Genomic DNA, 243,094 nt, shown 5'->3' with positions numbered 1-243,094 from the left:
GAAACACTAGCCAATCAGTTGTTTTAATTGTCATATTTGAATTCAGCACATCAAAATGCATAATAAATACTACATTTTATCTCTGAAGCAGACGACTTCTCAAATTGTAGACCAGTGTTATCAAATGATGCATGTTTCCAGAAAGTGAGGGAAAATGGGGGGGTATCACAGGTCACAGATTCCATGACTTTGATTTTGGTCCACTGGTTGGCTATCAATAAGCAACTCATGGATGGCATTTGGTTGTTAGGCAATGTCTGAGATAAACTGTATGCTGTTTTTTGTAAAAGTTAACGTTTCCTACTGTACAGTATTTGAAAATTTTAGACTGTCTCTTGCACATTTGTGGAAAAGGAGTGAATTGCTATCTTAATGTTGCAAGGCATAATGTATCCAATCGTATGTTATTACTATTTATGCATTTATAAGTTTCTACCTTTAATACACAGGTGAACAATATCAGACTCATTAGAAAACAAAAATAAAACCAGTTCTACTGCGGAGGGAAAAGGAGGAGAAAAAGGAGGGCAATACAGTCTTAAAATTTATATTAAGCTAGCTAGCCATCTAAAATCGGAGACAATGCCAATGTTTTAAGTAACAGTTGTGGGAACCCAAGTCCCAGTCAAGTGCCTTAAACAAAAATCATGAGACCATATTTTCTTTCAACGGGCCTTTACTTGTCTTGTCTTAAACCTTCCCTGTGCTGTAAGACCTTGTGCTGTTTTCATTGGATCTTGCAACCAGACCAGTGTCGTGCCAAGTCAATATCTGAATAGGAACTTTCCAATAAGTGGTAAAAACGAGGCATCCTTGCAACACCTTAGAGACCAACAAATTTATTTGGGCATAAGCTTTTGTGGGCTATAACCCGCTTCACCAGATGCATGGAGTGGAAAATACAATAGCTCACGAAAGCTTATGCCCAAATAAATTTGTTAGTCTCTAAGGTGCCACAAGGACTCCTCGTTTTCTTTGCTGATACAGACTAACACGGCTACCCTTCTGAAACCTGTCACCAATAAGTGGTGTTACTTCACTTGTGACTTAAGGAAAGGTGCCATCTACATTCTTACTACTGGGGCACCATGGAGGTATGTGCCCTGTTAGACACAAAACCAAGGTCCTGGACACTTGTGCTTACTAGAGTTTCCATAGCAATATCTTCTTTTGAAAAGCACAGATGTTAACTCTAGTGTTTTGGGCAAATAACTCAGGTAATTGCTTTCCACTTACATGTATTTTCCCCTCCTAATTCAAATGGAGGAAGATAGTCACTGCTTCAGTTCTAAACTGTGCAGTATTGTGTACTGTCAAACAGTTGCAACTGAGGTAATTGCATTTCAGCAGTGAATGGAGTGGCCCTTGAGTGTTGTGTGCTTCACAGTTTTTTTTAAACCTTTTTATCTTGCCTCCATATTTTCTTCCTCTCCAGTTTCTTCCTCCCTTAAACAATCTGTTTTCTTCTCATTATTTTCTTGTGTATTCTTTTTGTAGCGTCTGGTTGTTCACTAAAGGTTTTTTCCTTTTGCAATAAACTTTATTCTTTATTAAACTCTTCCTCTTGTCCCCTTTTTTCTTTCTCCTAAACAAAGGATTGTGACTCTTAGTGTGCCTTTTTGTAAGGAGTATGACCAGCTCCAGGGTGGGGTTGTATACAGGAGAGAGAGAGCACTGCTGACATAATCCTACAGCTTTTGTTCCTCTTTCAGATACTGCTTCTGCTCCCAGCAGCCAATTTTTGCTGGTCCTGTAAGTGGCCTAGTAAGTTGTATCCCACTGTATGTAAATACAGTCCAACCAATTCCTAAAAGACATTTCAGCTGCATCTGAAGAGAAGGAAACATTGATTAGGGAATCCTTGTTTTTCCTGTGTGGGAAGTGGGAATCAAAGAGGGCGCAAGGAGTTCGTTAATCTCTCTCTTAAAAGAAAATGGTACACGTGTGATATGCTGAAAAATCTGGAGCAGTTCGAGCAGCTGGGGGAGAGGTGGGAGAAGAGAAGCATTTTAAAGTGATAGTTCGTTCATTATTTAATTTCAGACAAAAACTAGTTGTGGACAATGCCTTAAACTGCAAAACCTTTAGTCAGGAATTGTCTTTTATGTGTTAGTATAGTGCTTCCTATAATGGGAGCATATTATTCATTAGGGCCCATGAATGCTAGTAGGTATTGTCCCTATTTTTCAGATAGCAACACTGAGTCTGTTTTTTAAAAAAAAAAAAGTGATCTTAAATTGATTTCTTCTAGTAAATGGAGCTTGCCTGCCAATTGACTTCTCCCTGGCACCACTTAAACTGTATCATCTAAGAGAGATGGATGCCAGGGAGTCCCAATTTTCAGTGTTTGGTTGCAACCTGTGACACACCCTCTGTCCTTGGGCAAGTTGCTTTACCTATCTGCCTCAGTTTCCCCATTTGTAAAAGGTTGAGACCTACCTCTGTTGTACACTGCAGTGACTAATCTGTAAAATAGCATTTTTGAAAAGTTAATTGAACGTCAAGTATTAGCTGAGTATCTGTATTAATATTTTTAAAGGTGGGGAAAATGAGACCCCTAATTTTGTATACTTGTGGATCAAATTCTCTCCCCAGTTGCAGAGGTGTAGAGTTTTGTGGACTGTACCTTTTATGTATTGCTCCTTTGGAAGAATACAGCGAGCACTGAAACCTAGTCCTAAAACTAAAATCAGTTTCCCCTCCACTGTGAGATGAGTTTTTCTGTACAGAACTTCTGATCTAATTGAGTGTACATCTGACTGAAGAGGGGCAGTGTTGGGGGCTGAGACCCAGGGCTCTCAGCTCCGTGTAGCTCTCTGCCGGGAGCCAAGTCTCTCGGCAGCCATTCAGGCTTCTTACCAGCCTGCAGGGTGTGGGGGCCAGTCATTTGGCCTTCTCACCTCCCTGCAGGGAGTGGGAAGCTGGGTGGTTGCAGCCTGGGTTTTAGCTGCCTGGCTTTCTTGACAATTTCACGGCTCCAACATAGAACCCTGACATTGACAAGACAGCCAACAACCAAAGGAAGTAAGGCAGTGTCTACATAGATACTGCATCACTCTAACTACACCGACATAAGCCTATGCCTCTTGTGAGGGTGGAGTTATGATGTCAGTGTAGCAGGACACTTACATCGGTGTGACAAGGCTGTAGTGTGTACACTGACATAATTAGGTTGATGTAAACTGATACCCCTTATCCATGGGAGAAAATTCTTAGGGGGACAGGAGAGACTAGTCCAGGGGTCAACAACCTTTCAGTAGTGGTGTGCTGAGTCTTCATTTATTCACTCTAATTTAAGGTTTCACATGGGAGTAATACATTTTAATGTTTTTAGAAGGTCTCTTTCTATAAGTCTATAATATATAACTAAACTAGTATTGCATGTAAAGTAAATAAAGTTTTTAAAATGTTTAAGAAGCTTCATTTAAAATTAAATTCAAATGCAGAGCCCCCTGGACTGGTGGCCAGGACCCGGGCAGTGTGAGTGCCACTGAAAATCAGCTCATGTGCCGCCTTCCGCACCCGTGCCATAGGTTGCCTACCTCTGGACTAGTCATTACACTATACTTCAAATCTTAAAACTCATCTATGCCATGTTGCCTACAAACTGCTTAACACTGGGTTAGTAACTAGTGTGCTGGGCCTACTGGTTATTGCACTGATCATGTCACTGTTTCCTTGAGCTTTCCCTGTCTGTGGTTGTATCCATCTGTTATTTCATGTTTAGATTGTAAGCTCTTTGAGGTGGGGACATTGTCTAGCACAATAGGCACCCAGTCCTGTAGGTATTACTGCAATAAAAGTAACTCCAAAGATACAGCCTGTGTAGGGTAAGGTATTAAATAGATCCAGGAGGTGAAAAGTAATCAATTGTTTGAATTAAGTCAATTAAAAACAGTCTACTGTTGATGACCACAGTCGGCTGATCCAAGAGCAGCGGCATATTGTCCAGGAGAAGCTATAATCAGACCTCCATTACTAAAGAGATGGGCATGGTGACTGTCTGAAATTACTTGTGGGAGTAGACACACTACCCTTCATCAAATGAAGCACCCTTTGCAGGGATGTGAAAGCTTTAAATACAGACTAGATCGATCTGATTTCTAGAGTAGTGTTGGTTGAAATTTTATTTGAATTTTTTTTTTTTTTTGATGAAAACAGGGCTGGCTCCAAGAGTGCAACTGTCCAAGCAAAAAAAAAAAAAAAAAGCGAACGTGCCCGAAATGTCGCCCCAGAATTGTGCTGCCCCAAGCATGTGCTTGCTTTGCTGGTGCCTACAGCCGGCTCTGGATGAAAAGTAGCTTTTCAACTGAAACTGCCATTTTGGTCCATTTTCAGTTTTAATTATAGAAAACAAAAAATATTTTCTCTCCCTTCTCTTCCTCCTTTTTTGCAGGGGAATGAAGAGGGGAGAGAGAAGAGAGGAAAAAATAGAGAATTATTCATCTTTTGTTAAAAAGCTGAAAAACTCCACTAAAATCCAACGGATTAAGACTTTGATTTCATTTGAAAATTTTCATGGAAAATACACTTTTGTCCAATCAGCTCTATTTCGTAGCATTTTCCTTTGGGTATTTTATTAAAGGGAGAATTGGCAGCTAGAAATAGAATAGTTTCCTCTTCCTACGTGAAGCAAACAAACTCCTGTTAAAAAGTAGATTGTACATTGCTTGTGAATGTAAAGAAGGGCACAGCCACGTCTCACTCAATTTCAGCAGCTCTGGAACACAAGAATTAACATTGCTACATCTTCTCAATACATTTTGCAGTCAGGTCATACTAGACTGTGGGACACTTAAAAGGAAGACGTTTGTGATAGTGAAAAAACTTTATAGAATACACATCCTCTGGTTCTTTCTTGATTCATTGTTACCCAATGGAACAATAAGAGCACTTCAGATGGGCTTATGTGCTCTGCAGATATTAACTAATGAATCCGCATAGTTTTTTTGTTTACTACGTAGGTGTTAACCCCATTTTAACCCATAGACAAAATGAGGATGAGATGAAGTGACTTGGTCAAAGCCACAAAACAAGTGAGTTTAGCAAAAGAACTCCGGACTAAGGGTGTGCGAATAACCAATTTTTCTGTTCAGTGCCCAAACCAAAAATAATTTTACAATTGTTTTGGGTTAAAAAAAGTTTTGTTGAATTTTTTAGGTTATTTCTTTGTCTATTTATATAAAACGAAGTAAATTTTAAAATGAAAAGTTTGAGCATTGGCCCGCTAAACCCAGCGGGCCATTTAGAGATCTGGAGCAAAAATCTGTCAGGCAGAGTACTTGGTCCTGCTGTGAAGGCAGGGGACTGGACTTGATGACCTTTCAAGGTCCCTTCCAGTTCTAAGAGATTGGTATATCTCCATATAATATACACAGCTAGGAATTGGAAAAATTAAACCTTTAGGGTATTCTGATTTCATTTTGACCAAAACCGTGGTGAATTCAGTACAAAGTTGCCAAATGTTCCAGTTGACCTGACACTGCATTTTTTTGGGGCAAAGTTTTTTATCCAAAAAATTTCATTCAGGGATTTTTCTGACTCCCAGAACGGTGCATTATTTCTTCTCTAGATGACGTCTTGCCTTTATTTTGATACTGGAATTCATCCTCGCTCTAGCAGGACTCCTTTTTTTTTTTTTTTTTTTTTTTTTTATTCATGTGAGGTAACATACTTTCTGTCGTACCCCATCTGCTTCTTTCTGTGCTGTCATCCTCTAAATTTCCTTATCCCTTCAGTATGCCCTCTTCATCTGACATAGTGTCCCTGAGCTGCAGAGGTTGCAGGTTCAACTGGGTAAATGGGGCAACTCCAGTGCCCAAGGGGGAAATACTGCTTGTCAGATCGATGCTGTATTCTCTGTCTGCTTTGACACAGCTGACTGCTGCTGCTTTGCGTGGCTGTTTGTCATACACCAGGCTGAAGAAACACTGATTCCGGAGCCCATTGTGAACCGTTGACACAAATCAGCTGTACGCACATTTTCTCTTCCACTGCTATCATACAAGTTTTAGACCATAGTGCAGGGCATTCTAATAGAGGATTTTGTAAGCTGTACTGGTACATGAAGACTATCTTGGATGCTTTAGCTTTATATTCTAATGTGTGTGAGTTTTTCATTTCAACCTTAGGGGCTATTTCCATTCTCTAAATGTAAAACCAAGGTAACTTAAGAGTGTTGAAAATTATAACCTAGATCTGTTGCTAGCTTAATACAAAAACATGAGTGATCTTTGAACATGGCTGAAAGCAGTATTTCCTAAACTTCTGAATATTGAAACTCTCTTTGGGAAAATTAAACCAAATGTTCTGTAGTGTTCACACCCTGATATTGCTGCATTGTGTGAGGCATGAGAACGTGATAATGAAATGGACTATAAATAGTTAAATTGTCCACTCTAGTTTTTAATGGCTACATTGAGAGAAATGTAAAAACAGTAAAACATAAAATGGATTTTTAAAATTGTCCACTTAAATTGAAAATATATTAATCTTAACATGGGAATGGTGAGTTGGAGGAGCCAAGGCCTCATTAAACTATCAACTCAGTCACTTGCTGATATAAACCGTGATGGTAGAACCCCTAAAGGTAGGTGATATCAGGACACAAACACATGTTGGCGTGAGGGTCAGACAGACTTGCACATAGTTCAGAATCCTATAATTTAGAGGACCATAACCCAAAGTATAATGGTGAGATATAAAAATGGGAGTAAGTTGCATTGAGGAGAGCACTTCTGAAAAGGAGTGGCGTTTAAGGGAAGATGGAAGGGACAGACTGAGAGGTTTGATTTACAGGAAAAAGGATGGTCTAATTGTTGAGTTTATCCTCCAAGTTGTTTCAGCCTGAAGAGTAGGAGAAAGAGTTGGGGACAACTCTCCCCAGATGGGCTAGGGCCACGAAACACTGTAGAGTGAGCACTGCACTGCTTTGTGGCACAGGAAGAGGGAGGCCATGATTTTTCTGCGGCTGTATCAATTTATCAGCCTACAACTTGGCTCTGCTAGCCAGTGACTTGATGATGTCCTTTCTGCAGCCAGTAACCTCTTCCTTTATGGCTTGCCAATGAACGTGTGGATTAGGGTGCGTGTGACTGAGTGAGAAGTAAGCGACGGTGGCACACGGAGCCAGCACAAAAGAGAGGCTCTGGATTTATCCATTATGGTCCTGATTCTACAAGTGTTTTGCACAGCAAGATCTCTACAGCCATGCTGAATCCAGTGCAGACTAGGGGAGATGACAGAGGAACCACCCGAGAAAAGAGTCAGGAACCAGTGAAACAAGCTTGACATCCTGGACAAAATACAGCATGGACGGGACAAAATGCAACATGGTTTTACAAAAGGCAGATCATACCAAACCAACCGGATCTCCTTCTTTGAGAAAGTAACAGATTTCTTAGACAAAACGCAGTGGATCTAATTTACTTCGATTTCAGTAAGGCATTTGATATCGTTCCACATGGGGAATTATTAGCTACATTGGAAAAGAGGCTTCCACATGGGGGATTATTAGCTAAATTGGAAAAGATGGGGATATGAAAATTGAAAGGTGGATAAGAAACTGGTTAAAGGAGAGACTACAACTTGTACTGAAAGGTGAACTGTCAGGCTGTGTAGGGAGGATTATAGTGGTATCCTCGAGGAGATTGTGTTTGACCAATCTTTATTACTGACTTGGCACAAAAGTAGGATATTGCTATTAAATAATAAAGTTTGAGGATGACACAAAGCTGGGAGGTATTGCTAACACAGAGAAGGACCGGGATATCATACAGAAAGATCTGGATGACTTTGTAAACTAGAGCAATAGTAATAGGATGAAATGTAATAGTGAAAAGTGCAAGGTCATGCATTTAGGAACCAATAACAAGAATTTTTGTTATAAGCTGGGGATGCATCAGTTGGAAGTAACAGAGGAGGAGAAGGACCTTGGAGTATTGGTTGATCACAGGATGACTATGAGCAGCCAATGTGATATGGCTGTGAAAAAAGCTAATGCAGTCTTGGGATGCATCAGGCAAGGTATTTCCAGTAGAGATAAGGCACTGGTTATACAAGGCACTGATGAGACCTCATCTAGAATACTGTGTGCAGTTCTGGTCTCCCAGTTTGAATTCATCCTTCTTAAACATGGAACAGGTACAGAGAAGGGCTACTAGGATGATCTGAGGAAAACCTGTTTTATGAAAGGAGACTCAAAGAGCTTGGCTTGTTTAGCCTAACCAAAAGAAGGCTGGGGGGAGATATGATTGCGCTCTATAAATATATCAGAGGGATAAATATCAGGGAGGGAGAAGAATTATGTAAGCTCAGTACCAATGTGCACACAAGAACAAAAGGATATAAACTGGCCATCAGGAAGTTTAGACTTGAAGTTAGACAAAGGTTTCTAACCCTCAGAGGAGTGAAGTTCTGGAACAGCCTTCCAAGGGGAGTAGTGGGGGCACAAGATATATCCGGCTTCAAGACTAAGCTTGATAAGTTTAAGGAGGGGATGGTATGATGGGATAACCTGATTTTGGCAATTAATTGATCTTTGACTATTAGTGGTAAATATGCCCAATATCCTGTGATAGGCTGTTAGATGGGGTGGGATCTGAGTTACTACAGGGAATTCTTTCCTGGGTTTCTGGCTGGTGAGTCTTGCTCACTTGCTCAGGGTTTAGCTGATCGCCATATTTGGGTTCAGGAAGGAATTTTCCTCCAGTGCAGATTGTCAGAGGCCCCAGGGGGGTTTCACCTTCCTCTGCAGCATGGGACACAGTCACTTGCTGGAGGATTCTCTGCACCTTGAGGTCTTTAAACCACAGTTTGAGGACTTCAATAGCTCAGACATAGGTTAGGGGTTTGTTCCAGGAGTGGATGGATAAGATTCTATGGCCTGCACTGTGCAGGAGGTTAGACTAGATGATCATAATGGTCCCTTCTGACCTTAGTCTATGATTCTAGTTCTGATCAGACATGCCAAGCCTGTGAAAAACCACCGCAGAAATTGGGCTTGATTTTGGCTTAATAAGTTGCTTGTGGAATAGTTTTTTGCTTGTTGGTTCTATTTTTTTGATCAGCTGTCAGCAAGGCGGGGGAGAGAGGGGTGCACAGTGGGCCCACCCCAATCCCAGCCTGCCTGCTGGCTGGATCTAGTCACATAGAGTTGGAGTTCTTAGGGTTTGGCTTGTTTTGGCCTTGTTTTGAAACGGGATTCACTTGATTTTGGGCTTATTGTGAAAATCAGGGTGCTTCTTTACTGTGTGAAAGTTGGCAACTGTGGATCTGATCCCTGGGCCAGTGGGACTGGAAAATACCAACTTTTCCTGATATTTGATACAATCTACTACTCTTCACATTTTGAATGTGGATGCACTGGGGGCATTTAAGAAGACAGCCAGCCCTTGCTGCCCCATTCCCTCTGGCCTGGGGTACAGCTGTTAGATAACATGCCTGCCCTGCACTCTATACCTTAAAGGTTCCCATGGCTCATAGTGAAGCCCTGCCCTGGAAGTCATCCTGTGCATGCTCAGAGGCACCTGCACTTCAAACTAGACTGCCCAAAGCCACCAGCAAGGAGAAGGCTCAGTCCTGCACTGGCAGGGAGGGATTTGTTCAGTGCTCAGGCCCTGGCCTGGCCTTGCTCCCACAGGCTACAGCCTGATGGAAAAGTCTGGAGAGAGAGAGACACACACTCCGCGCAGCACCTGCCCCCTCGGCCTGCGCTGCAGCGCCCCCTGCAGCGGAGAAGAGAGAGAAGCGAGGGGAAGGCAGCACCGCGCTGCTAAACCTGTAAGCAGCGTAAGGAGCGGCCGCTGCGTTCATCTCCGCCTCGCCCGGACCGATCGCTGCCCATTAGCTTCCACCGGGAGCAGAGCCGGGGCGGTCGGGGACACCGCAGGCAAGCGAAGCGTCTCCTCCCCCACCTGAGCTGCACTAGAACCGGTGCCTGAGCAGAGGTACCGCATGCTGCACCCCCTCGCCAGTGGCGGCTGCTGCTTCTTCCTTCGGAGCCGTGATTGCAAAGTGGAAGGTGAGGCTGGATTCTCCCCCCTGGCAAACAGCTGCCTGCAGCTGCTGAGGCTGAGCAGGCAAAGGACCCAGGATCGGGGCGCGTGGGGACCCTGCCCGCAAGCCCTTGGAGGAGAGGGAGGGAGGATTTTGTGCCGGGGGGGTGGGGGTCAATGAGCGTGGCTTTGTCTAGCACGAAGGCTCTTCTCCCGATCCAGGACGGCATGACCCGTGCAAATCCCTGTCCCCATTGTCTGTCTCGGTACCCGCCTGGTGGGAGACGGGCCAGCTTCCTGGGGGCGTGCGTGCAGAAAATGGATACCTTCTCGGTAAGGTTAGCCAGAGCGTGATCCCTTCGCTTCAGTGAGCTCTGCCGCTTTGCTGGGACAGCTGCAGTCTGCTTGGTGTCCCAAGGCACCTGCAGGGACTTCATAAAGTAGTGAGGGTGTTAGCCCCCGAGAGATGGGGGAGGACACGGGCAGAAATGTAACCACCGCAAGAAGGGCAGAAGAGAGAATTTCCTCTAACTTGTGCATTAACTCCACGCAGACACTGTGTCTTGGTGCAGTATTGATCTTCGTATTTCTAGCATGCTCCTTGTTCTGGGCGTACTGTATATATGGGAAAATACAAATTAAAGTTAGATTTCGCTCCCCTCCTTCATGGATTTTTTCCCCCCACTTTGGTTTCTGTTAAGCCAAACACACCTGGAATACATAAAGCTGCAGTCAGACTGTTCTGTTCTTATCTAGTTCTGTTTTTTGTCCGGCTAGAGGGCCAGTTCAGCACCCTGCGTTATTTTGGCAAAACGTGTCGGTCTAAATATATTATTGCAGAGTTTTACAAGGCTAAATAGTCGGCAGCATAATATAGCTGAATAGTATTGTGCTCAAGTTCAGATTGTAAAATAATAGAACTTGTTCAGGTAGAAGTGTAATCGTTAGTGGACATTTTTTAGTAGGTCTCGCTTATAAAGTAGTTCTACAAGTGTGTATTCCCAATTATAATTTGTCTTGGCATTGTTCTCGGTACAGACCTATTCAGTGGGTGTAAATTGGCATAGAGCCATTAAAGTTAATGGAGCTATGCTGGTTTACAAGAACCTAAGGATCCAGTTTGTGATTTTATTTTGATGAGATCTAGTTATATTTATGCTGCTTTTTAATACTGTTCGTAATAAGTCTTAAAACTTTATCTACAGAACTAGTAATGAGCATTGTGATCCATAAAACACAGTATTGCAGTCCATGAACTGTATAGTATTTTATTGTGAGGATACATGTCACTATAGAGTAGTTACACTGCTAAACAATAATAAGGTCTCTACTCCAAAGAGTTTATAATTATAGAAGATTAGGGTTGGAAGAGACCTCAGGAGGTCATCTAGTCTAATCCCCTCAAAGATTTCAAAGATAATGGCCAATGGGTCTGCAATCACATCAGCCAGCATCCTCGGATACAATCTTAAAAGACAGGAGTGGGAGCATTACAATACAGAACACACAGTGGTATGTGGTCTCTGTAGTTGGCAGACTTCATGGAACAAGTGGGTTTAGAACAGAATATATGTTTGGGTTATGCACGCCTGAATTATAGCATGTGCAAAGTCAGTTGATGGGAGTTTAACAATGGTTTTTAAAGTGCATTGCTTAACTGTTAGAAATATAAAGTTGACTTTCAGCTCAGGCAACCTTGGTTAAGCTCCTACTGGAGTTAGCTGGAACGAATTTCCTTTCTGGGCTCATGCAGTGCCTGAACCTGCAGTTTCTATTCGCTCACAGGCTACCCACTTATGTCAGTAGGAGTTCTTCATTAGCACAGACTGCAGGATTGGATCCCTAGGGTTGATTTCTGTTTACACTCCATGAGAGTCCTTGCTTAAGTGTTAACATGCATCCTACATCTTTCCACAACCAGCACCAGATCTAGTCAGCGGGTGAGGGCAATCAGCTAGATGGTTATTGTCCGGCCACCAAGACTTTAGTAGGAATCAGAATAGGTCATCTATACTGATCAGCTGCCGATGGCTAAACTTATTCTGTGCCCCAGTGTGTTACGGTGTTATAGGCCAAATATGGAGCTCTTGCCTGTGGTCATAAGGGACCCATTCGCCTGGAACAAATGGAACTATAGATCCTGAATTCTGTTTAAAAAAGCATCACCCCTATTTTAAACATGCTTGGCAGCTATATTTGCTTGTATCTTCTAGTGCTTATAATAGGAGTCTGGAAGCCATGATTCCTGGGTTCTGTTCTCAGCTCTTCTACAAACTCGTTTTGTGCTCTGGGGCAAGTCCTCTAGCCTCTTTGTCCTTCAGTTTCCACACATGCTACGTGGGGATAAAATACTGTCTAAGAGCTGCATTGTGGTGCATAATGTTTGTAAAGGAGTTTGAGAGCCTGGAATGAAAGGTGCTTTAGAAGGGTAGAGTTTTCTTCCTGTTTATATTGGTGAGGTTGTGGGGAGGATGACAGGCGAATAGGAGATGTGAGCTAGAAACAATGAAAATGGCTTATTTGGGGCGCTTGAGGGGTTTCCCAGAAAACCCACCTCCGATTGTATTTTTGTTCCTGGTGCCTTTTCTGGAGAACAATCCCAAATGTAAAGGTAACCGTGTGTTCAGGCTACACACTTGACTTCTGGTGTGCATGTCCTTGGGAGCATGTACACACATGGGCCATGAGCTAAGCAAATCCCCTGTGGTCCTTTCTTCTGTCCAGGACACCTAGTTGTTGGGTAACTTGAACAGAGCATCATCTGAAAGACATGGGTTAGATCAGCCTTGGCAGGGAGGTTCTCATGGATGGGAATGGCTTACTAGCTTTTTCAGAGCACGCAGACTTGCCAGCTAACCTGATGGAAATACTCATGTGTATGTTTAAAAACAGTCTTGAGCCAAAGCCCATTGAAGCCAATGGGAAGGCTCAAGCTGATTTTAATGGGCTTTAGCCCTAGGTTCCAGTCTTGCAAACCCGTACACAACATGCTTAATAGAGTGTAAGTTTGTAGGACTGGTGCCTGAGAGGAAAATCCCAGACTGGCTTCTAGCAGGGCTCACAGCTCTGCAGCAGGAGGGCATAGACTTAACCACTCTGGCTAGGCTTTAAAAGGGAATTGGGTGTCTTATGACCAATCGCTACATTTTATCATATATACCAGGATTCAGATTATCAGTCCCAGGTGCGAGGACCTAAGATGGCTGCTAAAGGGAGCAAAAGTGGACTTCTTTTCTCTGCTCCCTGTGTACGTGGTAGAATTGACTGATTTATGGGGATTATTCTGTTTTCCTCCAGAATATCAAAGATTGGCATCTGGTTTAGGACAGATACCAGTTTAGATGGACCACTGGCAATTGCAATGGCAGGTCAGTCCAGACTGTTGCTATTCATGATCCAGTGAGCCCTGTTCTGCCATACTGATCAATGATGTGTTTGCATTTTGAGGTATGATTGATATTGTCAGGAGCAGCATTCTAATCAATGGCAAAGGCTTTGCAGTGCTCAGAAATGTCTAGTCAGCTGTCTGTTGCCCCAATGCAGGCTTTCCAGGTGTGCCGTCTTTGTCATCTCTCAGATAGCTGCATGGCTTTCTGTGCTGGAGCTGTTGTTCATTGGTCTTTGACCTAAGCCAGCATCCTCATGGGACCAGGTGGCCAATCAAGCAAAGGTCCTTCTGACCCATTAGTGATCAGTGTTGGATGGATGTGTATACCTCCGTCACATTTAAAAAGAGAGTGATGGATGCATTTTTAAGAAATGAGGCAGTGTCCCATCTCCTTGCTGACACACAATGTTGCGGTGTGATGCAAAGATTCTGTACATATAGGAGGTCTGATTCTCAACAAACTTTTACTGGGGATAGTCAGTTAGACCTATTGAAGGTGAATGTATATCACTAACTTTCTCCACTTCCCTACACCTTCTGTAATCATCTACACCCTTGCAAGGTGAGTGTGGAATCAGGCCAGGGTGTCTCCATATGCTCATTTCTTCGATACGCTTCTTGCACATAAGCCCAGATCTTGCCTGCTTGCTCCTGCAGGAATACATTGCATATAAATAACTTCTGTGCTGAGGAACAGACCCCTGAGGGTCTGGCTACACTGCAGCTGTGAGGTTTGATACCCAGCATGGGTAGACAGTCTTGTGCTAGCTGGCTAAAAATAATAGTGTGGCTGTTGCAGCACTGACAGCAGCTTGGGCTAGCTACCCCAGTCCAAGCCCACCCAATCTCCTGGGTCCAAGTTCGGGTGGCCCACCAAGCCCCTGGGTCTCAGCTTGAATGGTTAGTCTGATCTGCCACCAATGCCGCAACGTCCACACTGATATTTTTAGCATGGTAGCTCAAGCTGAGCTAGCAGGAGTCTGTCGACCTGCCCTGGGAATTGCAACTCCCGCTCCTGTGTAGGCAGCCTCTGAGATGGGAATGTCTGAAATAAAATCCCCAGTCTTGAACAACCTTTTGCAAAAAGCTAAAGGATTTGGTGCCGTGCAGAGTACAGTAATTGCACTGGAATCTCTAGAAGTGTATTCTAGCCTTGGATTAATAGCTCCTAGCAAGGTACATGACTCAGTCACGTAGATGTTTTCACAGCCTTGGAATAATTATATAGTTTGCCTATAGCTGTAGCCAGTTTAACCGAAGAGATTGAGTTCGCATAGATTGCTACATCCCTCTGGTTCAGGCGCTTCAACAAAGCATTTATTCCTGGTATCCTGTTATTAGCTATAGATTGCTTTGGGGAGATCCTTATTGCCTGAAATACTAAAGAAGGGCGAAGTGTTATTTTCACAGAGGAGTTAGATTGAAAACATCCAGTGCTCTTACTGGAAGGTAACACTACTTTTATTCTTAGAATCCAGAATGATAACACACAAGAACCCAAAAAACAGAGAGAAACAAAGCTGGCTGCTCCCTGAAACAGACACGCTGCTTATCCTACCTTCCTCTAGGTTGACTGGCTGCAGAGCTGATTGCTGCTAGGCCCAGATCACACTGCACACTTTCCTACAGAGTCCCCTGCTTGCAAGCAGGACCAGGAAAGCCCCTGACAATTATAAGTGATCACAGTTTTAACTACACCACTGATATGTGGCTAAAGAGGCTTTACATATATCGGACGCAACACTAAGTTCAGATGTTTGTGGAAACACGCCTGCTGCTCTAATGGTGGGCAAAATCAGTAGAGTGGTGATGTCCACTGGAGCAAACTATGCAGTAAGTTCTAGCACAAGCTTTTGGGGTCAAAGGTCCTAAATTCAGATATTGTTAATTGTTATAGGACCTGATCCAAAGCCCAAAAAGGGCCCAGCTGAGTGTAAGTATAGACCAGTTTTATGCACAGTCGTCATCATTTCACCAGTAGGGCTGCTTGAAAATTTTCCAGCAAAACCCTCTGCATTTTCAGTGAAAACTGGGGTTGGGTAAACAAAAATTTGTGGTAAATTTCTGTGTTGTGTGTTCAATTTTTTTTCTTTAAAAAAAAAAACAAAAACACAACTCCCTCCACCCCTCCCAAAAAACCTTTTTTTAATGAAAAAGTTTAAAATTTCCACACACACACCTATTTTCCACCCAACTCTATTCGCTAGCCACTTAGAGTAGGCATATCTAGGGTGGAGCCATGGTAGTTACTTGACAGTTTGCAGCCATGTTATATAGCCGTTTCGGACAGGAAGTGAAGAATAAGCATATCCAATTGAAACTGGATCAGAGAAGCTATAAATGATGGCTCTGCAAAATAGATATATGTATTTTAAACTATTCTGAAATGTCAAAGTGTCTCCTAGGAGTCCTTTCCTTTCACAGAAGTGTTACTGTGACCCTTGGAGGAGAATAATGCAGAGGAACATGTTAATCTCTTAGTTATGTGGTTGAGGTTGTGGAGCTGCTGGCAGACGTTTGACATTGTGGAAAGCTGCCACGAAGGCGTGTCTGTTGGATGGCTGTCTTTTTTAACTGAATTTCTGTTCTTCCATTGTTGCCTGTCATGAGCAAGCTAAATCTAGGGTTGGAAGCTGCCAGCAAACGCAAATGCATGCATTTGTGTCCTACGTCTGAGTGCTTTTGTTTCTAAGAAGCTAATGTGGTATTCATCCCACCCCCATACACTCCCAAGAAAACAGGATCTTAAAATTTCAGGAGGGAACGTGCGGGGTGGGGGAAATCAGAGGAATTGAAAGGATCAGAATAAGCAGCTGTTCTGTGTCAGCCAAAAACCTAATGGAATAGAGAGTGACTGTTTTGGGTTATATCTTGGAAGTCAAATCTGCATTTGAAAGGAGACTTCAGTCTACAAAAAGGTTGTGCTTTTGGCTGCAGTGGGCTGTTGGGTTACTACTTATTCAGGCCAAATGTTGCATTCCTTTCAAAAAAACAGTGCTTAGAGTGAACCAGCAATATTATATCCCATCCACGGAAGTCTAGTTTGGTTTGTTCATAAGATCGTTTGAATAAAAACACAACATACTTTTTTCTCTTGTTCTATAAATAGACCCAGGAGGGTTTGAGAAACCAGCCTGGTAAGCCAGCTCTTTTTGTTGTGAGCCAAGCTAAGAGTAGGTGGTAATTAATTAAAGCTAACTGCCTGGCACTTTCAAATAAGCCTCTTCATGCCTCGGCACTGATTCAAGAGGCTCAGACTCAGACATTGAGTTTGCAACAAAGCAGTGCACAGTATTAACCGTTTTGCTGACGTTGTAGTAAAACGTTGTAGTAGCTTTATTGTGTATTTTATTATGCTTTCCCACAGAAACCCGTAATGATAATGCTCTTTCAACAAAAAATCAGCAGTATGTTATTTTAACTGTAAGCTATACTTTTCTCCATCTCACAGAAACACCTGCTCAAGCTATGTGTTCCAGGTCTGTATTTTCCCTGGGTCTTGGATCCATTTGGTTCAGCCCATTATAGACTAAGTTCAGCTCTGATTCTAGATCGGAGATGGGCAAACTATGGCCCATGGGCCCGTCCTGCCCAGCCCTTGCTGTCCCCCATCCTCTGCAGCCTCAGCTCGCCGTGCCGCCAGCACACTGGGCGGTAAGGCTGTGAGCTCCTGCCGGGCGGCGTGGCTGGCTTCAGCCGGGTGGCGCGGCACAGGGGTGGATTTACCAGCAAACACAGGGTGCCCTGGCATGGGGCCCCCCCAACAGCAGGGGCCCCCAGGGCCAGGCACTCGGGCAGCTCAGCACCAGTGCATCCCCTGCGGGAGGAGGGGCTGCACTGCGGGAGCGGGGGAGAGCAAGGAGGGAGGCTCACCTACAGCCTCAGGGGAGCAGGTGGGAGGTATGGGTGGTGGGAGCGCTGTGAATGCAGGCCGGAGGACTTGGGAGAAGCAGTGGGCGGCCGCGCAGCTGGCAGGAGAGAAGCGGCGCTTTGAAGGGGAAATCTCCGCTTTTCTCTGGCTGTGTGGCTGCCCCTGCTCCTCCTGAGTCACAGGGTCGCATTCCAAAAGGGGCTGGCGAGGGAAGGGGTCCCGGGGAGGGCGGTCAGAGGGCAAGGAGCAGGGGCTGTTGGATGGGTCAGGAGTTCTGAGGGGGGCACTCAGGGGGCAGATAGGGGGCAGGGGCCAGGCTGTTAGGGGAGGCACAGCCTTCCCTACCCAGACCTCCATACAGTTTTGCAATCCAGATATGGCCCTGAGGCCAAAAACTTTTCCCACTCCTGTTCTAGATCCACTTACCCACAGTGTTGATGATTTTGGATCCAGGGTTTGGTTCTGGTTCACTTGTTGTTATAACAAGCACATTTAGATATTTTACGTGTGACAAAAGACACCTGGGAGTAGTGGGGGGAGAAGGAGAAAAAAAAAACCCTTTACAAATTCACCAGGCTGGATTTTCCAAAACATCGCACACTTAATTTGTATACTTGATTCTCCTAACTGTAAGCACCAGTTTGGTATCTGTGGCCAAATGACCAGTTTTTACTTAATCCTACAGGATGCAGACATAGGATTGCACGCATACAGTTTTGAAAACCTGACCATACGCTGCAGGGGTGGGCAACCTGTGGCTCTTCACAAGTTAATATGCGGCTCCTTGTATAGGCACTGACTCCGGGGCTGGAGCTACAGGTGCCAACTTTCCAATGTGCCAGGGCGTGCTCACTACTCAACCCCTGGCTCTGCCACAGGCCCTGCCCCCACTCCACCCCTTCCTGCGCCCTCCCCTGAACCTTCTGTGCCCTCACTCCTCTCCCCCCCCAGAGCCTTCTGCACACCACAGAACAGCTGATCAGGTGGGAGGGGAGGTGCTGATTGGTGGGGCTGCCGGTGGGTGGGAGGCGCTAGGAGTATTGGGGGGTAGCTTATGGGGGGCTGATGACGTATTATTGTGGCTCTTTGGCAATGTACATTGGTAAATACTGGCTCCTGCTCAGGCTCAGGTTGGCCACCCCGATACACTGTTTTTACACCAGGGAAGAAACACTAAAGGCCTTTTGCTCCCACCCACTTCCCAAGCCAACACACCCTCTGAAGTTGCTTGACTGATGCTAATCTTGAAGCTGACATTGACAAGCATTTGCTGACAAACTGCTGCTGAGCCCATGAGGAGTTTTTCAAGTTCACTTTCTCCCAGCGAGAATCAGGCTGGGCGCTGGAGAATTAATTCATTTAAACCTTAGGTAAGCCAGTGTCATTGAAACATTTTTCTCTGTACTCTGTACTGAAGCAACTCAGAATATCCCCTCACCCCCCCGCACACCTGTCACATCTGGTAGCAAGTAGGGTCTTGTCCTAGTTTTCCATCGTTGTTAAGTCATGTATGCTTTGGAATTAACTTGAAGTAATCATGCCCTTGGGGAAGAGCAAAAACATAATCTTACCTTCCTGGCGTATACTGGGGCAGGAAGCTACTGAGGGACACAACAACTTCTGTGCTGAAGTAATGGTTTGTGTTTACTTTCTTTTATTTAAACATACTATGGACTTGCTAATTTGGCAACGCCACATGCGGCAGGGAGGATTCATTACACCAATGGCTCTCAACCTTTCCAGACAACTGTACCCCTTTCAGCAGTCTGATTTGTCTTGTGTACCCCCAACTTTCACCTCACTTAAAAACTACTTACTCACAAAATCAGACATAGAAATACAAGAGTGTCACAGCACACTGGCACTGAAACATTGCTTACGTTCCCATTTTTACCATATAATTATAAAATAAATCAATTGGAATGTAAATATACTTGCATTTCAGTGTGTAGTATATTGAGCAGTATAAACAAGTCATTGTCTGTAATGAAATGTTAGTTTGTACTGACTTCGCTAGTGCTTTTTATGTAGCCCATTGTAAAACGAGGCAAATATCTAGATGAATTGATGTACCCTCCTGGAAGACCTCTGTGTACCCTTGTTTGAGAGCCACGGCATTCGGCCATGTTTGTAAAGCACTCTGACATCTTGAGTAGCACTAGAGAAATGCTGGGTATGATTAGCAGTGGGATGGTATTAACTTTAATTCTGCAATTCCACTTTTCACTCTAGAGCTGCACTCTCTCTGGAGGGACTCAAAAGCACTTTTGCAAACATTAATTAGGCTCACTGCTGGGGCGGGCTGAAAAATTGCTGTCAAAACTTTTTTTGATGGAAAATTGGGTTTTTAGGAAAATGAAAATTTTGGCGACAAGTGTCTGATTTCTGTGAAAATCTTGCTTTTTTTTTTTCTGTTGAAGATTAAAAATTTTGATTTTTTTTTTCATATTTTGATTTTTTTTTCTCCAAAAAAACATTTATTTTCTGCAGCAGAAACTAAACCCTTTTCCCAACCTGTTGTACTCCCACCATGCCTGGGAGGGAAGTGTGGAGTACAGAGAGGTTATCATGCTGAAAAGCAGATACTTCTGGGGTGGAAACCAGGCAATGTTCAAAGCACGCACAAAGCTACATGGGAATCTGGAGCCACTGAGCGCATCTCCAGTTGTATTTGGTAGAATGTAACCGTGTGAGTTTGAGTCCTGGTCTACACTACAAATTTATGTTAGTGTAACTACGTCACTCAGCTGCCACCCCCACTGTCTCCTGGGACCCCAGAACTTTGACATGCTGATCCTGAGAGTTGTGCTGACCAGATAAGGGCCAAAGCGAGGGACCCAGATGCCATTGCCACCTCTGCTGGCTCCAGCTGAATCCCAAACACTACCTGAGATGAAGCGGGATCAGACTTTAACAACAGCTCCAGCCCATCTCAGCTAACTTCTCTTTTCTGCAAAAGGGCAGTTGGTAGCACCTCTGATACTGTTCAAGAGACTGACAAACACGAGGGCTTTTCAGCCAAAACACTCCTCGGTCAAAGAGAGAGGGAACAAGGGATACTGTTAATATGAAAGCCTTATTTACTACTTTGCATTTCAAATGTTTTTCCTTCTTTTCTTCATCTTTAATAAAAGGTTACAAGGATGTTTAATGGTGTGTTTGCCAGGGTTCTAAGCAAGCTGAGGTCTCTGCACACCAAACCCCCGAACCTTGTTTAACACTGTTTAATTTTGGACAGTGACTGTATTATGTTAATACTTTTAGCCCATATATTCTACAACAGTCCATCTAGTCTCTGATTCTTCCTCTGACAGTGGCGGGTCTGAGACATTCTGGGGGAAGGTGCAAGAATCCTGAAGTGAGCAATTATGGCATAACCTGTCCAGAGGAGAGGTTCCTTTTCTAATCTTCCTCATCAATTAGAAGGTGCCTTATACCCTGAGGCATGAAGGGTTATATCCCTACAAGCCTCTTGTGTATGTGCGCACATAATATTACTGTCCTATTGTGGATATTCTCACTATCCATTTAAATGTCAAGTCCTGGTGTTTGGTTTTTACTCCTGCTAAGCTCTTGGCTAGTTCTAATTTGCAGCAGTCATTCTACAAGCTGATTATGTGTTTGCATTTAAACAAAAAAAGTTTCTCTCAGTCCAGCTGCTGAAGACCAGGTGTTCCCATCACAAAAACAACCACCACCCTATCACTGACCGGTAGAACTGCTGATCTTGAAGCTGATTTCAAGAACATCACTTTGCTTCGCAAGTCAATCCCTGTCCAGGTAGCTATTTCCTTTATCTGCTTCCTGATAATTGATGTATTTGACAGTTCCCAGACAGCTACGGAGATGGTGATTGATGGGCAGTCAGTCAGGATGTGGCTATCACTGCCTAGTGTGAAATAAGCCTAAAGGAATGGCAGACCTTAGCTAACTGGTCCTCCATTAGTAGGGTCCTTCAGATAAGACACTTAGTACAGCTATTGCAGTGTACTTAGTACAGTATTGCAGTGAACCCAGAGGCCTCAAGTGAGACCAGAGCCCCATTGAGCTAGTTGTACAAACATGTAGGAAGACACCAGCCCTACCTCATATAGTTTCAATAAGATGGACCAAATAAGTGATAGAGGAGAGAGAATGGTCTGCGGACTGGGGTGGAAGGAGATCTGGGTTCCGCGACACACTCAGCCAGAGCTTTGTTGCAATAGTGGTGGTGGCATCCGAAGCCGATCTGCAGTCATCTATTACTTAAGGTCAAAGTCCTGCATTCCCTCTGGCTTTGATAAGTAATGGGTTGAAAGCTGAGGAATGGTAAAACCAACTGACATTTGACATGCTCTCTGTTTATAACTTTGTCTTTGTGGGTTATATATCAGTTTGGAATCTTAACAGTTTCGACCTGCATGTGACCCCCGTAGGGTGTATGCTATACCCCATCCCTCCCAGCTGCTAGGAAGGTAAGGTCTGCCACAAAAAGGACAGTGTTCACAAAAGGAGCTAAATGTTGATGATAGTTTGTTTACTTGAGTGAAAGCAAGTGTCCGGGCTAAAAATATGTAAAGGCTTTTGCCATCCTTTCAGTCTCCGTGATTGATCTTTTCACTCCTTGTCCCTTTGTGATACAGCGTCACTGGGAAGCAATGCACCACACTAGGGATCTTTTCCTACAGTCTGCTCCCTCCCTGTTTTGCAGAAGCTGGGTGTCCATACCAAGAGAGCTGCAAGGAGCCCCACTTGTCTTGCTTTGCTTAGGATCTTCCACATACTGTGAGCAGCCTTGAAATAGAATACATGCCTTTGCTGTCTAGAGATGGTTAGGGAGCAGCAGTACAGTCAGAACTCTTGAGAGAGTTTTCATTGTTAAAGTAGACACAGCCTGTCATTGGTTTGTAAAATCTATCAAACGTTTTGAGATCTTTGGTGAAAGATTGAGTGTTATGAGCTTGGCTAAGAAGGGAACAGAACATCCAACCCCCAGAAGATCCTTTGCCCTCCAGTGCACCAAGTGATGACCCTTCTTCTCCACTTTGCCTCTCCTGGCCTTTGCTATCCCCATGATGATCAGCTCTAAGGAGAGAAAAAGCAGCATTTGTAAAAGTCTGATCTTTCTGCTGTCTCTCCCCCGTGTGTTTTTTTTCTGGTGTCACCCTAAGCCGTGCCATTTTGTAAACATCAAGGTATGTTGCTGTTGGGTAACCCTCAATAAAATGTTTGTGTCCTTTTCTTATCACCCACTGTATAAACACAGGCCTCTCTGTTCACTGCTGTTTGCTGCATGGTATAGTTAATCAGGACAGATCTAATTAACCACATTGTGCCTTCTGAGACCTTTTTTTGTTTACAGGTCTGTTTAGGAATGCTAGGTAATGAAGCTGTGGTCAGGTCCTGAGCATGTGGGATGTGAGAGGTTAGGGTCAGTGCTTTGTAATGAGGTTAGTGTTTCTGGAGACTCTAGTGTATGTGAAGGGTGGGGTTTGTTTTTGTATTTGCACCTCCTGGCAGTGAGGATAATAATCAAACCCCTTTTGTTCCTCCAGCTGTCAATTGGATGTGCTCCCACTTACAAATGTAACTCAACCTGAGGTTATGTGGGAGAATACGAGTCTGTCATTCAAATAAGAGACGGTTCTTGCATATCTCACTTGATAAGAGAATCCCTTATCCGTAGGTTGGATAATACTAACTCTTAGCGTGCCTGGAATACCACTACCTTCCATCCAAGGATCTCGACATCATTAAATATAGACTGAGGAATCTAACTGCAGTGCAGTCTGCATATGGGGAAATTGAGGCACAGAAAGGTGGAGGGACTTACCCAAGGTCACACAGGATTTTTAGGGCCAGATTTCCAAATGGATTTAGGTGCTTAAGGATGCAGCTTAGGCACCTAGTGGGATTTTCAAAAGCACCAAAGCAGATTTGATGCTTCAGTCTGGTTTCAATGGTACTCAAGTACCTTGCCACTAAAGGTACGGCTACGCTGCCAAGAAAAACCTGTGCCATAGAATCTGAGCCTGGATCAATTGACTCATGCTTGTGTGATTGGGCTGTGAGGCTAAAACTAGCAGTGTAGATGTTCCCACTCGGGTTGGAGCCTGGGATTTCAGAGCCCAGGCTTCATCCTGAGCAGGAACATCAACTCTGCTTTTTTAAGCCTCCCTCAGGGGAAGGGATAGCTCAGTGGTTTGAGCATTAGCCTGCTAAACCCAGGGTTGTGAGTTCAATCCTTGAGGGGGCCATTTGGGGAACTGGGGTAAAAATCTAGGGATTGGTCCTGCTTTGACCTCCTGAGGTCCCTTCCAACCCCAATATTCTATGATAGCTTGGGCCCTGGAAACCTGAGTCAATTGACCCAGACTCAGCACCTGGGGTTTTTCTTTGCTGTCTGGGAATGAACTCTGGTATCTTGGCTCCCAGCCCTCCATCTTATATGTAAGATGAACTAGTCTCCATGTTCCATGCCATTGTCTTTCCTGGGACTGACACTTGCAATGCGAACCAAAGAGCATCCTCCGTGTAGTGAGAGAATTTATCTTCAGTCCCTAGGACCTCATTTCCTTCCATGTATCTTCTGACTAGTTTACCCTTATGTCTGAATCCTTTGTGCTTCTGTTCTCTTTGTGCTCCCCTCCTGAAAACCTCCTCCACCCCCCTCGAAGGGTGATGTGTTTTGGCAAAGAGACCATCTCTCTCACAGTGCTAGAGAAGAATTAAAAATGTTACCTACTACGTATATGTTGGTTGCTAGTAATGCCAAACCTGTGTGATCAAGAAAAGGTCAAGGTAGCATGAGTTTATCAGCCTGATTGTTCAGCCCTAACTCAGGGGAATAGTTCCACTGGACTCCAGGATTCAGTCTATAACACCCTCCCCACACACACACATTATGAAAAGCAGTTAGGTTTTTGGCAACCAGAACAAATCACACTCACATTAAAGTATCAGCGGGGTAGCCATGTTAGTCACACTCGCATTAAAGTAAGATCTGTGAATCCTGAAGTCATCCTGCTTAAAGCTGGCTCTATGTAGACATGTTTTAAAATGGGAGTTGATCAAAGTCCTATTGAATTTTCAGTAGGTGGCAGCAAGGTCCACCCAGCCTCTTTGTGCAAGGTGAGCTGATGCACTGTCAATTTGCACCGCAGCTTGCTGCACACTAACTGCCCATGGAAACAAGCTCCAAGATGACAAGCCGCACATCGCAGAAAGCCATTCACTGTTCAGAAAAAACCTATTCTGAGTAATGTCTAGGATTGAAATCATTTGAGCATTGGCCTACTAAACCCAGGGTTGTGAGTTCAATCCTTGAGGGAGCCATTTAGGGAACTGAAGTTAGAAGAAGGGGGGGGACAACCTGGGAATTTGTCCTGCTTTGAGCAGAGGGTTGGACTAGATGATCTCCTGAGGTCCCTTCCAACCCTGATATTCTATGATCCCACAAAAATCAAAGGATCATCAACCCTAAAGATGGAGAATAGACTTTTCTTGTTAACTACCCCTGGAAATGCAGGATTGTGCCCTCCTGTATATTCTGAAGTGTGTTGTCTAGATCAGATTTAACTCTCAACAGGAATGGAGTTTCCACTCTTTCCCTTGAAAGGCAGTTACCCAGCCTAATAGACCTCACCTGTCCATTAGGAAATGTCCCTGATTCTCTTTAATTACATTTTCTGCTTGGCCTTTGCTGTGAAACCCAGAGAAGGACCCATGCCGCAACCTTCCAGATTTTTCTGTGCATGCCAGCGCACCCACCATTTCTTCACTGGCTTTAAAAATCAACATATAGATTTTAAATGGAAAGCCTGGACCACAGGAAAGCTGGGCACCAACTAAACCCCAAATCTGTATATTTGAAAATGTCACCAGAGCTGAGGGGTTGAGGTCCAAATCTGTTGGAAAAGATTTATAAGTCCCCATAAAGTCAAAAGGCAGATGAAGTGCAATGGAAAAAGAGACATGTTTAATTCTGGGGATGTTCTGCACAACCAGCAATCAGTTAACTCTATTTCTTGGCATTCTTGGCATCTTCAAGGGCAATTTCAGCCTGCCCCAGTATATACAGCGCATCCATATACACACTTCAAGCAGGACAAACATCCAGCGTTATTCCAAATGGAATGCACACCTAGAAAGTAGAGACGTGCCCTGGCTGAGAAATGTAGCCTGCTTAAAAGGTCTGTTGCTGATGTTGATAGGAGTGGGCAATCCAAGTCAGCTCATAAGTGCTGTATGGCAGGGATTTTCTGTATCCTCGTAAGCCTGACTGCTATCATGGTAGCACCCAAAGGCCCCACTGTGTCTGTTCTTTATCGCTTTATCCAAGGGGTCTTATGTTATGACCAAACAGACAGGCTTTGGAAAAAGTCTGGTCCCCATTTTTCCTCCTGTCTTTTCGCCCAGTGCATTTCTTCCTTTATCATTTCTGTCTGAGAGCAGAAGGAGAAGGGCCAAATCTCATGACAGAGGCTTTATTGCCATCCTGATTTTTGGACTTCTCCTCCCGTGATGGTCTGACCTATCCTAAATCTGTCAATCCTTATGGTCTGGTGCCGTGACTGTCCACTTATTTACCTGTAACCTTTGCCTGAGGGGGGGGTTGAGATCGAGTTATGTGTATAACACCTAATCAGAGTGAACAGTGTGATGGCAGCAAATGTCATGTTAGTTCCATGTTTGTTTTGGAAGGGAGTTTTGGTTAGTTAGGAAGGGATCAGCTAAACAGAAAGAAAAGGGAAGGGGGAAGAGGGTACCCCTGAATCCTAGTGTCCCAAGAGTTGCACAGTTCTCAGTCTGGAAGGAAGGGGTGGCCCCAGCAGGGCCCCATTTTCCCCTTCCCCCAGTTCAGCAGTCCCTGCTTCAGTTGCTTCTGCAGCCATTTCTACTGTCTGGAGTCTCTGTTGCAGGTCACTTCAAACAAGGAAACAAACATAATTATAAGATTTTTTTTTCCCCTCCTTTTTCTCTCCCTCCCTTTACATCTTGATCTCTTTGTTTTATTCTCTCTTCCCACCAGCCCCTTTTCCTAAGTGTCTCTGTTTGTGTATTGTACATGTGCATCTTTAGGGCAAACAAACTTTCTCAAGTGATGATGTTAGACAGCTGTAAAGGAATGGAATACATCTCCCCAGTGAAAGTTATAACGTGAGAATTGTATTTTAGGGAATTTGTGAAAATTAATGTTTGTTCCTTTCTTTTTTAAATTTCAGTTTGTCACCATGAGCCTCTTACTGCCATTTGACTCCATCTGCATTTTCCTCTGTGCCCAAGGTACATTTTATTTTAACATTGTCTTTTCATAGCAAAGGAGCTCAGGCTCAGATGCCCGTGTTCCTTCATCTGGGGCAATGAGGTTGAAGTTGGGTCCTCACTCCAGTGTTGAAAGGCTGGTTTTTAAAAGAATAAATACATCATCCATGTAAATTTAAACTTTTAAGAATTTCCCCAAATACAGGAGGCTAATTTTGACTTTTATAACAAAGTATAGTAATGTTATCAGAAGCCCCTGGAGTGCAATTTCCTCTCAATTAGAATAAGTAACTTGCATTTGAGGGTGTGTAAAAGACCAGTGACGTTTCCTGTGAGCATTGAAGCTTTCTGAGGTAGCTGGGAAATACCACACCATGACCCAGGTTTTTTCCTGCACAAAATGCTGCCGCATGTTACACTCCCACACATATGCACCTTCCTTGAATAAGGACCTGGGTTTGATTGACTGTAAATGACAAAATACCCCAAATGACACCTCCTTGCAACTGTTGGAATACACTAAAGTACCTACGAGATGCCACCCCCTGACCTGAAACTTTATTTTTGCTGCTGGCACATGTTACACCCCAATTACCTTTTGGGTCATGTAGCAGGGTGGATCCCTGCTCCGGCCCTGAAGGGGTTAAAAACAGCCCAGGGAAGGGGCTGGGGCTGGAGAAGGCAGCCTTTGGGCTGGGCTGATTGGGGAAGTGGCTGCAGCTGGGGCCATGCCCCAAACTGAGCCACAGGCCCTTATAAAAGGGCAGAGAAGCCAGGAGCCAGAGGAGTCTCTCTCTGCGTTCAGAGGGAGAAGGGCCTGGCTGCTGCAAGGGACCAGACAGGTACCTAGGGTAAAGCAGTGCTGGGGAAAGGCAGGGGAGCTGGGGAGCTCCTGCCTGGAGAGCCCCAGGCTGTGGCCTAGAATTAGGGCCAAGGGGTACTGGGGTTGCAAGGTGCAAGCCAGGGGTAGGCCTAGGCAGCAGGCCCAAACCCCTTTGCCGATGATGAGAGGCTAATACTTCAGTCTGCCCCAGGGTGTGGGGGGCTAGCTAATGACTGGGCAGTTGCCAAGACTCTGAGGCAAAGTGTGGATAGAGTGGGGGGGGTTCCCAGGAGGGGGAAACCCTTAAGAGAAAGGGGTTACTGCCAGAGGGCAGAACCCCACGTAGAAGGGGCTCCGGGGTCCAGGGAGGGACACGGGGCCAGTAGCGGAAGCCAGAAGGCGGATCACCGGCCTGCAGAGGGCGCTCCGAGCTGTGTATGTGAGCTGATTCCCTGAAGCAACCAGCAGGAGGCGCCGCGGGGGTGAGTTCGCCCAGTTACAGGTCACCACAAGTGATATGTACTTGTCTCCATTAAACGGTTATGAAGAGACCAGTACCTGCTAGTCTCCAACCCAAAGCTTCATTGCTATGCAAAACACTCCTTTGTATTACACCTCCCTGCCTCTTCCTTTTTGGAAATGGTCCTTAATTAACTACCTGAGGTTTCAGTGTATGAAGATGGCAAAATACCTTTCAGAATACACTGTCCATATGTCCCTGCGTGTGTTATGAAGAGATCAGGGCATATCAATCCCCAGTCTAAAGCTTAGCCCAGAAATTAATCCCTGACCAAAGTCTGTCTCACACTCTCACTGCTTTTTCTTTGTGAGTAAGCACGGAATGAACATGTAAAAAGCAACTAAAACCACATTTAATCATTTCGTTGAGAATCCAGCTGTGATGTTTTGAAAGAATTACTGTCTAAAGCAACAATCCGAAGAAGTGAGCTGTAGCCCACAAAAACTTATGCTGAAATAAATGTGTTAATCTCTAAGGTGCCACAAGTACTCCTGTTCTGTTCTTTTTGCTGATACAGACTAACACGGCTGCTACTCTGAAACCAATCACAAATGAAGCTCAATAGATATCCTGGCTTTTTTTGTGACAATGTAAGCACAGGAAGGCTGAGTAAGATCAGATTTTATTTTCAGTGTAAGCGTATTTGTTATGAGTCGTCCAACCAGCTGATTGATCTAGTCTTGCTGTGAGAGCTAGACAAGAACAATGTGACTTGTCAAACATTCCTTTTGAAGAACATCTTGTCCACTTCCTTTCCTTTGGAATTGCCAAATAGCAAAACAGAAACACCAGCTCTGAGTGTTTTTCCAAGTTTGTAGAAATAAAAATAAATGGCTTCCAGAGGAGAGTAGCGAAGAGAAGCCAACCCATTTTTCAGAAGGAGTGGAGAGAGGAGCTGGCCTGAGCTTCTGGGCTCTTTCTGCTTCCTTCTTCCCTCTTGTGAAAATGGTGTTGGCTGCTCCCTCTCCACCCTTCTTTATCTAAAAACTTCTCTCAGCTTCTGAGGGGTGGGAGATAGACTTTTTGCCTGCCTCCTGCAGCAGCTCTGATAGGCTGCTATTTCCCAGGAGGCGGAGAAGTTGAGAAGGCAGCCAATCGGATGTTCTCCACCCCACCCGGCAGTCCAAAAATTTTGAAGGCTGGAGTTTCTCCCCTCAGATTAGCTCTAGCAAGGGCCAAATTCACATTATTCACAGTACATTGGCAAGAGTTGGCAACACCAAGCACATGTGTTTTGTGATCACATGACAAAGACATGGATGACAGTAACAAGATTTGTGTCCAAGCAACGCTGCCACAGAAAAGCCACCTGGCTGTAGCTGTTGCCTGAACTCCAAATATCAGCTGTGAGTCTAAAGAGAACCTCAGATTGCAAACCCAGCCAACGAAAGGATGCGGCACAACCTTACTCAAATGGGCAGCTACGGTTCTTGCCAGATCTGGGTATAATACCTGTTCAGCTGCACTTTTCTCAGACGGCCGTGACAGGGTCTCTTCAGTAGTCAGTGGAAAAATCGCCCAGTACTTCACATTCCTTAACAGTAAGAAGGAGAAGTTTGCAGAGAAGTTGAGAGGAGGAAATTGGCCATGTGCGGCAGACTGAGAGGAGGTGCCTTGCTGCAGTGCTTTCCAGCAGCAGGCTGAACCTGCAGCAGTCTCTAGGCTTTTGCTGCATCCATAATCCAGTTCTTCAGGCATGATTTATAGCTTTGCTGCAGCACTGAAGTGGAAACTTTATGCAGGAAGACCATCGCCGTGCAAGCATAGTGCAATGGTCCAGATCCAAAGCCCAGTCAAGTCAATGGGAGCCTTTTCGTTTATTCAGTGGCCACTGGATCAGGCCCAGTGTCATTAAGAAACTAGCACTCTTTTAACGGCACATACAAAATAAAAACCATGAGTGGGTTGGGTTTTTTTAATCTACATTTGTTACTTCTGAGTCTGGTGGCAGATCAGTGCCTGTGAAAGAGCCCCATCAGGTTGGTTGTTAGTCCTGAATTTGGCACAAAATGAAGGATCCGATTCTGCTAACGACTCATTACTGGAGGCAGTGCTGTGCACTGAGTGTGATCCATTGGCTTCAGTGCAACTTAAACTCTTGCTTGACTCAAAACAACTACTCACAGGAATATTATGATGTTGATGCGTCACTGTAGAGCTTAGGAGCCCTAGTCATGGATCCCATTGTGTTGGGCGCTGCACAAACACAGAACAGAAAGCTGGTATTAAGCTCTACAGCTGGTATTAAGTGTTTGCAAGATCAGTCTCTAGGTAGAGACATTCCCCTGAATTATTCATCCCTGTTATGCAAGCTGCAGTGGAGGCTGGGTCAAGACTTTGGGGGTCAGGGCTCTGCATAACACTTATAACTTATTAACTAGGGCAGGGGTTCTCAAGCTGCATCACAGATGCTTTTCTGCAGACAAAAGCCAGGACCAGTGTTAGGAGGTAGCAAGCAGGGCAGTTGCCTGGGGTCCCACGCCACAGGGAGCCCTGCAAAGCTAAGTTGCTCAGGCTTCAGCTTCAGTCCCAGGTGGCGGGGCTCAGAGCCTCGGGCTTCACCATGGGGTGGGGCTTTGGTTTTCTGCCCCAGAAAGTCGAATGCTGGCCCTGCTTGGCAGAGTCCCTGAAACCTGCTCGCAGTCCCCCAGGAACCCCGGGCCCCTGGATGAGTAGTAGTAAAGCCAGACATTAGCTAATGACACTTTGCAGCTGTAGGATCTTCCAGATGTAAAGGGGAAAGAGCTGTGTGTTCCTAACCATCCTGTTTGTGAGGATCCACCCTGCTATAAGCCTGTCCCATCTCCAAGGAGTAGGAGCAGCGTTTTCAGCCTGGCTGGAAAGCCGCAGGGATATTGACAGCTTGGCCTTGCCCACAATGGCATGTTGTGCCTCGTGAATATGGGGACAGTGATAACTATTCCTACAGCTGGACTCAGTCTCTAGCAGCGCTAAAGAGGCAGGTCAGCAGGAACAAGTTATACTCTGTGTTTGTATGTTATGAGTAGGACCTTACCAAATTCACAGTCTATTTAGGTCAATTTCATGATCATAAGATTTTAAAAATTGTCAATTTCATGATTGTAGCTATTTAAATCTGCAGTTTCAGGGTCCTGTAATTCTAGGGGTCCTGACCCAAAGAGGAGTTGGAGGCAGGGGGGTCACAAAGTTATTGTACAGGGAGGTGACTGATACCTTTACTTCTGCACTGCTGCTGGTGGCAGCGCTGCCTTCAGAGTTGGGCAGCTGGAGAATGGTGGCCGCTGGGGAGCTAGGCCGTCAGTCAGCAGCTGCCATGCTCTGGTCAGCCAGCTCTGAAGGCAGCGCAGAAGTAAGGGTGGCAATACTGCAACCCCCCTAAAATAATCTTGTGACCCCTCCCCCTTCCCCCTGCAACTCCCTTTTGGGTCAGGTGGCCCTTCATTCTCTTGTGCGTGGCCGCTCAGGCATGCACCTCAGAGAGGACTACCTGCAGACCACCTGAATGGTGTTCACAGACCACTGGTGGTCCCCGGAGTTTGAGAACCTCTGCTGTAGAGGGATGACTCTCTGCGCCGCTTGAGCACTATTTTGAAGGCTCAAGTGGGCTCTAAGTGATGTATGGTCTTTGCGGTGGCTCTCAACACGGAAGAATTTTACTATCCTTAAATATTTACAGTTGGGGCGAGGAGGGAGGCGGTGAAAAAAGGGATGAATATTTTCGGCTAAGCGATGAGTGCAAATGTAGATGGCAATAGTTGTCCAATGTATGACTGGGCTGCAGAGTTCATACAAATCTTACGTTACAACCTGGGCCAGTCCCCCACTGTGCAGTCATCAGGCGAGGGGTCTCAAGTGCTACTGAGCCCATTGGCTCTGGATAGAGTGTAATCGCTATTTCTAGCTCTGGGACTATGGGGTCAGTTCAGATAGCCTGTTTAACATAACACCCTTCTTTGAGACATAAGGCATTACTGCCCAGCCACCCTAGATGCTGAAATCAGTGTCTGAAACCTCTTGAGCCCTCGCAATTGCTAATACATACTCACCCCTAGAGGTCCACTTAAGCTATACCCTCTGGACTTCTAGTTTAATTCCTCTGGAGACATTGTGGTAGGAAAGCTGAGAACACAGGCTTAGCAAAGGAATTTCTTGCCCACAGAAACTTTGCTCCGAAAGCACTCGAGAGTTACAGGTCTCTGAAAACAAAATACAGGTCCTGAGACCCACCCAGTTGGATTTCACCCCTTCTTGTGAAGTTTGTCAGCATTTCAGGTTGGACCAAGTCCCTCTTGCAAGTCCTTCTCAGATGTGTCCGTGGTCAGCCCCCATGCCCTGCATGGAGCAGCACCCCACTCTTAAGTCGCCGTCTCTTTGCCATATGGTGGAATTATCTTTTAGACCTTGTCCTAACAGATAAAGAGGAACTGATCACAGAACTAAAAATTAATGGTAGCTTAGGTACAAGCGATTGTGACTTGATCACACACAAAATGCAAGCAGAATGAAGGCCAGACCAGTAATATATATACACTTGGTGCTGTAATAGGGCCAATTTCACAAAGCTGGAAACAACTATGAGCCCAATCAGCTGGGAGGAAGAACTAGAAAAATATGAATGATAATTGGGAATAATTTCAGAACACCTTACTAGATGCCCCAAAAGCCACAATGCCACAATCGAGGAAGAAGACTCTGCTGGTTAAAAAAAGACTTGGTTTAAAGGGGAAGTGAAGTCAACTATAAAAAAAAAATATATATATATATATATATATATTACAAATTGAGGAAAGGGGAAGTTGATAGTAATGAATATAAATTAGAAGGTAGGAATTGTAGAAAATTGATAAGAAAAGTCAAGGGACACAAAGAGAAATCTATGACCTCCAGAGTTGAGGACAATGAGAAGTTTTTTTAATATATTAGGAACAAAAAAACAATTCTGATAATCGTCCATTATTAGGTGGAAATTGTAGAGTTAACAGTAATAAGGCAGAAAAGTGTTCAATAGATATTTCTATTCTGTATTGGAGGAAGACGCAGATAATGTAGTCTCATCATATGGTGGTGAGAGAACACTTTCCATTCCACCAGTTTCTCTGTAGGATGTTAAACAGATTACACATCTTAAAATCAGCAGGTCCAGATATGTTGCATCCAAGAGTTTTTTAAAAGAGTTGGTTGAGTACCTCACTGTACCATTGATGTTGGTTTTCAGTAACTCCAGAAGCCTGGAAGAAAGCTAATGTTGTGCCAGTTTTTAAAAAGGGTAAGCAAGGTGGCCCAGGTAATTATAGGCCTATCATCTTGACATCAATCGCAGCTAAGATAATGGAGCGGATGAGATGGGACTCGATTAATAAAGAACAAAGAAAGGTATATGTAATTAATGCAAATCAGCATGTGTTTATGGAAAACAGATCCCATTAAACTAACTTGATAGCTTTTTTGATGAGATTACCTTTAATCAGCCAAACTGGTAATAGTGTTGACGTAACATATGTAGACTTCTTTAAGACATTTGATTTGGTACCATATGACATCTTGATGAATAAAATTACAACAAATAAAATTAACATGACACATGTTAGCCAGTTTTTAATCTACTTACCTGAGAGCTCACAATGTAATTGGAAATGGGAAATCGTCAGTGAGGGGGTATGTTTCCAGTGCGGTCCCCCAGGGATCAGTTATTTAACTCTATTCTATTTAACATTTTTATCAATGACCTGGAAGAAAACCTGAAATAATGACTAATAAAGTTTGCAGATGACCAAAAAATTGGGGAAGTAGTAAATAATGAAGAGGACAGGTCACTGATTAAAAGCGATCTGGTTCTCTGGGCTCAAGCGAACAATATGCGTTTTAATGTGGCTAAATGCAGATATATACATCTGGGAACAAAGAACATAGGCCATACTTGCAGAATGGGGATTCTATTTTGGGAAGTAGTGACTCTGAAAAAGATTGTGGAGGTCGTGGTGGATAATGAGCTGAACATGAGGTCCTTGTGTAATGCTGTGACCGAAAGAGCTAATGCAATCCTGGAATGCATAAAGGGAATCTCAAATAGGAGTAGAGAGATTATTTTACCTCTGTATTTGGCACTGGTGCAACCATTTCTGAACTACTGTTTCCAGTTCTGGTGTCCACAGTTCAGGAAGAATATGGGTATATTGCAGTGTTCAGAGGAGAGCCATGAGAATGATTAAAGAATTAGAAAATGTGCCTTATAGTGATAGACTTAAAGAATTTAATCTGTTTATTTTAACAAAGAGAAGGTTAAGGGATGACTTAATTGCAGTCTATAAGTATCTAGATGGGGAACAAACATTTAATAATGGGCTCTTCAATGTAGCAGAGAAAGGCCTTAACCTGATCCAATGGCTGGGAATTGAAGCTCGACAAACTAAGATTGGAAATAATGCATACATTTTTAAGGATGAAAGCAACTAACCTTTGGAACAATTGACCAAGGGTCATGGTAGATTCTCCATCACTAACCATTTTTTAAATCAAGGTTGGATGTTTTTCTGAAAGCAATGCTCTAGGAATTATTTTGGGGGAAATTCTATGAACTGCAGTATACAAGAGGTCAGAGTAGATTATCATAATGGTCCCGTCTGGCCTTAGAATATATGAATCTATACATCAAATAAAGCCTAGAAATCCACCAAATGTAAGGTATGTCATAGCAGTCAGAAAAGTGGCGCTGTACGCTGGTACGCTACTATAATATGTCAGCTGTGTCTTTTACTTCACTATCATATCTCCTAGTGCTACTGGATTAGTGCATCCTCTACATCCTGCTATGCTCCTTCTGTAGAACAGAGTTCTGGTGATCTCAGCATGTTCACTGTTCCTGTTGAGGATACCAGAATCAAAACACTACTTGATTTTTCAGATCCCCATCTGAGCTGGCAACCCTAATTAGAAAATATTTTGAGTTATAAACTTGGCACGTTTCAGAGAGTAAATTAGAACCCTAAGAAACATTGTTTTTGCAAATTCTTTACTGCTCATACCCACCCACTTTAATTACATCTTAGTCAGTGTCTGGGTCACTAGCATGAATGAATGCTCTGCAGAAGTATTTTTAAATAGTTTAGAAATAATCCTATTAATGGGTTAATATATATTTGATCCCACAGTGCTGCTTACATGGGGTCTACAAGAACTTCATGCCAACCAGGAGACAATTGTCAAGATTTCTGCTGCTGGCCAACGTAAGTTTGTTTATATAAATCAGAACTTCAAACTCCTAATCTTTACCTTCAAGCAGGGCCGTCCTCAGGCATACATGGCTGAATAGGGCACCTGGAAATTTGGGGCACCCTGGGATCTTAGTGTCCACCTTCCCTCCTGTTCCTATCCCTGTTATGACCCTTTCTGCAGGCTCCCGCCAGAGCTGGCTGCTGCAGCCTGGTGAGTCTTCCTCTGGAGGGAATCTAGTTAAAAGTGAAAAAGCTTCCAGCCTGCCAGACCTATTAGCACAACACTGAAACCATTAAAGAGCCATTCAAGTGGTAATGAAGCCATTTAACAGGCAGGACCAGCTCCAGGCACCAGCAAACCAAGCATGTGCTTGGGGCAGCACATTTTCAGGGGTGGCATTCCGGCCGTCTTTTTTTTTTTCTTTTTTAGGCAGCAAAAGCCTAGAGCCAGCCCTGGCAGCAGCAGCACGTCCTGCACGGGGGGTGCCCTGGGGCTGCTGTGGTTCATGTCAGAGAGCAATGCCCGCACCTTATGGCTGGGCGGGCTCTGAGCGGGGACACTTCGGCTGGGGGCTGCCCCATGGGGCGCACAGAGCCACCTTTAGGTGCCGCATGGTGGCCGCCCCCCAGCGCCACAGCTGGGGCTGGGCAAAAGTGGCCTGAGCCACCCAGGGGCTGCAGCAGGGCAGCCAGGAGCAGCAGCAGCAGCGGGGCCATAGATGGGACCGGTGCCCGGGGCACTGCCATGCGGGGCCTGCATCCCGCTCTCCGGAGGTCCGCTCCCTCTGGGGCTGCCCTGCCCTGGCTCCTCAGCCCTTTGCCAGCTGGTCCCCCCAGCTCTGCTCTCCTGGGTCCCGGCCGGTCCTGGAGGCAGGAGCCCTGGCTGGAGGTGCCCTGGGCTGAGGTGCAGCCCAGGAGCCCCGCTGCTTACTCTGACCCTGCCAGCACCGGCTGGAGGCGAGGGGCAAGCGGGCAGAGTCAGCACTGGTTGGGGGGAGCCCAGGGCTGGAGCGGCAGGGGGTGCGAGGGGAGGGGGGAGAGCCCAGGGTTGGGGTGGCAGGAGGTGCAGGTGGAGGGCCCAGGGTGGGGTGGGGTGGGGTGGGGCCGTGGGGGTCAGCCAAAAATTTTTTACTTGGGGCAGCAAAAAACCTAGAGCCGACCCTGTTAACAGGCATTTGCCAACCCCCAGGTATATACTGTCCGTTTCTGATTTTACTGACAAAAACAGTTGTGCACTAATGTAATATTTACTCAGACCTTAGTTTAAAATTTGCTTTAAAAATATTTCATTTGAAGATTGCTAAAGCTGATAAAATCACATCTCTCAAAAATCTGTGCATAGATTTTTAGATGCACAATCTGAGTATTCATTGTTAGCCTTAAATGCTTGGATCTTCAGACACACACAGACCACCCTTATCTAAAATACACATTTTAATTTCAATTACTAAAGTACAAAAAACTTGCTTCCAAAGTCTTCCTGTCCTTTCTGTCCATCTCTTTCTCACTTCACCCGCCTGTTGAAGAGAACCCTTAAAGGGGCAACGCCCCTTTTCTTCCAGATAGCTGGACAAACGAGTTTCCCTTTCTTTACTTCTGACTATTTGATTAGTTTTAAGAGACCCCTCCAGCGAAATCAGTACCTAGTAAGTTATAAAATCCATTGTTATGCCTAAAATCTTTGGAAACATATTTTTTAAAAGTTGGTGAAATTTCATAAACGTGTCTCTTGTTACGGAGATCACACAAAGTAAGTTAGTGTTCCCTTTTTCTAAATGCAATGAACATTATTATGAAAACACTAAACCTCTGTGACTGATTAATTTAAAATAATATCTTTGTTTCAGTGAGTTAAATAGGTAGTAATCTGGAATGATTACTTTATGAAGGTTTAAGAGTACATTTAAAATATAAAATCAGCTTAGAAATACTGATTAAGAAAATGTAAAACGGAGAAGAGCTGCATCATTTATTCCATAATATTTAATGCTGTATTCAGCAGGACAGCTGACTTGCCCGAACTACAAAGTCTTTGCAAATAAATCTCTGACGAACTTCAGGGTATATCAAAATACCTGTGACTGACATTTTTATTCCCAAATTTAGTGCTTTTAATTAGGTACCTTCTGCATGTCCAGTCTTCACCATCTGGCATGCAGTAGGAAACATGCTCCATTTTCTTTTGAAAAAATCCTCTCTGCAATTTCTTTCTAATGTCATTTGCTTCATGTGGGTTCAGGGATTTGGCTGCAAGGGGGTGAGTAGGGAGGGGGAAGAAGAGAGGAGGGAGACAGTGGGGAGAGGGCGAGGTCTGGGGCACAGTAGGGGTGGAGTATGGGTGGAGTCACAGGCAGAAGAGGTGGGCTGGGAGCTAGCCTTCCCAAGTGGCAGCTTCACCTACCCGCCATGACAGAACGTAAGAGTGGGTTGGCTCCTGCACACCCCGTGTGCACTGCAGTCTCCTTAGGCAGCGGCTGTATTCACAGAGCTGAATGTGCCGGTGCCGCGGATTCTGCGTTAGGGAGAGGGTCCGAGGGTCTCTGCGGGGCACTGTGACTCTCTGCCGTCGTGAGGTGGGCTGGGGTGGCTCGCTATCCTTTGCTGCCTTGTCCCTCGCCCTCCCCCATGGACTGCGAGCCCGGGCTGCAGTTGGGCACAGGGGCACCAGTTTAATAATACTGCATAGGGCCCCATAAATCCTAAGGACAGCCCTGCCTTCAAGGCTTTTCCCAGCTCTGCTACTGCTGCCTACATCACCTCTCCCCCTCCCCCCTGCTAACTCCCCGTCCCCCAATGAGTACTTTCATCAGTGTCCCCATGCCAGGAAGACTCCCCCAGATGCTATGTTCCTTGCAACATCTATCTACTCTTTCAGATGTGAGGCTCATTTTATTTCAGTTGGTTTCTTTTCCACCACTTCAGCCTTCTTGCCTAAATTTGTTCCCTCAAACCTAAATGTAATATTTCAGCATATTAACCCCTAGTTCCCCACTCAGGTTAGTTATGTGTTTAACAGAAGAACCAACAGTCTGAGCCAGGATGGTTTTGTAGTTAAGGCACTGTATAATGACTCAGAAGACTTCAGTTCCATTCCAGGTTCTGCCGCAGGCTTCCTGGGTGATCTTGGTAAATCACGTCATCTCTCTGCCCCTCAGTTCCCCGTGTGTGAGATGGTGATACTGCTTCCCCACAGAGAGGTGTTGTAAGAATCAATTTGTTGTTATTTGTGCGGCTGTGGTGATGGGTTCTTAATATGATCCCTCGATAGTCAGATAGAGGTGTATGTAACAAAATTATATTGCATGATCTTTTACCATGACCTTCATTTTCCAGTGTCTGTTGTCCAGCTTAAAGCGTAAGCTCCTGTTGGTTGGGACCTGCCTGGTTTTGAACTTGTCTGTAACACACAATTCATCCTTATCATATTAGAGACTTAAAGAATGATGGAAAAGAGACTTCCTCCTCATTCTGGGTGTTTATTTCTTAATTACATTCATTTGAAGTCTGAAACAGCTGTAGAAACAGCAGTCCAGGAAGACTTAGTTATGCAACAATAGAAAAACAATCGGATAAGATGAGGCTGCATTGCGCTATCTCTATATCATACGTTAGCCAAGCTGTAACAGCTGCAGCCCGGGTGTGTCCCTTGCCAATGCTAGTGCAGCAACTGAAAGTGACCTGGAGGGAATCCAATGAGCACAAAGAAAACAAAAAAATAAGTTAACATTATTCTGCAGATACACTGTGCATTGGTGCTCTTGATCTGTTTGTTACTCATGGTTGTAATATGCAGGAGCATGGTGTTCCATAAAGATGTTACCTCATAGCTCTAATATCTGTATCTGGTTGTTTAGGATATGGAGCAGCTAATGGTATTAATATGGCTACTGAAGTTCCTAGCAGTGTTCTGGGAGGCTTTGTAATGTCCTGGAGACATGTCTTCCAGATTCTTTCCCCAGTAAGACAGAAGAGTCTCTCCAGAGAATCCTTACTGGGTTTGTCACTGACCCCAGTACAGGTTAGGACAGGATTTTGGGAGTTTAATCTGGGTTGTGTGAATACTCATGCAGAGCAGACATGTCCAACAAAGCTCACAGTTACACACCTCACTGGTGGGTCTCCGTGCTTTGATTTCAAACATGGAGGCAGAGCTGCTGAAGTGTGAACAGCACTAGCAACGAGGCCCTGTTTGCCTGCTATAACTGTTGTCTTAATTTTGGTGTTCCAGCCAATTGGGGAGTGGAATAAACTTGCAAAGAACAGAACTTCTGAGAGAATGAGGTTACCGTATAACAATACCCACTGACCCAGAATGGAATGCTTTAAAACTTTCAATCCTTTATAATCTGGCATTAGAAAATCCTAATTATAAACCCACTTTCTCACCGCTAGGAATGAAACAATTGTGATAATAAATTGTGTCTGGGAGGAGAAGTGACTGGTCGGGGGGGAAGAGGGGCACTGGCCACAAATTCTTTTGTATAGCTGAACCATTATAAAGGACTCCAGTTATAGATGGAAGGAACACCCTTTACACCTTCTGTATTTACTGCTTCCTGCTTTCTGACATTGCATCTCAGTTTCCCTCAGAAATGCTGCAGGAGTCTTTAAAATTTGCTCTGAACATAGCACCCACATTAAGGACCCAGTGAATTTTTTTTCTCCCTCTTAAAATTTCTCCTGGTATTACCGGGCAGAGGAGCAACTATTCACATGTATTTGAGGATGGAGCATTGTCTAGTAGTTACTGCTAGACTAGAGATTAGGAGTCAGGACTTCTGGATTCTGTTCCCAGCTCTGCTGCTAACTTGCTGTGTCAAAACACTCGTTTTAAGGGATTTAGATAATTGGTTCCCATTAGGAACCTGTGAAGATCACAGGTAAACTGAAGGCCAGAGAATCTAAAGCAATCTGGCATTATAATACAGGCTGATTTTTTTGAATGCTAACGTATCTCTAGGCTTAACCAGTTCACCATTGTAAAACACTTCCAGATCCTCAGCTGAAGGATGTCCTGTAGGTTCAAGCTGTTACAGTAGTTGCTTATTGGTTCCAGCGCAGTGGGAGGCCGTGTTTTATGCCAAGATTCCATTTCATCTTCTGGAAATTACAGGGTGGAAGAAAGTTTGCCTGAGGGGTAGGAGTTGCCTTTTGGTTTTCCATCCATTTCTCTGTAGCCACTACATAGCCATGCTTCCTTAGGATAATTCCACTCCCCCGCTTCGAGGAGTGAAACTCCAAACCAGCGTCCCCTACGCAGCAATGCAATGCTCTGCTTCCTGAGCTGAATGTCATGCTTGTGACCGGCTGCTGAAAAACTGTAAGGATTTGTGGCTGCTCTGCCAATGTCAGGAGTGTGTCCTCTTCCCTATTACCCAGCTTTTTCCCAAATTCCAAGGAAGTGTTTTGGTTTGAGTGTCTCTGCAGAGAGTGAAGAGGGAGCCTCTTTTAATCTTTGTCAGTGAAAACTTTCAGCTTCCACCTTGGCGCGGGCACTCCCAGCAGCTAGTATTTACTGAGCAAACCTGTTCGCACATGCCTGGGTGACACCAGGACATCATCTCAGTGCGGCCTGAAGCTAGGCTGATCTACCCAAAGCCTCACAGCTGGTCAGATAGTTTGTGTTTTGAAAATAGCGTGTTTTGAAAAAAAGGCTTTTCTGCTTTCTACAGAGAGAGAATGTGTCTGATTCAACTGGCCACTGGATATGTTGTAAGTTCTGACTGTGTATATGCGTGTGTGGTGGTGGTGGGTTGGGGAGTGGTTCTGTAACTTGTTTTTTGTTTGACGTCTCTCATTTAGGGCTGCAAAATGCTGAACATTCCAATCCAGGAAAGCACTTGTGCATGTCCTTAATTTTAAGCAGTCCTATTTGAAGTCAGTGGACCGGGTCACCTGACCACACGCCTAAAGTTGTCCGCATGCTTATTATGGGCTGGATGAGAGAAATCAATAATCAGCTGAATTTTCCTTCTTTTTTTCATGTAAACCTGGCTCACTGCATTCTGTTGTCACCTGTGATCTAAGTATAAATGTGCATCCTGTCAGCATTTCACTTGTTCTCTTCCAGTGATGCAGTGCTCTGCTTCAGTAGATATTCTCCTTCTGTTAGATGGGTCGTACAGCATTGGCAAAGGAAGCTTTGAGAGGTCTAAGCACTTTGCAGGCAAACTCTGTGATGCCTTGGACATCAATCCGGATAGGGTGAGTGTGGCAGCAAACGTCTTGTTTTGGTTGCAAACAGCATGGTTCTACCTGACACATTCAAAGACAAAATGTGTAGAGTGAAATGAAAAACATTAGAGTTACTGGGAGGGAGGGATCCAAAGATTACCCAGAATAGGATACGGCAAGGTTCTATGAATATGCTGGATCATATGTATATGTTGTAAATGTTTCAAAGTTCCATTTGGCATTTAAAAACATGGGACAAAATCTTGCAGACAGAAGGTTACAGCCAGAATTTAAAGAAGTGATTAGTGGTTTTTGGATGCCTAAGTTGAGATTAATTAAAAGAGCCTGATTTTTTCAGAGGATGGGTGCTCAATGCTTTCTGAAAATCGGGCCCCTTGAATTTGTCTCAAGTTAGGCACCCAAAAATCACAAATCACTTTTGGAAATCATGGCTGCAGAATTTATCCCAGGAAAGTTAACCAGCTTTCTGTATGGATATAAGTGGTTATGAAGCCTGCAGAGGTCCTGTTTGTCCCCTCTCTTTTTAAAAGTATTCTGTATTCCAAAATGAAGGGGTAGAATGGAAGGATTTCACTGCAGGCCATCAACAGTGTAGTAAGGTGACTGGTGGCCTCTAAACGCCTGCTTGCAATAAGTGTCTCAGATTTCCTAGTGGTGTGTGGTGTTCGCCAGTTGGTTCTGGAACTGTGGCTTTCGTGGCTAACCTTAACACTCGGGAACAGCTGTCAGATCCAGCAAAGTTAAAATGGGGAGCTTCCAGTTGGATTTCCTGTCTCTACATGATTAAGAGCGATTTGTCCTTAAGTAACAATTATTGCCCTGTTCTTGCCCCCATCCTCCATGGAGTTCTAATTTTTTGCTTGACAAGGTAGCAGACACTTCCTGTTTCACCAAACACACAGGCGCCATCTGTCATGCTACTATATAGCTGGAGCAGTAGCACAGTGTGCTCTAGGAGCGGATGTCCTGCAGGTGTCTGGCTGGGCAAGACATTCTGATTAGAATCCAAGTCGCCGGCGTTTGGAGGGATCCATCCAGTATAAAATGAATTAAAATAAATGGGAAGGGAAGGGATCCAGCTCAGCTCCACATTATTTTCCGTACTTATTTTGGATGTTGGCTTAAATTAAGGTCTAACTGTGGGGTTAGACAACTAGGAAGATTTCCCATGAAAACTGAAACTGAATATACAGCGATGAAGCCATTTTGACTCTGCAGTGCCATAGACCTATGGAAAACCTTACAGCTCCAGCTTTTAGGATTTTTTTTTTAAACACCCCATGGCTCCTTTTGGGACTTGCATACGTGTATCCCCAGATCTTACCTGCTACCCGGAGCCTCCTGAGACCTTACATGCTTGAATGAACAATAACAGCCTTGCCTAAAATGTTCCGAGGGAAGGTTCGTGCTGTCTCCAGCTCCAGTCCCTACCTTGCATACAGTCCCATGTGCCTAGTGTCAAGTCAGATTTGGTAACTGTCTGGGAGAGGTCGAGTACTGTTCCCATCTGTAACTAGGGAAAATGTTAGCTGTGCTTGAAATCTGTTCAGATGGCTACTCCACTCCCTGCTCAGGCCAGTCAGACACTGGACAGACTGGAACTAGAGGAATACAAGATAGGAACCCGGTAAGGAAGGAAATAGGGGGACTTAAGGCTTTGCTCCCAGCCCCACAATGTAGTGCTCTTCTATTTTGTCTACTCCACTCTCTAATCGAGCGACACTGCAGGGATCCAGAAAATAAAGCTACCCCTCAATCTCCATCACTTTCCCATATTGCAGCAGGCTTTAAAGTTAGAGAGACAAAGCCAAATTTCACCACAGAGCCATGTATACGTGAGGCTCTCCATAGTTTGCAGAATGCTGGAGGCGGGCATTGTAGGAATATGTGTGTCACTTCAATGGGCATAAGGTGAGTTGGGCTGAAGAGGCATTTCAGTCAGTGGCTTGTCGAATAGAAGAAAACAGGACTTACGTCTAGCAAGTAACCACACTGCAGACCTGGGCAACGTGTGGGAATTCAGGTGTTGGATATCCTGGAGTTTAGCTGCAGCCTGCTGTCGGTTTTTTAGTCCATTATCCTTCCCGTAGCCCAGTGGTTCTCAACCTATTTACCGTTATGTGCTGCATATGTGAGCCACATTCAATACTACTTGTATAGCCCTGAACATGTCACATGGAAAGCAGCTATGTGCTGACCGGACTGCGGGTTGAGAACCACCGACTTAGTCATTATGAGATATGCTTTCTGCCATCTCTCCTTTAGATAAGATATAACATCATAAGAACAGCCCTACTGGGTCAGACCAAGGTCCATCCAGCCCAGTATCCTGTCTTCTGACAGTGACCAGTGCCAGGTGCCCCAGAGGGAATGAACAGAACAGGTCATCATCAAGTGATCCATCCCCTGTCACTCATTCCCAGCTTCTGGCAAACAGAGGCTAGGGGCACCATCCCTGCCCATCTTGGCTAATAGCCATTGATGGATCTATCCTCCATTAATGTATCTAGTTCTTTTTTGACGCCTGTTATGGTCTGGCCTTCACAACATCCTCTGGCAAGGAGTTCCATAGGTTGACTGTGCACTGCGTGAAGAAGAACTTTCTTTTATTTGTTTTAAACCTGCTGCCTATTAATTTCCTTTGGTGACCTCTAGTTCTTGCGTTACGAGAAGTAGTAAACAACACTTCCTTATCTACTTCCTCTACACACTTCCTCTATATAAAATCAAGATCTCAACTACTTGTTGCTGTTAAGTATTCCATGACACTCCTTGTAAGAGTTAAGAGAACTAGCCTGGTTGTCGTGGCCAAATTCCAGTCCAGGTCATTTACTCTGTCTACCTAAATTTCAGTTGGAAACAGTTTTATTTTTCACTTACCTATCTAAAGCCCTTGTTTTGTCGTCTTACTGCTGCCGTACGCCCCCAAGGTGGCTGCTTTCAGTGATGGGGGAGTGATCCCTGCATCCACCACTTGTACCGTGCTTTGAGATGAAAAGTGATGGTATAAATATATATCCAATACTGTTATCAGCTCACACTGACAGCTGCTGCCTGCTTTGTGTGGGTAAAACTGAGCTGCTGGCAACCCCTCCTGAGGCTCTGAGCGATGTTTGAAAGTGAACTTTGGCCTCATTTATATCCAGGATGGGCACATACAGGAGCTTTAGCAGAGGTAGTGGACCTGGGGGTGGTGGGGAATGGTTCTGCCCTCTCAAACTCTTGCGGAGGCAAGAGAAGGGGCTGGAGCAACTGCTGTGACGCATGGGGACGGGACGGCTGATGGGGAGCAGGTAGGAACTGTTCTCCTTTCCCCATCTGCTTTCACTTCGCCAATTGTAGCAGCCACGCTAGCTGGGGCAGGTGTGCAGGTACTGCTAGGGGTGACAGAGTATGGCCCCAGCCAGTCAGGACAGGTGGCTGCTCATGTGACTCCCCAGCAACAGCAGGACCCAGTAGAGAGATCCAGCCTGGTAGAGGGGCAGGAGTATATGCACCAGCTGCTGGGGTGGGGACACGGCACAGGCACCAGGGCAGAGGGAAGGAGTGTCAGCACACAGCTGTGAGGAGTGAGGGAGGCATGGGGCGCCATCCGCCAAGGAACTGCTGTAGGAAAGGCAGTAAGAACTGCCAGGGCGCCTGGAGCCGGCTGCCTCTGTGGAACTCAATAGCTCGCCTCACTCCCACTCTTATCCCTCCACCTCCCCCAATCACAGTGAGCTTCTTCCCTCCCCTCCCCCAACCCCCCAGCTTTGGAATGTGAGTGAATGGTATTTATTGAAGGGTCTTAGCCAAGAAGGGCAATGAGAAGAATGTGATTTATCTTAAAACAATTCAAGGTTCCTAAATCTATCACATAATCGAAATAATACAACCCTCCCAGCCACCTGCTCCTTATGCTATTTAACCTTTTCTTTCAGGTCAGAGTGGGAGTGATACAATTTAGCTCAACTCCCCAGCTAGAATTCCCCTTGGATTCGTGTTTAACCAAGCAGGAAGTAAAGGAGAAAATCAAGAAGATTGTGTTCAGGTAAGTTCTATTAGACAGCCGTATTCTCTTTGAGGGGATGCACATTTTTCTGGCAAGGCCTTGTGTCCTGTCCTTCACTCTGCTGCCAAAGAAGGAGTGAACAGGATTCCTTAGAGCTCATCAGCAGTGCATGTTGTAGACAATTATTTTAGTTTAGTATCAATTTACTGTGTGATGTTCTGATTAATCAATATGTTACATATATTCATTGTATGTTAGAGTTAATTTGTAGGATTATAAAAGTGTAAGATTTATCAATATTTAGAGGAACCAAGTATTAGACAGGAGTAAGACAAGCTGAATTGCAGGCCTCAACCTACAGGTCTTGCATGACTTTTTAATTTAGCTATTTTAGGCCTTGGAGACAAGAAGCGATGACATAAGTGACTGAGAAATAACCTGATGCCCTAAGATTATGGGAAAAGAGGTAACATGATGATATTGCGAAAAATTACCCAGAAGATTATGGTATTTTTATGATCTAAAATTAAAGGCACATCTGTCTCAGACGTGTCTTAATCATGGGATACAGGTTTTGCATCAATGCTAATGAAAACAAAGGCAATTTACACAGCCTATAAAAAATTGGGGTCCTTTAAGTTTCCAGGGGTCACAGACTAATAAGAGAAAAGAGAGTGGACAATTTTATGGACACGCGCAGAATGTAGATGTAGACAGAATCACATTATTAAAAGGGGATACCCAGAAGGGGAAAACTGAGCTCCCTCTAGGAGACTCCGGCAAGAACCATCGCTCTACTGATGATCAAGCCATGAGAGACCCATCAGACCCTTAGACTGGTGTTAAGGATGTGAGTATAACCATAGTTGTAACTTGTGCATAGGTCTGTATAGAATTTGTACATGCTTGGGTAATCAAACTTTAACTGTAACTTTAATAATACTTATAAAAGAGACTAGACTTCGTATTGGTAAATATATGTGTGGTCATTACCCTTGGTCTTTGTGTTCCTAGAGACTCTAAATCCGAAGCAAGTAGCAGAGTTAACTTTCATTCTGTTAAGCTTGAAACTGAAGTCGCCAGAGCCGAACCGATGGTGGCATAGTACCATATTACAAAATTCACTTTGACAGTGTAGCGTTTTATTTTATTTAATCAATTGTAGGGGTTACTCTGTAGAGAGACACTCTCAGTCCCTGCTGGGTTGGCCAGTTAGAATGAAAATTGAATGTGGGGCTCCCATGTGGCAGAGCAGCGGTCTAACACTAAAATGGCCTTTTGAGTCCGTGATTGCATCCAAGTCCAGATGATTAGCTCCTTTAAGAGCAATGCCATGAATTCTTGAAGGTCTCCATGAAACTTGAAGGGAAAAGATTGTAACCCTTCTGCCAGGCCGAATTGATAGCAGCAAGGGCCGGGTTCAATACATAGGGGTCCCTTCCCTACAACGTAATGCAAAACCAGCTCAAGCCCCCACCCAGTGACCTGGGAAAATCTTACACACACCCCTGGGCGCCTTGAAGAGGCAATACTTCCCCTCTCGCAAGCACAGAGTCTCAGCGTAGCAGAAGAGATTTAATTACATGAGGTGTTTTCCCAATTTAATGCTTGTTGTTTATCTCAACTAGAGTTCATAGACCAAACCGTGAGCAGAGACCCACTCCAGGAAATTGGACCGTGTCCTTTTCCCTGGGCTCTTGAGTCCAGCAACCCCCAAATCACCCCAAGACCCTAAAGTCCAATACTCCAAATATCCCTAGAGTCCAGCAACCCAAAGATCACCCACAGTCCCAAAAGACCCACAATCCAAAAGTCTCTGTCCTGGGTCAGTGCAGCCTCAGAGTTCAAGAGTCTATCTGCAGAGGTCCTCCCCACCCAGCCTGGGTAGAAAGGGGCACCTTACGTGGTCCAGGACCAATTGCCCTGCCTCTCTGTGGGGTTCTGCTTCCGCCTTCTCCACAAACTGCTTCGCTCTACCAGCCACTCCACTCTGCTCCTCCAGCCATCCTCACAAACTGCTCTGCTCCACCAGCCGTCCCATGATCCACTCCAGCCGTCCCCGCAAACTGCTCGGCTCTGCTCACTCCGTGGCTCCACAAACTGCTCCACTGCACTCTGCCAGCTGCTCTGTTCCGCCATATAGCTTCAGGCTCCCCCACTAGTTAGCACAGAACTCAGTGCTCTCAGCTCAGCAATTGCAGCTCTTTAGTGATTTCAGCTCACAGTAGGGGAATTCATGTAGCTCTAGGACAGGGGTAGACAGTTTATGGCTTGCGTGCCGCCTTTGGCACGCAAGCTGATTTTCCGTGGCACTCACACTGCCCACGTCCTGGCCACCGGTCTGGGGGGCTCTGCATTTTAATTTAATTTTAAATGAAGTTTCTTAAACATTTTAAAACCCTTATTTATTTTACAAACAACTGTAGTTTAGCTATATATTATAGACTTATAGAAACAGATCTTCTAAAAATGTTAAAATGTATTACCGACATGTGAAACCTTAAATTAGAGTGAATAAATGAAGACTCAGCACACCACTTCTGAAAGGTTGCCAACTCCTGCTCTAGGAAATGGAGCTGGAGTTTCAAAGAAGCCTATGAGTTGAGATTTGTGCTTCTGTCTCCTTCAGGCCTCTGAAAATCCTAGCCTAATGGTATGCCTATGCCATCATACCTAGGGTGACCAGGGATACACTCAGAAATCCCTTGGGATTTGCATTTGGGGGGGATTTATTACTGACAAACAAATGGCATTTTGTGGAAAATCAAATTAACTAAAGATTAACAAGAAAGAGAAGAGACTGTGCCTCTGGGTTTAGGGTTCATATTTTCAAGCGGTTCTCCCTAGTCAGAAGAGATAATGGGAACACTTATCCCTGTTGAAGTCAAAGGCAGAACTCCTATTGATTTCAGTAGGCCAAATTTTGTCCTAGAAATTTACTTTTTAATGAAAGTTGAGATTTTGATGTATTCATGCAGAATGAACCTTAAGCTGTAAGGAAATTGGAGCTGAAATCATCTCCTTTTTAAAAAGTGCTCCTTTCTTTTGTTTGGGTGGTAGGGAAGGTCATATTGAGCCTATGAAAGTAAGTGGGGACAAAATATAGGAGTATCTCCCACAGGCTGTAGAATTTCAGCAGAAAAGGCATTAGGGTTAAAGGATCAGCTCATTCAATAGTCAGTGTCTAAACCAATTCTGAATGTGGCCCAGAGTTTGCAAACAAACTCAAGAGCCTCTTCAGCTTCTTCAAGCGAGCAAAATCTGTAGCTTTTTCAGTGACAACTTAATTATACAGTCTAGAAAACCTTTTGTGTAATTTCCGGGGGAAGTATAGCAGAGAAATACCAGCTCCTCTTTGGCTATTGTTTCAAAGCCACTGAGAGCAGAGAAAATGAAGCCACACTGGGTATCTGGAATTTGGCTTGGCTTTGAAAATGTCTTTTAATGATGGCAGATGCATTTTGACAGATCTAACAGAAATAATGGCCTTACATGTGGCCTGTTCATCTAGTTTTGGATGAAAGGCTGAAATATAGGCATGAACAAAATAGTTATGGATGGATTCCAGCTAACCAGTGAGTTATGTGACTAATAATATGCTTGTTTTATACATGGGAAAGCCTGATTAATAGAGTTTAAGGCCAGAAGAGACCACATATATAACACAGACGATAGAATTTCATAGTTATTCAAGCCTATATTTTGTAGTTCAGCTAAAGCATCTGAGATGTTGCCCAGAGTTACCCAAGCTCACACCAAGATTGGGATTACCCACTGACTTCAACAAAGCAGCTCCAGTTTTCACTAGCTGAAACTAGTCTGTGAGTGCAGCTGCAAGACTCATAGGCTCCGTCATTCCTTAGTACTTAACAACTGTCCAGTTGTATAAAGTAATTTGTATCATTGGTGGAATGTGCAACCCATTGGCACTTGTGTGGGTACAGATTTAGTTGGGTACTGGAGAAATGATAGTCCATGTTAAAATAATTTTCTACCACATTAGGGTGGCGAATAGGTATTCCCCTTCCAGCCTCAGAATATCATGACTGCCAAAATATTCAGTTACTTGACTCTTCACTGCAAGTGCATCTCCAAGAACTGCATTCATGGATCAGTCTCTGAATTAGACATGGAGGAAAGAAGAACGCAGAGGGAGCGAGGCTTTGTGCTTCGTGCATTTCACTAAGAGTCACACAACATGGGTTAAGTTCCCAGATCTGTCTGTGTGACCATTTCCCTCACACGACCTGCCCAGTTTTCAGGAGAGCTCAGGGCCAGACTTTGAAATGCTCAGCACCCAAAATTAGGGTTAGATTTTCACAGAAACTCATCATTTCTATAGACACCAAATAAGGGCCTGGCTCTGAGAAGTACTTATGGACAGATTTTTTTAAAAATCCCAGCCGAGATCTTCCCTCCGTGGAGTTCCTTTGAAAATCTGACCCTTAATCTCTGTGCCTTGGTTCCCTATCTGTAAAATGGGGATAATAGTACTTCCCTTCTCCCACCCTTTACCTGGTCTATTTAGACTATAAGCTCTTCAGAGGAGAAACTGTCTAACTATATGTTTGTACAGCACCTAGCACAATGGGATCCCAATCTCTGCCACAGCCTCTAGATGCTACTATCAGACAAATAATACTAATGCGATGAAAGTGTCCCATGATTAGAGTATGTTGGTGTCAGAGACAAAAACGAAGTGAAGTTGATAATTTGTGCCAATTTAAAATGGTTACAGGCTTGACCCCTTCTCCAGTCAGGAAAGTGCCTATGGCAGTGGCCAGATAATTGAATTCTAAAACAGACTGGGATACTTGGGGTTGCTTATTTGCATATTAATACCCAGAATGCTTTTCCAGCTTGGAGCTGTAACTACACAGTGGTGCTCTACTAGCTGGAATCATGGATGGCTTTTCCCCACCTTTACCTTCCTAACCTCACTGGTTTAATTTATTGTGAAATCCAGGTGACCTGCTCTCTGTGCCTCGCTCTTTGTTCATCATTACTTTAAAAGGAAGGCAAAATAAAGAGTACCTTATATTTGCCTCTCATCAATTTCCAGGGATACACTCAGAAATCCCTTGGGATTTGCATTTTGGGGGGATTTATTACTGACAAACAAATGGCATTTTGTGGAAAATCAAATTAATTAAAGATTAACAAGAAAGAGAAGGGACTGTGCCTCTGGGCATAGCTGAATATCCAGCCCTTAATTAAGAAACATTCTCTAAAACAAACAGTGAGTTGCCATACACAGCCTCCCTGCCCTCTTTTAGCAGTTGCTTCTAGGCATCTAGCTATAGTTCAGTTCTAAAGAAATGCACTAAGGTTTTGCTCTCTGTAAGGGGCTTGTACCTGCAGTATAAAATTTATACCCATTGGAAAGCAAGATGTTTGCAGTGTTCATATTTTCACAGACACCGTACATAGGGCTGGCAAATGGAATATTTCATTTTAATCAGCTCTTCCATACAGGGGCAGTGTAGCTCTCAAAGCACTTTGTAAAGGAAGGTCAGCCTCATTGGGAAACCGAGGCACACACCATTGACATGGCTTGCCTAAGGTCACAGAGGGGGGATTTGAACTGAAGCCTCCTGGCTCCTAACCTAGTGCGCGCTCCACTGGGCCATGCTTATTGATATGGTCCAGCCTTCTCTTAAATACATGAGTTACCATGAGTTTTTTCTTGAAAGCAGCCATCCCATTACTGCATCTGTGGATTTGTTTCTCAACGTATGTCTGCACCTGTGGGGTGGGGAGGAAGAGTCAAAGGAAGGGGAACTGTCAACTAATAGCAGGAAGGTGGTACCAATTACAGAATTAGACGCATCGCTATGTGCAGAAGGGCCCTAGACTTAGTGCTACCAGAGAGCAGGCAGCAGGGAATGGGAAGAAAGCAAAAGGGAATCGGACACTTGTCCCTAAACCTTTTCTTTCAATTTTCTCTTGCTTGTTTCAGAGGCGGGAGCACAGAAACAGGACTCGCACTGAAATACATTCTCTGGAAAGGTTTCCCTGGTGGCAGAAATTCCTCTGTCCCTGAAATCCTGATCATCCTCTCGGACGGGAAATCCCAAGGCAATGTAGCAATACCCGCTAAGCAGCTGAAGGACAGGGGCACCACAGTATTTGCTGTGGGAGTCAAATTTCCAAGGTAGGACATTGTCTTGGGGTGGGAGGGCAGGGAATGGTGCACGGCTAACAGACTAGCCATTGCCTTCAGCATCTAAGTCCCCTGAGCAAGACCAAGAGGCAATTACAGAGTTGGAGGTAGGATTTGGGGCGGGACACAAGGGTGCTGGGAGTGAAGTAGTTTCCATCATATACAGTTTGGTTCAATGGCTCTCAGCACTCCCCGCTATACAAATTATTGAAGCCTCCCTGAAGGGATGTGAATGTGGAGCAGGAGGTCATTTTGTGACCGGGGTGAGAGAGAAAGAAGGGCGCTTGGCGAGAGAGTGCTCTGGTAGGAGCATGTGTCTTTAGAAATGTCAATGGATTTTTAAGAGGAGATACTCTGGGATGGATCCTGTGTAGACGTAAAGCTACATCACTGGTAGTTCTGAGTGCTTGTTCTTTTTAATGCCCATCCAGGAAAATAACTGTGACTGCAAAGGGACTGGTTCTGTTCTTTAATGCTAGGAGATTGTATTCACATGTCCTGTCACCTGTGCAGGTGGGAGGAGCTGCACACACTGGCCAGTGAACCAACTGAGTGGCATATGCTGTTCGCTGAACATGTGGATGATGCTGCCAATGGCCTGTATAGCACTCTCACCAGCTCTACTCTCTGCAGTGCTGTCTCTCCAGGTAACTCTGCTCCACCCTGGTGCATGTTTACTGATGACTGTCCTACCTTTCACTTCTGCATGGGGATTGTCAGCTTGGCCTTGCACTTCCAGAGCATCTCTCTGAAGCTGGCACCTCTAACACAGCTCACAGGGTGGCACAGTCTATTCCTTTGTGAGACATCTTCTCCTCTGTTTAGAGGAAAGAAATGGAGGCTGCTGAGAGGTTAATATCAGTCAAAAGATGACTTCAAGGCAGAACCACACCCCTGTGTGGGCTGCTCAAACCCCGGGGACTGTGTGTGAGAGAGAGGATAGTCTAGTGATCAGTGAACTCTCCTAGTTCTTAGGAGACCTGGGTTTGAGTCCTTGCTACGCTATAGTCTTACTGTATGACCTTGGTCAAGTCACTTAGTCTCTCTGTACCTCAGTCTCCCCCATTTAAAATGGGGATAATTCCTACCTCAAAGGAGTGTTGAGGATAAATACATTAAAGATAGTGAGCCACTCAGATATACAGTGGGGAGGTCATATAAATACCTAAGACAGATGAGAGGTGAAAATCCCCTAAAAACCACATGTGATCATGTAAGTCACATTGCTTAATCCACTACTAGAAAGTGCTTAGCTGCTACAGTGATCAGGGTGGTATAGGAAGCTCAGAAGAACATGGTTGGATTTGGTGGTTGCAGGTATTGTGCCCGAACAAAGCAGACTAAAGAAGCTGCACCCAAGAATCTGGTAAAGGGCTGACCTGCCCACCAGCAGCACATTTATTTGTTTTGGGGCATCACCGAGGGACTTGTCAAAAAGCTGCAATGAACTGTCTTTGCAAGGAACTCAACAATGAGACAAGCTGTTGACTGAGCAATATCCCAGCTGTGTCAGCTCCCACTCCCAGGCAGCTTGACTTGCAGACAAATGCACCAGCTATTTTGTGTGTGCTCTTTGTTCCAGGTTGCAAGATTGAATCTCACCCTTGCGAACGCAAGACACTGGAGACTGTGAAAGAGCTGGCTGGGAACTATATGTGTTGGAAAGGGTCAAAGAGACCAAATGCAGTGCATGCATCTCTCTGCCCGTTTTACAGGTAAGTCAGCCAGCCTGCTCTCTTGAAGTGAGTAGTGCACATAGAGTGAGAGTGCACACACACATCCATCGTTAGGTATGATAACTTGTGTTTATGATTTACTGTAACTTTATATTAATATTTATATTACAACAGCACCTAGTGGCCCCAGCTGAGGTTGGGACAGGCTCTTTACATATACATAGAAAGAGACAGTTGTGCCCTGAAGAACATGCAATCAAACCAATTGGTGAGAGGGGAAACAGGCATGGAGAAGCAAAGTGACTTGCCCAAGATCACCCAGTAGGTCAGTGGCAGAGCCAGGGATAGAACCCAGATTTCCAGGCAGATTGCCTTGTCACTGGACCATCCTGCCTGTTATGTAAACAGCCTCATTTATGTATTTCACACAATTCTCATTTGTGCAACACTTGCTTATATTCTGTTCAATAAAGAGAGTGGATAAAACCCAGATACTGTGTTGACACTGAAACAGGGAAGTCCTTTTATCCGTGTTTAGTGGACCTGAAAGTCCTGGGAGACTCTGACCTATTGAGAGGCTTCAATAACTGTCTGAAAACAACTCTCACTCTTACTGAAGCAAATATTAAGGAGCAGGGTTACAAACAGAGAGGTATGTTATCAGGGCAGTGGGAGTGAGTTGCACAAGGAAATTCCTCTTGCGCTGAGGTGAGGACGTATCTGAAAGATTGTGAAACTTGTCAGATCCTTAACGACATCAAATGCCTTCCAAAAGCTTCATTACTGTAGTTTGTACAATAAGTGAAATAATTTTAAAGTGACCTGCAAAGGAAAATGTAGGTTTGTGCTCTTTTTTTGTTTGTTTGTCTGATGTATAAAGAGAGCCTGAATGGGGAGGGAGGCAGAAGAGGAGGAATCGTTGGTGTTTTTTCCCTTGCTTGTTTTTTATACTAGAAATTCAGGCCTTGTCTACCCTGGAAAACATTGGGAAACTAGTCAGATTATGACACCAGATACCAAGGAAGTGAAATTTGGCTCATTGAGCTGGGAACCTCTTTTTATTTGGGCTGTCCAAAGTCTCAGATATTTTTTTTGAACTCCAAATGTCTAACAAACCCCTGGAAGGAGAGATCTATTAAAGGTTGAGCATCCTTTCCTCTTTGGTTAAGGGCTGAGAAATGCTACACTACACTTCTCTAAGCCCCAGTGAGTCCTCCAGCAAAACTAGGAAAGACTAGACTCGACAAGGCTGATATTTCTAAAGTCTTTTTTAAAAAAAAAAAAAAAAAATCAGGAATCCATCCACCTTTTAATACAAAACTCTCCTACGCCCTTGCATGTTATAAATAAGGCTATGTTTTAGTCACGGGTATTTTTAGTAAAAGTCATGGACAGGTCATGGGTAATAAACCAAAATTCACAGCCCATGACCTGTCCAGGACTTGTACNAAAATCAGTAAAAGATTTTTATTAACCCTTTAAACTCAGTCACAATCTCCCTCCTGTCTTCCTTTCTGCTACAGAGAAAGAGTAAACTATGCCAGGTTGATACCTGGTTGCAGATGGAGCCAAGCAGGGCCAGTGCAACCATTTAGGCAACCTAGGCGGTCGCCTAGGGCACTGGCATTTGGGGGGCATTTTCTTTGTCAGTGACCGTGGCAGCCGGATCTTTGGCTGCCCTGGTCACCGCCGGCATTTAGGCGGAGGGAGCTGGGGCAAGGGAGTGCGGGAAGGGTCGCCTGCAGCAAGTAAGGGGGGATGGTGGCATGCAGGGGAACTCTTTGCCCCAGCTCACTCCTGCCCCGCCTCCTCCACGAGCACACCATCATTGCTTCACTTCTCCTGCCTTCTAGGCTTGCGGCTCCAATCAGCTTAGGTGCCGCAAGTCTGGGGGGCGGGAGAAGTGAAGCAGCCACGGTGTGCTCAGGGAGGAGGCGGGGCGGGGGTGAGCTTGGGTGGGGAGTTCCCCTGCATGCCGTCCCTTAGTTCCCCTTACTTGCCGCAGGCAGCCCTCCCCGCGCTCCCCTGCCCCAGCTCCCTCCGCCTAAATGCTGGCAGCGACCGGGGCTGCCGAAGATGCAGCCACCGCGGTTGCTGCCAACAAAAATGTCTTCCCCCCAAATCTTAGTGCCCTAGGCAACCGCCTAGGTCACCTAAATGGTTGCACGGCCCTGCAGCCAGTGGGAGCTGCAAGGATTGTACTTGCAAGCACAGGCAGCGCGCAGAACCCCCTGGCCCTTCCGCCTAGGAACTGCAGGGATATGCCGGCCACTTCCTGGGGAGCCCCCCCACCCCCAGCCCCCGAGTTAAGCGCTGACCGCAACCCAACCCCTTGACCTAGCCCTGAACCCCCTCCCACACCCAAACTGGTGCTGCTTTTCAGGCAGCCCCTGAGCCAGCCGCATCAGCCCCTGCAAAAGTCACAGAATCCGTGACTTGACACGCAGTCTTAGTTATAAACAAGCAAAAAAAAGGACACAAACATCATTTATTTTTCCCTTCCAGGTCACCTTTAAGATGAGATAAATGGTTTCAAAAACAAGATCAATTCACTCACTGATCTCATGTGGAGGGATTTTTAGGGGTCAAGAATTGCTTCCTAGTCCAGCCCTTGCTCTCATATTAACTGGTCAGGTTAGAGCTGGTTGGAAACCAGAGGTTCTGTTTCATGGGAAATTGCAACATTTGTTTTTATTTGGATTCAGAACAAAAAGTTGATATTTCCCACAGAATGAAAAGTCCAATAAATGTCAATTCAGAACTATTGAAATATCTGATATTGTAAAAATATTATAATATAAAGTATTTTAATTCAGCCTATAAAATAGTTAGTAGTCTAAACAACGTGAAGCAAATTGATAGTCAAAATGATTTGTTGCAACTTTCTCACATCAAATTTTAATTCGGTCAGAAATCGATCGTTCCCACAAAATGTTTCAATTTTGATAAAACTGCATTTTTTGAGGGAAAAATTGTCTAGAACTTTGACTCTTTGGTCAGCCTTGCAAATGCCTTGTTAATCTTTTAAATACTTAGTCAGTCCAGTTTCATGTTTTGTATCAATCTTTCTATCTTAGTTGGAAAAGAGTCTTAATAAAACACCCGGCCAGATGCTACCGAGCTACATGTGCAGGTAGGACAAGATCTTTCTGAAAAATCTCATTTGCAGTCTAAGAAAAAAAAGTGAACTAAACTCAGGTGATTATTTTTAAACCACATTCAGTTCCTGAGCAAGGATTAAAAAAGCAGGTATCATAATTCTTAATGGGTATTAGTGAGGAACTGACCCTTTACCAGTCTTTCATTAAGCACTAAAGAAAGGAGTGAGATTTCTTGTTTCCCTCATGTTCTTGACCATGAAATCATTCTGCTGGCTTAAAACACTTACCCTCAGTCTCTCCCTTCACTCCTGGAGGAACTGGTTCACCTTTAATTAATCTGAAATTCTTCTTGTTCTTGTTTGTTGATAATAATTCGGGAATGGTGCGATTCTATTGTCATCACCTGCGTAAGCCAGCAAGAAAGTATTGCATTAGTTTGAGGATTGCATTGCTACCAACGTGGAACGTTTCTGCTCAAGTTGTAGCTGAGTGAGATGCCTTCAGCCATGTAATTTGGAACCATCAGTATCATTCATTTAAGATTTCAGAGTTGTAGCTGAGTTAGTCTGTTATCAGCAAAAACAACGAGGAGTACTTGTGGCACCTTTGTTAGTCTCTAGGGTGCTGCAAGTACTCCTCCTTGTTTTTTCATTCATTTAGGAGGGAACCTGACACTTAGTAGTTGTGTAACTTGGTTTGGTGGTTGTGTGGGAATAGCTACTCTAGTTGATTTACCAATATGACAGACCACTCAGTGGTTCAAATCCTGGAGTGACCTGATTGCTTTGTTTTCCTTGAATGCCCTTTGAAAATACAGCCTCGTCGTTTAAGCCCCCTGATTCAGAAGGGAAATGGAGATTCCTCAATCTAGCAAAATTTGTATGTGCTGCGCAAGCAATGCAGTAAATTCTGGAGGAAAGGGTAGGATTGGAAAATGAAATGGATAACTCCTAAACTGTTGTTCTGATACTGTCCATGTGTGGTGTCACCATGCTGTGCTATGGGGACACACCATAAATACAGTCCAGCAGATGAAACATTCAGTGATAGTGTTCTGGACTGCTTGCATTCACTATTTCTCATGGTAGCTCTTGAGCAAAAAGGGAATCTGAACAGAATGGGCCAGATTCCAATCTCTCCTCTCCTGGTGTGAATCTGGAGGAACTGCGCTCCAGCATTTCCCTGATGTAAGTGAGTTCACTCCACAGCAATTCAAGTGCAAGGTGGCAAACCACACTTAGGAATGGACAGTTTTGCAGAACCGATACTGAATTGTAATGTGGTCTTACAAAACCGTGTTTACAAAGATTCGGCTTTTTTAAATGGTTGGCGCTGCCCGTGTCAAGAGTGGATTCTTTCAAGTGTAAAGAAGTTAAATTTAAGAAATTACTGAGTTCTGCTAATGGAGTTTTATCTTTGTACATTCTTAATACTCAAGCAAAGCTACACAGACATCACAGCCTTACTTAACTGTGCTTTACTTGAGTAGAGAGAGACCATTCTGCAAAGTGAGGGAAAATTACTTTCCAACTGCCCTGGAGCCCATCTGACTCTGCATACGCTCAAAACACGTACAGCTAATCTACTGTGTAGCATGACTGTATTTTCTCTCTGGACCCAACCCAGGCTCTCTCCTCCTTCTGTGGTGCTTTTGCAGATCCCTGCGATTCCCAGCCTTGTCACAATGGAGGCACATGCATTCCAGAGGGATTAGAAAGGTACCACTGTGTGTGTCCTGTTGGATTTGGAGGAGATGCCAGCTGCGGTATGTGGGGTCTAAGCCTGGTCCACTGTGCGGTGTTAGCTCTTGAATCTTTTGATTGGGACCATCCCTCTGCAGCCTGCCTCCCTGTAGCAGCCCTGGTATAGGATTATAATGCAGTTTGCTGGATGGAGTTGGGGCTGACCACTGCCTTTTAAACCCTGCTGCAAGGCCTGAGTTTGTTTTCCTACTGCTTGATACAGGGCTGTAGGGCAGTCAGTGACTGGCACTTGCTGACTGAGGACGTTCAGCTTTATCTGCTTTTCCAGGGGATGATGCTGCCTGCTCGTTCCTCAGAGCCCCTGTGGCTGCAGGAGGCACCAAGAAAGGAATCCCAACAGTGGTGCCAATTGAGATATTTCTGGGAGGTGGCAAATTCCGGTCTACCCCCCAACCCCCCCGCTACCCCTCATAAGAACCCTGTTCTGATCCCTGCTTGCCTCTTCCTCCCCCTCTCCCCCGAGTCTCCTTCAGCTAGGAAGTGTCTCCTCTCTCACACCACACCGTGCATGAGCCTCTACCACCAGGAGTCCCCTGCACTGTGCCCTAAAAGCACAGACTCCCTGTGTGCTAGGTCACAACTCCATTTGGCCAGGCCGCCCCCCCATCTGTCAGGAGGGGCAACTGGGTCAAATTTCATTGGCATTGCGACCACGCAGCCTGAACGGTGTGCTCCAGCAGCAGCTGTACTGATTTTGTACAGGACCATTGCATTGAAGCGGTCTAGCCATGCTGCTCACCCCCTGTCCCACGAATTTTGCCTGTACAACTTTGATCAAGTGCAAAAATCTGTGTGTGGGGGGGGGGGGGGGGAATTTGCCATGCCCCCCAACCCCCAGTAGGTGTCAGAGTCCCACTGTATTCAGAAACCTCTGTGTACTTGGTCTACAGCAGGGATGGGCGAACTATGGCCTGTGGGGGGGCTGCATCCAGCCCTCCAGAGTTTTAATCTGGCCCTCGAACTCCTGCCAGGGAGCGGGGTCCGGGGCTTGCCCTGCTCTGCACAGCTCCTGGAAACAGCATCATGTCCCCCCTCTGGCTCCTACACATAGTGCAGCCAGGGGGCTCCGTACGCTGCCCCCACCCCAAGCACTACCCGCACAGCTTCCATTGACCAGGAACCACAGCCAATGGGAGCTGCAGGGGTGGTGCCTGCAGACCGGGAAGTGCACAGAGCTGCCTGGCCACACCTCCATGTAGGAGCCAGAGGAGGAGATCTGCCGCTGCTTCTGGGATCTCCTCAAGGTAAGCGCCGCTCAGAGCATGCACTCCTGACCCCCTCCCATGCCTCAATCCCCTGTCCCTCCTGCCCTCCTAACCTTTCAGTCCCAGTCCAGAGCACCCTACTGCACGCCCCCATCCCCAGCCCCACCCCAGAGTTTGCACTCCCAGCCAGAGCCCTCACACCCCACACACACTCCAACCCCCATGCCCATGAGCCACACTCCTATGCCCATGAGCATTCATGGCCCGTCATACAGTTTCCATACCCAGATGTGGCTCTCGGGCCAAAAGGTTTGCCCGCCCCCCATCTACAGCCTCATTGGGGCTCCTTCCATCTCAGCTTGCAGGGAGATCTGGAAGCACGGCATAAGAAGTGGATTCTGCTGAAAGAGGGGGACAGCTGAAGTACCTGTGCCTTATCTCCCCAGCCCTTCCCTCCCCTCCCCTCCCTCAGATCCCTGCAGAACTTCCCTGCACATATGGGCCAGGGATTAGTGATTCTGGGTGCCCAACTCGAGAAACCTTAAAGGAGCCTGATTCTCAGAAAATGCGGAGCACTCACCCCTTTAAGTATCTCAGGTTGTATCAAAAGATGCCCTAACCACTGGATGACTTCCTGGAACGTGTTCCTCAGCCCTTTGAGGGTTTTGTGGCATCCTACCAAAGTGAATGGCATCCTGAACATGATTCTCCTACTGTACAAAACATGTTGCCCAACAACTAGTTTTGTTTTCTTGACAGAGAGGCATAGGCACCGACTTCTTCTAGTGCCAGTGGGTGCTCGACTTCACCCCTGCCCCGCCCCCTCCCACTCCCATTCCAACTCCTTCCCCAAAGTCCCCGCCCCAACTCTGCCCCCCTCCCTGCCTCTATTCAACTCCTTTCCCAAATCCCCGCTCTGGCCACCTCTTCCCCGCCACGTTCCCACTCCTCCCCACTCCCTCCTGGAGCTTGCTACTGCTGTTTGGTGGTGGCAAGCACTGAGAGGGAGGAGCGGAGAGGCGGTGCACTCAGGGGAAGAGGTGGTGAGGCAGGGGAGGGGACCGGGGAGCTTGGCTGCCGGTGGCTGCAGAGCACCAACTAATTTTTCCCAGTGGGTGCTCCAGCCCCGGAGCACCCGTGGCAGCGCCTATGCAGAGGGGCTCTGGGGTACATTCTCTCGCCTTCAAATCATTGGGATTGCAGAAGACCCACATGATGTGCTTGCTTATTTTTTGCATTACATGCAGTTACTCGCTTCCTTTGCTTTCAGCACCGAAGCTGAGTCTGGAATGCAGTGTGGATCTTCTTTTCCTGGTGGACAGCTCATCTGGTACCACCTTGGAGGGATTCCTGCGCTACAAAGCCTTCCTGAAAAGGTTCATCCAGGCAGTGTTGAGCAAAGACTCCCCAGCAAATGTCGGCGTGGCCCAGTACAGCAATGAGGTCCAGATCCCTATCAAAGTGGGTGAGTACAAGGATGTGCTCAGTCTCATGAAGAATGTTGACACCATGCGTTTCAGCGGAGGGGGAACCTTCACCGGCAAAGCCCTTCGGTATGTCACGCAGCATGGCTTTAAGAGTGCTCCGGCTTTCCCAGACGTTCACGACGATCTCCCGTGTGTGGTTATCTTGCTTACGGATTCGGAGTCCCAGGATCCTGTGGTAGAAGCAGCTAAACATACCAGAGGCAGAGGGCTCTTCCTAATTGGCGTGGGCAACGACTTCTTAAGAGCAGAACTGGACGAAGTGACTGGGAATCCAAAGCGGACTGTTGTCTATTCCAACCCCCAGGATCTGTTCAACAAGATCCCTGAGCTGCAGAAAAAAATCTGCAGCGTAGACAGTCATCAAGGTAAGGCCTTGGCTATAGATTGTAGTGCACTGATGGAGTCACTGGTCGGGGGAGTTCAAGATTTAAGGTGCAGGGTGGTTAAAAGAATGAATTTCAGTTCTCCCAAACAACAGTGGTAAGGAATCCAGTGATACTGATCCAGAATACTGATCGCTCCCCGGACCTTGAGAGCTAGCTTATGTCAGGGACTAGAGAGGCTGAAAGCACAGAACCCCTCCCATGCAAAGACCAAGCACCACAGCCGCCCTTGCAGCTGGGAACATAAAGACTGCTGCTTCCTCGTGCACCGGTAGGCACAAATCACTCAAAAACCAGTAAGGAGGGGTTGTGGTTCACTCCCGACTTCTGTACCAGCCCAGAGAGCTGGCTAGCCAGTGGGCCAGTGGTTTGGGAGGGCTCATATGTACCAAGTATTATGTGCCGCCGAAAGGGGTAACTTGCAACATGTGAACTCTCTATCTGCAGTGAGGTTAGGGAGAGGAAACGCAGCCCCTAAGGCACCATCCAAGCTTCTGCAGCTCTAGTCTGCCCCCAACTTGTGGGCCTGGAAGCTGGTGAGCTATTTCACTGGTCAGTGCAGTAAAGAACGCTCTCCAGTCACAGGATTTCACTCCCTTTTCTTCAGGGACTCAGTTATTTCTTCAAAATAAAACTGTTTAATACAAATTCAACATCTCAGCTATGAACTTTCCCTCTGATCCAGACTCTTCTGCAGGAGCATATTTACTCCCTACATCTACCTGGGCATCAAGGCAAGCCTCTCTGCTCCCTTCCCCTTCCTAGCCTGCTCCCTGCAGGATTATGGTCCACAGGCTGCCTGCCTGGGAGCCACATGTAATCTGGGATATTTCCACTGCTTCAGAGACTCCCGTAGGAGTCTTCCCTGCTCCCTGAAGTTCTCTTGCTCAAATGAGCTATTTGCTGCCTGTTAAGAGGACTAGATGATCTCCAAGGTATCACCTGATTCCTGGCTCCACTGCTTTAGCTGTGGGGGGAGCTCATCAGACACAGGTGAGGCTGAGTCCATCTCATCTTAAAAGTGTTGGCCACTCTGTGACAGGGCCTTAACAGCACAGTCTAGCCGTAAGTAATTAATCCTTCTAACATCCCTCGGAGTGAGGGAAGTCAGAATTATGAGCTCCATTTTATGGATGGGGTAACTGAGGCACAGAGAAGGTATGTATCTTGCCGAAAGCTTCTAAGGGAAGTCATTGTCAGAGTCTAGAGCAAACCCGAGTGTCCTGGTTCCTCCAGTTATGGGCTCAGACCACAGGGCCAAGCCTCTGACTGAAAAAGGAATACCCTTGGTACATAGAGACAGAAGGCGCATGAGGTAATATGTTTTATGAGACTAACTTCTCTTGGTGAAAGAGACAGGCTTTTGGGCGTAGGCAGAGCTCTTTGTCACATCTGGGAAAGGTACTCAGGTAGTCACAGCTAACTATGAAGTAGAACAGGTTGATTAGCATAAGTAGTTAACACATATAGTAAGAGACCATTGGAGGTGAAGGATTTGGCTCAGAGCAGTGTAATGAGTGAAAAGAAACTAGACATAAAATCTAATGCAGTAGTGCTTGTGTTGATTGTATAGCTGGGGATTATCTTCTCTAGCTGTTCCTTTTGAGGGGGTGGTACATTCCTTTAATAACGAATTGTGAATTGCAATCTGCCATTCCTCATAATGCTGTAGTTCATGACCCCTCAGTAGTGATGTGTTTGCCTAAAGCAGAAGCAGGTGCCTCCTTTGCTTGGTCAGTCATGACTATATTCTGAAAGGCTTAAAGTTTGCTGTCTCCTTTCCAGACTGCCAGTCCCAGTCTCTGGATCTGGTTTTCGCCTTGGATGCCTCAGCTGGAGTTGGCAGGGAGAACTTTCTGCGGCTGAGGAACTTTGTCAGTAGCAGCTCCCTGCAGTTCAATATTAATCGGGACATCACCCAGATAGGCCTTGTGGTCTACAGCAGCAGAGCTCGCACTGCATTTGCCCTGGACGCGCATGTCACCAGCTCTGCTCTCCTTCAAGCCATCAGCCAGGTGCCTTTCCTTGGTGGCTCAGCCTCCACGGGCAGAGCCTTGCTTCACATTCATGATGATGTCATGACTGTTCCGAAAGGGGCAAGGCCTGGGGTGAGCAAGACCGTGGTTGTGATCACGGATGGGAGCGGCACCGAGGATGCAATTGTTCCAGCTCAGCAGCTGCGGAGCAATGGTGTGTCAGTGTTTATTGTCGGGATTGGGGATGTGCGGAGGGACACGCTGCTGAGGATTGCCAGTTCTCCCAACTACCTGATACACGTTTCATCTTATGATGATCTGCAGAATTACAAAGACTTTATCATTGAAAGAATATGTGAAGGTGAGATGGCTTTTGGCCTCCCATTCTCAGTTCCTATGGTGTAGCCAGTGCCTGCACCCAGAAACCAGCTGTTAGAAGCCTTATAAAACAGACACACACAAGGATCTCACTGAGCCCCCGTCCAGTCCATGAGGTTTGATTTGGCTAGTTTGCCAGTTGTGGTTGCCTGTTGTAATCCTACCTGGGTTAAATCGGCTTCACTCTGTGTGTTGGAGGCACAGGAGAGTTTAAATCTAGCTTTCAGTGTGTAGGATGTCACATACTACATACATTGCAAGGTATCCAATGCAATGTTTTTACTGGGGGTATGAAGAGGGGACGTATTTCAAAGCAGCTGGTGACGAGTTCTTCATGGGTCATGGGAAAGGTTCCAACACCTGATTGTGTGAGTCCTCTACCCCACCAGGCTTTGGCAAGATTTGGATCCAGATCTGAAACTTGCAGGTCAGTCCCATTATTTCCTTCCTGTTGTCCCCTGTCCATTTGCTGCTCACGACTGACTGGCTTGACCTTATCGTTACTGGCCACTGACAAACCATCGTAGCTTCAGGTTGAACATTTAGGTGGGGCGACTGTAACTTGCCTTCATTACAAATGGTCCCCATTATTTGGGTCACTTTTGCTAGTGCTCTCAGTGTTCTGCTGTTCAGTGAAGTGCTGCTGTCTCAGGGCTCACGTGCACACAGCCTGGGGCACTGGAGAAGGGGGAACACACAGAAGGGGCTAGTCCATTAAATGAAGAGCTCTCATAAGCACACAGATCTGATATGGACAGAAATTTATTTTCCTTTTATTTTTTTTTCTCCTTTTTTTTTTCTGAATAGGGAAAAATCCTCCAGGGAGCCAGTAGTAAAGCCCCCATTGCTAACTATGGAATGGTGTCCTCTTACGATCAAAGGAAAGGGGAATAAAGGAATAACGTTCAGCCTTCTGGGGTGTTTTTAAAAAGCTGTTTCTTTGTATTTTCTTATGAGATGTACAGGTGGGTGTAAAGGTAATGACACAAGTGATCTAAAGAGTGAGAGGTGCTTTTATTAAGCAGGAAGAATGCAGGTGTTTACTGTAAATTAGTTCTAAGAACATACATAAATACTTGATGTTTATACCCATGTACTTAGTGCCATACTTTCAACAGGCCCTGATGGTTGGCAGGTGGGATTGAACCTAGGACCTCTGGAGCTAAATGCCTGAGCCTCTACTGCATGAGCTAAAAGCCGTACATGGCTCTTAGCTAAGGCTGTCGAGCAAACTCATTAATCTCTGTCTCTCTAAGTGGTCTTGGTGGCACTGGATGGAACAGAACACCACACCCAGGAAGTGTGTGGGCTACACATGCATCTCCATTGAAATGATTTAGGGCCTGATCCTGCAAGGTGCTGAGCAAGTCAATAGTGCTGCTTGCAGGAGCTACTCAGCACTGGGCCCTTCTATGGCATATTTTTATACAGGGTGAGGCTCAATTTATTTTCTTGCCATTTCGCTGTTTTATAATGAAGCCCTGTTGCCAGTGCAGGCGAATCCAGTGCTTTGAGATCTGCGGAGATATTTATCATCAGCTGAATACTCAATGGAAAAACGAGGATGATTAGGTAGGATGGATGGTCTTGACTGGGCACTAGACTGGGACTTGAGAGATCTGGGCTCAGTTACCACTTCTGCCACAAAAGTCCAACGTTGATCTTGGCAAACGTCCCTCGTCTCCCTGTGCCTTAGTTCCCGGGCTATAAAATAAGAATAATTCTTCCCTGAAGGGATGGTGTGGCTATCAATCCTTGACTACTTGGGAAGTGTTGAGCTACTGCTAGATGAGGGCCATGTGAGTGCCTAGCCAAAGAGAGAGAATAACACTTCTACGTCCAGTAACTGCTTTGAAGGTCAAGCCTTTCGATAGATGGGAAATGGTTCTATTGGGTAATTCTGTTGTGGGAAGGAATGAACAACCTTTTCAAACCGCTGCCTTGGCTGAGAGAGATGGCAGATGTGCTAATGCTTTATGAGCTGATAAAGTTGAGATGAAATGGGATTAAACTCCACTTGGAAGGCGGTTAGGCTGAAATGATTAGAGATGGTCAGAGAAACATTCTGTAATTGTGTGAAAGCATCCAAGATCAAAAGAGTCCCAGATGATCCATGTTTCATCTTCAAAGATGCACTTGCCTTTATCCAAGACAGGAGAGAGTGCTTAAAAGCTGGCCCATCGGGAAGTTATCGTGTGGGCTGCAAAGCATAATAACCAGCTCCTCTTAGAAGGGTCAATGTATTCTGTTTACCAAGCAGATTCCTTAGGAATGTGTTGCTGGCGTTAAACTGATGTAGGTTAAACACTAATTAATGCTGAGGGGAAGAAGGAGAAAGGACTGTCAAATTCTCCCCAGCTTTGTCTGTGGGGGAGAGAAGGGAATGTGATGATGCAGAGAGAAATTTGGGGGCATGGCAGATTGGGGAGGCTCTGATCAGCTTTATGGTGAATCACCAGTGTGCTGGGGTAAGTGAGATGGAAGCAGATTGCAATGGATGTTTGGGGGTCCCTGCTGCAAAAGAAGAAATCTTTCTCTTCTGTGTGCTGAGTGTTTATGTTGCTTGCCTGACCTTCACGGTCAGTTGGTTGACTTTGGTGGGAGTTTGCCTGAGTAAAAACCTCAGTGTTTGACCTGGAGTGTAGGTGTCTCACTGGGAGATTGCAGGCCCTAAGATGAAAGGATGCCCTGCAAGACAAGTGAGTCTTGCTTCCCCCACTGAAGAAATGAAATGGCTTAAGTTCCTAAGAGGAAAATGATGTTTACTTGAACTGGTTGGTATGTGGTGAAACAATTGGTGCTTAGGCCATTTGCTAAGGCCATGGCTAATTTTCTGTTTGCACATGAGAGCAAACTTCTGTGAATTCCTACAATTAAAATTACATCCCGTGGACTGAGACAACATGAAAAGCTTCTCAGTCACAACCTGCAAATTCCTCCCTGCCTAGAGTCTGGGATGTTTGCACAGCGTGTAACAGTGCGACCCTAAAGACCTAGTCAGCACCCTCTGTTCACTCAGTTTCCCTTTAAAGACGAGAAACTGGGAAAGTCGGTAATTCCTCAGGAATCCTCAACACACCAGAAGAGAGTGGATTGTGACTGTGGGTAAGCAGTGTGATGTAGCTGTGTTGGTCCCTGTTAGAAAGACACGGTGGGTGAGATAACAACTTTTACCTCACCCATGTCTTAGTCCAATAAAAGATATTACCTCACTTACCTTGTCTCTTTGATTGTGGGTGGCACAGTACAGGGTGACCTTAAAGTGCCTCTTCTCCAGAGTTGCTTACCATTAGGGCATACAAAAGAGAGGGAGCCACAGGGTGTTCATGAGTCTGTGTAGGGTGACGTTGCTAGGGCATAGCACTTTACTAGAAACAAGGGGGAATCTTGCTGTCTCTGTGCAGTTTTAATAGCAGTTGATGTGCAGCAGAGAAATATGTATTAAGGGTGAAATTCTCCCATGCTCGGAGAAGGCTGATAGGGTCTATGTTTGAGGTAAGTTCCACTTAAGCTCTCAGACTTTTGCTTAAGTGTTCGCTAGGCCTTGGCTGTAGAAGAGAAGGTGGCAAGAGTCAATGATTACAGAGTGGGACCACAGCATTTCCTGAAGCTGAATTGCAGCTGTTACTCACCTGTGCTGGTAACTGTTGTTTGTAGTGCAAGGCTGGGAACAAGGGCAGTGTAACAGACAAAAATGTATCATTTTAACTTCTACTTAAAGGACTAGAGAAAATGCTTTACCATGAGAGGCGGAAAGAGCTCAATATATTTAGTTTATCAGAAAGAAGACTGAGAGGTGTAGAAGTATCTTCATGGGGAAATAATATCAGATAGTATAGGGGTCCTTAATTTAGCAGAGAAAATCATTAAAAAAAAAAAAAAAAAAGAGTCTGGAAGCTGAAGTCAGAAAAAATTCAAATTAGAAATAAGGCACACATTTTTATCAGTGAGCGTGATTAACAATTGGAACAAATTACCGTGGGAAGTAGTAGGTTCTCCATCTCATGAGGTCTTTAAATCAAGACTAGATGCACTTCTGGAAGATATGCTTTAGCCAAACATTAGCTATTTAACAAGTTATTGGACTCAATACATGCATGATGGGGTGAAATTTAATGGCCCAGGATATACTGGAGGTTAGACTAGAATTAGTGCTGTTTGGTCTTAGTCTATAAATGAATGTTATAGCTGGGATTGAAATGGAGCAGAGAGAGGACTATTGCTCTGATCCCGCCTGTGAATAACTTTACACATGTAAGTAGTCCCATTCAACTCAATGGAAGTACATACATGTGTAAAGATACTTGTGTTCATTTGTTTGCAGGATTGGGGATGGAGGGAGGGAGGATGGAGTGAGCAGGGGTGGGGCCTCAGGAAGGGGCAGGGCCTCAGGGAAGGGGTGGGGCAGGGGTGTTTGGTTTTCTGGAATTAGAAAGTTGGCAACCCTAGTCTAGATAGAGGAGACAGATGCAGGGTGAGGGAAAGGGTGCTTATGCCATGTGGTTGTGTAGTTCTTATTCCACCCCATAGAGGGCAGAGACATGCACTAACCAGTACATTATTTTGCATTACCTCCCACCTTCTCTGGAGAGTTCATGAATGGGGTCCCAAGTCGCCCTGACAGATAACTAGCCAGACACAATCCTGATAGAAAATAGCATCCAAATGAGCCACTTTTTAGGATAGAGGAACTGATTTTTATACTCTTTACTAGGCACCCAAGTTGTGAGAGAACAAAAGTGACGTGATTAGAAGACCCACATTCTAAGCCGCTTAATTGTTTAGCTGAGGAATTTCACATGCCTCCAAACGCTATTGCAGAAACGCCAGTCGTGGTACAAGAAGATTCTTCTAAGATGCTCCTGCTTTACCCTGTGTATTTATAGCAAAATGGCATGAAAAGTGCTGAGGCTTGCTGACCGCTGTAGCCTGCTATGATAGGAGGCGCACGCTCTCTCTCGATCTGCTACCCACTCACTATACACACAGCACCCACAACACACACACACCCACAACACACACAATAGACATTACACACACACACACACTTTCCTCCTTCAAATCCCCCTTAAAAACCCATTTCTTCAGAAATCTTTCCCATCTTGTTTTCTACCCATAATCTTCCCACCCGTTTTTTTTTTTATCTAAGCTGATGTCCCATCTCTTGTGTACTGTCTCTCCCGTCCTGTGCAGGAGCTCTGGGCTCTGTTCTAATGCACCTGACTGCTGGACTGGGGCTTTCAATTGTAAGCTGTTTGGGATAGGAAACATCTTACCCTGTTTTTTGGAGTGTCTCTGTTAGTGTACCTGATGCCCTGGCCTTAGTGGGAGTCATGTCAGGATCTTACTCAGGGCAGCTAGTAAAGTAAATCCTCTTCCCTGACCTTTTCTAGACTTCACTTGATGGTGTTTTGCTGTTACAATGTACACACAACAACACTGGAAATGGCTTGGATCCCTGCCATTGACACATTTTATTTCCTTCCATGTCTTCCTGTAAATCCAGCTGACTTTCCCTGCAAGAGCAACATTTACTGTCATGCCAACATGCTCACACCAGAAGTGCATTTGAGAGGTTAATATCGTGTCATATGCCAGAGCCTGCCATTCTGTTTGTGTTTTTCTCTGTTACAGAGGCTAAACGCCTGGTGAACCTGTGCAAACCCAACCCGTGCCTGAATGAGGGCGTGTGCGTTCTCAGGAATGGAAGCTACCGGTGTGAATGCCAAGGCTGGGAAGGACCGCACTGTGAAAGCAGTAAGGCTCACTGAACAGTAACCAGTCAGTGAATTTCAGATGGCGGTGCAGGTTGAGGCTTGCACGTTTTCAGAGGATTAAGATCTCAAGGATAGGGCAGGGCGTTCGCTCTATGGTCAGGAGCAGTGGTTCTCAATTGGCGGCCCGCAGGTGGCTTGCGGACCAATTAGCACAGAGCTGTGGCCTGTGTGACATCCTCAGGGCCACAGAGGTAGTATTGGATGTGGCCCACGTAACACAATGCTAAATAGGTTGAGAACCACTTGCAGGAGCAACGATTCTCACTCCTTTCATGACAGACCCCCCCCATTCCCCCAATGGATTGCCCTATGGGGAGGGGGTTCTTGTGGCTTCAGCCCCAAAGGAGGTGCCTGTCTGGGCTCAGGGCTTCAACCCCACCTCTAGAGTGACCAGATGTCCCAATTTTATAGAGGCAGTCCTGATATTTGAGGCCTTTTCTTCTATGGAAGCCTATTACCCCCCACCCCCTGTCCCGATTTTTCACACTTGCTGTCTGGTCACCCTACCCACCCCTGCTGAAGCCGTGAGCCCTGCAGGCTCACCCCATAGGGGTTGAAGCCCCGAGACCCCCTCTCCCTGCTGGGCAGAAGCCAGAGGTGACACCCAGGGGGAAAGCCTGTGGGGTCACATGCCACTCCCCCCCCCCCCAGCTTTTTGCCAGGATTTGATGGCCCTGCTCAGTCACATGATGCCACTGGGGCCCCCTCCCTGCACGGCAGCTGCTGGAGCTGGCAAGCCGGGAGCTGCAGTTGCGGCGAGAGGCAGCAGCAAACAGCTGGGAGCCGCAGGGAGGACCGCTCAGGTTAAGGGGGGAGTGTGACGAAGGGGCATGACTTAACTTGGGGGAGCGAACCTTTAAACTGTGACATCCCCACACTCTCATCAGGCACCAGTCGCCTATGGCAGAAGCCCCGACCACTCCGTTGCAGGGCAGAAGCCCCGAGCTCGGGTAGGCAGAGAATGGGGATTGAGGGGGCTCTATGAGCTGCGCTTTAACTGCATCTGGCTCACAAGCCTGCTCTAGCCGCCTGTGGGGGTCTCCTTGCCATGTCATGACAAAAGTGACACACTCTCTCTCTCTTTCCACTATCTGCCTTTCCTTCAGTTCATGGTGGTGATGGCAGCGGTTGGGTTTTTCCCTTCTCAACTCATCCAGAGGCTCCACCTACAACTTGGGGGAGGGGCGAATGGTTGTTGGCGTCCTTTGGCAGCTCCGTGGGGCTCATGTGGCCCTCAATTCTGCTCTGAGAAGAGCAGCTTGGGCTGGTGGGGTTGTACTGGGTCCACCCACTACACCTGCACCTGCATTAGGGGGAAGCAGACCTCTTTATGTGTGCTGCTTTACCCATGGCTATGGGAGCCTGTTTGCTGCGACAGGGAACAGAGTAGACTCTGAAGCTTTTCCTATCCTCCCTCTTCTCTGCCCCACGCCCCCACCCCATAGACTAATCTGGCAGCGCACTAATAACAGGGGTCCACCTCTCATACTGGGAAGTGGTGGGTTTGACGCTAACTCTAGGATCATCTTGGAGGGGATCACCTCAGCTAGCATAAGACGGGAGGTAGTTAGTGCTTTGGAAAGCAGAGACTCGGGCCATTAGTCTTCTGCTCATGTGTACATGCAGTTTTTACAGAGAGTTTCTAGACTGAAGCAGGGTCCACAGGAGCTGCTACTTCCCTCAGGCTTTCACCCTATGTTGTGTAGAGTCATTGGTTCTCAATATTTGCCACACCATGAGCCTCTTTCCCATGCCAGGACCCTGATCCCAGGTTCTACGTGCGGCCTCCTTCCATTTAGCAATCTGGAAAGGAGAGGGTGGTTAACGGCTCGCTCACAACTGTTCATTTCCCAGCCCTTGGAGGTCAATTCCTCAGGATGAAAACCTCAGTATGAAATGTTTTGCTCACGCTCACACACTTTGGCAGAACCAGGAACAGAATCCAGAAATCCTGACTCTCACGCCACGATATCTGATCACATGCAGGCTACCACCGCCATAGTGTGTGCCTCTTGCAATTGCATCTGCTAATGTTGTCTGAAATGGACTTTATCTGTACAAAGAATTGAGTATTAATTTTGTATTAAGCAACATTAATCTTTCTTGACATTTATTTATTTTTATTGTAACAGGAATTTTAAGGAAAGATTCTTCAAGATCAGCAATCCCTCCCACAAACTTTCACATCCAACGAAATCTGAGCGGTTTGCAGCAGTTTAACAGAGCTCTCCGACATGCAGAAAGGCTCACTTAGTCGGGACACTGAATTGGGCAATTTCACTGCGCAGTTCTCCCTTCACTAATGCTTGCTTGCAGTCATTAATATACAAGAAGATCTGGCAAGCAACCACCAGGTATTTCAATGAACAATTTAATCTGGCACAGAGACTGAAATAATGTCTCTCCAAGTTCACACAGGACACCAGCTGGGCTTATCAGTAGTCAATATATTTTTGCTTTTGTAATAAGTAAATATTTTGTGTGTTTCAATATTTATTATTGACTATTGCTTTTCCACTCAAAGATTTGGCGTTTCACGTACGTTGTTTGAAAGATCTGTGAGTTGGCAGCAGACTGTTAGATAAGGCTGGGGTAGAAGGGAGTTTGCCTAAATAATGTATCTGTAAAGGGATCTATATAAAGTGCACATTTTTAACAGCAAGAGTAATTAACCATTGACACAACTGACCAACCAATGTGAAGGATTGAAAGTCTATCCCTTGAAAGTCATAAATCAAGACTGGATGTCTTTCTAAAATAGCTGCTCTAGCTCAACCAGAAATTACGATCTAGATGGTGAAAACAGGGATGGCCTGTGTTATAGAGGAGGTCAGACGAGGGTCCCTTCGGGGCTTAAAATCTATGAATCTATAAACTATAGCTAGGAGTGTGCAAACAGAGTCAGGTTCTCAGCTCCAGTAAATCAGTTCAGCTCCGTTGGTCTGCCTGTAACTTACGTACACTATTTACCAGCCCCAGTTAAATATTCCTACAGTTGAAGTCACTAGAATGAATTATTGGATAAACACAGGAAGACAAATGAAAGTGAGAGCTAGTGATGGGCTTTGTTATGGTTCACTGATTTCTCGATGCCAAATGCAGTGATGTTCCCTTGCTTAGCTCTTTTCTTTGTTTGCGTTGGTTTCTGAGTGATGTAATATGGTTTGGCTTAATGTGCACTTTTTTTTGTTAGGAAGGGCCTTAACGTGAAACAACTCTAAAATGGAGCTGCAGTGGTTACTACGTACGTTGCTGTATTTGCTAGATGAGCTTGGCTATTTTAGTCCTAGAGATCAGATTAGTTTACTATGTAAATCTAACAGTAGGTGATGGCTGAAAAATGACTTGTTTAAAACATAGAGATGCGTAACCCAAACACAGTGCACAGGACAAATTCTGGGCTAAGAATTGCTTTGGATCTGGTTTGCTAAGCAGCTGAGTCTACTGAATTGTTTTATGTAAATGATACCATTTGAGGCCCAATCCTCCATACTTTATTCATGCAAAACTGTCAGTAGAACAGCTGGGGTTTTTTCTGAGTCAGCTATGCTCCAAATACAGCATTGTATGGGTTCCATAACTGGTTACAAATGGGGTTCCAATCAGTTGTACACACTGCACCTTACTGTTTTGTAACCTGGATGCTGTGTTGGCTTTAACAATGGCTTCTGTCTCCATCAGCTCCTTTTTGCAAATTCTGTTTGCCCCTCTTCTTTTACCATCGCTTATCACGCCTCCTTTCTTTCCACTTTCCTCCAGGCCAACCCCAGGCTCCTTTCTGAGTGCTGTGAACACTCATTCCATGGCTTTATCAGGAAGCTATATCCTCCCTTTCAAATCATTGGGGGAGGTCTCTGCAAAACTGCCCCCCTCGAAATGCTGAAATACCATGAGATAGGAACCTAAATAGGCAGCACTTCTGGCTCCCTTAGTGGTCTTATGCTGATCGCTCTTCACCCAGCGGACTAGCAGTTGTGGCAGCTTTACACAGGGCAGGAGAGGCTGGGCCATGACTTTGATAGGAGCTGCACATGCATCTCCAAAGAATGGAATCTGGCCCCATGCCAGTACCTTTTCAGAGGGTGTCGCTCAATGGATCACGAGATCAGTTCACCTGTGAAGCTATTAGACTTACACGATTCCTCTCCTAGGGCTATTTAACTACTATATTATGTTGTTCTTAACTACTTTCCTCATGCAGTCCATCGCCTTGGAGAGATTGAAAGCAGAAACTCCAATTCTGCTGGAGACAGAGCAGAGCCAGAAAGATTAACTGCAACTGCCAGTGTTCAGGGTAATAGCATCTGTTGCTTCAAAGAGAAGAAAACTCCCTTCATCCAAGTGCCTTGCCCCCATGTTTTACTTGTAACAAAGATGTGCCAAAAGAGAGACAGATTATTTCACAGGATCGTTGTCTAAAGGACAATGGTCTAAACCACTCATGGAGATTAATGCTAGCCCTGAAACAGCAGCAGTGCTATTTTATACCTTATTTTGGAAGAAATAAAGGAGAACTTCCACTTTTGTTTCTGCTCAGACTTCAGTAGATTAGCCTTCGGCTTCTGCACCTGAGGCAAGCAGCAATAGAAGCGTAACTGCAGGTCTAACATTTGAAGCAGAAAGGGGCACTAACCCTTCTCCCTTATTTATGTCTGGCATGGTTGCCACTTTGGTGGTGCTGCTTCTGTAAAAGTGTCAGTGGGTTCTGTTCTGGAAAGAATGGGCTACATCAGTCTCACAGCTACAGTCTAAAGACACGGTTTGTATTTTACGCTGTGGAAATGAAGTGGAACCAGCTCCCCAGACCATCTAAATTCTGCTCTGAAATTATTCTCCATCATTTTGTGCTCCCTGCATTCTTTGTGGTGTTGAGAGACTTACCCCTTCCTGCCCTGCTTCACTGTAATATTTACAACACTGTGGCATTTTCTGTTGTATATTTTGTCTAACAAGTGCACTGGTTAAACTCTCTGCTTCATTTTCAGTCTTTTGGTAGCTTGCCTTTAACAGAGTTGGCTCTTAACTCCTTTAGCATTTGTACAGCATGCGACTTGAGTAACTGTAATATGCTTTCTTAGTGGTATAAAGGTATTTACAATATTTTCCACATACGTCTGTTGCATGCAGAGAAGATTTGTGTAGATCTAGTGAACCCTTAGGCTTGATTATGCACCTATGTTGTATGATTGTAACCTTGCTGTATAGATATACTTTTATTTTAATACTCTGCTAATATGAGCATTTCTGAAGCACATAAGTTTTACTGGGATGCAGCTGAGTGTGGGGAAGAGGCCTGGCTAAACCAGGGATTTTTCCATGAATTTGCTTCATTTAAATATGGATGGGAAAACTAGTCTGGATAAAACCATAGACTAAGCTCCTTGGTGCAGCAACCATTTGTTGTTGTAGATACACGCAGTGTCTAGTGCAATAGAGCTCGAATCTCTGATTGGGCTGCCTACATGCTGCCACAGTATAAAGATTGGTGATATGCAAGATGGTGGGTTTGAATGAGCTTTTCAAAGGAGCTATGAGGAGTTAGGTGCCTGTGCATGGGGGGCCCAGTTAAGGTTGCACAGGCAATCTGAATTCTGGCATTTCCTAACTTTTGAGTGCTTGGCTTTTGGTTCCTTAAAAATGGTTTTGGGGGGTTTTTTTTGGTTTGTTTTTTTGGTCATCATTTTGGAGTGTAATATGTGTAGAATACAGCATAAAACTAACAGCCCTGGAGAAGTATGAAAACGGCGTGTTTCACACCTCATCAGCTTTCTCGGTTGGTGGAAGATGACATTCCTAGCCAGCTAAGAGTGCAATACAACTTCAGGAAAGTGTTGGGAAAATCAGGCCAATCATGGCGCTAAAGGCAGTGTGACCTAGTGGACAGAGCACTGGACTAGGACTTGGGAGACCTGAGTTCTATTCCTGGCTTTGCCATGGGCCAGCTGGATGACCTGGAGCCAGGATCCTCCCCTCTCCATGCCTCTTTAAAATGGGGACAATGAGCTAGACCTCGTTTGTAAAGTGTTTTGAGATCTACTGATGGAAAGTGCTCTATAAGAGCTAGGTATTGCTCTCTGTAGTGAACAAATCATGACTCAGTGGGTCAAATTCATCCCTGGTCTAAGCCCAGTGAAACCCCCAGTTGGCTTAGTTTATTGGTTCCCTCCACTCCAGAAGAACTGTCTGATAATAGGAAAACCACAGAAATATAGAAATACTATAGGGCCTGGTTCCTGGAGGTACTGAGCACCCACCATTCCAAGTGAAGTCAATGGGAGCTGCAGAGCTCAGCTCAGCTGAAAACTGGACCTGTCCTTTCGCTGAATCTGCAGTGGAACAAGTAGAATTTGACAGAACTCCTATTAGAATGGACAAAAAATTGGAATTCAGACAAGGACTCCCCTCTGCAATATCTTAACCATAGTGGGCCAAAGATGCCTGTAGTTGCACATTCCGTTTGCTTCGTTTGCCTCTTGTAAATGGAGGAGGAATTTGGCTCATAGTATGACGTGCATTAAAAAAGGGACTGAACTGCTGTGATCATTTTCACATACAGGATCCCAGATACATTAGGCCACAGACACATCCTCATGCTAGGTCTGGCCCTGTACACATTTACTACCTGGCATTGTGCTTTGAAGTCAAGGAGGCTCGTGATGTCTCAGCTGGCCATGTTTGCAGAATCAGACTTGAAGGTCCCTACAGTCTGTTGCACTTGCAGAGGAGAATGTATCAATCAGTATGTATCTGAATGAATGGGATCGGGCAGACCTGTTGGCTTTTTTGACCTGCTGTAGAAACGCAAAAGAGAAACCCATGGTGCAGTTAAAGGAACCAATGTTCTACCAAAGGAACAGCTATAAATAAAACTGTCTCACTGTATAGATCCTGACATGATGCAGGTGTGAATAACGAGAGGTTTTAGCACCAGAGAAAGCACTTTTGTGGGGTCTGGGCTAAAAAAATTTACTTTGTTTAGGAGGGAAAAATAAAACCAACTTAAAGCTTGAAAGGTGTCAGTGCATCAGGGCTGCTTTTTAACTTCCTGGTCTATCTCAGTTTGAAAAGCAAAAATGGTCTTGCGCAATGCACAGACCCATAATCTGGCAATTTTTCGTTGAAAAGCGGAGGTGGCTTGGCACTTACACATGGTCCTTTTTAAAATTCACTCCTGGAACCTGATTTGAAGTTAAACAGAAATCCTCAGTGAGAAAGTACTTGATGGGAAGTTCAGACTCTAAAGGTTCGAAAATTGTTCGGACCTTGCATAGTTATCAAGGGGGGCGGGGGAGGAAGTTTAGCAAAATTGGTGGTAAAGTAAAATCGGTTGGGGTGAAAAACAAAATCTTTTTCTAGAGAGGGAAATGCCAATTTTTCACTGGGAGTAATTGGAATTTTGGGACCTAACTAATGGGAAACAGGAATGAGTCTCTCGCCGTAGGATGTTGGATGATCCCTTCAGATGGTCGTATGTTGACTTCAGTGGGCGAGCCTGGTCTCATGTCATAGCTTGGGAAGTGAGTGCAATACATTTCATCCTCTTAAGCTTTATTTCCCTGGACCCTCCTTTTAAAAACAAGTAAAATTTTGCCCTTCTGTAACTACTGAATCTGAGATAGTGTTTTCCCTTTTAGTGCTAGGCGCTTCTGTCTTTGACACCCCCACTGCTTCCTCAGAAGACCTGAAAAGTTGCTGTTTTCTTGTCTTTTTCTTTGGCTTGCTGGTTGCTTTCCTCTCAGAAGGCGTCTGGCCTTTGCAGTGAGATAGGTGTAGCGTTGTGACCTGTAACTGGCAGGAGAAGTTCAAAGACCTCATTGAGATGAGTTGTTCACCCATAAAAGTCGCAAATACTGGGCCAATTCCTACCGATGCCTTAATCAGAGTTCACTGGGAATTTTTGCTTGTGTGAAGACAGGAGGCTTTGTCCCATACAACACAGAGAGCTTGTTTAAACTACGCCTTAAACAATATGTATGAATAAAGTGGAGTAATTTGGTTCTTGTCTCAAACAATGTCCATAAATATTTGAGCCAAGATTTTCTAAAATGGGAGCTTGAGGTTAGACTCCTAAGATCCATATATAGGCATCCGAGTAAGTGGCTAGATTTTCAAAAATTCTGAGCATACAGCTGCTCTGATTTTACATCCGATTGCGAGATGCCTCAGCAGTCAATGAAGGATTCCCCAGTGCCGTCAAAGCAGAAAGAGGGGATGGTAAAAGAAATCTGTTAAGAAAAACTCTGGGGTTATAGCAATGGATTTTCTTCCAGAACAAGTCTCATTTTTGCTTCTGTCATATTATACAGCCTTATCCAGCCCCATTGACTTCAGTGGGTATTGGATCAGTGTCTCCATGTGCAAAGATACAGAGATGATTGACAGACAGATGTGTAAACACTACATGTGCATGCCTCTAGCAAGCTCTTCAGGGCCAGGACTATCTTTTACTATGTATTTCTACAGCATCAGAGGCCTGTTAGCTGTCTTTAGGCACCTCTGTAATAATGAGCCTATATTAAATTCTATGTATGGGATTTTCAGATGCACTCAGCAGTGGCCAGCCTCTGCACATACTGAATTCTGTGAAAACTTTGCCACAGGCTATAATGGGAGCTGAATCACACCAGCACTGAGCACTTCTGAAAATCCTACATGAAGTTTCTGTGGAATGCTATAGAATTCCCAGAGACTTTTCTGTGAGGAGCAGGGCTAACAATTTTTGTATTTTAGCAATATGTGTGTGGGTCATTTTCACAGGAAATGAGACTTTTGTACTAGATGTGTAGATGCATTGATGTTCACTTTTGTTTCTTTGATGGACAGCCCGCACACGAATGCTGAGTTGTGTATACATTAAAACTCCAGTAGACACTAGTAAATAACCAGGGCCGGCTCTACAGTTTCCGCCACCCCAAGCAGCGCACCGAATTGCTGACGTGGGCGGCGGGGACAGTCCGTGTGCCTTTAGGGCAGCAGGTGCATTTCTGCGGCGGCGGCAATTCGGCGGCAGCTTCTATGTTTAGCTGAAGCCGCCGCAGAAAAGCACCTGCCGCCCTAAGGGCACATGGACTGTCCCCGCCGCCCGCAGTGGCAAATGGGCACGCTGCTTGGGGGAAAAACAACGAGGACTGCCACCCCTTGCAGGTTGTTGCCCCAAGCACCAGCTTGGAATGCTGGTGCCTAGAGCCGGCCCTGTAAATAACGAAGTGATTGGTGATAGAGAGAGACATATTCTTAGGCATTAACTCGATAAACTCTCGCATTCCTTCAGAAAAACATTGCAGTGAGCTAAGCACATCAGCTGTTCTCTGCAATTCTGATGCAAGTTAGGACTCTTGAAGAGGCCAGCCTGTGGGCCCAATCCTGCAAACGCTTACTCAGCTGAGTAGTGCTTACGGGCCGGCACGTATTGGCCTCACTGGAACGAGGTCTTCTGAGAATGCACCGTGCTGTTCATGTGAGGAACACCTTGAAGGATCCAGCCCTGTGACTGGATTCTTGGCTGCATTCTTTGGTACCAGAGTGATTCATGACGTGCCGTTTGTCTCTAAGGTTATGGCTACACTTGGAAATGTACAGCGCTGGGAGTTACAGCTGTCTTTGTGCAGCTGTGTAGGAACAGCGGTGCAGTGTGGCCACGCTGACAGCTACCAACGCTGCAGTGTGGCCATATTTGCAGCATTTGCAGCGCTGTTGGGAGTGGTGCATTGTGGGCAGCTATCCCAGTGTTCAAGTGGCTGCATGTGTTTTAAAGGGGGGTGGGTGGAGTTGTGGACGGGGGTCGGGGAGAGAGCGATTTTTGGCGGGACGGTGGTCCTGCTTGCATTCTGGCATTTCACCCCTCTCTCTCACTTTAAATGTAACTGCTTCGACAGATAGGCGTTTGGACTCTCCCCGCATGTTTGTTTGTCTCCTCAAGACACACTGTGATTCAAGCCTGGTCAGCTGCTCGTGGGCAAGAGCGCTGTGTTTGGTAGTCGGGGAATATTCCGTTTGTACAGATTCTGGGTACCTTCTACTACTGGGGTACCGCGCTGGTGAGTGTCCACACCTGATGAGCAGCGCTGCATCACCAGCGCTGGATTCGCTACACCCGTAGCAGACCAGGAGTACAGCCAGCGCTGCAGGGAGTTGCAGCGCTGGCTGAGCTTTGTAAGTGTGGACACCGAGTAAGTTGCAGCTCTGTAACCCCCTCACCAGCGCTGCAACTTGCAAGTGTAGCCAAGCCCTTAGTGTCTTTGTACCGGGGATGATTAATGGGACATTTAACACCAGGTGGAGGAGAAATGGTCTGTATTCACCCACGAAAGCTTATGCTCCAATACAGCTGTTAGTCTTTAAGGTGCCACAGGACTCGTTGTTGCTTTATACAAGATACGAATCACTTAGGAAAGCCAAATGCAACTGCTCATCCCATTTACGTGCCATAAATGATATAGGGACAGAAACTATTCCTGCGCTTTGGGCTAGCACTGTCGATGGTCCACTGAATGGTAATGGACTTGTTAATTTGTATTGATATCGGCCTTTCTGCTAAGACGCTCGCAAAGTGCTTTACAACCATGACCTAGCATGTCTGAGAGAAGCAGGATTCAACTCCATTTTAGGTACTTGGAGCCTGCCTACACCCTGCTTTAACTAGGCTGCTGTGAAGTGGTACAATCCTCTGAGTGTGACAGGCTAGCCTGGTATATGCACAATTTCCTTGTGTACATCTGTGGCAATAAGCTATACCAGAAGTTTAGAGGAATAAGCTATGCTGCTATAAGCCACTGTTACACCAGGCTAACTGCATCCACACTAGGGGTTTTACTGGTATAACTACATCACTAAAAAAAACCAAACCAAAAACAAAAATTGCACCTCTAATGGAAATAATTTGTCAGTACAAAAAGTACGGGTAGCCCGGCTCTGAAAGGGGGTGTTGATTTGGTTTCTCAGGGCTTGTGGTAACTCTACCAGGGAACCCAGCACAATTGGGGTGAAGCAGAGAGGGATGAGCTGGGCCTTACTATGGAGTTCACGTTGTTACTGTGATACCAAGCTGAGCGTTTCAGGGAGTAAAGGAGGGGATTTCAAAGTGGCGACTCCTTTCTCAGACACACTCAGCAGGCTGCGTACTTAAGAGAAAGGGTTTTTTACTTCATTTTGGAGCACAGCCAAGGATGGGCTAAGACACACATTTATGACTGATTTTATTTCCCCTCTCTTCCCAAGTGCACCTGTTCCTGGTAGTGTCAAAACAAACATGTCACAAGGCTGCTACCTAGTGGACAAAAGGGATGGTAGATATTTTTTTCCCCTTTTGTGTAAGGCTGCCCCTCCCACTGAGACACACTAGTTACACTTGTGCTCAGAGGGAATGGCTCTGGCTTGTTCCCTTTTTTTAAAAACAACCAAACTCTATTTAAAAAAGCAGCCCCATAATTTAACATATTCAAAATTAGTTTTAAAAAAACAACCTTTAAAGCGCTATGGGATGGGTCATAGTTATGCCCCAGAGAACGGCACTGACTTAGGAAGACCATGGCAATGACAGAAGCATTCACTGTTTAACGTTTTGTCATAGGTAAACAGCATGGGGCAGGAATCACCCCGTTGGTGGATGTGGAAAGTACTCGATGTGCTCAATCTCCAATGAGAATTAGTATTAGCTGTAATGCCTAGGAATAGCTAGAGCAACAGGGCCACTCTGCAGCGACAGGGCATGGAGGCTCAAGCAGCTGTTCTTCCAGCTCTGTCTACAAGTAAGAAGGTTTCTGCCACCATGTCAGGAGAAGGGCGTGGGGTGGACCGGGCAGGATGCAGTGATTGACGCACACTAAAGTGAAGCTCTCATGTTCTAGCAAAAAAAAAAAGGGGGCTGGGGGATGAGGCTCTCATGGGACAGGAAATGCATGATGGGTAGAAAATGAAACTTCGATGGGGGCCAATACCCCACCTGTGTTGGCGGGGGGGAGAGGGGAGAGCAACCTGGGTTTTTTGTCAGCTCCTCCACCACAGTTGTGCCTTTGTCTAGGTTACATTGCTGAATGTTGCAAAGACCAGTGCTAGGCAGGGAGTGGCTCGTGAAAGCACTCCTTGTCCTCCAAGGCCCTGAGTCAGCAATGCTTGTGCTTAGGGGGAGACTTTCAAAGGCAAACCTAGCATTTGATGCCTAACTGACTGCCTTGTCTTGCCTTGCAGAGTCTCCCCTGACGTGCCTTGGGAAGGCAGGGCCCTATCGTTTCTTCCTGAGGTGGTCAGCGGAAAGTACTGGAGGAAAGGCAGCTAAACGCCACTGTAGGGCTAGTGACGTTCTGAGGCTTTTTTTAAAGAAAAAAAACAATGGGAGGAGGGCTGGGTATAAATTGTGGAGCTGGCCTTCAGTGGTTCCTTTTGCATTTAATCTCCCACTCTGGAATAGAGAGTCAGTTTCAAGCTGTGGGTGTTAATTCTTTGAAGCTGCATCAGAACCTTGTTAAATAGCTGAATCCAATGAGTCTAATACAGAAGAACCCCTTTTACCTGCTCTAACTGGGAGTGGGGCCAGATTGGCTAATCAAAAAGCCGGAGAATAGGAAAGTGTGATGCTGCCACGCCACGTAGTGGCCACTGGTGGGATTACCTGCTGCTGGCCCTGGAGCCCTGGTTGGTCAATTAATGCTGAAGGCTAAATAATGGAGAGTCAGCCTTCTATTTGTAATTCCTTGTCCAGCCCCTGTGGGTTAATTGCATCATGGAGGAGCTGCTGACCATGCACAATGTTAAAGGCTGAGAAAACTCTTGGTCTTGGAGAAACACCAGGGAGGAGGAAATCTGGCAGCATCCCCTCGTAGAGCTCCTTGCCCGCTGTGCTGGTCAGCGTGCAGGAGGCTGTGCTGAGGAATTGGCTGCAGGGTCTGTCCCCAGTGCTGGAGCATCCCTAGGGACTCCAGTCGTGGGGCACTGACAGCTGCCATGACAGGAACTGTCCTTTGGTATAGCAGCCTGCAGAACCAGGGGCTCTAGAAAAGCTAATCTAACCTAGCTGGATGGTGAAGGAGCATGCCAGTTCCACAGGCTAGAATTGGGAGGGGGGCTGTCCCCAGGCCACCAGCACTGTCAGTGAGCTGATTATTTCATCTCCTCTCACATGTAGCTTTAGAAGAGCAAACTCAATGAGCAAGAATTAGTGTGGGTGGGTAGGACTCAGTCCTTGCCAACCAGGCTTCCGCTTCCAGCGCCTATTTTTCAGTTGTAAAAATCCCTAAACACGAGAGAGGGTTTTAGAGCAACTTCTGCTGCTCTCTCAAATACAGCTAGACTCAGTGTTATAGTAATGCAGCATAAAGTCCACTGTCAGCTGTGGAAGCCAGAAGAATCAGGCCTCTGTTCTGGCTGCTACTTGTCTCAGGTAGGTTGCCAATTTTGGTTGGACTTAATCCTGGAGGTTTCATCACATGACAATCTTTAGTTCCTGATGACTCCAGGGCAAGCCTGGAGGGTTGGCAACGCTGCAGCTAAGCCTGTCCCTTGAGCAGGGCATTAGTGTAGGGGTCTCTGTCAAAAGGACAAGTTGTCTGTATATGCTGTACAATATTGGGGCTGTAACCTCCAGCACTATCCTATTGTTCTCAGTTGAGGCTCTGGCTCTTTGACAACACTCTCTAATTTCCATAAAGCAAGGTGAATTCAATCTCCTGGCAACAGCTTTTGGGTATATCCCTTTGAACTAGGCTCCAAAACCTGCCCCTTTACTTACAGACAGACAGACAATTAAGCAGGGCTCATCCTTGTATTCTAGCACATGAAAGGCTGGCAAAATGGTTCTGAGACATTGAGGTGGCTACAGGGTTCCTACCACTGACAGTTATTCCAAGACTTGACTTGTAGTGGATAAAGGGAATGCTTAGCTCCCCCTTGCTTCCTTCTAATACACTTCCACCCTGACTTCCTAGGCCTGGCTAATGCTGCTTTCCATTTCATGGTGCAGGTTTCACATCTCAGCAAAAGGGGTTTTTCCCTACTTCTGCATGGCCACCTTCATGAGCCACACAGGCTAGGAGTGACAGGGGAGTATAGAAAGCACAGGCCTGTAACGACATCCCCTTCTGACTCTGCTACAAGGGAAGTTCTCACTGAAAGAAACATTAATAATGCAATGATAAAACTTCAGAGTAGACATACACAAACCCTCTGTACGGTAACAGTCTTGTTTACATCAATCAGGTTAGGAGGCTGATGCAAAGGTTGTCACTTGTGTTATTCTCAGCTCTGCCATGGGAATGGGCAGGATGGTTTGTGATGATCGCAGATTGTCCCACTCCTTCTGACTCAGCAAATGGCACAGGGTGGTGGTAGAGGACAGGCTAGCTTGCCCCTCTAGCCTGGCCCTTTGCCTACAGATGACTGAATCCTCTGGTCCATGTATGGGCAATTCCAGTCTTTTTAGTCCATCCTTGAAAATGGAGTTGTCCTAACTGGTTCCTTTTTTCTCCCATTCCTGCCAAAAAACACCACCACAAACCTCTGTGAAGACAATTCTGTCCCACATGGTCCAGAAAGGAATCAAATAGCATTAGTGAATTTGTATCATATAATCATTCATTCTTCCACCTACAGTTTCAGGCTCACTCAGCCAGTGTTGTGAGGGGTTATTTCAGTGGTACCACTCACAGCACCGTAGGCACATAAGACGCCAGGGACTTCTACACCCAGCCATGTTTGTAACCTAAAGTAGACAGCAACCACTCCAGCAGTTAGAGACCGGGCCTGAGTGAGAGCGTATTGCACTGAAAAGGAGAGGAGTTTTAAGAAGGGCATGAAGGCAGCTCAGCTAGTTTCATAGCTTCCCCAGAGCGTCATTGTGTGATAAAAGGCACTAACATGGCCATAAGGAGCAGAGTCTGGCTGGGAGATTTGACTTGTCTGGCTGTGATAGGACAATGAATATGGGGTATGGGGAGGGAAGCCCAAAAGTGCACTAAGCACGTCACACCCCAAAGGGAAAGATAGGTGGGTCCCTACCACACAGCGCTCACCAGCTCACTGTAGTTGGCTAGGTGTCAATGCTCCCACTTGGATACTAATTCTGGGTACCCAGCATCCGACTCCATCAAAGCGCTGATCGAGCTCTGAGGAGCCCCCCCACCCATGACCATTGGGCCCTGTTTCGGTCTCTCAAGTTAAGCCCCCCAAAAAAATCACAAGTCACTTCTGAAAACAGGCCATCATAAATACAACCTTGGGTTTGTATGTTTGCAGTGTTGGGTGCAGGATACTAGCGAGACAAGGTGGGTGAGGTAATATCTTTTACTGGACCAGCTTCGGTTGGTGAGAGACAAGCTTTCAAGCTACACTGACCTGAAGAAGAACTCTGGGGAGCTTGAAAGCTTGTCTCTGTCACCAACAGACGTTAGTCCCATGAAACGTGTTACCTTACCCACCTTATGTCTCTAGTGTTTGTATGGCCCTCTGCTTAACAGAGGCCACCAAGTATCACACCCACCCTTTTTACAGAAGTGCCCGCTGAGGCTGAGAGGGGTTAAATTGCTGTCTCAAGGTCACACAGTGAGTGGAGCTGGGAATTTGCTCCTGTCCTGTGTCCTACGCTTACAACGTGAGCTGTCTTCACCTTCCCTCACTGTGCTTCAAAGATCAGGCAAGTTTCTGAAGAAGGGAATGTTCAACGGATTGATTTTTAATGCTTGGGTTGTTAACATTGTGCTGTCTTCAACATGACTGATACTGCTCAGGTCAGCGTGGCTGTGTAAATATAGAAAGTGTTCCAAGAGCCATAGCAAGGAAGTTAATTTGCAGTTAGAAGATGAAGATGCCTGTCCAGATGCAGACACCCACCAAGGCAAAACCATTACCAAGGCTAATCAGCTCTGAGCAACAGACCAAGGCGCAGAAGAATGGTTCTCACTCCTGTCCATCACAGGTCAATCGCAGTCTGCAGCCGCTTTCCAGTGCTCAGAAGGCAAGACTGGAAGCAAAGGATTTTGAAAGAAGAGATGGAACCTAATGATGCTGAGTATACGCATCTGTTCAAAGGGGATTTGTTTTGCTCCCCACAATAAACTGGGCCTTACCTTAGCTTTCTGTAGAACTGTCCCTTTCCCTGTAACCATGATGGATAAAGGCCTGTTTTTTAAAGCTGTTGCCGAGTTGACAGGGGAGTTCTCTGTGCTACTCGCCGGGAGGGCTGTTTTGACCTGTATTTACAATAAAAGTAACAAGTATCAGAGGGGTAGCCGTGTTAGTCTGGATCTGCAAAAGCAGCAAAGACTCCTGTGGCACCTTATAGACTAACAGACATTTTGGAGCATGAGCTTTCGTGGGTAAATACCCACTTTGTCAGATGCATGTAGTGGAAATTTCCAGAGGCAGGTATATATATGCAAGCAAGCTAGAGATAATGAGGTTAGTTCAGTCAGGGAGGATGAGGCCCTGTTCTAGCAGTTGAGGTATGAAAACCAAGGGAGGAGAAACTGGTTCTGTAGTTGCAAGCCATTCACAGCTTTGTTAATCCGAGCTGATGTGTCAAATTTGCAGATGAAACTGAAGTCGCAGCCTGTCTCTTTAAGTCAGTCCTTAACACTGAATGCTCCCGCCAACGCACCAGCAGGAAATTAGTGAAACAACGTCGCGTACCTCAATAACCTAATCCTGCAGAAACGAATGCCAGCAAGGCTCAGAAACTGATCACCCGACATCATCAAAGAGCCGATAAAGGGGCTGTCATCATAAACAGTCGACTACCAAAAAAAGGCTCCAGACAAACTCCCAAACCAAATCTCAGCCACTTCCCTCAGATCCCCACGACAACACTCAAGAAACTGCACCGTCTACCAGACACTCCTACACTACAACAACTGGAACAACAACATTTACCCTCAGCCCCACCAGGGTTATTCTATCTTACTACCCAAGATCCACAACCCGGAAATCCTGAATGCCCATCATCTCTGGCATTGGCACTCTCACTGGACTGGACTCTTACTCAGACCTAGCCACCAGCACTCCCAGCTATCTCCAGACACCCTGATTTCCTGAGAAACTCAAATGAGTTGGTCACCTCCCAGAAAACACTCACACCCATGGAGTAGAGGTCTTACACAAAATCCACACAATGGAATACAACGCAGTCAGAACAGTATTGCTGATGAGCCCACAGCACAATGCTGCTGAGCCTGTCCTTTATTCCTCACACAAACATTCAATTTGAGACAATAATATCTCCATACAGTTGGCACCGCTTAGGCACCCGCATGCCCCACAAAATGCCAATATTTATGTGTCCGACGCTGGAACAACGTTCCTCGCTCCAACACATCACACCCCTTCCTCTACCATGCTACATGAGAATCTTCATCCATCTGACCCACGGAAGAGACACGTGAAAAATCCACCATGATTCAACAGCTTCCACCCCAACATCAACTTCAGCCGACAATCTACACGGGAGTCCACTTCTAAACACCACGGTGAAATAAGTGATGCACATAACAACGACCCATAACGGGAAAACCTGCACTGCTATCCTACCCATGCCTCCAGCTCCATCGCCCGGCACTAACATCACAACATTCCATGTCACAGCCAAGCACTGAGTTCTACAACCGCATCTGCTCTACCCTCAGACAAGCAACACCACAAATCCCACAAGCATCTCAAAACTACAATACCCACACGAGAAATAAGGAAACAGATCACAGACCAGATGTGACCCAGAACCTCCTACTGCAAGACAAACCAAGAAAGAAACCAACAGGAACTCCACTGCCATCGACATATCCCCAGTAAAACCCCTCCAACGCATCATCCAGGGATTCTACAACCCATCCTGACAAAAGCCCACACTTTACAGGCCTTGCGATGGCAGGCCATCCTCGCCCAACAGACAACCTGCACCTGAAACAATATTTCACCAGTAACGCACACCGGCCCAACCATATAGTAAATCTAGCTCAGAACCAATCATGCAACAAAACCTCGACCAACTCTGCCACTATATCTACACCACGACACCATACACAGACCTAACCAATCAGCCACACCATCACCGTCATTCACGCTGCACGTCCACCAATGAAATACCCATCATAGCCAGCAATCCCCTCTCTATGCTACATCGTCCAAACGACAGTCCTATGGAAAAGATGAAATGTTAGACACAATCGATTTAGAAAGCAAATTAACAAAACCTTAGGCAGAACGACTCATCTCACGGCCACACTACGAGCAGACCTAGGGCACCTCAGCAAAAAACTCAGACCAACTTCAAAGAGAAACTGGCCGAGTGCATCATCTACAATTACACCACTCAGCTCAGATTAAACAATAGACTGGAATGGCTTGCCAACTATCAGAACCAGTTTCTCCTCCCTTGGTTTTCACACCTCAACTGCTAAAACAGGGCCTCATCCTCCCTGATTGAACTAACCTCATTATCTCTAGCTTGCTTGCATATATATACCTGCCCCGGGAAATTTCCACTACATGCATCTGACGAAGTGGGTATTTACCCACGAAAGCTCATGCTCCAAAATGTCTGTTAGTCTATAAGGTGCCACAGGTTTCTTTGCTGCTTTTACAATAAAAGTAACAGTCGTCACCAGGATGATTTTGTGTTACTAAAATTCTCACGTCATTAGCCACCTTCTGGAAAAGAGTTAACCACTCTAAGAGCCCATTCATGCCGAGGCATCAGCCCAGCAATGAGGCTGAATTGTGGTGATGCAGTGGCATGAACAGGAGTGTCACATCAATGACCCAGTCAGTACATTGCTGGTTACCATGTTCTTTGGCCTCAGCCATCAGTACAGACAAAGGTTGCAAAAAGGGATGGACACAAGCTGCAAAGTTTGGCTCTAATGAGCTTAGTATAGTATCTCAGCACACCTCATGCTCTTTAGTGCATTTTTTCTCACAATACCCCTGTGAGGCAGGGCAGTGCTATTATCACCAATGTGCAGATGGGGAACTGAGGCACAGGAGTGGGGACGGAACAGGGCTGACTCTGAGTCAACACATGCAGGAGTGGTCCTACCCCAAGCCCCTGGAGGTGAGGTGGTTTCTAGCCACGGCTTCTAAGGGCCCCTGGCTGGGGGCTCCTGCACATTAGCCACCGCATGGCCCTGGTTAAATCCCCCCAGTTCCTGTGGGAGACCTGAACAAACACCAGGGTAGGCACCCGGCCCCATAGGCCTGCAGTGGCCTAATGGTGGTGGAATTTGCTCCCCACATGTGGCCCTATTGACCTGTCTGGAGGGTTGCAAAAAATAAAAATATAAATCCTGGCAGAAATCTGTGGGGGCATGTGACTCTGTGTGTCCCTCCCCTCCACACACACATCACCTCTGCATGCACAAAGCTGTGGCAGAGCAAAGAATTGCATTTGGGTCTCCCCAGGGCCCAACTAGCATCTTTCATCTCTCCTTATCCACAGTGCAGAAGCAGCAGGATCTGGACTTCAGGTCTGGGCCCATACCGATTTCTGAGGCTGCAATCCTAAGATTATATAGTATTAGCTACCACAGGGGAGATGTAAAGCATTTCAGTTCCCCAGAACCAGGCCTTGATTAGCAACTCCCTGCCACTTGGCTGGGAAACAGCAGCTGCTTAGCATGGCACGTACCTTGGGGCTTGCGTTCTCCAGGTGTGTGGTGTCCACAGCTGTGCCAAGTGTCACTGGGCCAGACTCTGCTTTCTTCAGGTTCTCTTTCACCTCCACAAGGCTCAGTTCCAGGTCAACCCTCCTGCTCTCTTTCTTTTTGCACTCCTCATCTATTTCCTTCAGCTTCTGCTCCACATTAGCCACCAGGCTGCTATCTGCGGAGGGAAGCCCAAATCAATACACACACCCAGCTGAGCCAGCGAGCCGTGGGGATAACTGCACTCACAGATCTCCCGTGCATGTGCTGCTTTTCTCAGGCAAGACTGAGGCGGTCAGTGGATTTCATGTGTTTGTCAGCAGACAGAGTGTAAGAGAGAGCAATTGCCTGTGTACCTGCCCTTGAAGGCTTTATTGTTAGAGGAAGATCTGGGCAATTGGCCCTCCATAACTAGATTTGCTGGGATTGGGCTGGTTAGTATGTGTGACAGGAGACTTTCATGACTTCGTGAGAGAGGATTAGTGATTGGAATAAGAACACTTATTACTGTACAGTCTGGTGTCCCTTGTAGACACAGAGTACGATTATGTCTGCTAGCAGCCTCATACCCTGGCCCCAACCACTACTGGAAGACATTGTCAGACGTGCTCAGCCTGTGTATTTGACAAGGAGTAGTCTGAGTCGTACGTAACTAACTGCATAGACCCATGATAATGAATTAGGGGCCCTTCTCTTCCTAGTTCAGATCCGTAGTGAGTGACCAAAACTTAACACTAAACGGTTGGCACTACATCACTATTCCCACCCCACTCTAGTCGCCATTATGTGAGTCAGTGCAGAGTGCTATGTGGATCTTAGATATCCATGGTACTTAGTTGGCCTCCATCACGGCAGTATCTGAGCACCTCACAATCTTTAATATAATTATCCTCACAACGTCCCTGTGAAGTAGGGCAGTGCTACTATCCCCATTTTAGTAACGCCCACGGAAGTAGTACTTTAGGCCCAGAGCCTCAAAAAGGTATTTGCTAAGTGTCTTGTCCAAGGTCAGACAGGAAATCAGTTTTGGAGCAGTGAATTGAATCTAGGACTCCCAAGTCCCAGGCTAGCACCTGAACCACTGGCTGCATCCTTCCTTTCCTGCAAAAGCACCAGATGCCACTCCTGATGGTCTCTCTGGCAGTACCTAGATCTGTTTCAGAACCTGCACCTTTGAGCTGAAATTTCACTGGGCTCCTACCTGTGCAACTAGCTAATGTCTCTTTCAGCTCCCGCCTCTCCTTCCGAAGCTGAGTCAGCTGAGACCGGATTTCCTCCTTTTCCTTCTCCAGCCGCTCCTTCTCCTCTGTGTACCTCTTCACCTCAACCTCCATCCTGTTCTTGCCCAGTTTGGTTTCCACAGGCACTGCAAACACATCAGCAAAGCCAGGCTTAGCCATGGACGAGGCTAAAGGGAAAAAGTTTTCAGAGTCTCCATGCATCCAGCAAAGCAAAGCAAAGCAAAGCAATCCACTCCATCAAGTAGCAAGATCACTTAGGCCTGATATACCGCTATGCAGCTTCAGTGAATTAAATTCTCATACACGCCTGTGAGATATTGTCTCCATTTTAATGATGGAAAAAAACAGTCCCGCCTGGGTGACATTTTTCAGCCAAAAATGTTTTCCAGGGAAAAACACAGTTTTGGCAACTCAGAAACGTTCCATGAATTCATGTCAGTTTTGCCAAATTGTTTTGTTAAAAAATAAAATCACAAAACACACATTTAGTTTTGATGTTTTGGAAATGAGCCATATCCGTTTTTTTAGCTGAAAATGAGTGTGTTGTTTTTTTTTTTTAAATAAAATAAAAAAAGTCAAATTTTTAAAATGCTTGAACTAGAAATGGAATGGTTCGAGTCTGTCAAAACATTTCACTTGACCCACAACATTTTTCCCCCAACTTTTCAATTTTTGTCAAAAATTTCAAAAAGTTTTGGTTTTGGTTTGACCCAAAATGATAATCCTTCCACCCCAAAATTTTTGGCTTGCCAGCAGACTGAAAAAGCCCTTATTTTCACAGCTGTAAAACAAAAAGGCATCAGTGGCAGAACCAGGCTTAGCAATCAGCAGTCCCTGGTTCCCTATCCTGTGCATAAATCACTAGTCAACACTGTCCACACCATGACATATTCCAGTCACCCCTGCAGAGCAGTTTCTAGGTAGAAAAGTACTGTAGTTTAAAGACACAATTGTATATGAGCTTTTAAAGGACACAACCAGTTTAATAACACTGCTCTGAAAACAAGCCAAGGCCCAGCTGTTCAGGTATCACTGGTGATTTGGAGACGTCAGTTGCTGAGTGCCCAACCTGAATCACCTGAAAGGATTTTTTTCAAAAAGAGCTGAGTTCCCATCCTCTGGAAAATCAGGCCTCTCGGAGGTGACTCACGTTAGGCATCTCAAACTGCATCACCCAAAATCTCTAGTGACTTCTGAAAGTCTTGGCTTGAATGTTTGTGAACCACTAGTCCATAGTGTCTAAAGCCAACTCATCTTACCTGAGGAGCAGCACCACACCATCATTCTGGGTATGCAAATTTGGAGGGGCAGGGAACCGGAATCCTTGTTTTGAAATGTTAACGCTGGCGATTTGGGGGTAGTCGAGGCAGAGAGGACTGGAGCCAGGTTTATAACAACATGGAAGGAGGTGGCTTCCTAATTCGTATACCTAAAGTAGCTGTGTTTAGAGAGGAGACACTGCAGGCCTTGTCATATGTCTGTTGAGAGTCCCAGAATGTACTTACTCCTCCTGATGGAGATTCCAGCACCTCTGGACACAGTTCATGCTTCTTTCCAGGTCTACAGCCCTTACCTTTTAGGCCCGGTTAGGAATAGGCTGTGTCTCTCTGTATCTTGAACACAGTGTCAGTGTTTAACATCTATTTCCATCTCCCTCCACACCCAAACCGTGGCCACATCCTGTCACCCACCATTTTCCCCACCTCCCTCCACATTTCCTTCCTGTCCCAGTGGCCAAAGCATTCATCCACACCCCAGCTCATTCTCCTGGTACTCAGGTCCCTCCACCCTCCATCTGAAACACTGCAGCCAAAAATCCTCTCTCTTACCGACCACTTCAACCACCCTGTCCCATCTCTGAATCGCTGGCTTTCCATTGTGCTACACATACAACACAAACATCTTCTCCTTGCCTTCAGGGCCCTACAACATGCAGCCTCTGCCTACATCTCTGACCTGGCTTCCTCCTGCTCTCCACTTACCTCTCCTCTCCCCACCAATGCCACCAGGTCCCCTTCATTGTCTTGTCTCACCTCTGTCTCCATGCAGCACCTTACGCATGGAAGCCCCTCCCTAACCCATCTGCCAAACCACCTCCATCTAGTCAACTCCTCTTCTCACTTCTTCCCTCACCCTGGAAGATGTGGGGAGGAGGCTAGATAACCACTCTTACTGAATAGCTTATTATGGTCCCCCTTCCTCTGCTCCTCCCCTCTTCTGTTGTCTGTTTATGGCTTGTACTTGTTGCATCCTGTGAGGGAATATGACTCTGATTCTTTCATGAGAGGTCAACCTCATTTTAGGCCACTCAGAAAGTGTTATGAATACACGAAACAAGTGTCTACGCCTTTAGCCTTATCCCCTTCAAGGGGCTCTCCATGGCACAGCTTCTTGCAGCAAAGATCCTTTAAGCCCATGTCTGACCAAGAAACCAAGTGAGAAGAGGCTTCAGACCCCGTTCCTCTTCACTACCTCTTCTTGGAGGTTGAAGGGGTGTGGTTCTCTTTGGGGCATTTACCCAAGCAACAGTAACACTTGTTTGCTCTTCTTGAAAGCAAGGTTTATTAAAAAGAGAGAAATGCATTTTAAAACAAAAGGAACAGTTTTCAGAAAAAAGCTAGATCCAAGCATCGCAAAAGCAACTCTGGATATGGTCCCCTTAGTTTAGTTACAGTGAAAAGAAAAGATGTTGCACATTTCAAGACATAGATAGCATTTTCCCCTCTGACTCTCAGGGTCAAATGTACCCTCTGTTTTCTGTGTCTCAAGGATCTCCTTTTTGTGCCCAAGATCTGCTTTGCAAGCCCTTTTCTTCATTGTCCATGTCGATCCTTTTTAGCATCTCTTACAAAATGGTTTAAGCCAGTTGCTGTGGTTTATCATCATCATACTAGATAGCTCCCACCCACACTCCACCCCTTGGCCCCGTCGGAGGAAGTCATCATCCTGTCTCAAAGGCAATATCCACTGTATACTTCACAGTCATTCTCCCTTATTCCCATTGTCCTTGGGAAACTAATCTGGGGGAGGGATTCCTGGTCTCTTGCCTTTCCAGAGGGCTGGTTGGAAGCTGTGTGTCCACTTGAAGGCAGACTCGTTTCACCTTTTGTAGCCTTCCTCTCCCCTGATTTAAGCAGCGGTTTTAATTCTGAGACCAAACCGACATCTCTCTCAAAGGCAGTGTGCATTTTTGCCCTTACCACTCCCTCTTGCCAAGCCTTCTGCTTTACATTATCGACACATGCTCAAGCCAGAGTTGCAAGCGTCCACTGCAGACCCACTTTAGAGGTTTGGCCCAGCTTGGCATTACGTGTCTTGAACTCATCAGCGCACACGTTTCTTTCCTTCTTTTGCCCCCTGCCATGCTTGGACCTTTGGAGCCACAGCTGAGGTCACCAAGCAGATGAGCCATTTTGCTGTAGACAGAGGGAGGAAAAGCAGCGATCCAGGCTGAAATGGCTGCACAGAGGTTTGGGCACTACTCAGTGCCCTGCAGGCTCAGGCCCTTACTCACCACTAGCAGATGAAAAACCACCATAAGATCAACCAAGTGCAGAAAACTTTCAATTCTAGCAGTCAGATAAGTGGTGGGCTTTGCGCACCCATCCACCATTCCCTTTGGCAGCATAGTTATGTCGTCTAGTGGACCCACCTGTATTTGCCACCTTGGGCCATTCCACTTTCTCTCTGGGCGCCGATGCTAACTGTGGACTGTCCGTGACTGTGCAGGAGGCTTTGATCTCAGGACTGCTCTGGGGGAAGGTGATTTTCTGCTGCTGCATCTGAATTTTGACAGTCGTTGTCTGTGATGGTGACTCTTCTGGCTCCATCTTCTCCTGAAGTGTCTGTTAAGAGAAAAATGTTAGGAATGAATTGGCAGTAGGGACTAATCAACTGATGACATCTGTCAATGGAATCGTTACAGCACCTGGTCTGGGATTTCCATTGACATTCTACAGGTCTCTGCTTCCTTAGCCAATAGGGATGTTTCTGTTACATTGTCCACAGAAGGAGAGAGTGGAGGTGACAGCTGTGCCGGTTTCCTGCCAGCGGAGTGCAGGAAGGATTTAACCGGTGTGAGGTCTAGGTACACTCTGTCTGGGTCCTCTTCGTCTTTGCTTTCGTTTTGAGGTATTTCTTCCTGCAAAAGAGAAAGTATCATCTGAAAGGAATCCTGATTAAACCCTGCTGGCAGGCACAATCTCAGTCTCACGCTAGGAAGCAGCAATGTTGACTTGGATGATTTGGGGGTAACATTTGCATAAGTATAAGGCTCAAAGTCTCATTGAAAGCCAGTGGACTTGGACTTCTCCTAGGATTTAAGTGCTTTTGAAAATGTTACCCCATCTCTCTGATTTTTTCAAATGAATTGAATGATGGCAAAAAGTGTTGGCCTGAGACCCGCAGTGAATGAAAACCAATTGGTTGTTATCCTCAGGTCGGGTCTAGTATGGGAAGGAGCAAGACAAACTTCTTCACACTGTCCATCCTAAGTAAAGGGCCAGTGTTCATGCAAGAGCCAGTCTTCCTGGTCCGTGGCCATTCCAGTTGCAATGATGTGTTGGTCAAGGTTCCGCACTGAGACAACCAGACTATTTCACTCATACCAGTGAACAGCTGTTAAATGGCAACAATTTTCCACTGCAACCCTTCTGAATTCAAAGCCAGCAAGCCAGACAGGAAAGACTCTGTATTCCACTAACAATCCCCTAAGCCATACGAGTCCAAGTTACTGCTTTTGAATAAACAAACTAGGGTGAGCAGATAGGCACACTTCGCAGGGAAGAAAGGGGAATTTTCCTGAAAGATTTAGCAAATTTCCCAGGGAGCAAAGGGAGTTTGACTTTCGGTGGATGCTTAAAAAGATCTCCCCTTGCATTGCTGAAGGAAACCTTGGGTGTTCAGTGAGAAATCTCCACTCTTATAATGAGAGGTATCTGCAATTGAAGCAGTCTTTATTCTTGAGCCCTGAAGTATTTTGCTGCCCTGCTAGCCAAATATCCATGCTTAAGACTGTCTTCAGCAGATCGTAGCTGCAACGCTGCCAGCTAGAGGCCAAAGGGTTCAATACAATTACTTGTCTAAGGACATGGCTACACTTGCACGTGTACAGCACTGGGAGTTAAACCCGCCTTCGGAGAGCGCAGCAGAGAAAACGCTGCTGAGTCTTTACACTCTCAGCTGGAAGCGCACTGGCGTGGCCACATTAGCAGCTCTTGCAATGGCTACAAAGAGCAGTGCATTGTGATAGCTATCCCAGCATGCCAATGGCTACAACATGCTTTTCAAACGGGGGGGGGCGAGGGGAGAGTGTGTCAGGGAGTGTGTTGTGTGTATGTGGAGGGAGAGAGAGTGGGTTTTGGGGGGGCTGAGAGAATGTCAGCATGCTGTCTTGTAAGTTCAGACAGCAGCAGACCTCCCTCCCCCCACGTCCCTCTCTCTCTCACTCAAAGCAAGCAGCATTCCTTTGTTCTGGAGCAGTTAAGCAGCCGACTGTCAGAAACGGAGCTTTGAAAGGGCATATCCGCATTCCTACAGCGAGTGCAAAACAATGACAAGAGTGGCCACTTGATTTAAGGGGATTATGGGACATTTCCAGAAGCTGATCATAGCGCAGTAATGCAACACCTCATTCACACTGGTGCTGCGGTACTCCAGCAGGGGGACAGCAAACGTTATTCCACTCGCCGAGGTGGAGCACCAGCAGTGCTGTAGCCGCGGAGTCAGAGCGCTCTACATGCCTTGCCAGTGTGGATGGGGAGTGAGCTAGGGTGCCCGGGTCTCCTTTATTGCACTGTAACTCGCAGGTGTAGCCAAGCCCTAAGAGTCTGAGTGCTCTCTAGGGACTCCCCCTCCCCACCCCCCAGGGCATTCAGCTGGCAGATCAGCATCACCGCTGAATCACGACAGCTTTAAAGCAACTCTCATTGTTTCAGCTGCTCTGAGAAAAGGGATAAGGATTTGACCTAACTAGCGGAAGACTGCTGCCATTGTAAAGCTGTACCATGGTCCCCTCCGACAGGTCCACGTCATCGTAGAGTTCCTCCTCCTGGATCCTTATCTTTGGCAGGTTATCGATGTAAGTGTTGGGCTCACAGCACTTCCTTTGCATTAAACTGTAAATACCCAAGGAGACATGCTTTCAAAAGTTGCAGGTGTCCCCCGTGTTCCCATCATGCTGCAGTGCAGCCTCCACCCCCACCCCTACACGCCAGACCCTCCAGAGGCTGCCCTCCACACTGACTCCACTGCCAGAGTATCCTCTGTGACAGAGGTAGGATTTGCTCCTTAGTGCAAGCCACAGTCTCCTTGCCTCAGTCCCACTTACGAGCGACAATGGAGGAGAGTAAGCACCACACTGCCCTCCTGAGTGCCCAGCAAGGTGTCTGCAGCTGAGCATCAGGAAAACGTGATCTGCTGCTCTTCTATTGAGATCAAGTGCCTCTTGCGTCACACAGCCACCCACCAGCTGAAGGCCAGACTCCATTCTCCTAACTGTTACCCCTCACCGGCTACAGCTGCCTAGAAGATCAAGGAATTTTTCAAAGCCAAAAGTCTGCCACTGTGACTTACAAGAATGAATTCTTTGCAGCACTCACGATGCAGGAAATCCTGTCAGCATCAACATAATCATAGGTGAATTCTTCTGGGTCCGTTTTCGAGCCTGACTCTGATAAGAGGAGGCCCAGCCAATGGCCCATTTCCTCAGAAGACTTGGCCTACAACATAGCCAAAGAAACAGATTTTTATGGCTGTAACAGCAGTTTCCAAGCTGCTTAATATGCTTTAGATGGGAAGGTAAATTGCAAATTTATTGGAGTCTGTTAGGATAAATGAACTGCAATGCTTTGAAATTAATCAAATTAACATGGGATTACGGTCCCACATGTAGACTTCATAGTTAAATTTATATTTTAAACTAGAGTATTTCTAAAAGCAATTCCTCATTTACCTCCCTGCCAAGACCAGGACTCTGAGTTTTCCCTGTTACAATGGAAGAGATCTCAGTTGCCTATAGCCCCACCCCTGCTGGAATCTTTCAGGCAATCCAATTTTGCAGAAGAAAGACTGAATTTTCAATCTTTGCCCAGTAGAGGGCAGTGATAAGACTTTCAAGATTGCTAGTATTAGGAGACCTGCACAAAACTTGAATAATAAAATCTGCAGGGTCTCTGAACAGAGCAAGTTTCAAGAGAACTTGGCCTGATTTATGGATCTGAATCAAAACCCTGCGTCCAAACATCCACTGACCATCTTCTGAGTGCATGGGGGGGAGGTTTGAAATCTATACCCCAATCCAGATCAGTCTTTGGAAAAAGGCCCGTGTCTTTGTAATGAAACACACTGAAACCCTCGATGTTCATCAGCAGCTCGAGCCACAGTTCACTGTTTGGCATGTTCTCAGTCCAGATAGGAATTCTGGGACTTGAGACCATCTCTAGTGGAGAACCCTGTGGAACTCCTGGTTTCAGATGGCGTCCACCTGAAACACTGCAAAACTGGGCAGATACAGCTGAGCGTTGCTGCTTGAACCCCAATATTTCAAAGAAACAAAGCAAAACTTGTAGGGGAGGATGAGGGGAGAGAACTCATATCAATCAAAACTGGATAAAGTTTGCACAGATCCCTGTTGTTAAAAGTCACCAGGTCTTGTATAGCCCTAAAATTAAGCAGATTTTTGTTGAATCAGGCAAAACATGGAATCTATATTTTGGACTCAATTCTTCCTCCACCTCCCATCCCAGTAAAATTAGTGCAACTTGGAAACCAACCAGTCAGCTTGGACCTTGGCTATCACACTCTATGAAGTTTAGTTTGCCCTATTTACAAATTGCTGTTATCTTTTCAAACCCTCTTTAGCTTTTACATCTGCCAGCAGATATATGGTCTGTGATTCACTGAGCACCTCAGACATACAGTGGCTGGTCGGCTAAACAAAACGTCTTCAGACCTTGTGGCAGTCGTTTCAAGTCTGTTTAGCTATAAATATTCCACTCACTGGAAAACACAGGAAATTGCTCACATTGTCCTCCTCCTACTCTAATCACGCTGATGTCGGAGGAAACTAAGATTAGAGATAAACAGTCCAGGATACAGGCAAGTGAAAGTAGCAGATCTGAGTAGATTCACTTGTGCTTTCTGGGCCACAGCCTAAGTGGGGTAAGTGAATGGCAAGTCAATGGAGTTGCACCAGTTTATGCCAGCTGAGATCCTGGCCTTTTAAGATTAGTGTTCTTCATAACATGAAGGTCTCTGTTTCCAGTTACCAGCAGTCCTCTAGCTAAAGAGAGGTACTTCTGAGAATGTTACTCAGCTGAGTTCACCCTGCAGGGCAGTGGGAATTTTTATGGCCACCTTAGCTGATATATCCCGACAATTTCCTATGAGAAACATAGACCACCATACCTCTAATTTGGCTAGTTCTTCCCCACTGTGCAGAATACGGAAAGAATAGAGATGGTCAGGGGTGGGGTCTGGAATAATTTCACAGCCCACCAGACTCAGAGGTTGCTGTGCAGATTTACTTCTATTCTTGTCTTGGTAGAAATGGAGGTGACCATTTTTTATGTGACACCAACGGGTTCTCCACTGGCTGTTCACTAGGATGTTCAGGTAACCTGCAAGCAAGAACATGCTGGCTTAGTAACATCTTCCACCACATTGGGACCTGGGCATGGGAATCACATGCACATTTGAAGCCTCCATTGGGCCAGTATGTCAACAGAGACATGTCTGATTGCTGGTTTCAAAGGAAAGGGCTTACTACACATAGGTTAACTGTAAAGGTTTGGAGCCAAATTTTGCCGTGACATGGGTGGAAAACTAATCACACTTTTACCTTCAGAATTCAGGTTAGGTTCCGAGTGGCAAACAAACTGTGGATGCTTAGGCTGCAGCGCTTCAGTGTAGACACTCACTATAGCAACAGGAGGGGTTCTCCTGTTGCCGTAGTTAATATACCTCCCCGAGAGGTGGTAGCTAGGTCAACAGAAGAATTATTCCATCAACCTAGCACTGTCAACAGCAGAGTAGGTCAGCTAAGTACGTTATTCAGGGGCTGTAGATTTTTCACTCCTGAGAGACATTGCTTTGCCATATAAGCTTCCCATGTAGACCTGCCCTTAGTCAAAGCTTATGCTAAACTATGGAGCCCTGTTCACCCAAAGCTTTAAATTCCACACCAACCTCTCCCTGTTGAGCGTTCAGGAACGCTATGTCTGATGTTGCTTTCTGGGAATGGAAGCACAGAAGCCTTGTACATATATCTCTGATTTTTCCAGGGGCTGATGGCTGACTGGCAACTCATCCTTCATGCTGCTACCTGCTCTTGCGAGCACAATTATCTTTAGGGTGCTAGGCTGAAAATACAAAATTGTGGGTTCTGTTTCATGGTAACATCCTTCCGGACACTTACTGGAAGTTTCTAGTGTCCTCTCTGGACTCTCCAATGAGCTGGATTTTTTTCTCCCAAGGTTCATCAGGTTGCTCAGTTTAAGGCCAGTTGTACCCTTCTTCTTGACTAATACAAACAGAGAGAAATGTACAGTATGTGAGTCATGTCATTGGTGCCACACACAAACCATGTTACCTGCCGTTAAAGCGACACACATGATTCTCATTCCAAACTAGCTGGCGGGCATATTTTTAAAAATCTAGAATGCTAGCAGTGAATGCCAAAAATGAGTCAATAGTAAACAAATGCATCACTTACTCTAGGTCCTCCCCATAAACAGCACAGGCTGTGCATACCAACAGGTACTCTAATTTGTACACAACATGCAGGATGTGCTCTAAGGCCCCCATTACCGTAGCATCTGAGCTCCTCGCAATATTTCTTTTTTAATTAATTTATTCTCACAACGCCCCTGTGAGGCAGGGCTCAGCTATAAAACTCCAAGGCCCAGGGAAACTAAGGGCCAGATTTTTCAAGGTATTTCAATGCCTAAAGATGCCGATAGGCACCAAGTGAGGTTTTCAAAACCACCTAGGTGCCTGAATCCCATTAACTGCAATGGGAGTTAGGGAATTTGCAAAACCTCCAGGTACCTAACTGCCTCTTGAGGCACTTACACACCACGGGAAGTCTGGCAGAGCTGGGCCCAGGTCTCAAGTCTCAGACTAACATCCTTATTATTGATATAACTGCAGCACTAGGGGCTCCACTCACAGGCCAGGACCCTGCTGTCAGGGATACGATTTTGTCCCAGTAAAAGTCCCTCTCCCCAATGCAGAGCTCCCAGAAGGGCAGGGCTGGTTTATGTTCCCTCCAGCCCCCCAGGTCCTTTGTGTTCTCTGCCTTCTTTCCCCCTCCCTCTTGCTCCCCTCTGACCCTGGCTCACCCAATCTATGACCACCCCTCACCCTCCAGCTCACCCAATTTCCAACCCCCTTCTCTTCCAGTCCCCCCGACCATCTCTCCCCAGCCCATCACTGGAGGAGTAGTCAGGACGGATGCAGCAGTGGTGACCACCATGACAGAATCTTATCCCAATCCATTGTGCTAGGGGCTGTACACTGCTAGCCCTAAACACTTGACCATCCTTCCTTTCCACCTGTCCCTGAAAAAAATGGAAGTTAACGTGTCTACAGCTTTCACTCGCCGTCAGATCAGTTTGGGGTTCACTGTGAGTGCAATGGGCAGGGCTGGTGATCTGTAATAAACAGAAACCCATCCAGGCAAGCTTCTCCCCAATGCAGGGGGTGAACTTGCTCTCCGTTCACTTGGCAGCAAAGTAGTTCCCTCTGCCCCACCTGGAAAGCAGATTGAGGGCATTAGATAGTCAGGCTGGTGGACTAAAGAGCCAATTAGCCCATCAGGATAAAGAGAGACAGGAAGGAAGTGCTCGGTGGGGTGGGAGGAGCTTGGGCTCACAGAGGCCTCAGGGAAGAGAGGGCTCTGCTGCTCTCAGGTCCTGAGGAGAGGTCTGAAAGCATAGAGGGTATTGTAAATAGACTGTTGCATGGGGACCAGAGTGGTAGTGATGGTGGTGGAGAGAACTCAAATACATGGTCTTGTGAGTCTATGCAGTAAGAAGACAGAGCAAAGGAGTGTCCTGTTACACCAGACATTGATTTCTTTTACCATCTTTTGTTTCGATGGATTCCGGGTGGCCGTCCGTGCTGCTCCCGCTCTCTGATACCACCGAATGTCTCTCGGACAAGTCCGCCTGTCAACAAGGACCAGATGTGAGCGCCTCGGGGCCAAGGCAATCCACTAACACCACCAAGACTTTGCTCTCACACACACACACACACACACACGCACACACACACACAGGCTGGGTCTCTATGCTGGTCTAGGGAAATTTGGGGAAAGTATTGACATAATTATGGGAACAAAGTGCGGACATCACAGAAAGAAGCATGAAAAGTCACGTGTGTCCAATGTAGCAACCAGGCACATTTGCAAACCCAGGTCTCTAAATGTGTGGGCCCCCTACATTTGCTGGCTTGGAGCTGTGTAGCTCGGTTGAAATCACTGGAGCTAGGTGAGGATCTAGTCTATACTATGTGCTTTGGAGGCCCATCCACTCCTCTCAGGCAATTTAGCTAGAGTCCTTTCCCTTTTAAATTGTAGGCCAAGCCTTTTTCATTATTATTTTTTTTTTTTACAAATATTTTCCTAAAAGTAAGATAGGATCCATTGCTGCCTCTTTTTTTCCCATCTAGCTGTCCACACTGTCCCCCTCACCATGGTATCTGGGCACCTACTTGGGTTTATTGTGCTACTGTGATGGCCTAATACTGGAGAATCTCCAGTTCCCCAGCTCTCAGATAGTCACCTTTGTGCTGCTCTGTGGGCTGTTTCTTAAGACTCCCAACATTTATTTGTGTTGGAGATGGTCCCAGGCTTCAATGTTTGAATCTGGATCTGAAATGATCCAATCTTTTGGAGAGTTTGGATGTAGGCAAATCATTATACTAGGGTCAGGGTAGGAACATAGCTCCTGGCACGCTAGGTCAGACCAGTGGTCTGTTCCATCCGCTAACATGTTTCCACCAGACACTTCAGTGGAAGGAGCAAGAAACTCAGCAGATGGCAGTTCAGGCCCTCTATGTGTATAAAGGAGAATTGATATTGTTCCAATGATGCTTCTTTCAGCAGTAAAGTTTGGTTGCATTCATATCAGTGTCAGCCTCCTTCCTGCCCAGATAAAATTACTGCACTGATGTAAACTCTGCATGTTTTTTGTTAAAGGAGTAGGCTGTAAAAGAAGGATTTAAAGCATTTTACACATTGAATATCACCTCGCTAAAGATACAAGCTGTACCTTGAGGTAACTAAGACAGTGGGAATCTGGAACGTATTGATTTCCTTCACCCACTCCTTCAGACTGAAGAGCACTGGTCTCTTGGATTACCTGCACAGAGAACAAAGCAGCAAGCTAAAAGAGTTGTTAAATTACCAATATTCATCATCTTCAGAGGTATGCAGACCATAGGCAGCAAACCTCAACATCATGCCAGAATTCACCTAATGTTAAAAACCTGAACCTCAGACTGGCTTTGTCAAAGGGATCGTTAATGCAGGCTCCATAACCAATGAAACCGGAATGCATGGTGAACAAAACCTAGGACCCATTGCAAGCAAAACCAGAATTAGGGTTTGATTTCAAACCCCTGCCCTGCTCATGTAGGGTGCAGACATAAATGTAGGTGGAGCAAGCCGTTCTGACGGAATTTCTCTTTGAGGTTTTGGGTTTGTGTGGACCGTAAATGGAAAACAAAATTCAGAGGATGCTAGGCACTAGTAGCAAAATCAGATGACACAATTTGCTTAAAACCCTGGGAACTGAAATCACTAAAGCCAGGCCTTCAGTTGATGTAAATCATGTAACTCTTCACAATTTATTTCAATGGGGTGACACCAGCTAAGGACCTGGCCTGTAAAGTTCAAATGAACAAAAATTCTGAGGGCCAAATCCTGCCTTGACTTGACCTGTTGCGACCCGAGTGACTTTAGTGGGGCTGCACTGGGTTTAAGTCAGGGCAAAACTTGGCCCTCGGTATCAGTCCAGTGGGTGTGTTGAAGGCTGCAAGTGAACAGAGCTCTTCAGCCTGCTCTGAGTTAATCACTGATCTTTGTAAAGGTTCATTGTTCTGCTGCAGTTTCCATGAAACAACCATGTTTCCTGTACAGTCCTTAGCTATTCTGCGTTTGGAACTTTCTCCAAAAAGCGTTCCCACACATTGTTACAGAGAGAGGCATTAAGCATTCTTCTGTTTCTGCAGCATTTCCCATTAAACATCAATTAGACTGAAACTGGGAGTTCAGTGCTCTCTTGCTGAAAGACCTTCTTTATTCTGTCTGGAAAGATTGGGCAGGCAATGTCCTCTCCATTCTCTGACATACAGACGGTGGCCTGGGTTTTCTGGGAGCATGCTTGCCCTGGACATGAAAACGAAGTGGAGCATGTGTCTATGTGCTTGCAGCTGTGAATGAGGCCAGTGTATGTTGGAAGAACAGCAGAATGGGGTCCAACCTCCAAGCAGAGCCACCGTAACGTCTATGGGAGTTGTACAGCTAAGTTCCGGTGCAGTGCATTGAATCCTTATGAATATAGTAAAAGTATGTAGCCTGGTACCCAAACTCTTTGCTCTTGTCCCCTGACACTCACTCTCTGTCCCTCTCCTTCTCTTTCTAACCCCCTCTTCCTGCTCTACTAACAACCCCCCACAGAGTCTCCAACAACTTCAACAATCCTAAAGGATCGTTTTAGACGCTTCCTTTCCTGGCAACGTATCCTCCCTTCCCTTCCCTTAAATTCAGACCATAGTGCAAGGAGCTGGAGCTTTCACTGTTGATCTGATACTGCTGGTCCTGAATGACTGACATCTCAGCATGCACAATCTTCCGGCAGAAGTGCTGAGCCTGAAGAACATGGAGACGTGTGAAGAGCCCAGCATGGAGAACCCAGGGAAGGGGATGGAGAGGTTCCCTGCCAGCAGAAATGATTCCAGCAGGGTGAATGGAAGAGACAGCCATTTCACTTCCATGAACCCGAGGACCTTCTATATTCTTTTACCTTCTTCATTGCGAGAAAACTGCAAGGAATAACTTATTAACCGTGTTTCTCAGTTAGGGCAGAGCGCAAGGGAGTGCCAAGAAGATAGGCACGAGATACAAGCAGGGCCAGATTAACCCATTACTGGGGCAAACATACACTTCTCTCAGTCTGGTGCGAGAGGTGGCCCGGCGGAAAGGTTATGCCGGCCACCCTCTCCCATCATGATGGAGGGCTGGCTGGGCCAAACCTGAATGGGGCTGCAACCCTATGTGCCAGGTGGCAATGCCCAGAGAAGGAAACTGGGTCCAGTCCCCCCGGTAGCGGAGCTGCTCTTGCAGGGTGGTGCTCTCCAAACACCACCATGGGGTCAGGATTAAGGTTGCAGTGCCAGGGCAAAGGGTGCTGCTGTGGGTGTTCTGCGCCCCCTCAGCTGGGCAAAGGGGAGGCGGCGAAGGATCCTGCCCTATGATTTTGGCCTCTCAACACCAATTTGGGCCCTAGCCATGTGCCTAATTTGCCTCCGGGTTAATCCAGCCCGGGTACAGGAGTGCGAGCCCAGAGGGAGTTACCCCAGGGGCACAGCGGAATGAACAGCCCCCCTTTTCCATTGGTACAGCTAATCTGACATTGCTCACCATGGTGCGATCATGTAACAAAAGACACCGGCTCTTGGGTTACAAAGTGACATAGCTCCACTCACTCTGAGCCACTGCTCTGCCTGATCCTTGCTCTGCAAGCCTAGCACAATCACATCTGCAGTCATCGGAATGATCTTCAGCTTGTGTTCTTTCTTCCTCACTTGCTTTTCCTTGTGTATGACACTGCAGCCAAGCAAGTTCACATCCAGCTGAGGGGTGTGGTCCTTGGAGCTCTTGTAGCACTGGGAGTAGAAGGAGTAAGAGATTAAAAGCATGTAAACTCAACATAACCCACTTCCTAACATCAGCACAAGTGGAGCAGCATGCACATCTGCAATGGCTGCAGAGAACACAAAGAAGGTCCAACTCAGTTACAGCTGCAGCATCCAGATGTTTTACACACACACACACACACACACACACACACACACACACACACACATAAAAATATATAGCATAGATGTGTACCCACCCTCCCACACACCAGCATCTTTCAGACAAACTATATCTCAAGAGATTTTACTGGGTCTAACCAACGTGTTATGAGTAAAATAACAGCCATGGGAGGCTGCTATCAGAGGAGTCAGGATTAGAACAAAGGAGTCCCTGACTTGCTTACAAACCACTAGGCCACGTGTAAAATTTTCTAAAGTGCTGACATGCCTTCGGCACCTAAGCCCCATTTTCAAAAGAGACTTAGGCACCTAGGGGGGCAGATTTTTTAAAAAGTGTTTAAGGGCCTACAGATGCACCTAGTGGGATTTTTAAAATTCTTCAGCGAGTTGGATGCCTAACTCCCACTGAGTTTAAATAGGAGTTAGTCAGCTGCCTGCTTATGCACTTCTGAAAATCCCACTAAGAATCTATCTGCTTCTTTAGGCACTTAAATGCCTTTGTAAATCTGTCCCTAAATGCCATTGGTTTTCCATGTGATGTAAGCTTCTAAGTGCCTGATTCGCTTTTGAAAATCGGATTTAGGCACTTTTGGGGAACAGATATTTGATAATGGGCTCTTCCACCTAGTCTCCAGAGGTAGAACATCAGCCAAGGGCTGAAAGTTGGAGCTAGACAAATTCAGACTGGAATTAAGGTGTAAATTTTTAACAGTGATGGTAATTAACCAGTGGAACAATTGACCAAGGGTCACGGTGGAGTCTCCATCACTGGCAATTTTTAGAACAAGACTGGGTGTTCTCCTTAAAGCTCTGCTCTGGAAATTATTTGCGGGAAGTTCTATGGCCTGTGTTATACATCAGGTCAGACTAGATGATCATTGTAGTTCCTGGGCTTTGGAATCGATGAACATTTTACCCCACATCGTTTTCTATAACAACTAACAGCAATACTGCTTTACCTGCTCTTTGGCCTGTGGTATCACCTGCCTGTATTCTATTGGCTATGTTACTGAGTGGAATCTTTGGGGAATTCCATGTGGAGGCTAAGTGGATATTTCTTAAAGCATCTGAATTAAAATAAGACTCTCTGCCATATGGGAATTGAGAAGCCACTTCCCACTCCCGGTCTGAGAAAACAGATTATTTGGGGGGTGAGGGAGGAAATGCAAATGTTTGCATACCAGCAACCTAGTGTCCTTAATGACACACAGCTGTTTGGCCCACTGTCCCAGCCATTTCTTCCTCCAGAGGAAAGCACAGATGCGGGTATCTTTCATCAGCTCAATAGTGGCTTCAGTGGATGGCCATTGGTGGGTTGCTAACTTCCCTTTGCTGCTCTCTTCTTCATCATAGGATTCATATGAGCTACTGACTGCTTCTCCGTCTTCTGTAAAAAAGGCAAAGCTGGTCACCAAGTGTATTTCTGGGTGGTAATTCCTGTTTGTTTCAAGCATGCTCACATCAGGCAAGTGAGAGTGTCCTTACAGCATGCCACAGTCACAAGCAGCTCAGGCTCTGCCCCAGGGCTTTCCTCTGTTGAAGATTTCCTAAGGCCATTTTCTTAGTGAATTTGATATCCCAGCATCCGGTTTTTCCTTCTAGCCCAAACTGTTGCTTTGATGTTTTGCGTCTGAGATTCTCTCTTTGCAAATACTCAAAGGAGTCTACAATTTAAGAGTTTTCCTCAGATGCGCTAGCAGATGTTCGTTGTATTTTTCCAATTATATATTTTATATACCCAACTAGAAGCCAAAATTTCCAAACCTGCAACGTGATTGCAAGTCAGCCCCTGCCTCCTGTATGTAAAAACAAACGCTGCAAGGCCATGCAACAAGCAATGAGTCATTGTATGTTATTCTGTGGTTCCCTTTCTGGGCCAATGGCTATATCGACTCAACCTGGAACGTATGGCAAGACATACATCTGAGCGGTGGCACCAGTGAAGCAATGTTGAGTGGTGGCAGTCAGAAGTAGTAATAAAGTACAGCCTTAAATAATAGTGATTGTTTTTATGTTCAGCCAAGAACAGGATGTAACTGTCCATTACATTCTTAATAAGGAGTGGGATTTCAAGAACGCTCAGCCTTGGCTTAACTCTGTTCCCACTGAAGTCGAGGGAAACATTACCATTCAAATGAGAGCAGAGGCCAATGCTGACCACGTTTGAAAATTACACCCACAATGTATATAGTGCTACTCAGCTCTGATGTACGTAGGTCATGAAGGTTTTCAGAAGGAGAAGATGGCTGGTCTTTGGTGCAAAGTCCATTGAAGTCAATAGAGAGACTCCCCAGCAACTTCCAGGAAATTTGCAATGAGACCTAGGTGTTCATGATACAGATGTAATCTGCCAACCACCCATTATTATTAGTGGGATTCACATATATCCATCAGAGGCATACCCCAAGATATGTGCACCTTGTGTTTAATTCGTGCACGTTCATCCCTACTGAACAGAATTACGATACTGATCTCATTATGCTGCTCTGATCAAGACTTAGTCAAATGTCCACTCAAGTGCAGTGTTACCTTAATATTGTAGGCATTGCTGAGAGAAAAAACAGAGAAGATACACCGCTACCTTGATATAACGCCACCCAATATAACACGAATTTGGATATAATGCAGTAAAGCAGTGCTCGGGGGGGAGGGGGTCTGCGCACTCCGGTGGATCAAAGCAAGTTCAATATAACATGGTTTCACCTATAACATGGTATGATTTTTTGGCTCCCAAGGACAGCGTTATATCGAGGTAGAGGTGTAGTTAAAACACTTTACTGTGATTCCTTGAAGCATTATCCGGTAAGGTAGGTGTATTCATTTTTAAAATAAAAGTAACTTTGAGAAGCCACAGCAATGTGACAATATTGCTCCCAAAAATCTCTCCTAATTAAGTGTTACATGATAGCTCCAACAGGTGATTAGTGCAAAGCGACACTAATTAAGCCAATGTCTCAAAAGGAGGCTATCCACTTCAAAATTCACTGAACCCCACGGGTATCGTGTTAATGGCCCACCATCAACCGATCAGGTAGTTCAGCTTTCAAAAGACGACGACTGTATTATTTCCCGTATACACGCCACTCTACAGCTTACCTCCTAGAAGACTTTGGAACAGATCCTCAGCTATTGTATATCGGCATGGCTTCACTTCCAGAGAACTATGCCCATTTACACCAGCTAATGATCAGCCCCTTCACTGGTTGCAACATCTTCATCTATAAAAAGCAGTGCTCTTCAGATGTACTCTGATAAAAAAAACTCTTTCTATATAACCATTGATTGGCAAAAAGTGATCGCGAACTTCTGAATATCTCCTCCACCCTACCCCCGCCCTCCTGAATGGAAATGTATCCATCCAGGATGACAATGTGCCAAATGGAGGTGGTGATCCCTCCATGCTTGTAAGGGAGGAATGCTGGTGGTAACAAAATGGATAGTTTGGGCAGGGCATCCTCTCTGCTACAATGACAATAAATAGAAAGACAATGCCAGAAGTTCAGGCTTTGAAATCATGCTGTACCCATGGTTATTGTGGCATAAGTTACTCCCTCGGTAACCTGCAACCCTGTCCTGGCTCTAGTAGCAGCGAGCCTACCAAGAATACCTGCATAGTCACAAGCAAAAAGAGAGAGAGAGAGAGAGAGAGAGAAAGCGCCCATATTTTACATCGGTTCCCCTTGAACTAGGCAATTCCTTTTAAAACGACCGTCAACATTAAAATCAGCTGGTGCAGATGAACTATTTCAGTCTGAATTATTATTAATTAGGCAGCCATATTGTCACTCACATTCCCATTGTGTTTCGTATCCTGCCACGCAATTACACAAATGCAGTGCAGGGATAGACTGATAAGGATGGAATCCATCTCAGCACTGACTCAAAGCAAAAGGGGATCCTAGTAATTAATGCAAATGTAACGAAGGGTGATGGCATTCTTAGATTATGTGCAAAAATACTGCGGATGAAGGAACAGTCACAAGACCTAACAAGCCTGTCTTTATTAGGTTCATTCTAACTTATTCATCCACCATTTGTTACGGTGTCTTTCGGTCCCACCTCTGATGCCACATGACTTGTTTATCTCCTCAGGCCATCTGGAGGATTTGCTTTGATGTCTCTTCTTGGCAACATATTTGCTAATTGTATTAGTGCCACTATTCTTGTTTTAATTTACTACATCCATGTGCTTGGAGATACAAGACTTACATCAAAAACTCAGTAATGAGACGAACAGCGGCTCCTCACCACTCCGCTAGGAAAGGATGCCCTTCTATAGGATACTTGCCCCAGGATCTCAAAGCACTTTCCATCACCCCATATGAGAGAGAGAAGTAACATTATCCCCACTTTACAGATGGGGAAATTGAGGGACAGAGGGTCCAGTCGTGCACCCATCGAAGTCAACAGCAAAACTCCAACCCCAGAGGATGCAGGATCAAGCCTAGGGAGATTTAAAGACAGAGCTAGGATTTGAACTCAGCTCTCTTTACCCAAGCCTTGTGCTGTAGCCATTAGACAACAAACTCTCTCTTTCCCCTTCTACTATAGCTTCTCTTCAGCCACTTAATTAAATTTTTTCCTAACATCATAATCTCATTACAGATCTCCCATCTAGATTTTCATTCACGTAAAGTAGCTGCCTGAACTGTGAACTGGTCAAAGAGTGACTTTCACTAGGACCATGGAGCTTCTTGGCCAATTCTTAAGCTTTTTCCTTCCCATATAACCCCCCTGCAAAGGCGTCTGTGCATAACCACCTGCAAAGTGCCTTACTTATGTCTGGGGCAGATACGAGCTGAGGAGCCCTGTGGTTTGCAGTTAAGATGTGGGTAACAATACTATCTACTCTGACATTCAGGATTTACCTGAACCTGCATATTCCCATCCCAGTTCACTTTATGGCCCTGATTCTCCTCTCATGGCATTTTATACAGGTGCAACTTCATTAAAATTATAGGCTATCAGATGTAACTCCATTAGCTACCCATGATCTCTCCCAGCATAAATGACAAGAGGAGGTGGGCCTATGAAGAAAAGGGATTCATTTGACAAAGAAGCCTTAAAACACAGTCCAGATCAGCAACCAGCCAAAATAGGGTTCTCATCTCATACTGTAATTTGTTTCCACTTCGGACTTCGCAACTGTCACTGTGCTATGCACGGTGGCCGTACAGGGAACAGAATTCAGATCCTTCCCCTCGCACTTGAGCTAACAGAGAATCTCCACCAACTGTTTGCACTACAGGGCCTGTGGCACAGTTGAACTGTTCTGATTCCATCTAGCAGAGGGCAGTGGTGTACGCCACCAAGTTCATTACCATTTTACTGTCCAAGGATGTAGCGACCGGTTTGTAGGTAAAGATTTGGCCTCACCAGAGCCCTCACATTTAAAATAGTCAGGAAAGACGAACAAAGCTACTATCTGAACTAGAAGAGTATCTAAAGAGCAGCTGATGCCTAGGAAGGAGAACACTAACACCTAGCAATGACGCAGTACACTCTCCAACCAAAGATCACCTTTACTCATGTTGAATAGCACCTTATTCCACAAGTGGCCCCATATTAGATTTCAGACCTACAGTCAATGGAGCCCTCTGAGGAGTAAGGGCTACTCAACATAAGAAAGGAGATTAGAACATATCCCATTGTTCTTAACCAGTGAGCCTCAACTCTCCCAAAACAGGTACCGTATATATTCAATCATAAGCCGGTTCATTTATAAGCTGACCTCCCCCCCTCAAGATGAATATGTAAAAATGCAAATTTTTTATGACCTATTCATAAGGTGACCCTATAATTCAGGGGTCAGCAAACTTTGGCTCCTGGACCATGACGATAAGCCGCTGGCAGGCCGAGATAGTTTGTTTACCTTGTGTCTGCAGGCACGGAGGTAAACCTAAGTAAACAAAGTGTCCCAGTGTGCCAGCTGCTTACCCTGATGGGCCAGGACAGCAACTGGTGGGAACATTTTTTGGGGGGGAGAAACTGAGAGTCAGGAGAGTAACCCCTGTGACCACCCCCCTCATGACCCCGCCCCAGCCCATGACCCCCTCACTCTCTCCATCCCATCCCTTCCCACCTTAGCTGGGGAGCGCCAGGGGAGGATGTCTTTGGCCTGGCTGGAGCTGCTCTGGCAGGCTGGGCGGCATGGCCGCAGCCTGCTCTGATGGGCCAGACTGGGTGACGCAGCCGTAGCATGTTCCAGCAGGCTGGGCCAGGTGGCACGGCCGCAGTGTGCTTCGGCGGGCCAGACAGCACAGCCACAACCTGCTCTGGGGGAGGCAGGGCCGAGCAGCACAGCCACAGCCTGCCAGCCCTGAGCTGCAGCTGCTTCGGAGGGTGCGGGGAAGAACAACGTGGCCAGAAGCGGAGAAACTCTGGCCCCGCCTCTTCTCTTCTGGCTCTGCTGCCTGTGCTGCCTCTCCTTGCTCCCTCTGCTGGGGAGAGGGTCTGTGTCCCACCTCTCCCTCTCTATACCCATTCATAAGATGACCCCTTTCTCTGGTGCTTCCCTTTTTTACTAAAAAACTCGGCTTACGAACGAGTATATACGGTACTTGGCAGTATGATTATATCCATTTTGACAGAGGAGGAAACTGGGTCACAGAACAGTTGTGTGAATGGCCCAAAGGGACCTAGCTACCCAGTAACACACTGGGGACAGATCTCAGGAGTCGTGACTCCCAGTCCTCTGCATTTATGCCATTCATTGGTCTGTATAACACGGAGCACATTTCTCATTTGTCTAATGATAAACTAACAATAGCAGCCACTAGATAGTGTTTCTGGTAACCAAAATCTTATATTTCTGACACTCCCCGAAACCATCTTAGCCTGTTCGCTGTATGCCTCGTGCCTGCATAATCATTCACTAGAAACTTCTCAAAACAAAGGTGCCATCACAGTTATTAGAGGCATTCCCTGCCAGTGCATATGCTGAATTAAATATCCTGTATTGCCACGCAAAAGAGATTTCAGTAGAATTCTAGTTTTCCCTCCCCCTTGAGATTTTCTATGCACAAAAATGTTCGTTTTATAAAGCTGTCTGAGTAACATAACCCAGTTTAATTGGCATATATACAAGATAGAACACCTGGCTACATACGAGTAAGTTTGGCACATATCCCTACGTGCTGTGGTTCTCAGCAGAGTTGGACAATTATCTTTTCCTACGTGCATGGCAAAAAAATGTAACTATTATCTCACTGCAAAGGCAATTGGAAAACACCCCGGCATGTATAATGCTTTCTGGCCTGAATGAGGCCCCAAAGCAAGTTAGAGGCAGTCTTGGGCTGGCAGGTGGCTACACACAATTTAAAACAACAGGAAAAGAAACAAGAGGTATGACTCCCTTTTCTTTTTACCTGCTAGCTAATTCCCAACTTTATCCTGTGGGATGAAGTTTACAGCTGCCTTTTTGTTTGGGTAAGGAAAGAATCTGACATGAAACTGGCAAAAACTGGAGGTTTTTTTATTTGCAGGAGGTGGAGCTGATGGTGAATTTTTTGTCAGCAGAATTCTAATCCTTGGACTCAGAGCACTGGGGAGCATGACGCTGTGGGGCGTCTGTGACCCAGAGGCCCATTTGCAGTTCACTGCTCTGTGTCAGCAACTCATCAGGTCTGACACGCTCATCACAGCTCACACACTGGTATCAGGATATTTATTTAAAAAGTGACATGTAATATATCATTTGAAATCTAACACCACGCTGGTCATTAGCGTCAGAGTGAAGTGTTTGTAAAAAACCCAGTAGCTGAAATTATGGATATTTTCTGATATTATGTCCTGGAGACTCTAAATAGAAAGGTGACAAAACAGGTTTCTTCTGTATAAAGGGGAAAGCAAATACGGTGGCAGATGCCCTGTCCAGGAAAGAGGGTTCTGCCCCGCTGCCTCTGGGTCAACCAGGGGCCAACCTTCCTACAGCTTGTAAAGGAGCAGGCGTGACCATAAGCATCCTGTATTCCCACCTTATTGCAATAATGTTTGTATAAAATATCCATTGTGAGGTATCACTTGAAAACTAATAACCCACTGACCATTAATAGTCTTGCATGATGTATGTGTGCAGCATGGATTAAGAGTTGTGGATATATGTTGGAATTATGACTAAGATATGTCGGGAGCTGTTGGTAAACAGGTCTGCCTTAGACAAACGAACATGTATTGGATTCTCTGACCAGTCCAGTCCTCAGGCAAAGACAACAAAGGTCTATTGCTGGTTGTAACCAAGGCTAGTGGAAGCCAGAGTGGGCTACAGACAGGCCGCTGGGGTGAGACCTGCTGAACCAGGGCTGTCTAGCTCTTCAGGAGGCAGCAGGCTTGTAGACTGGTTGTGAGCACCCCAGGCTGTGAGCTACAGCAGCGAAGCATTGTAAAACATCCAGGTTTGCAGGGCAGGTGGTGACACAACCCATCCCTCAGTGGTCTGGACTGCACACTAAACCCCATAACAGTATCTTGCACTGTCTCTGTCAAGGCTGCAACACTAAGCACTGAAAAAAAAAAAAAATCACCTATTTTTCTTTCTAAAAGTGCTTTACCCACCAATCCTGCTGGAGGTAAGATTTTCTCTGCACTCACAGGGCCCGGTAACCAATCCCAAAGTGCTGATCAGGAGTAACGGAGCAGAATTTGGCCCACAGTATTCTAACTGGAGCGAAGCCATTTAGATAAAACAACATCTAGAAGCCAACCAGTCCAGGGTGAGGTTTTGGAAACCCAAACCTGGCTTCCTCATTACAGAGATAGGACAAGCCTGACGGCTTTTATCTGCACCGCCCCAAACTATGGTGACTTAGAGAAAATGGAAACTAATCCATGCCCCCAGTAGCTAGCTGCATCGGGTCCCATGCTGCCAAGGCGGCGCTGATTTGAACATAAAAAGACATTGATGCAGATGGGGTGATAACTAGGAGCTAATACTCCAACTCACTCCACTTAACTGCACCTGATTACATCATTCAGCCTAGCCTCAAACTAATGCCAGGTCTACACTACTCATTTACTGCAGTAGAATTACATCGCTCAGGGGTGTGAAAAATCCACAACCCTGAGTTACATAGTTATACCAACCCCAACCCCACCGTAGACAGTGTTGGATCAGTGGGAGAGCTTCTCCCATCAACATAACTACTGCCTCTCGCAGAGGTGGAGCAATTAAGCTGACAGGAGAGCTGTAGCTCCCAAAGGCTCCCTCTTAGAATCTGGGCCTCCATTGTGCTAGATGCTGTACAAACACCTGGGAAGATACTGTCCTTATCCCGAAGAGATGGCTGTCAACATAAATTAACCTCACATAATTTCAAGCAACGTCCCCCACTTTGTTTCTTCATAACAAATTTTAAAACTCAGGGTTGCACAGCTGGCTCTAGTGCTGCTCACCCAATGGTAATGAATTCTGATTCAAATCATCAGCCTTACTTGTTACCCTTCTCTGAATTCCCTGACTTTGGTACACAAGACTGAAAGAGGGGACTGTCTAGTGATCTAGATCACTGCAGTTTATAAACTGTCATGCTTTACATAAAGGGTACACTTATAAATAGCTCTTCAAAATGTATTAATTTAAAACTGTTTTAATAAATGCTTCAAGATTGATATAAAGTCCAATATACTCATTGACTTCATAGATTTCAAGGGCAGAAGGCACCATTAAATCTTCTAGTCTGATCTCCTGTATTTCAGAGACCATTGAATCTCACACAGTTACCCCTGTACTGAATCTGGCTAAAGCATCTCTTCCAGAAAGCTGTCCAGTATTGATCTGAAGACTTCAGGAAATGGAGAATCCACCAACACGTATAATATTTTATAGCCATCTATAATACATACTGCTCTTGTCTATAGCAGGCGTATAACATCTACTAGTCATTTATTAATCCTTTATAAACTATAAATGTACCCTTCTTATGACCAGCAAATCCACAGGAATCAAAAAAGAATTGTATGAAAGTAGTTCTGTTTGATTGTTTCCACAAACATTGAATTCTGCATCTCACTCAGGTTAATGATAGCCATGAAAAGCTGAGAACTGGCTCTGACGTACCATTCACAGAGACGTCATATGGCTCAGCCTCTTCGTAATATGCCTCTGGAGACTCAGTCTTGGGGATCGAAGGCAGTTTCATTTCTGCAATCTGTGGAATGAATGAATAAAGCAAGCATATTTTGTAGTCAAGAGCTGAGCACTCCGAAACTTTGAACAACCCTTTTTGGTAATGCTAAAGTGTGGCCCCACAGAAGGATCATTTTAGATGTGCAATTCATGACCTCTAGGTAAATGGGTCCAGATTCAAGGAAAGACACATAGGTCAGTGCTAGAACTTAACTGGCTTTCGATATACAGCTCGCTGAATTGGGTTTAAAGGAGTATTGTGATGCTGCACTTGGCAGTTCTTATACAATGTCACAATGTTGCGGTGCTTAAAATAGTCAACACTTCAATTTTCCTGAAAGCCTCAATTTTGGGGTTATAGGACAGACCCCTGGAAAAACTGCAGGCAGCTTGTTCATTCTAACCGTGGATCTGATCCTGCTGTCCCAGTAAATGTCCTCCCTTCCATTAGGTCCAGATGGCTGCACACACTCTATCCCAGTGGTCCCCAACATAGCCATGGCGCCCACCGGGGCATTTATGTGTGCCCACCTAGAGTCTAGCAGGGGAGGGAAGCCACGGCTCTGCGCCTGCTGGGGACAGAAAACTGAGGCTGCGGGCGCAGTGTTCTCTGTTCCCGGCAGGTGCTGGGCCTGCCTAGTGCCCAGCAGGGGAGAGAAGCTGCAGCCCCCACGCCAGCCGGGGACAGAAAACTGAGGCTGCGGGCGCAGTGTTCTCTGTTCCCGGCAGGTGCTGGGCCTGCCTAGTGCCCAGCAGGGGAGAGAAGCTGCAGCCCCCACGCCAGCCGGGGACAGAAAACTGAGGCTGCGGGCGCAGTGTTCTCTGTTCCCGGCAGGTGCTGGGCCTGCCTAGTGCCCAGCAGGGGAGAGAAGCTGCAGCCCCCACGCCAGCCGGGGACAGAGAACTCCTGGACTGCAGGCACTGATGTTCTCGGTCCCTGGCAGGCGTGGGGCTGCAGCTTAAGCCAGAGAGAAGCTGCAGCCCCACGTCTGCCAGGGACAGAGAACTCTGGGGCTGCAGGCACCAGTGTTCTTGGTTCCTGGCAGGCACAGGGCCTGCCTAGTGCTGAGCAGGGGAGAGAAGCTGGGGCCCCCGCCTGCTGGGGACAGAGTACTCCGGGGCTGCGAGCACCAGTGTTCTCTGTCCTCGCGGCTTCTCTTCGGCTTCTTTCTGGATTCATATATTATGTAATATTAAATATGATGGGTTTTTTTTTATTATTTAATGTACAAATACATAATAAGCCTTGAAAAATTGTTGGTGCCCGCCACACTCTTCTGAAAACATGAATGTGCTACTGGCCACAAAAAGGTTGGGGACCACTGCTCAGTGCATTTCAATTGGGGATGAAGTTCAACACTAAGGAGAATAGTCATGGGATACCTGAGTGGAGGACAGTTGGGAGCAGAGATAGAACTATTACCTACCTTTAGCCCAAACAGGCATTAGAAGTCTATTACCCTGTCTCAAATTCCCTAACTGAATGTTCACAGCCCGGGGGTCACACGGCACAAAGTCCCAAGTTAGGAAATACATCAGGCGTCTTTAAAGTCAATATGAGCAAAAATGAAGGAAGTGGATAAACAAAACTAAAGTGAAAAGAGCCTTTGAAAAGAGTCCAAGTGCTGGAAAAACCCTGTTTCATCTGCCAAATCCCTCCCCAAAACAGAAGCTGGCAAAGAAAACAGTTCCTTGATCCCTTGGAAAGACCAGCACATGAGCAAGAAGGTGGGTAAAAACCGAACCCATTTACTTCTCAAGCCATTCATACAACTGCGCTAGACTTCACTGAGCTGCAAACGTGAATGCAGTAGCAGGAGGGGCTCAGATCCTGCGGTGAGGATTGCAGCATAAAAACCTGCACAGAACAGGATAGTGGGTGGAGTTACAGCCCACACAAGGAGAGTTGGGGGGGGATGATGCTACCATCCTGTAGCTTAGCCCTGCTCCTCAATTTGTCCAGCACCAAAGATTTCCTCTCACATGCCACGCATAACAGAACACAATCCGTATCTGCTATGTTCATGTAACTCAGTTAAAAACAGCTGAAGGCGAGTTATTTTAGCTAGTGGCAGGTGATTCTCTTAGTACCTGGGTGATGATGTGGTCTGGATTGCAAGTGTATGAGCTAGATTCTAGTTGGTACCAGCATAAGACATCAGCTCTGGTGAGGATGCTGGGAGTTCCATCAAGGACCAGCCTGCAATAGCCCTATACATAGGGGTTGAAACCTCACTTGTCCGGAGTAGAGATGCAGCCACTGGTGGGCAATGAGGGGGACACTTCCCCCGCTCCTTACTATCCTGTTGAAGATCCGTATAGCACAGGGCCAGGAATCGTGCATTCACTCCTGGCTGCCCACACAATTGTTTGTCAGGGGAGAGGAGAAGACAATGGGCCAGTTTCATTACAATGTGGGCAAGGCCAGGGGGGAGTGCGTTGATTCAGTGCCCCCCTCACACCTCACACCTCCTGCCAGCAGAGCTCCTATGGAGCACTAGTGCAAATTACAGCTGCACTCCCTCCCTTGGCATCAGCCTCAAGGAGAGCAGCGACAGAGGCACTGCCTGCACTCTGCTAGGATGACTATCCCCTGGGGTGCCAGAGGCTTGGGCACAAGGAGGCATACCTCATGCCTCTCTGCACCTAGCACACCAGGTAAAGCTATAGCAGGCCAGTGCTGATCTGCTGATCTGCCTTTGCACTCTACCCCAATGGCACAATGGGTAATAGTTGTTTATACATTTCAATTATTTGCCTGTTGGATTATACTTCTTTGGCTTTGGGGGCCTAGTTTTTTTGATTATTTTATTTTTGAATTCTTTGATTTGAATTTTTAATGTTTAGTATTAAAGAGCAAGAGTCAAGTCAAAATCTCTGGCAACTCTTAGTTAACCAGCAGCCTCTGGCTAATGGCTGGCTGGGACCTCTGTCCTTACTAAGGGGCAGATTGATGTTAGCTCTTTTGCCTAAAAAGCCGCAATTGTTCAATATGAATTTTGCCACAGGAGAGCCATGCCTCGCAGAGCTGCCCTCAGGCAGCTGAGGACATGGCCCATTGTCTCAAAGCACTTTGAGCTCTCTTCAGCATGATGTATAAATTGGCCAATGTCTCTCAAGGCATAGGCCACAGTCGGAATACTAGGCTAGATGGACCAATGGTCCGACCCATTATGGCCGTTCTTACGTTATGTTCTTATATCTATAGCACCATTCAGCCAAGAAAGGAATTATTGTGTTCTTACATTAACCCACTAACCTGGACTGTTGGTCTACCAGGCTCTGAAGGAGAATATTAACACTGCAGTATTCCCAGTCTAGCCAGTATACAGGGTTACAGTCTGGGTTAGTGATGAGGGCAGTGACCTGAGACTCAGGACCTCCGGCTTTGGCTAGCTAGCTATGAGCAGGCCCATGGCGCAACCATGGGCAAGTCCCTGACCCTTCTTGGTCTCTACCTCTGCAAAATAGGGGTAATTCTTACTTACCTTTGCAACATGCTTTAAGGAGAGACCCTCTCCATATAGAGCTGTTAGGCATTATTTCCATTCCGTTTTTGAGGCCATACGGGGAATGTTTTACCAACGTTTTCCTACAATATTTAAATGCTCAAGAACTTCAGCGAAAGCATTAAACGCTCAATAGTTTTACTGGGTGCACTTCCTCAGCCAGGGACTAGTGCTATCATTGAAGCTGTGGCAGACTGGCGCTTGCAGCCAGCTAACACTGTACGTGGCAGAGAATTTAAAGTGATAATCAGATCGGGAAGACATCGCTGTCTACAAAAAAACCCATGCTGAGATTGCTTCCTATGCTGTCCACCACAGTCCCAGGGGAGAGGAGGGGACGGTTACTTTGTTTCATACAAACAATGGAAACCAAAGGGGACTACATGGGACTAGGCTTCGGCTTCTTTAGAGGTTATTTTTTTCTCTTTACCAAAGGCATGGGCTTCTTTCGTCTCTAGCTTAGATCAAAAATATACTGTACTGTGTTAGCCAACCCAGTCTGGTCATTTCAGCACACTTGTCCATTTCACAATGGCACAATAAAGCAGGCAAACCCTAACAAACATCTGACACTATTGTGCAGGAACAGCCCAGAGCACTGCAGTTTCTACGCTAATAAGTGGGAATAGTACGAGAAGACACTAGTGTGTTTTCACAGGGAGAATTGGCAGCATGTGGTGAAAAGCGGAGCAGAGTGCAGAACTGCTAGTTAGTGCTAAGGCATGGGAGAAGAACAGGGAGAGAGAAGGAATTAAGTATGATCCAAAGCCCATAGACATCATTGTTGTTATTTGAGGTTTATATTGTGATTGCAACTAGAGGCCTCACTCAAAACAAGGCTAGGCACTGTGCATACACATAGTCAGGTCATGGCCCCCCATTGATTTCAGTGGGCTTTGGATCAGACCCACTTATGCTAGGCTCTAGTACTGAAAAAGGAACCTAGAAAAGAAACATTGTAAGTGCCAGATAATGAACAGCTATTCCCAACACACAGGATAATGAACACCCCGACATCGCCTCATCGTTCTACAAGCAACTTCCCATACTTGGTTTTAGAGACCAGCGTGGTTCCTTTGTAGCTTTCCATTTCTGTGGTCTCTGTTCATTAAACTCAGCCTCTCTGAGAGCATCGCTTTCCGGCCATTGTCCCTTTCTGAATCAAAGTTCAAAGCGAGGAGCTGATGTGTTTTTTCAATCCTGACCACGCTTTCTATTCTCCCTCCACACACAAATAAAAAAAGCCAAGTTCCTGGGGTTCTAATCGCTGAGCTTCCACCTGACTCATCATCATCATTCTTTAAACCTCAATTGCAGTACGGACCTCTGGAGTGCACACAGCACTGTTATGGAAAAGGAGAAAAATTTCCCCAAATTGAGAGCAGCTGAGCACCCCAGACATTGCAGGGTTCACTATGTTGTCGCTGGACAGGATGGGACATAGGCAAAACTAAAGCCTATTTTTGCAGACTGCAGCTGTCCAACATGTCTATGAGGAAGTGAGAGGAAAATTGGCAGGATACTGAGGGCCGGATGGTAGCCTGCTAATGGACCCGTGCAGGTGAGGAGGGAGTGAGTGAACTCGAGCCTTCTCAGCCAACATAGCTGAATCAATGCATGTTGGAGGGGGCGGGGAAGAGAAGCTTATATCTGGTACTGATAACTCCCCCGCTGGAAACGAGGGGGAAACTCGCTTCCAGGACAGCACAACGCTTCACTTCCCTTTGCTTAGGGCTTCTGGAAAAGCCACAACTAGCCCAGAGTGATAAGTCCTATAGCTTCTGAGCATGCTGATCAGTTATCTAAAAATTTGGGGGTTTTTAACCAGAGGCTAATGAAGCCATGCCCACTTAATTACATCTCCCTGCAAACACACAGACACACCCAACTGTAGTAACTGGTGCTGATTGATATACCCACAGCAAGTTCCTGAAAAACACACTCCCACTGCCTTAACATCAAGGAAAAACACCCCAGGGACAAAAACACAGCAGAATCGATCTAAGTTATGCAACTTCAGCTATGTGAATAACGTAGCTGAAATCGATGTACTTAGATTGACTTAACGTGGTGTCTTCACTGCAGTGAGTTGACTGCTGCCGCTCCCCCATCGACTCTGCCTGCACTTCTCACCGAGCTGGAGTACAGGAGTCAACAGGAGAGCGCTCGGGAGTCGATTTATCATGTCTAGACTAGATGCGATAAATCGATCCCTGCTAGATCGATCGCTACCCGCCAATCCAGTGGGTAGTGTACACCTACCCTTAGTCTTATTCATTCACTTGCTTCATCCCTCTTTAAATATGCAATCAAATTGCTTGCTCTCAAAAATCAGTGTGAATCCAAATGACGAGCAGAGCAGGCAGGGGCAGTGCCAGCATGTCCTGCCTCGCTCTGCCAAAGCACCATCATCTTGACCTCTGCCCATCCAACCCAGGATGTCTCCCTTGAGCACAGTCAATCCCATTACATGTATACCAGGAAAAGAAAGCCATATGGAGAGAGTGTAACACACATATAAAGTGTGTGCCACATTTCTCGCTAGTGGCTGGTTCACATAGAGGATAACATCCTACTATTGCTACCATCTAATAGAGTTGCTCCTTTAGCTCAAGTTGTATATGCTGGGGCTTCAGTACTGAAGGTCCTAGGATCTAACTCAACTGATTGGATGTGAGAGTCATTACAAGGGCATGAGAGCCTTGCATTTTTGATCAATAACTGGGCAATCTTCATTTAATGGGACAGGAATGAAAGAGGGGTATCAAGAAGGAGCCACTGATTTGTTGGAGGCAACGGCAGGGGCAGGAGGAGGGCAGTGGTTTTTCCCATGCCCACACTGTGCTGAGCTAGAGGTGCATTCCTGTATTTGTTCCACTGAACAACCAGGAGAAGCTGCCTCGAAGTTTCCCACAGTCAGAGCCAGTGTGTGTCTCAGCCTGTGCAGCTGTAGCTCCTCCGGCCATGTCGCACAGCACAGGCTGCATGATAAGAGCTGCATCTGCTTGCTGATCCTCAGGCAGGCTTTCCTTTTGGCGTGGGACTCTTTTGCTACCTCAGCCTGTGTCCTCATTTACCCATCTCGCTACTGCTAATTCCGCCACCGCCACCACCAGGAACAGCACCCCTTGCGATCAGAACCAGTGACACACAGATCACTGCTCCCAGGGACAGGCCAGGGCTGCCGTCCCTTCTCAGCATGGAAAGCATGGGCAGCGTTAACAATTAAGCCAGATGAGTTAGCTGGAAAAACTCCACAGGCTCTGGAACACATCCATTAGGACAACTGCAGTGCATCTAAAAGGCTTCTGTATTAATCCAGCCTTACTTTTCTCCTTTTCAAGCTTCATTTTCCCAGCACCCGAACCGACATCCATCCCTTAAACTCCCTTACAGCAGAGATCCCCTAAGACCCTTTATGGTAATCCCTTCTCTGACTCTCTGACTTCTCCTACCTTTTAAAGGAACAGTTTCTCCAGTGAGTCCCTAGCAAACTCTACTCCCTCTCTGTCACCACACACATGCCCACATCCACCCACCCACTAACCCCTCTTTCAGCAGTAAGGACTTTCTGATGTAAAAGGACAGCAGACTTGAGATTCCCATGTTTGATCAGCTGCTAAACAGTAAGCCCTGCTTGTCAGTGTCTCTGGAGGATAGCTAGGGCTGCTCTTTTGGCAAGGAAACAAAATCCCACTGAAAGCTGATTGTGATGAACTGTAACCTAATTACATTTATAACTGGCCCATGGAAAAGTCCAAGGGAACGTTGGTTGTAGATTTCTTTTGTACCAAGTCTCAGGGAAACCTGAATCGTATAACTGGTCTCTCAACACACACACGCATGGAGCAAACCTTCAAGCACCAAAAAGTATGCATGGGGAGAAAGCTGCACTCAGGCTCCAACTTGCACAATAATGTTCCCCACCACACATCGCATTCTGCAGAGGAGATGCAGGGGCTGCTATAGTCTTAGGTAGCAGCGGCACTCTATGTCCAAAGAAAGAGAAAGAGAAGTGCCTTAAACTCCACTCCTTCCTGGCCATCAGAGGTGTTAAGATGGTCAGGCACATAAGCCCTTCACCACTGGAGAGTTTGCAAACTTTCTTCCAAGTCTTACACGTAACACACTCATTTGAATTCTGTGGCAAGACACTGACTGATTTGACTCCCCCTGAATTAGGATTGAATTAGGATTAAAGGATTAAAACCTACAGTGTAGCAAGGAGAACAGCAACGTTAATCAAGCTTCCTTTCTGCTTTTGCTTAGGGAGCAGGTCCCGATACTCACATCTTCTTCCTCTTTCTCACACATCCACTTGGCTGCAAGTTTCTTAAGAAACTGCCATACGGGAAGGGAACAATGGTCTAGGGTCTGGCCTGTCTCAGAAAGTGGACAATGCCAGATGCTAGCAAATCCCGTTGCCTTCCACAGCAGTGATCAAGTGCAGTGTTACACAACAGAGAGAGAATATTGTCCTGACACCCCATGGTGATTACCCAAATGCCTTGTAGTTTGAGGATTGTTGGCCTTTGTAAGTTTCTCCCAGGCAGTCTAACTGCTGCCACACATCTAGAAGGAGATTTTCAAAGACAACTGGCTGCTAGGTGCCTAGCTTGTACTCACGTCTTTGAAAATCTCTCCTTTAGTTACCTAAACCTGTTTTGAAACTTACCAGGACTAAACTGTTTGCCTCAATAGCATCCTGTTACAGAAAGAGTTTTGTGAATTACATACATTATATGTTGCATAATTTTAAAAATTGTCAGTGCTTAGAGCCAGTATGTGCCATGAAGAATTTAAAGATATAAAATTCTATCATTAGAGGTAGATTTAATTAAATATTAAGACTGTGAAAGGAGAAAAAGAGAGAAGAAAAAGTAATCAGGAATCAAACACGTACTATTTTTGGAGGAGGAAGGTCTGGCAGACTCTTCTGAGGAGGAGATGAATGGTGTCCTGATTCCCCATTGGACAAAGACTCTCCGCAATCCAGTGCTACAAACAGAAACAAGCAGGAATAATGACATGTGGCATGTCCCAGCAATGCACTTATTACCTAGCAGTGGTGCAGCAACATCCATGTGCTACGTTATATTTGAGTAGGAAGCAGGGTGTTAATTACAGAGTCTGCCTTTGATGTTTCGTGGTGACCATGTCATTTCAGACCATAGCCAAGAATACAGTACTATGGCACCACAGCTAAAGAATCAGTTCTCTTGGTAGACGCTCTTCTTGTTTTGGAATGTTTTTCCTCTTGGAATGAAAACTATGAAGACCAAAATGTCTTTTAAAATAAAAATCACTTCACTTGTAATGATGATGTCTATATTAAGCTGTTCTAAAACGTTCACTCTGTTATTACTCTGCTGTACGTGGTTTCACTTGCAGGCAAAAAAAATCACTTTCACTCTCCCGGTTCCACTCACTAACAATCTTAAAAACAAAGGGCCAGATTCTCAGTTGGTGGAAATCACGTAGCCGCACTGGCTTCAGTGGAGGTCCTGGCCTAAAGCCTTCAAAGAAGAAAGTTTCAAAAGTTCTTTCCCTTTAGGGAATACATACGTCATCGATCTATTGCACCACAATTAGAACATAAGAAACAGATTTATTTTCTACAAAAAACTTCCTATGGAATTTTGTCACCCCTGTACAATGAGTCGTTGCGAAAGGCTGGCCATCTTGATTAGGCCTTAGGAACATCAAAGGCTTTTGGGAGATAGTGTGACATAGTGAAGAAAGCAGGGGACTGCATGTTAGGGGATCTTCTGAGAGTACATTCTATTCCCAGCTCTGCCACAGACACCCTCTGTGGCTGGGCTACTCTCTGATTCTGTGCCTCCATTTCCGCATCCATAAAATCAGATAACACCACTCACTTCAAGCACAAAGGTGCAAAGTCCAGTTATTCCTATAATAAAATGAGAATGGTAACACTACTAACAAATGCATTTATATAGGACTTAATAGCCGAGGAAAAGATTGTTAGGAAAAAAAATATAGGGACAAATCCTCAGTGGGCATTTTCAGCATGGCTGCATTGAGCTACATCGGTATACACCAGCTGAGAACCTGGCACTCTGTGTAGGGGAAGGCGTTTCCAACAGATCTAAGAAAGGAGGATATTTCAGTGATTCAGGTTTTAATCTGGGACTTGGAAGACCCAGGTGCAATTCCTGCCATGCCACAGACTTCCCGTGTGGCCCTGCACAAGTCAGTTAGTCTTTCTGAGCCTCAGTTTTCCAACTGTAAAATGGATATAATAGCACTATCCTAATTCACTGGAGTGTTGTGCAGAGAAATACATTAAAAGATACTGCACTAAAGGGAGGCATATAAAGTGCCATAGATAGACAAGGGAATTAGGTGCCCAGCTCCCTTTGAATGGATTGCCTAACTCCTGTAGGCTCCTTTTAAAAGCCCAGCCTCACTCCCTATGTGGATAGGGAAAATATAAATTAGAAAGTCAGGGTGCTGTGCCTTTCCTCAGGCAGGTTACCATGGGATTCAGAAGACTCTGGCAGGAACTTCGCTGCATTTCTCTGTGTTTTATAAATAAAAGTTGGACCCACACTGCTCCATTTCAGTCTCAGTCTCGGAAGCCACAATGACAGCTCTGAATCTGCATCCTATAATGAGCCTCTGGCACGGTGGCAGAAGCATGGGTACAATCCGAAACACACAGTGACGTAATCCCCCAGGCTATCTGCTGCCTGTGGTGAAGCTTCTTTGCTTCCCTCCTTGTTAATGTTGGACAATTTCATTAAGCTGCAAGGTCAGAGGCAGCCATGTCCCAAATAGCTCAGTCAGTGAATATCAGCTGAATACATCTGCTTGCTAGGGACAGCCATGACAGGCAAGGCTGCTCGGTTCCTTGCACAGTTGACATTAATATTAGGCTTCCGCTGGTTTAAGGCGCAGTTTGTCTGATGATCAGCCTTGAAAAAGGCTGCTTTACTGCATCATGCAGAAATGAAGAGATGGCCCTGCAAGGCACCCCATGGTGCAAATATCCTGCTAACTAGCTGGTGCGGGAGCCTTCACTCTTCTGTGATGCATCAGGAGTGCTACTTTCAGTACCATTGCTCCTGGAAAGAACATAAGAACGTAAGAATGGCCGTACTGGGTCAGACCAAGGTCCATCCAGCCCAATATCCTGCCTACTGACAGTGGCCAATGCCAGATGCCCCAGAGGGAGTGAAGCTAACAGGCAATGATCAAGTGATCTCTCTCCTGCCGTCCATCATCACCGTCTGACAAACAGAGGCTAGGGACACAATTCCTTACACATCCTGGCTAATAGCCATTAATGGACTTAACCTCCATGAATTTATCCAGTTCTCTTTTAGACCCTGTTATAGTCCTAGCCTTCAAAACCTTCTCAGATAAGGAGTTCCACAAGTTGACTGTGCGCTGTAAGAAGAACTTCCTTTTATTTGTTTTAAACCTGCTGCCCATTAATTTCATTTGGTGGCCCCTAATTCTTATATTATGGGAACAAGTAAATAACTTTTCGTTATTCACTTTCTCCACATCACTCATGATTTTATATACCTTTATCATATACCCCCTTAGTCTCTTCTTTTCCAAGCTGAAAAGTCTTAGCCTCTTTAATCTCTTCTCACGGGGGACCCATTCCAAACTCCTAATCATTTTAGTTGCCCCTCTCTGATGCCAGTATATCTTTTTTGAGATGAGGAGACCACATCTGTACGCAGTATTCAAGATATGGGCATACCATGGATTTATACAAGGGCAATAAGATATTCTCCGTCTTATTCTCTATCCCCTTTTTAATTATTCCTAACACCCTGCTTGCTTTTTTGATGGGACATCAAGGGGGATACTTCCTAGAGAGGAGAACCCAAAGGGTAGCACCATGAAACTGTTCTGAGAGAGATGAGGAAACTCAGATTTAGTGGTCATATCTAGACAGCAAAGAACAATCCATGACACAGAGTCTCAGAGCCTGGGTCAACGGTTTGTGGGGCTAAAAGTAGCAGCAGCAGCTTGGGCTCCAAGCCCCCTCCCCCTTGCTGGGTTTTGGAGCCCAGGCTCCAGCCGGAGACTGAATATCTACACTGTGATTTTTAGCTCCCTGAGCCCAAGGCAATTGACCCATGCTCTGTGGCTCATCAACCCAGACTGTAATTTGCAGTGTCAACATACCCGCTGGTGACCAGCGCATTCATAGGTACCCAGCCTCTCTCAAGAAGTGCGCTGTGTAGGTGCAGCTTTAGCAAAAAAATCACGTTGCCAATCTGTAACTACTGCACAGAACACAGCCTCCATCCAAACATTGCAGACAATGAGAGGGACAAGTGGTGTTTTGTGCAGTGATCACTCATTCAAAATTCTGCATTCCTTGTGTGATGCCAGCATCTGCTTAAGCATAGCAATGTTAATGAGCATCACCATGCCAGGAATACACAGTTTGTTTTCCTTATTCATTTCCTCTCCCCCCACCCACTGTCCACTCTACCCCAAATCTACTCAGCAAATCAAGAGCAGGATGGAGACCTTTTTCCAGATCCTCAACTGATGTACAACAGCACACCTCCACAGAGCTGAGGAGCTGGCCATGGGACACGGCACAGTTTGGGTCTGGGGATCTCAGAGTTTTATATATAGCCTTTTGCTGTAGTACTTGGGCACTTTCAGGGTAAATCAGATGTGTATGGTGAAAGCCCTGCTGGGCTTTAAGGAGTTTCCTACTCTTCTCTCCTCTCTTTATAAGGAGGGATCTGCTTGAGGAATAATTCTTTTTCTAAACCAGCCGTAAGCATCAACTCAAGAGTCTAAGGCCTTGTCTACACTACAGGAGGAGATCGATCTAAGTTATGCAACTTCAGCTACATGAATAATGTAGCTGAAGTCGACGTACTTAGATCCACTTACCCAGGGCCGGCGCCAGGGTTTTTGCAGCCCCAAGCAGCAAAAAAAGAAGAAAAAAAAAAGCTGTGATCGTGATCTGCAGCTCTACCGCTGCCGCTTCAGTCTTTGGCAGCAATTCGGCGGCCGATTCTTTGCTCCGAGAGGGAGTGAGGGACCCGCCACCGAATTGCCACTGAAGACCGAGACATGCCGCCCCTCACCTTTGGCCGCTCCAAGCAGCTGCTTGCTGGGCTGGTGCCCGGACCCGGCTCTGTACCACTGGGACCATACTATGCGATGTCGATGGGAGACGCTCTCCCATCGACTCCCCTTGAGTTTCTCATTCAGGTGGAGTACCCGAGTTGACGGGAGAGTGATCTGTGGTCAATTTAATGGGTCTTCACTAGGCCTGCTAAATCAATCACCAATGCATGATTCCCTCAATAAGCATAGCCAAGCACTTACAAAACCAGTTTGCTTACACTGGCTTCCAGCAAAGGCATCGCAGAATTGTCCCTAATACAATAGGAGATATTTTCAGGTTCTCTCTTATGGCATGAAGTTGCTTAATAACAGGGCACTTAGTACAGGTTTCACTGGATCTGAAATTCCCTTAGCCCCGGAATTTGGGCAGGTGACATTTAGAAAGACAAAAAACAGGCAAGAGGAAATAGTGTAAACATGCACAGTTTTAACAGAAATAAAATGTCCTACTTCTTTATTCTTATACAACTGTGCTCTCCATTATCTGCAAACAAGGCAAATAATTCACAGATCCCAAGACCAGATGGGACCATTGGGATCATCTAATCTGACCTCCTGTATGAGGCAAAGCAGAGAATTTCACCAAGCAAATTCCTGTATCCAGCCAAAAAACTGCTGTTATGTCTGCGTTTACTGTATTTTCCCTGCTGGTATTACCAAAGAACAATCTTTATTTTTCAAGTAGATTGTAGCCTCTTAGGTCATTTACCAGGGTGAATTCAATTATTATGCCATAAAAAAGATACCTCTGAAGGACTGTATTGCTCAGCTCATCGTCTTATTAATGCAATCAAAAGTAGATTCATCAATGAGAAAAATTTTTGGCCATCCCTCACCTGCTTTTTTCCCCCTTTCTCTGAGCTGATATGATTGTCTCTAGAAAACATCCTATCTTGCATTGCTCCTAAAGGGAATGCTTTCAGTGCAACCTAACTGTGAATGGGCCCAGGCCCCGATCTGCTAGCATGCACCCAGCACCTATCGGGCAAAGTTCCATTGATTTCAATGAGACTTCGCATGGGTTTAGGAGTCCACATTAGCACAATCAGGGCTTGAATGAATGAAACTGACTGGATAGGCAGATTCCAGCACCTGCACCCATTCAGGGCTCTGCACAGATGCAGGGTTTCCTGTCCAGTCACAGAACTGGGGTCTTTTACACATCCATAACTAAGATTTTAGACCACACACACACACAGAACTGAAGCCACTGACTTCAGTTTTTCCAAACAAAACTTAGAAGTTTAACTTGGTCTGGAGAAGTGGTTGAAAGAGCAAGGGCCATATCCTTTAGGGAATGATTGGAAGTGGGGGCTCAGGGCCCATGATAGGGACAAAGCTTAAATAAAAATAATGACAGCAGGCTTTAATGGCCTGACACAGCTCCCTGGCTCACTGCATTTCCTGGCCAAGCCTTACTTTGTACATGTCATGGGACCCAGGATAGAGAATCCATGTAAATAAATCTTTCCATTGCCACTGATTTCCATGCTCAAGTCATGGTAGATGCAAGCAGGCCTTCTGTGGCTATGGTTTAATATTATAATTATGCAACTAGTGGCACTGACCAAGATTGTGACCCATTGTGATGGGGCTGTACCTACATATAGTAAAAAGAGAATGTCTCATTTTCAGCAGCATTTGACATTAATCCACAATTTGGCTGCATGAAGCAGATTTAAACACAATAAAAATCGTGACACTAACATGACCTTTGCAGGCCACCATATTGTTCACTTTGCTTGTGTGTTGTCTCCCTTCCCTTACCCTCATTCTGTCTTGTCTATTTAGACTGTAAGCAATTTGGGGACAGGGACTGTCTCTTATGTTTGTATGGGGCTCCATTTTCAGCTGGCCCTTAGGCTGTAAAAAACATGAATAATAATAACAATGATAGGAAGTGGCTAAAAGGCTGATCTATATTTATAAGCATGAAGCTTTGAAGATAAGTGGCCCTTTTGAGATTCCATAAATGTTGTGAAAGGGAGAAGTTTGCAAAAAATAGTTCTGAATTTTTGGAGAATTCCTTCCCATGTTGTGAATGCGAAACCAGGTGGATCTACTCAGAAAAACTGTTGGAAGACAATCACGAGCATTTCACCCAGGGTTATTATTCTCAATTTATACAGTTTGCAAGGATAAGTGCTAGGATCTTCCTGGGAACATGGGGTGCTACATAAATACAAGATATTATGTATATTCTGTGCATAAATAATTCATCCTGAGCCAGTTTAGACTCTTTGAAACCACCAGTGGCATGGCGCAAAGCAGCATGCTGAACATAGTAATCAAACAAAAGCTTTTAGACATGGATTGACTTGCTTTGGGTCTATATGAAATGAGATGACTTCTTTAAATATTTCAGTAGGGTTGCATGATACTTAGCAAGGAGACATTTTTATCCTTAAGTACTGCCCTCAAAAGTGCTACTTTCAGGAATAACCTCACTATGTTAGCCAAAAGCATAGAATATGTAAAAATATGGTAGTCCTTCCACCCCTTCCATTGGCTCAATTCTGCACCCACTGAAATCAATGGGAATCATGTCTGTTTTCAATGGAAGCAGGATCAAATCCTATGCCCCTTTATTCTATCTCCATTGGGAAGTTAAATCCCAGGCATTCGGTAGCCATAGATTCCATACCTCCACCTTCTTTCTCCTGTCCATCCTTTTGTTTAACCACGGTCACTTTATTCATGTAAATATATTCCTCATCACCACCTGCAAACAAAGGGAAGGAGAGATGTCTTCATGAGCCAGTCCCATTCACGCTGCTAAGTTTTCACACAGAGAGAAGCAAAATGTGTGCACATTCATGCGTATGTACCCTTAAGTCTCTACTAAATGCAAAGAACTACCATTTATACAATGTTAAATTGCTAAATTAAACACTGAAGAACCAGGAAATTCCATGAGTTAAAAATTTCTGCTTCGATATGAACTCAGCCAAACAGCATACCTTGTGTATCTTATGGTGTGGATTAAATAAACTAAGTTTTAACAAGGAAAACAGAAATGATCAGGAATCTTGGAAATCCTTTACTTTTAAAAATGTGTAACTCTGGTTATTCTTGTATATAGGTCTAGGAATTTATATACACCTCTACCCCCAATATAAATACCCGATATAACATGAATTTGGATATAACGTGGTAAAGCAGCACTCCAGGGGCATGGGGCTGCGCACTCTGGCAGATCAAAGCAAGTTCGATATAACATGGTTTCACCTATAACTCGGTAAGATTTTTGTCTCCCGAGGACAGCGTTATATTGGGGTAGAAGTGTACAATTTTAAAACCAAATCCATCTCTCTCTTTCTCATATCCCCTCTCCCTAGTCCCAAGTTATAAAAAACCCAGATAAATCATCTCTCCCACCCACAATGTGCTGTATGCACACGTACCGCTTGTCTTTGTGTACACTCGCAGGAGGTCAGAAAGGAAGCATTTTTTCACTACAGCTGTGCTGCTGAGGCTCTCTTCATCCAGTATCTTCAGAAAATCCTCAAGCTCCGTAAGCAGCTGTTCTAGTGCTAAAGGAGACACAGCAAACAATTGGGATAATTTCTTTACAGGGCCATCTGGTTACATTTAGAGAGGGGACATGCACCGAACCTCTAATTCCCAACTGCTTGACATGTTTTTGATTGGGAGGGATTTGGATTTGAGCTGAACCATTCTTAGGGTTTTGGTTCTGGATCACATCTCAAAGAGGAAGGGATTTGTTTTCTGATTCCAGTTCAGCTATAGCTGAAATCACACCAAGATTTTGTCCAGAGAGTTTAGAGGCTTTGTAAGAACAGCTGATCTTGTGAGAGTTTGGCCATTTGCTGCTGGAACTACCATGAAAGCAGCTGGCAAGGTTTTGGCACCGTTGAATATGACCCTGATTTTGCCTAGAGCCCTGAGTCCTAGTCTCAACCTGATCCAGACTGGGATCCAGCTCTAAACGTTGCCTTTTGGGGCCACTTCAAATTTGATTCCATTTATCTTTGCAGTGACTCAAAGACTCATGCACAAGAAATAGAGTTTGCCCATGACACTCAGGGTCTTCTGGGACTATGTTGCTTGGAAGAGCTTCCAGCAATTTGCCACTTGCAACGAATGGAGATGAAGAGGATCTGAAAGCAAGTGCAGGACTGATCAGCACCTGAACAGGTGTTCAGGAGAAAGATGCCGTGGACAGAACACCCCGTTTATAATAACCTAAAGAGCGAGTGGAGAACAAGTCAAGTAGATCATGCCCCCAGCACCACCACTAAGCAGAGCCAATCAGTTTATTAGTTATAAGAAAATCTTTCCTCTTCCTATTGAACAGTTCCCTGTCGAACAACTTCTGGGAAAAGGCCCACACTCTATTAGCTAGCATTCAGTTACTCACTTCTGATTTCTCCTACTGTTGCCAGGGGTAAGTTAGGAACAGGGGCAGGAGACCATTCCAGCGCAGAAAGAACAGAGTGTTTTGTGAAGAAAGGAAATGCAGAATAAGAATGACAATGGGTGGGAAGGGCAAGGAGTCAGCCAGGTATGGTGATTCCTTCTCTTAGGACTCTTCTCTTGTACATTAACTCAGTCGCTTCCTGATATTCACATGCTGCACCAGAGACCCGCAACAAGCTCACGCTTTGCATAAGCATATTAATTGTTACAATTCCTTGCTGCACCACTAGGGGATATGGGGCTACAAAACACGGAGCGGTTAAGCTGGGGAGATGCAATTATTTATTTATAAGTATTTCCATAGCACTCTTTACAATAGGATCTGCACACCACAGCAATGAAGTATGTCAACACTCTGGGAGGTACGAAAGCATTAATATCCCCATTTTGTAGACAGGAAAACTGACACACAGCTAGATTAAGTGGTTTGTCCAAGGTCACAGAGAAAGCATGTGGCAGAACCAAGAATAGAGCCTAGTTTTCAGTCTTAGTCCCTAATCACAAGGCAATTTTTTCCCTACTAAAGCTATGTCTACACTACCACTTACTTCGGCAAAACTTATGACACTCGGGGGTATTAATATTTCACCCCAAGCAACATAAATTACACCAGCATAAGCACTAGTGTGCACAGAGCTCTATGTTGGTGGGAGAGAGTCTTCCACCGACATAGTTTCTGCCACTCATGGGGAGTGTTTTTTTATGCTGACGGGAGAGCTCTCCTCCATTGGCATAGAGTGTATTCACCCCACACGCTGTAAGTGTAGACATGCCCTAAAAAAGAAGGAGTGTAAAGGGGGAGGGATAGCTCAGTGGTTTGTACACTGGCTTGCTAAACCCAGGGTTGTGAGTTCAATCCTTGAGGGGGCCATTTAGGGATCTGGGGCAAAATCAGTACGTGGCCCTGCTAGTGAAGGCAGGGGGCTGGACTCAATGACCTTTCAGGGTCCCTTCCAGCTCTATGAGATATGCTTATTATTAAGCCAGTATACTGGGTGGTAGCAAGTATTCACCACTCTAATGCCATATGATTTTATTTGGCTAACTTTGTGGATCCAACAATTGACCATCACTTCTGGGCTTGACTGTAAACACCAGTCCACTGCCTCCAGATCAATTTATATAACTTAACAATTTGCTCAGGAGTCTTTGTTCTATTGCCTGGGAGCCCTTTATATTTTATAGTGACTTCTCTACATTAGATTACTTCGATTTTGGGCTGGCTGAGCACCAATGGGCAACTTCAAATGTCTGCCTTCTGCTGCATCGGCTTGGCTTCGCTTGGCTCGTCACCTAGCACAACCCATTGCAACACAAATCAGGTACCAGTAAGAACAAAAAAGTCCCAGTGCTTTTCACAAGCAAGTGGAAATGGGGGATTAGACTCATAGACTTTAAGGTCAGAAGGGACCAATATGATCATCTAGTCTGACCTCCTGCACAAAGCAGACCCAGAATCCTACCCATCCACTTCTATAACAAACCCCTAACCTATGTCCGAGTTATTGAAGTCTTCAAATTGTGGTTTGAAAAACCTCAAGCTTGCAAGAATCCACCACGCCAGTGACCCATGCCCCACGCTGCAGAGGAAGGCGAAACCTCCAGGCCCTCCAATGCTGCCAGAGGAAAAATTCCTTCCAGACCCCAAATATGGCAATCAGCTAAACCCTGAGCATGTGGAAAAGACTTCACAGTACCAGCACTTCAGGAAAGAATTCTCCGCAGTAATTCAGATCCCTCCCATCACAGACCACTGGCATACTTACCTGCTGATAATCACAGATCAGTTGCCAAAATTAATGCTATCCCATATACCATCCTTCCATAAACTTTATGCAAGCTTAGTTTTAAAGCAGATATGTCTTTTGCCCCCCCTACTCTCCCCTTGGAAGGCTGTTCCAGACTTCAACTCCTCTAATGTTTAGAAACCTTCGTCTAATTTCAAAGTCTAAAGCTTCCTAAGTTACCAGTTATACCCCATTGTTCTTCTGTCCAACATTGGTATAAAGCTTAAATAATTCCTACTCCCTCCCCTAATATTGAATCCCCTCTGATATATTATAAAGAGCAACATATCCCCCCTCAACTTCCTTTGTTTACGCCCTAAACAAGCCATGCTCTTTGAGTCTCCTTTCATAAGACAGGTTTTCCATTCCTCGGATCATCCTAGTAGACTGTCTCTGAACCTGTTCCAGTTTGAATTAATCCTTCTTAAACATGGGATACCAGAACTGCACACAGTATTCCAGATGAGGTCTCACCAGTGCCTTATATAATGGTACTAACACCTCCTTATCTTTGCTGAATTTTGCTGATTACTTGTTAATACTGGGATTTTACCAATAACTGTGATTCAAACGGAGGAGTGATTATTTGCTGTCAATCACATATCTCAGGCATTCTCTAACCTGGGGAATTTGCTCTGAGTCCAGCAAACAGACAAAACACCACTGTGTAAATCACCATTTTCCTGTCTACAGTGGAATTTGTGCTGGTTCAGTGACTTGGGTGGCTGGCCATTGACTGCTGGACTTGGCGCAAAATCCCACTGGAGACAAGGCCAAAATATACTGTCCTATTAGCTTATTCTACTGGACGTGACACTTTACATATAAGTAACGATAACAGTAAGAGTACAACCCAAATAACATCACAGCTTATCTCGGAGCTACTGAACTGGGTCAGCGTCCCCAAGAGCTGTCCACACAGAAGTCAAGATAGAGTTTGTGTTTCTCCTTAAGGTTAATGATTCCTCCTCCCATCCCCCATTACTATAGAGAATGACTTCATTCTTCTCCCAGGCATCCAGAACTACCATAGCACACGGGGTCAAATCTTTTACGAACAACACAGCTCATGCAATAGGTTACGTTTTCCAGCAAGGGAGTCAGAATGCCAAAACTGACTTCAGGCTTCCCGTGACTCAAACAGCTCATTTAGGGCCTGATCCAACAGCCACAGAGGTCAGTGGAAAGATGCCGATTGACTTCCATGGATCTGGATCAGGGCCTTCAAGAAAAAACGTTCAGCTCTTCTTCAAAGAACAGCCATGTATGCGTGGCCTCTTCCTATGCAAATCTCTCTCTCTGAACTCAGTGGGATGCTCCGTATTCAAACCTGATACCTGTACAAATAAATCGCCACTGCAATGAATGGGACTATTCATTTCAGAGGGGAGAAGGAAGAGAGGGAAGAACATGCTAATTTTAACAGGAAAGCAACAAGCACAAGTGGGAAAGTGAAGATGAAGTCTCAAGGATGAATATGAAGGGAGCCAAAGGGATACTCAGTGCAAATGAAGAGGAAAAAAACACAGCAGGTGGGTAAGAATTAGCAATGGTCCAGAAGTATAGAATATCAGGGTTGGAAGGGACCTCAGGAGATCATCTAGTCCAACCCCCTGCTCAAAGTAGGCAAATTCCCAGACACTTTTTTTTTTTAAACCCCAGTTCCCTAAATGGCCCCCTCAAGGATTGAACTTTCAACCCTGGGTTTAGCAGGCCATATGCTCAAACCACTGAGCTATTCCTCCCCCACCCTCTATATTAAGTCAAGGTAGGATTTTGAAATCAATGGAGCTACAGTGATTTCAGCAAGCTGAGGATCTGTCCCACTGTGTGATTGGTATATTGAACCAGTNATTCACCAAGGGCAAATCATGCCTGATCAACCTGATGAGATAACTGGCTCTGTGGATATGGGGAAAGTGGTGGAGATGATATATCTTGACTTTAGCAAAGCTTTTGATATTGTCTCCCATAGTATTCTTGCCAGCAAGTTAAAGAAGTATGGATTGGATGAATGGACTGTAAAGTGGATAGAAAGCTGGCTAGACTGTAGGGCTCAGTGGGTAGTGATCAATGGCACGATGTCTAGTTGGCAGCCATTATCAAGCAAAGTGCCCCAGGATTCGGTCCTGGAGCTGGTTTTGTTCAACATCTTCATTAATGATCTGGATGTTGGGATGAATTGCAACCTCAACCAGTTCACAGACAACACTAAGATGAGGGGAGAGATAGATATGCTGGAGGGTAGGGATAGGGTCCAAAGAAATCTGATGAGATTCAAGAAGGGCAAGTGCAGAGTCCTGCAGTTAGACGGAAGAATCCCATGCACTGCTACAGGCTGGGGACCGACTGGCTAAGTGGCAGTTCTGCAGAAAAGGACCTGAGGATTACAGTGGATGAGAAGCTGGATATGAGTCAACGGTGTGCCCTTGTTGCCAGGAAGGCAAATGGCATATTGAGCTGCATTAGTAGGAGCATTGCCAGCAGACTGAGGGAAGTGATTATTCCCCTCTATTTGGCACTGGTGAGGCCACACCTGGAGTATTGTGTCCAGTTTGGAGTCCCCCACTACAGAAAGGATGTGGTCAAATTGGAGAGAGTCCAGTGGAGGGAAACAAAAATGATTAGAGGGTGGGAGCACATGACTTATGAGGAGAGGCTGAGGGAGCTGGACTTCTTTAGTCTGCAGAAGAGAAGAGTGTGGGGGTGGGATTTGATAGCAGTCATCAACTCAAGTCATCCAAAGAGGATGGAGCTAGGCTGTTCTCAGTGGTGGCAGATGACGGAACAAGGAGCAATGGTCTCAAATTGCAGTGGGGGAAGTCTAGCTTGGATATTAGGAAAAAGTACTTCAATAGGAGGGTGGTGAAGCACTGGAATGGGTTGCATAGGGAGGTGGTAGAATCTCCTTCCTTAGAAGTTTTTAAGGTCAGGCTTGACAAAGCCCTGGCTGGGATGATTTAGTTGGGAATTGGTCCTGCTTTGAGCATGGGGTTGGACTAGATGGTCTCCTGAGGTCCCTTCCATCCCTGATATTCTATTATTCTATTCCCATGTTACAGATGGGGAGCTGAGGCCACATAAGCTAAGTGGCTTGCCCAAGGTCACACAGGAAGTCTGTGCTGGAGTAGGGAATTGATCCCAGGTCTCTCCAGTCCTTGGTTAGTGTCCAAACTATGGACTCTCTCTTCCTCCTGTGTTTTTGCCTTCTCACCCTGGTGGTCTAGAAGCGATCACATGGTAAGGTACCACTGCTGTCCTGAGGCTGCCTTGCTAGTCCTATCCCTGTGGGGCTTCTGACAATACTCACTTGATTCGAACTGCAGCCCCATGACGCTCTTCAGCCAACATCTCCAGGGCCTTTGTTCAGCATATTAGAAAGCCAGGGTTCCGCAGCAGCAGCAGCAAGGGAAAGGGACTGGACTAGTAGAATCAGGGTGGGATTTTTCGAAAGCACAGAAAGGGAGTTAGGAACACGAGTCCTTATGAAAGTCAATGAGATTTGTGCATCTTACCCTGTGAGGGGCTTTACTTTTACCCTGTTCTAGCACCTTCCTTTTTAAGAATCTATGTGATGTTTTCATACAACACTTATCAGCATGGTAGTAAAATCATACCTACCCTGAGAGAGCTAGAGATTGTCATCTTCATTTTAAGCCTGTCGAAAGTGAGACTCACGTTAAGAGACTTGCTCAAGATCATCCAGGAATTCTGTCATCGGGCTTGGCTACACTCACACTTTACAGCGCTGCAACTTTCGCACTCAGGGGTGTGAAAAAACACCCCCCTGAGCACTGCAAGATGCAGCACTGTAAAGCGTCAGTGTAATCAGGGCGGCAGCGCTGGGAGCGCGGCTCCCAGCACTGCATGCTACACCCGTAGAGGATGTGGTTTACGTGCAGCACTGGGAGAGCTCTCTCCCAGCGCTGCTGCTCTGACCACACTCACACTTCAGCGCTTTGAAATTCCAAGTATAGCCATACCCTTAGAGTCAAGAAATGAACCTCAGTCCCCTAAATCCCTGCCCACTGCCTTAACCACCAGACCATCTGTGCCATGTAACATGTGGTTACTAGGAAATGATCATTCAAAGGGCCCCTAGAAATTTAAAATAATATTTAAAGGGCATTTAGGAATCTCAGATCCATGAGGACAGCAGGTAACTGGGGAAAAGAACTATAGGCTCTGCCAAACCCCATACAGTGTCTAGTCTGGCGTTTGTGGCAGCAGATCTTTAACAATTTGGTCTTAAGCCAATTTGCTCAAGTTTGGATCTAGGTGGGCACCAAAGCAAAGGGCAAGGAAAGTGAGTGCAAGAGGATGGGCTAGATGGGCAGCCCTGAGAGATTTGTCAGGGTGGGTTTACCATCAGCCTCTGGGATGCTTTTGAGGTTTTCCCATCCTATATTAAACTCTAAAAGCATGAGTTGGTGATAAGAAGAATGAGGGGTACTCGTACCTCTAAGGTGCTACAAGTAGTCCTCAGTCTGTATCAGCAAAAAGAACGAGGAGTTCTTGTGCCTCCAAGGTGCCACAAGGACTCCTCGTTCTGTTTGCTGATACAGACTAACACGGCTACCACTTTGAAACCTGAGTTGATGATGTGTTCTATCCAGATTTATTACTGCTACTTCTACTATAGCTTCCTAGAAGCAGCCTAGTCCAGTAATTCCACCTAATTCCAGCAAAGGAGCCTCATTGCTAGAGTGACACATGGAGACTCGGGAACTTTAATTTGCAATAACAAAGCTGCTTTCCACACAAAGGCTGCATGCTCCACTCATGACATTTGGCTGTCAATGCATCTGACCCAATCTTGGCACGAGTCGGGGGCTGTGCTTGTAGATGAAAAGAAGTCTCTTGCCTCAAAGGATTGGCTATCCAGTTTACATGAAACCAGAGCCAAAAAATTAGCAGTTCACATCAGATCCAGAGGCAACACACTTTTTGTCAAGTAACTACAAGTTACACCCAACATTAATGTTGTTAAAAGGTAAATGACCATTAAACAGGGCTACAAAAATATTCCTTCCAACAGCCTCCGATCTTTGCCATTCAGCTCTGATGATGATACATATCTCTGTCTAATTTGAAGAGACCAGGTCACACTCTAGTATTATTAGGAAACAAGAAGGCAGGCTGAGGATTAACCTTCACACAAGGGTTTTAGAAATCCCTGTTGAACGGGATCGAACCATCTCATTTAATCTAAACTAAATGAATTATTACCAGTTATTTATGTCAAGGTACAGATCCCAACCAAGATCAGAGCCCCATTGTGCTAGGCACTGTACAGACATATAGTAATGGATCACCCCTGCCCTGAAGAGCTTACACTGGAAGTAGATGAGACAGACACAAAGTAGAAAAAAGGAAGCATTCTTTTCCCCCTTATTTACAGATGGGAAACCAAGGCGCAGAGAGATTAAGTGACTTGCCCAAGGATTCTGTGGCACACCCAGGAACTGAGCCTGGTCCTTCTGCATCCCACTCTAGCGCTTCACCCCAAGACCATCTTTGCTCAAACCTGTAAGAGATTCACTTGAAGAATTTCTAAGTGATTGGGAGCGTTGACGTTTGTTGAAAGCAGAGCATTACTACTGATAGAGTAGAGTACTTCTTGCTCTTATGCCTGTCCCAGGCTGGGTTAAGACGGGGGCAGAAGGGGAAGATGAAATCAAGCACCTGTCTCACACCATATATATCCTGGAGGGAGCTATAAGTACTATTAGTTCTGTATCCCCATCTGGTGAGTATCGTGTATGTTCCAAAACCCCTTGGAATGTCCAAAGCTATAGCAAAACTGAGCATGCTCCCTTGATTCTTGGAATTGCAAAGGGCAGAAGCAGTGGAGATGTTTCTGAACAGCTCAGTCAGAGGGCATTGTGCTACCCTGGATTCCCTTGAAAACGTCTACTCAACACAATGCAGAGTGGAGGCTTTCCCCTAGCAGCTTTTCATTCTCTGGTTTCCCCTACTACACATTCTAAGATGGCAGCATTCTAAGCTCTCCCATGAGGCTGCTTTGGCAGAAGGCAGTTGCCTTTTCACTTTGGTTTTCTTTCTTTGCTGCAGGGGGGAAAAAAAGAAAAATCAATAGACCATGTGAGAATTACGTGCTGGGTAAATGTCAATTTAGAGAGAGCATTCAAATCCCTGAATAGTGAGTGTTAGCAGCATACCGTGGGGATCTATCCCATTCTTACTAGGCTAATTGGGACATTTATAAGGGCTGACTGTTGCTGGGAAGGCAAGAGTAGTCTGTGGTGACAGCAGAAGAAAGCTATTCTCTCTAGTTGTGAGAAGAGCCAGATGCGTTGCCAATGACAGCTGCAACAGCTGGATGACCCTTAGAAGAGACGGTCTTCCAAAATAACAAAGCACTTACTTCTTCAAATAAGCAGCCATCTCTCCACCTTACCCATTTGAGATTCCTATGAAGGATGAGCTGCGAAAATGGTAAAATAACCACAGCATAAAGGCAGGATTCCTCCATTAACTTGAACAGGATCAAGACCGGACAGTGCACACTTTGAAAGCAAGCTGCATTTGCATGCCAATTGGTACATAGCAAATGTTTCATGTACTGTACAGAACTGATACATGGTACTGCTGTAGAATGATGCTTGCATAGATTGAATAGGTGCCACATCAGGAGTAGGAAGATATGCTGAACCTGTAAACACATGTTGTACACTGCAATGTAACTGGTTTTGATGTTATCAATTCAAGGCCACTGGAAGGTGTAAATTTAGGCTACAATTTTCAAACGTGAGTGTGTCAACTTAGGAATTAGACTTGGCACTTTGTTTGAATGAAAACAATTTTTTTAATTAAAAATGAGAGCGTGTTCCCTCAAATATTTTTCATGAAAAACTACTGACTTTTGCCCAAATGCTTCATTCTTCATGAATATTTTCATAATGTTTTCAATCAAAAAATCAAAAGGATTATAGAAATGTTTATTTATTAAAAAATGAAACTTCCAGCAAACAAAAAGCCAACACCATTCTGATGTTTAAGATACAAATTTATATTTTTTAAAACCCCCACAAAGAAAAATGGGGCATTTTTGCACTTTGCAAAATGGAAACAACTTTGAAATTTCAAAATGTTGTAAACTTCTCCCCCTATTTTCAACCAGCTGTAGAAAGCTACTTAGAGCACATTTTGGCACTTGAACAAATTGTCCTGGTTTTCCAAAATGCTGAGCTCTGTCAGAGAAAAGAGAGAGACACACACACCCACACACTTCAACTGAGGTGCCTAAATAAGGTTTTAATTGCCTGATTTCCCACATCCAAGTTGGAAACATTTGGCTTGATCTTGCTGCAAAGGCTGAAATGGAGGAAGAGGGGCAGACAATGCGTCTTGTGGGTTATAGGCTGAGAATGGAACAGTTGAGCCCAACCAGCTCTGCGTGGGCTGCTTTGGATGTTTCAACAAGAATCTTATTGACGAGTCGGCAGCTCTAACCCAGAAACTCTGAACTTTAACAAACCAGCAGCAGAAGATGCACAAAAGGCTTTTCAGTTTTCTGAACAAACAACAGACTTACTTTTCCTGCTCAATCGGAAGATGAGAAACAGCATCCGGGAGGCGGGAGGGGGACGGGGAGGAAGAGGGGGAGAGAAAGCATGAAAAGCACTCAGACAGCTGAAATAGGGGCTTTTCTCTGAGCGATCCCACGGCTTTGGGTCACTTACTGTAGCTTTCAAGACAAACACGGCGATGCCCCACAGAGATGTGGGTCACTCATCCTTTCCATTACAACCCAGGCAGTGCATCACACCAGACTCAGCTGTGCCACAGGAGGTCTCACTCTGGCAAGCAAATTTTTGCATGAGATTTGAATGAGACCAGCAGCATGTCCCCTTCATAACAGCATCTTTATAGAACGTCTGTCATCCCAAAAGATCCCCAAGAGCTCTGTAAACAGTCTGCGGGCTGATTCCTGCATGCACTCACTACCAGGCATAGCGCTTAATGCTGTGAGCTACTCCCCAGTGCACCGATAAATATAACCATGTAACCAAGAGTCCTGTAAGACGTCACAGTGACCTGAAGCCAAGAGCGCTGCTTATGATCATAAGCACTGCACCTGTAAGTGGACATATCTCGAGCTTTACACACTCCCAGCAATAGCAGACACTTCTGGGGTGGAGTCGGGACAGACAAATACCCACTGCACAAAACGGGGGTGGGAAAATTTTGGCCAAGGAAGCCAAGATGAATTGCACCTGAAGTGAACCCCATGATGGTTTGGCATGTAGGCATCCCTTCCCCTTCAGCTGTCAACTTGTCTCTTCCCCTTATCCTGACCTTTTCCTCTCCTCAGGTTGCTTTTTTCCTCCTTTTGTTTTCTCTTTTTTCTCTCTCGTGTGATCTCTAGGATTTTTTTTTGCTTTCCATGCCCATTCCCTACTCACCAGAAGGGTTACATGCTGCTGACTTTGTCTGGGAGTTAGAGAGAGCAGCTGCCCTGTATGCTAACAGACAGCTGTTTGGTGTCTAATGTGGTTTCTAACCATGCCCAGAAAGCACATTGGATCATATAAAACAGCTGTTTTCAAGACAGAATCATTCACAGGACCTGACAGAGAGACAGCACAGGGCTTTGCATCATGAATGAAGCACTGGAGAGAGTTGTCCCTTAACAACAAGCTTGGTCCAGTATTTTTCATACACCTATCCTTTGTTTCCTTTAGTTAACCTGGGGGAGATCCACTGATTGCTCCATGCAGATGGGCAACATATGGTCTCCTGGCTGAGCTCAGCCCTGTGGGAACAGAGACATGGGGAACTAACTCCTTCACAACATAACTGGTTCAAATGGCAGGCTCCTACGTGGGCATCGGGCTGCTCCAGCAGATGTCTGAATGAAGGGCTGCTGCAGATCAGTGAAAGAAGGTTGGCTGCTCTTAGAGGGCCACCTAGCACTTTACCAGCAGCTCTTGGAGTGCATTTGTAGTGGTACAGCTGAGGAAGATTTAGGGTCATGACGCTTTCCCCACTCCAGGTGCACCTCTTATCTCACCCCACTGCCCTGCCTGTTCCTGCCCTCCTGTACCAGGCATAAGCACTGCACCTCCCTTACTGTCTGCCCTGGCAGGGAAAGCAGCACAGATTGGTATCTATTTTAACATGTTTGGTTCCCAGAGACCCTGGCACATCAGCCACCTGGCTAGAAACACAGCTTCCCTGAGGACGTTGGGGGCTTTGGCTGTGGGATCCTCCTTGGTAGCTCAGTCTTCCCCTCTGTACAACGAGTTCACCAGCTACCATGATTGTGGGACCGCAAATTCCTAATGATTAGTGCTATCATAATTACTGTCAGTTACAGCACAGGAGCAAAACTCTGCCATGTGTACCAGAACCATAAGAATAAAGGAAGTTAACCCTACCCAAAGTAGCTGGAGCAGGATCTCTCTCTTGCAGGCAAGGTACAATTCAAAGGAATCTGTCAGACATGCATGGAGGAAGGACCCACACACCACCGAGTCTTAATACCCGTTAGTATCCTTCCTGTCTTTTTCTTCTAGTGTTTTCAATCTTTCACATGGCTCAAGACCATCCTTTCTTAAAATGAGCAACTGAAACATAACAGAAGGCAAAAGAAAAAATATGTTTTCTTTGCAACTTTGTTGCATTCAGAGCAAAGGACTGAGAATGGGGATATGCGATTTTCCCCCTCCGCTTCACTGAAGCACTGATTCCCTGTGTTACACTGATGGGCCATATTAACTTACTCTGTGTCTCTACTTACCCATCTGTAAAATGGGTGTGATGACACTGTTATTTCACAGGGAAGGGATGTATGCCAAATACTATGAGATGTTGGTTACCAGGTGCCATCGCAGGACCTTTAGTGAATAAGTTTCATCACTTAATATTCTTGCTCAATCATGGTCAAAGATGTTTCATATGATCCTCATCAATCCTCTCTAGAGTGACAGCAGGGAGCATTCAGTTAGACTCTGAGCTCTAGTCATCGTGCCAATACGCAAACCAGTTATTTCCTCTGGCATCATATTATGCAACTGTGTACAGGGGGCAGGCAAACCCACTCCAAAAAAAACCAAACAATCTATATGCTCTGTTCACAGTCAAAACCCATCTGTCTCCTAATGACATAACATAAAACAACAGAAGCTTCAGCACATGCCTTCTCTGGCTTAGTAGTTCCCAGGACTTCTCCCTCCATACTTCTCAACCGTATCTGCCACTTCCATTTCTCTTATATCCATGGTGAAACTAACAAACTCCACCTCCCATGGCGAGTCAGAAGGACTGGCTCATTTAGCATCTCTCTGCAGGGTTCTAAGACCAGTTAATACCTTGAGGCCTCAGAAGATCCCAGTCCCCCACTTACAGCTGTAAACACCATAAAGGCTGGTCCTGCTCCCTTTAAGATCAATGAAAACATTTCCATTGACTTCAATGAGAGCAGGATCTGGCACATAACATATGATCCCTTATATTTAATTGCAGGGCAACATCTTGGCACATCTGCATTCTCACATAACACATTACATTGATTTCTAGGCAGAATTACAGCTGCCCAGGAGCACACAACATAGCACATTGGTTATTGATTAGTGCAATAATCTGGCGCAGTTTAAAATGTGCATCGTGCAAGGGAGAATAGCCATATTTTATAAGTGACATCATTTGCCACAGCGACAGTCCGTGCAATGTAACTCACATTCCATTACTGAAGTGGAGATTTCCCCTCAATCACTTCAAACCCCAGATTTTGTCTTGTCAGTTTTCCAAATCCCATGATTTGTACATCAAACTCATCACTTTCTTCTAGGACTTGACTCGTGATTTGGGGCCATTATTTATCTCTACTGTGGTAGCACATGGGAGCCCCAGTCCTGGACCGCATTGTCCTAGGCACTGTACAGTGCTAAGTAGGGTTCTTTCTATTCCACCAGATTTCAGAGTATTTCAGTCAAACAACTCTCCCAGCTTCCACGTTGCTAGGGAAAATTAATCCCACCCACTTTACCAGTCACAGAATCCAGCCTTTCCACCAGGCCATAGCTCCAGCATGGAATTGTTGTTGAGTTGGATAAAAAAAAGGTGCTGCCAAGGCCATCTTCTTCAGCTGCTTAGTATTGCCAATCTCTGTACCAATATGAATATTTCTCAATTCCTTTTCATAGATCATAGATTCCAAGGATAGTGGGGACCATTGTGATCATCTTCTAGTCTGACCACCTGTAGAACACAGACCAGAGACCTTCCCCAAATTCATTCCTAGAGCAGATCTTTTAGATAAACATCCTGTCTTGATTTCAAAATGGTTAGCCATGGAGAGTTCATCACAAAACCTTGATAAGTTGTTCCAATGGTTAAGTATGCTCACCGTTAAAAAGGTATGTGTTAGGTCCAGTCAATTTGTCTAGTTTCAACTTCCAGCCATTGGCTCATGTTATGCCTTTCTCTGCAAAACTGAAGAGTCCATTATTAATCACTTCTGCCTTTTTTGCATTAATATTAATAATTCTACAATTTTCATCTTGCAATGGACCAGCATCTTTGCTAGGATTCCTTTTGTTGTGAATATACTTAAATACTTCTCATTATTGTCCTTAACTCCAAGGGACATAGACTTCTCCTTGAGTCCTTTTGCTTCCCTTACCAATTTTCTACAATTCTAGTTTTTGAATTATATTCATTACTATCAACTTCTTCTTTCTTCCGTGTGTGTGTATTTTTTATAGCTGCCTTCAAGTCCACTTTTTAACCAATATGGTCCTCTTCCTCAAGTCTGGTTTTTTGGGCAACTAGTAAAGTGATCTTAAACAATTCCCAATCACCATTCACATCTGTGAATTACTGTGACAATATTTTTGGCTAAATATTGTAGATTCAACTTGATTATTATTTTGATTATTAATAATAATAGAATTTGAATTGCTGTTCCTGGCCTTTGATTGAGCTACTGCGTTGGAGCAATTTATCCATCTGAAACACTCCATTTTCCAGCTTATTCAGCTAAAATTCAGAGGGGAAAAAATGCCATTTGTACCATGTAGTTTCATGCACTATATTCTACAGCACAACCTACTGTGGCCTAAATGATCCCCTGCATTACACAATGCTAAGGGGACAAGAGAAGCAGAGATCCTCCAGAGAGCCACAAGGCAGATGTGTGCTAACACCTTCCTCTACTCTGCAGTCATCTCCATCCCCACTTCCACTGGAACGGGGGAGACAGCCCCTCACAGCTGAGTGGGGGTGGAGTGAGGAGCCATTATCCACGAAGAGCAGCACCAACATCTGATAAAGAATGCCTCTTCCACTTGAATTGATTGCAAAGGAGGAAGAACACATGGGCTTGGACACCCAGAAACAGTGTTTGATTGTGCAGATGTGGAGGGGAGAGATATCCAGTGGCATACTTTCCAGATAAGGAAGGCATGCCGGATTTGGGCTGTCTTCCTTAGAGAAAGATCAGCTCCACTTTGAGCACTTACAAGCCAAGATAGGCCTGCAATACCCTCCACCCCCACCACCTTCTGAGATCTGAGCACTTCTAGCCTCTAGGGGCAGTTCAGCCTTGGATCCAGTTTTGGATCAGAATTTTCCAGGCCAGTCCAATCTGGAATTAGAAGATGGAAGGTGAGAGGGGCTTATGGCAATGTGTGTTGAGGTAGAATGTAAATTATAATGGATGAGGTAAGTATTCATTAGGCTCTAATGCTGAGAAAGGAGGAGGCATTAGACTGGCTAAATTATAGCCAAGCTGCAATGATTCGTTGGAGGTTTGTTTACACAAAAGGGAGATTAAAGAGTCAAATCTGAGTTTAAAAATGTCCCCAGGAAATGGAGCTCCCTGGAAGGGCTTCAACTTGTTCATCAGCAGTTTCTTGTTGCAGATTTTCTGCTGAAACATTAAATGAAAACAATGATCTAACTCTTAAATCTGTGATAGGATTAGTGATACCTTTTCAGTGTTTATGTAATGGGTTTCAGAGATTTAATTCAGAATATTATTTCCACTCTGGATAACTGTCTCTTATTCATGTAAACAAAATCCAGGACAGACTAAGTAACGAAATCTCTTTTATCCGGTAAATAGTTGTTTTGTTGTGTTTGAGAGAACTTTCCCTCATTTCCTGTGCACCTTAATATAGTTTCACTGTTAGGATACAAAGGCAGGATCTGACTGATTCATGTAAAAAAAGCTCACTTGCAAAGCATGGTCCATAACCTGCACTTATTTACATCCCCTTGATTGCTATGGGTGTAAATCAGTCCAGAATTTGGCCTGAACTATGTATAGGTGGCATTTAGTTACTATTGGCCTGATTTTCTCCCCACACCATTTTCCACCAGTGTAACTCCATTGACTTCAATAGCGTTGCGCCTGATTTACACCGGGGTAAGTTTGGAGAGAATCCAGCCATGTGCTCCTACTTTTTGCTCAACTTTCCCAACCATGTGATGTACAAAGTCAGGCTTATGTCATATTCCCATCAGCTCCATGCCCCTGATTTTTGCTGCTTAGTGAAAGATTCCCAGGTAGGAGCAATGAGGTAATTCCCACAGGAACTTCTGCACTGAGTGTTAATGGGCTTGAGAAGGTCTTCTGCTCTGTTCTAGAAGAGGGGCATGATCAGGCAGATCACAGCGGAAGTTGCTTAACTCAGTGATATGTGCAGTTGTTCACATGGTTAAGTAAACTGGTTGGGAATCCCGCTCAGCAGCGAGGAGAGACAACATTACTTTACATGGGCCCAGTGCAGCAGTCACTTCTGTTACGTACATTATCCTCTTTCTCCCTGTCCTGCAGCTACCCAGAGAAAGTTCAATAAGATCTTAGTGGGCTTGATCTTGGCCTCTGTTCCCTTCATAAGTAGAAGGTATGGAAGAAGAAATCCTTGGGTTTATCAAGTCTGCTGCTCCTTGAAGAGGATGGGTTGGCAGCACAGCAGAGCGGGGAAGGAGCATAGCCAGCAAAATCCATACTGGGCCTAGATCCATAGAAAGCACATAAGAACCACCCAGTGACCTCTGCAGTGGAGTGCCATGACATTTTTCGTAAGGCAAGCAACAACTCACTTGCACGCCTGAGGCAGTCAAAAATGATGTTCTTCGTGCAGCGTAACCTCGCACATACTCCGCATGTGAAGTCACACTAGGTGGAGGCATGACAGAACTGAACAATGCACAGCCGAAGATTGTAGTTTCCCAGCTCCTTGAGAAGCTTTTAACCAGCTCAACTTCCTCCTGAGAAAGAGATTTTTTTTAGGAAAGGTTCTCTCTCTCACCCACAGATAGTTCAAGGAGCTGGGAAACTACAGTGGATCCATTGTTGAAAAGACGAAGTCATAATTAATCTTGATCAATAATGACGTTCATCGCTTGTATGGTTCTTTACATCTTCAAAAGGTCCTGACAAACACTCCGGTGAGGGAAGTAAGTAAATAGGAAGGCTGGGAAGAGGAGATAATGGTGCATGAAGGGCAGACAGGCAAAAATGTTCTTCATCCTTTTTCCAATGTTCAACGATTTCCCCCTTTCCAAGGCTTGGGAGCCCATTTGGATTCTTGCCATTTTTTCCCATTGAAAATAAGAACGTTTAATTTAAATTTTCAAGTTAAGAACCTGTTAACTTGAAGGTGCTCCCTGTTAACTTAGTAAAACCATATCCTGGCTGGAAAAGACTCCTTTTGCCTTCAGCTGGGGAATTAATTCAGTTGAGCCTACGATTACTATCTTGCAAACACAAAGCACCTGCAAGTGATCATATTAATACTGGGGACATATACAAATGTTCATTCACGGATGTTTGTCAAGCACTTTGAAGATGAAGAGCCACAACCCTGGTAATATTATTCCAACTTCAAGGCAGGGAAACAGAGTAATAGTTGAAGTGACTTGCCCCCAGCCACAAAACAAGTGAGCAGCAGAGCTGAGAGTAGTATCCAGTCCTGTACTCAGATCACAGCTCTCTCCATTCTGATCAGTTGACTTTAGTGCTGCCGTTTAAGGGAGGCTAGAGTTTTGGAGAATGACATCGCTCTACACATGGAGAAGGGATCCAGCCAATCATAGCCTGGGGATGGGAGCGGGGAGAGTCATGCATTCTCCTTTTACAACCACCACCGACAATTCATTCCTATATCCATCCTTTCCCACGCAGGCTGCTACCACAAACAGTCAATATTTTAACCTTCCCTCAAACAATTATTCATTTAAACTCCAGCTCCCAAAGGCAAATCAATGGCAAGTCGGAGAATGCAGCACCATAGAGCTTGAAAATCCTCACAAGGCTAAGAAAACACGAGGATTTTGAGGTTGTGGTTTTGTTTGTTTCATTTTTTTTGCCTTATCTATTTTCCCCAGCATTTTGAGACATGGGCGGGGAGCTGAGAAAACTGGAAGTGAGTTGAATGGGGAGAGGGGGAAGAAGTTAATGATCCTTGGGCCTGCTGTGCAACCCTTACGCTGGTGAGCATTTACTCCCATTGATTGCAGGGAACTACTTGCGTGAGTAATAGCTCACCAAGAGGAGCAACGGCAGGGGGGATTGGTTCAGTCCACACACTTGGAATGAACATTCCTATTACGTCCCTGGAGTGTGGCAGAGGCACGAGTCATACGCAATAAATAGTTTCAGAGTAGCAGCCATGTTAGTCTGTCTTCGCAAAAAGAACAGGAGTACTTGTGGCACCTTAGAGACTAACAAATTTATTTGAGCATAAGCTTTCGTGAGCTACATTCATTCGTTAGTCTCTAAGGTACCACAAGTACTCCTGTTCTTTTTACATAATAAATATATCACAGGGCTAAGATAGGCAGCTGTGGGAGCACATTTGTGATGAAGGGCACGGGGATGGATCGATCCCTTCAGCTGCACTGCAGTGTTCAGTGGTTCAATATCGGCTCATATACTCCTCCATCCCGAACAACAGCCTTTGAGATTCCCAAACAGCAAGTACCAAGTCAAGAGGGTTCCCCCGCCCCATAGAAAAGGAAATGTGTAGCTGGAACTGTCCCAGCTACCAGCTTCTGCTAGATTTTGCTGCCTCCACATTCAAGCCATGGTATGCACTTTGTAAAATTATACCAGGAGCCATCACGTAGAATGCCACAGGAATAACCTCAGAGGCTCCCTGGACAAGTTAGTCTCATGCAGGGAGTTACTGATTGTATTTTTGCTGATGCACAATGTAATTGGGGCTTTGGTTTTGCTGTGACATCTGCAAAGGGCTACTTTCATCCGAGGGGTGATGAGAATGGCACGTAGGTTAGTCAGAAAGCAGGTCTGTTAGTGCGATGCAAGAGTCCCTGTCCTCGGTTGTGGAAAAGGAGTCGAACTCCTCCTAGTCCCCCAGGGAGGTGGGGTGAGTAAAAGGGAAGAAGGGTTAATCGAAAAGGGGTAGTGTGTATATGGTAACACCCATTGTTTCATGTTCTCTGAATACATCTATATCTTCCTACTATATTTTGCACTGCATGCATCCGATGAAGTGGCCGTAGCCTACAAAAGCTTATGCTCAAATAAATTTGTTTCTAATGTGCCACAAGTACTCCTGTTCTTTTTGCGGATACAGACTAACATGGCTGCTACTCTGAAACCTGTCAAAAAGCGATGTGTTACCAGGGGCAAGTCCCATTCAAACTGTTCAGTGATGGTACAAAATGGTCATGGGAAGGACAGATGGTCTTGTGGACAGGGCACTTGACCAGAGATCAATCCAGGTGGCACTTGGTTTGCAAGGACACCACCTGTCTTTGGGATTTGCGATGCCGATATGGATGTGGACTCAGGAAAGCTGTGTTCAACTCCCAACTCAGCCAGACTTCCTGCATGACCTTGGGCAAATCATTTCCCCTACCCCGTGCCTCAGTTCTCCATCTGTAAAACGGGGGCTAACATTTCCCTCCAACACCAGAGTGATGTGATGCTAAAATGTATTGATTGGCAGGTGCTCAGATACTGTGGTGATGAGGGCCACAAGTACCTAGCTAGACAGAAGCAGCCCAAAAGTGACAGGCTGTAAGATAAAGCAGCCATTGCAATGCACGTAGAAACATACACACTTCCATTTACCCCTGTGCTCCCTCCTCAAGCTATTACTTCCTATGTCAAAGCAAGGAAACTCGATAATTAGGCGTATACCTCTGAGCGTTACTGATCATGTCTGCACTGCATGTACACACACACACACACACACACCACTAAATCTCCCCCAGGCCTTGGCTACATTAGGGCAACTTCCCAGTATTTCACAGCATTTTTTGCACCTTTGGCCATTCTGTAGTTCCTCTATTAATCTGCCCTATCTGAGCAGATTAAATGAGTATGGCATGGCACCTTTCTTGCCCAAATCAGCATCAAGCAACAGGAAAAGTTGCTGTTTGAAACTGAACAGAAGAGAAATTATTTGGGAGAGGGAGGAAAATAGAACTGAGTTGGGTTAGTTAGCTGATTGGCAGCAGGAAAGCTTCAGAAAAGGCAGTGTTAGGAAAGCAAACTTCAAAAGGAGAAGTGACAAGAACAGGAGTGTTTGTGATACGGCTGAGGAAGTCATTAACATTTAAAAGATAGATAAATCAAACGAGCACTGTAGGCCCCAGAATCTTAATCATTTCCAAAGAGCAGAAGGTCCCTTCTGCATTTATCTGGCTCTCGCCCCACATTAGAAATGCAGGATCCATAAATATCACTTTCTTAAAGCTCCTTCCAGCAAACTATTGCCACTGCTGACAGGGCCGGCTCCAGGGGTTTTGCTGCCCCAATCAGCCAAAAAAAAAAAAAAAAAGCAGAGATCACCATCTGCTGCAATTCAATGGGAGGTCCTTCGCTTCGAGTGGGAGTGAGGGACCCTCCTCCGAATACCTGAACTTGCTGCCCCTCTCCAGAGTGGCCTCCCCAAGCACCTGCTTGCTAAGCTGGTGTCTGGAGCCGGCCCTGACTGCTGAAAACGAAAGGAAGAATTCCGCCCTTACAACTAAATGAATCCTAGTCTCCTTCCTCTTTTCTGTTTATTAATAGCAACTTCTTCTTTGCCATTTTTAGGCAGGAGAGGGTTTCTGTACAGCCTTTAGGAAAAGATGTTTCTTGAGGTCTGGATTTATATGATAGCTAAGCCATTGGTTTATCTGTCTTCCCATGAGGTGTTGTTTGTTGAAACAGAGGCTTCAAGTCACATCTGTACAAAGCAATGTTTGCTCTGCTGATTGCTGGCCTGCTGGGTCGAGTATTGCGTTACCTAGGGATGTGGTGGAATCTCCAATTAAGATCAGGCTTAAGGAAGTCCTGGCTGGGATGATTTAGTTGGGGATTGGTCCTGCTTTGAGCAGGGGGTTGGACTAGATGGCCTCCTGAGGTCCCTTCCAACCCTGATAGTCTATGATTCTATGATTATTAGAACCAAGCAGATGTTATGTTAGACGAGATTTCTGCAAATTTCAGTTGTTTCAAGTCGTTGGGGATTTGGGCCAGATTTTTTTGTGCTTGGAGTTACACATCTTCATGACACAAGAATTTAACTTTTACGTTCAAACACACCCTAAGACTCAAAACAAAAAACTCAGCCGAGGCCCACCACATTTTACCTCAGTTCTACCCAACACAGTGAATCAGCCTGAGAACCCTCAACACTTGGTCCAGTTCCAGCAGACAATTTGCAAACCTTTTAGTGAATCTGGCCTGAGTTACCGGTTTGTAACAAAACCCAAAAACAGGGTTGAGTTACAAATATTTCGGCCCATTCTGGAATGGGTCCAGATACCATGCGTGTGTTCATTACTGTTTCCATGTTCTCCTTGTCATGGAGAATGAGCATACCACACTGAAGCCAATGGGGCCGCTGGTGTAAAACTGGAGTAATGCAGTGATTATTAGGCTCTATAAGTGAACATGTCTAGTGTGAGGCACTACTGCAATAGCAAAGAATAAAATGAACCAAGTACCAACTAGAATAAGGTCCTTCCCCATCAAGCTCTTTTTGATTTCAAGACTCATGGGCCTTTGTCCCTTACAGAAAATATCTATGACAATATTACTACAGCAAATGCTAATGCTGGAAAATTTAAAGCAATGTTCTTCCTTGCCATCTTTGTCTGATTCAGATGAAGGTGGTAGGGAAGTCCAGGGTCACTGGCACTGTAAGACCTACAAAGTGGCAAGGACAGGATCTGGTGCTATTCTACAAGGAGCGGGTCATTAGTGACAAGCATCCACAACTGGGTCAATGTGAGCATTCTGTGGGGAAGGGGCAGTGAAGATCAGAGCTGCCCAGAGGATTCAGGGGGCCTGGGGCAAAGCAATTTCAGGAGCCCCTTCCATAAAAAAAAGAGTTGCAATACTATAGAGTACTATATTCTCGTGGGGGCCCCAGCAGGGCCCAGGGCCTGGACAAATTCCCGCCCTCCCCTCCCCGCCCCAGGCAGCCCTCATGAAGATGTTTTCATACCTTGAATCTGTCACGTGGACCAGAATGTGGTCTCTTGATTCTTATTCAGATTCCCTTATTGACAGTGTGGCTGTGAATCTCCGAAACGAACTAAATGAGAATTTCATCGGCAGAACACAGTGACTAGGGAAACTAGTTAATGATGATGGTTATTTTTCTGTTTGGTCATTAGAAAAGGAGGAAAGAACCCAGTGGTAATGACCAAAATTAGTCTTTCCCATTGTTTGATTTAACTCCTGCATGCTGCCATTTTCTTGAGAATAACCTATGCTCATCAACAGAATTTTTGCTGCATCTCAGACCCAGACATTGGCATAGACACTTAACATATGACTCAACATCTGCTCAAAAGAGAAAGACTTAGCAGCTCCTGTATGGTTCAGGTGCGATCCTGTGAGTCATGTGGGAGGAATGAGCTCTTAGTGACAGAAGCTACCAAGGGGAGTTCTTCAACATTATGACTAACCTTTATCCTTGTTTGCTTTGTGTTATTTTTCAGCTCTATCCTGGAGTTATTTAATGTGTGGCAGGAGTGGCAAAAACTCCCTAAAAGTCGGGGGGAGCCCACCGGAACCTAAACCATGGCTCTGCTCCTGTGCCCTCTCCCTTCCCCCCACCAAGGCTCTGTGCCCATGCTACCTTCTTCCCCCCTCAAGCCCCACTCCCGTAGTCCCTCCTTCCCCCCCCAGCCCCGCTCCTGCACTGCCTCCTTCCCCTTCCCCCGGCCCCACTCCCTCGCTGCCTCCTTCCCCCCCAACCCAGTTCCTGCTCCACCTCCTTCCCCCCCCACGAAGACCACATAGCCCTCCCACTTTTAAAAGTGATGGGGCCATGCCCCATGTCTCCCCCCCCCCACTTTTAAAATGTGATGGGGCCATGCCCCATGTCTCCCCCCCCCGCCCCGTTCCAATGCCCCTGATGTGTGGCCACACTGAAATATTTAATCTAAATCAGGAACAATAACCATTTCTGGAATGTAGGAAACAATCAGAGCCTCAAAATTGGCCAGGATTTTGGCAGCATGCTCTCAAATTGGTTTGACTTAAATCTCCATTCCAAAATGCATACTTACACGCCTGAGCATCGCTCACAGCTCTGCCTGTATGGTCCTATTCAATCAGACTCACCCGCTATAGCTTCACATGTTCAAAGGTGTAAGTGCCAGGTTGCCAGAAATACGTCCAGACATTATATAATGTGACAGATGAAACGAGGAAATTTAAAATCAAATGATTAATGATGGGATAACCCAAAAGTGTCAGATGATTGGTTCAGTTTGGTTAAGCGATGCTCTTTCTTTAGATTCCACAAAAGAAGGCTGCGGGGGATATCCTGCTCTTTATAAATATATCAGGGGCTTAACATTAGGGAGGGAGAGGAATATTTAAGCTTAGTACCAATGTAGACACAAGAACAAATGGGTACAAACTGGACATTAGGAAGTTAGACTTGAAATTAGACAAAGGTTCTAACCATGAGAGGAGTGAAGTTCTGGAATAGTCTTCCAGGGAATAGGGGGGGCAAAGACATATCTGGCTTTAAGACTAAGCTTGATAAGTTTATGGAAGGGATGGTATGATAGGATAGTTTTTTTGACAATTGATCTTGATATCAGCAGATAAGTCTGCCAGTGGTCTGTGATGGATGTTGGATGGGATGGGATCTGAGTTACTGCAGAGAATTCTTTCCTGAGTGCTGGCTGGTGAGTCTTGCCCATATGCTCAGGGTTTAGCTGATCGCCATATGGGGTCGGGAAGGAATTTTCCTCCGGGCAGATTGGCAGAGGCCTGAGGTTTTTTCGCCTTCCTCTGCAGCTGGGGCATGGGTCACTTGCTGGTGGATTCTCTGCAGCTTAAGGTCTTCAAACCACAATTTGAAGACTTTCAACAATAACTCGGACATAGGTTAGGGGTTTGTATAGAAGTGGATGGGTAGGGTCTGTGGCCTGCTTGTGCGGAGGTCAGACTAGATGATCATATGTCCTTCTGACCTGAGTCTATGAATTCCCCATCTTATCCACATACCTACCATTCCTAAAAAAAGTCCAAGTAACAAAGTTTACCCGCTCTAATAACTCGGACATAGGTTAGGGGTTTGTTATAGAAGTGGATGGGTAGGGTTCTGTGGCCTGCTTTGTGCAGGAGGTCAGACTAGATGATCATATTGGTCCCTTCTGACCTATGAGTCTATGAATTCCCCATCTTATCCAAAACTTACCTACCATTCCTAAAAAAAAGTCCAAGTAATAAAGTTTACCCTTCTATATTGCCTTCCATCAAGGATCTACATATACTAATTAATTCAGCCTCAACACCTCTGCGAGGGATATACGCGACAGAAATCCCACCACTAAAAAGCAGCCCCCCTCTGAGAAGGGATGCAGTATAGGTTTAAAAGAACTGAGCAGCACTATACAACAGTTTAGGGCCAATAGTTCAGGACAGGACATGAGGTAGACCATTACAACAGATTGAAACTGCATGGGGAAATTTAGCTAGAGAGGATGCTCCAGGTGGGAATCTGGCTGTGAACCAGAGTTTACATGGCTAAACTCCCAAAAAGCATCCTGGGATCCTTATGAGCACAAGTGGTAAAGATCTCTGGTGAAAGATGTCACTTCCAGCAGCAGTGCACCTGTCTCCCATGCTGATGCACTGACTCAGTGGAAGGGTGTGTCACCTACTGAATAACCATTACCATGTCCAGCTGCCCAGGTTGTTCCTTCTAGGCTGAGCTTGTGAGATCTGATGGGACCAAGATGGTGCAGGTCTTTTGTACACTTCATTGAAACATCTGATCTCACGGATCTTGATACAAAAAAGGGTTATTTTAAACATGAACTGAAAACCTGATACAAGGCCAGCAGTGGTGTTCAATGGAACAAGTTTGCTTATTGGCCATAAGATCATAGAAATCACAGATTATCAGGGTTGGAAGGGACCTCAGGAGGTCATCTAGTCCAACCCCCTGCTCAAAGTAGGACCAATCCCCAGCCAAATCATCCCAGCCAGGGCTTTTTCAAACCTAATCTTAAAAACCTCTAAAGGAAGGAGATTCCACCACCTCCCTAGGTAACCCATTCCAGTGCTTCACCACCCTCCTACTGAAAAAGTTTTTCCTAATATCCAACCTAAACCTTCCCCACTACAACTTGAGACCATTACTACTTGTTCTGTCATCTGGTACCACAGAGAACAGTCTAGATCCAACCTCTTTGGAACCCCCTTTCAGGTAGTTGAAAGCAGCTATCAAATGCCCCTCATTCTTCTCTTCTGCAGACTAAGCAATCCCAGTTCCCTTACTCTCTCCTCAGAAGTCATGTGCTCCAGCCCCCTAATCATTTTTGTTGCCCTATGCTGGACCCTTTCCAATTTTTCCATATTCTTCTTGTAGTCTTAAATAGAAAGGCAAAGTATCTACTCTGACCATTCCAGCATGCCAGTATCTCCAGGAGCATACTTTTATCTTTTCCCTTTTCATTAATGATCTGGGGATGGTGTGGACTGCATCCTCAGCAAGTTTGCAGATGACATAAACGGGGAGAGTGGTAGATACGCTGGAGGATGAGAGATAGGATACGGAGGGACCTAGACAAATTAGAGGATTGGGCAAAATAAACCTGATGAGGTTCAACAAGGCCAAGTGCAGAGTCTTGCTTTAGGAGTTGAGAATCCCAGGTACTGCTACAGACTAGGGACCGAGTGGCTAGGCAGCAGTTCTGCAGAAAAGGGACCTAGGGTTACAGTGGATGAGAAGCTGGATATTGAGTCAACAGTTGTCCTTCTTGCCAAGAGGCTAAGGCATTTTGGGCTGTATAAGTAGGGGCATTGCCGCAGATCGAGGGATGTGATCATTCCCCTCTATTCAACAATGGTGAGGCCTCATCTGGAGTACTGTGTCCAGTTTTGGGCCCCACAGATACTTTGCCTTTCTATTTAAGGTAACTCACATGCAGATAAAGCGCTGCAGGGTCTCTATTCTGTCTCCAGACTCCGCCATATGGTATGGAACAATTGTGAGAGAAGTTTGCCCAACATTTATCATCACGGTTGTGCCTACGGGCTCTAACTCCATTGTGCTAGGCACTGTGCATACGCGTAAAAAGAGACAATCGCTGCCTAGAACAGACAAAGGCTAGGAAGGAACCAGATACACAAAAGTGTCTTGCCCAGGACTAACAGCAGGCCAGTGGTAACGCCAGCGGTCCTGACTCCAGTCTAGTGTTCTCTTCACTGGACCACTCTGCCTCCTTGCCTCTGTTCCCCTTCCAATAATCAGGGGAAGTTACATGCATCCAAAATGCTGCTCTAGCATATCGAGAAGAGAACAGACCCTGTTGCATCTCCCTTGTTATTATGAATCTGCGTAGGATTACAGCCACACTTTTCCCTCTTTAGTCATAGGATGGCACTGTAGGGTTAAGTTACACTGCTTTTCCCACCTTACCTCTTCAATCTAGTCTCCGCTCACACCCGCTTCTATCCCCCAAACAAGACCAGCCTTGATTCTCCCTCACTTTCTTTCTCTGTGCCTTTTGCCATGGCGTCCCCACGTGTGAACTGCCCCACCCATCACTTTTCAACTCAGACAGGTGTCTCCTGACACACTGCAAAATAAAGTAACAGTCCTACTGATTGTGCATACACTCAAAGAGAGCAAGCAAGTGTTACAACTATAACCCTTCTCCTACCTCATCTCTCACCCACTGCTTGTCACCCTCTCCTTGGGCCACATAAGATTGTGATCTTTTTGAGGAAGAGATAATGGACCAGATCCTCAAGTGTATTCACCTGAGAAGTACCTGGAGCAAGTTATGGAGGGGCAATATGTGAAAGAGAGCATAGATCAGGCCCTAGATTTTACTTTACAGTTTAATACACAACCCATTGCTACAGAGTTAAGAGAGTTTCCTGCTTCTGCTTTGCAGAGATGTGGCAAAACTCTCTAATATAGACCTGGCCTCAGTGAGAGGAGACTCCAGAGAGTGTTTCTAAGTCACTATTAGATATGGCCCCAAAACAGAACACTGGGCGTGAACCCCACCCTCACCCCAACCCTCTGGGTAGGTCAGATCAGAATCTAAGCATGGCCATCTCTAGTCGAAATACACGTGCTCCCACTAGAGAGATGCTTCTTATTCTGTCTTTCATGGCAGAGAAAAACATTACAATCATAGCTTGCCCACTTGCCTTATTTTTTCCCATTGCTAACAAACAATTCCTGTAAGTGCATGACGTAGGAGCAAGACCGTGGGTTGGTTCCGTGAATTGCTTGTCCCACACTTACCTCATCATTAAGGAACAGCTACAATATTCTTAGCTCTCTTTTAGAAGCTTCTGAGAAATAAGGAGTCTGCTGCTGATCGTACTTACACCAGCATAACTCCATCAGGTGTGGTAGGAGTTATTCCTGGTTTAGGCTAGTGTAAATCAGACCAGAATCTGGTCTCAGGGCTTCTTCTTTGCAACAAGATGGAAAATCAGCATTAACAACAAACCAACCCAGAATCAGGAGGAGTCAGAAAGCATCCACCTCCAATATAAAATTCAACTTCTGTTTGAAAATATTTAGTCAGGATATCTTACTGAGTTGACACAGCTGGTTTCCAGAAGGACCTCGACTTCAGAGCTGCCCTGAACAAAACAAAACTTTCCGTAATGCCCAAGAAAACAGGGAAAAGATGAAAAGCCTGAAATAAACCACTGAAATCATCTAATGAAGACAGAACTGAAATCAACGCTCAGCAGCAACAGGCAGAACTGAAATCAACGCTCAGCAGCAACAGGCTCAGAAATCTTGGCTCCAGTTCCCCAAATTATCCCTATTCAGCAAAGCACCTAAGTACATGGTGGACTTGAAGCACAGCCCTTAGACCCCTGTGCAACAGAAAAGTGATCGGAGGGTGGCAGTGTTCATGTATTCCCTATCCCAGATTAATGAAGCCAATTTCAATACTTAGGGAAAGACCAAACCTCTACAAAATGCAGTTGTTGCAGCTGAAATACCTACCCATGGCCCATTCAGCAAGGTAGTTAAGTACATGCCCCAGGCCTGCCAAGGCTGGGGTAGAGGCACCTATCCCATGGCACCAGCTCTGGAGCTGCCACAGCTGGGAGAGGTGCCTCTCCCCCTACAGCCCAGCTGCTGCTTCTGGAAGAGAGAGCTGGGGAGAGTTCTCTCTCCTTGTCATAGCCCCAGGGCAGCCTGCATCCCAAACTCCTCATCCCTGGTGCCACCCCAGAGCCCACAGCCCCAACCAGAGCCCTAACCCCCTCAACCCTCTGCCCCAGCCCTGAGCCCCTCATCCTGGCCCTCACCCCCACCACACCCCAACCCTCTGCCCCAACCCTGAGCCTCTCACCCCAGCCCCACCCCAGAGCTTACACCCCACCCCAGAGCCCTCACTCTCCCAACCCTCTGCTCCTCATCTCTGGCCTCACCCCAGAGCCTGCATCCCCAGCTGGAGCGCCACCCCACCCAACCCTCCTCCCCAGCCCTGACCCCCTCATCCCTGGCCCCACCCCAGAGTCCACACCCCCACCTGGAGCCCTCACACCCCTGCATCCCAGTCCTGAGCCCCCTCCCACACACCAAACCCCTCGGCCCCACCCCCACCACATGAATTTTGCTATGTGCACCAATATGAAGGTGATGTGTCGCACATCACCTCCACATCAGTGCACATAACACAATACATTCCACACATGTGTGGGGAAAATTAGAGGGAAAACTGTTCACCATAAGAGTGAGGAAGGTGTAACTTGCTCTCTGACAACACACCTCCTCCTGAATCTTTTCAATACACTCTGAACACTTTCCTGGAAATGAACTTCATTTGCTCTCCAAGTGAGGTGCATCCTAAGGGATCTGACAATGAAAGGAAAACTGGCTGGTACATGCATAAATATCCCCCAAACTTGTGTTCCCAGTAGCGAAGGAGCCAGGAGCTTTGTTATTGTTTAATACACTATAAATAAGAATCAAGATTCTGTTCCACTTCCAAGTTCTCTCCATAATCTGAGCAGCATTAACAAAGGCAAGAAGGCAAACAGAGAACATCCCCAGGGGACATGGAAACACCCAGCTATTCCCACAATACAAACAGATTAGACAGCCACAGCCGGAACATGCCTGGGAGCCGACTCCTGCTGCGTAGAGTGGCCTCCCAGGCCAGAGCTCTCACAGGCAGTGCTACAAACAGTGGGTCAAGAGGTGCATTCCTCCACTAAAAATACTATGAGAAAGAATGAATGAGCAGCAGGCACAGCTCAGAGCATGCAGCAGCCACTTTCTACCACCAAAGCCTGAGGGCTTGTCTACACTACCTGCCGGATCGGCGGGCAGCGATCGACCCAGCGGGGGTCGATTTATCGCATCTAGCATAGATGCGATAAATCGACCGTTGAGCGCCCTCCCGTCGACTCCAGTACTCCACCAGAATGAGGAGCGCAAGCGGAGTCGATGGGAGAGCGTCAGCTGTCGACTTACCACAGTGATGACACCGCAGTAAGTACATCTAAGTACGTTGTTGTTCACGTAGCTGAAGTTGCGTGTCTTAGATCAACCCCGCATGATAGTGTAGACAAGCCCTGAGTTTACCTACAGGATATTATTTAGGCTAGTGCTTCAGGGCAGGGACTGTCTCTCACTGTGTGTTTGGATGCACAGTTAGGCTCAGATCTTGGTTCGGATTCCCTTGGAGCTGCTGTAATAAATAATAATTTGTATTATTTGCATTGTGGAAGTGCTTAGGGACCCCCCTGTGCTAGGCACTGTGCCAAGAGACGGTCCCCACCCCAGAGAGCTTGCAATCTAAGCAAACAAATAAATAACATAATGATCCTGCTCTCTTCTGCGTGGGTGTCCTGGAAGAGGGAAGGAAGACAGATGGTAAAGACAGAAAGTAAGCATCACCACATCCAATCCCCATCACACACGTGCTGGCAATAGGACACAATCACTCCCTATCACTAAGGGAACCTTAGGAGCAATGCCCAGATCCACAGGAGAGTCACAAGGTGTGGTCTGTTAGTAAGAGTCAATCGCCACACCCCACAGCAGCTGTTAAGCATGTTAGCCTGGGTACCAGAGGCTCAGTATTCAGAGAAGTGAACTTCACTGAGCAGTGCTCCCTGACATCCTCAGGGAACTGTCTTTTCCAGCAGGAGGTGAGCAGTGGAGGATGCAGTGACCCCCATAAGAGGAGCTGACTCTTCATTAGTCATAACAAGGGCAGTACTTAGTAGCAGGAGTCACTCGTTTAAAAAACGGTCTGAAACCAGCATCAAAAATAAAAAACAGTAATAAGCTCATTGCCATCAGGCTTAGTATTGTGGCATCCAGACACCAGGGTCCTGCATGCTAGCATCCTCCTGGTAACCTTCTGAAAACCATACACTATTCGTTACACACTGTGTGGGATGACAATGGCTATTAGTGTCTGCGCTGCCACTTTACAATCTGGCCACGGCTAAGACTTTCCTTGGCTCCTGGGTACTAGAAGTCAACTCATGTATTAACTTTTCCTTCCAAGATAGCTGAAAGCCACTACCTGACCACTGATTAGAACTTTATGGGATTATGAATGAATAAAAACAGAAATTCCATTGTCTTAAATCTCCACAGCACAACCACAGGAAAAGACGGCTTGCACGAACAGACCACATCCTTAATCCATCAAATCCTGCTTTCAGCTATGACCAGTACCTGGTGATATTGCAGAGAAAAGTGGACCTTCCATGAGATAGCTTGACTCCTGAATCAGTCAATGTGGTCTGGTTGCTGGAGCACTGGACTGAGATTCAAGAGACATGGGTGGTATCCCCAGTTTTGCTGCTTTTTGCCTACCACAAAAAGGCTCTGATCTCAGCTGGGAGCGCTAGGTACTATGATAGCATGTTACCTGATTCATAGATTCCAATGCCAGAAGGAACCATTGCGAGCATCTAATCTGACCTCCCGCAGAATCCAGGTCAGAGACTTTCCCCAACAGAATTCCTAGAACATACCATTTAAAAAAGCAGCCAATCTTGACTTAAAATTTGCCAGTGATTGAGAATCCACCATGACCTTTGGTAAATTGTTCCAATTGTTCTTCCTGGCACAGAGGCAGATGTTAATGTTAGTTATACAGTCATCTAGCCCTTTTTTAAAACCACCCAGCCCTGTTAAAAAAAGCATTTGACTCTTTGACCCAGGGCTTTGGAGCTGTGATCCAGCTTCACTCCTGCTCCAGGCAAAAACCTGCAGCTCCACTGCTTTGGAGCTGCTCCGGCCTCCAGCTCTGGGCTCTGCTCCAAAGCCCTGCAACCTAAGGTAGTGAATTCTACAGGTTGCCTACATACTGTGCAAAGCAACACATGTATGCTCTCTAGAGCAGTGGTTCTCAGCCAGGGGTATATGTACCACTCGGGGTACGCAGAGGCCTTCCATGGGGTACATCAACTCATCTAGAGATTTGCCTAGTTTTACAACAGGCTACATAAAAAGCACTACCAAAGTCAGTGCAAACTAAAATTTCATACAGACAATGACTTGTTTATACTGCTCTGTATATGATATCCTGAAACGTAAGTACAATATTTCTATTCCAATAGATTTATTTTATAAATTATGATAAAAATGAGAAAGTCAGCAATGCTTCAATTCTAGTGTGCTCGGACACTTTTGTATTTTTTTATGTCTGATTTTGTAAGCAAGTAGTTTAAGTGAGGTGTAACGTGGGCGTATGGAAGACAAAAAAATCAGATTCCTGAAAGGGGTACAGTAGTCTGGAAAGATTGAGAGCCACTGCTCTAGAGCTGTGCTTTTCAAACTTTTTTCATTTGTGAACCCTTAAAAAATTTCAAATGGAGGTGTGGACCCCTTTGGAAATCTTAGGCACAGTTTGCAGAAACCACTGTTTTACTGTAACAACCACCTTTCACGGACCCTTTAGACATAGTCTGTGGACCCCCAGGAGTCCGTGGACCATAGGTGGAAAACCACTGTTCTAGAGGCTTCTCTATCTCCACCCCAGCCTAATTAGTCACTTGACCTGCCTATTATGGGGACCGTGATATTTCTCTCCACCCGGAGAGGAGAGCTGAATGAAATACAAGTGGGCTGGACCCAGAGCCTCTTCAAAGTGGCAGCTGCCATACTGAAAATGGGGGAAACAGACAGAGTAGTTAAGGCCCAGATTTTCAAAGGTATTTAAGCACCCAAAGATGCAGATAGGCACCTGGTAGGATTTTCAAAAGCACAGACGCACCCAACTCCCACTGAAATCAACTCAATCCAGCTCTACTTATCTCTGGGAAATATCCCGTTCCCACTTGGTGGCTTAACACAGATATTATATTAGCATATTACATATTGGCATAGTACATTATCCAATTCTGTGAAATGCTGAGTGTCTCTGGTGAGGAGCTGGGGCACCTTAAATTCCAATCAGCCATATGGCCACTGCCTCAAGGGGCTGTTCTGGGGATAGGTAGGGTGCAGGGACACTCCAACAATGCCTCACAAGCCCTTTCCCACACCCTGTATGGCTACAGTTTGGGGGTAGGGCACAGATGCCTCTACGGCAGCTCCACAAGACCAGAGAATTCTCCCTGCACAGGCAAATCTGAGGATCAGGCCTGGAATTAATAAATCTGGGGCCTGTAAATGAGATCAAAATAAGGCCCCAGCAATTGGAATTGTCAACACAACACACTAAATTCTTCCATCAAGTCTGGTCCTTTGGGAAGAGAGAAAGAAAGAATCATGCTTTTCTGCACTGCCCCCATCTTGGATGGCATCACCAGTCCTAGAAATCTTAAAGTGCTTTATTGTTCTAGCCCCTTCATTTTTCTGTTCCTCCCTAGTGCTAATACACAATGTTTCCCAAGGAAAATCGAGCAAATTGGCCCCGTTATTTTATCCCTGGTGGCTGTTTTTCTTGAATTTCACTCTTGGTGATCCCGTTACACTATTGAAATGTATTTGTTTATATTTGCAAATCACATGACAAAGCAGAAGTATTGGAGACACTACAACTGCCTTTGTATGTGCCCAGAATCATCTGTGCACCGCTTTCAACACCCACCCTATGAAGATTTTCCAGCCTTTGTTTTGTAAATATACACATGGAGCCAGATGACTCATCCTATTGTTCCTCCCCCTCCCCGATTTAAAGCAGAGATATGGGCAGTAGCACATGCTTGGGTCGAGGGAGGGGTTACTACACGTGAAAACAATGTCATGTTTTTTCCAATGTGCATTTGTTTTTCCATGCAACTCCCAACCTCTCCCATAGAAAGGATATGCAAGGTACGGTGGATAAGAAAATGCAAGAAACTTATAGTTTGGCTGTGGTCAATTTTATAGTGAAGCAAGATCACTCCCAAGGTGTAACTATCAATCTACTGTTTTACTGAACAACTGGAGTTAACCAGGGTGCTTCCCAAAACAATCCTCAAACAGCATTCCTCAAATGCAGCTGTTGATGTTACAGATGTTGAATTGCTGCCGATTAACAGAGTTTATGTCAATCTCATCTCTTAAGCAGAAGAAAAAAGTCCTGGAACCCATCACTTCCCACCCCCAAACATCACAGATTGCTGGACATTTGGCAGAGCCCTGCTGTGTTGGAGGAATGGAAACCATGACAGTGGTCCCATTTCCAGAGTTACAGATGTGCACTTACACTAGAAAGCTCTCCTACCCAGCCAAGCTGTGACCCAGATGTTAGATCATCTGGCTCAGAACATCCCAATGAGGCTTCCAAACCTCTAAAAATAGAGGGCAGCCAAAGAGAATCTCCATAGCAAACAAGGACTCATAGCAGGATTGGATAACAACTTTACTGCAGGTTTTTACCTAGGTTTTTTCCTCATGGGGAGGGAAATAGAAAAAGGCATCTGGCAAATTCATATCCCTGTTTATTACACTTATCATTTTTGTAGTCCTGTATGTTCCAAAAATGAGAGACACAGGGCAGGTGAGGTGATATCTTTTATTGAACCAACTTCAGCAGGTGAAAGAGACATGTTTTCAAGCTACACAGAACTTTCTTCTTTAGCTCTGGAAAAGGTACTCAGAGTGTCACAGTGTTTAGCACAAGTAGTTAACACATATTCTAAGAAAGAGAAGGTGGGTGAGATGATATATTTTACAGGACCAGCCTCTGTTAGTGAGAGAGACAAGCTTTGGGGCATGGACTTACCGCTGGCAGCTCCGGGGCAGCAGCATAGCCAGGGTGCAGATGCAGGCTTCCCACCTGTCCTGGCACCACAGACCACGCTGCACCCCAGAAGTGGCCAGCAGCAGTTAACGGCTCCTAGGCGGAGGCACACAAATGGCTTTGCAAGACTTTCGCCCTCAGACACAGCCGTCCCCCACCCCAGTTCCCATTCGCCAAGTGTGGAGGCAGTGCTTGGGATGGGGGCAGTGTGCAAAGCCCCATGACCCCCTCCCCCCACACCTAGAAGCCAGACCTGCCACTGGCCGCTTCCAGGTCACAGCACGGTGTCAGAACAGGTAGGCATAGCCTGCCTTAGCTGGGCAGCACTGCTGACGGGACTTTTAATGTCCTGGTCAGTGGTGTTGACCAGAGCCAGGTGACCCAGTGTCTTACATGCAGCTGGTTTGAAAAACACCATGCTAAGAGACCATTCAAAGTGAAGTGGCCTGTTAACATCTGTCCAGTCATAGGACAAAGAACTCAAAAGATCCAACCACAATTCATCCAGGAATTTGAGGATATCATGAAATCCTTCCTCAAACAACTGCATGAGTAACTCTAAAACATCATCTCCTGGGAATCCATCTCATGGACTTTCTATATGCTTCCCAAGACCCACAAACAAGGAAACCCAGGCAGACCCATCATATCTGGCCATGGCACTCTTACTGAAGGAATAGCAGGATGCATAGAAACCATCCTCAAACCACTCACATCACCCTCCCTCCTCCAAGACACAACTGGCTTCCTCCAGAAACACTGCAGTATTAACAATCTCCTTCAGAACATCATCAAACTAGCTATGGGAATAAAGGGAAACAAGAAGACTTTTTATCAATACATTAGAAGCAAGAGGAAGACCAAGGACAGGGTAGGCCCACTGCTCAGTGAGGAGGGAGAAACAGTAACATGACTTCTTTGTTTCGGTCTTCACTGAGAAGTCTGAAGGAATGTCTAACATAGTGAATGCTTATGGGAAGGGGTAGGTTTAGAAGATAAAATAAAAAAGAGAACAAGTTAAAAATCACTTAGAAAAGTTAGATGCCTGCAAGTCACCAGGGCCTGATGAAATGCATCCTAGAATACTCAAGGAGTTAATAGAGGAGGTATCTGAGCCTCTAGCTATTATCTTTGGAAAATCATGGGAGACAGGAGAGATTCCAGAAGACTGGAAAAGGGCAAATATAGTGCCCATCTATAAAAAGGGAAATAAAAAAACCCAGGAAACTACAGACCAGTTAGTTTAACTTCTGTGCCAGGGAAGATAATGGAGCAAGTAATTAAAGAAATCATCTGCAAACACTTGGAAGGTGGTAAGGGTGATAGGAATAGCCAGCATGGATTTGTAAAGAACAAATCATGTCAAACCAATCTGATAGCTTTCTTTGATAGGATAACGAGTCTTGTGGATAAGGGAGAAGCGGTGGATGTGGTATACCTAGACTTTAGTAAGGCATTTGATACGGTCTCGCATGATATCCTTATCGATAAACTAGGCAAATACAATTTAGATGGGGCTACTATAAGGTGGGTGCATAACTGGCTGGATAACCGTACTCAGAGAGTAGTTATTAATGGCTCCCAATCCTGCTGGAAGGTATAACAAGTGGGGTTCCGCAGGGGTCTGTTTTGGGACCGGCTCTGTTCAATATCTTCATCAACGACTTAGATGTTGGCATAGAAAGTACGCTTATTAAGTTTGCAGACGATACCAAACTGGGAGGGATTGCAACTGCTTTGGAGGACAGGGTCAAAATTCAAAATGATCTGGACAAATTGGAGAAATGGTCTGAGGTAAACCGGATGAAGTTCAATAAAGACAAATGCAAAGTGCTCCACTTAGGAAGGACAATCAGTTTCACACATACAGAATGGGAAGAGACTGTCTAGGAAGGAGTATGGCAGAAAGAGATCTAGGGGTCATAGTGGACCACAAGCTAAATATGAGTCAACAGTGTGATACTGTTGCAAAAAAAGCAAACGTGATTCTGGGATGCATTAACAGGTGTGTTGTAAACAAGACACGAGAAGTCATTCTTCCGCTCTACTCTGCGCTGGTTAGGCCTCAACTGGAGTATTGTGTCCAGTTCTGGGCACCGCATTTCAAGAAAGATGTGGAGAAATTGGAGAGGGTCCAGAGAAGAGCAACAAGAATGATTAAAGGTCTTGAGAACATGACCTATGAAGGAAGGCTGAAAGAACTGGGTTTATTTAGTTTGGAAAAGAGAAGACTGAGAGGGGACATGATAGCAGTTTTCAGGTATCTAAAAGGGTGTCATCAGGAGGAGGGAGAAAACTTGTTCACCTTAGCCTCTAATGATAGAACAAGAAGCAATGGGCTTAAACTGCAGCAAAGGGAGATTTAGGTTGGACATTAGGAAAAAGTTCCTAACTGTCAGGGTAGTTAAACACTGGAATAAATTGCCTAGGGAGGTTGTGGAATCTCCATCTCTGGAGATATTAAGAGTAGGTTAGATAAATGTCTATCAGGGATGGTCTAGACAGTATTTGGTCCTGCCATGAGGGCAGGGGACTGGACTCGATGACCTCTTGAGGTCCCTTCCAGTCCTAGAGTCTATGAATCTATGAATCATCCTTGCCACCAAGGATGTCACTTCCCTCTATACTAACATCCTCACAATGTAGAACTGGTTACCAGCACTGTCTTTGCTACAAGATCTAGAGTACCAATTGATCTGGGCTAAGTGACTAGTCTCTGGGGAGTAGAAGCAACCCGATGTGGTGTCTTTTTTGGTTTAAATAACCTTTTATCACAAAGTCCAGTTTGTCTGGGTGGCAAGATAGACTGGCGAGTCTAAGGGGACTGTCTGTGACTCCATGGTCAGAGTGGTATAGTGATTCACGAATTCACGTTTGTTATTGATATGATGAAATCTAATTATAGAACACACCAGCTGCTGGGAGAATCTACCCCATTTTCTGACAGTCTGCCCTGAGGTAGGTGCACTCGCAGTGGTGAGCTACTCCAGACAGTGCAATACTCATGTTTAGCTGTATATCCACCATGACTCACAAATCTGTTTCAGAGTCAATGCTAACAACACTACAGAATCACATGACTCCAGAAACTGGCACTTTTAAGAAAACCACCACAGATTATGTATGAGCTTTGAGTTAAAAATGGCAAGAGAGTTGACAACACTGGGATATACAATTAGGATGCTCTCAAGGTCATAAAAAGATCAATATTCCAGTTATTTTTAATGTGATGTAAGGAATTCCCCTTTCTCCCTTCAAAATGACATAATACTTTGCTAATCATGGGGAACATGTTTATATGTCAAGAGACAAGAGGCTGACTTCTGAAATCTATAAAATAGGCCTCATAGCCAGGACAGTTCCCTTTGTCTCTGGTGCCAACGGAGATCTCAGCTTCAATATTTTAAGGACAGTACAGCACATCATGAAGCATCTGATTCAGTGTAAGCTGGGGGCATAGATCATCTAGTTTAGCAACAGATAAAAGTGTCTCAGTCAAGAAGGTTTCCTCTTTACAGTTTTATTGTAGCTATTTTAGAGTGGAATTTTTTTTACAACTTAACTTCTTCCCACGCCCTGCCTCCCAAACTCAGAATACAGGTCATCTGGGTAACAACTGGATATGGGACTATTAAAAAGGCATTCCTTTCTTATGGCTCTTTTTTTATAGTTTGCTGTATTTCTGCATTGGCCTTCACGGTAGGTATGTTGCTGCAAACGTAAGAGTAGTTCCACCTCTTTAAATTGATCATGAGAGGCAAAATTTCCCCTCGTGCTGAGGGAGAGCACAAATCTTATGCAGAACTTGAATGCTACTTGTGCCATATTATGAGTGTTTTACTGGTGCACAGGCCTCTGGCTGACCCTCTGCACACATGTGAACTTCACCGTAGGAGCGTGATTGCTTGTGTAACTCCTGAAGAAAACCTTAGCTTTTGTTTCACATCGACTCATTTTAAACAGTCAGTGGACTATAGTAACCTTGTGATGGTTTTCACTAGCACATTCCATGGCTGGGGGACCCCAGTAACAAAGTCCATTCTGATGGTGGGGGGGATATGAATGGTGTAGGCAACGCTGTCTCATTTGTAAGAGCCACAGCTACCCGGATCACACCCCAGAAGTGGGGGGCCTCTGGCCAGACAAGGAGTGTATCCAGAACAGTGATTAAATGTGCTGATTCAGCCCATCCCCTGGTTAGCCTTCCTTGGCAGGGCTGCTATGGAGCCCCAGCTACACACTGAAAGTGCCTCCCTTCAGCGTAACCGACATGAATAGAACCCACAGCTTGTAAGAGGAATGAGCCTGGGTTACAGCTTCCCCAAAGTTCATGGTTATCTGAATCCAGTGTTGGTTTGGCCCATTGTAGGGATGGAAACTGCCCCTAAAATTCCAAGCAGGGCATGTACAGATCTGAGATTCTTTAAAATTCGCAGAAGTTCAGAAATGATCAAAGTTCATCCAGAAATAGACAGCACTCCTCCCTCCCCCCGTAATCAATGGAAGCGTGGTTTGGGACTGCACAGCCATTGAGGACAAAGTTTAGCTTCATGTAGCTTCCAATTTGTTTACAAATTTTAAATGGAGGATCCCACTGTGGACTTCGTCATCTTCAGCATGGATATGAGCTTCACATGAGAAACTCTTTTTTTCTGGCCTGAGTTATTGTCCATCAGGTTTCTGTAAGTGCAGCATGTACATTTGTCCCTGTGCAGAACCGCTAGAGGGCCATTTTGTCATCTCCAGAAGACAGACAAAAATAGCTACATGACTAAATGGACCATCATCTATACTGCACTGACTACAGGGGTGTGAACTGCAAAGTGCACCAAAGAGCTGTGCTCTAATTGGCCCATGCGGATGCTGCTGGCACGAACTAAAAGATAACTAGTTTGCATTAATGTAGTCTTACAACCACTTATGCACCCACAGACATTAATTTCATCTGGACCACTTTCCCTAGTTTGTCTATGAGAATGTCATGTTAGACTATGTCAAAAGCCTTACTTAAAAATCACAATATATCTCCCTGCCTACAGGGACTATTTATTTGTGCTCATCCTTACCAGTGTGTCCATGTTTCTGCTTTATATAGGATTCCTTTTTGATTTTGGGGTCATTAAAGAGAGCCTGATGGAGCCATAGTGACTTCTTACTATTCCTCCTAGCTTTCCTTTGCATCAGCATAGTTTGCTCTTGTGTCTTTATTATTGTATCCTTGAGAAACCACCAGCTGTCCTGAACTCTTTTTTGCCTTAGATTTTTCTTCCCATGGGACCTTACCCACCAGTTTTCTGAGTTTGCTAGAGTCTGCTTTTTTGAAGTCCTTTTGCTTTTGCTCTCACTCCTTCCTTGCTTTAGAATTGTGAAATCTTTTATTTCATGATCACTTTCACCCAATTTGCCTTCAACCTTTACATTTTGTAACAAGTTCATCCCAGTTAGACTCAAGTCTAAAAAGGGCTGTCCCCATGGTTACTTCCTCCACTTGCTGAAACAAGAAGTTGTCCCCAGTACATGCTAAGAATTTATTTTGTGCTTTGCTATTTTGCTTTTCCAACAAATGTCTGGATAGATAAAGTCCCCCCATTAATACCAGATCTTGTGTTTGGGATATTTCCATTATTTATTCTAGGAATGTCTCATCCACTCCCTCCTCCTGACTGGTGGTCTATAATAGACCTCCACCATGAAGGCATGAAGGCACCCGTTTCTCTTCCCTTGTACAGGCAAAAGCTTTTAAATGTAGAGAAGGGCTTAGAAAGGGGTTGTGAGTATAGCAAAAACTCTCTATAGCTTGCACCAGTTCCCTGGAGGGACTAAGATACCCAGCATAATGGAGTGTCAACTAGAGCTTTTGCCAGCACATCTTGTTGGCTAGGGGTGCGATTTCCACACACACACCCCCGCCCCAATCTAATCGATATACCTATGCCAATAAAACTTCCCAGTGTAGACCAGGCCCCAGAGACAGGGAAACCAAATTCTCTTTCTCTAAAGAGAAAGAGATGGGAAGAGGATAAAATAGTATATGAGCTGGAATTCTTAGTTTAAGGCATAGGATGACACATTGCATCTACCAAGAAAGGTTACGAGACACTGGCTGTGGTCAGTACTGGAGACAGAGAAAGCCAGATGGACTATTAGGAGTGACAACAAGAGAGAGCCAAAGGTTGTGCATTCATCATTGAATTCATCATTGCGCATTCATCAGCCAAACAGGTTGCCTTGTTTAAAAACAGGAATAGTGAAAAGAGGGGAACATAGCTTCCAAAAAGCAAACACTCATTTGATAGAAATTAGAAATGGAAAATATCCTTTAAGTCATCTAGTCTATCCCCAGTCAATGCAGGATGGTTGCATCTCATCCCCCATATCTCCAAGGCATTTGTCTAGTCCAGGGGTAGGCAACCTATGGCATGCTTGCCAAAGGCTGATTTTCAGTGGCACTCACACTGCCCGGGTCCTGGCCACCAGTCCGGGGGGCTCTGTATTTTAATTTAATTTTAAATGAAGCTTCTTAAACATTTTTAAAAGCTTATTAACTTTACATATAACTATAGTTTAGTTATATATTATAGATTTATAGAAAGAGACCTTCTAAAAATGTTAAAATGTATGACCGGCACGCAAAACCTTAAATTAGAGGGAACAAATGAAGACTCGGCACACCACTTCTGAAAGGTTCCCGACCCCTGGGCTAGTCTCAATCACTCATGTGATGGGGCTTTCCCCATTTCCCTTCGAAGATCATGAACATGCCTAACTGAGCATTAAGTGACGTGTGATTCTGTCTAATTATTATTACTTATATTAAAGTAGCATCTACACAACAAAGATCAGGGATGGGCACTGCACCACCACATAGTCAGAGATAGTCCCAGCTCCAAACAGTTGGCAATTTGAATAGATAAGACAGACAAATGGTAGTAGAAAGGAAATATCCCAATTTTTCAGATAAGGAACCAAAGCTGAGAAAGGTGACGTGACTTGCTAACGGATTACACAGCAAGTCACTGGAAGATCAGGGATAGAATCCAGATGTCCTGACACTAAGGTCATGTCTACACTACTGAGCTGTACCGATGCTGCTGTGCCCCGATAAGGTCACTCGTTTAGCCACTCTATGCCAATGGGAGAGAACTCTCCTGTCAACATAATTAAACCACCTCCAACAAGCAATCTCCTGCCCACATACACTGACAGAAGTGCCGGTGTGGCCAGCACTAACATGATGCTCAGATGCAGGGGCAGCTCTAGCCATTTCGCCGCCCCAAGCACGGCGGCACGCCGCGGGGGGCGCTCTGCCGGTTGCCGGTCCCGCGGCTCCGGTGGACCTCCTGCAGACGTGCCTGTGGAGAGTCCGCTGGTCCCGTGGCTCTGGTGGACCTCCCGCAGGCATGCCTGCGGATGCTCCACCAGAGCCGAGGGACCAGCCGCAGGGACGCCTGTGGGAGGTCCACCGGAGCCGCCTGCCGCCCTCCCGGCGACCGGCAGAGCATCCCCCACGGCATGCCACCCCAAGCACACGCGTGGCGCGCTGTGGCCTGGAGCCACCCCTGCTCAGATGGGTGTTATTTTCACACCCCTGAATAACATACGTTATACTAAGGCTCTGTCTACATTGCCCCTGAGTTTGAACTACAGGGGTGCAAATAGCAGGGCGCACCAAAGTGCTGCACTATCTCTCCTGTGTGGAGGCTGTAGGCACAAACTGAAAGATTCCTAGTTTGTATCAATATAATCCTCTTCAAAGCACGTGCACGCTGCTATTCACACCCCCTTAGTCCAAACTAAGGGGTCAAAAAAGCAAACAGAGGCGGTCAAAAAAGCAAACAAGATGTTAGGAATCATTAAAAAGGGGACAGAGAATAAGACTGAGGATATATTATTGCCCTTATATAAATCCATGGTACGCCCACATCTCGAATACTGTGTACAGATGTGGTCTCCTCACCTCAAAAAAGATATTCTAGCACTAGAAAAGGTTCAGAAAAGGGCAACTAAAATGATTCAGGCGGTTTGATGAAGGGTCTCATCGAGGAAAGATTAAAGAGGCTAAGCTCTCAAGCTTGGAAAAGAGGAGACTAAGGGGGGATATGATAGAGGTATATAAAATCATGAGTGATGTGAGAAAGTGGTAAGAGAAAAAGTTATTTTACTTATTCCCATAATACAAGAACTAGGGCACCAAATGAAATTAATAGGTAGCAGGTTAAAAACAAATAAAGGAAGTTCTCTTCACACAGCGCACAGTCAACTTGTGGAACTCTCCCTGAGGAGGTTGTGAAGGACTGAGCTATAACAGTTTAAAAGGAACGCGATAAATTCATGGTGGCTAAGTCCATAAATGGCTATTAGCCAGGAAGGGTAAAGAATGGTGTCCCTAGCCTCTGTTCATCAGAGGATGGAGATGGATGGCAGGAGAGAGATCACTTGATCATTGCCTGTTAGCTTCACTCCCTCTGGGGCACCTGGCATTGGCCACTGTTGGTAGACAGATACTGGGCTAGACGGACCTTTGGTCTGACCCGGTACGGCCGTTCTTATGTTATGTTCTTAAAGTAAGCAAGTCCCTACTCATGGCCCTAGCCATTAGATCACACAGCTTTCCCTCCCTAAATCTTGCTCAGTTATCTTCCTAATGCAAGTAAATCTTTATGTTTTTTTTCTGAGCATTAGTTCTGATTTTTTTTTAAATGGAAAATTTTCCTTGTTGCGCCCAACAACATGGCTACACTAAAGCTGATGAAAGGAAGAGACATAAAGGAGAAGAAATCCATACAGTGGAAATTCAGTCCCTTGCACTGTGACTGACAGATGTTAAAGAGCTACTACAAACACACCCTCTATGCTGTAAGGGCAGGACTGATGCCAGAATGAGCATGGCTTAAGCTAATTATATGCTGTGATGATGCAAACCTTGGCTCCAACTTTGCTCTCCCTGAAGTTAACAGGAGTTATGCCATAACCCTGAACAGCATCAGGTCCAGGACCTTTACGTGCATGTGTAAAAACACTTTGTGTGAAGTTTACAGAAATCTATACTGAACAAATAGAGATACCCAGGCTTGTGACAGAGATTTTCCCCTTTTCTCTTAGAAGTGACTGTTAAGTGCACTTTAAAAAAAAAAAAAAAGGAGCTGAGTGAAAAAAAATGAGAATTTCCACCCTGTGGGAAATTCTGATATTTCCACTGTTGTTTTAATTATGAATAGGGATGAAAAGTTGAAATATCAAATATTGTCAGCCAGTTCAGCTTTAAACTGCAACTCCCTATGGTGCCACATTCCCTCTTAGGAGCTGTAGTTCAGGTGCCCAATGGTCCCATTTTTCCCTATGAAACTGGGCCACCTGCTGGCTTACACACTTGTTGTGGCCCACAGGCCAATTTGGTCAGCCCCAGAACACATCAGCCCCTGCAGCAGACCTGCTCTAAACAATGGAGTCCACTGTGCGGCATGACTTTGCTTGTATAGTGCATGTGAGGTCATGACCTCACATGTATCATACTTGTGAAGTCCAAGCACAAGGAGGAGGCCATTTTATTTCTGTATGTGGCCTGTGGAGAGGCTGCGTAACTGACTGTGCAACCCACGCCACTGAAAAGATTGTAACACATCTCTGGCCAGACTGCATCTCCCATGATGCACCTGCAGGCATCTGATTCCCATGATACCATCACATGGCGCAGTCAGAGGAGACACTGCATTGCATCATGGGAAGTTCAGTTTAAAGTTGGACTGACCTGAAATGAAATATTTTTGGTCAGTTCAACAAACAAATATTTGGAGTCAGGTCAAACAAACACAAAAACGATTTTGTTTCAGTTTGTCTGAAGTAAAAATAAAAAAAATGCGAAATTTAGTTGTGTAGAAACTGCATTTTCTTTTGGAAAAAAAATTTAAATGGAAATTTCACAACCAGTTCCAATTATTTGATTTGGTCTATTAGGACCAAGACCTGGTCCCATCGAGTACAAACGGATCTTTGCTATTGACTTCAGTTGGGCCAGAATTTGGCTCTCGGAGTGATGGATAATCTGTTTCACAACTTTATACAACAAACCAGGAAACTCACAGTCTCAAAACTAGGTTAGTCTGAAGAGGATGTTTCAAATGAAGATGTTAACAACATTTGGGCTCTGTTCAGACAGGCATGATTCAAGAGGATTAGTGGAATCAGGGACATGGTAAATTCCACAGAAGAAGGCGTTTATCCATTGCAAAGTAAATAATGGTTCCATCTTGGCCAAAAGATATTCGTCAGTTTACTAATATTAAGAGGCACCCACACTTTAATCTGAACAGGGATCATAAGTCCCTTTTCTCCTGGACCACAACCATTGTGTCCAGTTACTGTACATTTCCACATTTGTACTGAGATTTGGCAAGCTCCCCAACCAGCTGGTTGGTCTCTGATCATCCAGATTGGGAAGAAAATATTTTTCCTCCCAGATTTCTCAGCAGCTGTTTCTCAGAGAAGACATATGCCAACTTTCAACAGGGCTGGACAGAGCTTATGCAGAAAAGATATGCATTTGCTCTGTCATTGGACGCGGCAGTTTTGAGAGTTTCCCCCTGTGAAGCCCCAGCATAAGAGTGGCTTCTCCACAGTACAGAAAGTGTCTCTAGAGTTAAGCAGAAGAGGCTTATTTATTGCACTAAATGTAAAGGAAAAGTCTGTGGTGTCTAAGCTAAAATTATTGCGTGATTGTGCGTTTTAAGCCAAACTCTGCTCCATATTTCAGCAGGCAACTCGTGTTAATTAACCCCAGGAGACAATGCTAGTGTCATTGTATTTATTATTATACCTCAATCACGAACCAGGATGCTATTGTGCTAGGCACTGTACAAACACAAAATGCAATGACAGTTCCTGCCTCCAGAGTTTACCATGCAAATACAATGTGTCTGGCTTTTACATTATTTTGGAAGAAGGCTCCTGAACATCCTCTACCCTGTTCAGTTTTCTCCCAGGCTTGGCTTCCCCAGAGAATATGCTTTGAATGGGTGATAGATCGTCTTGTTTCTAGTTCACAGATGTTTTTATACTGAGGAAACAAGACATAAAATGTTCTGCTCACGTCAGCTTTACACAGCTATTCCTCCAGTGATTTCAGTGGAATTATTCCTGATTTGCATCAGCATGAGAGCAGAATCAGCCTGAGGGAGTTTGCATTTACTTCATGTATTCACCTCCTTCTCTTATTTTATTTATTTGGAAATGGCTTTTGGTCAGATCATTCCATCCTTCTCTCTGCCTTTGGCATTTCTCTGTTAATACTGACCCACACGCACATTCCACTTTCTGTGATGGCTGAGTCCAATCATGTTTAAAAGTTGGGATTTTTCCCTTAGTTGTTGAATCAATGGCATCTTTTCTTATATACTAACCCAGTTCAGACTGGTGAACCAATTTCATTTTGGGAGACTTTCTCAGAGGGATCATTGTTTCCTGCCAAATGATCCCATTTAGTTAATACCTGCTAGTGTGAATGGCTGATATTCATCACTAAATGAAGTGCCAATTAGCCGGGTGCAGCATTGTGGCAGTCCTCACAGACTGCTCAATTTACCTGCAATGCAATCTTCTCTCCAAAATCATCATTTGCTTCCCTCCCCTCCCCTCTACCCCTTCAACCTCATTTAAAATAAAAATCAGTTGGCAAATGTTAGCCTGTTTCATGCCAAATGAAACAGGCTTTCAGATTAGTAATACAGATGCTAGGCCAGATTCTCAGGATAGGCCAGCTGGCACCCAGTGCTGCTCAGAAGGTTAAAGGAACAAAGATGGCTTGAAGTGGGATCATCTCTAAGTTGCATCGACCGATAACAGAGCCTTAAGGGCTATTCCAGTAGCAAGGTGTAACCAGAATGCTGTAGAACTCTGAGCAATGCTCCCTTTTCCCTGGCCACCTTCCCATGCCCTTCCAGCACCTATGGACATAAACAAACACTAAAGAAAATGTGGCATATAATAGAACGCTTTGCACAAAGAATTGAAAGATCTTTACAAATATTACTTAATTAAACCTTATAAATCCCCTACAAGGTAGGCAAGTATTATGTTGATTTCCTAAATTATTAATAGCCTGAGGTTGTCCAAGGTCTCAGCGAGACAGTGGCTGGGTTGGGAACTGAAATCAGGAGCTGACTCTCAGTTTCCTAGTCAAACCTCTATACTGAATTGTCACCCTGTTAGTGCCATGCTGTCCACGTGGAGTCTCCATTCTTCTCTCTCCAAGGAAACACAGTTCTGTCTTCTAAACAAAACCATTTTCCTATCTCACAGCTCCATCTTCTTGCTCTCCTGCAGGCATAGAGTGGCGAACCATCCCTTCTAACACATTGTGATAGGTCTGGGAGTGAAATTCATCCCTTTCCAGCGGCCAGCAAAGCTTAGGTACCATTTTAGCCCCATGTTGGGTGATGAGGTGGGATTGCAGCATTGCACAGGCCTCGTACTAGTCCTCTAGACAGGGGTGAATTTCACCCTAAATGACTGGTATAACAAGGATTTTTCACTGCAGAGTGCTACTTTCTTTGGTCTTTCACCTGTCTGTTAGAACCGGATCCAAACCCCATTGAAGTCAATGGAAAATCTCCCACTGACTTCAATGGGCTTTGGATCAGACCCTTCCCAGGTAAAAAAAATTATGGAAAACCAGCCTGAATGGAACTTTCTCTTGCTATTAGCAGGTCTTTCTTAGAGGATGTTACCATACAATTTGCCATCTGTGTGTTAGGCCAGTCCAATACTGACCTCAGCTCATTTCCATTGATCCTGATTACATAAGAGTGATTTAATTTGCCATAGAATTGAATTTTCCATATGTTTGGACCCTTTTGCAGTTGCTCCGTAGAAGCACAATTTCCTCCTTCCCTGCTGGACTCATTATTCATTATTTTCTCCTACCACTTAATTATACTGATCATCACTGTCAAATAAACATTATATCAGATGATCAAAATACGCCTGCAGAAATTTTCATTGTATCAGTTTCTCGCTGCCTTAAATGCCCCTCAGCACCAATATTGCTTTATGGAGCCTCAAAACTCCCAGAATGTGTCTCATTATTCTAGCTGGAGGTCAGATTTTGTTAAAAGGTAGACTAAAAAAAAGTTAGTAATTGTTCCTCTGGTACAATCTTTTTTAAATACTTCCATTGATTGACATTTATAATTCATATGCATCAATTGTATGAGACCTGGAAACTGTCCAAAGACACCAAGAGATTCTAAAGGTATAGCTATGGGCATAGAAAGTTAGATTAATTTTCTAACCATGTATTTCCAGTTTCCTCTCAACAGAAAGGTCTGCTGTGTGGATACAGGAGTTTAATGTCAAAGGCTCACTCCTATGCTAAGGACCCTGAACATCCTCTGACTTCAGTAAGAGTTGCAGACACTCAAGAGCCTTTACTACACTTAAGAGTCTTGCTGGCACACCTGTGTCAGTGATGCTGGAAAAAGCTTTTAGGTAGATGCTGTTATAGTAGCAAGATAATAATAAATAACAATCCTTTTGCTGGTCTAGTTCATTCTTCTCAGTGAACTGGTATAAGCTTTATTGCTAAAAGAACTTTCTTGCTGCTACACCACTAGTGGATTTTCAGGTACAGCTCTACCATTGTAGTTATACCACGAGACGCTTTCTAGCGTAGACGAGACCTCACCATGTTATAGCATGCCATATTTCATGGAGGGAGTAGAAAGCATTTTCCAGTTTCTCCTTTGTTATAATTTACATATTAACAATGCAGTAACAGTAATAAAAAAAAATAAACTTTCATCCAAGGATCTCAAAGCACTTTGCAAACTTTAGTTGATTAATTCTCGCAACAGCTCTTCAAGTAAGGAGATAGTATATACCCATTGTACAGATGAATAAGCTGAGACACATAGACAGAGACTGAAAACATTATCCACTAACTAGCAGCCCAAAGGGGAAGATAAAAAAAAATACCCGTGCTGTCATAAAACACAGTTATGCACTGTATTTAACTGTCACCTATTGCCATACTGTTTTCTATCTACATAAACATCCTACCTACACTGTGTTCCTTCCTTATACCTTCTTTCCTTTCCTGACTTCATTGTATTTGCTTTCCCCTACTAGGGCTCCAATCCAGGAAAGTAGTTCGGCACACACATAACTTTAAACACACAAGCAATCCTATTTAAGCCAAAGGAATTACTCACATGCTTAACATTGAACATGCACGTCAGCACTTTCCATAATCAAGGCCTGTATTTATTCTGCAGTAACTCCTCACTTAACATTGTAGTTCTGTTCCTGAAAAATGCAACTTTAAGCGAAACAATATGAAGCAAATCCAATTTCCTCATAAGAATTAATGTAAATGAGGGTGTTAGAGTCCAGAGAATTTTTTTTCACCAGACAAAAGACTATACACACACACACACACACACACACAGAGGATGAGTTTTAAACAGTTTAATACTGGTACACAGTGATGATGATTTTGAAGCTTGGTTGAGGTAGAGGAGTCAGAGAGTGGGATATTTCCCTTACTGCTAAATGATGAACGAGCAATTGGCTGAGCCCTCAAGGATTAACTCTCTCACTCGACAAGGCAGTAGGAGTGGAGGGAAGAGAGACATTGCAGACAGAGACACACACTGTGTGCATTTCCCCTTTAAGTACAGTGCCTTGTAAATTAGATCAGCTTACTGAGACCACAGCTGCTGCAAGCTCCCTCTGCTCTGTGGAAGATGGGATAAGCAGGGTGCAGGAGCAGTGGGGAGGGGGACACCCTGACATTAGCCTCCCCCTTTTCCTCCCCTTCTCCCCTCCCCCCCTGCCCCCCCCAGCAAACAGGAGTCTTGGGAGCACCTCCAAGGTAGAGGGCAGGAGCAGCACCTGGCAGTGGGGAAGGGACAGCTGCAATTGCTAGCCTGCTGGGGAGCTGAAAGAGGGGCTGCCGGTTCACTCTGGTTCCAAGCCCGCACCAGCTCGCTGCAATGGGCTGCTCTTCCTGCAAACAGTGGACAAAGCAGGCTGCTGCCAAACGCCGTTAGAAAGGAGCACAACTTTAAATGAGCATGTTCCCTACTTGATCAGCAATGTAACAACATTAACCAGGACAACTTTAAGTGAGGAGTTACTGTAATTATTAGCACTGCAGTAGCCAGGACCGGTGCCAGGATTTCTGGCACCCTAGGTGCTGGGCCATTTTGCCACCCCGCGCGAGGGTCTTGCGGCTCCGGTGGAGCCGCGGGACCAGCGGACCATCCGCAGAAATGCCTGCAGCAGGTCCACCGGAGCCGTGGGACCAGTAGACCCTCCGCAGAAATGCCTGCGGCAGGTCCACCGGAGCCGCGGGACCAGTAGACCCTCCGCAGGTATGACTGCGGCAGCTCCACCGGAGCCCCCTGCTGCCCCCCCGGCAAAATGCCGCCCCCCCCCCATAATGCTGGCGCCCTAGGCGACTTTCTAAGTCACCTAAATGAAAGCGTCAGCCCTGGCAGTAGCAACTAGAGGCCCCTGTCATCACATGAGGCCCCATTGTGCCAGGTATAGTACACATTACATTTTGAAGACTAGTGATCTATTGGACAGTGGAATAATCTCCAGAGGGAAATGGCAGAAGCCACATGACTTGGAATATTTAAAATGGGATTGGAGTAAACACACAAAAAAGTGTACTTTAAGGAACGGACTAGATGACCTGCAAGGTTTTTTTCCAGCTTTCATTTCTGTGAGAAATTATACAGCTTTCTAGTCCTGATTCTGGAACAGATCCACTGTATCAGCAGAATGGTTAGAACCCAGGCCACGAGCCTCAGAAGCACAATCTGGTACTGCTTCAGCTACATGAGTGACCCGCACAGCTCTAGGGAGCAGGTTTCTACTATCTGCCAGCACCAACTGCTAAAGGGAGCATAGATCTGTCATATCCACATCCATAGCTAATGTGTTACAATCGCTTCTTACAGCTTTGTGGGTTTGAAATATACCTTTTCCTAGAGTCACATTATGATTTGCTCATTCCTGTTTTAGAAAAACAAGACATGACTTACTGAGGGCCTGTTGGAAACTGGGCCCTGGGCAGTCTGGTCTAGTGGTTAACATGAGAGCGCTGCCTACCACTTAGAACTGGGTCCTGTGGCGGCAAAGTCCAGAAACGAGCAGAGGTTCAGTGCTGGAGGGATAGAAGCCAAATGCCAGTGCTGGAGTTAACCAGAGTCAAGGTCAGAGCCAGACCTGAGGATCAGTACCGGAAAAGAAGGAGTCACAGGGGAACCAGGGCTAGAGCAGAGCAAGAGCCAGGTCTGGAACAAGCAGGAGCAGGGACTAGAACAAGGGCAAAAATAACACCAACAGACCCTGGTTGTCGGCAGGCAGGATTGAACTTGGGATCCCTGAAGCTTAGTGTATGAGCCTCTACTGCATGAGTGCATTAATCTCTATGTAGTCTAGGTGGGTTACACAAGCACATCTGCAGACATGATACTCACTGACCAGCTAGAGAGCTGCTGCTGGGCTTAAGAACTAACCAGCCACCCTTCCTGACTGTGCAGTCAATCAGGGGAAGGAAGATATGATCGCCCTCTATAAATACGTCAAGGGATAAATACCAGGGAGGGAGAGGAATTATTAATGTTAAACGCCAATGTTTACACAAGGATGAATGGACATGAACAAGCTCAGGCTTGAAATTAAGTGAAGGTTTCTAAACCATCAGAGGAGTGAAGTTCTGGAACAGCCTTCTAAGGTGAGCAGTGGGGAAACCTAACTGGCTTCAAGACTGAGCTTGACAAGTTTATGGAGAGGATGCTATAATGGGACTGCCCACAATGGCATATGCTCCATCTGTGACTGCTAGTAATAAAAATTCCCAATGGACAGAGATGGTGCACTAGATAGGGAGGGCTCTGGACTTACCACCAAGAGTTCTTTTCCAGGAGTCTGGCTCTTGCTGACATTCTCAGGGTGCAACTGATTGCTGTATTTGGAGTTGGGAAGGAATTTCCCCAGGTCAGATTGGCAGAGATCCTGGAGCGGGGTTTACCTTCCTCTGCAGCATGGGGTGTGGGTCACTTGCTGGTTTAAACTAGAGTAAATGGTGGATTCTCTGAAGTTTGAAGTCTTTAAATCATGATTTGAGGACTTCAGCAACTCATCCAGAGGTTATGGAGTGGGTGGGTGAGATTCTATGGTCTGCGATGTGCAGGAGGTCTGACAAAGTGGTCAAGATGTCCCTGCTGGCCTTAAAGTCTATGAGGTAGCCCTGCTGCAAACCAGTTGCACTTGTTGGGTTCCTAGGAGACTGACTCTGCTGCAGGTCCTGGTCCCTGATGGGGCCACAGACTGACTGGACTTCATCCATGTTGGGCATCTCCCATGATGCCAACTTTTAAAGGGATTGAAAGATATTTCCTGTTTATAGAAAATGGTGGATGAAGAACATTTATATGGCATTTTTACATATACGTCGATAATAGCGGTTACATTCTCCCTGGCTAATTATATTTTGCCTAACTAAAATTCCCTCTACTTTCAAATGCGTAAAATATTGTTCACTTTCTGTGCAGAAGAGCTGCCAGTACTGCTCTGCACCATTTTCCACTTCTAAGCGGGGTGCGTTTTCATAAGGTGGTGAAAAGATCCCCACTTATGTAGAGCTCAGTTCTCTATTGGGATACAGCCCCTTTGCAGTGCTGGCTTAACTGGCCCAGGAGATGTGGCCAGAGGAAGAGGGGATGGCTGGATAACCAATGTGACATTGCACTCTGTATGATTTTATGAAAATAGGCTAATGTAACTGGAATATGCTTCATGCAAAAGGTCTCTTGTAAGGTATCATTACAAAGCTTATAATCTACTGAGGGTGACCATCCTATTTGTATAAATGTACCACTCTTGTATCTGAAACTAGAAATATGAAATATAACTCTGAGGGCCTATTGTAATTATACAAAGTGTGAGCCATTAATGGTGGTTTGGAATCTTGATAACTCCCATTAACCAGGACAATTGACTGCAGATGGCTCTGTTTTACCTGTAAGTCTTCGTGTATGTGTGTGTGCTAGCAAATGGGTAATGATGTCTTACAATGACATGTGATCATGTCACCTGAACTGGAATCCATCTTTAACCTAGTGCTTTTCCATTGAACCCAGAGGGACAAAGGAGTCCCGTCTTATGCAAAAGATATATAAATGGGTGGAACAGAACAAAGTGAGGAGCCATCATGAGGAATCCCCTAGCTACCACCTGAGCTGGAACAAGGGCTGTACCAGGGGAAAAGGACTGTGCCCAGACTATGAAGGCATCCAGTCTGTGAAAGAGAGACTTATGGAAAATCTTTCAGGGTGAGATTTTATGTGTACTCTGTTATAGCATGGTATTAGGCTTAGATTTGCATGTTTTATTTTATTTTGCTTGGTAATTCACTTTGTTCTGTCTGTCACTGCTGCGAACCACTTAAATCCTACTTTTCGTATTTAATAAAATCACGTTTTACTTATTAACTCAGAGTATGCGTTAATACCCAGGGGGGCAAACAGCTCTCTCTCTCTCTATCAGTGTTATAGAGGGCGAACAGTTTATGAGTTTACCCTGTATAAGCTTTATACAGAGTAAAACAGATTTATTTGCATTTAGACCCCATTGGGAGTTGGGCATCTGAGTGTTAAAGAGAAGAACACTTCTGTAAGCTGGTTTCAGTTAAGTCTGCAGCTTTGTGACAAGTAATTCAGACCCTGGGTCTTTGTTGGAGCAGACAGGCGTGTCTGGCTCAACAAGACAGGGTGCTGGATTCCCAGGCTGGCAGGGAAAGCAGGAGCAGAAGTAGTCTTGGCACATCAGCTGGCAGTTCCCAAGGGGGTTTCTGTGATTCCACCCATCACAACTAACTATGGCCACATCACCTCCTCTGCAATGCACATGTACTTACTTCAGATTCATTATATCGTTCCCATGCTCATTAAGTGAGGAATACTCACAATTTAGCTCCCTAGTAATTTCTTCCACTATTGATTTTAAATTAATCTCTTAGTCTAAATTGCTTCTGAAAATAATTCTACAGCATGATTCAGGCTAGGACAGGGGCACCCGAATTTTGCCCCAGAAGGGGTCAATGTTTCTCCTTGGAGCTTAGTAAAGGTGAAGGGAGAGTAAGGCCAAATTGCAGAAGTGTATGGGGCACATTCAGCCTGGAAACTCCACTTAGACCACTTCTGAGCTAAATATGGCAGTGCCTTTGTTAATTAATGAGTGTTCATTATAGTTCTTAATCCAGGCTGCAGCCTTTCTATAGATGAAGTGTGCTCACGTAGAGGGATGGAAGTCAGCATCCCGCACAACTGGATGTTAAAGGCTGCTTTCCTCTACACATCTGAAGTTGATTCCATAGGACGAAATGGAGTCTGTTTACTTGCCAAGGTGAGATATAACTGAGCAGTGATACAACACCTAGTAGGTCATAATTAGGATGCCGGGAAACAGCATGCTAATGGGTAGGGAGGGGCATTAGATTGGGAGTCAGGAGACCGAGGTGTGCTGTCACCTTGGGCAATTACTTCATCTCTCTGTGCCTGTTTTCCCTCCCACCCTTTGTCTGTCTTGTCTACTTACATTGTAAGTTCCCACGTGTTTGCAGAGTGCTTGGCACAATGGGGTCTCAGTCTTGGTCAGGGCCCCTAGGTAGTACTGGAATGCCGACCAGCAATAATAGAACAGAGTATGTGGCTGCAAGATGCTTCATTATTGCCTATTAATAGTTCTAATTATTTCTAGAACAAGTGTTAGTCATGTTAATTATACTAAAGCCCTGGAATATTAGTGCTTTCATTTTGCTAATGATTTGCCAACTCTGCCTTACTTCTGTAATAGAAACAGATTTTGCTAGGTTAAAATTTGATTTTGGGACTTGTCAAAGGCAAGAAACACAGTTAAGTAACATAGTAATAAAACTCTCAGTAAACCTGGTAAAACTGGTAACCTCAGTAAAACTGGTAACCTCTCAGTAAACCCAGCATAAGATCTTTGGACCAAACTGATCCATTGACTTTGCTGGAGTGACACCACGAATGAATTTGGCCTTTTGTGTTTCCTTTAAATTAGGGCCAATGAGACAGCCATGTTTGTGGGGAAAAACAAGAACATATGCTGAAAACAGAGAGTTTCCAACAAAAACTTAGTCCACCATGGGAATGAAATTCAACTGCAAAGATTTTGTGGTTGGCTGAAGACCTGGTCTAAGATTTTTGTACTGAAAAGATAATGTTATACAGCCCAAGAACACCTTCCAGAATTTAAATCTTAGTAACAAAGAGAGTCCAAATAACTGAACTAGGTCGCAGCATGCTGTTTGAAGTAGAATATAATAGCCAGGGTGTGTATCGTTTTCTATACTGAAATTGACTTTGGACATAGACAACGGCTGCACAAACAAACCTGCCCCAAATATGTGGATAACAATTTCACTTCATCACCTGTATAGAGCTGTGAGAACTAGTTACAACACTAACCAGATATCCTATAAGTGATCCTTATGTCCCACTCTGATGATTAATTAGAATTCCCTGGTGCCTGAACACACTGCAAGTGCTTTTGTTTGACAACACAGCATGCAATTCCTGCAGTATTCTTGCACAAAGCTGGAAGAACAATCATAAAAGCTAACATGGTATTGGCAATAAATAAATAATCTGGGGAAATGGCATTGTTTAAATCAAAAGTATAGCAGGAAGGTTGAGCTAGCCATTCTTTATCTAAATAACCGCAGCAATTCAATTCCACAATCCCTAATAAATACATAAATTCAAATGTGAACACCCAGGAATCTACTAACAAGCTGCACTCATGAAAGGAAGTGCTCTGTAATACAGTCAAAGCACTTGACTAGCAGTCAGGACACCTTTTGGCCCAGAAATCATCATCATCATCCTTGTGAGATGCCCCAGGCTTGTTATACTGAGCACTGGAAGGGCACTGACAGGCTAAAGGACCAATGGCAGTTTTAGTAGGCGATATCTAGTGAGTTAAAAAGAAATGATTCGGTTACTGGGATGCTGGAGTTCTTGACCTCCTGAGTTTATAAAGTATCTGTTTTTGGTCTTGGCCACGTAAGAGAATTCAAACTTTACAATTCTGCAGTAGAATTTTCATTTTATTTTATTTTCCTAACTCTCACTCCCGTTTCTAGAAATACGCCTTGTCTATACTAGTTAGACTACAACAGTTTAACTAAAGATTTTAAATCTAGAGCAATTTTTAAATTGATCTTGGGCAAATACCAATGTAGACACACTTAAGCCAGTTTAAGTCCCGCTTAAATCTGTTTAGCTTCATCTATAGATTATCGATTTAAGCTAAATAAACATAAGCAGGGGTAAATACCTCCATGATGGTCACGATTTTGGCCCATACTGGTCACTGACCCACAGACCTCCAGTGCTGAAAGGGAGAACCAGGTCCTGCAATTCTAAAAGAGAGAGAGTGTCTCTCTAGCTTGACCCAGGCTTTGACACTGGGATCTGTCCTCCTTGGATTAAGCACAGAGGAGGAACTTGTAACACCCGCTGACCAGCAAGTTGCACATCTATATCAGAGGTTTGCACCACATTAAATGGATCTAAAAATGTATCTAGTCTGTTAAACAGGTGCAACTTTATTAGTGCAGACAAGGCTGCAGAATCCAATGCTTTATACCATATGGAGGCAAACAGACTCCAAGTCCAGCTCCCAAAGGTTATTACAATTATGACAGGGTCTGAATCAGTTAGTGTCTATACAGTATTCCACTAGCATGGCCTTCACCAAGTAGAAGATGCCTGGGTGCACCATTGGGTTATCGTGTCTTCATTAAGTGAACTGATCTGAACAACAATCACAAGATTACCAGCTGCAGGAGAATAAAGCTGCCATGGGTTTAAAACAAGAGAGGTAAATAAGCAACACATGAAATTGAATGAACCAAATGACTAAAGGAGGGGAATTCAAATGGAGGTGCAAATATATCCAGTCATATAAGCAAGAGGCTGAGTGAGAATCTTAGTTGCACAATTCAGCCTGTTATGGTGTTAGGAAAGCAAGTGCGTTACATATATGGAAAGTGCAAGAAGTTATGATCAACACAGACTAGGTCTCCACTGCAAAAAAATAGTTGTATGTTTAATTGGAGACAGCTATGTCAAATGAAATCCTAGTGGATACCAGGCACATATAGCTTTTGCACTGATGTAGCCAATCAAGGTCTATTCCACACACACCCCTTCTGGGATTTACCTCAACTATGAGCAGCAAAGTAAAATCTACAGAGGTACAATGTGCTACTGCCTGTTACCCAAAGCCCTGGAAGCCAATTCTCCTTCATAGTCTTCTTTCTATGCATGGCTTTATCATTGTTCATTGGCTGCCACAACAGAACTATCCCGTAACAGCTATGGAGTGTTACATTGTAATCTGTCCTCTCCGGCTGACTGGATTTGCCCTAAGGCAACAATGCCTCTAGTTTTTAAGGAGAATGACAATAAAAGCAACAGAAATACATGGCTGAAAATTTGAAAATAGAAGGCAGCTTGGGTAAACGTGATCATGAAATGGTAGAGTTCGTGACTCTAAGGAATGGTAGGAGGGGAAAACAGCACAATAAAGATAATGGATTTCAAGAAGGCAGACTTCAGCAAAACTTGGGGAGTTGGTAGGTAAGATCCCATGGGAAGCACGTCTAACGGAGGGGAAAACAGTTCAAGAGACTTGGCAGACATTATTAAGGGCACAAGAGCAACCTATCCCACTGCATAGGAAAGATAGGAAATGTAAGGCAAGAGACCACCCTGGCTTAACCAGGAGATCTTCAATGATCTGAAACTCAAAAAAAAGAGTCCTACAAAAAGTGAAAACTAAGTCAAATTATAAAGGATGAATACAAACAAATAATACAAGTATGTAGGGACAAAATTAGAAAGTCCAAGGCACAAAACAAGATTGAACTGGCTAGAGACATAAAGGGTATGTGACCATGGTTGCTGGAGGGACTTCACTGAGTTTGAGCAATCAGGGCAAAGTGCAAAGAATGGGGCAGATGATTCCCAAAACCGGTGGTTTCTTTTAATACTTAGATTCAGCAACAAAAAACAGCTTCTACTACACCTTCCTAGTTACCCAGAAGCCAAAATCACAGCTCCCCTCAAGCAATCCAGTCCTGGCAGATCTCTGGCAGGCTACGATAGCCTCTTGATGGAAGATAACATAGCAGGCATTCCTTGGATAAAGAATAGGTAATATTCATTGGTGCTTTGAATTAAACCTCCTGTTTCCTAGGCACACACTGGTAACTAGCTGCATGCATTAGCATAAGATAATTAACCACTCTAGCAGTTCATAGACAGTTTACTACAAACTTCGAAGAGAAATACAGACAGTGATATTACATCCAAAGTTTCATCTAACTGTAAATATTCCCTTTTGATCTCTGCAGCAATAGAATATAGGAACAGACAGGAACAGAAGTTTAGCATCTACAGGCTAATCTGGTTACACTGTTAATATCTAACAATATATAGGTGTAAACAGATAAATACAAATAGTATTTACTTCTAGTTCTCCAACAATATAGGTTTACATTTCAAAGGTTTTAGTTATCAAAGCCATGTAAATGGACTATCTACAATAAATGGTCCTGATTATAATTTATTTCTCCTGGGGGAGTTCTGCGCAAAGCAGAATTTTGCAGAAATTAATATTGTGTGCACAGAATTTCCTTTCTCCCACAGACATTGGCTGCAGTGCTGCTGGCCACCACTGGGGGCCGCTGGACTTGGCAGAGCCCAGCTAGCACATAGACGACATTGCTGGGGGGAGGAGGGAGGAAGCTAGATGGTTCCCAACAGCTGCAGTTCCCTGCACACCCTGCGGGAAGGAGACAGCCGTGTGCAGGAAACTCCACACAAGCCTGGGATCCAGCATGTGGCCTGTGGGGGCCCCATGGCTGGGCTTTAGTGGAGAGGGGATGTGGGTATCTGGGCAAAGGGGTAGGGGGCTGGGCTCTGGGAGGCTGTATCTGGGCCAGGGACTCCCATGGGAGGGAGGGGGGAGGGGGTGCAGATATCTGGGCTGGGGGGCCCCTTGCGGCTGGGCTTTGGCGGGGGGGGGTGTGCAGGTGTCTGGCCCCCTGGCTGGGATCTGGGGGACAGAGAAACATGAACTGGGTTGTCGTAGGGGTTTCTGTAACTCTCTATTCCTGGGGGAAATTTGTGCATGTCTTGACTTTAGTAAGGCTTTTGATACTGTCTCACATGACCTTCTCATAAACAAACTAGGGAAATGCAACCTACGTGGAGCTATTACAAGGTGAGTATATAACTGGTTGGAAAATCGTTCCCAGAGAGTAGTTATCAGTGGTTCACAGTCATGCTGGAAGGGCATAATGAGTGAGGTCCTGCAGGGATCAGCTCTGGTTCTGGTTCTGTTCAATATCTTCACCAATGATCTAGATAATGGCACAGAAAGTACACTTATAAGGTTTGCGGACAATACCAAGCTGGGAGGGGTTGCAAGTGCTTTGGAGGATAGGATTAAAATTCAAAATGATCTGGACAAACGGAAGAACTGGCCTAATGTAAATAGGATGAAATTCAATAAGGACAAATGCAAAGTACTCCACTTAGGAAGTTGCACACATACAAACTGGGAAATGACTGCCTAGGAAGAAATGACATGGAAAGGGATCTGGGGGTCATAGCAGATCACAAGCCAAATGAGTCAACAATGTAACGCTGTTGCAAACAAAAGCGAATATCATTCTGGGATATATAAGCAGGAGTTTTGTAAGTAAGATACAAGAAGTAATTCTTCCGCTCTACTCTGTGCTGATTAGGCCTCAGCTGGAGTATTGTGTCCAGTTCTGGGTGCCACATCTCAGGAAAGCTATGGACAAATTGCAGAAAGTCTAGAGAAGAGGAAGAAAACTGATGAAAGGTCTAGAAAACATGACATATAAGGGAAGTTTGAAAAAAATTGGGTTTCTTTAGTCTGGGGGAACATAACAGTTTTCACGTACATAAAAGGTTGTTACAAGGAGGATGGAGCAAAATTGTTCTTAACCTCTGAGGATAGGACAAGAAGCAAGGGGCTTAAATTGCAGCAAGGGAGGTTTACGTTGGACATTAGGAAAAAGTTCCTAACTGTCAGGGTGGGTAAGCACTGGAATAAATTGCCTAGGGAGGTTGTGAAATCTCCATCATTGGATATTTTTAAGAGCAAGGTAGACAAAACACCTGTCAGGAATGGTCTAGATAATACTTAGTCCTGCCATCAATGCAAGGGACTGGACTAGATGATCTCTCATGACCTCCAGTCCTATGATTCTATGTTGGTAGAACTACTGGGCAACAGACCTTTATACCTTTTTATGAGATGCAAATGTTCTTTAATCTGCTCTATGGAAAGTGAAATTATGCAGACATTAGTCGTGACTCCAAAGTTAAGATTGCAACAAGATTTGGATACATATATCCACATGCTTAGCAAGCATAAATCAGTGAAGCTCCATTGACATCTGACCCTATGTCTTCTTTATATAGTTATGCAGATATTGTCACTGGTTTTTAAAAGCAGCTTCCATTTTTGTATTTACAATTTTATGGCTGCAATGAGTTGCAGTTGCAAATTGTGCACATGCTGTTATGCACAAACTGCCTGTGATACCAAGTGGCTTCTGATTATAATTTACACTGAGTACATGCAGTGCACATATCATTCACAATAGGAATTGTAATGTTGGAAGTTTGAGTTGTCTGGCATGGAAGCCAACTAGACGGGTCAGCCATGTTCAGTGGTTTGTCCAATACTAAATGAAACAAACGAGTTGCTGGAATGTTGCAGAGCTGCAGCTGATGTGATGAAATTCTTCGTGCAAGAAAACTCCAAGTTGCAAACTTGTTTGTGGAGAAACATACAGTTTAAATCCACCAGTGACATGGCATAAGTTTGCATAACCGTTGGCTGTCAGCCAACTGTTTCCTCCTGAGTCTTAATGGTTTTCACACTCAATAATAAAAAGATTTGTGGGGTGAATTTAGCTCAGAGATCTGTTCTTGGATATATGTATATCAGGACAGAGAAGCCTGTACCTGTACATTCCATGCACACCTGAAAGAGTTGGTTACCTGTGCGAAAGCAGGATCGGAATGATGGGAGCCCCATTACGCTAATTTTACCACCAATGCCAAAGTCTGCTCTCCATTTTCTAACTATGGCCTGATCTACACTTAAAAGTTAGGCTGATGTAACTACGGCACTCAGGGGTGTGAAAAACTGCCCACCTAACCCTTCACGTAAAATGCTTCAGTCAGCCTAGTTACTGTAGCTCAGGGAGGTGGAGTTCCCATGGCAATGGAAAAACCTCTTGGAGAATTTCCCAATCAGACTCCTCTCTAGGATCAGTTTCTGCTGATATATTATAGATCAAACTTTCAAAAGTCCTTAAGTGATTTAGAAGCCTAAGTCACTTGAAAATGAGACTTAGGCATCTAAATCACGTAAGGGCTTTTGAAAATTTGACCCTATATCGTCTCCATTTTGAGGGTTCACACTGACTTCTTTTGTAGCACCAAAGATTCCCTATAACCTTTGGGGAAATTTTGGAATCCCTTATAAACTGTGATAAGAAACCCACAGGCTGAATTGCCAACAAGACTTGCAGTTATTTCCCTTCATTGATAAGAATCATACTATGCTTATCCAAAAACATCAACACAACGGGGTGAGGAGAAAGCACCCATGAACAGCAGACTGTTCCATTTGAGGAAAAAAAGATATCAGCTTTTCTTAAAATCACAAATGGCACAAAATGCATGTTATGTGGGAGTCACAGTCTGACTCCATACTACTAGGATATTTGCCTTCAGTTATAAACAGCTCTGTCTGGAAATAATGGTGCCATACACCAAAACATCAGATGTGCTTTCCATGGAATTTTGCCTACGAAAAAGGCAATAGGTCAGTGGGAAAAAAGTATTTAAGTGAAAGTTACCCTTCATATTTGGAACTTTAGACCAAACAATTGCCATTTTCTCATGCTTTCCCCTGAATGATTTCAAACATGTCCCCAGCTGCTGATACCCAATGGGGTCCATATTTCCACAGCTAAACTCTTTCACCATGTTCTAGTCTGCAGTATAACAGTCAGTAAGTCAGGCTTTCCTTGCCAGCTGCAATTACCCATGCTTGCCTTTCCTTTAGTAACAGCTGTTCTCACTGATTTTTGGCCCACCCACCACATTTACTAAACAACGCCAATCATTAGCATTACCATTTGTTTCTGAAGACATCCAGCTTCAATTCCTTTCAGTCGCAGTCATCCACTCTTTGAGCTGCGGCTGCTGCAGAAACAGCAGTACAGGTTCCCAGCTGAAGCTGAGTTCCACTATGAGGTCATGGAGCATCACCAAAGCATAGAAAAGCCCTGCCTCCTCCATATTCCCTTCCCTGGCATACGCCCCATGATGGGACAGGTGGAAGGGCAGCTGACTTCACAAACCAGTAGCATCTCCACTAGTGGAATTCTGAGCAGGCCAGTATCTGACCCCTTTATGCTACCTGAGTGGCCTAATGCAGTCAGATCATTGCCAGGGTTGCCAGCTCTGATGAGTTTATTGCAAATCTCATGATGTTTGGTCTTTTAAGCCGCAGCTCCTGGAGTCACGTGATTCTCAGCCATCATTAAAAAATGTTTCTATCAACTTCATGATTGCAGAGAAAAAAAAGTTTGAAACCATGTCTGATGTATAACATAAAGCCTCAGAAACCAGAAGACAAAGAAAAAGAACCCCAGATTTTTAAAAATCTCATTTTTAAGCCAAACTCATAATTTTGAGGGTTCTCACTCCTGATTTTTGAACACTTGGGTTGACAAGACTGTATATAAGAATCTGGTCCAATTTGCTCAGCACAGACATCTCCTCCCTGGCCCGCTCACAGAGCAGGCCCTGAATGGCTAACAGCTCTGAAAAGATTCCCATATCATCCTCCTTTGCTGGGAAGACTCCAGATATGACACGGGCCTTCAGAGGGAGGGAGAAGATTAACAATTTAGCTCTCCAAGGATAGAGATAAGCATCCTTGGTGATCTTCACTAAGAAGTAGGTCTCCAGTCCACCTCTTTCCCCTCCTCCCTTCTCCATCCTCATTTAACCTAGGGTCTTCAATCTCCTTTGGACCTGCACAGCCTCTCAATTTGCCACCCCACCCCAGGAGCAAGTAGAAATCCTCATACCCCTGCCTGCCCCAGTCTCTCGGGTCCTTCAAGCTTCTCTGCTATGGTCTATGCTCCCACCATGACTCAGCTCGCTCAGGTTAGCTCCTAATCCAAGTGGGAGGTCAGGAATCAGCCATAGAGGGAAGCAAACCTTCTCAGGACCAAGAAGATGACAGGGAGTGGGGTGGATGATTTACAATATGGGGAAAATGGATCAGAAAGACTCCCCACCCAACCCTCCTCCCACCATATGTCTACATTGCAATTAGACATCTGTGGTTGGCCTATGCTAGCTGACTCAGGCTAAGGGGCTAGTACTAAGGGTCTGTTTAATTGTGGTATAGACATTTGGGTTTGGGTCCTTCGCACCTCACAGGGTTCTAAAGCCCAGGTTCCAGCCTGAGCCCAAACATCTACAGCACAGTTAAACAGCCCTTTAGCCGGAGCACTGTGAGTCCACGCTAGCTGGCACGGGCCACCTGTGGGTTTTTAACTGCAGTGTAGACATAACTCAGTGTCCAGAAATCCCCCATCTCTTCCTGGCCCAGTGAAATGGCCACCTCTAAAAGCATTCACTGCGGAATTATTTATTTAGCCTTCACAGCGATTTAAATGTACAAGGCAAAGTGTAAAATCCACAAGGCACATGGACAGAATCCACATTGACCTGCCCAGACCACGCTGACTGCGATAGCCACTCCCTGATCACAGTCACTCCCACACTCATTCCAACTTCATCAGCTGGTGCAGGTTTTATCGCACACTCTTTGGTGTTTTTCTTAAAGCTCCAGCTCCTGGAGACCTGTGATTGAGACAGTCTCAGCTTTCATTTAAAAAAAAAAAAAAGCCAGTCTCGTGATTTTTTGAGGGAGCCTGGCTCATGATTGTTGAACGCTTGGGGCTGGCAATACAGCAGTGGCCCCCACAGATGAGCTTTGCAGCATGCCACAAGCAGGGTCGGCCTGGCCCACCAGAGTATCAGGAAGTCTCCCAGGGAGTCTTTCGTTTATTAAAGCTTTGTCTGGCTGGGGCAAACACCACTCTCCTCTGTGGGACTTAATGAGAAGCATGTGCACATACACAGACCCCTCAGCCCACTCCTCTCCCTCACAGGACCCTGTCATTCCCTCCCTCTGAGGCATAGCTAGGTGTGACGATCCTTTGAGCAGCCCTCTCACCCAAAGCATGAAGAAAAGGGGAAGATTGAAGATCCTCCCCTAGAGGCCTTGCTATGTGTATGGAAACCCTCCCAAAGCAGAAGGATAGTCCAGTGACTCAAGCATTGCCTCAACAGCAGGGGGTTCAGTTCTCTGCTCCACCACAGTGCTTGATCCCGGGCAAGTCACTTCGCTTGAAATCCTGCCCCACTGAAGTCAATGAGCATTTTGCCAACTGGGGGGCAGGAGTTCACCTGTAGTCTATCAACCTCAGCTTTCCTAGCTGTAAAATGGGGATAACACCACTGCCCTTTCCTGCCTGACTGCAGTGTTGTGAGGATAAATACAATTAAAGATGGGGAGGGGCTCAGGTACAATGGTAATGAAGCCAGATAAGCACCTAAGGGAGATAGAAATGCCCCTCCCTGTGTGAAAACTGCAAAGTGTCACTGTTAGGATCATGCCTAGTTTTATATTCTAAGACTTGGATCTGCATTTTCCTAGAATTCAAGTGTGTTTGGCTCAGGTAGTTTTGGTCAGGCCCATTTCTACATGGAACCCACTCTCTTGAGTCAAGAAGGTGCGTATGTGTGTGCACTCATGACAGAGATGCACGTAGACCTCCTAGTGACAGAAAAATAAAAAACAGTTTGCAAATAAACTAGTGTCACCTCTTGAAGCTTCCTCAGCCACTGGCAAGCTTATGGCACTGGTCTGTCCTGCTTGTCAGCCTGGGATATAAGATGTGATAACTCAGCAGTCTAAACCAAGTGAATAAGCTCAGGTTGCAGGAGCCTGCTTGAATAATGTAGGGTTACATTCACACAGCTTTAAAGAAGAATGCTCACCCTTATACATACATACCCATGTTTTGCCTAGTCTTTGTTTCCTGCACATCTACCACATGTTTTCTTGGTTCCTGTCCCTCCAAGTTTTCTTTTACCTGTCGCACAGAACTGCCTTCAGTAGCAGGACCAAGTACTGATTTTGCCCTGGATCCCTAAGTGGAGTGGGATCCTCTCAAGGACTGAGCTCACAAGTCTAGGATTGGCAGGCCAATGCTCAAACCACTGAGCTATCCCTCCCCCCACTACTACTTCTTCCTCTTCCCACTACTGTGAGCGCTTCAGCTGCTGTCACTTTGGGATAGATTTTGTCATCATGGTTTCCTTTAATCCAAAATGAGCTTCAGTCATTTTGAAGAGCACAGAACAGGTTATTTGAATGGTTGTAATATTTCTGAAAGGAAGGCCAGGGCATAATTACATTTCACAGAGAAAAGGGCTCCTTCGGGAAGGTGTTTATAGCATGAGCCTAGGACATGGGAGACTGGGTTGAAGTCCCTGATATGCCACAAACTTCCTTTATCACCTTGGACATCTCACTTAGCTTCTCTGTACCTCAGTTCCCCATCTGAATAAGAGCACTTCCGATTCTCACAGGAATGTTGCAAGAACAAATAAATAAACACATTAAAGATTGAGGCACGCAGGCACTACCTGTATAGGGGCCACATAAGTGTCTTAGATGGACATTTCTACTGACTCCATTTCCAGCTGTACAATACCATATTATAAAGTTGGTCAAACGTTTAGCCCCAGTCCAAAGTTGGAAATGTTTGGAGTGGGTTTGTTTCTAGCATTTACATTTGAAAAGTCAAATATATCCCTGTGTGGAATCCACAAAACCTTGGGGGTCGTTGCCAAGTCTACTACAAAATTCACACCCCGACCAACATAGAAGCCAGCAGCATAGACACAGTTATACCTCAGTTGTGGCTGCACAAGCTGCGTCCAGACTAGGAGGGTTTTGCCAGAGTAGCATCCCCATACAGCTTAGAGTTCCTAGTGTAGACCTGGCCACATTACTGTAATTACCCACTTGTGCCCAGTCCATTGCTGCAAAGAGCACTACAAACCTCAAACATTCCAGAAGAATACCATGGGCATTTTTGCATATCCACTTAATATGTTCCAGGGCTGTGGTCTTCAGTGAAAAGACTCAGTGAAAACTCCAGAACAATAAGCTCATTCAAACACAATCTCTCTTCCCCAGCTGGGAATCAATGCAAACAAATCCTGTTGTGTAAGGACAAGGGGGGAAAGGGGGATGAGGGGCAAAGGTGTGTGTATTTGGGGAGGGGAGGAAGCTTTCCCATTGCCAAGCTGCAGCATGACAAAGAAATAAACACTGCAACATAAAGGAAGAATGGGTCCCACAATGTTTTACAGGTATTTTACAAGGGGCAATTTTGGAGTGCTGGCTTGTTGCATTGTGAGCTGTTCCCCTTTGTTAAGTTGTTCAGTGGTACCATCCCGGGGGGGGGGGGGGGGGGGTTGAGAGGCAGGAAGTGGTGGAGGGAAGGGTGTTATAATAATAAAACCCATTTATGCAGCCCATTTCATTCCAAAGTACATTACAGACTGCGCACACAGTGTCTCACCACCAATCCCATTTTTCTGGCTGCTAGCAAGTGGAGCAAACCCCCAATGCTCATTGCACACTGTGGAGAGGATAAGGGAATATTCACATACCTAACAGTTAAAGGCATGTACAAAAATATAGATCTACAACTCATCAAATTCAATTGTGGCTGATGCCAAAAATTTCCCTGATTCTCTTCAATGAAGCCTATGTCTGCAGAGCCCCTAGAATGATTAAAGAATTAGAAAACCTGCCTTATAGTGGTAGACTGAAATAACTCAATCTATTTATCTTAACAAACGGATGGTTAGAGATTAACTTGATCACAGTCTATAAGTACCAACATGCAAAACAAATATTTATTAATGGGGTCATCTGTGACATTGCACTCCATGTTTTATGGAAATATGCTTATGAATGTAAATATGATATAACTGGAATATGCTTTATGCAAAAAGTCTTTTGTAAAGGTATCATTACAAAGTTTATAAGCTACTGAGTGTGTTCATCCTATTTGTATGAATATATCATTCTTGTATCTGAAACTAGGAATACGAAATATAACTCTGAGGTCCTATTGTAATTATGCAAAGCGTGGGCCATGAATGGTGGTTTGGAATCTTGATGGCTCCCATTAACTAGGACCATTGATTGCAAATGGCTCTGTTTAATTGTAAGCCTTCCTGTATACAGTGTGCCAGCAAGTGGGTAATGAAGTCTTACAGTGATGTGATCATGTCACCTGGACTGGAATCCATCTTAAACCTGGTGCTTTTCCAGTTAGAAGGAAGGGTGGGAACCCAGAGAGACAAAGGATTCCCACCTTGTGCCAAAGCTATAAAAGGGGCTGGAACAGAACAAAGGGGGCTGCTATGATTTCAATGCGAAATCCCTGAGTTACCACCTGAGCTGAAACAAGGTCAGTACCAGTGGACAGGGCCGGCTCTAGCCGTTTCGCCACCCCAAGCACTGCAGCACGCTGCGGGGGGCGCTCTACCGCTCACCGGTCCTGCTGCGGACCCAGCAGACCCTCCGCAGGGACGCCTGCGGGAGATCCACCGGAGCTGCCTGATGCCCTCCTGGCGACCGGCAGAGCGCCTCTCGCGGCATGGCGCCCCATGCATGCGCTTGGTGCGCTGGGGCCTGGAGCCGGCCCTGCCAGGGGAAAGGATTGGGCCCAGACTAGGAAGGAATCTAGTCTGTGAAAGACGCTTATTGGAACATCTCTAAGGGTGAGATTTACCTGTATTCAGTTTCTTAATATATTAGGCTTAGATTTGCGTGTTTTTTGTTTTATTTTGCTTGCTAGTCTCTAAGGTGCCACAAGTACTCCTGTTCTTATTTTGTTCTGTCTGCTATTACTTAAAACCACTTAAATCCTACTTTTTATACTTAATAAAATCACTTTTGTTTATTAACCCAGAGTAAGTGATTAATATCTGGGGGAGAAAACAGTTGTGCATCTCTCTCTACCAGTAAAAAGAACAGGAGTACTTGTGGTACCTTAGAGACTAACAAATTTATTTCAGCATGAGCTTTCGTGAGCTACAGCCCACTTCTTCAGATGCGAAAGCTCATGCTGAAATAAATTTGTTAGTCTCTAAGGTGCCACAAGTACTCCTGTTCTTTTTGCGGATACAGACTAACATGGCTGCTACTCTGAAATCTCTCTACCAGTGTTATAGAGGGCGGACAATTTATGAGTTTATCCTTTATAAGCTTTATACAAAGTAAAACGGATTTATTTGGGGTTTGGATCCCACTGGGAGCTGGGTGTCTGGGTGCTGGAGATAGGTGATCTGCTGGGCAGTTTTTGGTTAAAGTCTGCAGCTTTGGGGTCATGGACCAGACCTGGGTCTGTGTTGCAGCAGATTAGCTCAAGAAGGTCTGGCTCAACAAGGCAGTGTTCTGGAGTCCCAAGCTGGCAGGGAAAATGGGCTTGGAGACAATCCCAAGCAAAGCCGGCTCCAGGCACCAGCGCAGCAAGCTGGTGCTTGGAGCAGCCCATGGAAGGAGCTGGCACGTCTGGGTTTTCGGTGGCAATTCAGCGGCCGGTCTCTCAGTCCCTCTTGGATGGAAGGACCGGCCACTGAACTGCTGCTGAAGAATGAAGTGGCACGGCAGAGCAGCTGCTGAAGTGCAGCCGATCGCGGAGGCTTCTTTTTTTCCTCCCCCCTCTTCGCTGCTTGGGGTTGCAAAAAAGCTGGATCCAGCCCTGATCTCAAGGGGGGCTCTGTGACCGACCCATCACAGCGGCATAGTTGAGCAGGATCTGTGCACAGCTGATTGCTTGGAGACATTGGTAGTGATTTTAAGTGAGTTTTGAGAGTGGTGGCTGGAGAACAGATAAAGTGGTTACTGGTTTGTTATTTTCTGTTTGCTTATTTTGGATAAGGGAAAGAGAGGCAGGAAAATCAGCAAAATAGGTGAGAGTAAAGCTCAGAACAAGCTAGAACTGCACAAGTTACAAATTGCTAAGAAGGAAAGAGAGAGCCAGCAAGCCCTTGACTTAAAAGACAAAGAACTTGAGGCCCAGAAACAGGCTCAAATTGAAGCACAAAAAGCTGCTCTGGAGAAAGAAAAGGCTGCGCATCAGCAAACCCTGGACTTAAAAGACAAAAAAATTGAGGCCCAGAGACAAGCACAAATCGAGACCCAGAAGCACGAACTGGCTATAATGGAGTGGAAGAGGTGCACAGAGATACTTATCTTGGAGGTGGAAGTTGGGGTCCTGGTGATTGCTCCAGTGGGAACGGACCCCAAGGACTCTGTAGCCGGAAGCAAGCCCAACCTCAAGAGGGAGGGGGGGGGATTTTACATTTACTGCATTCGCCATGGGCAGTGTCCAAGACTCCAGCAGTAAGTTCAGTAGGAGGATGTGATGTTGCATTCCATAAATGTTTTATGGAAATATGTTTGAGTGTAAATATGATATAACTGGAATATGCTTCATGCAAAAGGTCTCTTGTAAGGTATCATTACAAAGCTTATAATCTTCTGAGTGTGTTCATTCTATTTGTATGAATGTATCATTCTTGTATCTGAAACTAGGAATATGAAATATAACTCTGAGGTTCAACTGAAATTAAGCAAAGGGCACAGGGGGAGGGATAGCTCAGTGGTTTGAGCTAAACCCACCATTGTGAGTTCAATCCTTGAGGAGGTCATTTAGGGATCTGGAGATTAGCCCTGCTTTGAGCAGGGGGTTGGACTAGATGATCTTCTGAGGTCCCTTCCAACCCTGATATTCTATGAAAGTTTGGGCCATTAATGGTGGTTGAGAATCTTGATGCCTCCCATTAACTAGGACCATTGATTGTAAATGGATCTGTTTAATTGTAAGCCTTCCTGTACACATGTGTGCCAGCAAGTGGATAATGAAGTCTTAGGGTATGTCTACACTACAGGATTATTCTGATTTTACATAAACCAGTTTTGTAAAACAGATTGTATAAAGTCAAGTGCCACACTAAGCACATTCATTTGGCGGTGTGCATCCATGTACCGAGGCTAGCATTGATTTCAGGAGCGTTGCACTGTGGGTAGCTATCCCGTAGCTATCCCATAGTTCCCGCGGTCTCCCCCACCCACTGGAATTCTGGGTTGAGATCCCAACGCAAAAAAAGCGTCGCGGGTGATTCTGGGTAAATGTCGTCACTCAATCCTTCCTCCATGAAAGCAACAGCAGACAATCATTTCGTGCCCTTTTTCCCTGGATTGGCCTGGCAGACGCCATAGCATGGCAACCATGGAGCACGTTTTGCCTTGTCACTTCACCGTATGTGTACTGGATGCTGCTGACAGACGCAGTACTGCAGTGCTACACAGCAGCATTCATTTGCCTTTGCAATGTAGCAGAACAATCACCACCCTATTGCACCTCCTGCCATTGTAAAGATTTGGCAGAGTGTATGCAACCTGGTTTATTAGTCTCCCTTATCTTCATACCGTCTGCGTGCTGTCTGGGTTGTCTCACTTGGCTTGCGTCTTGGTGAGGCATCGGTTGGGGGCGCGGTCCCACGGACAAAAATGGAAATGATTTCCCCAGTCATTCCCTTCTTTATGTTTTCTAAAAATAGAGTCAGTCCTGCCGGAATATGGCGCAAGTTATAGAGAACCAGAAGCACAACCAGCACGGCTTCGTGTCAGAGCCCAAGAGATCCCGCAGAGAATGATGAGCTGCATGCCATTCTAGGGGTGCCCCTGCACAAAACACCACCCATTGGCTATCCCCCTACCCGGCCAACCCTCCTGGAAGATACCGTAAGCAGTTCTATCTACTCTGTTAGAGTGTTCATGATCCAAGATAATAAAGAATGAAAATAAGAAACACTCTTTTAGTGAGAAAAATGAGTGGGAGCAGCCTCCCGCTGCTATATTAGTCCACATACGAATCTTTCATTTAACATGAAAGGGCTGATGGAGCCAGCCTTCAGTTTGCTATGATGAAAGACGCGTTACCAGCTGTTTTGTACCATCTGCGGAATACTGGGAATCGGGGAGAACCAGCCCTAGTGCCGATCCGAGGCCTCTGCACATAGCCTCGACAACTTGCAGTTACATCAAAATCCATGAAAAAGACGCACTGTTGTGGTAGCACGGCGGCAGTTTCTAACTTTCAGGAGATGATCTCGGGGACCACGCACATCTATCTTAGCTAAGACGTGTTTAGTGATAAGAGCCGCCCACTGGACAAAGGGAGTCCCACCAGCATAAGCTAACTCACTGGAATGGACAGATCAGCACTAATGGCGTGTAATTAAGACCTTGAACACTATCTAACAATGTGGAGTGAGCAGGCAGCCTGAGAAACTGGCTTGCGTGTGAACAATAGGTCCACGGACATTACACAGCCTATGCATTTCCTTGTCATGAGACCCTAACCAAACGGGAAACTGATGGAACTTCAGCTCAACAGGGCAGCAGAGGATAGAAACTCTTGCTGCTTATCTGCCCCCAGGAATTAATAAGCTAGAAGCCTCAAGTGACTGAGCCATAAATCACATAGCCAAATGTTAGGTGGATGGGTGCAGGGTTAAATCGGTTTAACGCTGCTAAATTCGGTTTAAACGCGTAGTGTAGACCAGGCCTTACAGTGATATGTGATCATTTCACTTGAACTGGAATCCATTTTAACTCTAGTTCAGAGGTTGCCAATTAGATCAAGTTAACTAACAACTACAAACATTATCCAGTAGGCTGAGTTCTAGATTACTAGACAAGATGCAATAAATCAATCCCCAATACATCAAACACTACCCACCGATCTACCTGATAGTATAGATGTACCCTCCAAGTGATCGTGGTGCCACTAGATGGGAACAGAACACCACAACCAGGTGCGTGGGTACATCAGGTCGGTTAAACCTCATTTAAAATGGGCACGATCACCACAGCTTTGGTGCAGCTACTTCCATTCTAATCAAATCTTGTTGCTGTCACACTAACAAGTATCAATTAAATCAAAAGTCAGGCTGGAACTTGTTGGTTGAGCACAAAATTCCCTGTTAAAAATCACTAAAACATCCTGAGGCGGCCCAGTGAATAAAGCAACTGCCACTTCTGTTCTGCACCACAAGCATTTATAGGTTTTCCTTGCAGAGAACAAATCAGCTCCATCTTCCAGAGATGGGAGTCTTCTATGGGAGCAGGATCAGACCCTAAGTGCCCACTAGTTTAGGACACCCCCCAGAAGAGAGTGGCTGGAGTTGACCAGGTTATGTTTTGTCCAAGGCTCGGTCTACGTTTATCCTGGCATAGCTATGTCATTCAGGGATATGGCTTTTTCCACACACCTGACTGGCACAGCCGTGCCAGGATTGCTCTCAAGTGTGGGTGCAGCTATACTGATGGAAAGGGGCTTTTAATCAATGTAGCTAATGTTGTTCAGGGAAGTGGCGTTCCTGCACTGACAGGCCCCTTCTGGCAGTAGACTGTGTCTACACTACAGGGCTCTGTCTGCACAGGAAGCTCCGTAGATGGCATAAATTGGTGTAGGTGCAGGCTGATTTACACCAGCTGAGATTCTTGCCCTGTGATTGTCCTTTCCTAAATAGGGACAGTCAGCAGGTGTGCATAGGCTGCAAAGAATTTTAAAACAGACCACCCCAAGGGTCAGGTTGATTTTTATCTTTGCTCTCTTCAGCTATCCCTGGATGATGTTAGCCAAGGGGGTTCACTGGTTTTTCAGTGTCTGAGGAGCCCCATTTGTGCCCTGCAGCTTTTCCCATAGACGTGACAGGTGTAATCTTAGAGGAGACGTTGTTGTTGGCTAGACTATTGTGCCCTTTCTTTCCTCCGTTGTGGCTTCTGTCTCAGGAGCGCGTCTGTTCTCCTCAAAGTGAGCTACACCGGCATCAGTCCCTAGAAACCCATTGACCGCGGTGCATTTACACCAACATAGCAGATCGGATTCTGGTTCCACATGTTACAGTCCACTGACTCAGCAACCCAGAGCATTCATTACAAAAACAACCCACTCAGCTCAAAAGCAGAACAAAACACATATTTGGAGACCAGCTGCCATTTCTCCTCCAGCAGCTTGTCCTAAAATAATGCAACTCGTGTGGATGTGCTCTGAATGCCCCCCCCGCGCACAGTGGGGGCAGGTGGGAGTCCTTTCCGCTGCAGAAGCGAAAAGAGGCAGGTCAGCTTTGCCCACGCTTTGCCAGGGCTGAGGCTGGAAATTTTAGCACATCCACGGGGTTCGCTTTCTGGGGCCAAGTTCCGTTTGTACGGGTCCGTGCCTCGGATCGAGTCCTGGGCTGTGCATTTCTCCAGCCAGCGCTGCACTGGATTAGTGAGACTGGTTGTAACTCTGACATACACACGCCCAAGTCAACCGGCGTCTTTCCACTGGCTTCCCTGGCCAGCGACCACCCATCACCCCTCTAGTGAAGAACTGGCTTAAGCCCGACCCGCCTCTCTTCCTAGATCACCTGAAACAGAGCAAAGCTTGCCCAGGGGCTGCAATTAGCTTTAACCTCCCAGTCTCAGTAGCTGCAGCAGCAGCAACATCTTGCAGGGGCGCGGAGCGAGGATTTGGCTCGGAAGCAGGAAATCTGCTCAGTTCCCCGCTTGTTGCCTGGGTCTGCGCCTGTCTGCACTTGCTGCTGTTTCCATTCCGGCTGGACGCCGCCCCACTGCTCCCAAAGCAACAACGCGCCCACCTGAACCCGCCCGGCCCGGCCAGGGGAACTCCGGCTCCCTCGCGCTTTCTCCAGCCCCGCATTGGTTTTTTGAGCTTCAGTTTTGCCCTATCCCTGAATTCCCCTCGCTCCCTGTTAATCATCAGCCATCCCAGGAAAGCCCCCGCGGCTCTCAGGCGCAGCATCCAACGGAGCCAGGCGGCGGAGCCCTGGGGGAACGCCCCCAAACTGAGCCAGCTCTGAAAACGTGTCCACGGCGATATACGGCAGGGTGTCTAGCCCTGCTCCCCTCCCTTTTCCGAGGATCCTGAAACTGCCGGGGCGGGGGGGACAAAAAAACCCCAAATCAACCCAAACACGCGCCGCCGCTGGGGCGAGTTATTCAGTGCAGAAGCCCGAGCTGCAATTTCCAGCCGAATCCCCCAGCCGGTCATCCGTCTGCTCCAGCGCTCAGAGTCCCCAGCGGAAATCCATCAGCCGCCAGTGAGACATGCTGGGAAGGCACTGAAATTGAAAGAAAACTGGGATCGGCTCCCCAAACCCCTTTAAAACCCTGTGGGGGGAAAGAGATCCCTGTGCAGGCGTGTTTCCCACCCACGCGCTAGCCCTACCCACCCAGGAATAATAAGCACCATCCCTAGCTTACCTTTAAATTTTTCCATCTGGTTTGTAGGTAGATCCAGACAGGGGCTCGGGTTTTTTGCAGGGGCTCGGTTATTTCAGCTTCCCAAGGATTTCCCCACGGGAAGGCGACCGCTTTCCCACCAAACCAGTGATGTATTTCTCTGTCCTAAAGCCACTTCTCAGCCTCTTATTCCGGTTCCAGTCAGTTTCCCTCGCTCCCCTCTCTGAACGCTCCTCCCTGTGAGATCACACACAGCAGCTGTACCCACTGGTACAGCTTTGCAGCTAGTTGCAAAGTTGACTGCAACTGAAAGGGGCTGCGTGTCAGAACTCCCCGGTAGCCGTCCTCGAGTCCGTCACAGCTGCTGCTACAGCCCCCACGTGACAGCACCCGTGAGGGGAACAGATCTAAGCAAAACTGAGCTACCTTTAAAAACAAGCAACGAACCCAGGACAATAGTTGGTTCCTTTCCCATTACTGTCAAGAGGGTGGGGGAAATCAGGACTTGGAAAACAGCAAGCTTCGAGTATTGTGAACAGTTCCGCTGCCAGAGCAAGAGGCGCAGCTAATGACTGTTGCTGAAATGTGGTGCCAGATGAAGGACCAAACTGTTTTATTTCTATAAAAGCAGCAAAGAGTCCTGTGGCACCTTATAGACTAACAGAGTATTGGAGCATGAGCTTTGGTGGGTGAATACTCACTTTGTCGGATACACTGTTGTATTTCTGTGGACATTTCCAGTAGGAGGGCAGTGGGAGCTCAGAGGTGAGGGAACCTCTTGCAGGGACTTGGAGAGATGTTCCAAGTTTGTGTACTTGTGCTACAGCTAACTTTTATTTTTTTTAAAGCCCCCAATTTACCAGTAGATAATTCCTCTTTACTTTTAAATTGCTTCATCTTTCTGCTCTTAGTGATAAGTCCTCTCATACAGTCAGCTTAAAAATTATAGGAGCAGTTCCTGCTTTCCTGGAAATGTGCTTATCATTGACTTCCATCTATAAAATGGAGACAATGATACTGACTCTTATTTGTACAGGGCTTTGGGACCCTCTAAGCTGAAAGTTACTGTATAAAAGAATGACTGAATATTATTCTGGGAGGGGATTTGGTTTTTTTTTTATTTTTCCTTACTTGTGTTATAACATCACCAAGAGAAGCAGCATGATCCAGTAGATTGGGCACTGGACTGGGAGTCAGGAGATCTGGGTTCTGTGCTCAACTCTGTCCCAGAGTTGCTGGTGTTACCTTGGCCAATTCACTTGTCAGTTCACCAGTTTCCCCATCAGTGCTGTCAAATTAGCTTGTCCACAGGAACAACAGGGAGTCTGGTAGCACCTTAAAGACTAACAGATTTATTTGTGCATAAGCTTTCATGGGTAAAAAACCACTTTGTCAGATGCAGGCATTATATACTGACACATGAAGAGAAGGGAGTTACCGAACAAGTGGAGAAGCAGTGTTGATAGGGCTAATTCAATCAGGGTGGATCTAGTCCACTCCCAATAATTGATGAGGCGGTGTCAATTCCAGGAGAGGCAAAGCTGCTTTTATAGTTAACCAGCCACTCCTAGTCCCTGTTCAAGCCCAAATTAAATGGTGGCATATATAACGTTAGTAGACGTACAGCTGAATGAGTCCCTGTTGATGTGGTTGGGTCCTCTGGTGGTGTCACTAGAGTAGGTATGGGGACAGAGTTAGCAACGGGATTTGTTACAGGAATTGGTCCCTGGGTTAGTGTTTCTGTGGATTGGTGTGGTGAGTATATGTTTTATGTTGGGGGCTGTCTGTCAGCGAGGACTGGCCTGCCTCTCAAGGTCTGTGAGAGTGACGGATCGTTTTCCAGGATAGGTTGTAGATCGTTGATGATGTGCTGGAGAGGTTTGAGCTGGGGGCTGTACGTCATGGCCAGTGGTGTTCTGTTATTTTCTTTGTTGGGCCTGTAGTATACTACTGTAGTTAGTCTTTAAGGTGCCACCAGACTCCCTGGTGTTTTTGTGGATACAGACTAACATGGCTACCCCCGATATTTGACACCAGTCCATAGGCTGTCCCAAATCTAAAGGCCCACCCCCTTGTCTGAGGGGGAGGAGCCACTGAGCCAGAAGGCAAGTGATTACCACAGGTAACAACAAATGCAATAAAATAGAAAACAGGGATGAGATCGAGAGTCAATGGGCCAGAACAAGAAATCCAGAGAGGGATGCAGGCAGAGCAGAGAACCCCTGACTGCACCTCAAAGGAGTCCATAAGTGGTTTGCTCAAGGTCACACAGGGAGTGTGTCATAGCCAAATTTTGAACCCAGCTCTCCTGAGTGCCAACCCAGTGCTTTAGACAAGAGTTGTAGGGTCTAGTCCCAGCTCTGCCACTGATTTGCTGCTGTGACCGTGGCCAATTCACTTCACCTCTGGGCCTCCATTTCCCTGTCAGTCTTGTCTAATTAGACTGTAAGTTCTTCGGGGCACAGACTCTCACTCTGTGTTTGTATGTTGTCACTTGTCCGGAGGGACCCTGATCTCATTTGGGGCTTCTGTTGTTGGGCTCCACTACCATTTTAGATACCTGGCTTTCCCCATGATTTATATATTCATTGGCTGGGCTCGCAAAACTCTATGCTCAACTTGATGGCATTTCTCTGAGTGATACAGTAATTCCTGAACACTGCTTCTGATCAGTTCCAAAATTTCAGGGAACATTCCAGGCATCCGTGGGCTAGACCCTTTTATTGTGACTGAGGAAAGAAAAAAGGAAAGAAAAAAAAAGAAAGAAAAGAAAACCTGAAAGGGAGGGAAATGGGGGTTGAGCCCCTGGCAGCTAGTTAGCAGAGCTGCAGTTTCAACCCACTCTGCAACTGGTGCTTGATGGCAACCATTAACACATTCCAGCATAACAATACCTCTCGTTTTAGCTCCGTCCATTCTCCCAACACAGTTTAACTTGGCTGACACCTTGAAGGAGAAAGAAAGGAGAATAAGAATGGTGAAGGTGAAGGGAGAAATGGGTGGGCACAAAACTCCTGAAAGGGGGGTGGGGGTAAGAAACGGGACCACGTAGAGTTCCTGCAAGGGGTGGGGAGAATGGAGAGGTCACAGTCAGGACCTCTGATGGGGAGAGAAAACAGCCTGGTATGGGGGGAAATGGGCACTGGGGAAAGGGGGGTATGGGACTGCACATAGAGGCCCTGGCATGCATGGAGGAGAATGGGGCATTGTGGCAGAGGAGAAATGGAGGGCACACAGAACTCCTGGCATGCTTGGGGATGGCAGTTCTCATGGAATCCCTGGGGTGGGGGGGGAGGGAATGGCAGTGGGGATCACAGTGAGCCCCAGACATAAGGAAGGGGGGAAGGGCTGCAGGGAGCTGTTGAAATAGAGGGGGATGAGGGTGGGAATAGAGGGGTGCAAGGAGCCCCTGGTGTGTGCAATATGCTCAGCCTACAGAAATTACAAAACCTGCACCCCTCTACCACAAAATAAGTAGACCAATAAAAAGGCAGGTATAGTTGAAGTGGAGGACCACTGGGCAGGAGAGAGGCAAATAAGAGGTGCCGTGATAAAAGTAATAGATGGTCTAGAGAAGAGAGGGAAGAGTCGTCTGTTCTCTCTGTCTCATAAGAGCAAAGGGACAGTCAACGAAACTGAAAAGTAGCCAATTCAAAACTGATGGAAGGAAATACTTTTCCGCTCAGGGAGTAATTAGCTGGTGGAACTCACTGGCACAGGATGTCTCTGAGGCCAAGAGAAGTCAAAGAGGAATTGGATTGTTTATATGGATAACAAGAAGAATACCCAGAGTTACAACAGTTAATGCTAACAAAGACGTTTGCAAGGGATAAAAGCCTCCTGCTTTAGGACTCAAACCAACCTCTCACTATTAGGGAATAAGTTAAGCATGTAATGAGGAGGCAGGGGGAAGATTACCCCTTACCTGCCAAGTGTAGGATTTTTACAAGACATGATTCAGAGGAATATCTGTGGAGACAGGAACGGTGGTTCTGATCCATTCCACCAGTTCCCATGTTCCTCTGCAAAAAAAATAAAAATAAATATTGCCATGAGGCAAAATTGCTACATATGAGAGCTGAAAAATAAAATAGTAAAATATGCTGTCTAGCACATCGGCGTCTCTAACAGACTAGCAGGACTTAGTCCTTCTGTGTTAGGTGCTTAGATAATCATTCCTGCCGCAGAGGGCTCACATTATATCTGTACTCGCTGCTATACTATGTAAGGGTCCAACACTCCATCTTTCACTACAGTCATGCCTTGCACTCAGCCCCTAGAAGCTCCCGTTGTGACCCACTGGACAGATTTTCAGGAAGGCACAGTAGCCACTGACCTGAGCTTTTTCAAAGATATGGCCACTTACCTTACTGCATGAATGGGAGCTGAGCTCTTTCAAATACAGTCCAAGTGTCTTCCATGATTCATAAACCTGAATTAAGCTTCACAGCACCTATCTGAGGGAGTATTCTCATCCCTGTTTTACAGATGAGACACAATGTGGTGAGGGAAAAGGACTTGCCTAACACCAAGTAGGAAGGCAAATCGGGGAATAGAATCTTCATATCCTGTTAAACCACAAGATCATCTATGTCTTTGGGCCTAAAGTCAGAGGCAGCTTTGGGATGTGTAAGTGCCACATATACAAGCAAGATCTATGCCTCAGTTCAAAGTACTTGTTACTTTATTTGGAAGATGTGAACAAGCTCATGCAGCACTAAGGGGACAGAAATTGGACATCTCTCTTGAGCAGCATAGAACTGGCACCGCTGGCATGGAGCTGGTGTTTATGCACCCTAATATAGGCCATCCTAATCTATACCTGAGCTGGGACAAAACACAGAGAATCAGAGAGATACAATCAGCTCCCTTTCCCTGCTTCATCAACAGAGCTGGAATATGGTCTGGGATATTGTTTACCTACAGATCAGTGTGAGAGCAAGACTGGCTACATAATTCCGGGAGGCTCAGCAAGAAAATAGGAAGCCTGAATCTGGAGAGAGAAACTGCTTTGATTCTGGTTCTTCCAGGTTTTTATAAAGTTGTGTCTAACCTGGCTAAGGACTGGAGTAGAATCGCATGGGATTCCAACCCAGCACAAACAGACCGTGGGGATTTAGGGGTGAGGGGAGATGAGTGGAAGTTAGTTTTCCTAATTAATTTGTCCCAGCTGTCTAGCAGTTTTGTGTAGTACAGACAGGAAGTGTTCTCCATTGTTTTTGCCCACCCTTGTTTCCTCTCTTCTCTCAGATTTGATGTTTGGGCTGGTGAGGAGCAGTCTCTGATGTCAGCAAGACTGAGGAAATCCAGACAAAAGCCATCACTGGCTCAGAAACGGCCTGAATTTAGGAGGGCCTTCTTCAAGCAATGCATAGGCTTTCACACAGCAGGGAGATGCATCTCAGAGCTGTTCAGAATTCGTTCAGGAAACTCTGCTGAGCCACACAGAACCCATCTTCCCCCCTTTTCTCAAGTCATATCTTTGCCTAGATCCACTAGTTTAATATGCAGACTTTTTCTAGAGCAATATGCCATTATTCGATCCTTATTCCAATTTCCAGAATCTACTGACCTAGTCCTGATCCTGCAAATGCTTAAGGTACTTGCTTATCCTAAAACAGGAGTAGTCCCACTGGAATCTAGTGCTAGTTATACGCATAAAACTAATCACCAAGCTGTGTTTGCAAAATCAGGAGAATCCTAGGGACCTCTGCTGCCTGAAGACATGAATCTGAGTCTGTGTTACCTACTGTCTCTCTTCACTTCTCCTCATGACTGTGTGATTAAGACTCTTTGGAATCCAAAGACTGCTGGCCAGTCCCAGAACAATTGAGATTAATTAGTAACCATGACAGAGGAACTATTGAAGAAGCAATAATGGGCAGCAGAATAACTTGTTCTTCCTGTCTTTCCCCTTTCTTCTGCCAAGGAAGTATCTACCTTAAACACACGGTGCTCCTATATGAAGACTATGTGAGGGCTGGTCTACACTACGGGGGAAAATCGATCTTAGATACACAACTTCGTCAAAGTATCTTAAGATCGAATTACTCACCGTCCTCACGGTGCGGGATCGATGTCCGTGGCTTCCCCTGTCGATTCCACAACTCCACTTGGGTTGGTGGAGTTCCGGAATCGATATAAGCACGTTTGGGGATCGATATATCATGTCTAGATGAGACGCAATATATCGATCCCCGAGCAATTGATTGCTACCTGCCAATAGGGCGGGTAGTGAAGATGTAGCCTGAGAGACCTACCTTGTTCTTTGGAGTCTAAGGGCATGGCTACACTGGAAACTTCAAAGCGCTGTTGCGGGAACGCTCCCACGGCAGTGCTTTGAAGTCCAAGTGTGGTCACGCGTGAGCGCTGGGAGAGAGCTCTCCCAGAGCTCCCAGTAATCCAACTCCATGAGGGGATTGGCTCCAAGCGCTCAGAGCCTGTTTACACTAGTGCTTTAAAGCACTCATACTTGCTGCACTCAGGGGAGTGATTTTTCACCCCCTTGAGCCAGCAAGTTAGAGCCCTATAACAGCGTAGCCAAGTCCTAATAAAACTAGAAATTACTAGTGCTGGCAATTAATCACAGTAAACTCATGCAATTAACTCAAAAAAATTACTCCCAATTCATCGCAGTTTTAATCACACTGTTAAACAATAGAATACCAATTGAAATTAACTATTTTGGGCTGTTTTTCTACATTTTCAAACATATTGATGTAAATTATAACAGAATACAAAGTGTACAGTGTTCACTTTATATTATTATTCTTGTTACAAATATTTGTGCTGTTAAAAAAAAACAACAATAGTATTTTCCAGTTCACCTCATATAAGTACCATAATGCAATCTCTTTATTGTGAAAGTGCAACTTACAAATGTAGATGTTTTATTTTTGGTTATATAACTGCACTCAAAAAAAAAACAATGTAAAACTTTAGAGCCTACAAGTCCACTCAGTCCTACTTCTTATCAGGGTGGACAAAAATCAATGATCAAAAAAAAATTTTTTTAATCAGATTTTTTAAATTTAAAATCAGATTTTTTTTATAAATGCTTTTTGAGGGAAAAACCTATCTAAAGATAGGAGTACTTGTGGCACCTTAGAGACTAACAAATTTATTTGAGCATAAGCTTTCGTGGGGCTACAGCCCACTTCTTCAGATGCATAGAATGGAACATATAGTAAGGAGATATATATACATACAGAACATGAAAAGATGGAAGTAGCCATATCAACTCTAAGAGGCTAATTAATTAAGATGAGCAATTATCAGCAGGAGAAAAAAAACTTTTGTAGTGATAATCAAGACAGCCCATTTCAGACAGTTGACAGGAGGTGTGAGGATACTTAACATGGGGAAATAGATTCAGTCTGTGTAATGACTCAGCCATTCCCAGTCTCTATTCAAGCCTAAATTAATGGTATATAGTTTGCATATTAATTCAAGTTCAGGAGTTTCTCACTGGAGTCTGTGTTTGAAGCTTTTCAGTTGCAAAATTGCCACCTTTATGTCTGTTACTGAGTGACCAGAGAGGTTGAAGTGTTCTCCTACTGGTTTTTGAATGTTGTAATTCCTGATGTCAGATTAGTGTCCATTTATTCTTTTGCGTAGAGACTGTCTAGTTTGGCCAATGTACATGGCAGAGGGGCATTGCTGGCACATGATGGCATATATCACATTGGTAGATCTATCTCTTAGAGTTGATATGGCTACTTCCACCTTTTCATGTTCTGTATGTATATATATCTCCTTACTATATGTTCCATTCTATGCATCTGAAGAAGTGGGATGTAGCTCATGAAAGCTTACGCTCAAATAAATTTGTTAGTCTCTAAGGTGCCACAAGTACTCCTGTTCTTTTTGCAGCTACAGACTAACATGGCTGCTACTCTGAAACCTATCTAAAGATAGTTTTAATTAAGATACATTATAGTTCAAAGATATCTCATGGAATAGGGATTGTAAATTCTAATTCTACAGTATGAGACAATATATTCATGTAATGTTTAAGAAAAGTTTTGAAAATTAATTCCAATAGTTTCTGGATTAGGGACCCAATCTTATGGGGTTCCAGGGGCTTCTATATAGGTTATTTAGGTTAATCTTTCTATCTACGCAATGGGACTCAGTCTAGAAGATACCATCAGAGATGCTTAGTTTTTCAGTTCTCAAACTGTGGATTTGTGTCTCCAGAGATAACATACTTATCCCTTAATAGGCAGCAGGTTTAAAATAAATACAAGGAAGTTCTTCATGCAGCGCACAGTTAACTGGTAGAACTTCTTACCTGAGGAGGTTGTGAAGGCTAGGACTATAACAGCATTTAAAAGAGAACTGGATAAATTCATGGTGGTTAAGTCCATTAATGGCTAGTAGCCAGGATGGATAAGGAATGGTGTCTCTAGCCTCTGTGTCAGAGGATGGAGATGGATGGCAGGAAAGAGATCACTTGACCATTGCCTGTTAGGTCCACTCCCGCTGGGGCACCTGGCATTGGCCACTGTCAGTAGACAGGATACTGGGCTAGATGGACCTTTGGTCTGACCTGGTACGGCCATTCTTATGTTCTTAACAGCAAAAATGTTTTTAAATAAATATAATATATAGAGGTGAGAAATAACAGACCTCAACCCTATTGTCCCTCTGCAAATTTGTGTACACAGAATCAATCCCTATCCTCTCTCTAAAAGTGCAAAGTTTCAAAAAGTTCAATGAACAGAAGATAGTTGGGGCGGAATAGATCGGGACAAGGAGAAGTCTGGAGATAAATGTGAGAAGGGAGGGACCAGCAGTAGAAACAAAAGTGAAACTATTTGAGCAGCATATTCCAGAAGTCTTGAGGTCTTTCTGAATGTAGCCTTAATTGATTTGAGATCTACCATACCATTCTCTCCCTAGAAGGGAAAACCTATAATGGCAGCAGGCCGTAAAAGAGACCCAGTTTGGGTCGCATCTATCTCATCTAACTCTGGAGTTGTGAAGAATATGTATTAAGGTTATAACAACCAACAAGAATGCACTTTTATGTAGAATCCATGATTAAATCGAGTCTTCCTGACTAGTGATTTAAATCATGATTGAAATCAATTTGATTTAAATAAAATCCACCCTCCTTCTTATTCAACCAATCGCTAAGATTGTTTACATTTACAGGAGATAATGCTGCCGGCTTCTTATTTACAATGTCACCTGAAAGTGAGAACAGGCATTCACATAGCATTTTTATAGCCAGCATTGCCAGATATTTACAGGTATTTACATGCCAGATGTGCTAAAGATTCATATGTCCCTTCATCTTCAACCACTATTCCAGAGGGCATGCATCCATGCTGGTGACACTCATTTAAAAAAAAAATGCATTAATTAAATTTTGACTGAACTCCTTGGGGGAGAATAGTATGTGTCCTGCCACATTCTGCCATATTTTTCATGTTATAGCAGTCTCAGATGATGACCTAGCACATGGTGTTTATTTTAAGAACACTTTAACTGCAGATTTGACAAAACGCAAAGAAGATACCAATGTGAGATTTCTAAAGATAACAACAGCACTCAACCCAAGGTTTAAGAATCTGAAGTGCCTTCCAAAATCTGAGAGGGATGAGGTGTGGAGTATGCTTTCAGAAGTCTTAAAAGAGCAACACTCAAGATTCAGAAACTGCAGAACCTGAACCATCAAAAAAGAAAATCAACCTTCTGTTGGTGGCATCTGACTCAGATGATGAAATGAAGATGCGTCTTTCTGCACTACTTTGGATCATTATCAAGCAGAACCTGTCATAAACATGGATGCATGTCCTCTGGAATAGTGGTTGAAGATGAAGGGACATATGAATCTTTAGCGCATCTGGCATGTAAATATCTTGCAATGCCAGCTACAACGGTGCCATGCAAATGTCTGTTCTCACTTTCAGGTGAGATTGTAAACAAGAAGCAGGCAGCATTATTTCCTGCAAATTTAAACAAACTTGTTTGTCTGAGTGACTGGCTGAACAAGATGTAGGACCGAGTGGACTTGCAGGTTCTAAAGTTTTACATTGTTTTGTTTTTGAATGCAGTTATTTTTTGAACATAATTCTACATTTGTAAATTCAACTTTCATGATAAAGAGATTGCATTACAGTACTTGTATGAGGTGAATTAAAAAATACTATTGCTTTTGGTTTTTAAAGCACAAATATTTGTAATTAAAAATATAAAGTGAGCACTGTACACTTTGTATTCTGTGTGGTAACTGAAATCAATGTATCTGAAAATGTAGAAAACATCCAAAAATATTTAAATAAATGATATTCTATTGACAGTGCGATTAATCACGATCAATTTTTTTAATCGCTTGACAGCCCTGGAAATTACATGGACTCCTTAGTGCAAGTAGCTAAAATTCCCAGCCCTGGCAGCACTTCATTTGAATCAGTCTCAGGCCCATCCATTTGCCTGTTAGAGCATGTCAGGAGGTAAAGGGTCAATAGGAGACTCCTACCTGTTCGCTACATTTTTCATTATTCTTTCATATGAGCAGGGTCTAAGATGTAACAGGCCTTCAGGGCTGTCCACATCCTGATATCTTTGTGGCCTATTAACTACCCCTTAAAACAGAGCTGCACATTATAGTTTAGAGAGAGTGTTATAGTAGCATAAGACGAGCCTTTGCATACTAATAAGTGCATCCGTCACTAGTGAATGCCAAGTTAATCATGTTCTTGATGTGCTGTAATTTTATGCTCTCCTATTTGTTTTTCAAGCTGCCTTCTGTAGCTAGCTTGGTCGTAAAGCACAAAGGCCATGAAAAGGGGTCTCTTCCCTATTATACATTTTTAACTCCAGGGACAGCCACTCGCTAAATAGCTTTGTTTGTTCTGAAACACTACATTGAAATTTGATTATTTCCTGTTTGTTTAGCCCTGGGCTACATTCAGGTTTGCTGTTTCAAGAAACTTACCAATATTGACCGAAGATTTACATTCATTACTACTTTGTTATTACACTTACCTATGCATCTCCTTTTGGCTCCAGTCCAGGTTAGAATGTCTAATGTTTGTTGAAATCTTTGTTGTAACTCACTTTCTTCCTTTCTGCTAACTTTGGATTTGATCCTCTCCTCACACAGGACCTGATCCAAAGCTCACTGAAGTTAGTGGACTTCTCATTGCCTCCCAGTGAGCAGTGGAGCAGCTCCTTTCACCAGCTTTTATGCTTAAACTTCAGAGGAGTGAATCTTAATTTGCACTGTAAGAATAGAAATTGGTTCAGTATGTCAGAAAGCCAAGAGAGCTTTGAGGTCATTTTATCCATCCCCATGCTAATATAGGTCTGGTCTCTACAACATATTATCCAGTGCTTTATCCGGTCTAGTTTAAAATGTCCCATCTTATGAGTCTTCCAATATTTTCTCGGGGAGACTATTCTAGTCTACTTGACCTCAGAGGCAGAATTTTCTTCCTGATACTGATGGCATCTTTTCCTTTGCTCAGGTTATTCTATTAGTCCTAATTATACCTTACAGTTCTTCTTCAGTGGTGCTGTTACACCCTTTGGATACTTGTAGACAGTTCCCCCTTTGTTTTGATAAAACAACAAATAATCAGAGAGAGAAAGAGCTCGTGTAAATCTTTCTTCATAAATAAACCCCTCCAGCTTTTTAATCATTGTCTTTTAAAACCTCTGATATTCCCTCCAATTTGTCTACAGTTTTCCAGGCCTGCAGTGGTCAGCCCTGGCTGAATGTGATCTTGTGGGCCAGATTAGGTTTATACTCAGCCATGTTGTGCAGTGGTTAGCACACATCTCCCAGGGAGCGTCGTCCACAAAAGTTTTGCTCTCACTTGTGCACTGAGTGAATTGCGACAAGTTAGAATCTGCAGCAGGAAAGACAAATAAAATGCAAATCAACTTTGTTTCTCCACTTCCTGCCAAAAACCAGACAACTTTTGATATGGTGAACTAATTCAGCCTTGGAAAGCCTCCCTGGGTGTGTAGCAGCGGAATATAGCCCTCAGATCATTTCAGCAAAGCCCAGTTAAATCAGATGAAAAATAAGTTTGGCTCATTAAAATCTTGAAGGAAGAAGAGCTGTATAAAATATTCGCTGTGTGCAGATACAGGGGGATGGGAGAGTGGTTCGTATTTCCATGAAACAGAGCCGTAATTGGTGCAGTTTAGAAACGGTAATGATCAGGCCCAGGTTGCGTACGTGCATATTTTTACATGTGGCAGTGGATGTGAGCATTTACACGGAGATGCGATATGACATCTTCACAGATGTGGCTGAGGAAGGTGTAAAAGCACCTCACAAAGGTCTGAATAAGCAACAGCTAAGGCAGACCGGAAGCATGTTAAAAGGAGGCATTTAAAGTAAATCTTAATTTACTTGACCAAGAATTGCAGCAACTAACTGCTAGGTCCAAGGCCCCATTCCAGCCTCTTTGTTTCACTGTGGTATGGTAGTACAAATGGCCTATAAAGCTCTCCTAACCAGGAAAGTGAGGATTTCCTGAGCACTGGAGGATCTCCAGGTATCATGGGAGACACATGGGAGATGGGACTGAGGATAGATGCCATGGCCAGAACAATGCTGCACTCTGGTAACCCCAAAATGGCATATCAGCCCCTTCGGTTGAACCATAAGGCTGCTTTAACCTGTGTGAAGGCCAGACGAGCCCTTGGATTACCCAGGGATCAGGAATAAGAGTGGCACTTTTTGTTGTCATCCCCCAGCCAGGTTCTGTCTCAAGGAACAGGGCCTAAATCATCTGGGTAGTCCTGGAACAAAGGTACTACCCCAACCTCCCACCTCTACACTTCAAGCCTGTTCCGGAAGGAGTCTCCTCCAGCAATAGAATGTTATTTCAGCCGCCACAAGCCACTCACTGTTCTTCTGTGTCCCTTCTGAGAACGCTAATGGGGAACAGGGGTTGTCACGTGCACATTTGTTCACTAGGAACTGAATAGAGGCTATCACCTTATTTCCTGGAGGCCTCCTGTGGTTCAGATTTAAACAATGTACAGCTCTATCTATAGTCCATCACTAAAGCCATTAAACCATCTGGACCCCCACATGTAGGAGAGTGTGGAACAAATTGTGGTAAGTGACACTGGCATGTGGCTCACTGTATAAGAAAGCTGAGAATCCCACAGTTCTTTCATTCATGAGCATAAGCTGCAATAAACTTCATTTCCCCACAGATAGCTCATCCTGTACTTCAGGCCACGTTACTCTCTTGTTCTAGGAAGTGATTGGAGTCCAGCAGGGCCATTCTCCTCAGAGAAGGTGCAAAGGGAAGCAAAGCAGCAACTAATGCAGTATTTGGGGTGGGGCAGTGGTTGCAGGTGGGAGATAGCCAGCTCTTCCATGGGAGAGAAAGAAGTCCCTGTTTGAGACCATGGGGAGAAGCTTCACTCTCAGAAGGATCACAGACATCTTAACTCCATCCTGTTGCTTACTGCTTCTCTCTCTGAAGCACGGTGAAATTCTATGCATGAAAGGCAAGGGGCCTGGTTCTCCTCTTCCACTGATAGGGTTGCTTTGACTTCCATACAGTGATTTCTGACTGGCAGTGATGAAAGGGAGACAAATTAGGCCCAATATAAATAAAAGCAGGAGCTGTTTAGCTACTCAACTACACTAAGTCTTTGACTTTTATACATTCCAATGATGCTTTAGATTCTCTCAGCCATTAATTGTTTCAAAAGATCATGGTTTTGGGGGTGGGGGAGGGAATTTCCCGTTAAGAGCAGCAGGGCCAGCTGTCTTTTGGGTCGTCTCCTCTTGGCTTGCATTGCTTTGACATTTCCTTCTCAGTGGTCTGATCCAAACTGTACATGTTATGAATTGTAATCAGCTCGAGCAGTGGGAACAAACACTTCCTCCCCTGCAGATGGCACCTCCTTTGGGTGAGAGTGGTCTTGAAAGATGATACTTCTGTTCATTCTGGGGCTGGTTCTCCTTTCACTTCCAGTGCTTTTCCAGGGGGACTTTCCACACCAGTGTGGGAAGTCACACAACTAGTTAAAGCATGACCGCGCCCCTAGTGTGGCTACAATTATACTAGTATAAGTGTGCTTCTACCCTTTTGGGAAGGGGATTAAACTACATCAGTAGAAGGCACCTTTATACTGGTATAACTGCATCCACTGCAGAGCTTATACTGGTATTATATCTCCGGTCAAAATGACCTGGCAAGAAGAGGGGAAGGTTCGGGGCCCTGGCTGCAACTTGAACATCTGTTCTGCTACTTTTAACTCCACACCACAAGCCCAAATCAGTTGACCTGGGCTCTGAGACTGGTTTTTTGCTGTGTAGACATACCCTTAGCATCTTTCAGCAGCACTAAGACTCCTACATTGGAGAGAGAAAAATTAGTTTAACCAAAATCTGGGAAAACATGAAATATGACATGTTACTTGCTGCACTGTCACCAGGATTTTTGTTTTTTAGTTCCCCCTCAACTACGCAGACTGTGGTCTGATGTCAATGGCAAGCTCACAGAAGGTTGTTTATTCTGGCATTATCCCCAAAGACAAGGTTTTTTAGCAGTTGCCTTTTTCGTAGGCACAAATCACTTCAACCCAGCCAAAGTCAATAACCAGAAGCACCATTCTGAGGTCAACACTGCTTTCATGAGCAAAGAACCCAGTGGTCCATATATAAAAGCACAAATAAACTGGAATTTATTCCAATGTGTTAAAGGACATGTGGCTGTTGAGTTATGTTTTTGTAACCCATTTGCCATAAATATTAAACCTCAGAACATGACAACACAACCTGCTTCCGTGAAAATAGCTTCTGGGGAACATATTGGTCGCTATCACTGAATCTTTTCTTTTCCATCTTCTCATAGCAGAATTTATGTTAGCGTCAACCAGTCAGCTTCAGGAAACAACAAAATAGCAGCTTCAGTTTCCCATGAAGACTAGCAGAATTAAAGTACTCCTGCCTTTCCTAGTACCATTAAGCTTTCCATTTAAATAGGCCAGATTCAGTACATCTATAATGAAGTTATACTGTATCTTCCTTTTATGCTGCGTCCTCTGGGGAGAAACATCACTGTAATCCAACTTTCTTTTTGAAAAGGCCTAATGTAGCCGCATGAGATCTTCTGGCAGAGACAACTGAGAGAATATAAATAAAAGTTTAAAAGGGAGTGGGGAGGAGGGGAAGAGAGACATGCCAACAGGGCTGAGTAGTTGAAATTCACTAGTTTAATAGGAAGATGGATGATGACTGGAGTGACTGTTCTGGGACACAGTTAAGACTTTATTTAGGTCCTTTTCCATTATTTGCATCTGATAAAATCTCTTGTGAAGGCGATTTCACACTGCAGAACAGGTGCCTCATGAGTAGTACTATGCCACGTATTCAAAATGCATAACACTGCACTGGCTGGGGGGAGATGGACCTAGTTGTGTGATTGTGGGTTTCAGAAGAAAAGTCGGGTCTTTTACTTCCTCTGCCAACACATAAAGAGAAACAGCAAGAGTAATGCACTCACAGGAGACTGAGGCACAAAAGCTGTCTCTGCTAAAGGACAGTGGAAAGTTCTACCACTGAACATGCAGCCACAAGCCTGTCTGCTAGTCTGTTCTATTTAGAGCTGATTAAAAAAAATAAGTTCAGTCAAAGCTATTTTTTGGGGGGGAAAGAAAACAATAAAACATATGCAGATTCGGCAATACTGAGACGTTTTATGAATTCATGTTGGTTTTACTCAATTGTTTCAGTCAATAAAAACCTCCCCTAACATACAAAAAAACCATTCAAAATATTTTGATATTTTCTAAATAAATTGTTTAACATTTTTGGTTCAAGATTTCCTTTAATTTTATTTTTAGGAAAATAAACAAATACATCGTAAAGTGTTCAAAAGTGAATGAAGTGTTTCAATGGTCTCAAAACAAAAATCTTGCATTTGACCTCAGGTGACTTTTTTCAACTTTTTGATTTGCCAAAAGTTTTGAAAAAAAATTTAGCCTTCAGATTTGCCAGTGAATCAAAAAAGCCATGAGCAGCACAGATCTAATTCTGTTCTATTCAGCTTCTTATGCCTTCCTCCATAGTATCTGAGCATCTTCCAAGGGTATGTTAAACAACCAGACTATCAGTGCCATGTGTGGCTCCTTCTCTCTTTCATCCTCGCCCCATCCCCTCTTATTGTCACATGTAGTTCATTCTTCCTGGCATCCACTTCTCTGCTTTCAGGGGTGCACCCCTGTAACTACACAGACTGGGGGAAAAGACCATGTTGACATTTATGCTGGTTTTACTTAAGTCAGTCAGGAACAGGTTACACTGATATAAGCTACAGGTTTGCACTAGTTTAACTGAACTAGAGCAAGTTTGTCCCCAGACCAGTCCAATATGAAACCCTTATGAAAACCAGAGACACTATGGGCTGGTCTATATTTAAAAGTTAAGTTGACATCGTTACATCACTGAGGAGTGTGGGAAAAAACCACACCTGTGACCAACCTAACCCCCAGTTTAGCTGCAGCTGTGTTGAGGGAAAGATGGGGGGTTATTCCTATGCTGGCAGAAAAAACACTTCTGTGAGTACAGGCTGTGTCTCCACTCCAGGGTTATCTGGTATAGCTATGCTGGTGCAGGATGTAGCCTCAGGCCTGTGGGGATCTGTCAGACAAGGAAAAAGCAGAGTGCAGGGGAAGGAGCCTGTTAATTCAGAGGTCATTTAAAATTCACAGAGTGAGAGCAAAGGAAGAGGATCTGAGGGTAAAGAAGACACAGGTATGTATTCAGTCTCTCTCCTTAACTGCATTCCAATGCCAGGAGGTTCTAGCAGTCCAAACAATAACAGGCTGAGAATTATACTGCAAGCAGCAACGCTAGACTGAGATCGGCAAGTAGCAAGATGGGTCCTGACTTCCGCAGTCTCTAGGGAGATTTTCTTCTTCAGGGTCATTCTGAACCAAAAGTTTCCTGAGTGGTTTCAAGTTTCCCCTCAAAGGCTAAAATGGCTTATTTAGAAACAGAGCAGTCTGTTTGTTTTGAGACAAAATCCTCCTGGGTGGCTCTTAATAATGGGAGCTAGTGCCTTTAACAGTGCTTTCACCTGTAGCTCTCAAAGCAGGTAAGCATTATCCCTATTTCACAGATGGGGAAAATGGAGACACAGGATTGCTCAAGTAGGCCAATGGCAGAACCAGGAACAGAACCTGGTTCTCTTGAATCCACTGGGCCCCAGTGCCTCTTTTAGGCTTGCTATTCCACTGAACATGCTAGCCCTTTCCTCTCCCTGCATTAGTCCTGCTTAAAATAGCCACACAGCAGATCCTGTCCTGTGCACTACAGCAGAAAGCCTCAGGGTTGCTTCCTTCATATAAACTGGGGTGGAGGAAAACCTTGTTTGACTGGGAACTCCCATGCAGGCTTGCAGAGGCGCCGTGCGGTGTACTGTAAAACAGGGGGTGGAATAGTGGCTGCAACTCTACACACTTTGGGGAAGAATTCCAAAGCTGCACAGACCCCCCGTGGAGCTTGGTCTCCTCAGCCTTCGCGTGCATGTATGCCTGTTGAAATTCACTCCAGCTGAAGAAAGAAAGCCTTGTTTAATGGCCCATAATTCACCACAAACCATATTTGATGCCTTTGAATGGGACCGCAAAGAATTCTAGCCCAAAGTGATTAACTATTAAGTTTTGCTGCAAATCTGTTTTTGATGGTGTCTTGTTATTGCCAGTTCACGGCTAGGCATAGTTGAGTAATTGGGACATAAGCATGATGGGAAAAATAACTCTCTCTTATGCTCAGTAATTACTTTTTAAACTTTAATATCTCAGCTGTCAACAAACATTTTGCCTCCCAAAACACTAGAAGGCTGAGTGCCTACGGACCAGCTGGCTGAGAAAAAAAAGTTTTCACAATTCCATTAGATGCAGTCAATACACATGGCAAGTTTTAGCACAACATGCAGTTTGTAGCCAATTCAGCACAATGCCACAAATCATAGAATATTAGGGTTGGAAGGGACCTCTGAAGGTCATCTAGTCCAACCCCCTGCTCAAAGCAGGACCAATCCCCAGATTGTTACCCCAGTTCCCCAAATGGCCCCCTCAAGGATTGAATTCACAACCCTGAGTTTAGCAGGCCAATGCTCAGAGCAGGTTTTTTGGTGCCCCTTGGAGGGGACCCTAGAACTCTGCAACACTGGGTCCAAGTGGTAGAGACTCCCCCTAAACCAGCCAATGACCTGGAGTTTAGTTTTTAAATTCCCAGAGAGTTTAGGATTAGATGAAAACAGTGGCAACCCACATGCCTGGGATACACCACAGCTTCCACCCTATTGGTAGCATCAGTGCGCGGGGAAATAAATATATATCACTCAAGTGTTCCCAGATAGGTACACCTTGTAAAGCCTGGATGCAGCTAATCTCACTCTTGATTGACTTCTTGTGAATGTTAATTTCAGGCAATTGGGGGCTAATTTCAGAAGCTAGAGCAACATAATCCGTTCAAATGCAGCATCACCATCACACCAGGCTCTTCTCAAAGCACAACAGTGCACAAAGCATTTACTGCTACTACCAAACTGCCTCCGCAAACCAAAAGAGCGTGTACTATTGAAAATATGCAACTGCAAAGCAACTGGCTACTGCAGAGACATTTACTAAAATTTCCTCAAGGAACTGGACTGGGTAATCAATTAAGATATACACTAAGGCCTGGTCTACACTAGGGGGGATTGATCTAAGATATGCAACTTCAGCTATGAGAATAGTGTAGCTGAAGTCGATGTATCTTAGCTCGAATTAAAATTACTTACTTCACGTCCTCACGGCGCGGGATTGATGGCTGCCGTTCCCCTGTTGACTTTGCTTCCACCTCTTGCGTTGCTGGAGTTCAGCAGTTGACGGGACAGCAATTGGGAATCGATCTTATTGTGTCTACACTACACGCAATAAATCGATCCCCAATAGATCGATCGCTACCCGCTGATCCGGCAAGTAGTGTAGACGTACCCTAAGAGTCATGTATGGGCACCTGCTCTGACAGCAGAGTTTGTTTTGGGAAAGTTTCAAATAAGGAAGGCCCAGCATGAGAATGAATTGACATAAAGACGTAGGGGAGATGGTGGTGAGAAAGAAGCCTTCACTGGTTGGTAGGTCTTGTGACTCCTAGAATGCCATGCATGCAGTCTACAGTGAAGCAGAAGAAGTCGGTCGGACCAGGTTGTGGCATTCAGGGGAAGCAATGGAGAAGCTGGATTCAGTGCTGTACAGCACCATGATGAACCAATACTGCTGAGTAGGACATCAGCTGGGGTTATTTGCAATCTCAGAGCTCCAATATCAACGATCAAGTGAGTCTCCTTCCACTCCACAGCATGGGATCCAAGGATTCCTTTCTATTCTCTCTCCAACACGCTGAGCTTTACACGGCATGGCTCCTCATGAACCCCAGGATATGGCAGTCCCCTGCTCTCCCCCTCTGTGAGTGCTTGTCCACCTCATGGATCCTTGCACCTCTAGTGTATATGCTCTGCAATAAAGCAGGGTGACTCACTTACCCCACTATCAAAGCAGTACTGTGCATCTGCCATGGAGGCTTGTACCAGAATAGCTACAATTGATGACAAAACTCTCTAGTCTGATATAAGGTGAGATCTACACCAAGCTAGGAGTGTGATTCCTCTTTGCATGTCCATATACTCATGCTAGCTCGATGAAAGCTAGCACACTTGTACACTCAAACCGGTGGGGGGAGAGAGACTATTGCTCTTAGCTCATAGAGCCTTAGCTGGAAGCATATACAAATAGAGCTGAGCTTAATGCTTTGTCTGCATCCAAAGGATCAAAGGGCAATGAAATGGCAGGAGAACCAAAAATGAGAATAGCTTGGCACAACTGCCCTGTAAGAGCACAGGAGCAGGGTTACCAATTTTCTAATCCTACAAAACTGAACACCCTAGCCTCGCCCCTTCCCCAAGGCCCTGCCCCCACTCACTACATTCCTTCTCCCTCAGTGGCTCACTCTCCCCCACCCATTTTCACTGGGCTGAGGCAGGAGTTGAAGTGTGGGCTCTAACTTGGGGTATGGGGCCAGAAATGAGGGGATCAGGGTGCAGGATGGGGCAGGGAGTTGGGGTGCAGGAGGGGGAGTGCTGGAGGTGCAGGCTCTGGGATGGGGCTGGAGATGAGGGATTTGGGGCAGTGGCATTGCCAGATTCTAAGAGCAGTGGGAGCAAACATTAAAAAGGCGCCCCCTGCCCCCCCCCCCGGCTGCTCCTCTGGCCACATTTCTCCTCCAGCCGCTCCGCGGGCCCCCCCCCCATGGCTCCTCCGGCTGTGTCGCTCTCCCCATGGCTCCTCTGGCCGCGCTATGGCCATGCTGCACCCCCCTTCAAGCCTGGGATGCGGCAGCCTCCCCCCCCTAGTTCCAGCCACGTGTGTGTGCAGGGAACAGAGGCGGTTACAGCCTGGATTGGGGTTACAGGGCCCGACTCTGCTCAGGAGTTCTGACTTCTCACGGCTGGCCGGGAACGCAGCTCCTGGCGGGTCCGAGCCCCTTGGGCAGCGGGACAGTTTGGGGGAGTCTCTGTGCTCCAGGCTGAGCGCTGGCCACTCCAAACTCATCCCCCGCTTGCCCAGCTCAGGCCAGGCGGCAAAGAGCCAGAGGCTCCCGCCTAGGCTGACATCCCCACATGCCTCTGTTCTTCCCTGGGGCCCGCCTGCTTCCCCTCACGCACCCCGGAGCAGTGAGGAAGCCGTCAGCTCCATTCACCTGTCTCCTTCCCCTTCCTTGCCCGAGGCCACCTTCGTTCCTCCAGCCGCACCCTCCGCCCCATGGCTCCTCTGGCTGCGCTGCAGGCTGCCATGCTGCACCCCCCCTTGCTCCGGCCACGCTGCCTCCCCCATGGCTCCTCTGGCCACGCTGCGGGCTGCCATGCTGCACCCCCCCTCGCTCCGTCTGCGCTGCCTCCCCTATGGCTCCTCTGGTCGTGCTGCGGGCTGCCATGCTGCGCCCCTCCTCGCTCTTCCGGATGCACCCTCCCCCATGGCTCCTCTGGCCATGCTGCCCCCCCTTGCCTGCAGGAGCCCAGCGCCAGCCCCACAGGCCAAGCTTCAGAGCGGAGCATGGGCCCCTCCAGCTGGTGCCATGGTAACCCCTAACTAAGGTGCCGCTTTTGGAAAATGTGCTGAGGGGAAGCGGCTGCTTCCCCTGCACTCCCCCTAGCTATGCTACTGATTTGGGGTGCAGGAGGGGGCTCCAGGCTGGGGCCGAGGGATTCGGAATATGGGAGGGGCTGCGGGTTGAGGCAGGGGGTTGGGATGTGGGAGGGAGTACAGACCTGGGCTGGGGCTGCAGGCTCTGGGTTGGGGCTGCAGGAGGTGGCTCCAGGCTGGGACCAAGGCATTCGGAGTGTGGGAAGGGACTGCGCGTTGAGGCAGGGGGTTGGGGTGCAGGAGGGGGGACAGGCTCTGGGTTAGGGTGTGGGCCCGGGGCTGGGGCCAGGGATGAGGGGTTTGGGGCATGGGTTGGGGCTTTTGGGTGCAGAGGGGGTGAGGGTTCTGGTGGGGAGTGCAGGCTTTGGGGTGGGCCTCAGAATGAGGGGTTTGAGGTGCAGGAGGGGGCTCTGAGCTTGGGGGCCAGGGCTTGGGTTGGGGCATGGGCTTACTTTGGGCAGCTTCTGGTCAGTGGCACAGGGGGCAAGGCAGGCTCCCTGCCTGTCCTGGCTCCACGCTGCACTCTGGAAACAGATAGCAGGTCTGGCTCCTTGTGCTCTCACCCACAGGCACTGCACCCCCCAGCGCCCACTGACTGCAGTTCCCAGCCAATGGGAGTGTGGAGCCGGTGCTCGGGGCAGGGGCAGTGCATGGGCCCTGTGACCCCTGCTCGCCCCGCTTAGGAGCCAGGCCTGCTGGCTGCTTTCGTGGCACAGCATGGACAGGCAGGGACTAGCCTGCCTGAGACCTGCAGCACCACCCATGGGGCCTTTAACGGCCAGGTCGGTGGTGCTGACTGGAGCCGCCAGGGCCCCTTTTTGACTGGGCACTCTGTCCGAAACCAGACACCTGGCAACCCTACACAGGAGAAACATGCATTGGTGCTGGACTGACTGACAGGACAGTGCTCAAGAGTGCATCAACTTGTTGCGATGTAGCCTTACAGGCCTGCTGCCCTCTTGGGTCGGACAATGATTTACTCAGACTTGGGAGCTGAGTGCAAGATCTCCCCTTTGTGTGTGTGTGTGTGGGGGGTCTCATTTATTAACTCCTTTTACAGAGTACAAGAAAATCCCTCTGTACTGGGCCTTCAAATCCAGCATCTCTGCTGGCCCTGAGGCTAATGCCCACAAGCATCCACTTGCACATTCAGACAGCCTTGGCCCTTCTCCCAAATCCAGGTTACTATGGCAAACAAACTCACATGCCTCCGATAAGGAGTACACAACTCTGCTCCTGGAGCTGGGTTATGATTCAGGCCAGCTGTACCCCTCAATCAGCTTCTCCCCGCCTAGCCCCATTGCTTTCAGCTCACTCTTTCAGTTTAGAGAGATTAACAGGCCACAGCCCTTCCTGCTCCTCTTCCTCCTGCTAGAGTCTCTAGGGGAACACCTCCCTCCAATGAGCTCTGGCAGCATTTATCAGGTTCAGGTGTTGTTAGTCAGTTGTCTGGTTGGCAGCTAATTGCGTATTGGTGGGCTTATCCTCCTTAAAGAAGCCTATTGTGAGTAAACTGGGCCATGCCTCCCCTTAAAGGGCCAGCCACCCTGTGACAAACTGTCTTGCAACTTATGCCACTTGCAATAAGGGCAGACTGAAGAGGACAGAGTGCAACCAGGGCTGGGATTCAGGACTACCTGCATGCTAATCCAGATCTTCTCCTGACTTTGCAGTTTAGATGAATTACAAACTCTCTGCCTCAGTTTCCCCAAAATGTAGGCTTGTAGGACTCCCCTGCAACAGGGGGATGTAAACCATTCAGGTGAGGGAGCTGTCTTGTTGTTTGTACTGTAGAATGACGGCATAACATAATATCGAGCTCCTATAAAATGCTTTCCATCAGTAGCTCTCAAAGCGCTTTACAAAAGGAAGTCAGTATGATTATCCCCATTTTATTGAGGGGAAACTGAGGCATATGGGGGCAGTGACTTGCAGGCCAGTACCAGAGCTGGGAAAATTGGACCCAAGTTTTCAGAGGCCCGAATTTATTGCTTGATCCACTATTATTAGATCAACCGCTAGAGTGTACTACTGAGACAGACCAGCTCTAGGAAAACCTAGAAGGAGCACTTTTATAGGCTCTCCCTACCCCTTTAGCAGGTGTCCTGCATGTGTACTTTGTCTTACAGAAGATCAGACGCATGGTGGAGAGGTGGAAACTCGTTCTTGTGTAGGTGATACCTGTGAGCCTAACTGGACAAAGAAATCAGAATGGGCTTGGTAAGGGCTGTACGTGACTTCATTCAAACACCCTTTCTCTGTGGTCAGCTCACCCCTGCCACAGGAACGTGAAAAACCTGTGTGAGTTTCCTAATCTTTGTTTTGTTTGGTGCTCAAAAGGAAAAACACCAGAAGAGGTCAATGATCTGTAACCTGTAGAATAGGTTAGTAAGAGAAAACCCTCTAACCATCCAAAGGGATTGAAATATCTCGCATGTTGCACTCAGGGTTGTTAAAGTGACAGACTGTTCTTAGTATGCCTCCCCCAAGGAGAGATCTGCTCAAATATTTATTGAGCTCAGATGAAATTATTTTTTCAGTTACTTATTTTCACAGCCCAGTGAGTGAAACACGCCCAATTAATTGTGTAACTGATAAAAAGAAAACACAAGCTTAAATGACTTGTGTTTCAAAATCTCAGGCACTTGCTTACCTTCTTCCACACTATCTGTGCCCTTAAATACATCAATGATAGTGGAATAATTCATTTAAATACTCCAGTAAATCTTGCTTAAGTCCTTTGTGTTGCAGGCATCAATTAGCTAGCTGGGATTCCTCTATGCAGTGATAATTTAGGGCTCAGGGCTAACTGAGATACTACAAAAGCAGCAGAGAATCCTGTGGCACCTTATAGACTAACAGACGTTTTGGAGCGTGAGCTTTCGTGGGTGAATACCCACTTCGTCAGACGCAGGTATTCACCCATGAAAGCTCACGCTCCAAAACGTCTGTTAGTCTATAAGGTGCCACAGGATTCTCTGCTGCTTTTACAGATCCAGACTAACACGGCTACCCCTCTGATATGAGATACTACAGAGATCTTTCCTGGCAGTCATTTAACATCCAGTTAGGTATTAAGGCCAAAAAGGAGATATTTCTCAGCCATGATTTGTTCATTCACCAAAGAATTGTTTTGGATTATTATTAGCTTGTCTACAGCTTCACAAAACAGGTTTGATTAAAGGTCTCAAAGTGTGGCAAACAGTGGATTCCTTTAATCAGCTCAACTGTATTTCATTTAACCCAGTCTGCATTACTATTGGTTTCTATTTGTATTGGAGAAGCACCCAAGATCAGGACCCCATTGCATTAGGCATTGTCCAAATATGCTGCAAGAGACCTGTCCTGAAGAGCTTACAGGCTAAATAGAGAAGAGAGTCAAAGGGTGGGAGGGGAAGCAGAAACACAGAAGCAACGTGGCTTTCCCTGAAGATTGGTCTCAGAACCAGGACTAAAACCCCAGCTCTCCAGGCTCCCAGTCCAGGCAGAGCCCTGTTCAAAAGGCCACAGTACTTCCCAAGCTAAATTGCTCTACAATAGGTTTTATACCAAAAATTTCCCACTGTTGCTTTCACCAGTTTATCTCCACCAGCAGTAGCAACAGCAGGAGCCAAAGTGTACATCAAGTACCAGCATCCATGGGTATTCTAAGTACTGTAACACGTTGATTTGCTCAGAAGGGAATTGGGGCTCGGGTACACTAGAAAATTTTACTGGCAAAAGCATAGTGCTGCCAACAAAAGTATTTTGGCTGCCTGTGATGGTGCAGTACGTCCATGTGTAAAATGTTGGCGGCAGGCAGGCAGGCTCAAACTTGGGACTTAAATGTATGAGCCTCTACTGCATGGTCTGAGTGCCACTAGATGGGACAGAACACCACACCCAGAAGGTGCATGGGTTACATATGCAGCACTAGGTTGTACTGGCACTGGGGGTAGGCATCAGTTTCTTCCACACCTCCTTCTGGCACACACCCTCCCTTGTCGGAAACTTTTGCTATGGATTATGTGGCAGTATGTATGTATTGTGGGATACCTGCACTTCTCTCAGGAAACTGTGGAAATCTGGGGTCAAAACCAAGTGTGGATGCAAGCAAGGATATAACAACAGAAGAAAAGTTGTACTGTTCAAGCTTTGTAGTGCAGACCAGATCTTGGATGAGACAGTCTCTATAATCATTGTATCTGACTAGAATCTTGCTTATGCTGGTTACCTACAGGATCAGAACCAACAGGCTTGGGAGCCAGGACACCTGGGTTCCCAACTCAGGATAAGTGGAACTGACTCTACAGAATTTTTTTTTTTTTTTTTGGCAATATACCCAGTACAAAGCCTTAGGAAATTGACATGTACCCTGAAACAGTTGTCAGCAATGGGTCCCCTCGCACCAGTGGCTGGTCCCCTTGGAAGCAGACTTTTTAAGATGCAAAGAAGATACCATTTTTACACAGCCACTTTTAACAGTAGGACCATATTAACCAAAGCTGCTGCCACACCCGGAGATGTGCTTTCAAGAGGGCTAAGGCCCAGCTCTTTATTTTGGCTGATGGAATTTTCAACATTGCACCAGACACCTACTAGACTGGTCCCAACCTACCACTCTGATCTCAACGTTGTTGTGCCCACAATTCAATTATGGGCTCCAATCTGAGCAACGTACACACACATCTCTACAAAAACCTTTGGCTCATGCAGTACACAAGTGCTAAAAACCGGGGTTCCAATTAGATACTTGTGTAGTTATATCGTCTTCATCTTGAACTCTTTACAAAAGCAGCTTTGCCTCTCCTGGAATTGACACCTTCTCATCTATTATTGGGAGTAGACTACATCCACCCTGATCCAATTGGCCCTGTCAGCACCGGTTCTCCATTTGTGAGATAACTCCCTTCTCTTCATGTGTCATTATATAGTGCTTGTATCTGTAACTTTCACTCCATGCATCTGAAGAAGTCAGTTTTTACCCATGAAAGCTTATGCCCAAATAAATCTGTTAGTATTTATGGTGTCCCTGGACTCCTTGTTAATCTTGAGGTTGTTCATGAAGAAAACTAGACACAGCAGCTGTCTGAAACCCAGTGGCCCATTGGACACATGGACAACTTCCTGCAAACCAAACACTGCTGGTTTGCCGATCTTTGCAAATCCTTGAAAATAACCGGAACTCCTCAAACAAGTTCTCTCTCATCAAGCCACAGAAAACAGTCAATATGTTTCCCCAGGGTCATTTTTACAACAGAAAATGGCAAACAAGATTGAAGTTTTGTTTATTTCCCACCCTTGTCCCAAACTGCATACAGAAATGCAAGGGGAAAAAATACAGTGGAAGGAGGGGATATTGTAGTCTTGCTGCATAAATGTTTCAACAGTTTTTTGATGGGGGGATTAGTGGGGTTTTTTGTTTTTTGCTGTCCAGAGAAACTTATTTGTGATGTTAGTTCTTGTGGGAGGAAGTGATCTCAAGAGTGACAGCAAATTAGCACGGACATTTGACTCATTTTGATCTTATCTATTTATAGTGGTATTTTTAACATGCTATGAAGAGTCTCATAGCCAGATGCCTTGCTGGGCTGTAAGATGTAGTGCATTCTACAGCCATTACTCAAGGGTTAGCAATCCAAGATTATTTTAGTATGGGGAGGCGGGGGGGAAAGACTGGATTTAAGTTTTTTTGTTTGTTTGTGTCTCTGTATATTTAAATGATGAGGGACTAAAAGTCCATATGTAACACATGGAATAGATACATAAATGTAATTGATGAGTTGAACAGATCATTAATGAGCATCCAAATGCCATGCCTCATGGCACGTGGAGATATTCGTGTCCCCAGCTGCTATGGATAGTCCCAAAGGAATATACACTACTCTTGTATTACACTACAGATAACCTAGCTCTCTCCTCATGTCCTGCTGGGCCCAGGCTCCAGTGGCCCGCTCATAGAAGCACAAGCCTGCAACCTCCTACTCAATAGGGGGTTTATGGCCAGCTGGTGCAGCCCAACGAGCAGATGGATCTGGGCAGGCTGTGGCAGGCTCTGCTGGTGGGGTTCCTATGGAGCATGATCAGATATTAAGGCTGGCAGATGAATCCCACTTCCCCTCCATCAGATCTCACTAGTGCAAGGGGTGCCCTTTGCATAGCCTTATGCCACTGGCTGTTAATCTGGGCCAGAACATCCGTCCAGAATTTGCATGTAGCGTAAATGCTTGGAGCATGGACTTTCTTCCCTCCCTTGTGCTGTGTGGATGCTGTGGTATTTGGAGACAGTGCCTTTAATGGCTGAGTTTCCCAACCAGTAAGTCTGGGCAGGGCCCTGTGAAACTTTGGTTGTTTTGTACAGCTAGTTGGACCCGGGCCTAGAACAAAGCAGGGCTCTTGCATGCTCCCTAAGCACTGATCATCGACTGCCTCAATATTCAGGGGTGGGCAGGGAACAGGCTGGTCTCCACAGCACCAAGCCCTGAGACTCCCTAAGGATTTCTATGCAAAAGTCTAGATGGGAGGTGACGGAGCTTGGAGCTGCCCCAGGAAACCCCTTTCTGGTGCCATGCTGCCTGGAGAAAGGGGAACTAGCAGAACAGAAGCCTCCCTGCAGAACAGCTCCTCTTCCCTGCAGGGCTATAGAGTCAGAGGAGGACAGCTTGCACATTAAGTAGCTCCCCACAAGCCTCTCCCCACCAATGAGGAAGTTGATGCCATGGCAACTCCAGCACCAGGCCCCAGGGCTGGATTTGTCTCTGAGTCACGCTGCCCTCCTCTAATTTACCATTTGTCTTATGTTAAATCCAGAGAGCGCTGCTTAACACTGTGAGGGCAGTTGGCAAGCTTCTTGGCTATAGCACTGCCCTGCCTATCACTCACAGCTTGTTATCCTTCAACAGGTCAAGAGAGAGGGTGGCTTGTTGCTAAAATATGTTCTTTCATATACCTACAGCAGGCCCTCGTTGGACCTTCTCTTGTGAATGCCCCAGTAGCAGATATCCCAACTGACCAACACAGCAGGTACTGCTCCAGGTTGAGGTTTCCACATATAAGATTGGTCCTTAAAATGGGAGGGGAAAATGTAGGTTATTAAGTAACCGGCAGCTTATTTCTGATGGTCTACGTTGCATTGTCACAGCTGAGGGCTGGACAGGAAATAACTGCAAAATGGAAAATACAAAGAGAAACACATGGGTTCTAGATCAGCAAGGTACTTATGCATATTTGCAGCCCTTCTGAAGTCAGTGGCATTATGCACATGCTCATACTTAGATTATAAACTCTTTAGGGCAGGGACTGTCTTTGTCCAGTCTGTACAGCACCTAGCACAGAGGGGTCCTGATCCATGAGTGGGTCTCACAGAAGGAACCACAGTACAAACTACAACAAAAATGTGCTTAAGCACCCTGCTGACTCAGTTCCTGAGTCTTTTCACTATGTACCATTACCAGGACTCAACAAAAAATGGAACTCAGTTCTTGTCCCCCCTCCCCCCAAATTTAATCCACTCAGGCCATCAAAATAGTCCAGGTGGCATGACAGTCCCCACCCTCGGCGTTTGGGGATTCCACCACGAAAAGGCTCCCTCCTTTTTGCAAGCCCCAGTGCCAAAACATGGATTCCAAGGAGCTGCTCCTGCTGGTTCATTCAGCACCGCCTCCATGCAGCGAATACTACTTTTGCATTTGAGCTTGATTCATGAAAGGCCTGATTCATCAATGGAAAAAACTGGGGTGGGGAGGGGATTCAGCACCTCTGGAATTCAGGCCTTACACACGTGTAGTAAGGTACGCTGGAATAAAACTCTAACGGGAAAACTCCGCCCCCACCCAGGGTTGTGGAGAGTCCCTTAGCAGCAAAAGGGATGTGTGTGTAGTGGGGGGCAAGAGAGAGAGGATTTGGGGGACACTACAGCAGGGCTTGCACCACCTGCCCAGCCCTGACTTCCTGTGTGACAATCTGTGGAAGGAAGACTAGAGAATTGCTGCTACATCAGTTCCCCTGCCTTCTCCCCCTAGAGTGGATACTGGGGCTAAGGGCTGCTATCCACAGTCATTCCAGAAGAGGGATTTTTCCCTACCCCCCTGCATATCCCCAGCATCCAGTCCAGCTATTCTGGCTAAGGACTTGATCTCAAACAACAACAGCCCCCACTCCACCCCTTCCCCTTCCTGCCCCACCTTTTCCGCAAAGTCCCCAACCCAACTCCACCCCCTCCCTGCCCCTATTTCAGACCCTTCCCCAAATCCCCACCCCTGCCTCTTCCCCACCTCCTCCCCTGAGCATGCCATGTTCCTGCTCCTCCGCCCCCCAAGCTTGCAAACAGCTGTTTGGTGGCAGCAGGCAGGAAACCCTGGGAGATAGGCAGAGGAGTGAGCACACGGCGCACTCAGGGGAGAAAGGGGGAGCAGGGGGTGAGGGGAGCTTGGCTGCTGGTGGGTGCAGGGCACCCACTAATTTTTCCCCATGGGTGGTCCAGCCCCAGAGCACCCATGGAGTCAGCACCTGTAAGCAGAGACAGGACGAGACTCCCACTTTGGCTGCCCTGCCTACTGTGTCAGGGACCGCAGGAGGCTCAGACCAGTTCAGTGCAGCTGTACTGGGGTGGGTCAGGTATGAGACCCAGAGCTGCACAGAATGAAAAGTACAATTCCATGTAGATTCTGCTTGCACTAAAGCAGAGAGGGTCTTGGCAGCTTCACACGGTACTACCATGCCAAAAGAGTCTGCTTTCTTCTGAAGCACTTCTCTTCTGAATGCAGGGTGGGAGGTGCTGAGAATCCCCTTGGCGTGCTGAACGCCCACAACTGCCACTTGTAGGAAGCTAAACAAGATGGCTCTGCTTATCACAGGGTGTCTACTGCTTATTTCCAAGAATGGCTTCTTCATCTTTTGTATCCTATTCATAGATGGGAGGTTGAACTGGATGGAAAAGACCCCCATTCGGTGAGGTATTTACACACATGAGAATCCCACTGACTTAAATGAGTCATGGGTTGAAGCACCTTGCTGAATTGCTTACCATACAAGTTTGAGCAATCTTGCTGCAAGGAAAAAAATGGAGTAATTTAGATACGCAGTCAATAAAACAATCTTACCTTTCTGTCTGCTGTGACAGTTACTAGCATGCTTTTGAACCATAAAGTAACTGTGCTGAATTACCACTAGTCTGTGGTTGGGTGTGTGTGTGTGTATGTATATTTATATATAGATTTTCACAGTGACTTTCTTGTGGGAAACCATGAGTACTGTACTGCTAGTAAATATCCTTTGCAACTCATCTGCCTCCATTTGTTCAGCTCTATGAGGTTTTTTTTTTGTTCTTAGTAAACATCCTGATTTATAAAAAGATTTTAATAAAAACCCATGAACATGAAAAAATAAAAAGGAATGAAACAGTTTGCATCCACCTCTTAAGAATAAAGCACAAAACTTTATTCAGTGACTTGATTTGAGTACAACAGTGATGCAGATTATAGTGGCATAGGAGTGCAATATGTGTGGCTTGCAATATGAAAGCGGAGAAGATCAGTAATTGTACAGAACAGCAACCTAGGTCAACTTCTCATTTCGCAAACAAGAGGACTTACTGTACAGACAGACATCAATTCACTTTTACAGAAAGACTCGGACAGAGAGCTACACCGCAAACCAGTGAAAAAGAAAGGGAATCTTTCAAAAAAGGCTGGTTTGTCAGGTTTCTGAAGGGAGGGGAGAAAACATAATGAAACCTAACCCAAAACAAAAAACCCATTGCTAAAACCTATCAACTTAAAACAAAATATCTTTTTAAAGTTAGTTTTATGTCCCAAAACTTAAACCCCAGCCATCTATAAGGCCCCCTTACTGCAAGGGTTGTTAGCAACTCACACACAGTCACTCTGCTTGCACAGAACAGTTTCATTAATGATACAAAAAGCTCATTACTATGGGAAGAAATGGCTTCTGGGATAGATATTTTTTTGGCCTAGCCAGCTGAGTAAGGGCCTGATGCAAAGCAGGTTGAAGTTAATGGGAGTCTTTCCATTGATTTCAATGGACTATGGATCAGGTCCAAAAGATGCATATATGCATCTAACTCCCAGTGACTTTCAATTCCTCTCTGCATCTTTAGGAATTACGCACCTAAATATATTTGAAAATCTGGCCCAAAGTGCTGTGTTTGACACACTAACCATGAACATTCTGCAAGACTGTGCAGCTGAAATACCTATTTGTCTCCAGAGCAAAACGTAAGGGCTGCTTCATCTCAGAAAACTACGATCACAAAGCATGCAGGATCAATACTCTCTCCTGTGGATGAACATTTTGAGGAAGTAATTAACATAAATTCGTTTCCTTGTTAGAAGCCCTTCGGGAAATGAAATAAGTCATGGCAACAACACTGATGGCCAATTATTCCCTCCCCTCCCCCCCACAACTTCCTGAACAGGTGCTTACATGTAAATGAATATGCTTATTGGCATCAGATGATGCCTGACAAGGGGGGCGTTCAACTGGAACGTCCAAATCTGTGCACGACACTGGTCTTCTTATTATTTAAATGGGACACAAAAGGTGGAGGAGGGAATCACAAGACAAAATCCACACCAGCTGCCACCCACTGTGGGTCTTGTAGCCAACCACTGGAGGTGTTTTCATACCAAAAGAGAAAGGCACATTGTTCTCTCATCACAGAGCTCAGTAGCACTTTCTATGCTCCTCATTAACTGCAAGAGCAGAAGACCATACCCCAGGTCTAAACAGCCCTCCCTGGGATGTGTCTGCACTAAGAATCCTGCTGCCCTTGTTTGCCTGAACGGTCCCATAAAGTCTGAGTGGGTGAACAGTGCAGTGGCACTGGAGTTGCTCAAGTGAGTCCTGACTGCAGAATCAAGACCCAAGTGTGTGTAGGGGACAGAGATGATCATGGCTCCAGGACAGGTTGCGTGCTTTGCTTGTTCCCTCCAATGAGGTGGGTGGTGAATCTTCTTGAGACTGTTCTTTTCAGTGGATATAAAGTAACATCCAACACATGGAGCGTGTCATAGCAAAACAAAAACCAAACTGCCCCTCTCCCCACATTGAATCCTGAAAGGGTGTTAATAGATATCAAAAAGGGGAAAGGGATGGAGAGAAAGAGGAAGTTTTTCATTCATTACATAACTTCTCTATCCTAAGGTCCAGCCCTTCCAAGGGCTGAGTTCTCCCAACTTTCACTGAAATCAATGGGGGGCTACAGGTGCTCAGGCCTGCTCAGTATTAGGTCTTTGGGATACAGCATTGGCTCTCTTTCTGTGGGCTGATTCTTCGGTCACCTGTTACACCAGCTTACTTCCATTGACTTCAGTAGACTTACTCCTGATTTACACCTGTTACTCCAGATTTACATTTGTCCATGACTCCAGTGCCTTCAAGGGGCTTTGAGAGTGAGCAGCATTTGGCTGATCTGCAATTATTTCCTCTTCAATACTTTAAACTCACCTCTGAGGAGCCCTGGAGGACCCTAGCTGAGCCAGACCCACTCCCCGCCTCAAGGCATCCCTGCCATATTGATAACAGAACAAAAGAATTCTCTCTTTGTAAAGATTAACTTGCATTTTAAAACTGGCCACAGCATAAACATCTCGAGAGAGGCCACTACTCATCAAAGGGATTTGGCTTCAAAGGCTGGTGGCTAATTCAAGCTTAACAAATCTTTCCAAAAAGACTTGGTGACTCTCCCCAGATGACAGGACTTTTGGACCATCTGGGCGAAGATGACTCTCCAAGGTGTGCCTCTGAATGGGGAAAGGATGGCAAAACCTTCAGCATCAGAGCAAGTCAAACTTAAAAACAGGCAAACGTCAAAGAAAAGACAGTCCTGAGACAGGAAACACCAGAACGTTATCAGAATCACAAAATTAAGTCTTGCACCTTGTAAGACCAACAAGCCTCTCGTCACTTTTTCAGCCTGACTCTTTTCACTGCATATGACAGCTGATCTGAGTTCACAGGCCACCACAAAGCATATTTAAGGAGCAGTTACTAACCAGAAACTGAGAACAAACGTGCATTGTTGTTAGACAATCTTTTCAAACTCTTAACAGGGCTCCAATCTGTTTTAAATGACATCGGTATGAAGTTATCCATGAAGGATGACAAAATAATAGAAAGAAGCTCCTCCAACAAGTTTTGAAAGGAAAAAAAATGGTTTCATGTTTCACTGGGAAGCTGAAATTCTAAAAGCTTCCAAATCTATCCTTTCAGCTACTGGCTTAATCCTAAAACCTGCAGAGAAGACACAATGCACATATTAAGGTAAACGCACTATCATTCTGATTTTCAAGCCTGAGTGGAAATGACTTCACTTACAACATAGTGCAAGAACACTGGACTGGCCAAGTCTTCCTTCATGCTTCTTTCTAGTTTGTATAAAAATTCTCATGTCTTTTTTCTGTCTCTTAGTTGACAGGAGGGGGACAAAACGGTAAGTCAAATTACTTGATCCCAACGACACTGACAAATATTGCTAAGCTACACACAGCATTCCTTAGCAATCTCATCATGGCTGGTATGGGTGCTGCAGACCTGAAGGAAAGGCAATAAGTAATGGGCACCATTTTCAAAAAGAAGTGCCTATGGCCAAATTCTGCACTGATTTACACCCAGGCCAATCACGGCAATGCATTAGGTACACTCAGAACACACAAACATGTCAGCAATCAGGTAACTGCATGCTCCAAATATGCATTTGTATCTGCAAATGGGAACTACATGAACAGCACCATATCTTCAGGGAACGTTGAAGGAGAAGGGGGAATTTACCTACATCTTGAAGATATGCCCCAAAACAACAGAATATGGGAGTGGTGCTAGGAAATGATTCACAGACTGACTAACGAGCCTCTCCTTGGGGCTGTGTCTCTGTTTACGAGGCTGCTACTTGCCTTCTCAGGCTGATGGGAAGTTAGAAAAACTTGTGGTGAGAATTACTAGCTTCTCACTGGAGAAAACAGGCCTCAGGGCTGCAGCAGTGATCCTTAAAGACATGGGATCTCCTAGGGGTTGTGTACATGGGGACATTCAGGGAAGTTAAGATGAAATAACTAAAGTTGTGAGCTAAAGCAGCATTAGTTCACAGTAGCAGAGGATTTGGCTACAGTTAACTAACATCATTTTTGTCCTGAAAGACAGCATTTACACAGGGATGTAATCCTTTGTAATTAATGTGCTTTAACTTCACACAATTATTTGAGTCATCTTAACTTTCCTGAATGTCTTCATGTATTTCTTAGTAATGGAGAAACCCATCGTTGTCAAGGACAATGACACCAGCTTCTACATAGCAAAATCCTGAAGATGTGTGTAGGCTAAGATGTCGGGGGCATCTAAATTGGCTTCTCTTTCATTTCTTTCTAAGCAGGTATAGTGATGATAGGTTGGAACTGGTTAGAAATAGATACAATCTAACCTGAAGTCATTTTTCACAGCTTGGGTTTTTGAAAATAAAGCACTGAAAATAATCAGGTCAGATATTTTGAAATTCAAACTTTGCTGTTTTTCAACTTTTCCGTTGGATAATGTTCCCTAGTCAGCTGCAGAGATGTTTAATAATAAATCTACAGATGGAGGGAACAATATGGTCTGCAAGCTTGCAGCTTTTCCTGTGCTACGCTGTGAACTGAAAATTAGAACTGGGAAAGACTAAGGCTGACCTTCCAAATCACTGCTCACCAGCGTGTGTCACACTATGTTTGTGTGGAGTCATCTGCAGGGTTGGAGCCTAAACAATTTCAGGAATGTTTTAAAAACTGATACCCAAAATATCTGGCTTGAAATTGAGCAATAATTTGCAAGAAACAAACAGCAAATTTCAGTAAGTTCCAACCCTACCAAACTCCCCAATCATAAGCTGTTTGCCCCTTCAGTATGCTGTTTGGTTTCACTGGTAACCTGGATTTGCATCTCATTTCAGCTATTCCACTCCCATTTACTTGTCAGAAGTAATCTGGAGATGTTTATTACGCTTGTGCTGGAACATGAAACAAAAAAAACATGCTGAACTGATCCTTGCTGTAACCCCACTGAAGTCACTGGAATTACCCTCAGGGATTTGTTTGGACCAGTGTTATGCTGTTCACTGAGAACTTCTATGCTCTGGTTCCATAGGGGTAATGGCTGATGGCGCTGCATGGTAGCATCTCCACCAGCTCATCCCCTGGTCTGCACTATCCCTTTCCCCTGGCTGTGCTCTCTAGTATGCAGGCGGTATGGACCCCCCAAATACTGAACTCTCTGCCCAGATCTCTTCAGTGGTTCTGCTGGATCACGCCTCTCTGAGACTGCAACCAGAAAGCAGGATTTGGTTAATTCTGCACATGGAGAAGATTAGTTATAGGACAGCATGCAGTCCTGCTGGAGCAGAAGTGCAGAACTCAATGCAATGATCCAGAATCTCAAATCTCCTTCACGACCTAACAGACCTAACCACCTCCTCCTCCTGATGTCTATGTGTTAGTCCTCAGTAATGGAAAACACAAAAGGCTCTGGTGTCTCCCATGAGACTATCAAATCTAAAAGGAAAATCTTGACATCCCTCTGTAGACTAGCGCATTCATAAAAGAGAGGGAGGGATACACTGGCAGTTCAGCATCAATGTAGAGAAGACGCTGACCTTTCAGCAGCTAAGTATTCATTCAGGGAAGGTAATGTGTTCCTCATGTCCTCATGAGAACACAATCTGCCCTCCAAGCAGTAAAGTTAATTTCAGGCAATCTTCACACTCTGGAGCACAGTGGGAAAAGAATGCAAAGAATAATAAGCATAACTCGATTCAAAAAACTATCCTGCATGATTTCCTGCACCCTACAAAGCGTGCCAGGCACAAAATAAAACAAAACAAAACAAAAAAATACCAAGGCTGCATCTTTGTAGCATCAAAGGAATTCCAAACCCTCTTTTCAAAGCATGAGTGAAAACATGTTAACAAACAATAAAAAAGTGCTCAACTTAATACACTGTGCAGTATCCTCAATGTCTGCAACAGTGATGTAACCACAGAGCCTATACTGGAAGAACATGGTGCAAGATAGGACTATAATTCTCTGCTGGTACAACTCAGTGTAGCTGAGCCATTTTGTAGTAGCAGGTAATTTGGCCCAAGTCTGTGGGTGTGCACCAGAGAATACTTGAGAAGAATTTCCTTTTAACCCTTTTATTTCCTCCACCCACCACCCTCCCTAAATCCCCAGACTAAACAACAAGAAAACTGCCACTCCTACACCATTCCCTTTACTTAAATGACTAGTAAAGCCCAGGCCATGTTAATTAAAGCAGAAAGTATGGAGGAGGGAAGATCTGAAAACATACACAGCAATTCACTATTGATATCCTAGCATATATGTAGTACAAGTACAAGCAGGGAATTTGTTTTCCAATAATTTGGTTGGTATGCAGTGGAATAGAGTCTCATTCTTTCATAACAGAAAGAATATGCTGTTTCAAAACAGTGCCAGTTAAGAAATGGTGTGCAAAGAGGATTCATTTTACCATATGGGTATACTACAGAATATATGTATACATATTCATTTCTTGAAGTGATTACAATTATTTCATTCTACTAGGCATCCTAAGAGCACTTCCTGGCTCTAGCAATAAAGTCCACCATATTCTGGACAAAAATAAAGGGAATATTATTGAGGGAGAAGAAAAGAACTGCTTCCTATCATGTATACGACATGTAAAAAGTTTACACATGTGAAAACTGCCATCAGGTTTCTGAACATAGAAATTTTTACCCCATTGGCAAATGTTCATGTTCGCCCAATTGCTATGAATACAGGTGCCTGTGTCAGATTTTCCCTTTTTGGTGGATGAGTAAGTTGCTCTCCAAAGATAATATGGACTTTATCATACAATATCCTATGTTTTGTTTAAAGGGCTATAAATGTAGAGTGAATTAAAAGAGTTTTGCTTTCTTCTTCATGTCGTTGCGTCTCCAAAGAGGTAACTTGTCAAACTCTTGTATTGTCATGCCAAATATTTCTTGAAAAACTTCCGGTGCTAAGTGACGCTGGAGAAAGGGAGAAACACACAGACAGTTAGTCACAACAATGGAGATGCCAGTGGAGAATGGGCTCATTAAAGATTTCATTCCAAAGCACAGCAGTAGTCTCAGGGAGCTCGGGTAAGTTGGCAAGCAGCTCCAGTGCTAGCCTTAGGGGCTTGACTAAAGGTCCAGGGACACACACTGAAATAATGCTAACAAATCTCTCAACGTGCTTATCCACCACAAATGAATTCATAATAATACCTACACATCTTATATAGTGATTTTAATCAGTAGGTCACCCAAGCACTTTAAAAGAGAGGTCAGTATCATCCCGTTGCACAGCAGGGGAAACTGAGGCACAGAGAAGTGAAGTGACATGCCTAACATCCCAGCCAGCCAGGGGCAGAGTCCGGAATTGAACTCAGGTCTCCTGAATCCCAGTCCAGTGCTCTATCCACCGGGTTTCACTGTGTCCAATTAATTAGGCTTCTCAGCTACTTGCGACATAGGTATTATTGTTTCCATCTTAAGAGCAGGAAAACAGACAGAGAGCGATTAAAGGGGAAATCTTCAGAAGGACTGCCTTCCTTGCATGGCAATACACTGGGCCAGCTAGCATGTGCAGCAGCATGCAGCCACACGTGCTAGGGAA

The 243,094-nt window shown here is 45.3% G+C and overlaps 2 protein-coding genes and 1 non-coding gene across 5 annotated transcripts; 1 reads left to right on the top strand and 2 right to left on the bottom strand.

The window, feature by feature from the left end:
- Positions 1-9,797: 9,797 nt before the first annotated feature.
- Positions 9,798-71,618, top strand: VWA2 (von Willebrand factor A domain containing 2). 3 transcript variants are annotated; one of them, XM_032764167.2, is made up of 14 exons: positions 9,798-10,021; positions 26,458-26,518; positions 34,971-35,045; positions 41,104-41,237; positions 45,149-45,258; positions 51,179-51,373; positions 51,896-52,029; positions 52,965-53,097; positions 56,136-56,191; positions 57,817-57,924; positions 60,398-60,592; positions 62,783-63,334; positions 68,986-69,108; positions 71,261-71,618. In XM_032764167.2, the coding sequence occupies exons 2-14, from the start codon at positions 26,467-26,469 to the stop codon at positions 71,380-71,382; spliced, it is 1,989 nt and encodes a 662-aa protein (XP_032620058.1). In that variant the 5' UTR covers positions 9,798-10,021; positions 26,458-26,466; the 3' UTR covers positions 71,383-71,618. The 3 variants fall into 3 exon arrangements, with proteins under 3 accessions (XP_032620058.1, XP_032620056.1, XP_032620057.1); XM_032764165.2 differs by having other exon boundaries at positions 60,398-60,979; XM_032764166.2 differs by lacking the exons at positions 9,798-10,021; positions 26,458-26,518; positions 34,971-35,045 and adding an exon at positions 40,468-40,745 and having other exon boundaries at positions 60,398-60,979.
- Positions 71,619-82,726: 11,108 nt separating this feature from the next.
- Positions 82,727-205,488, bottom strand: AFAP1L2 (actin filament associated protein 1 like 2). Its single transcript, XM_032764164.2, has 20 exons — positions 205,287-205,488; positions 131,205-131,333; positions 130,445-130,522; positions 123,566-123,660; positions 115,085-115,175; positions 108,554-108,637; positions 106,212-106,417; positions 104,698-104,877; positions 102,261-102,350; positions 101,072-101,156; positions 99,404-99,508; positions 98,395-98,606; positions 96,562-96,707; positions 95,993-96,104; positions 93,917-94,129; positions 93,641-93,833; positions 89,949-90,113; positions 88,732-88,925; positions 85,184-85,306; positions 82,727-83,592 (listed from the first exon to the last, which is right to left on the bottom strand). Exons 1-20 carry the CDS (start codon positions 205,300-205,302, stop codon positions 83,566-83,568), a joined length of 2,544 nt encoding a protein of 847 aa, XP_032620055.1. The 5' UTR covers positions 205,303-205,488; the 3' UTR covers positions 82,727-83,565.
- On the bottom strand, positions 194,928-195,010 carry LOC116815648 (small nucleolar RNA SNORA17). Its single transcript, XR_004371533.1, has one exon. It is a non-coding gene; the product is annotated as a small nucleolar RNA SNORA17 (small nucleolar RNA).
- Positions 205,489-243,094: the final 37,606 nt, after the last annotated feature.

The sequence above is a fragment of the Chelonoidis abingdonii genome, chromosome 15 (genome assembly GCF_003597395.2).
Source record: "Chelonoidis abingdonii isolate Lonesome George chromosome 15, CheloAbing_2.0, whole genome shotgun sequence".
Classification (NCBI taxonomy): domain Eukaryota; kingdom Metazoa; phylum Chordata; order Testudines; family Testudinidae; genus Chelonoidis; species Chelonoidis abingdonii.
This window is presented reverse-complemented; position numbering and strand designations above follow the sequence as displayed.

Bases quoted from the DNA above. Each gene is read 5' to 3' on its own strand.
- VWA2 (XM_032764165.2), top strand. From the start codon at position 26,467: ATGAGCCTCTTACTGCCATTTGACTCCATCTGCATTTTCCTCTGTGCC. The intron at 57,925-60,397 runs GTATGTGGGGTC...CTTTGCTTTCAG, and splicing joins TGGAGGAGATGCCAGCTGCG to CACCGAAGCTGAGTCTGGAA. The intron at 63,335-68,985 runs GTGAGATGGCTT...TCTCTGTTACAG, and splicing joins CATTGAAAGAATATGTGAAG to AGGCTAAACGCCTGGTGAAC.
- AFAP1L2 (XM_032764164.2), bottom strand. The intron at 101,157-102,260 runs GTACAGCTTGTA...CCTTGTTGACAG, and splicing joins ACTGTCTTAGTTACCTCAAG to GCGGACTTGTCCGAGAGACA. The intron at 85,307-88,731 runs GTACGTGCCATG...TTGTAAATACAG, and splicing joins TGGAGAACGCAAGCCCCAAG to GTCAAAACAGCCCTCCCGGC.